Raw genomic sequence first — 288,358 nt, forward strand, 5'->3', positions numbered from 1 at the left:
AAAACTAAGTATGGCTGGGCATACTGGTGTAAACACATATCACCAGCATTTTGGTAGGCTGTCGGTATTTACAGCAAGACTGTGTCAAGAAACCAAAAACAAATACCTAAGTATGAAGTAGATTTCCTACCGCAGACAGGCATGCAATCCGCAACCTGCTTTCCACGTGGCAGTGTTTTTCAGGGGCGTGTGGAGGGTGGCGCCGTGCCTTGGCTCAGACTTCAAACCAGCTTTGCTCCTTCTAGGTTTGACATTGTAACTTGTGGTTTCTTCCCCTATATGATGGAAGAGGCAGTAATATCCACCTCAGATACACAAATCATTCAGTAAGTGCTAGCTAAAGGCAAATTAAGAGAAGCTACACATCCTTTGCAAGAGTATTTGGGATTATGTGAATATCATTCCTGCCTAAGCTGACATATATTAGAAACCTAATGAATATGACCTAATCAACCTTTAACACTGTGCAGCTTACCACAATTTAATTTTGTCAAAGGCGTAAAGTTCTGTCTTTCATCTTTTTCAGTATCATTTCAAGGCAATACTTTTAAATGTTCCCGGGTCACGCTTGTTTGTGAACATAATGAATTTGCATTAATAACCAGCATCAAGTAAAGTTTCAACGCCATCATGGGCAGTAACACTCCTTCTCCTAAGCCAGGCTTCATTCACCACAGAAAATCATTTCTCTTCCCATCCTGTCCTTTGTCATGAGGCTCAGAGAAGTAGTTCATAGATCCAGAAACTCACAGAGTTGTTTGGAGAAATGATTTCTTACTTTGTTCTGCATGGACTTGAAAACTTTCAAGAGACTGAAGGAGAGCAGAAGGTTCAGGCTTGGTGACATTCTGCCTAGTAACTTTGACAGCTTTCCAAGGTTACCATCATAAAAATTTTCCTTTCTTTATTCAGAACCATATGTGCTAAGAACATCAGCTTACAAGTAGGTGGCCACAGGTGACTCCAGACCATCAAGTCCATATCATACGACATACCTCTTCTTTCTATATCTCTCTATTTCTACCACTAGCCATCTCTTTAATTCTTGTCTATCCCTATTGATGCCACCTTTAAAAGGGAAACAGTTGTGTGTGGGGAGAGCTGTACATATCTGAGGCTGACACTATGTGCCCTGTGTTGAAGCTGTTGGCTGCTCTTGGGACATGGTGATCCGGGTTCCCCAGCAACCTGGCTCTAGGGATACCTGTTGTGCTGGTGAAAATTAACATCAGTTTACACTGTCACAATAGCACACTACAAGGAAGCCAGTGACTTCTGTTCCTGATTCCTGTAAGTGCTGTCTTGAGCTTCGAAGTTGGTAGTGACCCTGCTTTTATTTTATTTTTTCTTTAAATTATGGTAAGGCATATGAGAAACCACTATAGTAGTTTTATTTGAAAACTCTTTATACTTGAGATTGGAAGAATGGTGACCTAAAGTTTAAGTGTAGGCATACCATAAATAATAGTGTAAGGCTAGCCAACTAAAAGGCAGTGAGAATGATACCTCATTCTCACAGAATGCTCCATTGAGCTTCTGATCCTGATGCCCAAGCTACTTCTGCATAAAGCCCATCTTTTCCTTTCTGGTCCCCTTTTCTACCTCAGGGTGATGTCCATCTTCGATACCTAAATATCCCTTCTCCACCATGAAACTCTGTGTTCACCAAGGTCAAAGTCACATCCATGTCCCAGTTAACTATAATAGGGCTTACAGTGTGTCTTTCCCCAGAGGGCAGATGTCAGTGTCTGCTCTGCCACTCATGAAACTAAACGTTAGGCCAGCTCAGCGGACTTGAATCCAGCCTGCCCGGTGTAATAACCAGGAGCATTTCCACTGATGTCAACAGCAGGGGTAGGGCAGGAGGTGAAGGCTAGGCTAGAAAATACTTTCACCGGAATGTTGATTGCAAACGCTCAATTGACGTTGGCTTGTTCGAGGGGATACTTATTTAAATTTAAGACACCACTTTAATCTGGAAATAATAACTTTAAGTTTTGAAATTTCATTTTATTTGGGGTACATTGAGCACTCCACCTCTGTCACATTTTATAGGTAACTGCCAATTTCCTTCTAGATGGAGAGTTTGACAGTTGTTTGGTTTTAACCATTGTCTTCAGGGAACATGCGTGAGTCTGGCTGGGACAGAGGCAGGAATCAGGAAAGTCAAGGAAATTTCATGTTCATGAACTTTTCTCAGTCCTGTGATGTTTATTTCACGTGAGGTCACGATTATTTCACAGTTACTAAGGCAGTAACCTTTAAAATCATGAACAAGAAACTGCATCTATCCTTGACTTTCTTCTGGAATATTCCACTGATCTGTTCAAAGGGTCTATACCTTTGCAGGCATACAAACTGCAGGGAGGGCGCTCACTTGATCTTACTGTCAAACTTTCAAGTTCGCATTTGGTACCCTTTTATTCTTAGGTAAACAACGATGCTTAGATAAAAGATCAGAAGAGCCCTTTCCTGAGATCCAAGGTACCCCTATGTTTGTGGTAAGCTGGCACAGAGACCTGGTGGTCCAGGATGTAAGGTGAAGAAAGAGGTGGCCCAGATAGGTGTCAAGCCAGGGTCCTTCGCATCCCCTTAGGGGAATGCCACCCTGGAGCTAGCGTTGCTAGGTCCTCTGTTAGCAGCGTTCTGAAAGCTCCCTGAGCGGGACCAAGGATAAGGCGGGGTGAGGGGTGCCCCGAAAAGCCCAGCTCATCCTTCTGCACACCTGCAGGAGAAGCTGCTGGTCTGGGCGGTCCCCACCTCTCTGGAAACTCAGCGGGCGGAGGTCGCTCCTCCTCTTGGGTCCCTCCCTCCCATCGCTGGTCCTCGCGGGGTCCTGGTGTTTGAGCGTTCTTGCACGGCGCGCACCCCTGGGCGCAGCGGGCGAATGGTCTGGCCCGTTGGTAGCCGACACCCCTTGGGCACGACAGCTGCTCCAGCTGCTCCTGGTCGGGTTGAGCTTCTGAGCTCTGAGCCGTGGCTGCCCCGGGCGGTGGGCGAGCTGAGGGGATCTCAGGGCCACCCGCAAGGGGCCGACGGGGAGCTGCCAGCCGTGGGTAGGGAGTGTGGGCCACCAAGGGACCGGTCACTGGAGCCACCCGGCGAGGTGCCGAAGCTGTGAGTACCTGCCCCTGCCCCCGCCCCTCCACACCCCAGGTGGGGCGCTGATTCTTTCCAGTCCCTGTCCTGGAGATGTGCCCGGGTGGAAGCTGTGAGGAGGGCGGCTGCTGCTGCCAGGCTCGTGATTCAGCACCATTGGCACCCAGAGGTTCAGGCCAAAGGAGGAGGGGACTGGACTGGGTCATTTGTGGGGTCCTATCTTAGTTTCTAGACCCGCTCTGGCAAGGTGAAGGGGGCAGTGCTCCTAGTCCGCGCAGGGTTGATTTGTCACGATATTCTGTCCCCACACCCCAGTGTCAACCTCCTTGAGCTGAGCATGTTGTACATTCTTGAAAGTGTGTCAGTGAGATGTCTTTTCCCACACATCTCCTTTTCTCTGTTTCTCATCCCACCATACATCCACTTTATTTGATATCAAAACATTCCACCAAACTCTGAAAATTTTCTATAGAATTTGTCTTGTATTCAGCACGGTTTTGACTGATTAATATAAAAAGAAAAGATGTTTAGGAATTATGAATAATACCTTCATATTTTAGGCACTTGGTGTGTGTGTGTGTGTGTGTGTGTGTGTGTGTGTGTGTGTGTGTGTGTATGCGCGCGCGCTATTGAGTTAAATCATCACATCAAACCAGAGCCAATTGTGGAAAGTGAGAAACAGAAATCTTAAATTACAATCTCAAGGTCACAGAACAGGAATTTGAATACAGGTTTCCCTCACTCTAACTCCATGGACCATTTACTGTTATCTGTCAGTGTTGGGCCCAAGTACGCACTACTAGATGTGAGGTATAATATTAATTTTCATAGGCATTGGCTCAAACACTAGCAACAGCAATCTATAAACTTTTTGCACATTGCCCTTCACACATTGGTGTGATCATGTGAGAAAACATCTATTTCCTTAGCATCTAGTAAAATGGTGTATTTAGACAACAGTTCATGGGAGAGCTGGGTCCTAACCAGAGATACCCAACACGGTTTTGGGTGGTGATAGACGCTGGATGCTCAAGTCTTAGAAAAATCAATTGACATCACAGTAAGAAATCTGGAAATCATTATTTAATCTTTGGGTAATATCCAAAAGAAGAACAGTTATCTAGTTTAGGGAGTATGAGACTGCATCATGCACAGTAGGATGACAGATAAACCCAGACTCAGGTAATACTGTTTGACTTGTCATAACTTTGTAACTAGGCATAGCAGGTGATATTTTATTGGTTTAAAAGCTAGAATATAGAGAAGGTCCAAGATCATCCTGTAAATGGTAGAATATGAGCAAGCATTTACTCTTGAGTGCTGCTTCACTTATTAAAAAAACATGGATATGTTGTAGTAAGATGGAGATGTGAACAGTGGGAAATGGATTTTTTAATTGATGCCCTGCCCTTCAGAGTCAACAATCATATTGACCTTGTATGCTCCTTCTGCAAAAGTAATGGACACTAGGTTTTTCTTTCTCCTCTGGTGGGTCATTTGACTTGCTTTCATTTATGATTTATGGATTTTCTCTTAAGATATGCAACTCTTGTTAATGTCTCGGTGTCAGGTTGCTAATGTACAGATGTTGTTTACTTCTAAATCCGGGCAGAGTATTTGATGGCATACAAGAGCATAGCCATTTAGCCCATCACTTCTAAAGCACTGGACCATTTGCTTTGGAGAGTTCTTTTTTTGTTTAATGGGGATATTGATAGATGAAAGCCTACTGCCTAAGTGAGGATACAGCATGGAGACACAGATTTATATTTATTGTTCAGATAAAACTGCAGGAGAAGCAAGGTCCTGTGTGTGGTCTTAAGTTGATTTCTAGAAGGTCATTTCTTTTGTTACTTATATTCTAAATCTCAGTGAGGCATATTGCAATTCAATCTGTTTGATTCCAAGAAGAACCTCAGAATTGATATGAATGAATAAGCAGAAATAGACTATTACAGCTCTAAAAGCAGAAAATGGAAAGTGCATGTCCCAGTAGTGATGTCACAGGCAGTATTTTAAAACATCATGTTTCATTTAGCTAATATCACTGAGGGCATGAATATAATGGCAGCCTGGCTGTAGAACTCTACTTCCTCTCTGCCTCTGTATGTATTTGACCAATAACTACTGAAAAGCATCTAAATTTCCAACTTCAAGGAGCTCCAAGTCTAGCTGAGAGGTATTTACTCACCCAGAAGTAACGAACAGAATGACAAAGAATGGGCACAATACCAGCAGGTGATGTAACTTTAGGTGCTATAGCAATACCTGAAGAGAATAGGGAACCATTGGAAGCTGGGTAGTCAAAGGATCAGGGATATCTTCATTCAGAGAAGTGAATTAAGTGACACTCTGAGACTTGGACTGATTTCCATAGCAGAGAAACAGGATCAGTTGAGATGCACTGGGCTCTGGGCTATGAAGAACTTTGAATGTCAGGTGTGAGATCTGTTTCTGATGTGGTAACCACAGAGAACTAGTAGAGATATTTTTAATCAGAGCAAGATTTTTTTTCTCATTTTCATCATTTCCTTTGCCTCAGTACCCTTGCAGAAAAATGGAATCCTTTTTAACATGAAAAGAAATAATTGTCAACTAAATGCAGAAAAAATTCTATGAAAATAAAGTATTTCCCTTCTAAAAATATTTACCCTTTAAAATTTTATCCATTGTACAATTATGAGCAAATTGGAAAGTATAAAAATATAAATAAATGGCACACTCTTAACAAGTAAAGAGAGCCATTAATGGTGTCATTCATGTGTGATTATAATCATACTGTATTAATTATTACTGTATTTCTTTTTTCTTTTAATCCTCTAATTCTAGTTTTCACCAAATTATAAGTGAGTACTAAACATTTTAAATGCCTTCATAACTTTCCATGAGAAATACATACTAGAATTTCCTAACCATTCCTCATTGTGAGTATATTATTGATAATAATCATGACACCATGATGAACATCTTGATGCATATACTTTTTTGAAGATTAGTTTTGTAAGCTAGCATCTCTGGGGAAAGGGTATCAACTCTTCATATTAGGCTATTCAACAAATTTTGAATCTCTACTAAATTTTATGTGTCCAATTTAGGACTTTACATGTTGGGTATAGAATACTTGTATATTATTAGAAACTCACAGTCATGTCTGTGGCTCCTCAGATCACACTGTTTTAGGCAATTCCACTTTTCATTAGAACAATGAACTAGATCCGAAGAACTGAGAGAAAGATGAGCATTGAGGACTAGAGAAGGAAGGAGATGGAATTCAAGTCAGAGAACAGCTTTGGTGAGAGTAAGGGGAAGTGTCTGGTCAGAGAAGAAGCACTAACATAGAGGACCTTCTGCCCCCAGGCCTGCATCTGTGGACCCAACCCTTGTCTCCACAGCTTTTCCTCCAGCAGAAGCCATATCCCAAGTTAGTCTACTTCAAACTTCAGATCCTGTTCTCCTGTGTCAGATCCCCAGGTCTTTAGCTTTGATATCCTAGTAATGCCGGGCACAGGTTGGAGCTGTCTCAGATTATAACTTAGAGAATTTGTGACACCTGCCACACTCCAATTCTTAGCAGAAGCCCCCAGGAGAATGCACAGGGTACATGGGAGGCCCATTTGATTGGTTTTGGAGACTGCTGTTTACTCCCTGGTGTACATTTGCCAGAGATGACCTTTGAGAAGAGTGGTGGCCAGAAGATGCGTAACATAGTGTCACCTCCCACCTCATCTCCTCACCAGAGAAAAAATTCCCTTGTGGAGGAGATTGTACCTCAGTTTCCCTTATGTATCGCAAAGACACATAACATTCCCTCTCTATTAAGAGTAAGGCAGGAACCCAACGTTGAATGCCTTACCTGGACTCTTGATTTATTCCCCAAAGTTATGAGTGGGGTTTCTCCTGGGATCCACTTCCATCCTTCTAGCATGGGTCATGAGACTGGGACTCTGCTTAAGTGGTTGGCTTTAAAGTGTCTCTGGGTACTAGTGTAAGGGGAGTCAAGGGTACGGCTGTACTTGAGGACACAATTAGGAGCTCAAGCTCTCTCTAATGAGTCAGTCTTGAAGCAATGAAATCTAAAGCATTGCATTGTAAACCACAAAGAAATTGGACCCTCCTTTCAGGTCCCAAGAGATGACTTCAGATGGAAGCAGGGCTTTCAAGACCTGACTATTTTAAGCTGAACTTGTCGTATGCTTAGTTGAAACTATTTTATCCTAATATAATTTCCTTAAATTCTTAGACATTTGTAAATCCATTTCTGTTTATCTTAGACATTATTTATCAAGAGTAAAGTGGGCTTAGCAAACACTCTCCGTGGAGTTAAAAGAAAGTTTAAAAAGTTTAACTCTTTATTCCCCTTTAGCTTTTATTTCTCATTTGACATTTAACCATGTGACTGTCCTTAGGGTATACTGTTGGTGACAAAGCTAAGGTCATGGGCTCATGTAGGCTCTGAGGAGTGAGGGCTAAATTAATTATCTCCCTTTCTCCTCCACATTTTTTATTTGAAAGCACCTGGTTAGTTGACTTTTTTTAGGTTTTAGAATTCAGTGGGCAACAGCTCACTGGGTCTTCTCTTAGGATGGCCCAAAGATCTCTGGGATTGCTTCCCTCTGCAAAAAAAAAAAAAAAAAAAAATCAATGATATTGTTGATATACAAAAAAACCCCCGATATTGTTGATATGCCAAACTGTCCGTATTGGCCACTATTTCTAAATTGCCGTGACACCTGAGCTTCCAAACCTGTGTTATTTTTGTCCCTCTGCCTAGCCATGTGAAATGGAGCATTATATTTGACAAAGGATCATTTTTGAACATTTCTAGCTCTCTCACCCACTGCTTTGTGAAGTGTGAACTGGTACCATAGCTAATTCGACAAGATGAAAATAGCCTGGCTTCTTTTTAAAATGTATTTTTATCTTAAAAGTTTCTCCCTCCTCCATTAGTCTTTGGGCAGTGAAGCTATCTTTTAAAGTAAGTTGGACATCTGTAGATTTAGAAGGTGAAGAAAGAGCAATCCAGGCAGCATCTTCAAGATTATTCCACAAGCTGTAGATCATTTCATGGTTGTAGGTTATTCCATGTCTGTAGGTCATTCCATGTCTGTAGGTCATTCCATGGCTGGCTTGTGGATATGCTTATGCACTCTCAGTAAAGGTACTACTTGAATTGCATGTAGAAGTTGTTTTAATTGGCATAGCATGACTGTATTTTAAATGTGGAATATTGGTAAGAAAAGCAGTGGGTTTGAGTCACTTCATTTCCTAGAATCATCTGAATGTGTAACTTTGTCATAATTGAAAGTCTTCTCTTTCAAAGGACTCATCAGATAAAATATATGGCCGTGTGTAACATTTGGAGTGATACCTAGAAAAGCAGAACACAGTCTGCTGCTAACTAATGGCTATGGTATAGTCCTGGGAAAGAATGAGATTGAAACTGACCCCTTTCCTGTTATCAGTTGGTTTAATATTCATGAACCATCTGTGAGCATTTTCATTTAGTTCTATGGTTGATCACATCCAAAAAATAATCCAAGAAATAATCTTGAGTGGCATAGCATTTATAATACCTAGAATCCTGCCATTGGTAGATATATTTGGCCATTTTAACAATGTGAAAATAGAACCAAGGAGACACAAAAACAGGCAAACACTATGATCCAGAGTGGGATTAGTAATTGGCTAATAGTTGTCGCTATTAGATGCACATTTTGACACCTGTTGCTAGTACTTTAAAATGGAATTAAGAGGATGACCTTTGCTGGTTTATTGATAATCTTTTGGTTTTACTTCCTTTAGAGCAGTTGAGAAAACCTCAACTTATTGAATACTTATTGTGGTCAATACATGCACATTTCAACCTATTAGTTTTGAAAAGTATGAACTTATCATTTCTAGAACTTGACAGAGTTAAGTTAGAAGCAACCAGAGATCTTAAGTATTAAAGGAAGTTGTAAGGGAAGGATCAAGTGCTTTTCAAAATCAAAGAGATTGGGACAGAGAGATGGCTCAGCAGATAAAGTGCTTGCTGCACAAGTCTGCGGACCTGAGTTTGAACTCTGGAGCCCGTGTGAAGGTGGAAGGAGAGAAGTCACTTCATAATGCTTCCTCTGATCTCCCTGTGTGTGCCATGCACATGTGCGTCCTTCCTGCAACAGTGTCCATGCACACACGAACAATGTGTAAACTGTTCTAAAAATGAAAAATATCAGGTTCTATATATGTACAAAAGCCTTTTCACTTGTCTGAACTGATGTCAAATGAACGTTTTTGGTATGATGAAATGGTTACTGCTACATATATTTTGGTTGTCTTTTGAAAGAAGAGGCATTTTCCATGTAAAATCTTTATTTGTGGTGTATGTCTCCGGAGCTATTTTCATCTGTGACTCAGTATTAGTAAGCATAACATGTGTTCCCCATTGGTTAAATACGGCATATATGTTTCCATATTGTACTCAACAATGCATTCATGAATGCTGTTTCTAGAGCATGCAAGGAATGAGAACAATATGAATATAAGATGCATGAAATGTTGAAAGTATTACTACTAGGAATGACATTAAGAAAATGCATGTGGGGGTGGAGAGATGGCTCAGTGGTTACCAAAAGTATACTCAATACCAGTGAATATAGAGATTCAGACTGCTAAGTAAAATTAGTTAATGATGCAGACATGAATTTTTCTCTTTTTTACCTAGTTGTATATCATGTATCAATATGAAAGTGGTTGTAAAATTTTCTACTGTATTTTCTGGAAGAAAAAAAATGGTAGTCATTGCTTATTTATGATGTCATCTTCCATGGTTTCATTTGCAAATGGCCAACCGTGGTCCAAAAATATTAAATGGGAAGTTCTTGAAAGTTCGTAAGTTTTAAGCTGCACACAGTTCTGAAGTGCACTTCTAGTAATACTGGTGACTTTGATATGGCAAAAAGAAGTATCAAAATACTTTTCCTAAGTTACGAGGTGAAAACCCTCAATAAGAAAGAAAAAAATCATGGGTAGAGGTTACCCTGGCCTGTAAGTGAGGCACATGCAAGCACATCTGTGTAACGTTTACAGACTGAACTGTTGGGTTGTTCCATTTTACTATTAGTTGTCATTATTGATTTCTTACTGTGTCTAGTTTACATGTATGTATGTATGTATGTATGTATCTATCTATCTATCTATCTATCTATCTATCTATCTATCTATCTATCTATCAACTATAAAACTACCACACACATGTTCCCCAGCTGACAGGCCAGAGTCCGTGAGTTCCCACCAGCTTGAGTCAGCTGTCTCTGTGGTTTGCCCCATCATGACCTTGACCTCACTGCTTCTATGATCCCTCCTCCCTCTCTTCATACCAGTGCTTGGTTGTGGATCACTGCATCTGCTTCCATCAGTTACTGGATGTAGGTTCTATGATGATAATTAGGGTAGTCACTGATCTGACTACAGAGAAAGATAAGTTCAGGCACCCTCTCCATACACGCATGGGGCTGAACTAGGCCCTCTAAATGTGGGTGACAGTTATGTGGCTTGATCTGTTTGGGGAGCCCCTGGCAGTGGAACCAGGACTTATCCTGGATGCATGAAATGGCTTTTTGGAACACATTCCCTAGGGTGGGATACCTTGCTCAGTCTTGACACAGTGGGGAGGGGCTTGGTCCTACCTCAACTTAGTATGCCAGACTTTGTTAACCACCCCCAACGGAGGCCTTACTTACCCTCTCTGAGGAGTGGATGGGGGGGTGCAATGGGAGGAGGTGGGGAGCAGGAGAAGGGGAGGGAGGAGGAACTGGGATTGGTATGTAAAATGAAAAAAAACTTTTTAAAATAAAATTATCACACACATAACACACATGCAAAAACATAGTATATAAAAGTTGGCTGTAGGTAAGATATCAGGCCTTTGCTATGAGTCTGGGAAAGTATCCTTACCAATTAGGTGGGACTACCATGGTATTCTTTTCTCACAGAATTGTATGAAAAAAGCTGTTACTGATGTAATTATTTGGGTGATTTCAAATATCTTGTATGCATATCAGGAGTACATCTTTTTCTGACAATCATTATTTTGTACTGCTGATTTATTTTAATGAAATTATTTAATATGATAAGAATATATAACAGAAAAATCTACCACCTTAACTTTGTGTATATACCCTAGCATGTTTTAGTGTATTCTCATTGTTGTAAGGCAGACCTACAGAACTCTGTCCTCTTTAAATATGAAATCTATGCCCAATCAGCAGTTCATCTTCCTTTCTCCTTGATTCTAGCCACAATTAGCCAACATCCCACTTTCTGTTTCTGTGAACTTAAATATGTTAGATGCCTCATGGGTAGAGTCATATGGTGTTTGTATTTTGTGACTGCTTGTCTCAACATAATACTCTCAAGGTTCATGGCAAAATTTCCATCCATTTGAAGGCTGAGTAACAACACAGTGTATGGATGTATCACATTGTGTTTCTTGGTTAGTTCATTCATGATGTTTGTGTTGCTTCTAGTTCATGGCTATAGTTAATAGTGCTTCTGTGGATATGGGAATCAAATACTCTTCAAGGCTCTGTTTTCACTGTTCTTGAATTGTACTCACAAGCAGGATGCATGGATTATATGGTGGTTCTATTTTGCATACTTTGAGGAGCCTCCACAATGTTTTATACAGCAGTTTCAGTATTTTACCAGCCCATCAGTAGTGCACATATGTTCTAGTTACCCAACCCTTGCCAACACCTCCTATCTTGGGGTATTTGGTGAGGTGGTATCTCACTGTGGTTTTGGTTGCATTTCTCAGATGACTAGTGATGTTGAATGTCCACCTTTTCATATGCTTATTATACATCATCTTTGGAGATATGTCTATTAAACTTATCCATTTTTAGAATGAGTTATTTGATTGTTTTAAAAGACATTATTTGAATTTGTAGTTTTTATGTATTCTAGCTGTTAATCATGTATCTGGTAGATACTTTGCAGATATGGTCTCCCATTCTGTTGATCAACTTTTTGCTCTGCTATGGCCTTCTTGTTTTATGTAATCAATTTGTCTATTTTTGCTTTTCTTTCTTACCTATATTATTGGTTGTTTTAGCAGTCTAAAAATTTATATTTTTTATTTCTTTAAATATTTATATTCTTTAATTCTTTTCTCCTTATTTCTAAAAAAGTCTACAAAATTAATTTTGTAAATTTGCAATCATGACATATGCTGTACTGTTTTATAAATTCAGCTTAGTCTTAGTCTTGGTTGTCTGAGGACAGATTTAAAGTGGGTTGACATCTTCACTATATCAGTTCTTCCTAATTAAGAACATGACACGTTTTCCTGGGCTTTTAGGTCTTGATGTCTTCCATCAACATAAGTTTTATGATACAGATATTGCACGTGTCTTAAGTACTTACATTTATCTGGAACAAATATAAATGACACTGAGTTTCAGCTTTCTGTTTCCATTTCTTTGTTGCCAGTGAGCAAAAACACAACTGGTCTTGGGTCTCAGTTTGGTTACACAGCAGCCTTATTGAGTTTGCTCCTTGGTGATAGAATCTGCAGATCCTCTGATAGTTACTTCTTTGTTTGTTTTGTTGAAAATAGATTCTTCTCTCATACAGTACATCCTCACCACAGTTTCCCCTCCTTCCACTCTGCCTAGCTCCCCTCTACCTCGCTTCTACCCCAAATCCACTCTCCCTCTGCTTCCTCATCAGAAAAGAACAGGTTACCAAGAGGTACCAGCCAACAGGACAAAAGAAGACAATAAGACAGGGCAAAGGCCCTCATATTGTGCCTGGACAAGGCAACACAATAGGAGAGAAGGAGCCTCAAGAGCAAGAGCAGGCAAACGAGTCAGAGATACACCTCCTCCCACTGTCCAGAGTCTCATAAGGACACCAAGCTAACTAACAGCCATAGCATATACCCAGAGAACCTGGTGCAGACCCTTGCAGGCCCCATGCTTACCTCTTTCGTCTCTGTGAGCCGGCATGAGCCCTGCTTAGTTGATTCAGTGGGTCGTGTTCTTCTGGTGTCCTCCATCCCCCCTGACTCCTACAGTCTATTCCTCTTCTTCTGCAGGGTTCCCAGATTTCCAGGCAGAGGGACCAAATTGATATTTATTTTAATACTAAACATGATGATGCTGGCTGGAGAAGAGACAGTTTTCTTTCTTCCCAACATACACATCCTTGTTGCTCTTGCCTTAACACAATGACTGGAACTTCTAGTATTGTGTTAAATAAAAGTAGTGAGTCAATATCTTTGCCTTGTTCCCAATCTTAAGGACACATTATTTAGTCACTATTGAGTACAATGCTAGTTGTAGTGTGTGTGTGTGTGTGTGTGTGTGTGTGTGTGTGTGTGTGTGTAGTGTTGTCATCCCTCTGTATCTGTGAATCCTTCCATAAATTGAAAATGTTTAAAAATTTGCTTCTGTACTGTATATGTGTATATATTTCCTTTTCATTATAATTCCCAGAAAAATAGAGTAACTATTTACATAGCATTTGTGTTGTATTGTTAGTAATTTGGAGAGAGCTGAAAGAATGTGTGGGAAGGTAAGTGTCCATTAAATGGGAATATTGTGCTGTTTTATGTAAGTAATTTGAACACTGATAGATTTTGTTATCCACTTCTTGGGGGGTCTTGGGTCTTCTGCACATGCTGTTTATGGAAGTCTAGGACATTTTTCTCTATTACTAGTACAATGAGGCTTTTTTTTTTTTTTACCATGAACGGAGGTTACAGCCATAAATGGTAACACATGTCTGTGATCCCAGTACTTGGGAAATAGAGGCAGGGTTATGAGCTCAAGGTTATGTAGTGACTTTGAAGCTAATCTGGGCTACATGGGATCCTGTCTTAAAACACAACAAACAAACCAAAAATCAATTACTAGTTCATAGGAGTGTGTAATTTTTCTTCCCCATGCTGTTGATATGCCACATTGCATTGATTTTTGAATAGTGAATCAGCTTTATAGAGATGGAATAAATGTTGATTAGTCACAAGTGTATGTGTACACATTATTTTCATTCATACATATGTATATACCACATTTGCTAAATTTGGTTAAGCACATTTGCATCTAAATTTGTAAAGGACAATAGTCTGTGACTTCTTTTATAATTGTTTTCTTTGTCTGATTTTGGCTCCATGTACTAGAGCATGAGTTGGGAACCATTTCCTCTTTTATATTCTGAAGAAGGTTGTCTGAGAGTGGCATTAAGTTTTTGGCTGTTTGGAGACATTCTGATGAAACATCTGGGACTGGAAATTTCTTTTTCAGGGATTTTAAAATTAAAAAAATTCTTTAATAGTTGAAAAATTGTTCATCTTTTATCTCCTTTTCTCTTGGGATGAGATTTGGTAGTTTGTGATTTTAAGGAAAATTCTCTAGGTTATTAGATTTATGAATACATTTGTTCTTGTATTTTCCTTATTACCCACTTGTAGCTAGAGTTTTCCTGCCTGGCCCACAGTCAGGACAAATCTCTCTCACCTGCCAGTCCCACAGCCACTCAGACCCGACCAAGTAAACACAGAGACTTATATTGGTTACAAACTGTATGGCCGTGGCAGGCTTCTTGCTAACTGTTCTTACAGCTTAAATTAATCCATTTCTATAAATTTATACCTTGCCACATGGCTCGTGGCTTACCGGCATCTTCACATGCTGTTTGTCATCCTGGCGGCTGGCAGTGTCTCTGACTCAGCCTTCTACTTCCCAGCTTTATTCTCCTCCTTGTCCCGCCTATACTTCCTGCCTGGCCACTGGCCAATCAGTGATTTATTTATTGACCAATCAGAGTAACACATTTGCCATACAGAACATCCCACAGCACCCACTTTTCATTTTTAGGCCGTTGTCTCCCTCAGCTTGTTTTGGCTTTTTTTTCTCTACTTTTTCCAAGTTCTTAACTAGAAACTGAAAGTATGGATTTGTGATTGCTTCTACAGTCTAATGTCAGCGTTTATATTCAACGTAATTCCTTTTCACTCTGTTGTGCCTTTATCTTACAGGGTATGATGTTATGTTTCATTCTGTTCTCTATCAATGTTTAAAAAAGTATTTTTTTTGGGACTTCTACTTTGACTCATGGGCTATTGAGGAACTTCTTTTTTCCTGTGTGTTTTTCAGGATTTGATTTCATTTTTAATGTGTGTGTGTGTGTGTGTGTGTGTGTGTGTGTGTGTGTGTGTGTGTGTGATATGTGTGCACTACCAATGGGGGCCAGAAGAGGGAACTTTTAGAGCTGGAATTACAGCAATTGTTAGACTCTAGACACAGTGTTGGGACTGAACTGCGATCTTTTGGAAGAGATGCAAGTGCTTCTAACCTGTGATCCATCTTTCTAACTACTTTTTATATGTCTTAAATTAATTTTTATTGAGTCTCATTATTTGGCCCAGGTTGATCTTGAATTCACAGGCTCAGGTTATTTACCATCCCAGTTTAGTCTCCTGAGTGGCTAGAACTATAGGCATAGGCTGTGATGCCTGACTGAGAGAAGACACTGCTTGATTTCTCAGAGTTTGGAGATTTTGCTATTGTTGCTATTATTCCAAAGGGTAGACCAGATCCTCCTTGTCCAAACTAACCCTGTTGAAAGGTTATTCTCACAGAAGTACAAAGGTTCCTACCTTACTTCTACTCAGTCAGGGAATATACTCTGTGGTTTAAATTATTTTAAATTTGCCTAAAATTTGCCTTGGTTTGTAAGTCTTCCTGTGTATTATAAATGGAAATATTATACATGATAAACACTTGATGGGTTCTTGAAATAGTATATATACTCTTGGTTTGAGTAGACTATTCTAAAGCCAATCAGATCTTATTGGCTTGTATATTGCTCAGCTCTGCTCTCTGAGAGCAGCTTTATGAGCTCTCAGCTTTTTCAGTATTTGTTTTTCTGTGACTGGTATTTCATTAGCATATAACCCTTCAGACTCACCCATCTTGTCACAGGTAACACAATTTTGTCCTCTTTAAAAGTTGAGTAGTATTCCAAACTATGTCTACAATCTATATATATTAAATTTCTTACCTGCTTATTTGTTGACCAACACTGGCACTGGAGTTTCGTCACCTTCTAGTCTATGCAAGAACTCCCAAAGGATAGACTAGATCCCCCTTGTCCAAACTAATCATGTTGAAAGGTTATTGTCATATGATCTGAGTCACTAGTAATTTTTGATGTGCTAAACTTGTGAATCAGAGTCAAGTACATATCCTATCTCCCATGACTGTTCTCAAAGTGTAAACAGCCAGTTTGATAACAGCCAAAAGTATTTCATGTGAGAAATCCTCATATTGATCATTGCTTGATTGGAGCTTTTGAATTTTAAGTAAAAGCTATTCTAGTACTCCCTGAATGTTCTTTTCTCTTCCTTCCCTCCTTCCAAAACTTCCCAGGCTCTGGGGAGCACTATTCTACCCACAATTTGTATGAGATCAATTTTGTTATATTCCATATATGAATGGTGGGTTTCATGCACTACTCATCTTTTGTTTCTGACTTATTTCGATCCATGTTTTCACTGATGACAGGATTTTCTTATGCCTTATTATTAAATAATAGCACATTGCATATATGTACTGCATTTTCATCTTGGCATCCGTTGATGGATACTGTTTCCATGAGTTAACTATTATGAATACTGCTGCAGTGAATTGAGAGCAAAGATGTCCTTTTGGCATATGTATTTAATTTCCTTTGCAGTGTACCTGGTAGTAGGATGGATGGCTTGAGCATCTGATAATTCTAACTTTGGTGAACTTCCATACTTTTTTTTTCTTTTTTGCAATAGTTCTACTAATCCCCGTTCCCACCAGCAGTGTCAAGAATTCCCATATATTTCACATGCTTTCCACTCCTTGTTATCCTTAGTCTTCTACCTTAGTCATTCTTACTGGGATGGTGTGATGTGGATGTGAAGGTGACTGTTTTGACAAAGTACCTTCTCTATTATATTCAGAATCTCCACTGTGCCATTATAGAGGGTAGTTGAGAAGGATAATCCTTCCTTTTGTATGAAATGATTATTTGTATGAAATGATTACCCATTTCATTTGCATTTTGGATTGTGTTCTAAGGAGGGACCCTTTCAGGAGACTTTGCCCTCTATCTGCAGTTTCTTGTTGGTCTGTGAGGAGACAATAAAGAAGGGCTTCATGGAGTCATAAGATCTCTTGGGCTTATTAGTAACTTATGTGGATCTCCTTTTCTGATGTGGTGGTCTATTCAGCAGCTGCCTGAGATTCCATACAGATAAAACATGACTATTCTGTGGTGATTGGCTATGTCCTTGGTAGGTGAAGTAGATGTTATAGATGACCTCTGACCTCGTGCACTAAAAGGAGGGGTGAATAAAAATCACCAGTTTGGAGGCTGTTGTAGGAGGTGGTACTTAGAGTATAATTTACATACACAGGGGGAACTGTCAGAAGGCTCTGGTGAATGCATAGGGAAAACATTGCTGTGCTCAGAAAAATTAAAAAAAAATTTAGATAATCTCTCCTGGCTTTGTGGTTTTAGTTGTTTGCTTGTTTGTTTGTTTGTTTTCCAGCCACAGTCTTTCACTTTCACATCCTTTTCTGGCCCCAAAGAACCAAATCTGAACTGAAATTCCAATAGTATCAAGCTGAGAATTTCTCCCTTTCCCAGCCTGCTGTCTGTGTGCCAAGAAGTGGTTGGTTTTTGACCAGGTTTTTACCTTCTTTGGACAGTGTCAGAACTGAGGATGCTGAAGGCTCTTTCTCCTGAGATGAATCAGCAGCGCTGTCCGCCATTGTTTCTGTCACGGGGGCCTCTGACACTAGTAGCCAAACCCTTGTCATAAAGTGAAGCTGCACAAAGAAGCTCAGAAAGTCTTTTGATTTGGGCCAAAACTGGAAATTAAACAGTGGCAATTTTACCCCACATTTGAAGACTGTGTCGTAAAGTTGTTACTAGAATTCTGCAGTTTATCCTGTAGAATAACCCCGTCCCCCAAGAAATCCTGGCAGAGTGCTTTGGATTCCTAAAATAGATTATTGCAGAGCAATGTCTATGTTCTCTGGGTTATTTCCAACTTTAATCTCATCTTCATCCTCATAATTTAAAATTCCTCTTTTGCATAATAATAAAAAATTTTAATGCTGGTTTTTGAAGTTTGTATATTCTCTAGATGAGAATATGCATGCAGTCAATGATATTTATTAACGCTATTAATATTCAGATCACTGCTGTAAAGCAGTTTCTGTTGATCAGGAATGTAAGGTATTAAAGGCACATACATTAGCATATATTTGCATCTATAATATGTATTGTAAAAGCAAACTTCATTTTGAATTATCAAAAATCCCAGCATTTCAGTAACTTTGATAAATGAGAAAACATGACAAATGAATAGAGATGAATAAATGTAAGATTTTTTTTTTTGATGGAGCTAAAAAGTCAAGATCAAGAGAGGATCAGTGGCTTCCATGTAATTGTGTTTCAGTAATTTTCCTCTTATAATTTATATGATAGAGAGAAGCTGTAACTTAGTATATTCTGTTAACTGCTCAACAAATGTCTTCTGAATTAAAAGCAAGTAGGAAAAGATGGATTAGAAAAGTCTATTTATATTGAAATTGGTAGTATAGGCTGATGTAAATAACTGTGGCCAATTTGGTAAAGGTGGTTTCAAAGTTTGTCTTTCTGGGATTAGAGAGATGGCTCAGCTTTTGAGTGAACAAAGTTCCCAGCACCCACATTGGGTAGCTTACAACCCCTTATAATTCTATCCAACTCTAGGGAATCAATCTCCCATCCTTTTCTGAACTCCACAGGTCCTGCACCCACATGCACACACCCTCACTGACAAACACACACACACATAATTTTTTTAAAAAGAAGTTTGTCTTCCTGTCCTTTGGTGTGATCTTTAGCAAAGAAGCTTGCCATTGGGAAAATATGTGGCTTATCCAGCTATTGAAGTAATGGTAGCAGGAATTTGTCATCATTCAGAAATATGAATAGTACTCTTTATTCTTAATAATTTATTTTGTATCGCCAAAATGTGATGGGTAAAATAATGTAGAGGTGCTTGATTTATATTTTTTAAAAAATCTTCATATACTAGAACATTTCTTTCACACTTTACACTTTTTAATATAAATTTTAAGCATTGCTGGGATGCAGCTCAGTTGGCAGAATCCCTACCCACCATGAAAGCAACCCTGAGTCTCACCATCTCATAGACTGTTGTGGCACATGCCTATGATGCTAAATTCTCAAGGTAGAAGCAGGAGGATGTAGTTCAGAGACATCCTTGGCTACATAATAAGTTCAAAGATAGCCTGGTCTACATATCTTAAACAGACAAGGACAAAAACTTTTAGGCAACTACCTTTTTTTTGTTATATGTGGGGCATTTACCCAACCACCCCCACAGTTCCCCAGAGTTTTCTTGAGTGCGAGCAGCAGGAAATATTAGATAGAAGGATTTATTGGGGAGAATATCGCGGAGATAAACAGATAGAAAATAAAGGATAGCCTCGAGAGGGCCTGGAACCTATTCCAACGGGCCCCGACTGTCTCTGCCCCAGGGTTTTTATAGAGACGCCAAGGGGTGGAGCAAAAGACCTCCTCCCCCAGCACAGCCAAGTGCAGACCATCTCAGACACCTGCACTCAGGCCCGTGGTCTAATCATCCTCTATGCGGACCTGCTGGGTAAAGCCACGAGGAACCTGAGAACGGGCTCCCACAGTTATAGAACTTTTTTTTTATGAATTTTTTAATTCATTTTACATACCAACCACAGATCCCCCTCTCTTCCCTCTTTCCACTCTTCCCCAGCCTCCCACCAAGTTGATATCCTGATTTTCCTTATTGTTGTTACACACACATACGCATATATGCACATGTATGTATGTATGCATGTTTATGAACAAGTATATGCATATATAACTTGCTGAGTTAGTAATGGCTGTTTGTGTGTATGTTTTCAAAACAGACCACTCTGCACTGAGCAACTAATAAGGGGGCTCATCCCTCAAAGTGACTAATTCTCCTCTTCCCAGCAAGTTGCTAGTTGCCCATAGTTCTTTGTCTTGGGGTGGTTTATGTTGACATGTCCATTGGTGTTGCCATTGTTCTGATCTTGTTCATGTAGAAATTTCTCAGAGAGACTGTTTCACAGCAGACTTCTTGGTATTCTAACTCTTAAAATAGTTTCTCTCCTGTGATTTTCCCTGAGCCATTGATGCAGGAGCTGTGATGTAGATGCACCCGTTGGTGCTGGGTTCTCCACGATCTGTTGATCTCTGCATTATGTCCAGTTGTGGTTCTCCATGTTGGTCTCCATTTTCTGTAAAGAGAAGCTTCTTTGATGAGAGGTGGCAGCTACACCTATCTGTGGGTGTAAGGACAAGACTTAGAATTCAGTAAGGAATTATGTTAGTCTAACAAAATGGCGACAGTAAATTCTTTTCTAAGTCCATGACCTTACTAGCCCTGGAAAGCTGGCTAGGTTTCCAGTATCAGGCATGATTTTCCTCCTGTTGAGTGGGCCTTAAGCCCAGCTGGACAGCTGTTGGTTGCCACCGAGATGTGAGTGCCGCTTATTGCACCTTTATGGATGCTGGTGATCGCTATGGTTCAGACTTGTTGCAGCTGTGCAGAACTGTTTAATTGCTTCTCTCCCTGGGCAGCTCCCATAGTATTTTTGGAACCATGGAAACTAGACCTCAGGAAAGAGGCTTCCAGGTCAGATCCAGCTTGAATCATCTGAGTCCTGTGTCCTAAGTGTCAGTTTTTTTTTTTTTTTTTAAGCAATTGAGGTCTACAACTCCTGAGAGGCAACCAACGGCTACATCAATTGTCTATATTGTTTTTGGAGTCACTTGTACTGCCTGGTACTAGGATATTTAAAATCCGTTCTAGTGTTTCAATCACACACACACATACACTGATTGGGTTTGAGTAAGTTAACTATGCTCTTTTAAGGATCATGATCTGCATTTAATAATGAAAGAAAATTAGACAAAAATATTTACTAGAGCTCACTATATAGAGAGAGGCCCCATCATATCTACATGAGACATGCAAAGGTGCAAAGGGACCATTTGTACTTCTCAGCAGGACTACAGGAAGGTAGGAAACAATTCCATGATGAGGGCATCTTTGCCACTGAGAAACTACCTGACGTAGTGCAAAGGGTTTGAGACTCTAATGGAGCTGTCCAACATTTCAACAAGTTACTGAATGTCTGAGTTTCAGCTTTCCCCATTACAATGGAACCAATAAAGCAACTCATGAGGATGAATTGGCAGAGTGCATCTGTTTAAACAGTGGTTCTCAGTCTTGGCTGTGTGTTTGAATCACAAAAGGAACTTTAAGAAACTCTGACCCAGGCTGAGTTTTAGACCCATTTTATTAGGACATTTGGGGCTGAGATTGACACTCCAGTTTCTTTAAAGCTCCATTCATATAGTCTGTAAAACCTTGATTGTAATGCCTAGAGTGCAATGCAAAAATATTGTGTGGCAGGCATTGGACACATGTCTAGTTATCTTGGATAAACACCACCAACATATGTGGTTCTCCTTTCTTAGGCTGCTTACCATGTGAAGAAGATATGTTTGCTTTGTATTTGTCATCCTGTCAAATAATGGATTAGTATATGACTGTTGTAAAAAGAAAACATTGCTTAGTGGTGTGGAAAGTACTGACTTGAGCACTTAGGAGCTAAGATATCAATGACATTACTTAAATGATGCAATTGGCTTATGCTAACGTAGTGCGAGAAATCCACAGAGCCTATTTAATGAGCAAAGGAATTTATTTGGGGGTTAACTCACTACCATGGGAGATTTATCATAGGGTCTGGGAAAGCTGAGCTATGTCTCATGCTGATTTGCCTAGTCCAAGATCTTAGCATCCAATACCACGAGGAGGTGAAGAGAGAGCCATGTAAGTGCGTCATTAAGAGTCTTAAGGGTCCCAAGCATCCATGTCCCAGGAGCATGTACTTCAGGGTCATAGGCAGGTGTAACAGTTACCTGTTACCTCACTAGGGGTGGTGCTTCAAGGTCATAGCTAGAACAGATACCCACTACATCTCCCCTTTTTGTCTAAATAAGAAAGTTCTAACCTATTGAAAAATTATGTACAATAGGAATGATTATTAAGTGTTGTCAAGGAGAAATAAAGGGTAACGACCTAAACAAAACAGAACTACAACCGACAAGAACAACATCAAACAAGAGACACATACTAAAATTCAGAGAAGTCCAGAACATAGGTAAATGGCATATTACAGAGATTATTCCAAAAGCTGTCCTAGCCTGAAGAATCTGAATCTAGTACTTAATATGTTCTAGCTAAGATACAAGAAGATTGTAACTGTAACTATTAGTCTTCAACCCAATCAAAGACCTGAGAAGAAATATAATAATACCTGAGAAGATGGGAAATGCACACAAGCAACTTTTGGGAATCTTGCGAGAGTAGACAGAGACAGCTGGCAGTCTGGACAATCACCTAAAGTTTTCCAGCACCATTGGGCATCCAATTTGGCTACAGGCCTAGAGCATCTGAGAGACCATTTTCAGAAGCAGGAATTTTGAAAGACCATCTTACCATGTTTTGACAGAGTTCAGTAGTTGCTTTTCCTTGTGTCCCGCTCATCCAGAAAGGACAGCATTCATACTGTCAGCAGTCGAGGCAAGGGCAGTTCTTTGTCCAGCAGGCCATTATGCACCAAGAAGAAGACAAACTTCCAAATGAAGTGTGTAGAAGCCCAACATTCTCTTGGGATCAGATCAGTGCTGCCAGGAGTGATCACATCTCACATCAACAGAATTGTAAGTTATTTAAATGCCATATTCTCTAGGTCTATGAAGTGTTTGACGATTACCTATCCATCTGACCTATGTATCTGTAAATCTGGACAACCTAACTAACATAACTATAGAAATGACAAGCATGAATGACTATAAATCTGTAAGTCTTAGATCTACCTAAATAACCTAAGGACTAAGGCTTCATGTAAACAAGGTAAACAGTCTGTAAACAAATGTACAGTAAAAGGACAATGACCTCAAAATTGCGACAATACACAAAATGTCTTAAATAGAGGTAGAACATACATACAGTATGACAAATGTAATTTTACATTTGTATCAATATATAAGATATTTCAAATAGGAGTAGAAATATATGTACAGAGCTGTGGAATTTGTGATTTGGGTGAAGATAGAAGTCATGGCTGGTCCAGAAAGTGATGGCCAATTCCAGTTCACTGGTATTAAAAAGTATTTCAGCTCTTACACTCTCACAGGTAGAATGAATTGTGTACTGGCCACAAGCGGAGGCATTGCTTTGTTGGTCTTATACTTCAAGTTAAGGCCTAAAAAAACCCCAGCTGTGGAAGCAACATAAATGGATTTTGAAATGTCTGACCTCATCTGTGAAGTCCCAAGCCTGAAGAAGCTGATGTCAACTCATCATGTAATACTCAATTTGTACAATAAATTATGAACCTGGAAAAAAGAAATATATGTACAATATAACAAATATAGTTTTGTATTTGTATCAATATACAAATTATCTTTAATAGGAATATAAAATAGTTTACATTTGTATCAACATACAAGAATCCATATCAGTGCAATTATCTAGGGCTGATATTTTACTAAATTAGTTTACTAGTATATACAATAATCTACCTTAATAACCTATACCTATCAATTTCCCTTCTTATTATCTTAAGGAGAATACTGAGTCTAATTTTTATTGTTCCACCCCCAATCTTATAACCATTATTTGTAACCCAGAGAAAATGAAACCTTTGGGAGAGGGGCATCATTTTCTTAGAATTGCTTCCTGCTGTTCAAGGGGTGATGGTATCTCTGTTGGGTCCTGTAAGAAAGCTTAGATAGTTAGGTCTCAATAGGGCTAGCTGTAGATTCTATAGCCAGTCTTAGAGTAATGGGTAAGGTTGTCTGAGATTCTGGCTAGAAGTGTAGTATGATGGACCATCTCATCTTGGAACTGTCCTGGAGAGGTTTTAGTCCAAAGTTGATCATTGAGTAATGTTCATGGGTACCATGGCATCATTATGGACTGGGTGGAGTCATTGTTGTGGGGAGCCCCATCTTCCTTCTAGAGAATTCAGAGACTGCTATGGGAAAGGCTTATTTTTTATTATTTTATTGTGGAAAAACTTGAACATTTTTAATATCAAAATGGAAAGTTTGAATTTACTTTGGATAGAGAAAGGATTCTCTGAAAGCAAGGACAAGCATGGAAAGAAATAGAATCTTGATGATAATGGTCCCTAGATTAGTGGTTTTCTTCTATTCCACAGCAGGTGGCTCTTCTGATATGAGACAGAATTCCAATTCCCAAGCCAGCTTGAATCAGGACCACAACTTTCCTAGAGTTAAAGAGATACAGATGTTTGGCAGTGAGATATTACTCTGTGTATATTGGTACCAATAGGCTCTTTCCTTCTGCTGTAGACATCTGGTTATTCAAGGCCTTATGATTTCTGGAAGATGGGTATTTCTATTATCCTATAAAGACAAAAACAGAACCCTGCCTGACCCTTGTTTGTTGAGTTTTTCTTACAATTTGTATAGTTGTCACATTGGTAGATGAGCTATTACTTCTCCTCATCAGGGGGTTTCTCCTGTTCAAATCAAATCTTTGTTAATTTTATTGGTATCCATAGCTTTTCTTCTCCTGCAGAAACAAAAGCAAAACTCCTCCCCCAATGTAGGACGTGTCTTGGTTTCCATTATGCAGTCAACACAGCTTTCTTTGAAGTAAACCGGTTAGTTTAGCTCATGAAGTTTTTCCCTGTGTCCAGTGTCTCTCCTCAGCTCTTGTTCCTTTCTCATTAGCACTGAGAAAATTCAAGGTTAATAAAGTATTATCTAATCTATTTATAGGGGTCATTGTTACCTCTTTTTGTTTATTCAGCTTATACTTTAAAGTTCAATTTGTTCTTTCTATGACTGCTTGTTCTGTGGGATTGTGTGTTATACCTCTAATATGCTTTATATTGTAATACACAAAAAACTATCTCATTTTATTTGAGATGTATGCTGGAGCATTGTCAGTCTTAATTTGTACAGGTATTCCCATGAGAACCATAACTTCTAATAGGTGTGTAATCACACAATCAGCTTTTACAGAACTCATAGGAGTTGCCCATTTAAATCCTGAATAGATGTCAATGGTATGGTGTACATATTTTTAATCTTCCAAATTCTGCAAAATGAAACACATCCATCTGCCAAATTTAATTTCTCTGTATACCTTTTGGATTGCTTCCTTGCAGGTAATGGAGTTTGGTTATAGAAGGAACAAGTAGGACTTTTTTTTTTTCAATTTCCTTGGCTTGTTGCCAAGGGATGGGGAAATCCTTCTTCAAAATCTTGCTATTTACATGTTGTTTCTTATGAAATTCTGAGGCTTCCAGCACATTACCTATTAATAACTGATCAATCTCATCATTACCTTGTGCTAGAGGACCTAGCAGACTCATATGGAATCTGATGTGATATATATATATATATATATATATATATATAATGATGTTCCCTATTTCTGATTATTTCCTGTAATTGTATAAATAGTGAAGTTAATTCTAGTTAATTCTGTATTATCAGGAATAAATTCAGCAGTTTCAATATGTAAAACAACTCTGTATATTGAGAGTCAGTGACTGTATTGAGGGGCTCCTTGAAGTCCATTAGTACTGTAATAATGGCATTCAGTTCTGCCTTTTGTACAGAATTATAATGACTTTGAACCACTTTACTTAAATCTTCTGATTTATATCCTGCCTTTCCTGATTTATTTGCATCAGTATAGAATGTGGGGACTCCAGAGACTGGCTTTTGCCATACAATGTGAGGAAGGACCTATTCAGTTCTTTTTATGAATTCTATTCTCTTACTTTTGGGATAACAATTGTTAATCTGAGATTTGGTTCCAATCCCTAGAAGTTGGACATCTACCTCTTGAAGAGGCCATTCAGATGCCATGCAATTGGTGTAATTTTGGTGTAATTACAGTTACATCCATACCTGTGTCTACCAGGCCCTCTAGAACAATGCCATTAATTCATACTCTAAGCTTTGGTCTTTGTTCATTTATGGAAGTCTGCCAAGATATTCATTTTATGGTGTTTTTTGGAGTTTTTCATCTATCAGAGCTGTTCTATCATCTAGTGCAGTATTATTCTTTACATTAGACACTGGGTTATTTAATAGTCCTGGAGAGAAATTTCCTCCACAGTTCCTGGAAATATTTGAACCACATTTGATTTGGGGGGCCTGCAAGAGGCTCCCCAAGGCATTTCTTTCTAGTAAAGGGTTGCCTCATATTTCTATTGTTGATGTGCATTCACTGGTCCATTGTTGGTCTTTGCCACATTTTCTGCATAATCCAGAAGTTTGAAGTCTCCTGTTTGGTTTATTTCTACAAGAAATGTAGCTTCTAGGAGCACCCTGTGTACAATTTCTTCTCGTATGACCTGGTGTACCACAGTTAAAACATTTGGTAACTCAAGGCCTCCTTCCATTTCTGGAAATTGTCTTTCCTGTCCAAGCCTTATTACCATAGTTAAGAGATTAAACACTGTTTGTATATTGAATCTATTTCTCCAACAGGGCTGACATGACCTTTAAAGGTGTAAGTATTCTTTTACATTCTGTATTAGCATTGTTAAAAGCCAAGGATTGAGTTAATACTTGTCTTAGTCCTTGGTCTGATACTGTCTTGTTTATAACCATGGTCAGCCTTTGTACAAAATCAGTAAATGGTGCTTGTGGTCCTTGGAAAATCTTTATATATAGCTCAGTTAGATTCCCTGGTTCTGGAATATTTTCCAAAGCAGTTAAAGCTGCTGTATGGAATAGGGATATTGTATGCTCATCAAAAGTAGCTTGCAAAATAGCCCTCCCCAAGAATTTGATCTTGGGAGATCTCAAAACCTCTGATCTTACCCTGCTGTTTTAAGATCATTGCTTCCTTTCTCAACCAGCTTTTCCATTGTAACTGCCGGCTATATTCTAGAACAACTGAGATTCACTGATTCCGGTCATCTGGTGTGATTCCATTTGTAGAAGACCACGTATTTAACATCTGTTTTACATATGTTGAGTGTATACCAAGGTGATCACTGCTTCCTTAATGTTTTTTTTAAATCTCTCATACAAATAGATTGCAAGATATATTCCACATATGGCTCAGGGTGTTTATCATCTGTTGACTTTTCACGGATGGTGACAGGATAAGCCATTGTATAAGAGCTACCTGGCAATGTTATTACTTGTATGGCCTTGCCCTTCTGCTGATTAATTTCTTTGTTATCTTTACTGAGAGATTCCTCCAGAGCTTGAAATCCAGTAACTACTGCCTGTTGTAATGTTTGCACCTCCTCTGTTGTAAAGGGTTCTAAAGATTTCATGGAATCATAAAATTTTTTATGTTCTTCTGAAGCATATGATTCCATAGACTTTATTTTATCAATTAGCAATGATCTTTCCTCATTATGAATTATCTGGATAGCATTGACCTTGCTCTGAAGAGATACTGTTTTATCCATTAAGTATTCATATTTATTATCAATAGAATTAAATCTGGTTATACAGTTATTATTAATGGGCTGACGTTCTTGTGGTAAGTTAGCAGATTACATAGAAAGAATCCATTTATTTAAGTCTTCAATCAGTCCCATTAATGTCCCATTTTTGCTGTTATTATTGAGCCAGTTCTTTAATGATATGATGTGAATGACTATGCTAATTGTCATTGTAGTGAGCATTATATATGTCCCAGGAAGATTGTATATGTCTTATAAAATTTCATTCATAATACAAACAAAAAGATTTTTAAATTCCTGAGAAGTAACTTTTTCTGCCATTTTTTAGAAATTTTCAAAATTTGTAAAGAAAAATTTTATTAATTTGTTTACTTATTAATCAGTTTTAAGGTGTGAAATTATTGAGTAATTTTACCTTAGATGAAATCCTTAAGAACTGGTATCTCAGTTCTTGTGATGATTTTTTTGGGTGTAGCAGCAATGTTCAGCCAGCAGGTTTCACAGGTGTAGCTCTAAAGCTACAAGGTCCTGAAGCATGTTCTGAAGACCTTGACCTGTATTGGGCCTAAAGAGCTACCGAGCAAATCCTACTGGCATGTGCAACCACAACTGGCTATGCATGTATGATATGGGGGATGCATCTGTGGGCTGGACTCAGCCGAACCAGGAGGGCTTCTGCGATGTGGTGGCACAACTAGGGTTGTTTAGGGCCAGTGTTGAGCCAATGCCCTTGGTGCCCTCCCTGCTCATTGTCTCCAGTGTCTTAGCACTTCAGTGTACTCTCCTGCCTCCGTGCACTGCTGGTATGTCTTTCTTTACATGAGGGTGTTTAAGGCACTCCTGGAGGCCTTGGGATTTGGGGTTCTTTGCCATTCCTGACCTTCTCCATGCATCCCCTGTTCTCTACTGTCCGAGATCAGGAGGTGGTGTGAGTTAATTACTGCATTACCCCAGTAATGCTCAACTAAGATTGATGTTGGATTCACTGACTCTGAAACTGTGTGCTTTATGCCGATTGTCACAGTTTCCCAGGGGACTAAGCTCTAGCTGCTGACAGTGGAGCACACCCTTTGTACTGCCTTTCCTTCCTTGTGTCCCTTCTCTGCTCCCATTAGCAGTATTTCCTGTAACTTCCCCATACTACTTGTATTTGAATCCTTGCTTCTGAGGAGCATGAACTAAAGCTAGCAAGAGGGTAAGAAGAATCATCTCTCATGTCTTCAAAGTTTCTTTCCTCCTCCTCTGATACTTCTTCCTCCTTTTCTCCTCTTCCTCCCTTTTCCCTCTTTCTCTTCCTCTGATTACTAAGTATCTAACTCAGAGCCTTGTGCACATTGAGCAAGAACTCTGTTGCTGAGCTCTATCCCTGATCACATCTTAGTTTTTGTAATATTTGTAAATGTCTTAGTTTTCACCTACTTCCTGGTGATTTCTCAAATGTGACATGGGAAAGAAAACTCAAACCAGGACCTAGAAAACAAACCACTTCCACATTGATTTCAGTGGTGTGCTTTCTTTCTTTTCATCTTTAACTGGGAAAAAAATCTTTTAGATAAATTCAGGATGTCTGCGTGTTCCTCCTTTGCTCTGACTGCAGCGTGGGCAGCACTCCCTACAGATATAAATTGCATTTGTAACTTCACTGTTAGTTATTTTTGCATGATGATCTCAGGCTTGGCTAGAATACCTGGAATCTGGGATCAGCTTGTTTACATTTTGATTTACTCTGGAAGTGTTAACCTCAGAGGTGGTTTAGCAAATATTTCAAGGACTAAAATAAACACAGAATGCTGTGACTCACAATCATAATCCTTTTGTACTACTTAGGAATCAGTCTTCTGGAAGAATCCAAATTTGTTCACTATTAAAACAGGTCTTTATTAATACAGTTTATTAAAATCCATCCTGGCATATGATTCATGATTATTTTCATATCACTATACTATAGATGGATAGAAATGGCATATTTACTCAGAGTTAGTAAATCAAAGTAAATATTAAGCTTTACAATTCATTCATCTATTCATAGAAAAATAAATATTATTTCATTTCATATGAATCATTCATTGCCTTGCTCAAATAATTATATCTTCTCAAACTAGTGGAAGCTTTTCATAGCCCATTTTAATAACCACATGATAACCCATTATTTACTATAGAAATTATTTGAGTACATTTAGATTGTTTTCAGTTTGCTACTTTTCTTTTTTCTTTTATAATTTTTAATTAGTTCATTTATTTTTAATGGGTATGAATATTTAGCCTGCATGCATATATATACACCATATGTGTGGAGTAGTGCCTATGGAGGCCAGAAGAGGGCATTAGATTCCTGGAACTGTAGTTACAGGTACTTGTGAGCTGCCATGTGGATGCTGGGAACAGAACCTGGGTCCTCTGCATGAGCAACTAGTTCTCTTAACTGCCAATCCAACTCTCTAGCTCCTCGTTTGGTATTTTAAAGAGTGAGTTGGCATGCTCCAACATTGTAGATGCTTTTCTCAGGACTAGCTTCTGAAAGTGTAATCCTTAACCTCAGGCATACATAGATGACATAATTGAGGCACTTTCAATGCTTTGTGACCACTTTCCAGAATCTTTGTGACTGATGATTTAGAGACCACAGACTCCCTTCAGGTGAAGTAACAACTTCAGTTGTTTTCAGTTTATTTCAGTCATTTTCTATGCTCATTTTGCTAATTTAATAGCAATAAAGTCAGTTTTTCATAAAGTGATGATTTAAATATATGGAGACAATAACTTACTGTTGTGTTATGAGGTATGTTACTTGTAAATAACATCTGAAATTTAGTATCACCACACTGAGTCAGTGTAATCTAGAAAGTAAATTAAGAAAACTTGCCACTGCCCATCCTGGCATACTCTATTTGAGTGTGCTTGCTTCCTTTCTGGGAATGTAAATATTTCATTTACCAAGTAACTCTATTAACTCCATGCTCTTTGCCAAAGTAATATAACCAAGGAATAGCTGACATTGGATATTGTTTAGTGGTGTTTCTGTGCTCAGGTTGAGAAAGTAGAAACAATAAAATTGAATGGAAGCATTTTGCAACTGTTATTTAAAATGATTAATTTTAAAGGAATATTTGTGTATGTGTGTGTGTGGGAGGTAGAGGGTTAGCTCTTGAGCCTCCCTTGGAGGACTCAGGTTTGATTCCCAGCACTCACAGCCATATGTAACTACAGTTCTAGGGAATCCAACACCCTTTTCTGGCCTCCATGGGCACCAAACATGTACCCTGTACACAGAAATACATGCAAGCAAAACACCCATATGTGTGCATATGTATATACATTTATAAAATAAAAAATTAAAGAAGATATATTTATAGAGAGATATATTGTGCAGATGTTTGTTCAGTCAAAGGGAAGTTTTTTTTTATATTTCTTTTGCGTATTCTATATTATAAGCACGAATGGTCTTCTCCCAAGAGTAAAAAGTTGATCCTGAAATAAGTGTGCTCAGTCCTTATTAAGATCTTTAAGAAGAATATGTTGTATGGATTTTAAGTAAAATATGATAAATAAAATAATAAGAAAGGACAGGAGCTGGGCATGGTGGTTTAGGCCTGTAATCCCAGGACCCAGGCGGCTGAGGCACAAGGATTGCAGCCAAACTGGGCGTCAGCCCCAACTACAAAACAAAGCTTTGTTTCAAGAAACAAAACACAAGCAACATCAGCAAAGAATAAAAGGGAGTACTCCCTTTAAACAACCTTAATGCTCATTACTACTGTTCTTTCTACAACTTATCACCTGAATTGGCATAGGGGAGTCCCATTTGACAATTGTGTGGACTCGTTTTATGAAGTCCTGTTTTTCCTTGGCAACCTAAGATGAGGCCTGCATTGGAAGATAACAGTGGAGAACTTGTAAGTAAGAAAGATGAGTCAGTCCCCTGGCCCCAGTGTTACAAAAATCAAAAGAAATGACAATATTCCAGGCTCTTATTCTAGCTGTTTGTGATAGTTAATGTTGGTTGTCAACTTGACAGGATCTAGAATCACTTAGGAGACAATGCTCCAGACTTGCTGTGAAGGGTTATCTAAATTAGATTGAGATGCAAAGGCTTGCTCCCACCATGGGCGCCACCCTTCCGTGTGAGTGTTAACTCAGCGCCAGCGTTCATCATTAACAGTTTCCTGGCTGTAGATGTCATGGGACCAACCAGCTGCAAGCTCCCGCAGCTATGCCTCTCTCATCAGGATGGCCTGTGCCCTCAAACTAGGAACCAAAGTCACAGCAATAAGACAAGTAACTAAGGCGGTGTCTCTGAGTCTTCCACTCTATATTGAACATAGTATATATACATATATGTACATTTATATTTGTATTAATACTTGAAATAAAGTCTGTTTTGCCTGGAACTCAGCTGTTTCATAACATTATCTACTAAGTTCCAAGAAGTAAATAAAATAGACCCCTGGCTCTCCAGAGTAACTTCCCCACCGAAAACATCAAGTACAGGCTTTTTACACTGGACTCAGTATGCTTAAAGTGCTCATCTTGTTGGTGAGTTAGTGAGGAACAGAGGTTGTGTGGATAATGAGAGGAGGAAAAATGTCTGGGAAGATCATTTGGGAATTAGGAGAGGTGAGAGCTGCTACTCATGACTCATGTTTAGCTGACCAATACCAACGTGACCTGGGATCTGAGCTACAGGCAGCTGTGGCATTGACCTTCACACCAATTGCCCACTGGGGTTGTTATTGTTGTGGTTGAGCCAAAGGCATGGTGCTGTTTTGTACTTTGCTTCAAGCCCAGTCATTCTCCTCCAGCACCAATGGGCTGGTTGCCATGACTCCCACCCAGGGGCCTGCTGCACTGATTGGCTGATGCCCCTGGAGAATGATGCTGTAGGGACTGCTTTAGGCTACAATGCCAATTCCACCTCTTATCCCAAGTTCAGTAATTGCCCTTAAAAGCTTCTTCCTTATATACTACAGGCCATTTTTCAGAATACTGAAGCCGTTGGTTTGGATGGTTTTGTGCAGTTTTGTCATTTTTTTTAATTGAGAATTGCTAACAATGCTTTCACTTGTGTCCAATTTTAACCAGAATTTTAAAGCTGTATTTTGAGGGAGAAGTGAGTTAGAAGCCTTATCTTGATTGTGAATGACTGGCTTTCATTTTTTATTTTCTCTTCAGAATCAACATTGTTAGGATTTCAAAACTAGAAGGGATCTGAGTTGCACTCTTTCAGACTGGAGTGCCCCTGTACACGGTACAGATTGTTGGTGTTCGACTGGATGTGGGAGTGGATTTTGGAGTCTGTCAGTGTCCTCCCCTGAGCTGCTGTAGTACCGATGCATTTCCTCTGCAGCCACAGATCTTCACCCTTGAGCTAACTTTGTCTAGGTCAAGATGCAGGAGAGCCTCAGCCTGCCCAGGGCTGAGGTGTGACATGAGTCACACCGTTCTAACCTGGAGAATGTTACCTAGTAATCTTATTCTCCAGGGGGTTATGATGCTGGGGACAAAGTGAGAACCTGGAGGCTTAAAGGAGGTGTGGCTATCATTAATTTTTAACACTAGAAATAGTGATAGCCAGTAAGCTTCCATTTTCCAGCCAAGATCAAATTTCACTGCAAGACACAACACTATCTCATTTGCTTGAGAAAACAAACGTACAGTTTCAACTATGCAAAGGTGCTTTTAAAAGTCTTACCTTTTATTTTATACGCACTGGAGGTGACTTTAAGGACAGTTCTGATTTTGCATTACTTCCATGCATAAAAAAGGAAAATATGAGTAAAACCAACTGGTTAAGACATTTTCCTAAATGTCTTCTTGTTGGAGGACATTTCTTTAATCTTTTTGTGATTCAGCCCTCATACTGTGTGCCATGGATATGGGGAGTTGATGGTGCAGCCCAGGGGTGACGGTGCATGCAGAGAATCCCAGCATTTGGGAGGCTGAAGTGGGAGTATTGCCAGTCTGAGAACAGCTTCAGGGCTACATAGAAGGGCATCTCGTAAAATAAAGAGAAAGAAAGAAGCATGGAAGGAAGGGAAGGAGGGAAGTAGGCATGGGAAGGGGAGAAAGTTTACATTTTGGGGTATTTCTATGGTGTTCTTGTTCTATATTGGTATGGGTTTTTCTCTGTGGTAACTGATGTCAATGCTGTTGATTTTGATGTGTTTGAATTAATGATGATAACAATGTCAGGACTCCCCCTTGCTGATTGTGATTATAAAAGGTATCACATTTTTAGAGAGAGGGGAGAGAAAAGATGCTGATTTAAGGAATTTCTTCATGTGAGTGTGGAGACTTGCCAGTCCAAAATTTGCTGACAGACTTGGAGTGCAGAGGAGGGATGACATTGAACGTGAATGCACACATGACTGAGACACTGAGCTTAAATACCTACCCAGCTGAGACATAGAGCTTGAATGCCCACCTGGCTGAGGCACTGAGCTTGAATGCCCACCTGGCTGAGGCATAAATAGATACCTTTCTAGGAAACATCAATCTGTTTTCTTTTACCTTCAACCCACTGAATGAAGCACACTTATGTTATGGAGAGTAAATACCTGTAGATTTAGACATTAATTGCATCTACAGAGTACCTTTGCAGCAACATGCATACTAACATTTGAGCAAATATGTGGATATTGTGACCTCTCTATGGAAGACACATATGACTCAGAATTACAAGGAGATTGCCTTTATTTGTGGTCTTAAAACTGAGACTGCAAATCTTGGTTTGCCATCATGTAATTGTTGAGGAGTTCAATCATTCCTGAGAAATTTTAGCATTTTCATCATTGATTGCCTTCCTAACAGTAGGAGAAATTTAAGTCAGGTTCACCAATGAGAAATAATTAGAAGGGCTTGAAATTCTTTTTGTCACTCCCACAATTTCTGCACCATCTTTACCCCAGCACACTTTGTAGATAGTACAAATTGCAAGTCGAAGGGTTTGTAGTCATAAACCCTTGGTGTCCCAATCCCTCCACTAGAATTCTTGCCTGGCTACCACAGATGGGCAGTTCAGGCTCTGTATCCTTTATTACAAGTAGTCTTGGCTAGGGTTACCGTCATAGATTGCTGGGAGTTTCCATTGCACTAGGTGAAATGCATTATTCCCTGTAGAATGATTGGGGACTTATGGATGCAGAGCGTGGTGCCAAGTTCTGAAGAGAGTGCAGAATGTCTATATTTGCCTCTAAGAGGCTTATACTCTTGAGGTTCAAAGAAGAGATTCAAACAAAATGTCCAAATAATCAAATAGCAGAGGACAGTAACATTTGAAGGGCATTTAAAATTACACACTAAATGTATGTTGTTGTAAAATTCACCTTTTCTATGTTAACACAGTCTTTTTTTGCCCAATGGATTGACTGAAAATAGATAAATGAAGTTCTTTGAAAATAATATAAGAAAGACTGGAGGGATGGCTAAATGGTTAAAGATGTGTATTGATTTTGCAGAGGACCAAAGTTCAATTTCTAGTACCTAGGTCAGTCAGTTCAAGACCACATGTAATTCCAACTTCAAGGAATCATATGGCCTCTTCTGACCTCCATGGGCATAATCCTGTGTGCAAACTCATATACATAAAAATAAAATAAACAAAATAATATTTGCGTATAAGATCCAGCAAGTGGCATAGCCATCCAAGCCACATCAAGAATAGATGTGATTGACAATGCACCAATCAGAAGTGTCCTAAAGACTGCACATTGTTTTCTAGTGAGACTTGTATAATGGATAGTTTTGAATATTAGATTAAGATTTTAAAAAATGGTAAATTCCAATCTCATGTGAAAATCGGCCTTGTTGATTTAGTATTGTGTTTAATTTGTATTCCTGATATGCATACTATGAATATATGGCTACATCTGGTTATGTAGCTATCTAGTGTTGACTGTCATTCTTGAGCATACTTAGGGTTAAAATGAATAGTCAGTGTCATGGACGTTGAACGAAGTTTTATTTTTAAGATGTTTCAAGCTAAATAACTTCTCTAACAGGAAGCTATATGTGAGCATGATGAAACAGAAGACATGTATTTTACTTGCTACAGCACCTAATAAATTGGTGAGAACTTGTCTCAGTTATGGTTAGGGTTACTATTTTCATGATGAAATACTATGAAATACTTGTTTTTGCAAGCTGGGGAGGAAAGGGTTATATGGTTTACACTTCCACATCATAGTCCACCATTGAAGGAATTCAGGATAGGAACCCAAACTGGGCAGGAATCTGGAAGCAGAAGCTGATGCAGAGGCCATGGAGGGGAGCTGCTTAGTGACTTGCTCAGCAGTGCTTGCTCAGCCTGCTTTCTTAAAGAATCCTGGACCAGGCTAGGCGTGGCTCCATCCACAATTGGCTGGGACCTCCCCCATCAATCACTAATTAAGGAAATACTCTACTGGCTTGCCTACAGCCCGCTCTTATGGAGACATTTTCTCAATCAAGGTTACCTCCACTCTTAGGACTATAGATGTGTCAACTTGTCATAAAATTAACTGGAACATCAATAAACATGTTTAATATAAAGAACTCATAATGGAGGGGACTAAGTTTATTGATTTCTGATACAATGCCTTATGTGACCTGTTACTTTACAGTATCAGTTGACTGAATGTGATCAAGGAAGGAAGTGGCCAAGGGAGGGAATCATTTAGAAAATAAATGCTCATTTGAGAGTATTATTGTGCCCTGGCTAGCTTTGGGCTCCAGTTCTGTTCTGCATTCCAGCCCTGTTTATTTTGAAGGATAAAAATAGCCCTTTTCTTTCATGTGTCTATAAAAGGACTAGTTCTATGGCAAAGACTGTAGTGCTAGAGAGAGTGGTTATAATAAGATTTATTTGTTTTATGTGTATGAGTGTTGGCCTGTGTGTAAGAGCATATGTGAGTGCAGTGCCCACAGAGGCCAGAAGAGGGCATGGGATCCCCTGGAACTAGAGCTACAGACTCTTGTGAGCTGCCATGTGGGTGGTGGGACCCAAACCCTGGTTCTCTGGAAGAAGAGCAAGTGCTCTTAACTGCTGAGCAATCTCTCCAGCCCTTGGAGAGTTTTTAAAGATTGAGAATTACTTATTTTTAAATGAGCTCATCTTATTAAAATATATTTGAATTTAATCAGTCTTCTTAGCAGATGGTCTGATAGGTAAAGATAATTATTTCTTTCCCCAAATGTTGCCATGTAAATTCACTCTGCATCTAGTTTAATGATCCAGAAACATATTAATTGTTCTTTCTTGCTTAAAATCTTAGACTTACCCACATACCTTAGTTTAACTCATGGATGTCCACAAAGCGTTCTGTGAGGACTAGAGACTTTTCCATATGAACTTCCCACATTTTGAATGATTTGCTCGTTACAAGTTAATTTTATGTGACTCCATTTCATTTAGAAGCGTTTGGAAATGGTGGCAGAATTATCTGACTTTTTAGCTACTAGTAACATTGAAACTTTTTAATTTTAAATCCAAGAACCTTCTAGAAAAGAATATTTCTCCAGCATGGTAGATTAAATCACATTCAAACCTCCCAGGGAGCCAGCATCTCTTAGAGTAAAAGGAAGGAAGGCAAACTTTTTATTTATCTCAAGCATTTTAGGCAAGGGGTTTTGAAGCATTTTTCTTTATTTAAAAACAAAAGTAAGAAATCTAACCTGAATTCCTGCTCAGTCTCTGTGCAGGTGGCTACTTTGGGCCAGTGGCGATAGATATGCATCTTCTGTGATTCATGTCCACATCACAAGAAGGAACCTGTCTCCTTTCAGGAGTCTAAGAGTGAGTCCCAGGCCTGATTCTGACTGGCCTTACTTAGTTCATTATTAAACCAACTTCAGGGATCAAGAGGATGGGATTGCATGATTGTTTTAGATCTATGCCAATTTCCCATCCTTGAAACTGTGATTGCCATCAGTCCTTCCCAAAGTGCATGTGGGTCTGAGGCAGAACACCTCAGCAGGATTATTTCAGACAGAAATCTCCCGAAGAGTCATCACTTCAGAAAGGGCCACTTAGCGTGGGTGGATTAAGCTGTAAAGATTCTTTTTGAAGGGCTGTACTTCACAGTCTGAGATAGAAACTAGTCTTGATCACTAAAGACTAGGAACTGGGGTTTCAATGACTCTGAACAACAGAAGTAACTGTTGTCTTCCAGTCTCCTCTGTTTCTCAGTGACCTGGGAACTTACTAGTCCATCCGTCTGTCAGTCTGTTCTGTCCCAATCCTTTCCAAGAAAGAAAACACCCACTTTACTAACTTCTTTAGGCTGTACTCTTTTGTGAAAATCTCAGTGTATGTGTAAAATTAATAAAACGTTTATACTTTTATTAATCAGTTCTGGTGTTAATAACTGGGCCCCCAGATCCTAATTGCCATGCCTAAGAACTAGGGCGAAGTACAGATCTCTTTCTTCTGCACATGGGTTGAAACTAAGTGGTTGTCCATCACCAGAAGAAACTGATTAGCAGAAAAGAGAGAACTGTAGGCAGTGGCAGAGAACGATAGATAAAACAGAAGCACAACCCACTCAGTTCCACCGACTTTGCATGTTGGCTGACATTCCTTTAAAACCTTTTCATGTGTATGGATGTTTTGACTGAGTGTTTGTCTGTACAAACAAAGCCACATACACGCCTGGTGCCTTTGGAGGCCAGAAGAGGTCCTTAGTAACCAGAATTACAGATGGCTTCGAGCTGCCATGTGGGTGCTGGGAACTGAACGTCGATTCTTTGGAAGAAGCTCCCAACTACTGAACCACCTCTCTACTCCTGGTATGTCATTTTTCAAAACCCCCAGCAATTCATGTAGAAGTAACATATCCATCTGTCAAGAGGTTCAGTTAGGTGGTGGTGACCGAAACTTAAAGCAACAGTGGCCTAAACAAGATGGATGTCTGCTTTCCAACAGATGCAGCAATTCTAAGACAAACCTCAGTCGCTGTGACTTACACAGCAACTGTAGTCACATGTGCACCAAGAAAGGGGGACAGACAGCGGAGTCCACAGAAGGACTGTTTCTCTTTCAGTTGCCTTGGTGGGAAGTCCCTCCTACTCACTTCCTTCCCTGGCCCCATTGATTCCTCAGTGCCTACTCTTTTAGAGTCATATGGCCACATGCATCAGGTAAATTTAATTATTTATCAGGCACATTGCTACTCCCCAAAAGAGCTCAATCTGTGGACAAATAATTAATGAATTATCTCAGGTTGGGGCCAGAGTCTTCACTATCTGTTAACTTTTTTGACTAGTATGGATGGTAAATGGGGCTTCCTTAGCCATCTGACTTAAAAAAAAAAAATCAGTTCGAGGCCAGCCTGGTCTACAGCGCGAGATCCAGGAAAGGCACAAAGCTACACAGAGAAACCCTGTCTCAAAAAACCAAAAAAAAAAAAAAAAACAAGGTCTTACAATGCAGCCAAGATTGGCCTTGAATTCAATATTCTCCTGCTTCAGTCTTCTGGATTACAGTTATGTAGTATCATGATTAGTATTTTAATGAATTTAATACATTTAATATTTAATAATTCATAAACATGGATAGGAAAATAAGCATTAAACTAATATATACCCTGGAATTGGTGATGCATGTGATTGGAATAAATATCAAACAAAAAATTCAAATGGAAAATTAAGGAGGATTTTGTTGTATCTTTTTGATGTTTGGCTATGCCATTACACTTTATCAAGCCAAGGAGTGTCAGAGGAACCACCAGGTTTATGGGCAATGTTGAAGAGTTAAGTTTTGGATGTAGAGAACTATGCTGGCATCACATGACCCCCACTGGGATGTTAGCTGCTCATCAGTGAGGCAGACGCACAGGTTGATATCCATTGTGACCTTTCTGATAAAGAACAGAGAACTGGCTGTTTTAGAAATTCTCCACTTCCCTCTGGATTTCTGTTTCACCTTTTGATGCAGGTTCCTGGGCTGCAAGAGCTGTGTGCAAAGGGCACTCAGTCCTACCCGAGTATCTCAGAACAAGAGTTCTGTATGTAGCGAAGTGTAGGCTGGTGTTTTGAGGATGCCTTAGATTCTTAATTGTGTGCGTGTGTGCGTGTGTGCGTGTGTGCGTGCGTGCGTGCGTGCGTGCGTGTGTGTGTATGTGTGTGTGGTGCGCGCGCACCATGAGCACATGTAAATGGATAGACACAGGTGAGTGAGATATGCACATCTTTATTGGTATCATATGTTATTCCTAAAGAGCAGGTGAAATGTCTTTCTCTCCCCTTTAGGGTGGTTTGAGAGCTATTTAGAACACAATATTATATTCTTGGGGAACATGTCCAGAGGCGCTTTGGACTCTATTTAAGCATTTAATACATTATGAAATAACGTTGTCTTCTGTTACTTTAATAACTTTGTTATTTGATTTGAGCTTTATTCAATTCTGCACTTGCTGAATGAGATTTGTGTTTTTTTATTGTGTCACATAGTGGAAGTATAAATATTAATAAGGGAAGATGCCTTCAAGGTATGCTGTCTTAACAGGCCTACATTTTACTCATATCACAGTAGGCTAAATTATAAGGATGAGATCCTCTGCAGACCTTTGTAGATATTGCATTTGGGTGATGCCATTTAGTCACAAACGATGAGCAGATACCAAGCAAGCTATGGAAATCTGAAAAGCAAATAATAGTAAATCAGTGGAGCTACTATTGCCCAAGGTCAATGTTAGTTCTGTTGCCAGCTTGAATAAATGGTTCTTTGATTCTTTGGTTTACTCACACTGGGCTCCTCCTGGCTTTTTAGAAGTGTCTGATCAAATGGTTCTTTCAGGTCTATAACATTCTGCATAGCCAGCTCTAGGTTCGGGGAGGATAGCCAGCCTAGGAATGGGACACAAAAGTTCTTATGTTTAGGAAGCAAGTAGCTTCTCCAATGAAGAGGGTCAATACACTATTGTTAGGAGAACAGTTAGGGTGACGTCATCTGTTGTTCACCGGTTATACAGCTGTATGTATTGTCACTTTTTGGCAGAAACAGAGAAATCGGATCAGTAAGACTGTGGAAGGAATCTTTTGTGTTTTTTAAAAAAGAGATTTATTTTTATTTTATGTGTATGAGGGTTTCTGCCTGCATGCATTCCTATGCATCACTTGTGTGCAGTGTCTGCAGGGACCAAACAATTGTATTGGATCTTCCTGGATCTGGAATTAGAGAAAGTTGGCAGCAGCTATGTGGGCTTTGGGAACCAAACCTGGGTCCTCTGCAAGAGCAGTAAGCAGCTTAACTAGTGAGCCACTTCTCCAGCTTGTTCTGTGTTTAATTAAAGCATGTTCTGTACCAAAGTAGAGGTGTTTCTTGTCTTACCTTCAGTTATGAGTTTTATTTATTTCTGGTCCACATTTTTCTGCCATTATTAACTGAAAGCACTTAACTCCTGGGATTGGATTTTCTTTCTGCTTTTGATGCATGATGCCAGCTCCTTCCCGATTCTCTAAACAGGTGTCTTGAGGTCTTTAGAGATAACCACTTCTTTTTGATCACCAAGCCTAACTACTGTAGCTGTGATGCTGTCTGTGGCCAAGCTTTCATTTCCTTGTCATGAACCTTCAAAATATCTTCTTACACTGTTTCTCTTGCTTCCTTTACACAGCTGGTGTAACCTATGGGAAGTCCTTCCATGGCTTTACATTGCTATTGAAGTAAGATCTTGCCTAAGCTTCAAGGGTGATTTCCATTGTGGTACTTCTTAATGAAAAGAAATGAACTGGAACTGAATGAGTTACACAAAAGTTCAAATTTTAGAAAACAGCCCAAGAATATACATAGTATATTATTTACATAGTTTAAAATTATACAAATTACACACACTCAAATATTGTATAAAAACTAGTGCATAAGAAAAATGTATTAAGAACAGCATGGGAAGGATAAACACCAAAAGTCTGATGCCTTTTGGGAGGAAGGAAGACATAGAAGCCAACACCTGAGTGAGCAACTGAGCTCCTCCACACACCTGAGCTTCTCCTCACACCTGAGCTCTTCTACACACCTGAGCTCCTCCGCACACCTGAGCTCCTCCACACACCTGAGCTCCTCCACACACCTGAGCTCCTCCACACACTTGAGCTCCTCCACACACCTGAGCTTCTCCTCACACCTGAGCTCCTCCACACACCTGAGCTCCTCCACACACCCGAGCTCCTCCTCACACCTGAACTCCTCCACATACCTGAGCTCCTCCATGCCTGATCTCCTCCACATACCTGAGGTCCTCCACATACCTGAGCTCCTCCACACACCTGAGCTCCTCCACACACCTGAACTCCTCCACATACCTGAGCTCCTCCACACACCTGAGCTCCTCCACATACCTGAGCTCCTCCACATACCTGAGCTCCTCCACATACCTGAGCTCCTCCACACACCTAAACTCCTCCACATACCTGAGCTCCTCCATGCCTGAGCTCCTCCATGCCTGAGCTCCTCCATGCCTGAGCTCCTCCACATACCTGAGCTCCTCCACACACCTGAGCTCCTCCATGCCTGAGCTCCTCCACATACCTGAGCTCCTCCACACACCTGAGCTCCTCCATGCCTGAGCTCCTCCACATACCTGAGCTCCTCCACATACCTGAGCTCCTCCACACACCTGAGCTCCTCCACACACCTGAGCTCCTCCACACACCTGAGCTCCTCCTTACACCTGAGCTCCTCCACATACCTGAGCTTCTCCATGCCTGAGCTCCTCCACACACCTGAGCTCCTCCTTACACCTGAGCTCCTCCACATACCTGAGCTTCTCCATGCCTGAGCTCCTCCACACACCTGAACTCCTCCACACACCTGAGCTCCTCCTCACACCTGAGCTCCTCCACATACCTAAGCTTCTCCATGCCTGAGCTCCTCCACACACCTGAGATCCTCCTTACACCTGAGCTCCTCCACATACCTGAGCTTCTCCATGCCTGAGCTCCTCCACACACCTGAACTCCTCCTCACACCTGAGCTCCTCCACATACCTAAGCTTCTCCATGCCTGAGCTCCTCCTCACACCTGAGCTCCTCCACATACCTGAGCTCCTCCATGCCTGAGCTCCTCCACACACCTGAGCTCCTCCACACACCTGAACTCCTCCACACACCTGAGCTCCTCCTCACACCTGAGCTCCTCCACATACCTAAGCTTCTCCATGCCTGAGCTCCTCCACACACCTGAGATCCTCCTTACACCTGAGCTCCTCCACATACCTGAGCTTCTCCATGCCTGAGCTCCTCCACACACCTGAACTCCTCCTCACACCTGAGCTCCTCCACATACCTAAGCTTCTCCATGCCTGAGCTCCTCCTCACACCTGAGCTCCTCCACATACCTGAGCTCCTCCATGCCTGAGCTCCTCCACATACCTGAGCTCCTCCACATACCTAAGCTTCTCCATGCCTGAGCTCCTCCACATACCTGAGCTCCTCCATGCCTGAGCTCCTCCACACACCTGAGCTCCTCCACACACCTGAGCTCCTCCACATACCTGAGCTCCTCCACACACCTGAGCTCCTCCACACACCAGAGCTCCTCCACACACCAAAGATGACTAACATTATCATGAGTTAACACACACTTAATAGCCTTTTGAAGTAATCGATAGAAATCAAAGTCCCCTAATACATTCACTTGAGCAAAAAGGGTCACACGCTGTATGAAGCTTTGTGCATGAGAGAAAACTTTATGACCTACTCAACTCCTCAAGCCCCACTCTTTCACAGCGTTACACCAAGAATCAAGTTTCTCCAAATCATAGTACCATTAACTTAGTAACCCGTGTCAACTGAGCACTGCCAGGCTCTGGTCCTGGGAATGAAGTGGTGAGCAAGACTGAAGAAAACCACCTTCTTTGGGAAACTCACCCTCTAGATGGGTGGTCTTGATGAGATACCAATAAATATCCCCATGATAGACCAGAAGATTGAGGAATGAATCCCTCATGCATGATCAAAGACTGAAGTAGCTTTTTACCAAGGGTTTTTGTGTGTGTGTGTGTGTGTGTGTGTGTGTGTGTGTGTGTGTGTGTGTGTGTGTACATAAACATGTTATTTATCATTTTGGAAGATGAAATTCTGACTAGAATAAACATTTTGGAACTTTGCGTTACATACTTGTTATTCAGTAAGTGCCCAGGAAATGCTTGAGTAGCAAGGAGATTGGCTCTAGATTAGTGGGAAACTGAATCACTTTGGGGGGTTTCAGTAAACTATTAGATTGGCATCACCATTGTGTTATTTTACATTTTTTGTTAACCTGTATATATATTTTTAAACCTAGGTTTTAAAGTGATTGGTAGAGATTTGAGAAGAAGAGCTGGGAGGAGTTCTCGGGCATTGATGTTTGGACTGTTCTGATTTCTGGTGAGAAACCTTTGGCTTCAAGTATTCCCTAGCTTCTGGAGCACAGATAACAGTAGCTTACCTGCGAGGTGTTTAAGTGTGTTTTCTCAAATTCCTTGCCTAAAATAAATTTAATTAGAACTAGGGGGATACAATCAAGTCCTTGAAGTTTGTTAGGCAGTTCCACCAAATCACAAGTGGGGTGGAGTAGAGCCTGTATATAACGACTAGGAGCATTTTAAACACTTCAGATTCCTGTGTGGCTAGTGAACCATTTTTATTCTGCACTTTAAACTTGTTTCATAACTTAAGTTCAGAAATTGACAGGTCTGTTTTTGGAGCCTGATATACTCCTGAAAGCAGTTTTCAAACTCTTACTGACTTTGTCACTGACTTCTAATAGGTTAGGGAGGTGTTACTGTAAAGGGATCTTTGTTTACTCTAGAAACAAGGCGTCCGTCATGAAATCCCAAACACAGTCTCCTCTTTGAGCATCACAGAGCTTCTGAACAGAAGGGAACTGACCTTCAGGCCACTCCTTTCTTCCTGCTGAGTGGTGACCTAGTCCATTTCCAGCTGGAACTGGGATCTGGGAGATCAGTTTAGAGATGTTTTTTTGTGAGTTCTCTGTCTGGTTTGAAGTGTTGTGAATTTCCAGAATACAGCCCGTCTTACTGAGTACCAAATTAGCCTGGCAAGATCCTTATATGTCTGTGTAGTGTTACTGTGATGTCTAAAAATAGTAGAGCTGGATGGATGAGATACCCACTTAGGTAGAACTGAATCAAAACGCTTGCTTTTCAATTTTAAACCATAGTTTCTATGTCTAGAAGTTGTGGGGAAATGAACTGAAGTTCAAAGCTTGCTAACAGGGCTTCTTGCTGTCAACATTTAACACACAGCCTACCCACTGTGAGTCTCTAATAAATAATACGTTACTAGTTTTATAGTGAATCATACTGGAGACTTGTTTGCATTAAAATGATACCAGAGAATAAATAAAGCTGTAAATGTCCTTTAATGATCTTATTATTAATAATGCATATTAGGGATGATGGCTGAATGAATCAACTTTAATATGGCAGGATTTCTAAAAAGGGTGATAATCTGGTGCAAGTTCCCATGTCATCCCTTTGTTTAGCATTAAAGTTTTGATGTTTTCCCATTATGACTAGAGACATTTTATAAGAACTACAGGAAGACAGAAGTCAGAGAGTTGACAAGTGTGAGCTAGTCAGTATACTTAGGACCTGGATGCCTTAATTCTTCCGCAGACACTGCAAGTGCCCACAGAGCATACTGTGGGTCCTGTCGATGTGGCTGAACCAAGATAGTTCATTCCTGTAGAGAACATGGTGTCCCTCTATGTGTTTAAATAAGATCCTCCTGGTAATGACCCTTCCTATTTTGTGCCACTCAAACGTGTTCCTGTGTCTTAAGGCATGGTTCCCTGTGCTTTAGAAAGCCATTCCTCCCTACCCCTGTGAGAATGAATCACTGCCCACATTCATTCTGTGAGCAGCCACCTACCCTCATGGCTGTTTCACTCCCTCATGTTAGAAGTATCGTCCCAGTGACAGGTGGAGAATTGCATTGAAGATTGTTTGGGTTCCTGGCGCAGGGACTTCGGCTTTGACACAATTCTTTTTAGTCTCCACTTTACCTCTTACTCTCTTTGTAAGGAGAAAAGTTATTTGCCCTTTCTGAGCTCAGTTAACTATTCTGGAACTTGGGGAGAAAAAGCTCTCTCTCAGGCTTGCTTAAAGGCTAAGCTGTTTATTATAAATCTCAAGATTCTTAGTGTTTATTAGACAGCAATGAATTTTGTATTTTTTAAATTTCTATGTGTAATTTGTATATTAAGAGTCTATGGATAAAATAAAACAAAACCCTATTTAGACTGTGTATTTCAAGAAAACCATAAGTTGGCATTTTGTATATGGTTAATAATTGATGAACACATACTGTTTTGATGGAAGAAATTGACTTTTGTTATTATGTGGTTTCTAACAAGAATGACATTTGCAAGAGAAATACCATGATGTTGTGTCTTTAATAACTTTGTTTTAAAACCTCTCCAGGTAGCTTCCTAGCCCAAAACTTGTGCCGTGAAATCTGAGACTTTGACCCAGATAATATGATATGAACTTCCTGTGAGTTGGGGCCATATCCTACTTAGATGAACGTGGGATTTTCAGATTTACTGAGAACTTGGTACTGTACACACGTTTCTTGCTCATTTGGCAAAGGTGACCATGCCATCTCTGCCTCAAGAAGGGGGTAAGTGGATTGGCTAACCATACTACAAGCTATGGGGGTGTTTAGAATACATGATATTCAAGGTTTGAAAATGTCACCATTCATAGTTTTTTTTTCCTTGCTGGGGGAGGCATGAATGTTTCTGGTCACATTGTTTTTAATTTTAGGGATAACTGTTTATATTTCTTTTTAAAGTTATTCAGGGATCCTCTGCCCTGGAGCTGAATACAGAGTTACCTTATCAATGCACAATGAAAAGGAAAGTCAGAAAAAAGAAAAAGAAGGGAGTCATTACAGCAAATGTTGCTGGGACAAAGTTTGAAATTGGTGAGTGTCTTCAGAATACTGCACTTTTCATGATTGTTGGAAAGACTGCCTTGGCATTGAAAACAGTGTAGAGTTTGGAGAGATGATTATCTTTTATGTAATGGATTTCTAAATTACTTCTATAAAACTGCTGACAGGTTAGAAGAATTCTTTTCCTATGCAGTGGAGGATGATCTGCTTTAAAAAGATGCTAATTGATTTCTAAATTTTCAGTTTGAACAAAAATAATGCATTCAATTAGCTTAGCTGAAAAAAATGTGTAGGTTTATACCCAACATTGAATTTTTTGGTAATGTTCAACATTGTCAGCTATCTGAGTTTTGAAATTCATCATAAAAATGATTTATACCTGCCTGATCTTATGAAGATTTGTGAATATAGAGTGGATCTTTTCAACTGTTCTTATGTAATCTGAAAGCATCTGGCCTCACTGGTATGTGAGTACATGAAGATCCAAGACTTAAGTAGCCAGCTGAGCTGCCTCCATCACTGCCAGTTCACCTTGTGGTATCATCAGGGTCTTGACAGTAATGTCTGAAGCTCAGAGGATGTGTCTGTGTTTCTCCTGAGTAAATCTGGTCTCAGGCAGGCATTCTGCCCCCGTTTCTGTTTTCTGCCTTTAGCCCATTAGAAGAATCTCTAAGGGCCTGTTGCTACTGTTCTCACTTTCTATATGTGTCCAAATGGCGCAGCAGCAGCAGAGCCCAGAGGGAGGCCATCCTTGAAGGCATGGTCTGTGACAGTGGAGCATGGCGCTCTCCTCAAGTCTTGTGACACAAGATATCAGTTAAACTCCAAACTTCATTCTGATGCCCTTGAAAGCAGCTCTCTGGCCTCATTTAGATGGTTCCAGGGCCTCTTCAGGTGTCCCTGTATCCCAGGCATCATTGAAGATAAAGCCAGTTCTTCCTCCAGCAAACGGCCAGGAGCCCATAGGATTTGAGGCCAGCTGTTCCTGGTTATCAGTTTTGCACCTGAGCTAAGTCAGCCAGACAATTCATGTCACTTCTCATATATTAGTGGAGCATGGTATAAAGAAAATTTGAGGGGCCTCTGGCAGTGGGATCAGTATCCATCCCTTATGTATGAGCTAGCTTTCTGGAGCCCATTCTCTATGGTGGGATGCCTTGCTCAGCCTTGATACAGGGGGGAGGGGCTTGGTCCTGCCTCAACTGAATATACCAGGCTCTGCTGACTCCCCATGGAGGAGGGGATAGAGGGGGTAGGTGGGGGTAGAAGGCTGGAGGGAAGCGAGAGGAGGGATGAGAGGCGTCTGTGGTTGGTAGGTAAAATGAATTAAAAAATTCTTAAAAAAAGTTTCAACTATACAAAAATAAATAAATAAATAAATAAATAAATAAATAAATAAATAAAGAAAGAAAGAAAGAAAGAAAGAAAGAAAGAAAGAAAGAAAGAAAGAAATCATTAAAAATGGGCTCTGAAGCATTGCCATGCGGACACTGTTCTTTCAGGACTCAGAAGTCACTGGAACTCAAAGATTACCCCAGCCATATGACTCACCTTAATTTCAAACTCAGGACCTGTTGAAAGAAAAACACCAGTATGTTAACTGTAACGTCCAGGTTGAGGAGGAGCAGCATGGTCTGTGGTTGAAGGGAAACCCCAAGAGTACATTTTTTCAGTGGGATCTCAGAGTAGGGAGCCATGGAGAGCCCATCTCTGAATCCTCCCAGTGAATCTGGCTTCACTGTTTCGTACTCTGAGTAAACAGAGCTGACTTGGTTTTGAGTGGTAAAAGTAACTTGAACTGGAAAGGCAAAAGGCTCACAAGAGATCCGATGGTCAAGGATATTTTTACCTTTCCAGTTTTATACCTAGTTCCAGGTCATGGAGAAGCCACGAGAGTGAATGTCCCTGTGTAGAGTTACCTCAGGTGTCTGTGTGTTTTCATGGTACCAAAGTCACTTCCTAACCCCCCTGAAAGGACTGTGTTTTTGCTAAATCTGAGAGGACTATAACTGAGGAATTTTGGTGCAATCTAATTCAGTTCCCAGCTACTGTGGAGAATAATTTGGTCCTAGATAAAACTGCAGTCACTAATATGAGCTTATGCTGTAAGTAGTGGGTCGTTTACAGATGGAATACTGTGGATAACTGTAAGTATGTTTCCACAATGAATGTCTTAAAAGTTTTAACTCTCCTTTATTTAACCATTTCCTTTCAGTTCGTTTAGTGATAGATGAAATGGGATTTATAAAAACTCCAGATGAAGATGAAACAAGTAATCTTATATGGTGTGATGCTGCCGTTCAGCAGGAGAAGATCACAGAGCTACAGAACTACCAGGTGGGAATTAGTCACCAGCAGTTACTGTCAGGGGGGACATCACACCAGTTGCATCCTGATTTTCTTTATTTAGCTTCATAATCTGTTGACATATTAGATTTCAGTTCTGAGTTACCTGGGCAGCCTGTCTTGTTGCTAAGCCAGTTGTGCTGACTCTTTGCACGAAGGCTGCATCACGTCCACACTTAACCTTTGCTGATTTCTTTAAAGAAGTGTCCATAGGAAAGAATTCTGTCTAAGATGATGCTTTAGAGAGTTACACCTTAAGATGAGTGACAGGGAATGGATTGTGTAGGATGGACAAAGACGTAGTATCACTACGTGCCTCTGGCTTCTATCTCTATAGTGCAATGCAAAAGTGTTTAGAAGAAATGAAAAGCAAATAGGAAAGCCTACAATGAATCTGAGACAATTGGCGTTTGCTGTTTACCCTCCCTCTCTCTCCCTCCCTCTTCCTTCCCACCTTATTCCTCGCGCCCCTCACCATTCCCTCCTCCTCTCTAATCCCCTCTTCCTTACACTCCTCCCTCTTTCCTCCACCTCCTCTCCATTTCCTCCTCCATAATCCCCTCTTCTTTCTCTTCCTCCCCATCTCCCCTCTTCCCCATCCCAAACCCTTCCCCCTCCTTTTCCCCGTCCTCCTCCTACTTCCACATCCTCTTCATCTCCCTCCTCCCCATCCCCTCCTCCTTATTACTTTAGATTTGGAGAATGCAAAGTAGAATAGATGGAGCAAATATTTTAAGTCCCATGTTATCAATGTCTGTGTTTGTGTCTAGTATTCCAAAAGCTGTTTGGATATTGAATTGCCATTTGTCCAACACAGAACATTAAAACTTTATTATCTTTGTAAAGTCTTTTCTAGATTTCTTTACAATTTTACAATTTTATTCTCATTATCATACTCTTTAATTTCACAAGTTAATTGTTAACTATTTAATTTAAAATCCTTTATATTAATAATTTCTAATTTATTCGACAATAAATCTCAAAGGATATATTTAACTGTGTTACAGTATAAAAGAGCATATTCATTGATTCAATAGATGTTAATGTTTACCTTTTTATTTTTCAGAGGATCAACCATTTTCCAGGAATGGGGGAGATCTGTAGGAAGGATTTCTTAGCAAGAAATATGACCAAGTAATCTTCATTTTCTTGTATAGAGAAGACCTGAGCAAAGCTGATACTATGGTTGTGGTGGTGTTACCTTGTGTAAGGTTGTGTTCAGATGAATGCTGGTCAGATGGGAGAAGGACACTCAGCGCAAGAGTGGTCCCAAAGGCTCTCTGGTTCGAGTCTTTAACTTTGCACAGAACATAACTGAGGCTCAGAGAGATGACTGTCTTGCACAAAGCCAAACGAAGAGCTCACAGTGGAGCTCGTTTTCAGAATCTCAGGATCCCTTTTTATTACAACTTGATAATTCTTTAGAAACAGAATAGTAGGTATTTGTTCAATTTTTAGTTCAACCTCATGAGAAGTCATTTGTTGCATCCCATGCTGTATGTGTTCATTGGTTATTAAATCTCTAATTAAATTCCAAGCACTGTACTAGGTACATGTGTGCATACATGCTCATAAACACATGTACCCATACTCACTTGGGATTAGGCATTCATCTCCCAGGTCAGGAATCAGAATAAACCTTTCATGTGAAAAACTGGTAACAGGTACTCAAATGTTTTGTTGGAAAAAACTATCAAATTTTTATGCAGTTTACATTTCTGTGGGTTAGACTTACTTGGATTTTTTTGGCTTAAAAATGTTTAGTGAGAAACAACATTTTTTTAAAAAAGGAGTATTCATAAAAATTAATATAACATGTCTATAATTAAAGATTATCATTGATATTATTCTTGTGAATATTTATAATTGTATATCTATTCACACAACCATTTCATATCTAGCTTATGCTGCAAAAACTGATAATTTTTAAGTACATGAGATAAGTAAGATATGTATTTGCATATGTAAAAGAAAGGTACCACATGGTTCGTTTAAAGATTATTGTTCTAATTAAAGCATTAACTCAGCTAATTTCAGATCATTGTTAAGTACAATAAACACATGTGAAGGTGTTGAAATAAAAACTACAACATTAGCACTAATTTTACTTAAAAAGTCAAGCTATCAAACCAGTCAATATTCTTTTTTTTTTGAATTGAGATTATCTAGTTGTGGGATTAACATACTTGAAACAAATGCAATTGGAAATTACATTATTTCCTTTCTCATAGTGGCAGTATCATATCTGTGTATGTGCACACGAGAGAGAGCTGGAGGAGTGGGGAGAGAGGAGGGGTGGGTGATGTGTGCATATTTGTGTGTGCAGGTACATGCTCCTGAAAACCAGAGGAGGAAGTTGTGTGCCCTGCTGTCATTCTCTGACTTGTTTCCTAGAGAGCAAGTCTCTCACTGACCTGGAGCTAGGCTAGCTGATAGCCCCAGGGATCCTCCCGCCTCCACTTCTCCATAGTGCTGAGGTTCTAAAGCCTCTGAGGCTGCCCCTTATCATTTACTTAGGCCCTGGGGCTTTGAGGTCAAGTCCACAGGCTTGCTCAGTGAGCACCCCTACACTCTGACCTACTGACCTAGCGCCCCAGCTCAACATCACTTAAGAAGTCCTGGGAAAGTACTTGCAATGTGTCAGCTCTGTGCGTGTCCAGTTGCTTCCCCAGTGGTTGACCCTCTCTGCCCATTCTCCTCTCAGATTTCAGCCTCTGCTTTTGTGCGTTCTGTCTACTGTGATTCCATTTTCATTTTGACTAAACTTTTTTTGCAGACTTTGCTCATCTATCTATTAAAGACCACTACACACTTAGAAAGAGAAAAAAAATGTCTCTTTTTAAAATATTATCTTCAGGGCTGGAGTGATTCCTCAGCTGTGAGGACTGATTACTGGCTGCTCTTCCAGAGGGACCTGGGTTTGAGTTCCAGCACCCACACAGCCGCTCATAACTGTCTGTAACTGCAGTTCCAGAGGCTCTAATGCTCCTTTCTGGCCTATTCAGCACTAGGCACACACATGGTGCACAGATAAAACATCCATATGTATTTAGTAAATAAATAGAGTTTAAAAAGAAAGCATTACTTTTAATAATATTTAAAAAATCATTCTTTGTTTTCATTTTTATTGAGAATTGATAAGTATAAAATATTTAACATTTTGGATCAATCAAAAATTAACCTTTTTTTCCAGGTCTGGTGGCACAAACTTGTAATCCTAGCTACTTGGGAAGGTGAGACAGGAGAATTGTGAGTTCAAGGCCTGCCTGGGCAACTAATGAGCCCGGTTTTAAAATAAAAACTACAAAGAAGGTAGTGGGTACAGCTCAGTAGTGGAACACTTCCCTAGCACATGGAAGGCCTTGTGTTCTGTCTCTAGTATCTCCACTTCCCCTCAAAACAAACATCTTATATTCAGCAGCAGCAGCAGCATCAAATTATGGATCACTGTAGGCACAGTCCTAGCAAATACAACTATATCTTCGGTTGTACAATCACACGAATTGATGGTTCATTTACATAATTTTCTATGGATTCAGAAATTTTCAGGTGGTTTTCTCAGAAAAGCGGCTAAACTCTAAAGCAGTGGCATAGAAAGAAGTCAGGAATTGCTGTCTATGGATGACTTGGGGGACTGGAACACTAAGAATAAGTGGCAATATAAATGGTGGGTTTCCTGAACCCTCCCTGAGAGCTAGTGACTAACACTTGTGAGCCTGCCCTTTATGCCACCACTCTCTTATTACATGGTCTAGTATGCAAAGCCTGTCTGCAAATTCACTGGAGGCAGAGGCCATGCTAACTCTCCTTGCTTCACCAGTGCCTAGCATAGTACACAGTCAAATAAACATTCATTGTGTTAAAACATAAATCAGTGTGTAACAGGGCAGAGATTCTTGTCTCTTCAGTTTGTTGACAGTCTCATTTGGGCTATTGTCTAGTATACAGAGATTAGAACAGATAATAGGCAATAAGTAAAATAATAAATGAAAGAACAAAGGTATTTAAGTCTTCATAGTATAACTGTTACAAAAATAAGATTTATTAACTTTTAATAGAATTTACGTTTCCTCTTGCCTCTGATTTACAGAATGATCAAGTCTCGCCCCCTGGATTATACTTTTGTTCCTCGAACGTGGATTTTCCCTTCTGAATATACTCAATTCCAAAACTATGTGAAAGAATTGAAGAAAAAAAGGAAGCAGAAAACTTTTATAATAAAACCAGCTAATGGTGCAATGGGTCATGGGTAGGTTAATTTTTTTCTGCAAAATACAGTCATTGTAAAATGAGAGAGAAGATGTGCCCACAATTACTCATGGTTGAATACTATACTGGAAAAATAATAAGTTTCTAGCTATCACATTTTTATGACTGACCCTGCTAACAGACATCAGTAATCCAATTAAAAATGCACCAGAGTTGTGAGATGTTAGAGAAATAGTAACTTTCAGGGAAAATTTATTTTATTTCTCCATAGACACAATACATGCTTACAATAATTTTAATAATCTTCGATAATAAGATAAATTGCTACAGAAGAGCTAAATTGTCTTGGAGAACAAAATAGAGAGAGTTGTCTTATTATAATGAGGATGCTTGAAGCAAAATGTATATATTCTCTGCTTTATAAATGTTTTCCTCTTGTAGCCTTGGTAACTGGATTAAGGCTGCACATGACACATTTTAAGCTAGCATGCCAAAGAACTAGACAATTTATCCAAGAAAAGAATGCACAGCATAACATTTTTTATCCTCTCTGCTTATTTAGTTTTCTGTAATGCATTTTTTTAAAAATAGGAAGTTGGCTGAGGCTATTTTTAGCAAAATGCATGTGAATCATTTGAACTTTTTTAAATATAAAATGCATTTTGCAAAATATCCTTGGAAATGGTAGCTGCCCTGTTAAATTGTTTTTTAAAAACCATTTAACTTTTGAACATGGTGCACTGACTCAATCATACATTATGTTCAAGCACGCTTGGTCATATACAGATTAAGAAGAGTGTTAGTGGGGATTTTGTGTCTGTTGATTATTGGCATGTTGGTTTCCTGTTATCCATTAGGGAAAAGGAAATTGGAGGAGGAATGATGATTGATATATGTTTCTCAGTCTTTGTGATAAAGTTAATAAATGTTTACTAATACTAGCACAATATATTTGATAGCAGTGCCAAAACAGCGAGAAAACATTACAGAAAGGGCGTTCTCTATAGCTTGGAATTATGTGCTGTAACAAAATAGTGAGTGGGCACAGGGGGCTTCTGTTACCTGTTATCTATGTCCATTTCCTAGCTACTCTGCCTAGTGTCCTGTTGCTGAAGATGGGCTACTGAAGACTGCAACTATCACAGCTGAGCCATAGCTCCCTTCATTTTGATCACTTTTTGCTTGCTAAATTTTATAGCTCATCAAAGACATATTTTTTGATTTTTATATTCTTGAGATTTTGCTTATCATATAGTATCACATCTTGTCTCTTGTCTGTCATGGCAATTTTTGTTTAGCTGGATACAAGTGTAACCACTTCAGAATACTGCTTGCTTTCATTTCCCCATCATTTTAATGTTCAACCCTTTGCATCTCTAATTCTAAAGGAGGTCTTTTTTAGATGACATTGTAGTTAGACTGATTTTTTTAGACCCATTTCTCAAGCCCTGCTTTTCAAGCTAATCTAGCGACATTTAATTTAGTTACTAGAAGAGACTGTTTTTCCTCTGTCATTTTGCTAATTGCTTTATGTATCTATATCATGCTTGCTGTGTTTCATGTAGTTTAAATTTTTCTTCATTTCTCTGCTTTCTTCTATGTAAATAGCAATTTTCCTGCATACACTTAAAAGTATTTAGTCATGTCTTCTAGTGTAGATATTTTGTGTTAGGCAAATCAAAGCAAACCGAGTTCCTCTAGAGAGCCCAAGGCAGATCAAAGTAAACAGCCACAGGAGTCAGGTCCACTCAGCCCACTTAGAACTATCCTCTGGGCTGGGAACTGGGTTGCTGATAAAACCACTGCTGAACTGGGATTGAGTGATGTGATGGAACTAGTTAAAATACCAAAAGCTCCATTAAACAGAATTTAGCTGCTGGTTTTCTCCCCTGCTTTCCCATCTACTCTTCCTCCCCTCTTGGTAACATATTCTCTGGGTGTTTCAAACTTTTGCTTAGCTTCTGTGCCTCCACAGGGCTGATTCGGACACCACCCTCTCACTGCTCTTGTGGAGGGGCAGGGTTTTGGAATTTTCTGTAACACTGTTCTCTTCCTGAATACATAGATGACATTTTTATTTCTGGCATCTCAACCTCCATATCAAATTATTTTTATTTGTTTTCTTTAAACTTAGGATTTCATTGATAAGAAATGGGGATAAAATTCCATCTCAGGATCATTTGATAGTTCAAGAATACATTGAAAAGCCTTTCCTAATGGAAGGCTACAAGTTTGATTTACGGATTTATATTTTGGTTACATCCTGTGATCCATTAAAGATATTTCTCTACCATGATGGGCTTGTGCGAATGGGGACAGAGAAGTACATCCCACCAAATGAGTCCAACTTGGTAAGTGACAACAGAGAACTTAGTTATCATCATTTGTTCAATGTCTGCCTTTAAATCACCTGTGATGTGTAAGGATTGTATGACTCGAAGTTCCTTCTTCAAAGAGCTTCTGGCTGAAAGAATCACTTGCATAAGTAAGATTGCTTCTCACTTACAGACAGCCTTGTGAAAACCAGACAGAATATCTGATTAGTTAGGAAAAGACACTTTCTCTGGTTTGGTTTTTGAGCTTCCGTCTCTATGTAGTGACCTCTTTAGAGATCGCTGTACTGGAAATAAAGTCACCGTGGTGTGAGAAGTATAGTAAAGTGCAGGGATCATGGGGTTCAGCTCCTCATGGGAGAGCTGACATTTGACGAAGCTTTGTGTACGAGGTACAGTATGAACATGTAAACGTGGAAGAAAGTGTGTGGATAAAATCAACAGTTGTCATCAGTTAGTATTCTGAAATACTAAGCTGTGTATACAAAGTAAGTTCACTGGGCTAGAGAATTATAATGAAAGCTGGGGAGAACAGAGGTACAATCTCTATTCAAAAAAAATGAATAATTTTGTAGTGGTAAAGGGAGGTGGGTTCTAAATTTGCGTTGACCACACATGAAGGGAAAAGTGGACAGTTTCTGTACGCATTGAGAGTTTTATTAAATGAATCATTTCATAAGGATTTTTTCACTAAGACTTTATTTGTACAGCAGTTAGTATTCATGAAAGTTGTAACTGTAATTTACCATAAAGATAATACACTGTAATTTATTGTTTATACATGTTAAATTGTAATTTATCAACCATAAAAATTAAGTTGACTTTAATCTTACATTGTGAATGTACTGAGTATAAAAAAGTCACAATTAGTTATTGTTTCTCAGCTTTTCAAAGGCCCAATTCCTCTTCTTCAACAGTTGTACTTGCTTCTAGTAAGATTAATCATTTCAAAGTTGTTACTATCAGTAAACTAAAATTTTCACAGACCTGACAAGGAAAAAAATGAACTATAAAAATATTAGGAAAAGACATTAAAATAAAGAAATGTTTTATTTATGGTCATAAAGTTTGTTCTTAACTTTCCCCAAGTAATATTTGAAGTGTACTACATTCCCTAGAACTGTGCTGTTTTTGAAGAAACATTAGTATAAACATTACAGAAATGCAGTGTATGACTTCATAGAAACCACAGTCTGGTGGAGACGTAGAAAATAAAGTAAGCATTTAGAATACCTGATGGCAAGTTTGAATGTGGTTCTCTAAATCTGAGAGAACTATGGTAATGCATAGTGGGCCATCTTTCCAGATGGAGTCTAAGGTCACAGAAGACTGAGGAATGAACTAGCCAGGCTCAGGGTTGGGTGGAGCACCTCATGAAAGAGAGGATTAGGGAAAAGAATATGAAGTCTGTAGGAAGCAGACAAGTTGAGTTTAGGTAAAGTACGGACCAGAAGAAAGAATGTGTCTGTTCAGAGATGAGCAGAGAGGGTCCCTGAAACAAGATTTTCTAGACACTGTAAGGGACTTTCTAGGTCTTGGGGATCAGCTCAAAATGATACACTGAAAAGGAGAATTACATTTGGGCTTTTAAGAAATCTGTCGGGCCTGCAGTGTGGAGAATGAGATGGGAATAGAGCATATCAGGAGTGATAAAAGAGACTGGAAGTGTGGGAAACCAGACACCATTTCAGTCTAGCCAGGTGAGATGAGAGGTGATTTGAACTCAGGGCCAGACTAGGAATCTAAGCATGGATTTGAGATATATTTAAGGTAACACAGATAGCATTGGTATGGCAGGGTGATGAGCTGGATATGCTGGATATGTGGGAGTCAGAGAAAATCCGGGGTGTTTGGCTTGGACACTGGGAGAGTGAGCTGTACTCCCATGGCGAGAGAGTTCAGGAGCTGCTGAAAGTTTTGTGGAAAATTAATGTATTTGGCCTTGACCTTAAACTGGATCTGTTCCACACGGATTTTGGCTATTCGTGGAAGAACCATTTGAGTTATGGGCTTGACTTATGACATGTCAGCTTGTAGATTATAATTTAAATAATTGGAATTTGTAAGAGTGGGTCATATTTGTGTAAAGTGATGGAATCTACTGATTATGTTAGACAGGATAAAGCTTGGGGGTTCTATTCTGAAATACTAAGCTGTGTATACAAAGTAAGTTCACTGGGCTAGAGAATTATAATGAAAGCTGGGGAGAACAGAGGTACAATCTCTATGCCTCATTTGATAGCTGTTTTTGAACATGTAAGTTGCTGCCTTCAATTCCTACATATGTAGAAAAAGGTAAGCTCTTCTTAAATGCTAGTATCTATCGTCTATTTCTGTGAATTCATTACTGAATCCTTATGTGGTTGTGTGGGAAAAAAAAAAACCCAAACTTGAAATTTTATGTTAGCTGATTGAACAATTATGTAAAAGATTATTTTTAAAAAGATGAAATAAAAGTCAAAACAGTTTTAGTGGTTTTGGAATGGTATACTGTTGCATAGTTCTTTTTACTCCACTTTCTAATTTTTAAAATAATGAATGTACATTTTTAATAGCTCCTGTATTTCCATAGGAAATTATATTGTAAACTTAATTATAGTTATTAATGAATTTATGAACATCATTCCATGAAATTTGGTTCATGACTATAATAGAGATTATGACAGGGAACTTCAAATGTTGAAATACAGCATTCATTTTTTGTTTTGTTTTGAGATGGGGTCTCAATCTAGCCTTGGCTGGCCTAGACTCACTATGCAGCCAGGGATGAACTTGAGCTCCTGATTCTCTTGTCTCCACCTTCTAAATGCTAGAATTACAGGTACATGCCAACATACCCATCTTCTGTAGTGACCAGCCCATTCTTAAAAAGTTTCCTATTTACCAGTTCACTTGATTAAGCCTATGTGATGACACGCAGTGTTGGGAATATCTACACAATTTAACACCTGAAGGCTTTGCTTGGCTCCTTTCTGCCCTCTCTTCTGTAGTTGCTCCTTAAATATTGCATCATGAGTGAAAAGACATTTTTTCAGTAGTGATAGCCATACAAATTAATAAATAAGTAGTTATTTCTGCTTATTTCAAAAATTTTAATTAATATATAGACCTCTGGGATTGCAGTAAAGATAAGATACCAGAAGTGTATAGTTGGTTATCAAGAATCAAAATAATGGTCATATGAGTAGAATATATATATATATATATATATATATATATATATTCATTACATTAATCATGATGCAACATTTTTATTCAAAACTATCTTGAGGAGTAGGATTAGGAAAAGGATAGGAATTTAAGATAGATTTATTAATGTTTATGCTAATTTTTTTTTTTTTTTTTTTTGGTTTTTCGAGACAGGGTTTCTCTGTGTAGCTTTGCGCCTGTCCTGGAACTCACTTGGTAGCCCAGGCTGGCCTCGAAATCACAGAGATCCGCCTGGCTCTGCCTCCCGAGTGCTGGGATTAAAGGCGTGTGCCACCACTGCCCGGCGTTTATGCTAATTTGATGAGGAAACATTAGAAGTTTACTGAGAGAGAAGTTTTGAATTTTGCATTCTTTTCAAGTTTACTTAAAGAAAATATTACCAACAAACAAAAGAGCTGGGTGTGGTGGCTACCTTATGAACCCCAGACAAGATTATTGTGAGTTTCAGGCCAGTGTGGGCTGCACAGTGAGTTCCAGGTTATCCTGTGTTACCCTGTTACAAACAAACACCCCCATCTAAAACAAGAAAATAACACAAAAAGTCTCAAACACAAACACCACAAATGGAGCCAGATCTGTCTCACAGTTGTCACCTGTTGAGCATTATCAAAGACACTCACTGCCTGCTGACACCAGGTGCACCGTCTGAAGGGGGTCCAGGTGCCTTCTCAGTGTGGAGTGGAGGGACAGATGTGTTAGTAGTCCTGTGTCTTGGGTACCCTGCCTCCTGATGCTTTCATTTTTTAATTGTTCCCTTAAGAGATGGAGAATGCTTCTTAGAAAATTTCTTGCTCAAATAGATTTGGATGAGCAATGTTAGGGGCCACACATTGAAAACGAAGGGGCTATTGAAGGAGTATTTTGACTTAGCAAAGTCTAGTTTCACATTTAATTTTTGCCTATATTGTCATTCATTTGGTACTTTAATTGTGAATATTATAAGTAATTAGTAAAGTCATTCTGCAGTACTAACATTCACAGTCTTCTCAAGGGACAAGTGACATTTTTCTCCACTGGAAAATACTCAAGCACCAAAATAATCAGTTGGTATAGTTTAGAGGCTTATGGTTTTAATTAGCATATATTATATATAATAATGGGTTTCATTATGACATTTCATATATAAACATGATGTATTTTGATCATATTTCCCCCATTACCCTCTCTTGTCCTCCCCTGCTCTGTGACACCTTCTCTTTTTCTATCCAGCTTCTTTTATACTTGCATGTCTTTTTATTTCTTAGTTTCGTTGGGTTCCTCACAGGGCCTTGTAGAAGGGCTTATTTACAGGAGCATCAGCACCCTACTGGTGTCTACTCCACTAAAGACAATGTCTCTCCCATGGCAATCATTTCCTTCCTATTGGTCCCTCAGTGAGGCGTGTGGGGCCTCTATGAATGGACATTGACTGTTCTAATCTTCTGTAAGTCTTGTGCAAGTAATTACAGCTTTTGTGAATTCATGGGTGCAATGGCCATACCATTTCCAGAAGATAACATTGTACAACATTCTACCCCTTCCTCCAGCTTTTCCTTTCCCACCTTTCTGTGACATCCACTAAGCTTTGAAGGGAGGAATATAGATGTTGTCTATATAGCTGAGCACTCAACTGCCATGTATGCTCATCACTTTGACTGGTTATGAGTCTCTGTAGGTATAAAGCCCACTGCATGAAGAACCTTCTCTGATCAAAACTGGCTGCAGCACTAACCCATGATCACACACATCTTTGTTTGGAAGGGATTTTAACAGGCACATATTTAAATATCCATTTAAGCAAAAACAGCAGCAATAGTTTCCTGATCATGATCTACTGTCTCTCCAGCCTTGGGTTTTTGACTAGGTTTACAGTACCAGCTAGGGATTCCCTACTGTGGAACGGATCTTGAGTGCAATCAGGCTGTGGCTGGTTATCTGATTACTGACTTGTCACAATTGCAACAGTAAGCACATCTTGCCTGCTTGGTCATCAACAAGACTGTTGATGACTTTTCTAACCTCACAGCCTAGCACCCTCCAACACTATGGAAGTGAGACAGCAGAGAAGAAGGTTTCAGTTCAGCTCTAGTTTATTTTCTGTGTGCCTTGTGATCAGAGCATGTATTGTATTTAGCAGTAATGCCTAGTTCTGATGAGTACTCAGCAACAGTGGCTATTGCCTGTATTGGTTTTGGGGTTACTAGGCCCTCACTGACCCACATTTTGCAGGGAGGTAGCTCATTCATAGATCAAAATCCTTTTATCAACTTCTGTCTTCTAGGATCAGCTTTACACACGTATGCTGGTTATCTCCAAGTTTAAGAACATCTAGGCTTTACCAAATCTTTGAGGCTCTCCTCCCTGTGAGACCAAGTGGCTGTGGCTCTCCTAGGTGGTAACACTTTGCTCTTCCTTCTTACAGACCCAGTTATACATGCATCTGACCAACTACTCTGTGAACAAACATAATGAGCGGTTCGAACGCAATGAAACCGAAGACAAAGGCAGCAAACGTTCAATCAAGTGGTTTACAGAATTCCTACAGGCCAATCAACATGATGTTTCTAAATTCTGGAATGATATTTCAGTAAGATTATCCTATTCTGTAACTGTAAATGTCTTTCATTAGCATGAAATTTAAATATCACCAACACCAACATGTATGCCACAGCATATGTGTGTGATCAGAGGACACTTATGAGAGTTGACTTCCCCTTTTTATAAATTTGAGGATCAAATTAGGGTCATCACGTTTGGTGGCAAGCATCTTCACCTGCTGAGCCAACTTGACAACCTCATTCAGTTTTTAACAGAGGAGAGTAATATGATTAATATGATCAAATGTATGCATCTGAAAGACATAAAAACCAGGCATGGACTGGATTAAGCCAACATTAAGGATAGGCAGTGAGGACACCTGGGAAGCTCCTATAAGTAGCTGAGGTGAAAAGATGGCTTAAAGTGAACCACAGTGAAAGAGGAACAAGGAGGTAGACCCTGGGGCTGATTGTCCATAATGCAGAAGAGGGTCAAGTGTCTCTCTGTGTTCAGGAAGAATGGAAGGGAGAAGAGATGTGATATTTGAAATAGAATAGGAAGAAATTTAAGTGTAGAATTAGTTTTGAAGATTAAGGGAAGGAGTTTTACTTGTTTGTACATCCATCCATCCACCCATCCATCCACTCATTCATTCAAATACTCCAAGTCCTTAGATCACTGTCACAGTTGGACTAAGAAAACATCATACACATTCTGGCGTTCTGTTTTTTTTTTTCTTCATTCTTTACCAGCACATTAACTTCTATATGAGTTTGGGTCTTTGAGAGAATTCTTGTATAACCTACTGGGCTGCCTTAGTGAGGGATGTAACAGTGAAGGACCAGCCAGAGAGCAGTGGTCACAATGTCCTCTTCAGACACTGGTTTTAGACAGTACTTCTCTCATGCAATTGAGTTAGGAGAAAGTTCTCCAACAAGATGAAGAGAGGGTATGGAAATGAACTTTTATGTTAGATCCTGAGGTATAATTTTTAGATGTGAGCCCCAAATACTAATGTAAGCCTTTTAATCTCTGACACATTCCATGATATTATCTACAAATGTGATATGTAGTTTGTTAGATAGAGTGCATGTAGTGATTACAAATAACCTGTTAAATGAGAATATTTTTTAAATGTTCCAAATATGTTATTACAAACATTAAAGTGTCTGTGTGTATGCAGTTATTTGAACTGATCTATATTTCTGAGTGACAGCAATGAGGTTAATATCCCTTTCCCTCTTTCTCTCCCATGTAATATTGCTTCCACCCAGTGGTAGTATATTTGACCTGAGCCATAAGATTGATTCCTGAAAATGACAGACCAGCAACAGAACAGTTGTAGGTGGAGTGTAGCTAGAGTTTTTCTGGTCCTGCCTGGCTCACAGTCAGGACAAATCTCTCTCACCCACCAGTCCCACAGCCGCTTAGACATAACCAAGTAAACACACAGAGATTTATATTGCTTACAAACTGTATGGCCGTGGCAGGCTTCTTGCTATCTAATTCTTCTATCTTAAATTAACCCATGTCTATTAATCTATATGTTGCCACATGGCTCGTGGCCTTCCAGTACCTTACATCTCACTTGTCATGGCGGCGGCTGGCAACATCTCTCTGCCTCAGCCTTCCACTTCCCAGAATTCTCTTCTCTCCTTGTCCCACCTATACTTCCTGCCTGGCTACTGGCCAATCAGTGTTTTATTTATCAACCAATCAGAGCAACACATTTATCATACAGAACATCCCACAGCAGTGGAGTTTTCCTGTCTGGACTGCCTGGTCCCAAATAATCACTCAGAGGCTTAATATAAGTTACAAATGCTTGGCCAATAGCTCAGGCTTATTACTAGTTAGCTCTTACCTTTTAAGTTAACCTATATTCTTTATTTATGCTCCGCCACATGACAGTACCTTTGTTAGTATGGCATGTTCATCTCCTGGTCCCTCTGCATCTGGCTGGCAACTCCTCTTACTCCTCCCTTCTTCTTCCATCATTCTCAGTTTGACTTTCCTGCCTAAGTTTTAGCCCAGCTACTGGCCTGCCAGCTTTCATTATTAAACCAATCATAGCAACATATATTCACACAGTATACAGAAGGGTTATTCCAGAGCAAAGAGTAGTTAATTAGCTAACACTTAGTGAAGGTTTACTCTATTCTAGCACTGTGCTGGAATTTGTGTCTGGGCTCTCAGCCTGTCCCTTGGTGGTTTACATTCAGGAAAAACAAGACACAGAGTTGAAGCACCATGAGTGCGCTGCCTAGATAAGAAGCATAAAAGCAGGCATAAACCCAGAAGTCTGACTAGGGAGTCTAGGTCTTATCCATCTCTGGTTCCCTATTTTCAGACAGTAGGAGTTAGGAAGCCAGTGTAAGCAAAAGGCAGTCAAGTAGCTAGCTTTCCCATATTCCACTGTGTGTTTCCACATGGAAAAATTTGATAGTTTTAAAAAGTCATTTATTTTTATTTTATGTGTGTGAATATTTTGCCTGCATGTATTTATGTGTGCTGTGTGTGCCTGGTGTCTGTGGAGGTCAGAAGAGGGCATCAGATCCCCTAGAACTGGAGTTAGATGGTTGTGAGCTGCCCTGTGGGTGCTGGAAACTGAACTGGGTTCCTCTGCATGAACTTCTCTTAACCACTGAGGCAAATCTCCAGCCGTATTCCCTTCTCAGAGAAACCTTTACAGAGTACAAACCAGCACCATGAATAAAAGCAGCAGCCATAAGCTCTTTCTTCCTGGCCCCTTCAACGTCTGTCGAAGTGGAGGTCCCATAATGCTGTTTGGGAATTGCTGTACTGTTCCTAGAATTTTCTTCTTTATCACTCTTTTCTCCTTCTGTAAAGGGTTAGCCTATGCTCCTTTTAAAATCTTATTTGTTTACAATTTTTTTTTTTAGCATCTCCAGTGTCAGACACTATTATGGATGCTGGGATGGTGTAAAAAATAGGAAGTACAAGGGTCTTATTCAAACAACAAGAGAAAGGTGTCAACTGGTTGCATGCTATGAGTAATAGGATGCATTTTCAAGCGTGGCTGCTTTTCAAGCATGGTTGTGCCCTGTCTGAATATTAGTTACCAGGCATGGGACTCTAAGGGAGGATGCTCCAGGAGATGGGACAGCACAGAGCCCCAGGTGGGAAAAAGTGTCACCTACTAGAGAAATTCAGAGAGAGTGCCCAGAGCAACGGGTAGGCAAAGGGCAAAGGGCAGAGCTGAGGAAGTGAGGTAGAGAGCAGCTCAAGCAGCCAAAGAGCATGCGTGAACCCACCCAGGATGCTCGTTTGTCCCCAGGCCATTTTTGTATGAAACTCCATCCAAATAAGGCATTTTCATATCTTTCATCACAACCTCGATAGGAATTGGTGGTAAAGACGTTGATTGTAGCGGAACCTCATGTTCTGCATGCATATCGGATGTGCAGACCTGGTCAGCCGCCAGGAAGCCAAAGCGTCTGCTTCGAAGTCCTGGGGTTCGACATCTTGTTGGATAGAAAGCTAAAGCCGTGGCTTCTGGAGGTAAGGGATTCTCTAAGAAGTTAAAAAAAGAAAAAAAAGCTAGCACTGTTCGTATGTGTTTAAAAACTGAGTTTCAAATGTGTACTTGGCACAGGTGTCCCCAACTCACTGGCTGGAATGAGGCCTGAATGGAGTATGTGGGAGGAAGTGAATGAAAATTCTGGGACTAGAGCATTTCCAAAGATGAATCAATATGATTTTATATTGCTTCCTCTCATTAGCATCGAGTGAACTGAAGTGTGAGCTTGCTGCCTCTGAGCTGTTGGCTGGTTCTATGAGTATTTTCTCAACCTGGTGGCATCTACCTACCACTTCATGAGCTCTGGCTATTATGTCTCCCCTGGAGGGCACCGCCTCAGAAGCCCAACTTTAGTGTGTCTTTAGACACTCCACGGGAGGAGGGGCTCCAGTTGGCTCACTATTCAGTACCCAGTACTCAGCACTGCAGTGAACATAAATCCTCCCTTATGGCTGTTTGATATTCCTGAAAACTGAATGTCTTTGGGCATTTGCTGCCTGTCTCCTCTAGTTATTATTATTTTTATTATAAATTGTCACCTAACATGTGGAACAATGTAAAGAATATAAAAACAACTTCTGCTCAAGATGCTGGTGTGTTGTGCAGTCACATTAATATTTGTGTTACTCACAGGGCACCTTACAAGCCTTGTCCAGATGTCTTCTATGCAGATGTTTTCTCTAGGACCCCTCATCTGGGGTCACAGAAAGCACCTACCTTCTCAGGGATACTCCTAGACTCATTTGATCTGTGTTTCCAGAATGAGTTGTATTTTCAGGAACATACTACCGCAGAAGCTGAGATCAACCACTGCCTTTCATTCCAGAGGGATGTCCCTCTTTTAGGTTAGTGATTTAGAAGCCAGAAGTTACATCATAGTCTCCAGGTTTCTGTAAGCAAACCTGAATGTGTGCTAAGTAAGACTTTGATCCAAAACATTTTGAAGGAAAGCACGCTTTGTCTAATTTGAGTGAGGGAGAGAAGGAGAGAAAGAGAAGTGTATTCATATATTCTGGACAAATAACTCATATTATATATCCAGGAAAATTCATTTTTCTGCTGGCTAGAATTTCAGTCAACCTTGGTTCTAGAAATAAGACGTGGTTTAGTCGCGCTTCCTTTGCTTCTGTCGTCCTTGGGTGGAAGAGTACTTGACTGTGTACCGCGGAGCCTCCGTCCTAGGAAGGCCTGGATCCCGGAGAGTGAATGCTTGCACCTTGGTGGCTATTTCCTCTGGCTGCTGTGCTTTCCTCTGCTCCTGCCCTGGTCACTTCCCCCGATGGGTGGAGAAGTGAAGGCATGCTCATTTCACGAGGATGAAATAAAAGGATTGTTGGGAATAAGAACTTTATATAAAGTGTGAATTAACCTTTACAAAAAGCATTTGTTCATAGGAGCGTTTCATCAGATTGCTAAATTAGAACTGACTGAGCAGTCCGACTCTGTATGTTTTTCTTTTAAAAGGCTCACAATAAACACATTTCTTCATTCTTTATCTTTCTTCATTGTTTCTACCTTACTTAGCTCAGAATCATTAATTAAAAAAAAAAACTCCACAGCGTTGCTATCTGTGAATAGCGAACAGTTTGCATGTTCAGGTTGGTAAATGTCCTATTTTGAGAGCTTGCTCTGCATTTTGCTGCCAGCTGATAAGGCTGTGTCTCATGCTCAGTGTTAAAACCTTCTGGCGCCACCACGTGGAATAAGGTGGAGGTGCCTCTGAGTATGGAATGTCTAGCTACTTAGAATCCAGGCAATGATTGGCAGTGGCAAGCGTAAAGAAATTTCCAAGTATTAAAACCATTCTCAAGGTGGAAAACTGAGCCCAGCCTGTGCCTCTTGTTAGGAATGTCTTCCAAGTGCCTGAATCAATGCTTTCTGAGATGAAAGTTAATGAATCACTGTTAAGCCAGGTAGAGAGAAACAAGATTTCTATTTTCAGAAGCAACAGAACTCATCAGGAAGATCTTAGGCAGTGAAAAGAGGGAGCTGGTCCTTCCTACACGCTAAGCATGCACATATTTGTAACTATTACGATGTCAGAATAGTTCTACTATGGGTTTTCCCAATTCTCATAGTAAGTTACTTTTTTCTAAGGCTAGATGATATGGGCCAATTGGTTGGAGTGGCCAGGTAATGCTAGCAGCAACACTAAGCCTGTAGAGCAGTGGTTCTCCACCTTCCTAATGCTGCGACCCTTAAATACAGTCCTCATGTGGTGACCCCAACCATAACATTATTTTGTTGCTACTTCATAACTGTAATTTTGCTACTGTTATGATATTAATGTAAATATTCATATCTTCTGATGGTCTTAGGAGACCCCATGTGAAAGGGTCATTTGTCTCCAAAGGGATCGCGACCCACTAATTAAGAAACCACTGCTGTAGAGAGAGGAGTTGGTGCTTGCAGACGTTTTACTGCAGTGCTTTGCCATTGGGTAACAGGAAAACAGGTGTGGCAGTGATGACTGGAGCATCTTCCATGTAGAGCTCTGAGACTGATGACTGGAAACCCTCAGTTAACATAAACTGATGATTATGTATTAACCTCCCAACGTCCAACCAAGCTCATTGTTTTCTCTGTAAATTTCAGATTAATCGAGCCCCAAGCTTTGGAACTGATCAGAAAATAGATTATGATGTGAAAAGGGGAGTTCTGCTAAATGCGCTGAAGCTACTGAACATCAGGTGAGCCTTTCCTCCACTCACTGGGGTCCCCCAAACATCAGGTGAGCCTTTCCCTCACTCACTGGGGCCCCCCCAAACACCAAATGAGCCTTTCCCCCACTTGCTGGGGTCCCCCAAACATCAGGTGAGCCTTTCCTCCACTCTCTGGGGTCCCACAAACATCAGGTGATATTTTCTTCCACTTGCTGGGGTCCCCCAAACATCAGGTGAGCCTTTGCCCCAACTCACTGGGGTCCCCCACCTTTGGCACTGATAAAGCATTCACACATGAAACTGGCTTTGCATCGGGAATCTTTGTATTTTTATGTTTCACATTTAGGCCTTCTTCATTCCATTCTGCAAACCCACATTGTTTGAAGCAAACCACCTTTCCATTTCCCCTTTTTCACTGCCCTTGTTTCCCATACAGCACTGTGCATGTGGTAACTGCTGTTCATCACAGAGGTTACTGAGGAGTACAAGCTTGGACAGAGGCACTCAGGAGATCTGAAACATGTGTTTCCTACCTTCGTTAGTCTTTCTTCTCTGTCTTGCTGCTGTGTAAATAGAAAAGAAGCCATTGTTCAGTGAGGTGACCATCACTGGCAAAGACAGACACAGTGGGAAGAAAGATGTGAGAGGAGATATGGTTGTGTGGGGATGAGCCGCTTGAAATGAGCATGGTCATGGATTCAGGCATTTGAGATGCTATCTCGCAGGGAAGGATTCTGACTCCTTATGAAAGGAATTTATTAGGGAAGGCAGGAGGAAAGTGAGTTCGAAACCAGCTTGGGATACATACAGCAAACCTGTTTCATCAGGGGAAAAAAAAGAGAAAAAGATAATGAACTTCGCTGCTCTATGAGATATGCCCGACCTTGATTAGAGGGCCTGGGACGTCAGCTGGGGATTTTATGCCCAGTTTATTCTTATCATTACTCAAGACCTCTCAAAGAGTTATGTAATACTTCAGGGAATTTTCTTATTTAAAATATTTTCAAGCATTTAGCAGTTGCCATTGAGATCTTGCTTTATATGGGAAAACATCACGAAAAAATGGCATGGACATTGAAGGCTGGTTTGATAATTCCACGTGGCTTCTGTTGCTTGGTGAAAGGCCATGTGTCTGCATTTTTAGTTTTTTAGTTGTTGTTTAGCCTACCCACGGTGTGATTTTGGATTATATCAGCTATATTTTACATGTTTTTTTATTATAATAGAGCCTTATGTTTAACTTAGGGATATCCTTGGTATATCTTTAGATTAACAGATGATGATACTGACTCATCAATTATCTTTTGATATTTTTTTGATATTCCAGAGGTTAGATATATCTATAATTTAAGGAGCAAGAAATCTCCTTCCTCATCTGTCTTCTTGTTCTCCACGGGACATAACACAGTTTTTAATACTTAGCACACATGTGTTTGCACACCTATCTTCTTTCTTCAACCATGGAGGGTGCCACAGCAAACGTTTCTGTGGCCGGTTCTGTGCTGCGCACACCAGAGGGACTTAAATCAAGAACAATATGGAAGTTCTTGCCTTGTATTCAGTAACGTAACTTTGGGCTTAACTTTGATATGGGTAGAATTGCTCTATGATTCCAGAATGCTCTGTTTTCCCTTTGATGTTTTTCTTTCTTTATTTGTTTTCCTTCTTAGGAATCCAAACAGGGTTTTACTGCTAAAAACCAAGAATAAGCTTCCATAAACACAACTATATAACTCTTGTATCTTAATAATTCTGTGTTTTCTCCAACCTATGCTAGCTTGGCTGGTTATCTCATTATTTTCCCCACGTCTCCTGCCCGTTCTCACTGATGGTTTGTTCTGTTCCCTAGTCGAAGTGAGTGCTTTCCATAACTTTCATACCATATTTTATTATAAAACTCTACATTTTGACCCAAATTAATCTTTCCATCCTTTAATATTTTGGTGGAATTAGCAAGTACTTAGTACATGGCTTGGCTTGTCACTTTGTTTCTTCCTTTATGTGCTGTAATTTTTTCCTGGGCATGGCTGACTTTCTTATTTGCTGTATGCTCCTTGCAGTTTGAGTTCTTCACAGATCTTACTACAATAGTCTATTTATCACATGCTTCTATCTATACCTCCAAGTCCACTTTAAACCTACATGCTTTTCATCTTCAGGAAATTCAGAAGAGCCTGTAGCTCAGGAAGATCCATCCCAATGGCTGAATATAGTAGCTCATGCAGACAAAACTGGTCTGTTTGCCCTTAGCAGAATACAGCGTGACTCCAGATTCAGACAATCTTTGGAAGCATAAGGCTTGAGATCTTCAGAGAAAACTGTTATATGGGGCCTTCTCAGGCCCCATGTGTGGAACAAATTATAATCCTTTGTGTAGTCAGAGAAGACCCAGTTGTGTTGTGCGGAGGTTCTTGCACAGGATTTCCCATCCCCAATGAGTCTTCTATTATAGTCATAAAAAACAGAATCTGAGGAAGCCATCCACAATCCCATGTGCCCCCAGTCTGCAGTATTTGTCAATTAGATTAGGTTAAATGAAATACTCATTTCCTACTTAGGACTAATTCATGGGCTACAGGCCTGAGCATTCAGTCCTCTTCTGCTCGGGACACTGGTCCTATGTGTCTCTCTGACACTTGCTGGAGCTCATTGACCTTGTATCTTCGTGGTCCGTCCTTTTACCTCCTGTTCACTGCTTGCCATTTCCCCCATTATGTTCTTGCTTCATTTCTCTTTTCTCTATGTCTTCACTCACTCCTGTGTGTACGACACTGGAATCCACGAACCCTATAGGTATGAAGTGACATACACATTGAGGTGCATTTTGCTGACTTTGACCCCAGCTAGAGCACAGATCCTCCATTTGACATTTTCTGCTGATGGTGAACGCTGATGGCTTTGGCCTGATATGTGATTATAAATATGTACTTAATAGCAAGGAAGTGAATGAATAAACAAGTGAACAAATGAATGGATGATGTATCTCACATTTAAATTCAGTATGACCAGAGTGAGTTTTCTTTTCTTCTTCAGTCATGTTTATCTTGAGTTATATATATTTCCCCTTGCTGATAATAATGTGTACCTCAAGCTCACAGATGTTAAATCTAAGCATATGTATTTACTGGAAATTTAAAAAGCCTATTTATCTGGAGTTGACAAAACACTTTTTACATGGAGTTTGCTATTGTAACATAGGTAGAATTTTCTTATGTATCCTGAAGTGCCATGCATTCAAAGTGACCAAGGCAGTGAGGAACAGAGCAGCAGCAGCCATAGGACTTCGTGGATCTCTGTGCTACCAGCACAGGGCACACACGAGGCAAGGGAGAGAGACCCCTGGATGGACTCACAGGACAGTGTGTGTGGGAAGGAATCAGAGACAGTGGTAAAGATGGGAAGTATTCATCAGTTCTTTTCTCTGCTAGCTAGTGGCAGACCATTCGTGTCAGTGGGCTGGAGCTTTCCTCTCCTTCTTCCTTTGTTAAGAATTTGTTACCGAATCCATGACTGCCACTTAGTCTCAGCGCTTCTCTCCAAGCTCAGGCTCAGCAGGAGAATGAAGAGTCAGCACTTAGTGAAAAGAGGTCCAAGTCCTTGCTAGTAATTGGGGAAGAAATATACCATTTTTCCTTTTATTATTGGCAGTTTTCATTCAGTGTAGCCTTTAAGTTCTCCCACATTGTATCATGTGTCAGAATTTCTTCCTATCTAAGGGTGGCTAAGGTTCCACTGTTTGCTGTATTAGACTGTTTTCTGAAGCTACAGCAAAGTACCCAAGACTGATGAATTTATATAGAAAATGAGTATATCTTTCTCACAGTTTGGGAAAGCCCAAGACTATACCACTTGCATTTTCTTGGCTTCTTGTGAGGGTCTCACGCTGCATCTTTCCATGATGGGAAACAAGAAGGAAAGTGAGTGTGAGCTGAAGAGCATGTGTGAGATGGCAAGATAGAGGAGAGGCTGGTGTACTTCATGAATGGCCAGCTTTCACAGAAATTTTGTCATCCCCCAAGTCTCAATTCAACTCAGACAGTATTTTGATGGGGAGAACTAACCTAGGCTTATGAGAGACACTGTGATCCATTCCTGGATGTGGTACTTTGGTGTCCTCATCACTTTTCTGTAGATTCTTCCTCTAAAAGGTCTGTTAACTCTCAGTATGTTAGGTTGGTATGGTACTTTGAATGTAATTGGCCCCCATAATCCCAAAAGGAGTTGCACTGTTAGGAGGTGTGGCCTTGTTGAAGTAGGTGTGGCTTTGTTGGAGGAGTGTATCACTGTGAGGGTGGGCTTTGAGGTCTCTTTTGCTGAAGCTTTTGCTCAGTGTGATAGACAGTCCACTTCCTGTTGCCTTCTGATCGAGAAGTAGCCAGTACCATATCTGCCTGCCATAACAACAATGGATGGAACCTCTGAACTGTAAGGGAGCCACCCCAATGAAATGTTTTCCTTTATAAGAGTTACCGTGGTCATGGTGTCTCTTCACAGCAATAGAAACCCTAACTAACAGTTGGAGAGCAAGGTCCCAGCACATGGACCTCTGGGGACAGACACCATATACCATAGCATGTGTGTCAACTCCCTTTGTGTCAATTTCTTCTTAAAACCTAGCTCAAACCTAACTTTCTTTCTTTTTAGCTTCATCATCTTCTCTACAATGTTATGATTGTTTATATGGCATCCTATCTCCATCTTGGCTAGACTCTCAGCTCCAAACGGCAGTGGGCCCTCCATCTGTTTTTGTGTCTCTTGGGGACTTTTCTAGTGTGTAGAGTAATGAAAATAAGTTGAACTGGAAGGCAAGGGTAGAAGAGCCTCTTAGTCTGGAAAACTACTTGTAGGGAACTAGGAAATGAGAAGGCAGAGTGTGTTCAGACAATTGCCAGAACTAGTACAGGACCCAGCGCATATGACACAAAGGTTAGAGAAAGTCCCTGCTAGACTCTCAAGGCAATGTGTGTGGGAAGGAGTCAAGAAAGTGTGAAACAAAATGTCTTAGGTCAATGTACAGGCACCATTGAAGGAAAAAACTGTTGATTAAAATGCTAGGTGAAAAACAGACTTCTGGCCTGTGGTTAAATTTTATTCTAGTCTGTGAAGTAAGTACTAAGAGCCATTAGTTTTATTTTTTTGCTTATATTTATAGAAATGCAAATATGACTCTAATATTGACAATATTTCTAAAAACCAAAATGTGAAAAGACTATTCTAACTGAAATATCATTATTATCTTAGCCCTGTCCTTAGGGCCGTGCATGCAGCACTGGTGTGATCCGACTTGGGACCTAGTGCTGTAGCAGAGTCCAGGGGCTCTTGCTTGCTGGGCCTGCTGATAAATCCTGCACATAAGAGTTAGAAAAAGGAGATGGATTTGTCTACAGTTCTGGCAGGAGCAGGAGGAGAGAAGTCCAAGCTTCTTCCCAAGTTGCCTATAACAGTGTTATTATTTATAAGACGAAACAAGCTGGGAGACAGCACCTGTGTAGACTTGGCTGAACTGCACAGAGGTCGTTTTCTTGGAGACAGCTCCTCCACTATCACCCCAGCGTGGTATTTGATAGAGAAATTCTGATGCTTGAGGCTTTTTTCAGTGGCACTCTGCTGCTTTGCTCTGTGTTTTTTCCTAATAAAAGGCCACACCACTAAAGAGAAAAACAAAAAGGTCCTTCCTCCTGTGTCGTTCCCCACCTTCCTTTTACTGTTTGGTCTTTATTATTCTCTCTTGTTTTTTCCTTTCCTCTCTATGCTTTATACAAGTGATCATTCTAGAAAAACGAGAACATATAATAATAATAGTAATAATAATAACAACAGTAATAATAGTAATAGTAATAGCTATCTCAGACCTGGCATTTCATTTCCACTGAGCACACTCAGCCAGACTTGTAGTCGTCATTGGAACAACGATAGTCTTAGTCACCCAGTCACTGACATCAGAAACCTGTCTGGTCCCTCAGTTGACATCCATTCTTCTTTCAAAATCTTCCTCAGTGTTCACAGTTTTTCCCATCCCCACCCCAGCTTCCATGATCACACTCTCATACTTCATGTTAGCTAATAAAATAGCATTCATGTCTTGATTTCTCTCTCTTTTTCCTCTACTTGTAAGCTACTGCGCTCTGTATGCATTGCCAAGGATATGGCTTTTCACACAGGCAGATATGACCAGGCCCTGCTAGGACTCCTGCCTCCTTCACTGCTTGAAGTAATACATGAAGCTCTCCAAGGAGCAGGAAGCCTTTGCTGTCAGCTGAGTTTCTTGCATTTACTCAGAGCACCAGCTCTATTGGATGACTTTCAATTTGATCAATGTGTTTTTTTTTAATTTTTCTCAAATTATCACTTTTATTTCAACCTCGACCCACTTGAGCCACTGAAGGAAGTCCTGATGTCCTGAAGGAAAATGAGTGTTTTCTAGCACTTCTGTATGTTGTGAGCTGCAAAGGTGGCCTTTATCAGGGGAGTGCTCATTAAAGCCTTGGCCTGACATTTTGAATACAATCTCTAATGAATTCCATGCGACCTTCTGTAGCTTAAGCAGCTCTTTCCCTTCTGACTGGAAACTGAGCAGGTAGCATCTGATCAGCTTCCATGTCAGAGTAATGACATCAGAATATATGGAGGTTTGTAAGGTTGAGGATGGAGGCTCTGGTTTATTTTGTTATTTCTGTATGGCTAAGGGCAGTATTTGCTTTGCTTTTCTCCTGGATTCTACACTGTTGCAACCGTGGTGGCAAAGAGAGACCTCAGAATGAATCCTCTTCCACATGGGAGGGACAAGAGAGAAAAGGGGGTTGGTGCAGAGGCAGATAATCCCAGAGCACGACTTCTTGTGTGAAAACTGGAGGGCTGTTGCTAACTGTTCACAGTTAAGCCAGAAAGATGAGAAGGATGGTGAAGTCAGTCTTCAAATGATGACAGTTATAGGATTTCAGTCATCACTGGAAATATACTAAAGAGTGGTCAGTATAGCTGAGAGCTTAAATAAAGCAAATTGGTAAAGGGAAGAGAGGTACATTTGTTAATTACCTAGATTGAGTCTTACAATACATTGAGAAGAAAAAAAGTCAATGTTGCTTAGGTTTAAAAGATGGGGAGACAGATCCAGCATTTAATTCACCAAAGACTATAGTTGTATTTCCAGGATGGAAATAGGAAACCACGTCCCTTGGACTCTTCAAGACATACAGAATTTCCATATCTCTTATTATTTTCGGAAACACTACCTTCCACACAGAGTCCTCTTATTTGACGGACAGACCAACAGAATGTATGTCAAGAGATAGACTTAATAATTTCGTTCCTGCTTTAGCATATTTTCTCTTCTGCAAGTTCTCCTCAAAGGGACGACATCAGAAATTTCCTGCAGTGAAGGCTATGGTCTTGTTTTCCACATTTTAGGACCAGTGATAAAAGGAAAAATTTGGCCAAACAAAAAGCTGAGGCTCAAAGGAGGCTGTATGGTCAAAATCCAATAAAGAAGATTTCACCAGGCTCCTCCGACTGGGAACAGCAGAGGCACCAGCTCGAGAGGCGGAAAGAAGAGTTGGTATGGACATTGGGCTCAGTGTGGTGTATTGGCTTATTTTTATTCTAACTTGCACTGTGGGGCATAGTGATCCCATAAGTGCTCGGCCACCCAGCTACACCCCAGCCTGGTGTGAACATTTAACAACATGCCCACTGTTTGAACTGCGTGACTCATCACACTGTATTTATAAAATCTGTTCACTTTTAGAAAGAGAGACTCGTTCAAGTACGAAAGCAGGTTTCGCGAGAAGAACACGAAAACCGACACATGGGGAATTACAGGTGACTCTTGCTGTTCGTTTGTAGTATGATTTTTCTTTGGGCCGCCAGCTCGCAAATAATGACACGGAGACTTCTTAGTAATTATAAAAGATCGGCCTATAGCTTAGGCTTGTTCTTAACCAGCTCTTATAACTTAAATTAACCCATTTGCATTAATCTCTATCTTATCATGCAATGTCATCTCTCTTCCATGTTGCACCTCCTGTTTTCTCTCTGTATGTTCAGGTGTCTCCTGCGCACCTAGATTCCTTATCCTCTTCCTTTCTCTCCCCAGAAATCCCACCTATACCTCCTGCCTAGCTATTGGCTGTTCAGCTTTTTATTACACCAATCACAGCACTACACCTTCACGCAGTGTACAAATATCCCACAATATTTGTTTTATATTTAGTTTGTTTGTTTGAGAGACAGAAGAGGTGTCTGAGCAATGGCTTTTTATTGCTAGTGCTTTTTTTTGTGAGCTACAGCTTTTCACTCACTGTGTTTCAGGAGAGGAAAGGGGGTCTGTAAGTAGACAGTTTTGTTTGGGGGAGCCATTGCCAGCAGGCTTCTGCTCTGTCTAGGGAGGTTTTTAACCAACTGTGACTGTACTTGGTCATTATGTAGTATTTAAAGACAGTCAGAATTCAGGTCTTCTTGTATTGTTTCTGACAGTTTTTGGTCATTACTGTACTTCGTTGTAAGCCTAATTGCTTAACAACCAGGCAAAGTAAGATAGTATTTGAAGGGTCTGGGTAGAGATGGGACACAAGGGTATGGGGGATCTTCACAGTATTCCCCTGGGAAGCACAAAAAGGGTTCCCTCAATGTTCTTGGAAAGATGGTCTCTCCTCCCAACCTAACGATCCTCCCCAGAATTTAGCAAAGGGTAGGGTAGGGGTATGGGATTTTATTACCCTTCTGTAAGATATTCTTTCCTGGCATTAACACCTCCACAGTAGCAAAGAGAGGCTAAAGTGTTTTTCCCAGTCTGCTTCTACCCTGTTTTCATTTCCCACCTCAAGAGATCATTCAGATGAGTATCTATAATCTCACATAGTCAACACACACCAAGACCTGCATTATCCCAGGTCCTCGGGACACTCCCCTCCAAGTTCAATATTTCACGAGCTGTCCAAACACAATTCTTCAAGCACTCTTCAGCCAAACCCTATGCTATACTTTTTAGTGCTGTGTTGCTCAGTGAAATGTCTCTACATAAATGTTAACTGGTATACCAGATGGATATTTGTGACTCCTCCTTAATCATTCTTGTTTGTTTCTGGCACCTGCTTGGCTCAGAGCAGGAAGGGCAATGCTTTTCTAAACAGCTGATCTTAACTATTGAATTCTGTTAGATTCCTTTAAGGAAATGGGTTTCTCCGATTTTCTCTTTGTAGGAGAATTTATCCTCCTGAAGATAAAACACTGCTCGAAAAGTATGAAAGTTTGCTGGCTGTTGCATTCCAGACATTCCTTTCAGGAAGAGCAGCTTCGTTCCAGCGAGAACTGAACAATCCTCTGAAAAAGATGAAGGTAAGAGGGGGAGTTTGCAGAGAGGGAAGAGGAGCAAGCCCAAGAAGACTCCTTAGTAAAGAGCGTGGGCTGAGGAGATGGCTTAGTGGGTGGGGCTGCTGCTGTCTAAGCGGGAAGACCTGACTCCAAAAGCTCTCTACTGCGTAAACAGTCAGTTGTAACCACGCAGGTTTCTGTAACCCCAGTGCTTTAGGGGGAAGAGATAAGAAGGTCCCTGGGCATTGCTGTCTGCCAACCTGGCTGAGGTTCAGGGAGAGACCTTGTCTCAAGGAAATGAGGCAGAGTGATAGAGCAGAACTTCCACTGACTTCTGCACCACACACACACACACACACACACACACACACACACACACACACACACACATACACATACACACGCACCCATAAACATATTCACATGAGCACACATGAACTCATATGCACACATACACACAGTCCATACACACATGCACATACACCCACACATGCACATGCAGGCATACACATAAACACACACAAACATGCACACACATATTGGTGAAATTATTAAGGCCACTCCGCGTAGTTAAAAGGGAGGTTTATTTTGTGGGGTAACTTACAAGTGAAGGTATAGGTAACAGGGTCTGGGAAAGGTGTAGCGCTGTCCGGTGGTGTTCTCTGGAGAACTCTGCTCGGTCTACCTCCAGCGTCCAGGACCAAGGAACCAAGAGCGCTCCCCCATCTGGATCTCAGGTCTTCAGGGGTCCTCTCTCAGCTCCACCTTGTAGGCGTGACAGTTACCGAAGCCTCAAAGGGGGTGGTATTTCCAGGTCAAAGCTGGAACGGCTATCCACTACATACACACACACTCATACACACATGCACATAGCTATGCACACACAAACACAAACACACGGGGTGGGTGCCACCTTAGCCTTACATATAGAAACAGTTTTCCTTTAAGATGTTCTTGATGCTTTTTTTCTTAAGAAGCGGTCACATTTCAGAGCAAACCAAGCAACTTCATAAATAAGATGCATAACAAGACAAACTTTGAGCCAATAATTCTGATATTGCTTGTAATTTCATTACATTATAATAAAATGTCTTCTAATCAGATTTGTGTATAAGATTTGGATAAAGAAATCCATTGAGGTAACCCAATGGCTTGCGACATTCTTGTTTGAATTATAGCCAATACTGCAGTAGTTTTTCTTAATGCTACATAGACTTGGCAAATGAGAGCAAGTAATTAAAATTCCCTCTGCCAGGTGAGTACTGTAGCACAGGCATGCAGTCCTAGTAATTGGGAGACTGAGGCAGAAGGATTGCTTGGATGGTATATTGAGTTTAAGAGCAGCCTGGGCTACAGAGCAAGGCCCTGTCTCAAAAACTTCTCTCTCTTTCATTTCTGTTTCATTTCCCCTCATCTCTATTCTTCTGTACCCTTTACCCATCTCCCTTTCCACCTCTCTTATTTTCCTTTCTTTTCCCCGTCCATTTTCTCCACTCTCTTCTCCTTCCTCATCCCTTCTCCCCTTCTCCCTCCCTTTAGCCTAGTACAAGATCTACCAGTTGTCTGTTGTAGCATAACAAACCTCTACATTTATATACTTCTTATTGTGTGGTCCTGACTGGTAACAGCTGAGTGATTCCCTGGTCTGATCTTACTTCGGAGTGAATTGTGTGGGGGCAGACATGCTTGCATTTAGCTGGGACTAGCATGCCTAGGTGGCCTCACTCACATGTCTGGGCAATTATGTAAAATGTTGGCACACTTGAGAGCTGGCTGAAGGTTTCTATGTGGGCTCTCTTAATATATCACCCTGATAATGTCTCAAGGTGACAGACTTTACCCAGCAGAACTTATCTATGACAGCCTCACCTCTACCCACCTCTGCCCAGATTTGACAGATGACCCCAAAGTGGAAAGTGACCACTCCTCTCCACTCTAGGGAAGAACCTAGCCCTCCCTGTCTGGAAATTGAATTTCTTTACACTTTGTTCATCTATAGCTTTCTCTTTTAAAATATGTGGCTGTTTAGTCCATTTGGAGTTTTTAGGATGAAAATATTGTCTGTTATGATCTTTCTTCTGAACAAATCAAACTTCCTTGAGATTATTTTTGCATTTGTAATGATGCTGTCTATATACTCCATTGTAGGATCATAGCCAGAGTCTTTTGACATTTTAAGAGCCATGCTTCCTAGACTGGGATACCTTTCCACTGAGAGCTGGGAATCCTATTTTCCCAGTAAACTTCAAGGAGATTTTGAAGTATAAATCACAACTATGTGAACATAGTTTTGTCAGTGTTTGGGCCTGAATCACCCAATGAGATGGTTGATTATACCCCTCACTACAACTGTGCTGGTTAGCTCAACTTCCAATGGCGGTATATAGTCTCATATTTTTTACATCTGACTTCAAATAAATTTAGAGGAGCATAATAGAAAGCTATTGGGGTACTTAGAGATTTGTTCTACCAGTAATAGTTGTAGAATGAAAATATTTTATAAGGCTGTAAATATTCTTGCAATAACTAATATTTCTAAGCAGCTTCATCAAATGGTTCCCATTAACCAAATTCTAACACTAAACTCTTTCTAAGTGAAACTCTCAGGCCAGTTTTCATTTTCTGTGTCCACTTTTAATATTAAATTGTACTAATCAGTTTAGGAATGATTACTGGGATGACGTCTGGGAGACGAGCGTGGACTTTTACATATCTTAGGGTTCAGTGAGCTAATTTAGTAAAAGTTGGGTCTTCTGAGTTTCGGTAGCATGGTGGAAAGAACATACTTGCTTATGATGATTGCACAAGTAGACTCAGCTGTGTATTATGTTTACCACAAGATTTTGGTAAGTTTCTTGAAGAGTTTGCCTTTTATGTTTCCTTCTTCCCTCATCTGAGTAATTACCACTGCATAGTTTCTAGAATAATCACTGTATAAGAACTTACAGAAATTAATGAACTTGTAAAAAGTCTATATTTGTTTAGTGATCATAATTTTAATGATGTTTTTGAAGGAGGAAGATATTTTGGATCTCTTGGAACAATGTGAAATAGACGATGAAAAGTTGATGGGAAAAACTACCAGAATTCGAGGACCAAAGGTGAAATGCCCCTACTTTCCATAATGCCAAAGTCCATGTCACTAAGTGCAAGTGATTCCTCTTAGGTATTTCCTGTAAGAGTTATGATGCACAGGAGCTTCAGGAATTTTGTGTCCAGTAAAGGTAAAGCCAGGCAAATGGTGCTACCTCACACTCACAAGCTTTGTTTCATTGGCTTCCTTCAGACTTGTGGTTCATCGCCAAGTGCTAATGAATGCCTAGTGACTCAGGCTGGAGTTCGGGGGACTTCCTTGCTCTAAGTTCAACATCAGGCTTTTGTTATAGCCCCAGATAAATACTTAACAAAGAAGTATATAGGATTATAGATAAGGCAAATTGTTACTCTACAGACACATTAATAGGGAGCCCTTCTGTCTGTTTGTTTACCTATTTTCCCTACAGTGCATGTCCACATTGTCTGTTTAGTGTGATTCTGCTCTCCCTTTTCTAGCCCTTCTCTCATTCCATTAGTTTCCCTTGTCTTCCTAAACTCTTTTATTTTCACTCTTTTATTAAATATGTATACATGGTTTTATGTATCTAATAAAATCCAGGAACCACAATTGAGAGAAAATATATATTTATCTGTGATTGTCTTAATTCACTTAACATGGCTATCTCCAGTTGCATCTGTTTATCTATAAATGACATGAATTTGGCTTCCTAATGGCTGAAAAGCTTCATTGTGTAAGTGAACCCTATTTTCCTTGTCTGTTCCTCTGCTGTTGACGTTTAGGCCAGCTCCATAGCATAGCCGTTGTGAATGGTGTGTAAATAAGCATTGGTATCAGGAATCTCTGATACCAGCTTGGGGAGCTCTTCTTTTGCTGTCACAGTGACATTGACAGTGTGTCCTTAGATCCAGCACTTAGGAATGGAAAAAGCTGTTGTGTAGGCAAAGAGAGGCAGATGTTTGCTTTACTTAACATCTGTTTTGTGGTGATGTTGTTTCTGTAGTTTAATATATGACAAATTCCTCAGTAGCAGGGAAACAAGAAGTTGAATTTGAGAAATCATAGACACATTTGTCAGTGTGTTGTAACAGGAATCTTAAAAGTTCTTATTAATAAAAACAAACCTGGAGCCAGGTACTGGGGTCAACGCTGGAAGATCAGAGAAGCAGAACAAGCCACAGCTACCGCACCTTGTCAGTTCCTCAGCTGATCCTGTTTCCTCAGGCTGGAAGCCTTTGAGTCCTCATCCAAATGGATCTCAGCTGAATTGCTTCTCGAAAGCCTAAAAGCTTAACCTGTCCAAAAGCTTCTAGTTTCTGGTCTTCACACCTTAGATACCTTTCTGCTTTCTGACATCACTTCCTGGGATTAAAGGTGTGAGTCACCATGCCTGGCTATTTCCAGTGTGGCCTTGAACTCACAGAGATCCATGCCTCCAGAAGGCTAGGATTAAATGTGTGAGAGACACCATTTTCTAGCCTCTGTATCTAGTGGCTGTTCTGTTCTCTGACCCCAGATAAGTTTATTAGGGTGCACAATATTTTGGGGAACACTATCACCACAGTGTGTCCCTTTATATTTATATTTCAACATTGGCCAGCTGTCTCTATATTTATAGACACTTATATTTGTTAGACTCTTATGCTTTAATACCTGTTTACTAAAAACAAATAAGAAAAGAGCCCTCATTGATATGTTGCTAGATTGATTGAGACTCCCTCCTAAGCAGGCTATACCATGGCTACTCTGTGTGAACTTGCCCTGGCACTACGAAGTTGAATTAATTTTCATAGCCCCTCTTCCACCTCCTTCCCATAAGTAATGCTATTTCAGAGCATTTGTGATCAGTAATTATTTGTGTGAGATTGTGAGTACCTTGAACGTGGGAAGTAGATTTTCATCTTATCTTTAGCACCTGAGAGTTTCTAACACATCATATGTTCCCAAAATCTATTGGTCAAAATTGTTGAATGTGCTCAAAAGGTTCTCATTAGCTAGTTGGAGAGTAGATAGATATTTGTCAAAGCAAAGTGTGTGTGGTGAGTATTGAAATAGAGTGTAAATTGAAAGGGTTGATGAAAGACAGCTTTCTGGAGGTATTTCCATTTGAACTGGAGTTACAAAATGAGCCCTGCCTATTTAGGTTAAGAAGGACATTCAAGGCAAAGCCTTGTAGTTGTGATACTATGTCATGTGTGGTGGAAGTGTGAAAGTTTGTGGCTTTAGGAAGAGCAAATGAAAATAATGCAAGGTAAGCCTGGCAAGGGGTACATGTGTGGAGACCTCAGATGTCAGACATTACTCTGAAAGCTGAAAATTCCTGTGAAACAAATATATTTAGATTATCTGGAAACGTGAATGCCCTTATGAATCATGGCTCCATTTGAGGAAACATTTGAGGAGTTTTTAAGCTCTGAATACCTTATAAATACCATGCACCAACCAGCTGTACCACTGGAGTTCCTAAGCTTTGCAAAACAATCATTACAGTTTGCCAAAACCAACTTGAGACGATCTGGGGACACAACTCCATGGTGGAAAGGCATGTGCAAAGGCCCTGAGGCATTCTATATTTTCCTTCATTTTACTTACATAGATTTGCCACCCAAAGGAAAGTGTGATGGATCCCAGGGAAGAACTCAAGCTGTGTATTTTCCAACTTCTGTCATCTGAGTTCAACAGAAGATGTTAACAGTGTATTTGCTGAAATGAAATGGATTGGATAATTCCCTAATTAATTCTTTAATTGTTAAAATCAGCAGCATTTCTAAGTAGATGAGAACAGCATAATTAATGTAGAAGTGTATCTATAGTTTTTATTTAAGTTTTATCAAGATGTCTAAAGTGACCCAAACTTCTAAAGAGAACTTCCATTTCAGAAAAGTGCTTCATGGTGAACATCTGTCACCAAGGTCTTCATTAGTAAAAGAATAATTTGAAAGGTCCTTTGTTAAATCAACTTTATACTAGGATGAATAGTAGCATCTCACTTATTTGAAAATTTAAGGACTGTTAATTAGCCACAAAATAAGTGCTACATAAAGCATTAGCAATGTTCTTAAGCTGGAACACATGTGTTTGTTTTAGCTATACATTTATGTATTTTTATATCTGCCCCATTTCACAATAAAACTATAAATAAAATTAAGTAGCATGATTTGTGTTGTGATGTCATGGCACTTTTGAAATCCCATCTAATACTGGGGGTTTTGTATTGCTATGACTCCTATTTACTTATTGCTTGAACAGTATGTTGATCAAAAAGTCCTAAGTGCTTGCAGGACACAAAGGTTCAGCTGTCCACTTCCTCTGGGATTTCTTTACAGGGTTAAACAATCATGTAGGCAGTGTCTTTGGGAAAGCTTAAGTCTGTGTGCACCTTGAAGGAAGACACTCCTGCAAGCCTGTTCATGCCGCTGTTCCTTCGGGGTAGCTAAACTTCTGAAGAGACATCTTTTCTCTAGAGTTCATGTTTGCCAAGGTTGTCGGTGTGTTTGATGACTGTGTTACTGGCAAATGTTTTTATGCATTTCTGTTTGAACATTTTTAGTACTCTGTAAATATTAGACCATCAAAAGGAGAGCATATGTTTAAAGACAAGTTGGTACCTAGTGTATTCAGTTCCTTTCCCACTTCAGCTGTATTTCAGTTTTTTTTTTTTTCACAAATTGTAACTCTAACATCATCATTCTTTGGCTTGCTTTGTATTCCATATGCTTTTTGGAATGTTTCTCCCTTCCTTCTCTCATCCTACACTGTCACACTGGAGGGACATAGTTTCTTTCCATAAACTCCCACGACATCCAAGGAATTCATTATGATATACAATAACATCAAAGCCACTAGCATACAACTGCAGCAGCCTGTCTCAGCAGGAACAGGAGGTGTATGGTGTGTGTAACAAGCACTTGAAATAACTGAGTCACAGACCTGTCTTGCTGTCCGTCATACACATTCTTTCTGAAGTGAGGCCATCTCATCTCTCTCCCTGTCCCTTCACCTGGTGTCTTTATCTATCATGAGGAGTGGAAGTAGGTTGATTCTATTAGAAATTGTAGGGCATAATAACATGATAATCAGAACTGTACAGAGTCACTCTTTTTCCAAAAAGTTTCAGACCATACTGATTTTCATATATCATGTTGTAGGATATCACATTGATGATAAAAAGCAGTGTGCGTCCACTGTGGCCAGACTGTGTCAAAGTTAGAGATCCTCCATGGAGGGTCACAAGTCAACCATAACAAATTTAATAAAATGTTTATTTTTCCAAATATATTAAAGATTTTGATGAGACTGGCCTTGGGCTCAATTCCAAGTAAAATAAATAAATGAATGAATAAATAATAACTGTGAACTAGTCATATGAGCAATGCCTTACTTCCTGAACATTATCTGAGTGCATAGATTCTTGCCCTCTGTTTGAGTGCATGATCCCATAACCACCTTTTCATTTATTTATTTATTTCTGTTTTGTTTCCTTTGTTTTTGTTTTTTGAGACAGAATTTCTCTGCATAACCATCCTGGCTGTACTGGAACTGTCCTTGTAGACCAGGTTGTCCTCTAACTCACAGAGATCCGCCTGCCTCTGCCTCCTGGGTGCTGGGATTAAAGGTGTGCACCACCACCACAGGCTTGAGTGCATGATCTTACCTCTAATGGCTTTTCTTGTTTTTGCTTTCCTAGTCTCTTTGTCCTTCCTGCCTCTCCTCCTCCCTCTCCATCTCCACTCACTTTTTATTGGGTGACTCTTGATGCCTAATCTCTCTGAGTAGAATGAATAAAAGCTGTTTATGTTTATATTTATATTTATTAGGTCAGATATTTCCCCTCACTTTGTTGTCCTTTGTTTACAGAAACTATTTTTTTTATTGCAGTCATATAGAGACAGCATTGTCCTCATCAAGACTTAGCCATATAATTGGAGGAGGAGTATTCAAGGAAGCCTCCCAGCTAGTGTGTGCTCTACTGGCTAAAAAGTACCAGGCAGTAGAGAGGGACTTCCATATTCACCAGTAAGCAGCAAGCATGGGGGGATTCTAACCAAATGGTCTGCCACTCTGTTTCAGCCCCTGTGCTGCATGCCTGAGTATGCGGAGGTAATGAAGAAGCAGAAGTGTTACAACAGCAGCGAAAGCAGCTATGACAGCAGCAGCAGCAGCAGCAATTCCGAAGTGGATGAGAATGAAAAAGAACTGTGTCAGAAGAGACGAGAACAAGCCCCGTATACCCTTAAACACACCAGTCACTGCAAACTAATTCAACAATCCAGTAAGTGAATCTCTCCTATGTTGGTACACGAAGAGCTATAGAACTGAAACTCTCGAACTCAATAAAAAGTCCTTGGGCCAAAATAAGTGTTGTCATGTGTGAGGGGACCTGTCTTCTATCCCCTGCCTTTCCCTGGCCAGAGCCCGGTCGGTTCCTCAACCCCTCTCAATTTCTGCAAGCAGGAAACGGATTAAATTGAGGATCCTTTCTTCTCTCTTCCATAGTTTGTATGCTAAGTTGTGGCCTGGGTTTTGTAGATGTTCAACAAAGCTTTTAGGCAGAATGTGTTCTCCTTGAGGTCCACATCATCTCTGCTTCAGTTTCTACCTACCACCTACTTTGTTTGGCACTGACTCCTAATTTTAAACTTGTGCCTACCTCTCTAGGCATTTGACTTGATGTGTCTGTGAGTCACAGAACTGTGAAGTAGTTAAAATTTTGCTCCTCAATTTCATCCCGGGTAAGCACTTAATCAGGACTTTGGGCACATCACAGGTATTTAGGAAAGCAACCTCTTCTCTCTCCCTCTAATTATCTTCACACACTCTCTCTTTTTCTTTCTTTCCTTCCTTCAATCCCAAATGTCCATGATCTGGCCTCTGATTTGCCGCTCACCCTCAAATATGGAACCTATATCTCCGCTTCCCCCACTTCCTTGAAAAACACCTTCTTGCTGTTGCCTCTGAACTAGGACCCCTGTCTTAACACCCATGTCCCACAGCCATGCACAGCACACAGTGGCCCGAGGTCCTACCACAGCAGCCAGCTCGCACTGCAGCAGACACAGCGGGAGCCTTTGCAGGTCTGATCTCCAGCAATGTTTCATGTATTTGGGTCCTGATAATGTGTTTTAAAACTGGCCTTGGAGGCTTGTAGTAAAGTGCCCAAGGAATGAAGAACTAATAAATGAAGAATTCAGAGAAACAACACTTTGTTTTTTTTCCCAAACATTTCATAAAGCTACATGCCCCCACTGCTCTTGTCATGGAAGGTTTGTGTATTTGGAGGGGAAACAATGTACTGTGTTTCATCTTATTGATTGATATTTCTAAGTACCAGCAATTGCTAGCTATTATACGCCTTCGCTTCTTTTCCTTGAGGGTTCTGTAAGTGTGTCTCTGGATAAATATAACTCTGTTTTTATTCTGGAAGCTGACATTTTTATGTCCAAATTTTGCTGGGTTTTAGATCTCTTGCTTGCTAGCTAATGTGACTATTACTTAATAGCATGAACTGATGAGGGTTATGGGTCAGGGAGAGAAAATATCCGTAGAGTTTTACAGCTCTGAGATTGTTCTATGCTCTGGGACCAATAGGCTAAAGAACCGAGATCAGATAGTAGTATAATAAAGTAGGATATAGAATTAAAACATATTTTGATGTGGGAATTTTCATTTTAAGTCAGTCTAATTCACTTAAGTATTTTATTATTGTATGTTTAGGCAGGGATTATAACATGGGCTTCACTTTGTTTCGTATTCTCTCTTTAATCTTACACTAGGAGCCTCATAGCCACAAAGCCTCCATAAATTGATGACCAAGGACAAAATCCAGATCATGAGTAACACTTTCTTGTATAGACAATGGATTTAGGGTATTGTTATAGCCTCAGAAACAATACAAAAGACTTTATAGATGGAAGTCACAACTGTGTTTCCTAATCTACCACCAGAATATCAAACTGCTTTAGTTTTCTTGTCTGAATTTCCAGATATGTAGGTGAAAAGTGAGAATCTGAGCTTATTCGAGATGATGTTTTCCTTCTGACCCATGAGCAGGTTTTACTTATTCAGTTCTTACCTTAGGCTTGGAAAGACGGTAGACCTACAGTGTAGCTTGAAACAAATGGTTTAGAATTCTTTTTTTTTTTGGTAGACATGACATTTGTATTATTGTTGTATATTAAATATGTGATCTTTGTAACAGATATTTTTTAAAGTTATATTGACCAGTTTTATGTTCCAATATAGTGTGCTGTTAAAAAATGCTGTATGTCACAGGTACAGAAGGAAGTTAATACTTGCAACAAACAGAAGTTTTTATCTTGTTTTTAAACAGCATCTTATAAAGCTTGAATGAGTGTGTATTTTTATGCTCTCAGTACTACATTTACCGCATGCTCACAGTATGTTTTAGAAGTGTGCCCCTAAACCTACCATTTATATCCATCACCTTTATGAAGCTTTGAATTCTTTTCAACAGCCGATGAAGAGAGATATTTGGGTATGCAACCTGGCTTCATGTGAGTTTTATTAAATTATTTGATTAATGAAGATTGATATATTCTCCAAGCAGAGAACAAATCCAGGATAGAGGATCTGCAGGACAAATGAGCCGAAGAAAAGATAAAAATGCTGATGGTGTTGAGCAATTATCTTTTTCCAGGTCAGGAGCCACAGCTTCCCAAAGCCACTTGCTTCTCTTTCATCAGAGTTCCCAGAATGCACAGAGGCAGATATTTGATGGTTTCCTTAGAGATTTATTCTGATGACAGTCCTACTCTTTGACTTCATTTTTTCTTCACTTAAATCTTTTGTTGTTGAAATTCTTGTGTGTATGTGTGTGTGTGTGTGTGTGTGTGTGTGTGTGTGTGTGTGTGAGAGAGAGAGAGAGAGAGAGAGAGAGAGAGAGAGAGAGAGAGAGAGAGAGAGAACAGACCATCAGTTTGCTACAGCTCCTTTACTAGCCAATTATATTTAAATTATATTAGAATACTCTGTATTATTCTGCTGTTTTGTGACTTTTGTCAGGGGCCTTGGATTCTATAACTTATCTGTTTACCCTGATCATTCTCTGCTTTCCTTTCCTTCTCTCCTGTGATCCTTGATGTAAAATGTAAAATCTCCAACTTACACAGAGACTCTAATAGCCAATTTCACCCAAGGTTAGTAGATAATTGTGGCATTATAGAGAAGTGGAGACTTTTAGCATTCAATAGTGAGGACTTTAGGTGGTGGCTGACCTTGGCCACCATCTTGCAGTGGGCCTTTGGGAAGGTTCTTTTTCTGTTGTTCTAGAAAACAGACAAATCCCTTCTCCTGGCTGGAGGGATGGCTCAGTGGGTTAACTGGTTGCTGTGCAAGTGTGAGGACCTGAGTTCAAGTTCCCAGAACCCAGATAATGCCAGGTGCGGTAGCTTGTCCGGAATCCCAGTAATCCCGAGCTTCTCTGGCAAGATGAAGCCAGAAGAATACCTGTACTCTGTGTGGGGGGGTAGTGACAGCTAGTCTTGCATCTACAGCCGTGAATGATGAATGAGGAGAAGACCTTGTTTCAAACAAAGCTGAAGGCGAGGACCAAAAACTGAAGTTTTCCTCTGAACTAGCTATGTGTGCTATGGCATGTGTGTTCCAGCATTCACATACATGAACACACACACACACACACACACACACACACACACACACACACCTTGCAGGATGCCAGGCTCACAAGTACCTCATGAGTGCGTGTCCCCTTCCTTGTTTCTCTAATGTCTCACTTTAAGAACTTAGAATTGAAGTCCTGTTTGCAGTATTCCTCAGCACAACCGTTCTTCATATACCAGAACTGTTTTGTACCAAGTGCGCTGTTCAAATTGAAGAATTAATTCCAGACTTCTCTTCTTGTGATGGTGTCTAGGCTTTGACATTTGTTATCCAGCCACCACCTGGTCTAAATTAGTCTGTGGAGACCTAATAGGGAGAAAAGTGTACTAACAGCACCACTTCTCCATCATCGATAGATTCCATGAGGCGTTCGGTCAGCTGCCCTCGGTCCATCTCTGCTCACTTACCTTCCAGTGGGGATGCACGCCCCTTTTCTTCTCAACAAGTGATACCATTAGCGCGACCAACTTCAGCATCTCGGTCACATTCCTTAAACCGTGCTTCCCCCTACATGAGACACCTGCCTAACAGTAACGATGCCAGCTCTACCAACTCTGTGGTGGTAAGCTCTCGATCGGTTGTGCCCTTTCAAGGTTGCAGAAAACACCATACTCAGAATGTAGGTGGCAAAGGGATCAGCTGAGGGGATGACGAGTGGAACTCCTGGCCCTTCAACATTTCCACTCATGACCTTTGGAAACTGCATTGTTCACATTGTTCACATACCCTGGACCCCAGTTTAGTGTGGACTCCTAAAAGGCAAGCTTCACCATGTCACAGACCTCAAGGACAGATAGGAAGAAGCATTGCTTTATTTTCCATTTCCTGATGCAGGAGAATAATATTGTTTTTACCATTGGGAACATCAGTGTTAATGAAACAGAGACTTTAAATAAATCTCTGGTCTAGCTCCAGGAAAATATAATAAAGCCCACAGACTTTCTCAATTGTAAGTTTCTACGGTTTATGCTGAAAAGGGGATGCGATGTTAATTTAGTATACCAGAAAGCGTTCTAAACATCACTGTACCTAGGCTCTATAAGTAGAATTATCAGTATTTAAACTATTCATCTAGATTCTTAAGAGATATTTTCCATACAATAAATGTGCTTGTGTCTATAGATGCCATTAAAACATTGTAAAACCAAGCCTTTTTTAAATATTCATATTTAGTATTTATATCTTGAGCAAGATAAAATACAACCAGGAGGAAATATAAAAAATACCTTTGCAAATAATAACCAATTTAATGCTAAAAATTTGCAAATGTCCATTTTAAAAAATTAAAAGTGCATAATTTTTTACCTAGAAATATCTTTTAAATTATACTGGCACAATGAAGTAAGATCCCTCCACATATCTGTATTTTTTCAAATTTAAGAATGAGTCTTTGCGGCAATTGAAAACAAAAGAACAGGAAGATGACCTCACAAGTCAGACCTTGTTTGTTCTCAAGGACATGAGGATCCGCTTTCCAGGGAAGTCAGACGCAGAGTCAGAGCTTCTGATAGAAGATGTGAGTATCTGATGCCTATACAATCCAAAGAGCATCAAAATGTATTTCCTGGGACTGGGGAGCTGGTATCCGTCGGTAAAGTGCTTGCTGGGATGAGGTCTTGAGCTGGATCCCCAGCATGTACATAAGAACCTGGCATGGTGGCAAGCACCTGTAATCTCAGCACTGGGAAGCAGAAGGCAGAGACAGGGGGATTCCTGGGATTTGATGGCAGCTACCCCAGGGTACCTGGTGAGCTCCAGGTCCCAGTGAGAGATTGGATGTCACAAACTCAAGATAACTGCTACTTGAGGAAAGGCATCCAAGACTGGCCTCTGCCATCCACGGGTATGCATGTGCACGCCAAGCATGGACACACTCTGGCATACATGTGCACTGGACACATGACTCCCATACATCTACACAAAAATGTATTTTCTGGTTGAATTGTACTTAACTGCATAGGAAATGTAATCGATGTGCCTTTTAGCCCCCAGAAACTTTATAAAATAGAAGAATTCATTTTAGTTATTGGGAACATTTTGTCATATAGTAAGGCTGTCAAGTGAGAATAATTAACATCAAATAATAACTGTTCTTCATGATCAAAAATAAGGATAAACTTTTCTATATAAAAGCTTGCTAAGTTGCAGAAGTCTGAGGTGAGAAGAAATATGATAGTCGCACCCTGGTAGGTGGTGCCCGAAATCTCAAGCGTTGAAACAGTCTGGCTGTTATTTTCACTTCCGCCACCCAGTGGAGACTTTGGAAACGGCAGAGGTTTAGAGGCTCAGCTCCTAACTTAGAAAGAAATCCGAGGCTACTGAAACGATTTTGGTGGAAGAACAGTTCTTCACTCAAGGTTTCTCTTGTCCATCCAATATACGTTCTAAACGGCCATTCTTAGATCATTCATCAGCCGGAGAACGCTGTTTAGAGTAGGTGTGGGAGGGTGTGATTTTTTTTTTCCTTCTTCCCCAGAAGACATGGCACCATCTAGTGGTCATATGAAGAATAAAAACCGCAGCTTGCACTGGGTCCTTTGCGGTTCGCAGGGCTTTATGAAGCAAGTATGAAGCAAGTGTATACAGAAACAACAGCAAAACAAGAAAAAGTTTTCTTGCTGAAAAAAATCCATAACGGCATCGTAATTTTGTTAGTAGATAATTATAGTGGAAGTATCCAAATGTTTTGCATTTTGTGGTGATATGGTTTTTCAAAAAGTGGGAGCAGTATGTTGTTCGTGGGAGAGCTACTACTAGTTACAGCAAAAGAAACTTTAGATTGAGTATAAGGCATTGTGCTAGATATGCTTTACAGTTTTAAATCACACTTATTTCTTGTTCTTGTGTGCATGTGTGTGAGTGGACACATGCCATGGTGTACATGTGGAGGCCAGAAGACAACTCTGAGAGAGTCAGTTGTCTCCTACCATCGTGCATGCCCCAGGGACTGAATTCCAGTGACCACACGTGGCAGCAGGCCTCTGCCCACCGCACTGCATCACCAGCTGGATAAACTTCCACATATCTTGTTTATTTTTAAGAAAAGCCAGTAACTTTGCACTAGATACATTGTTTTCTGTCTGTTTTTATGATCCATTTTCTTTTAAAATTTATTCATTTTATTTGTATGAGTATTTTGCTTCCATGTATCTATGTGCACCACCTGTGTGCCCACTTCTCAGAGGTCAAAGAAGGCACCAGATGCCCTAGAACAGGAGTTACAGTTATGCGCTACCAAATGGGTGCTGAGAATTAAACCCAGGTCCTCTTCAAGAAGAGCAAGTGTAACCACTGGGCTGTCACTGCAGCCCCGTTAAGGTTTATTTTTTTAATTAGAAAATGAGAGAGTAGAACTAATATTGGTGACTAATGTGATTCTCCTATAAAGAAGACTGTTAGGCTTATACAATTAATGAAACATAATAATTAGTATCAGACACTAGATTCTTTGCTGCATGTCTGTTTTCCAGACTTGAGTGTTTGCTGCAATATGTATTACTAGAATATATATTGAGAAATTATATAGATATACAGGTAATGCAAAGAAAGGGTTAGTAGAATCCTAACTGAATGTAGGCTGACTTTTAATGTATTCTTTAATATTCTATTACTATGTGGGTAACATAGCAAGATGAAAAATCTATGGGTTGGATTTCTACTTAAGATGTGTGTGTCTACAGATTTCTGACTTTTATTCATTGAGTGATACTATTCTTAGAGAAGAGGAAGAAAAGGCTTTGAATTTAGAATCTCTGGCTTGCTTAAGTCTTCCCAAGTATCTTTTTTATGAATGGTGGAGTTTTTATTATAAATAGTCTCCGGGTGCTTTCACTGCACAAATTAATAGAATGTGCACTAACACATCTATCTACTGCTTTTGGTGACCATTCTGGATTAAATTTGTTAACATCTCTTCCTCAACAGATCATGGATAACTGGAAGCATTATAAAACAAAAGTGGCTTCATATTGGCTCATAAAATTGGACTCCACAAAACAACGGAAAGTGAGTGGCACCCAAAGATCACCTTGCCCTTTGTGTGTTCATTAAGCTAAAATGTTTGTCAAATGCATAACAATTTCATATGAGAACATGTTTTTGCTTGTGTCTTCAACAATGCTGTGTTAGACAAGAATTTAGATCGTGGGGATAAAAAGCAATTTGAGGACAACTGTTTAGCTGTGCAGAAGTCTGTGTGCGTCAGTGCGTCAACAGAGGAAGGAGCAGAAACAAAGATCATGGAGTGGAAATCAGTTTGATGTGCATATTTTCTTATTAACTTATACATATTTAATTACCACAGAGGCAATTTTCTTACCAACTTATACAGATGATAGTTTAATTACCTTGTAAAGTCAATTCATTTTTGTTGGAAAAGTGCTGCAGTAGTGGCCAGGGGTGAGTTTGGATGGCGAGGCAGAGCTAAGATGACAGATAGATGGACCGGGGTTCAGTTTTGCATGTGGGGAGCCATTGGAAAAGCTCGAGGAAACATTTTTCGTCTGATTAGTAGTTTTAAAGGACTGAGAACTACTTGAGGGGAGTAAAATAGAGGCAGGGAGAACGTGGCATGATCAGAGTAGACAATGTCAGAAGGCTTCCAGGGTACCCGAGGCAAGAACGAGAGAGTAGTCAGCTGCAGTGGTGATAGAATGGGTGGGTTCTGTCATTTGTTGTGTGGGTCTGAAAGTATTTTATTTTATTTTGTGTGTATGTGTGTGTGCTTGAGTCTATATTTGTGCACCACACACATCCAGGACTCCAGAGAGGTCAGAAGCTCGATCTTATTCCCTGAAACTGAAGTTACAGACACCTGTGAACCTCCATGTGGGTGCTAGGAACTGATCCTGGGTCCTCTCTATGTGGGTGCTAGGAACTGATCCTGGGTCCTCTGCACGAACAAGTGCTCGGAACAGCTGAGCCACCTCTCCAGCCCCTTGTTTGGTTGTGTTTTGATCTTGGATATGTTATGTCGATGTGCTGATTAGATATCTAAGTGATTGTATATGTGATATAAGTGATGTACATATGAGTTTGAGAGCAGAGCTGAGGTTGAGCATGGAGATAAGAAAAATTAAGAGTCTGTAAGGTGTTTAAAGGAATGGGGATGGATGGGACCACATAGAAAGTTTGTTAGAAAGGGCAGGAGTCTTCTGGGACTGAACTGACCCGAGTGCAGCAGTGTGAAAAACAGTAAGAGCTGAGTGTCCCTGAGGCCAAGGGAAGTTGTCGTAACAACAGACTAGTAGGCTGTAGGCCGTGTTGGAAAATGCTGCTAGGGGTTGACCATCAAGCAGTCTGTCATTTCGGGCAAGCATGGAGGTTAGTGGTGACCACAAATTTCGAGGAGTGGTGGGGAGCAAAGCTTAGCTGGGAGGGGTTTAATTATTGAATCTTGAAGAGGGAAGAGAAGCTGTAGGTGGGGCAGACAGTTTTCCAAGAGGGGAAAGGACAAGAGGAAATGGTGGCAGCGAGCAGAGAGTTTCGGACTAGAGAGGGTTGTGTTTCTGCCTTAAAGATGAAGACTCTTGGCACTTGTGTGTTGATGAATTGATGACAGTGGCCTGGGAGAAGGACTGCCAGGGAGGGGCAGTACTGAGTTTCCGAGTTGACTGAGGTTTGGTCTGGCCAAGAGCAGTGATTGTAATCAGAGGGAAGATGAAGGGTCTCAGAGTGTGATGGAAAAAGTGAGATCTGAGGAGAGAGCCAAAGGCATGTAACAGCAGCCAAGAGGAGCGGAGGTAGTTATTTTATCACAGCAACAAAAAGTAACTAAAGCGGAGGCAGGTATTTTATCACAGCAACAAAAGGTAACTAATACAATGATGTTGAAACAATTGGTTATTTTACAAGAAAATAAGGGAGCTTATATCTTATCATTCACAAAATAAATTCCATGTAGGTTACAGTTTGATATATAACATAGAAGAACATCAGGACCAAAGGAAATGCAGAAAGATGATTGTAACTCATAGAGTGGGGAAACTCAGGAAGATTGTTGGGAGTCCCAGCCCAATCTGGGTAAAACTGTGAAACCATATCTCAAAAAAAAAAAAATCAAAACCAAAGAAAAACATACAAATGGAAAAAGGCATCTTAAATCAAATTAAAGAAAGAGTGAGGGTGTTGAGCGGGCGGGCGGGGTTGGTTTGAGAGAGATAGATATTTAGTGCACATAAAATGAAAGAAAGCAGCGATAAACTAATGATTCTTACCAATCAATCAGCCAAAGACAAACCAGTCTACAAAAGTAACATGGCCAAGTGCATAAAAAGGCTATGTAAAGACAATTTAATGGATCTTCAAACAGCCAATTAGCATGTAAATAGATCCTTGGCAACACTAATGATGAAGCAATAGCATGGGGAAGCTATCATATTGGCCAAAATTAATAAGATGGATAATATACACCAGTACCAGTGGGACTAGCATGGCCAAGAGGGCCTTTGCCCTCTGAAGACAGTACATTGGTCTAAGCCTTGTGACTCAGCAAAATAATTTCTTGCCTTGTGTCCTGTAGATTTTCATCCAGAATAATAGGAAAGGTTTCCATATGTCAACATTTATAACAGTGATATTTAGGAAAGCCAAATGCCAGAAGTAGCTTGAGTGGCTCACAGTTTATGGTTAAAAAAGACCTGGTACATCCATGGAGTTTAGTTGCATTTGATTGAAGACTATTCTAGAATCATATATGAGTAGAATATAGAATTCAAGCCTGTGACTTAAAACTGGTGGAACACACAGTAAAAGAACAGAGACATTCTTTGTCATGGGGGATGGGCACAGCAAGCAGCTGCAGTGCAGGGTCTCTGGGAGGCTGATGCCCTCTGCCGTCTGGTCCTCCTTCTGAAATAGCTGGAGACATTATGGGTTCAGCGTAACTACTGGACCATGTTTGTGTTGGAACAGAGGGAGCCTTTGGATTGGGGTGGCCTTCATTTTTCATCTCAGTTTCACCCATGTATTCTGAATGGTGAGCTCCAATATCAGCAGCCAAGCGAGATAATAATTCCAGGCTGATAGTTTGTGAGTTCAGCTCCTAGGAGCTTTCTGCAGGGGTGGGAAAGGTCTGTGTCTGTGATGTCCAATGCAGTAGTTACCAGTCACGTAAGGCTATTGAATACTTGAAATGTGGCTACTGTGACCTTGGAATTGAATTTGTAACTTAGTTTTAATTCATTTCAATGTGAAGGGCGAGCCATGTTTATTGACTTCTGCTTTTAACAGGGTAGGTCTAAACAGACAAGATGCTCTCTTCTAAATGGTCTTAGACAAAAAAAATTATTTGTTATCTTCTCACTTATGAATTTAGAAGGGGTGTGAGAGGACCCAGTGAAGTTTCCTTTTGATACTGTCCTAAAAAGATACCCTATATTAAAGAAATATGTCACAAGTAATACACATTGTACCATTTTAATCTACTAATGAGTGTATTACTCCAAAATTAACCAGTCTATCTGTCTGTCTATCTTTCTATCTATCTGGCACCAGCTTTTTTTTTAAAGCAACCATGTAGTGGCATACCCTGTACTCCCAACACTGAGGAGGAAAAGGCAGCTGAACTATGAATGCAAGGCCAGCCTTGTGTACACAGCAAGCTCCAGGCTGGCCAAGATTACGTAGTGAGATCCCATTTCAAGGAATCCCCTTTTGTTTGGACTCTGTGCCAAATTATGATAACTCATTTCTAGAGGATAGCTTAACTGAACCAAGAGAAGGGAAGTGATGCTATTCACTGTCATTTCTCCTTTTTCTTTTATATATTTTTGTATTTTTCAAGATACAATGATCTTTTTTTACAAGTGGAGGGATGGCTGGGAGAGATGGACATGTCTGTGGGAAGCAGGTTGGTTAAATATCAGGGATGTGGGTTGGCTCCGTGTCCTAAGGAAGTAAGGAAAGGAGATGGAACTGGGCTCCAAGCCCAGGTCTTTAATCCCAGCTACTGGGGCAGGAGAGTCACAAGTTCAAGTCCAACCTAAGCTTTGGAGTGAGTTCGAAGCTAACCTGGGTAATTTAGTAAAGAACCTACCTCAAAATAAATGCAGAATGGGCCGAGGAACATAGCTGAGATGCATGCCTGGCATGTGCACCAAGTCCTGGGTTCAATCCCTGGTACCTCAAGCAAACAAACAAATGAAATAAAAAAAATAGAAAATTGGAAGTTAGAAAAAAAAGAGGTGATAAAGACTTGTGACTCCCGCACCTTCCTGCTACCCCAATATACCATTCTTCAGGACATCCCATTATGTCTTTTTCATGTCACCTATCTGATCCCCCCAACCAGAAATTGTCTTTCCCTATTTGACATTTCAGGGCATTTGTGCTTCTGTTCTATGCACTGCGAGAGATTTATGAATTTTAAAGAACCCTTTAAACCTAAGGTTCTATCAGCTTCCTGCCTGAGGTCCTTTGGTTCTACCTGGAGGGACTGTGTGCAGGACAGGAAAACTTCTGCCAGTGCTGGACGGTCCTGGCAAGTGCCACAGCCCTAGGGAGGGATGAGTGGACTGTGAGATTGACTGCTTCAGTTCTTTAGAGGCTGGGGATACCTGGGCCTAGGCCCTCAGTTTGGAGGCCTATGCCTCTGGGCTCTAACCCCCTGTGGACTGGCACTGGGCAGCCTTTGTAATCCTCAGTTTTGAGCATCACCGCCTGTCCTGCTTCTCTAGCCCTAGCGTCTCAAGGAGAGATGGTTCCCTCTAATCTGTCTCTAAGAGAGTACGTCTCCTGGGGAGTCGCTGGCAGGAGATTTGCGATCCACGTTTGTTAAACCAGTTCAGTTCTAGACTCAGTGTTTGAGTTCTCTTGCCAGCAAGCTAGCATCTGTCTATATCCTCCTTTCTTAGTTACTTGGTATTTATGTGAACGCAGCAACACATGAAATGGTACTTTGTGTTTTGTATGTGATGCTAGAATGCCTGGTAAGTATGGAATGAGCATACCCTGTACCTGGATAGTATACAGTCCGTGAGTAGAAAGGATTATTCCAAATATTTAAGGGTCGTCCTTACTGGGATTTGAAATTTTAAAGTAAATATAAGCTCTTGCTTATGAACTTACTAGCACATGTGCATGCCATGACATCATCTCCCTCATGGCAATTTACTGTAAGAATACTTGTGTGCTCTTCAGTTAAGAGTTGCTTGGAGGCTGTTCTTGGGAATGAAAAGGCTGTACAGTACCAATGTGAGGTCCAGGATCTTTATTTTCAATTTATACATCGTTTACCCCCTTTTTTGAGCTCCCATTTTGCTTCTTCCTTTGGCCAAATACCATCTGAAGGTATTGTATTTCCTGTATGCTTTAAGACAGAATAAGAAACCCATTCCCCCCAAAAGCCTGCTAATAATGTCTCATAGTTCGTGCTAGCTCAACAATTATAATCGTTCTACTACATGGCTAATTTAATAGACAATTCTATTTTGGGCTGAAGAATTCATGTCTTGGATTTTGGCACTCAAAGAATAAAAAGGGTTGATATTAATTAGAGAAAAATTGATCTTGCCAAGAGGCCCCTGATGTGGTTGAGAACTGCTTGACAGAGGCTCTGAGCAGACAAGAGGCACGGAGTCCCACATGTGCGCTCGTTTCTAGCAGTTTTTCTTGCTGTGGCCATGGTTACAGCAAGCCTCTTTTCTTTCTTCACCTGTTCTCTTCTTGGAGAGGCTCTCTTCGGGCGACTCCGCTTCCTCAGAATGGCGAGGCGGTGAGGCCACCTGGGAAGAGCAGCGGGAAAGGGCTCTCAGCAGCTGTCATTCCGGGATGGCATTCCTCTACTGCAGGACTGCTTTCAGCAACCTCTCCCATAAGTCTTCACTGTACGCTAAGTTCTAAATTGTGTAGAACTTTACATCCTTGTAAAAGTGACTGTGCCAGATTGATAGCTCTTCCACCAATATCGGTGAAAAGAAGCATGGACAAACACACCCATGAACACACTTCATCACAGCAGCCAACAAGGGAGGTACTGAGTTTCATTGTAAACAAAGATTTATTGTTTTAATTAAATTTTTAAACATTTTTTTCTGCTTAATCCTGAGTATGGAAATTAATTACCTGAAATGTCTAAAAGTTACCTCAGGCAGGAATAAAAGTGTTGAATTATCATGTTAAGGATCATTAGGACACATAACATGACTGATTTATCTATATTATAAATTCGGTATATGAATAATTTTTCTCCATCTTGTCTCTATTGCAAGTTTATTTCTGATGACATCAGAAGTGGAATGAGTAACAAATGACTGACTAAATTATGTTCTTTTGATAAGGAGAGAGCTAATGTAACAAGCCAAAGTGCATTGAAAAGAAAGCTTTATATGGGGAATGAGAGAGTCAGTGTCAGGCAGTGGAAAGAGACCCTGGGCTTAGGAGAGTATGGCTTTGGGTTTGATATACTCCTATTCTTAGTCCTGAGTGGCTTATTAGACCTTCTCTGAGATCTGTAGCTCTAGGCACTGGACTGTTCTTGTGAGAAAGTGAAACTCTGTATGCAGTTGAACCTAGTGTATGGGATTCTGTATAGAATGTTATGGCCTGTTGACTTACCATATTGATCTGTGTCTAATCTGGTGTTATTTCCTTATAAAGCTAGAAAATATATCCAAGACAAGAGGAAATACAGACATGTAAGTCAGCCATGGAATGTACAGTCAGATATTGTAAAATGTTACCCATTTAGAAAACCAAAGGTTTAATTAACATATTAGAATTGGATTAATCAGATGCATCATTCTTTCAGCTGTGATAATAGTCAATCATCACTGGAGAACTCTGCCACTTTATTCCGCTGGGAGGCAGTTGCTAAGCAGGGATAATTAGAAGTGAAGAGGTTTCCATGGGGAACACCTAAGATGATAATGTGGAGGGATCTGAAGGAGGCAGGGGTGGGGTGGGGGAGAGGCGAGGGGAGAGGACTTCGGCTGGAGCGCAGGTCAGACGCACGCAAACAAAAGTGACTAGATCGGATGGAAATGATCTCAGACTTAAGATAATCTTAAGAAAGTTTTGGCCGGGCTGATGGAGAGGGTAGACAAAAACTGCATGGTGGAGGGTTGGCTCTGGGCAGGAGGGCAGGGCTGTGTCCCAGACATGCTCAGTTCTTGGCTGGGAGCAGCCTAGGTAGCACATAGGCAGTAGCTGACTACACAGGTGGTTCTGAATGGGAAAGCATCAGATGACCCAACTCCTTAAACCAGGTTTCTCCGAGTTCCCTGTATCCATGGCTGTCACCCAGGTTATGTGTTATTTGATTTAACTTGACAAGCATTTATTCATTGCCAGTTTTGTCTATGAACTCCGCTAGGTGCTGTTGGGGCTGTGAAAATTCACTCATTTTCTCATTTCCACATGAATTCTGAAGATACTGGGGAGGGTTTGGCACATCCTAAATATTTGTACTTCCCTTGTGAAGCCACTGTTGAAATACATATTTATCTCACTTTTTCTGTTGCAGGACAGTGACATTGTTGATGGTTCATTAGAGTGCTGTGAAATTCAGAACTTAGCTTGTCAGACACAGAGACAAGTGTGTGTGAGTGTGTGTGTGTGTGTGTGTGTGTGTGTGTGTGTGTGTGTGTGTGTGTATTCGTACATGTGTGCACATGTATGTATTTTCTTGGAAAATGAAATTACTTACCTTTCTTCACATTTTCCTTAATGGGTATAAAATATAAATTGCATTCCTGGAGCTCAGTGAGTGGGGAGTCCTCAGTGGGTGGAGATGGGAATAGTTAGTCTTACTTAACATCAGGTTGTGGTAGACCTGCAGTTTTGCAGCCTAGCTTTCTGCCCAGAGCTGTGCCTCAGACATTCTGTAAGGAATGTATATGAAGCATGAGTATGCTGCTGTGTTGATGCTGTGAAGAATGCCCAGTTCGCTGAAAAGCACATTCTCCATTGCCACATCTAGGGCCAAAGAAAGATGGGGGGTGGAGAGAAATCAGTCATGTTGTCCTGTTCTATTTGCGTTTGTTTTAGGGTTTCCAATGGCTCCTTGTTTATTAGCGCTTCTTGGTAACAAACTCATTTTCACAACTACCTTAGCTGCTGCTGCTGCCTGTGTTTCGGAGCTGCTGTTTCCCATCTCTGTTTCATTTGGGCTGACAGGGATGCTGTTCGTAGTGGTTCATTTCGTGTCAGCAAAGATGCCTTTACCCTATAGCCACAGTGGCTGCACGCATCATTAGTGCAGCACACAGGGATTTTAATGTTGCTTCAAAACCATCTTCACCTCTTGCCATTATTTTAATTTAGGACCAACTGCTCAGCCATATGGGGCAGTTTGTCATTCAACATCTGTATTTGCAAAATATGTATTTGTCTGTGTGTTTTATGCCTTCAAATGTGCTATATTTCACACAAAGACAAATCTTTTCATTTTATTAATGTTGCCATTCACTGAATCTTCCATTTATTTTTCCCACAGAGAGCTTAATGTTGGATTGGGATGCTTGGAAAAGTCATTTTATAAAGAAATGATACTTTCTGTAGATTAGCTTTTCTTGTGCCCACAGATAAGCACAAGGACACCTTGCTGGTCATTTATTATTATACTTCACAAATTATTCAGTATCTGGGCTGGGGGGTATAACACAGTGGGTAGAGGCTTGCCTAGCATGCACAAAGCTCTGGGTTCGATCTCCAGCTGGACATGGTATCACGTGCCTGTAATTCCAGCACTCGGGCAGTGGAGGCAGGAGGATCATAAGTTCACTGTTATCCTCAGCTCTATAACAAGTTTAAGGCCACTGTGGCATACAGGAGATCCCACTTCTCACAATAAACTAACCAAAAACCCTCTTCAACTTCTATCTAATGTTGTCTAACAAGATCGTACCAGGAATCTAAAAGTAAATCACTAACTGAATAAGCAATAGGTTTTCTTTCACCCCAGTCTGGGTTTGAATTCTGGCCTGCATGCCCTCTGCCTTCCTGTGGGTAGTTTGCTAAAGATGCAACTATCCTTGCCTTGTCCTCGAAGCCTTTAAGCAATCCAGTCCAAACCCAATGGACACAAAGGACAAGGAGGAGGTGTCTAGTGCCCTTGGCTGTACAGTGACTCCATCTATCTTCCCAAACACCACTGTTAGAATAGATTGGAATCTAAGAAGAGATAGTCAAAGTTTGTCTCCTAGGCTTCTACTGTTGGCCTTTGAGAAGAAAAAACTGTATGGCAGTGTTGGGAGAGGATGAGATCTGAGTGGTCTGTAATCTTAGAGAAGTTGCTTTCTGTTCTGGATTTGATTTGTCACTTAAAAGATCCAAAATGTTTTAGCAACTTGAAAGTTTACCTAATCATTGGATGGCAAAGCTTAACTCATTTGAACTCACTTGCTGACCATGATCTGACAGGAAATAATGTATTATTTATCTCTATATTTTGCTTTCAATATTTTAATCTTTCCCTATAGAAATATTAATATGTATGATCATGAACTCCAGCCTCAGGGGTTGTGGAAAGGGGCCATGGACCAGCAGTGCTTATGTTATGTTTTTGTTTTGAGATTTAAGGACTTAATATATTCAGACATGCTTAGAATAAATCTAAGCTCTGGTTTCTACCTCATCTGCATAGGTTTTACTTCATAAGCAGCCGGCAAGTGGTAGACCTTGTCCTAAGCCTTTGGGGACATGTATGACTGGGCAGGGCATTGGCTCTGTTATTAATAGATGGGAAGTTAGTCAAGTGGCTGGTAGAGGAAAATCTGGTCACTGAGGTTCTCTGCAGTGGGTTAGTGGAAAGTAGGCTCTCTCTAGCAAGTGATGCTGTCTTAAGATACAGAATTCCCCAGGTGAACATGCAGACACTGTTAGCAAAGAGCTTGTTTGAGGTTTCAGAATTACAAAGAGGAAGCATTTGGTTTCTATTCCCTTAAACTATGGAAGTGGATCTTCCTAACTCATCCCCTCTCCTAAGACCAAAGCTTGCCTTCAGAGGAGGCTCCTTGAAAACAGAAAACGAAGAGAATCAAAGGGGGAATCAGAGCTCCCCATGATGATCTGTGGAAAGGAGCAAGCATCTGCATTCACCAGATGGCGCCTAACTCCCCTAGATGGGGAAATCTCTCCTGAGCTGTGGGGCTTGTACAGTAGTTGTGATGACTGAAGAATTTTTCCCCAGGTCCATATTGGTGGGGAATGATAGTTGCAGAATGGAGGCTTTCTCTAGCTCTATGTTGCTGGCTTACAGGTATATGTGGGTTAGGATACGAGACTATAATGCTCTTAAATTTTTCCTGAGACTCAGAATAAAATACATGTAGACTCATGACCCAGAGAGTCTCTTAGTATGTATGCACAGTGCTTGGCACAGGGCAGTCAGCTAATCCACACTGGTTACCCTTCTCGTCGGTTCTTGTAAATCACATGTGATCACCAGGGGCTATATTTAAAAAGGAAGGAATAAATGTATCCTAATCTCAAATTCCTTTTATTTGAAAGATAAATGTCTCTTATAATATAATGTAAAAACTGGTTGCTTAGGGTAATGTTTAAATCCTGATTATTAATAGAATTGTTCAATTTTGGTTATTTTATATAACTCATATTTATTCTTGAGATTAACTTATGATAACCTGTAATTGGCTACTTTTTTATTCTTTCATTCTTGAATTATGATTTTTGGCCCATTATATTACTCACTAATACATTGTGACAGAAAGTGGAAAAGAAAATTGAGAAATGATTTAAATTTTTATCATGTTTTCTGCTACTGTTCATTCTTACATTGCACCAATCATGAGTCCTGCTTTCTACATTAAATATTGCAAAGCATTAAATGAATAGCTTAAATGAAATTTAAAACAGCATAAATTAAATTGATGCCTGATATGAATATTATATCAGTTTTTTTGTGAATAATTCATATGAAAGTGTTTTTAAAATCCTCTTTGTAATTAAGGAGTCATTATCCAGGATAGCATCTATCATTATCTCTCTTCTGTTCCCTGTGCTTACTGAAACACCTCAACATACTGCAGGCTGTGCATTTCTGTCCCCATGTCATAGTAATAGACCAGGACAAAGGGAAGTGAAGCCACTGTGTGGCTCACACACTTGCCTGTGAGGAGCTGTAGCTGGTCTGATATTCTTCCAGAAAGAACAATATGATTTTGAAAATGGGTTTTACCAAATTGAGTTTTAAATGGGTGTTTGCTTGAAACTGAACTTGGTCATCAGCAGCTAATATCACTTAATAATCACTAGCAAGTGCTTAGAGAAACAAATGACTCATTCTCCTCTTTCCAATTACTGCTTGTTCCTGTAGACAGCAATTGTGTCTTCAGCAGTCTCCATGTACTTGTGAAAACAAGTGCCCAAAAGTTCAGAAGAGGGTGACAGATCCTCTGCACCCAGAGTTCAGGGGGTTGTGAGCTGCCTCCCTGGGTGCCTGGAAGAGAACTCTGGTCCTCTGCAAGAGCAGCAAGCCCTCTTAACCGCTGAGACCTCTCTGCAGCACCCTCTTTTTTTTAAACCGTTTTATCTTTTGCTTTCATTTTTATGGGCAATATTCATAAGTTGATAACATGTTAAGGGAAAAAACTAATCATCATTGAACCTAAGTTCGAATGGTTGTGTTTGTTGATATCTCTTCTTTATAATATTTTGTCAGAAATAGATATGTCCATTGCTTAAGAGTCTAGCACCTGATTATTTTTCTTGAAAGGCTTTTTGCATATTTCTTAGGGCCTCTTGAGTCTCATTCATTCAGGTTGATTACAGTATTTGTTTTGTGCTAGTCTCCTCATCAGTCTGTGGATGGCCTGTGCTTTTATTTCACGTTTGTGAATCCAACACCTACAGCAACCCCCCCTCGGCCCCCCACCACCCCATCTTAATGGGGATCTGCTCCTCACACTGACAGCACTGTGAGGCTGTGGACCTGTGTGTGTGTGTGTGTGTGTGTGTGTGTGTGTGTGTGTGTGTGTGTGTTATACTGTGTTTTTATATGTATGAGTGTGTGTGTGTTATATACTGTGTTTTTGTATGTATGTGTGTGTGTGTATGTGTGTGTGTGCGTGTGTGTATGTATGTGCACATGCATTATATATTGTATGCATCCTAGTGGGGACCAGAGGTCAACATTAGCAGTCTTCCTTGATTTCTCCCCAGCTTATTTTTTCTTATTAGTTTTTCATTTGCTCTTATTATGTGTGTGTTTGGGGGATGCATAGCTGTTGTGAACACATGGAGCTCGTGAACACATGGAGATCAGAGAGAAGCCTTGTGGAGGTGGTTCTTTGCTTCTATTTTCACAAATGTTCTGGGGAGTGGACATAGGTCAGCAGACTTCCATTGCTGAGTGACAAGCAGCTTTATCTGCTGAGCCATCTACCCTGCCCCCAACTCATGTTTTTTGAGATGGATCCTCTCACTGAACCCAGAGGATAGGCCAGTGTGGAGAATGATAACAGATCTAAGAGCTGATAACAAGGTAATTCAGCCAATGGGCTCTTTCAGGCTGAGGAGTTGGTGAGTTAAGAGGTAGTGGCTGTGGCTTGTTCTTCTTCTCTGATCTTTCAGCTTTCACCCTGACATCTGGCTCTGGGTTTTTATTAAGACCAATCAGGATTTGTGCAACATCTGACATCCAACTTTTGGGGCATGAATTCATGAAAAAGCCACTTGCCTGTGACTTTGCAGCCACCGGCTCAGGTCGGAGCTGCATGTGACCAGAATCTCCACCCGACCTGGGCCAAAGTCCCTACCCTGCCAGCTAAGTTTCTGTTGAAGCCTCTCTGCAGCAAACTGCATAGACTTTTGGGCTCCAAAAGCCACAGGAGTTAGCTGCTTTTGTATATTCCCTTGTGCAGACAGCTGGCTCTTTCACTTCTTCACTCTCCCAGTGGGTTGTGGCTTTCACTGTAACCCCTCCTTGGGTGGCTGCCACACTAGGTAACTGCCTCACTTCACTGTCATCTGAATCATCATTGTCAGCAGAATTGGTGAGTCAATTGGGATTTCTTTCTTCTTTTCTTCTTTTTTTTTGTTTTATTTTTTTTGAGACAGGGTTTCTCTGTGTAGCTTTGCACCTTTCCTGGATCTCGCTTTGCTGGCCTTGAACTCACAAATCTGCCTGCTTCTTAAAGAGGAGAATTAGTTAAAAAAAAAGTCAGAGAGAATTTTTTTCCCCACATTAAAAAATGGGAAACACTATTACAATGGAAAGAGTTTGGTCTCTTTTATAATATATTCAACGGTCTGAAAATGGAACAATTAAATGAGAGGATAATTAATGTTGATGGGATTTATAATGTCAATTATAAATATTATTTGTTTGATTATTTCTGTTTTATCTTTAAAAAAGTTGGCTAATGTGAGTGCCAATATAAAAGTTTTTGAAAAACTTGTTAAAACAGATCATAGAGATATTCAGACCCAGACAGAGGAATTTAAAGGAGAACCAATCTCAACATTGCATTATAAGGTTCAGAGAAACAATCTAAGGCTTTCAGTCAACCTTAATTTATCCAGGAACCTTATAGGAACTACCAAATGATAGAATCCTCAAGGGTGTGTAAGAGATGAATGAACTCCTGTGCAAATGTTAGACTTGAGGAGATTCAAGGAAGCAATAGTCTCATATGGCATGCACTCACCTTTTGTGAAGCAGATGTTAAACTGGTGGTCAGCTTGTAATAGAATTATCTCTCAAGACTGGAAAGAGTTGGTTACAGCAGTCTTAGAGGCTGGTCCCCAATTACAATGGAGGACCTGGTGGAAGGATGAGGCTAAGACCACTGAACAATGGAGTAGGAATAGAATATTGAAATTTGCTGAGATCAAATTCTTGGAGAGGGCGATTACGTTGATCTACAAAGATAATCTTTATATGATGATCACACCCTGGCTTTATGCTGCACAGCAGCCTTGAAAACTTGAGAAAGAATTGAAGAAGTAGGAAAGAAAATTGAGTCATTTACAAAAGTTATACAGGACCCCAAAGAAACTTACATTGATTTCTTACAAAGACTGACTTCAGCAGTAAATAGGATGATACCAAATTCAGAAGCTAGACAAATAATAATTGAATCTCTGGCTTTTGAAAATGCTAATGCACAATGCAAAAGGGTAATTAGGCTATTAAAGGTAAGATCAACACCCTTGGAGGAATGGACCTGAGATACAATCAGTATTGAATCTCATGATCATGATGATGCTTGGATAGGAGAGGTGATTTCCAGAGGTTTGAAGAAAAATTGTAATGTCAAATGTTTCAGTTGTGGTAAACAAGGTCACCTAAAAAGGGACTGAAAACAGGGTGTTCCTAGAAACAATGTTTTTTTAAAGGAATAATCCCAACAGAATGCTCCTCCCTTCTGGATTATGTAGAAGGTATGGCAAAGGCAGACACTGTACTAACGAATGTAGATCAACAAGGAACAGACAAGGTAATCCTTTGCCTTTGTGGTAGGGAAACTCCCTGAGGGGCCTCTCACAGGCCCCCATGTCAAATTCCATTCAGTCTTTCCTGTCATCATGGAGGAAACTCCTTCCCAGAGCAATTAAAGAACCTAATGCCTATTGTAAAAAACCATACTCCTGGATGACAGAACAGCTATAGAAGAGAGAACAAAAACTTCAAGAGAAACCATAAAGTGAATTTTTTGGCAAACTTCTATAAGTGAATAAAGACCAAAATTGAAAATATGAATTAATGATGTTGTCATTGAAGGCCTTGTAGACACTGGTATAGATGTAACAATAATCGCACCAGAAACTTGGCATCCAAATTGGCCTCTTCAGGAGGTAAATATTCAGCTTTTAGGGATTGGAGCATTATCTCAAGTGAAACAGAGTGTGAGGTGAATCGAATGTATAGGGCCAGAGGACGGAGAGGAAAATTAAAGCTATATGTGGCTAATATAGCCATGAATTTATGGGAATGTGATTTGTTACAGTAATGAAATATCCTGATTAACATTCCTCCAATCACAGAAACAAACAATGAACTAACATATATTTCTGGGAAAAACATTAGAAGGTATTATAAAGTACAGTCACTGATCATTTGGCTTGTACAAGGACAGGGCACCACAGCTGCTGATCTTTCACAGACACCAACAGCTCTACCTTTAAAATGGTTAACAGACAAGCCTGTATGGGTTAAGCAATGGCCTTTAACAACAGAGAAACTACAGACCTTAGAACAGCTGGTACAAGAGCAGTTAAATGTTCAGCAATTGAAGAATCAACCAATACTTGGAATTCTCCTGCATTTGTTATTAAAAAGAAATCAGAAAAAGGGAGAATGGAAACAGATCTAAGAGCAATTAACAAGGTAATTCAGCCAATGGGCTCTTTCAGGCTGAGGAGTTGGTGAGGTAAGAGGTGGTGGCTATGGCTTGCTCTTCTTCTCTGACCTTTCAGCTTTCACCCTAATATCTGGCTCTGGGTTTTTATTAAGACCAATTGTGATTCGTGCAGCACCAGTGAGCTTCAGGAATCTGCCTGTCCTGTCTCTTCACTAATGAGATCACAAATGTGCCATGGTGTCTGTCTTTGTCTTTATATTTTTAATGAATCCCTGTGCTTTGTAATAATATGATCATGATGTTATGCAACTTAAATTTTTTCTTACTTAGGGTCTAAAAGATATTTACCCGTTGACATTTGAATAGTTTATTTTTTTAACATTTGACATTTCGATCCTTTTAGAGTTGGAATTTGTGGTTTGAGTGAACTAAGGGTTCAACTTCATGTGATCTTTTTCATAAAGCATTTTTTTTTAAAAGATCTCCACTTGTATTGGTACTCTCTTCTTACTCAAGCAGCATCACTGATCAACAGACTTTCATAAGTGCATTGGTCTATGTTTCTGTTTGGTTCATCTCCCTTTCTCTTACGGTTTCCCTCTTCATCCTCTTCTTCCTCCTCTCCCCCCTCTCCTTCCCTCTTCCTTCCCATCCTTTCTCCTGCCCCTCTCCTCTCCTCCCCTCCTCTCTCCACACACACATTCATCTCTTACATTTAAGCCAGCATAGTGGTACATACCCATAATGTGAGCATTGGGAGGTTGAAGCAAGAGACTCAGGAACTCAAAGCCAGCTTCAGTGACATAATAAAGTCTGGGTCAGCCTGGGCTACAGGAGGTGACACACACCTTTCTTTGATAAGAGATATCTTCGAACTTAAGACTCATGTATGCATATGTAGATTTTAAGTACTTGTTTTTCCATTAGGTTTTAGACATAGTAAAATCAAGTGTCCGTACAGTTCTTCCAAGGATCTGGAGGGTGCCTGATGCTGAAGAAGTGAGTTTATACCGGATTTTCAACCGGGTGTTTAATCGCTTACTCTGGAGTCATGGCCAAGGTCTATGGAGTTGTTTCTGTGATTCAGGGTAAGTTGAAGTCATTTAAATCTCTGTTACTGCAATTTTAAATGTTTTACTATTAGGTATATAGGCAGACAAAGGACATGGTCAAATATCTTTATAATAGTCTTTTAAAATATGAATTTTTATTGCATATAATTATAGTACTCAAGTATAACTTATATAAATTAAGTTGATTTGTGTAAGTCAATAGTGAGCTCTGGGTTCAATGAGAGACCTTCTTTCCAAAAATAAGGTAGAGAGAAATCAAGAAATCAAAATCAAGTTTGATGGAGAGACCCGACATCAAACACATGTGCGTGCACATAGAATATACATACCACACCATGCATACACATGTACATACAGAAATATGCATACACATTACACACACAGACACACACACATACACACACTACACATATACATACATATACTGCACACATACACACAAACATACATACTTATACATGCATGAGCAATAAAAGAGATTTCTGGGCAGTCTTGACTCCAGTGTTTCATTTATTTATTTTATTTTATTATCAAGATCATTGCCTAAACTGTAGTGATTTCCCTCATCTATCATCAGAATCTAAACTTGTCTACAGACACAGGCTGTCTACAACACTCATTCTACCTTCTTTAGTCTTTACTCTCCTGTTTGGTACATACTCCAGAAAAACTCATCATTTTTCAAATATCTTAAAAATCTGTCCATTCTGCATGATTTGAGCCCTATGTAGAGGCACAGAGTACACTTATCTATGCTGAAAAATCTTAACATACTGTTCTGCTCTGAGACTCTGAGTTATTCATGCCTTTTGCAGACCCCTTCTCAGCACTATGTGTTTTCCCTCATCTGTCATTCACCAGTAGAAGAGCACTCTGGGATGTGATGCCATCTGAGGACGATCTTGCCTATAAGACATCCCTATAGAGATTTAGGTGAAATATTTGATCTGCGTTCTAAAGTCCTCTAATTGATGGCTTTCTGGAATGTTTCCATCTGAACTCTTTTTGGTTTGGTTTGTTTGTTGATCCTTTAGCTTGCTTCTACATATGGATTTCAGCTCCTGTCAACCATGGAAGGCTGTGATACAGTTTGCTACTTATCTTAGTGCTGGGTATTTGCCAGTGTCAATATCTAATGGTATATGTCTGGTGACTTCATTGATCACAGGGTTTTATTTACTCACTCTATTTAGTAACACATTCTGGCTTGGCTGAGTTCCCTTTTCACCTGCCACTAACATAATATTCTGTGCAAATTTTTCTGGTGGTATCTTTCCCTACAAATACTGACAGCAGTGGTAAGTCACGCTTATTGATGGTTTACAAAGCATAGGACAGTTGTTCATATATTCAACATAAAATATCTAGAGTAAACTATTACTATTATCTTAATTTGACAGGCAAAGAAATTAAAACATGTACAGAATATGTAAATTATTCAGGTTCCCATAGAAACTGGGTGAGCCTCCATTTAAACCCAGGAAGTCTGAGTTGAGCTCTAAGAGAAGTGCCTTCTTGGCTGTTCCCAGACATTTGCCATTGGCCAGCATTTACCATTTGCTTCACTTCAAGCCCCCAACATTAGCCAAATCCTTAGCCAGTTATGCCTGAGCAGGTGGAGGAGAAATACTTTGGAGTTCAATATGGCTTCACTCTACACCCATTTCTTTCATGCTGGTGATTTTAGATGTTTAGCTCTGAGCTTTTTTTTGACAGATAAACAAGTGAGCTTTGTAGGCTTTCTTGACTCTGTGAAGCTACATGGTACTACTTGTGTTTGGTCCTCACTTTGGATCTTTCACAATTCTACTGTATCTTTTGAAGCTTTGCCCCATCAGTATGAACTCCTTTAATAGCTGATCTGACAGCTAATAAGATAGGATGAAAGAAATCTAGTTTCATTTCTCAAGGAATGATTTTAATAAAAAAATGTTGCTTTCTTGCTCAGCTATGTGGAAAATATTAGACAAATAATTTAAATAACAATAGGACAGCTCCATTCCTGTCTCTGTCTGTTAATACACAGGAATAAGATTAAGCAAATAAGCTATCTTGCCTACCTCCAGAGACACTGAAAAAGTATTATAAATCTTCCTTTATAGTTTCAATAAATTCAGCCCAGGTCTTTTGTATTAGACAGCAAATATCCTGGTCTTTCTATTCTTGGATGCTCATGCCCAAGAACCCTTTGGTTCCATGTAGTCCCCTGGGAGGGTTTTTATTAAAGATATATTTTGTTTAAAAAATTCTGTGTATCTCTTTTTTTGAGGGTATGTACATGTGAGTGCAGGTGTCCATAAAGCCCCAAAGAGGATATTGGATCCCCTGATGCTAGAGCTACTGGTGTTGTGACCTGCGCAATGTAGATGCTGGGATTCAAAGTCAGGTCCTCTTGGAAGAGCAGGAAGCACTCTTAACCACCGAGCCATCACTTCTACCCCTCTGGAAGGGTTTTGATGGTCCACATTCTGATTGTAGTCAGTCTTGTGAGCAGTGTAGTTCTTGAAATTTCCTTAAATAAAATTATCTGCTGTGTTTTCCTGGGCTAAGAGAATTCTAGATTTCTGTGGACTCTAACTCAGGACAGATGGCTATGGTGAGTAACATTTCAGTTGAGACCTGCAGGCAGAATAGGTGTTGACCACATAAAGTGGTGAGGAAGAGGAGGGGGAAGAGAGGGGGAAGGTGGAGGAGAAAGGGGGAGATGAAGAGAAAGGGGAAATGGTGTAGCAAAGAACCATGTGGGAAAGGATTCTCCAGTCCTCTCTGTACCCAGAGCAAGAGATTCTGGTTTAGACCTTTAGCCCAAAACATTTTCTGTGGGAGTTTGTCATATGGATGCTTTATTATTTATTTTTAAGATCTTAGTTCAGAAATAAACTTTTAGAAACATTCTAAGACGCATTCTTGGATATGTTAAAAGACAGAGGCATATCTGTCCATAAATACAATGGAGCTACCCAAGAATTACTTAAGTTGTATTTGTCTAATATTTACATTGTAACTGAGAAAGAAAGCTATACTTTTTTTCCTTAGCTAAAATCATTCCTTGGAAATGAGAAAACAGGATTTCACCTCAACTTCCTAGCTGTCAGAGCAGCTGTTAAAGGAATACATAGGAGCTGGGCGGTGGTGGCGCACGCCTTTAATCCCAGCACTCAGGAGGCAGAGCCATGTGGATCTCTGTGAGTTCGAGGCCAGCCTGGGCTACCAAGTGAGTTCCAGGAGAGGTGCAAAGCTACACAGAGAAACCCTGTCTCGAAAAACCAAAAAAAAAAAAAAAAAAAAAAAAAAAGGAATACATAGTGATGGGCAAAGCTTCAAAAGATAAAGTAGAACTGTGGAAGATCCAAACTGAGGGCCAAACACAAACAAGCGACTTCACAGACTGGCTTGGTTCTAGGTTTTGAACTTGTTTGAAAAACACATGCATAAAATGTAGACATTAAGTGACGTGACCCTCTTCCTTCACAGCCCTCCCATTTGACTGTGTTCATGGTAGGTCTCCAGCACTCAAGTCTTTCTTCTAGTGATTGTTTACTCACTTGACAGACATTTTAAACAGACAAAGCAAAACTGTTCTTTCTCCTTTCTCTGTACATTTAACCATCAGTTAGTCTTCTTCCAGGGTACAAAGGAATAAATTATTTCCCTTCTTCAGATAAATGTTTTATTAAAATTTTCATAAGAGAGAGGGTGAAGTGGTTGGATTATTGAATAATAGGAGGACTTTCAAAGTCTTGGGATTTCATTAACCCCTCTTTGTTGTGAGAAGTATTCAGGATTTTATCCCTTGTCATTATGTCACTAAAAATGTCATCTAAAGTCATCCCTTTTAATATTTCTCTGAGGATTAGGGAAAACCCAAAAGAACTATTTAGTCATTTAATTTTTCTTTTAGAATTCATTGATGTTAGTGCTTTTATTCCCTTTGAATTTAGATTCAGAAAGCAGGCAAGGAGACCCCTGGGTTCTTTGATTTGAAAGTACTGGTATTTTTAACTCTTTCTATCTCCTTTACCTTTGTTAAAAACAACAAGAACAATAACAAAAACCTTTGTGCTATTACTTTGGAACAAGGGTAGCAAAGGAACATTTCATATATACCTTTGATGGCAGGCAGTAGCTGAGGAGCGCACATTGCTGAATATCACAGCTGTCCTGTGTATTGGCTCTGGTAGTCTCTGGCAACAAGACTTGGGTCTTACTCATTTCCTCTTCTCTTATGAGGAGTTTTGTATGCTGATATTTGAATATAACTAATATACTAAAATGAAGAGTTTTGCCAGTGATATTGAAAATATACACAGAAAGTGTGTATAGGACAGTGATTCATACATTTGTCTTGAAAAGAGAGCCGTAGGCCAGTTAAAGCTGTTTTCCTTCTGTAAGCAGGAGCCAGCAAACTGACTAGTCATGCATCAATGGCCTCAGAGACAAACTTCACACATTACGTAAACAAGCTACATCAAATTGAAATGAAGATTATCTTCCTTCCATATTTTTTCTTCCTCTCTTTCCTCTAAATCTCAAGGTCAGTAAAGAAAAATAACCTTGATGTGAGAGACCTGGTACAGATCTAATCAGATGTTTCAAAGTATAAAAAATTTTAATAATCCTATTCAACATGGAGGGTAATGAGGGAGATAGATGTTCATAGACATATCAGAATCCCAGCAGAGAGGGCTAGATGGGCAGTCGAAACATAGGATGTTTTCTATGTGTATTTACAGGCATATACAAATTTACATCTCTCATATCAGACGTCTAAGGTCTTTTAGATTATGCATATTAAATACAAACATAAATGGTAATTATCTTCTCTAGTGTTTTCTTGCTTCAATTAGGAAAGTTAATTTTATATCTGTAGCTATAATATATGTCTTGATAACACATATATATTGTTGAATGTTTAGTAGTAAATTTTTAGTTAATTGAGCTAGCATTTAATTGTTTATGGATTAGAAATGTTTATGCCTTTGCTAAGGAAAAATTATTATATTTAGACCTTAACATTTCCAAACCCAGAGGAAAATCCATTTCTTTCAATGAGCTCACTTGAGCTTTAACCCTGTAGGAAAATCTGTCCTTTGCTGATGTCTTCTTGAAACGTGTTTTTCCTCAGAAAATAAATAGTAGACTTTGCAGGGAAAAACAAAACAAAACAAAACAAAAAACCTGCAAACACTTTGAAGTGTGTAAAGAATTTTTTAAAATTCCAAATATATAAAATAGTTACAGAAGGTTGAAAATTGAGTCTTTGGATTTTCCTTTTGAGGCTTTTTTTTTTATTTCATGGAAAAAGATTTTTCCTTAGTATTTTTTTTCTTTCTGAAAACCTGTTCTTTCTTGATGAGGATTACAAAAGTTGGCTTTTGTAAAAAGAGACTTGAGCCATTACAAAATTTCAAGCCACTTTCCTCTCAAGGTTTGAAGAGTTACCCCTCCTCCATCCATGCTAAGGTATTCCGGAATTAAGCCATGGATGATAACTTGGGATTTGATGACAGTAACACAGACAAACATGCACACACAAACAATGGGGATTTCCAGGGGATTGTGAGCTGTTCTCACTTTGGAGTGAGTTTCCTGAAAAAAGGACACCAGCTTCTGTGTGGGAGGTGAGCAGCTGTTGGGGTGGCATCATTACTAGAGTACACGTCTGCATTAGAGGAAGCATAAGGGATGGTTAATACAGAAAATATTTTAAAATGGGTGTTCATAATCAACCAAACTGAGTTTCCTAGAGCAGGGTAGCCATCAATTAAATTACAATGACTTTGTAATCTCTTTGTGTCTAGCATTATGCTAAATATAGAATTCAAAAAATTCTAAATTCCTAGGATACCTGAAATTAGAGAAATTAACCAAATACTTTAATATGGAACAGCTTCATTTTTTTAAAGCAGGAATGAGTCATTTTGTTATCTATCTATGTGGGTAGCACTAATGGACTTAAAGACAAAATTATCTAATAATTTGATTTTTAAAAAATGAAGACTAACTTCCTAATTTGTGTCTATTATAAAATTTTCCTATTCATTACATATGGGAGAGGCCATTTCTACCTTGTTTCCCAGTTTGTTGCTAGGTAGGTGATCTAGCTGGTTGCCATTTTTAACAGTGAACATGAAGTCATGTCTGTTTCCATGCCAACAGAACTTCTTGGGAGAGCATCTTCAGTAAGAGCCCAGAGGTGGTGACTCCTCTGCAGCTGCAGTGTTGCCAGCGCCTGGTGGAGCTCTGCAAGCAGTGCCTGCTGGTGGTTTACAGGTACACCACTGAAACAAGAGGGCCGATCACAGGCATTGGTCCCGACTGGGGCAACTCCAGGTAAGTCCTACATCCTCAGTCCCCGTGAGTTTTGTGTAGAGACATGGCATCAAATAGTTTGAAATTGAGAGTCTAAAAAGATTAGGATACTTTTTATGCTTATATAACTAGGGCATCATCAAAAAACTGAAACTATATCCATTCTCTAATCTACAAAACAGCTTTGATTTGTCCAGTCTTTGTCTTTAAGAAACTGAACAGCAATCACTAACCTAAAGGTGATAGATGTGATGTGATTGGAGATAAGCATATTTGAGATATATAATATATATATCTCTGTGTGTGTGTGTGTGTGTGTGTGTGTGTGTGTGTATTCAAAACCTATTGAAGAGCACTCCAAAATGTTGGAATAAAATGAACTACTATTAGACATTCCAACATTCATCCTTGTTAACAGTATGGTTGAGAAGGTGCATTTGCTTTGATTTTTTTATTCAGCATGCTTCTACCAAGACATTGCCACAGCAATCAGCAGGAGATAAATTTTTGTCAAGTTCTATCTCAAAATCCAGTTTCATGCATGTCCAGTTAAAACATGTAGCTTTCTAAAAGTTGGAAACACAACAACAAGAAGCAGCTGTTAAGCTGCAAAAGTACAGAATAAAAAGTAGTCCATTTTAGAATGTTCCCATACAGTTACAATTCCTATTGGAATTAAAGGTGAATTGTAACTTTGGGTATCTGTTGCAGCTTGGTTTAGTGATAGAAACTTGAACCCAGGATTTCACACAGGATAAGCAAGTTCTCTATACACTGAGCTGCATTCCCAGCTTTGGCCACTTCAGTTTTATTATACGAAAGTTGTAGTGCTGCTTAAAGTAGAAGAAAGTGAGTCATGAATATGAAGTCATAGTCAAAAAGAGTCAAGGAGTAGGCTGAAAAATGAAGAGCAAATGGGATCACTTAGAAATGGATGCAGTAGAAGATCTCAGGGAGGCCACTGAAGCCCACTTTCTACCACAGTGACCTGTAATCACAGAATAGATGTTTTTCTCAGAAAAGACCAACACACATATTTGTCTTAGATTTTGTTTTATGTACACTGTGTAGAATGTCTAATCTGTTTTAACTTTTTGCAAATAGTAGCCAATTGATCATAACAATCCCAGAGACGAAGTTAGTTGTTTTTTTTTTTTAAATATGTGGACAACATTAAAGTTATATTGCACAGTTATAATGGGAAATAAATCTTTCTTTAGTGGTTTCATCAGATTTGAAAGGATGCTAACCATTGTTTTGACATTACAGCCCAGAAATGAAGAGCCCTTCTTTAAGGAGTAGCATGCTGTGCATAATCAGGGGAGCTTCAAATTCCCACATAGGACAGAATTTATCAGTTCTCTTTTGTGTCATCCTGCAATTCTAGCTCTTACAGCTCAGTTTCAATTGATGGATCAGGTAGCTTTTGTGAGCAAGGCAGAGGATCGTTTCCTGGTTGGTCTGGGAAGATGTCACATCCACAGTTGCTTCCGGTTTTTTATTTCCTTCTAATCTTTGTGTTCAGGAGAGACGTTCCTGGTCCTGAAATCATCAGTTCTGGACTTCTGGGAGATGCTCAGATAAGCCTGGGGTTAAGAGTCTAAGCATTAAAAAAAAAAAAAAAGAGTCTAAGCATTATGAGGTGTCTGTAAATGCATCGTCATTCCTGCCCAAGTTCAGAATCCTGAGAGTTCAAAATGTAATTCTGCTGACAAGCTGTACTGGGGAAATAATGTAGATGATGCCAGTGAGTTTCTAATACCAAATTACAAGATCAAACTTATCCATTTCAAAGCAGAGTTGGCTCAACACAAAATTTCTATTCCCTTAGTTCCATGAGGGCTGGGGTGCAAGTGGGCATGCCACTTCTCTGCAAGGGCTGAGCCAGCCAAGCTTGCATCCTCCCTTTAAATCCAATAATCAGATAATGTAGTTCTGGAAAGAGGCCAGGACATTTACACTAGTGAGAGTTAGCTATTCACAGAAACTCAAGAAGTGGAGGGAAATAAACATCTTTCAATATCTAGCTATTAAAACTCAGGTGAATCAATTTAAGAACATCAATTTTCTCTCACAGGGAAATGAATCTGTAACATTTTACTTTATAGAGCTTAGCATTTAATAGATTGATTGCTTTTATTTATGAAGTATACCTGATAAAATATACATGTGAATGTATATGTATAAATTAATTGCAAATAATATCATACATAAATATGAATATAGCATATGCATTCATGAGGTATGCTTGGATACTTTTATGAGAGGATCTATTTTTGGATATTTCATTTAAAAACCAAAAGAGAGGCAGTTAGCATCACCCAGTTTTATAAACCCATGCATAATGTGTCCTTGAGCAATATTTCCTAGGAGGTTTTAACTATTATATGGTAGACATTGGTCTCTGATCTTGCAACCTTGCCGAAATAACACATCAATAAAAATGACACAGCACACACTCATGAAAGTCTCATGAAAACTAAACCATTAGATTTGGTGTAGGAACGGAGGTATTCATTTGGAAATGTGCACCTGTCTATGCACTCTTCAGAATACTGAAGTTTCAGACCAGTTTGGTGCTTCACTGAACTGAAATTAGTTCTTAAACTGTGAGTTCTCCAACTGTTTTTAGGTGTTCAGGTTTTTAGGAGTTTACCACCAACCTCATCTTGAGAATGGAAACAGAGAGAACTTAGTTTCTCTTTGTTATAAGAGAACTTATACTTACCTGCCTTTGATACCCAAAACCAAACAGAGCTTTCTTGGCAAAAAAAATAAGTGTTTATTGTAACCTATCAAATAAATGTAAAATATGAAGCTATATATTAGCAAACTGAAACAATTATAGTGAAGGTAATCCCTCATCCAGCTTTAGCTTGTGGTATTGGTGATAGAGTCCATTACCTGAAGAAGAAGTGATTGAGGTCTTTTGCTACCTAATGGATTAGAGGACCATTTCAAAAGGTCCAGGGAGAGGGCTGGGATGTGGCTCAGTGACAGGAATGTTTGTGGTGGGTGCAGCAGGCCCTGGGTTTGAGCCCTGATATTGCTCCATCCAGGGACAGATAAATCACCTTATCAAATTCAGTTACACTTGTGATTAGAAAGTTGTTTAGCCAGCCAGAAAAAGAAGAGGAAGAATTTTTGCAGTTCAATAAACATAACTACAGAAGTCTCATAACAAACATGCATAAATGTCCAGGCATTTCCTTCTCAAATGATGAACAAGGCAAGATTGCCTGCTCTCCCTACTCCTGTTCGCCTTGTAACTGAAGGGCCTAAACATACTAATGATAAAGACAGGTAAAAGGCATCTGGTTTGAAATGGAGAACTAAAGGTTTATTATTAGTGAATATAACTGTATATTCATATGCATCTATAGATAAACAAAGTAACTTTAGCTATCTTGATGAAATCCGTCGATCTAAGAAAGTAAATTATTGTATTCTTTATTAACAACAGAGAGCTAGAATCTGAAAATTCAAGCACCAGCATTACTATCTTGAAAGAATTTTTAATAATTATAGGAATGTATCTAATAAGGATATATAAGATCCATATTCCGGAAAATGTAAAAATGGAAACATATACTTTAATAATTAAAATCATCATTATAATGCCATTTTCTCTCAAACTGTTCTATACACCCATGAATTCAATATAATCTTACTGTATTTTGCAACACATTTTTGTATTTACTTATTTTTGGTAGCAGAAATATTTGTTCCTAGTTTGTTCTAGCATTTAAAGCACAGAAGAGCAACATAAAAAGATAGGTAAGACAATCATACATAGAAACTCAAAGTAGGATTTACAAACTACTTGTTGGAAAGCCTTGAACCAAAATAAGGTAAGTTAAAATGATGTAAAGTTGGGAAGCAGTTGGACCAATGGGACTACTGTGGAAAGCCATAAGCTAGCTCAAGCATACCAAGAGACTTGACTTATGACAAAGGGGGCCCACCTTCTCTATAGCAAATGAAGAGAGGAAGATTACTCATACAATGGTGATAGGAGAGTTGGATTTCCAAGTACTCTAAAAAAGAAACCCAACTCTATCCATGAAAATGATGAGCTAAGTAGACAGTCATGAAGGGTAAAACTGCAAATTTCAGAGGATAATTTAGGAGAATAACTTCATGAATCTGAGATGTGTAAATGACCATTAGAAAAGTAGCTTCAAAAGTGTCAATAATAAATAAAAAGATGAATATGTTTTTGTATGAAAATTAGGTATGTATACATATAGTTATCGTAACAGCCTATTAAAAATAAAAACCTAAAAGCTACAGCATAGAGGAAGATGTCTGAAATCTATATAACATATGAGAAAGTTGTGTTACAAGGCATGGGTGTGCAGGGCTGTAATCCCAACATTCAGGAACAGAGGTGGAAGCAGAGAATCAGGAGTTCAAAGCCATCCTTAGCTAGATAGCAAGTTCAAGCCAGCCAGGGTTACATGAGACCTTATCTCGGGACAAAAGGCAAAATACAAACAAAAATAAAGTGTGATACAAATTTTACATGAATTCCTACAACTTCTAAGGAGAAAAACAGATTAGTTAATGGAAACTTGGGGAAGATAACTTGGAAAAAAAGGACAATAAACATTTAAAAATATATATAGGCAAACTAGAATTCAAGATACCACAAAATAATAGAACAAAGCATCCTCAAAGCTGTACACCAGGACCCACCAAGAACATCAAGAAATGAGAATTGCCTTCATGACAGAAAACAATGAAAATGGATGACAGTTCAGCATTTCATACTGTACTCCACCATTTTCATAGCCACTGTGCCAGTAATTTTCTATCAGAAATGTGTAAGTGTGAACACAAAGATCCTTTCTACAATGGTCATGGTATAATTTACTCATAACATTTAAAAAAATTAGAAACAATCTAAGTATCTAACAGATGAACAGATAGGTTTTCTGTAATATCACACAATGGAATGACACTCTGGTAAAGAAAACGGTTTACCTGCATATATGAAGATAGGGGCTCAAACATAAAATGGAGCAAACTTATCCAGGTACAAAGGAATATGTACTTTATAAAGAATACACAAAACAGTGTTTAAGGAAGATGGGCTTGGATGGGAAATAAGGATGTAAGCATCATAAAGATCAAGATGGGGAAAGAGAGGACTGTAATGCTGAGCTCAGGGATTCTACAGATGTTCAGCTGCTTAATGTGATGGTTTTATACAGTCTCAGAACGTGTTCAGCTGAGTGCCGTGCTCGACACCCTTTGCTAAATGTGTGTTACAACTTATACTTAAGAAGTTTCAGGCACATGCTGCCATTAGTGACCTGAAGCTACAACAAGATATGGTTATCTGAGATGAAGGATGATCTTGCTAGTGGGGTTGATGTTCATGACACATCAATTCTAAGTGTTCATTCATATGCCCTCATTGGCCCTGGGAGATAAGCAGGATGGAAATGCCTGGATTTCTTGAGAGCTGAAGAAACCGGTCTAAGAGGTCTCATATTAGTAGCATGTGACACAGTGGGCATTTGAAAATAGGCCTTGTCCCCTTACTTTCCAAACCAAAGTTGAAATTACAAGGTACCTCATACTGAATGGCTGCTGTCAGTAATGGAATACTATATATCCATGTTGGTGGAGATGGAAAATTGGAAAGCTCAGGCTTTGCTGCTGAGGATGTGGAATGGTGTGGCTGCTGTGGAATAGAGTTTAGCATTGTCTCAGGAAGCTAATTATAAATGCACATATGACCCCAAAGCGACAACTCTGAGTGTAGACTCAAAGGAACTGAAGCCAGGCACCCCAGTATGCATAGCAACATTTGTTTTACAGAAGCTAAGAGGTGGAAAAAACCCAACTGTCCATCAACAAGTGAGTGTACAAGCAAAAGATATGGCCATACAATAGAGTATTAGCTGTGAAACAAAGAAACTCATTCCATAATACAAACAGAGAGGTGTTGCAAATATGCCAGTTTCATAAGCAGACACAAAAGGGCACTTGCAATCCCATCTATAACAACAACTTCAACATCAGGAAGTAAAATTAAAGTTTCCTGGGTAGGAAGGCGGGAAATGAAAAAAAGCCTTTTTTTTTTTTTGTAAATTGAAAAGGAACTTTTTTCATATAATACATTTAATCATGTTCTTCATCTCTCCTAATTCCTCCCAGATCCTTTCTATATCTCTACCCACCCAAATTTATGTTTATTTCTCTCTCTTTAAGATACAAACAAAAACAAAAAGCCAAGAAACACACAGAAAAACCCACAAAAATGAGAACCAAAATATACAAACAAAAGACCAATAAGACAAAAAATGCCCAAAACAAAAAGTCAACAAAAATATCACTGATTTTGTTTTGTGTTGGCCAACTCATGGGGCCTACCCTGAAATGTGGTTAGTTCATCCAGTGAGACTCCACTAGAGAAAACTAACTCTTCCATTGCCAGTGGAGACAGCTTCTTGGTTAGGGGTAGGAGTCCATGTTCACTTGTCCCATCAGCTTGCACCTGTCCAGGCTTCGAGCATGCTGCCGCAGTCTCTGAATTCATCTGTGTACCTGTCCTGTTGTGTCTGGAAGATGCTTGTTTCCTCAGAATCCTCCATCACCTCTGGCTCTTAATAATCTTTCTGCCTCCCCTTCTGCATATCCCCTGAGTCTTGAGGAGAGAGGGTTGATGATGGAGAAAAGACAGCATCTTCAACAAATAGTGCTGGTCAAACTGGATGGCTGCATGTAAAATGCAAGTAGAATCATATTTGTGCAAAACTCAACTCCAAATGGATCCAGAACCTCAACATAATACACATACCCTAAACATGATAGAGGAGAAAGTGGAGATTAGGATTGAACTCATTGACACAGGAAAGGACTTTATGAACAGGCCACTAATAGCACAGACACTAATATCAATAGTGAATAAATGGGACAGAATGAAGCTGAAAAAATATGGCAATTGAACAAATCAGCAGGCTATGGGATAGGAAAATATTTTTACCAATTGTGCATCTGATAGAGGGTTAGTGTCTAAACACAGAAAGAACTAAAAAGGCAGAACATCAAGAAGACAAATAGCCTAATTTTAAAGATGGAGTACAAAACTAAATAGCCAGTTCTAAAAAAAAAGGAAGAAAGAAAAAAGAAAGAAAGGGAGAAACACAAATGGATAAGAAACACTTAAAGAAATGTTCAGCATCCTTAGCCATCCAGGTAATGCAAATTAAAACTACTTTGAGATTTCATTTTAGCACAGTCAGAATAGAGACAATCAAGCAAGCAAATGACAGCTCATGCTGTCAAGGAAGGAGAGTAATGGGAACACTTAACCACTGCTAGTGGGAGTGCTAACTTGTATAGCCACTATGGAAATCAGTGTCATGGTTCTTCAGGAATCTGGGAATAGATGCACCTCAAGATTCAGCTATACCACACTTGGGCATATACTCAAAGACCTCAACATCCTATTATAGAGATACTTACTCATCCATGTTCATTGCTGCTTTATTCACAATAGCCAGAATTGGAAACAGCTCAGAAGTCCATCAACTGATGTATGATTCAGGAAAATGTGGTACATTTGCACAATGGAATACTGTTCAGTTGTTAAGAAAAATGAAATCATTAAATTCACAGGTAAATGGAAGGAGTTAGAAAAAAAATCATTCTAATGAGGCAACCTAGACCCTCAAAGACAAATATTGTGTCTTTTCCTTTATATGCGGATACTAGCTTTTAAGCCTTTAATTTGTATGCTACCATCCAAATAACCACAGTGGTTAGGTACTTGGTAAGGGACTAGATTAGGGGAGAGGTGAGCATCTCCCCAAAAGAGTGTTTTATAAGTGTTTGGCACTGAACTCAGGAATTTACATGTGCCAGGCGAGTGCTCACATTGCTGAGTTCCTGAACCCAAACTGAGAAGGAGAAACTAGGAAAATTAATAGGTGTAGAGTTTCTCCTTGGGATGATGACAGTGTTCTAAACATGCAGATGGTTCTATAAGATTGATGTACTCGCCGGGCGGTGGTGGCGCACGCCTTTAATCCCAGCACTCGGGAGGCAGAGCCAGGCGGATCTCTGTGAGTTCGAGGCCAGCCTGGGCTACCAAGTGAGTTCCAGGAGAGGCGCAAAGCTACACAGAGAAACCCTGTCTCGAAAAACCAAAAAAAAAAAAAAAAAAAAAAAAAGATTGATATACTCGATATACTGAATTTTATATCCAAGAATGATAAAAATTATTTCTGTCATGAATTTCAAGACATAAGGAAAATCCTCCAAAAGCAGAAGGCACATAGTCTGTTGAATTTTATTTACTCTGCAGTCCTTAAACCAGGTATCTGGGTTTACCTGCTGGAGTTCAGGGGTCCTTGTCCTACTACAGAAAGACACTAGAAGGTGAATGTCACTTACATGTTCAAGGAAAAGTTTCTATCAGTTTTAAATGATTCTGGGGATCATCAGAGTTAGCAATAAGATAACATATACAATTCTATAAAAGTGTGTGTTTTACGTCTCCGTGGTGGGTATGTAAGAATGTATGCACCTAGCCTAACAAATGAGGAGTGTGACTATGGGTGTGAAGTGAGTGGAGATAGTCTGATGTATTGCTCTTGGGTACCAGTTAGCTGTGAATTATTTTGGTACAGCAAAAATAAGCTAGAATGAAAGCTGTAAACATCTTTGTATTTTGGTGCTTATACAAAGTCTTCAGATATAGTCTATAAATTTACTTCCTTGAAACAGTCTTCCTGCCTACAAAAATCAAATTGTGTTATTTAACTCCAATGCAAAGAACAATTTAAAAGTAATCTTTGCTGTTCAGCTACTGGAGTCTCCCAGGAGATATTAGTGGAGACTTCAAGGCAAATAACTATTGCATTTCTCCATAATGCCTTGCAATACCCACAGCATTTGCTTTAGGTAAGCAGAGTGTTTTTCCAGTATAATTTCATACACTTTTTCAAGTTCACATCACACTTCTCCTTCTTTCAAGTCCAAAAGAGCAGTTTCTCACGAACTACTACTTCTACTGGAAAGTTGGGGTTGGTGGCATATATACCCACTGTACTGCATGTGTTATCATACACTTCATATTCCTGAAAGTATTAATATAAGAATTGCATACACGTTTTAAAATGGGATTTTGGTGTACCCTGACAATTGTCTGGAATTGTCGTGGCCAAAGAGTGCAGTGCTGAGGAGCGGCAATGTTGTAGATGTGCGTGGGCTCTGAGACCTGTCATGTCCCTTCACTAGCTATGTGACCAGGGGAAAGACAGCCGGTCCTGTGTGCTTCATACAGCTTATCTGTAAAAATGTTACTAACTGTGATATTTACTTAGATAATTGTTATTAGAATAAAATATGTTGACATTTATAAAAAAATTCAATAACATTGGCCTGTAAAATGCTATTTAAGTAATTATTTAATATAAAATAAATTACCTAGGATCCTGTATTTTGTGATTTTATTTGTTTATTTTTTCACATGCAAAAAATGGAGCTTAAAGTTTTTGTGAGGCTGGGTGTGATATCCCAATACTCAGGAGGCTGAGGGCTGGAGGATCATGGGTTCCATACCTACTGAGAGAATAGAAAACGTTTTTATGCATGTTACTAAAGTGTCAATAGTGCTGATTTATTGGAAATTAAAATTTTAATTGGAAGCTTGTAAAGATAGCTCAGTGGATAAAATGTTTGCCCCACAAGCATGAGACCTGTATTTGGATCCCCAGAGCCTATATTAGAGCAAAAACTCAGCAGGTGTAATGGCCACCTGTAATCCCAGAACCCAGGAGATGAGGGATGTTCAGGACAAGCTGGTTCCCTGGACTTGGTGAACTTCAGGTTCAGTGACAGACCCTGTGTCAGTAAATAAAGTGGTGAGTGATGGAGAGAGACAACTGACATCAACTTCGACCTCTATACTCATGCTCAGGCGACCACCGCATGCACGTACACCACACACACATAGACATGTGTAATGCAAAGTTTGGCAGAAATGTTTACTGTGTCATTCCTGATGCATTTTCTGCAGAGTGTAGAATGTCCCCACCCAGTGTGGACTAGTGGGTTTTGATCACATACCTTAGCTTATTTGCTCCTTGCCCTACCTAAGAAGGGACGCTTTCCCATGGCAAAGGTATCAGATTAATCATTAAGACTTCACCAGCACTTGACATCATAATTAATCCATATAAATTACCCTAGTGATATTAAGAAAATAATTTATATAATCTGTGATGTGAGAAATCAGTTGTTTCATTATTCATCAAACATTCTGGAGTTTTGATTTAATTTAGTTTGTTGTGTATTATTTTACTGCTCTATTAACTTAATGATCGGTGCAATTATTTATAGTTTGTGATATTAGGTAACGGATTTAGTAGGTATTATTATTCATGATGAAATAATGTTTATGGATATTATGGAAAATTCTATTTTAATCTGAATGCTGTTTGCAGTTTGATTATAATGAATTCTTTTCTTTCTCTAAGATTCACATGAAACAACTGTAAATTTAATTTCCCATTAGTATAGATGTATCCTAATTCTCAGCATTGTTACTCATAGAATAGGCAGCTGACAGTTCTTACTCCTCACTTGGTTTCTTATGTGTTCGTTTATGATGTCGTTTGTTTATTTTTCCAAGACCACAGCTAATGACTGGTCTTTATTGTTGATTCTGTTGTTGGGAATTCCTCAGAGACATCTGTGTCCTGGCTTTGTAGTGCATTGCTCTAGTCGTTATTGCAACATAGGCTTTATATAACTTATAGAATTTCCATTTGTATTTATGGATTTCCTTGGCCATTCAGTTCGAGACCTATAGATTGGACTGGCCAATCTATAAAGGTTTTCACAGGAAAAGAAAATATGGGTGCCCAACTCATATGTAATTCCCAATTTTCAAAGCTTGGTATTGAAAACAAACAAAGCCGGGTATGGTGGTGTATGCCTTTAACTCAGCACTGGGGAGGCAGAAGCAGTTGGATCTCTGTGAGTTCGAGGCCAGCCTGGACTACAAAGTGAGTTCCAGGACAGGCTCCAAAAGCTACACAGAGAAACCCTGTCTCGAAAAATAAAAAATATTAAAAAAAAGAAAAGAAAACAAACAAAAAACAATGTCCAGTTTCTTGGTAAATTGGACCTGAATTAGCATATAAATTCACTTGTTGTCTTTACTATTAATTGTGAATATTCATACTTTTATTATGTAAAAATTAATTAATGGTTTGTTTACATAATTTTGGCATCCTGGTGGATATATACATATATATATATATATATATATATATATATATATATATATATATATAAAATCTTATACATATACTATCTTGTCTTTCTAAAATCTGAGGAAAATCACATATTTGGAAATACATTTGAATTCATAGTTACATCAATCTGTAACCATCAACACCGAATTGTGTAAGAATATAAAATACATTAAGGATGTTTTAAATTAACTATAGTTATAGTGAATAAATGAGACATTATATAATTAGGATTCATGGTTCTAGATCTTTCAAATAAATGCTATTGTTAATGTGGCTTACCAAATTCTCCATGGAAATCATTAGTAAAAGACTAAAGATTTGAGTGTCTGATTCTTATATCACATGTTTTAAAGAGCTATTTACCTGGCTCCACATGTTACTTACAGGCACTGATAACGTGTTATAAGTTAATGTGAGCCAACAAACAGCAATGTGATGTTTGAATACAGTGATGATAGCACATCATGAGATACCAATTTCATATGTTATGTATATTTGTGTTTAACTTTCTGAAGTTTAATCTTAGGATGGAAATTTCTGTATGAATTGTATTGTTGTGATAGTCACAATTTCCAGATAAGAAAGGTAAATAACTAGTTGTATAATCCTTTCATGAATGACATTGACTTTAAAGTTTTTTCAACAAACTAATTTTTTAAATACCTTGTTTTTAGGCATTTGCTACCAGGGAGTCAATTCCTCATGAGATCATCACTGTACAACATGAAATATAATTCACCCGGAATGACTCGCTCCAATGTTTTGTTTACATCCCGATATGGCCATTTGTGAGACTGAGTAGAAGACTACCATGGGCTGTACATAGTAACAATTCATTTATTTTCTCCAGCTGAACCTTAAGGAAGTGGCCCTTATGTGCTGTTTTATGTATATATGTCATAGAAGTGTGTGGAATACACACACCCATGCACTCAAGTAACATATAAATATATATTTATTATATGTAAGAAGAATTAGCAGAAAACTGAATTTAAGGTTTAACCTTTCTGGAAATGTAATAAACCATATTAAAGTTGTTTACACAAATAAATATGCAAATGTGTAGAATTTGCTAGGTTTATAATTGATTACTTCCTACTAGAAATGTTATTTTTGCTGCAGAGTATATAAAGCAGAATCGATCTTGAAGAGCCCATCACAGTGTTAAATAATTTTCTAGATAACACAGCTTTGACTTCAGAAAGCACTAATAGTATCTTATTACTTCTCTTCCTCACAGTAGCTCTTTAACAGTGAAACACAAAAGATGTAGAAGCCTGGGGTTGGTTTAATGATAGGATTAGGATTAAACAGGCTTATTATTACTATAGCACACCATAAAGTACTAGAAAATATCCCAGCCTGACTCTCCAACATTTTATTCCCCTATAGGGAAATTTAGCTACTTGTTCTAGTGTGTATTTTCAATAAGGATCTGATAAGATTATGGTGTGATCTAAAATGGGAGACAACCCAGGGGGTTAAGAATAAAATATAAACTTTCTTTAATTTGACTTTCTATGGGGAGCCACCTAAAGAAATGAGATGATGTCACATAAAGAAACAAGATGATGTCACATAAAGAAACAAGATAGTGGCAGTGATAGAGCGTTTGCTGTGTGACTTTTGTCTCATAAAAATTATCTAAAGACTCTTAAGTCTACATTGAGCATATGTCACTATTCATTGATATGCCCTGGAGGGGGTCTTTTGTTCAAAGTTCAGTATGGCATTGCCTTTCTGTTCAAAGGTATCATGTGTGTGTTTCAGAGCAGCATACTCCCATGCTCCCTTTTCTTGTCTGCCGTTTCAAATCTAATGTGTGTGCTTTCAGTTTCCATACAAATACAGACAGCACACTCACAGATTTTTGAACTCAGTAAATATAGTATTTGCTCAAACTTCCTTCCAATGGTTTTACTCACAGATGCTAAGTATTTGCAAAGCTCAAGATTGTTTACCACCTTTTCATATCCTGAAATCCACTTCCAGTAAATGGAGAAATGACTCTAAAGCAGCAGAAGTGAGAGCCCATTTGTCCCATGTTCATTCAAAGTTGGGTTGCTAGTTACCCAAAGTTGTAAGGTATATGTATTTTGCTTTTCAAACCACTCTTGGAAAGTATTTTTTTTTTTACTACAATATTCATTTTTTCACAAATTACTACTGGCTACTTTACTTCTTTATGGCTGCCTACCCACACACATTCCATTTCTTACTGGGTACATCCCATGTTAATTTTGTCTTGTGTTTTCCAAATGAAGAAAATGAGTGTGATATTTAGGAGTCCATATTTTGAATTTTTCAATATGTTACTGAGTTCTTAAAATAAGTGATGCAAATATTGGAACATTATAGAATCTTTATGGGATTAATCAACAAATCAGTCCTCTTTATGGTTTACTTGTAGTCATTTTTGTTTTAAAAATCATGGAGAAATAAAAGAACACAAAAGTCATGGAGCTATGTTTTAAAGTGATTGGTAAGTGATACCAACCCAGTTTCTTGGTAATTCACTTTGTTTATCTCAAATCACATGATCATTTAATTAGCTAGAGTATATGCTTTGGAACCTTTATCTTTTTTTTTTTTTTTTTTTTTGGTAATTTTTTTTTTAATTTATTTTAATTTATTTTGCAATACAATTCAGTTCTACATATCGGTCACAGATTCCCTTGTTCTCCCCCCTCCCGTCCCCCTCACCTTCCCCCCAACGCCCCCCCCCATTCTCATCTCCTCCAGGGCAAAGCCTTCCCCACAGACTGAGGTCAACCTGGTAGACTCAGTCCAGGTAGGTCTAGTCCCCTCCTCCCAGGCCGAGCCAAACAATCCTGCATAGGCCCCAGGTTTCAAACAGCCAACTCATGCAATGAGCACAAGATCTGGTCCCACTGCCTGGATGCCTCCCAAACAGATCAAGCCAATCAACTGTCTCACCCATTCGGAGGGCCTGATCCAGTGGGGACCCCTCAGCCATTGGTTCATAGTTCATGTGTTTCCATTCATTTGGCTATTTGTCCCTGTGCTTTATCCAACCTTGGTCTCAACCATTCTCGCTCATATAAACCCTCCTCATTCTCGTTAATTGGACTCCCAGAGATCCACCCAGGGCCTAGTCATGGAACTCTGCATCCAGATCCCTCAGTAGTTGGATGAGGTTTCTAGCACAACAATTAGGGTGTTTGGCCATCCCATCACCAGTGTAGGTCAGCACAGGGATCGCCCAATGACAGAGAAATGGAATGAGATCTACATGAACAGCCTGGACATGAGTGGGGGTAATGAAAGGCGAGGGTTGAGGGAAAGAGAGCTTGGGGGAGCGGGAGATCCCAGCTGGATCAACAACAGAGAGGGAGAACAAGGAATAGGAGACCATGGTAAATGAAGACCACATGAGAACAGGAAGAAGCAAAGTGCTAGAGAGGCCCACAGAAATCCACAAAGATACCCACACAACAGACTGCCGGCAATGGTCGAGAGACAGCCCGAACTGACCTACACTGGAACCTTTATCTTTTACAAGAAAGGAATTTTTATTTAAAACCAAAAAAAATTCGGACTGTCCAACATTAGGAATTTTCACTTTAGAAACACCCATCCATTAAAAACTAAGAGTACATTTAAATACATAACACTGCCAAGTATTAGGTAAACAAATATCATTTCCCTAGCTACTCAAGCAAGGCCTTGTTTTGAGCACTAGAATTTCATTGCCTACATTTTCCTGTTTCAACTAGTTGCATACGATGAAGTTGTGCAGAAAGCCATGTGCTCATTATTTATGTGCATTACCTGGTGTGCTGTGGACTGTGGTTGTCATAGCACCATTCCCTAATGAGCAGCTATGAGAAGACATGATAATGAGCCATGGAAGTCTCAGGAGGCCATAGACAGGTATTAGAGGTATAAAATATTCCTTAGTTTTTGTTATCAATTTCTTATGCATATGGTTAAGCATATCTGTGTAAGAGACAGTGTAAATCTCTCTTTCATAGGAGAAAAGGAGAAACCTCAGAAACTACTTAATCTCACCAGGATTTTGTTTTTTGTTTTTTTATTTGTTTGTTTTTAGAATGGATTTTAGTTTACTTACAAGGGTACGGGATAGGTATAGACAGGCAGCCCTAGTAGTTTGGTTCATCTCAAGGTTGGACTACTTCCCTAAACTGTTAGATATGAATATTTTCCAAATTGTCCAAGTAGTAACTTGTTTGTTTTATATCATCACCTACAAACATAATCTAAAGTCATGATTTAGTTTTTACTTGAGTAAGCCAGCCTTGTGGGTTTGAATATATTAAAGACCCCGTTGCAATTCATTTTACTTTGCATAAATTTTATTTTGTTGTATTTCACTTATCTTTAATATAGGAACATAAAGTTTTATATGGAGCACAGAGTTAAGCAACTCTGCTGTCTGTAAGGATTTGCCTAAATTAGACCAAATCCCCTAAAGTTTCCATGACTCCTCATCTCTAAAGTTCAAACCAAACCAAACCCACACCCCTTTCTTTTACCTAAGATTTATGTATGCATAGAAACTAAGTGGCTCCTAGACTTCAAGAAAATGATTTAATTCAAATTGTCTCTTTAGCTTGGAAAATAGATGAGTATGGGATTATGCTGATTTGAAATTTCAGATGTTTGAATATAAATTCAATGCTTTCTTCTTTAACATGTCAATGTCATTCTGTGTAAACATTATCTTCAAATTTAAACATATGCAATACACACTATTCAAAATACCAAAAAGATAGCTGCACACATGTCATTATTTAATCTTCTATAATGCACTGATTCATTCTTAAATATATATTCTTTTAAAAAATAGTAAATACCTCAAGAGTGACAGAAACTCCCTTCCTTTTCTATTTAGCAATGCTAATTTACATTTAGAATCTCATGCACTTGGTTCTAAGCATTAACCAACAATAAAAATATAACTGTACAATTGTGTTACTGTGACCTCGTGATTTGGGGGCATTTTCTTTTCTCTTTAAATTGAGAGCTTCAAGTGTAAAGGGCCATGATATCTACATATTGATCATTAGATATTTAATTGTTTTTCCACTAATGTTGGCTTGTAAAAAAATGAAAACTGTAGAAATATATTCATAAAGAAAACTTGATTCCTCACACTGCTTTCTCTCAAACCTATTTTCCTTCTTTAAATTCCCTTTGAAGCTTTAGCTGTGCATGGACAAAGTAAAGAAAAAGAGAAATATTGCCTTTTAAACATTGCTCTTCCTTGAATTCTTATAGTGGTGTGTTTTTACCTGAGCAACAATAAAACTTCAATGAAATATTGGGTCAAGTTCAGTATGCTGAGAACTTTAGGAACAAGGTTGAAGTCTGAATGCCTAAAACACATGAAATATGTGGATCTCTGTGAAGTGAGATACACTTTAATGTCTTACAACAGAAATTGATACTTGAAATGGCACACACTGAGATTGCGTCTATTTTTGAGGGTGTGTCATGAGGTGGTGTTTGGTGTATTGGAAGAAATTTACTCAGGTAGACATTGTGATGCTGAGGGTGTATAATCTAAGAAGAACTGTATAATGCTTCTCCTTTATAACCACGTGTGAACTCGAAAGATCTTGCCTTGACAAACACATCACTCAGCAGACTAATGAGTCTTAATTAGCAAGAAGGCTTGCCTGTGAAAAGTGGTCAGATGCTTATTCTATTTCTATCAAAGGCTAGCAGCCATTCTGGTACTTGAGTTCATGTAACAACTACTGTACACGCAACAGCATTGGAATTTTAATGGACTTGCAGAGAAGTCTGAATTCGAGGGTGAGAGAATACATTTGCTAACACGAATCATGGATCAAATTATCTCTGTGTGTTTTACTTCCTGTATATGAATATAAATGATACAGAAGATGCTCCTGAAATGTCAACAAACTGTGTCCTTGGCATTGCCATGGCATGCCTTAGCATGTGACACCTGTATGGTGAAATTACTTCAATTACTCAGATATGTTACTATAATAAAAATGTCAACACAAGAGTCCTACATTATGTCATCATTTGATTTCTATTTTTGCACATGTACATGCACACTGCACACACACATACTGATTTCAGTAGGAGAAGAGACTGTGTCCAATTAAGCAAATTGAATTAAGCTTTCAATTTAATGAACATATTTTTATAGCAATGTTTGCTACTGTCAATAGCTTTGAGAGGATAGTGCAACCTGTTATTAAGAATGAGGCCAAGAAGATAAAATGGTGATCGACTTTTCTTCACTGAATGGAAGACAGAGTGTTCTAAAAGTTAGTAGTGACAATTTAACCTGATTATATAATATATTATCTCAGGCATGAATTTCATGTTTTAGAAATTTTAATTTCATCATTTGTTAGCAATATCCAAAACTTCAAAATGAAGTACATTTTAGTCTTGTTGCCATTGCTCACATTGTTCTTTGAGATGTTTATAACAAATTTGAGATAGTTTCCCTTTATTTGTTTAATATGCTGGAGAAGGAACTCAGAGCTCCATGCATAGTCAGCAAGGAGTCAACGTTGAACTTTAGAACATATGGGCTTTCTTTAAAGAAAGGAGTGTAGCTGGGGTTATCTCCTGGTCCTGCCTGGCCCACCATCAGGACAAATCTCCCTCACCCACCAGTCCCGCAGCTGCTTGGACCCAAATAAACACACAGATGCTTATATTATTTATAAACTGTATGGCTGTGTGGCTCAGGCTTCTTGATAGCTAGATCTTACATCTTAAATTAACCCCTTCCTATAAATCTATACTTTGCCATGTGGCTCATGGCTTACCGATACTTTACATTCTGCTCCTCATGGCAGCGGCAGCTGGCAGCATCTCCTGACCCAGCCTTCCTGTTCCCAGAATTCTCCTCTCTCTTTGTCCTGCCTATACTTCCTGCCTGGCTACTGGCCAATCAACACTTTATTAATCAATCAGAGCAACACATTCAGAGCATAGAGAACATCCCACAGCAAAGGAGGCATATAAAAGAAAGGATCCAGTCAGGTAATGGGTAATTTAACACAGACATGCCATAATTTTTGTAATTGACAAACAAATGATATAAAAGTGACTATGTCTATGTATATGTGTATTTATATGTGTGTGCATGAATGTGTATATCTATGATCTGTGTGTTTGTGTATAATGTGTATATACATACATGTGCATATGTGTGTACATGTATGTGTATGTAGCTATGTGTTTGTGTATGTGTGTGACTATGTGTATGAGCTTGTCAACACTCTCATGTGCAGAGGCTGGAGGAGGTGTCCTCCTTCCTTGTTGAGCATCTATTCCATGAGACAGGGTCTCTCAGTTATCTTTAGCTCACCGTTTTTTAGCTAGGCTCTCTGGTCAGCAAGTTGAAGGGATTGTCCTGTCTGCTCCCCCACAGCTGGGGTTACAGGTGCACAGACCATGTTCATCTCTCTTGTGTGCAGCAGATCTGAACTTAGATTCTGGTGCTTGTGCAGCAAGTGCTCCTGCCCACCATGCTGCTGTCTTTCTCAGTGCCCCAAACTGACTTTTAAAATGCATTTTAAACATTCATACTATTTTTATAAAAAATATTCTATAGCTTTTTATTCTGCCATGAAAAAAGATGATGTCAATGTGACTGGCCTTGGTATCTGCCTATTTTATCAAAGAAATCATTATACATTAAATTATACCCATGTAATTCATATATATATATGTATACACACACATATTTCAGTTTAATTAAAGGTCTAAAAATCTTTAATTGTAAAATAAAATATCCTGGAATAGTTTATGGCATTAGAAATCATCTTCAAAACAAAATGAACCTTAAACTGTTTTGTCAAGAAGATAATAGAATTTTAAACTAATTTGGAGAGAATTTTTAAAGATTATTTGATTATTCTTCGTACATGTACAGAGGGTGGTGAGAACAGGGCCTATCACCATGGTGTGGCAAAAGTGGAGAAGAAAATAGTGAATGTAGAGGTGGTTGTGTTACACTACTGTCCAGACCTAAGAGGAACTGAGCAAGGGGACTGAGGCTGTAGCTTGGTGGTGCACTGCTCACTTCACACCAGCAAATCACTGTGTACAGTTCCACCACTGCAAAACAAACAAATCCCAAGAGTCGTGAAAGAAGAGACTAAAATATGCACTAGTTCTATACCAACTTCACCATGGTAACGTGCTACAGAGCATTTTCCAAGACTAGTCTTCTAGCAAAAGGACCTTGGAAAAGAGCAAACTAAACCAGTTTGCTTGCTAGTAAGTAATCAAGACACACAATAATGTATTCCAATAAACAATGATGTTATAGTTACAGGCACAGAGAATTAGACCTGGTGCAAGAAATTTACTAGGACTTGTCACTTGAGATTTGGTCATTAACAGAAGATCATTTAAACCTGATTTTTCAAGAGATGTGGCTTGGATCCAGCAAGCATGCCCTGAAATAAAATAAGCTTAATGGTGCACAAGTATCAGGTGAGACATTTGCAACATAATTGTGATGGGTAAAGTAGTGTAAAATACTTTAAGAATCCTGTCAGGATGCCATCAGAATGGCTAATGAAAAGACATTCAGCATCTATTGGGTCCTATGTGATAAGGGCTTTTGTCTTTAATGAGATTCTAACGTTACTTATTGGCAGCCAAGAGCTTTGTATGCTATCTTGGTATATCTAGAAGCACTTGATGGCCATCTGAAATGATATTCTCAAACAAAAGGGCTGCTGCTGATGTAGGAAGATGGAATTTATCCAAAGCTTGTCACATTATTTGTGAGAGACAATATTTATCGTGTCAGATGTTTTCCTGTGCCTATTTTATTTAGAGAAACATGATGGCATTTTCTCAGCCTTAGTAAGTCCTGTCACAGTTGTTTTATGCCATGCAAAATACTGTTGAATTATCCCTCTTTAACAATATGACAAAGCTATCCTTTGATGTATTAAGGAGTATAAACTGAAATGTAGGATTACAGTCTAAACTGAAAATTTAAGAATTATTTTTAAGATTTAATTTTCAATTATGTGTATCTATGTCTGAGTGTACATGGGTATGTGCACATGAGTGCAGATATCCACAGAGGCGAGGAGAGGGCATCAGATCCTCCAGAGCTGGAGGGACAGGTGATTCTAAGATGACTTACATGGGTGCTAGGAACTGAATTCAGGTTCTCTGCAAGAGCAGAAGGTGCTCTTAGCTGCTGAGTAGTCTCTCCAGCACCCTAGACTGAAGTATTTCATGCAGTTATCAAAAATATTGACATTCTCAACTGAGGAATGACTATCTTTGTTCGTCTCAGAAAGTGACACTCATCTTTTTGAACTATCATTTCATGACTCTCTTCCATATTTTAATCAATAATAGAAAGAAGGTGAATGAATGAAACAGTCCTAATAGTAAGTGTAAATGAAGACACATCCTTTGCATATTAAATCAATAATAAAACTTTCAAGGGTAACCACAAAACATGCATTTAGACCAGCTCTGTTTTATTATGACAGTTCTGTTGCTTGTATTAGAACAAGATCCTCTAAAAGATCAAGAATGGAATTAATTTCGAAACCTGCAGCATGCTGTTAGCAGTAAAAATGTTAATCTGTGTGTTTATAACACATCTGACTTAGAGGAAAAGTCTATGACAGAGAATATCTGAAAAATCAAGAATATATAAACCTTAATACATTCTAAGAAAATACCATTTCAGTGTATTACCTCATTTTCATTAAAATGATGAAAATGTGAATACAGAAAATCACTTAGTCCTCAGGCTAAAAATAGGTAGATCATCAAAACCTAATATCATTTTAGCTCAAATTGGTATTTGTTCAGTAAATGTTCTACTTCATAATGTGAAAAGTACAAAGGAAAAATTCAAATTTGGGTAAGAAATAGATCTTAAAAAAACAAACAGCTAATTCTATTGTTTTGCCTTCTGAAGCTGAAGCTATAGGCTTTCCATGAAATGTTTATTGCAAAAAAAAAAAAGAATAAGCAGATCCCTCAGAAATGATCTTGAGTTCATCCATCACCGCAACATCTTAGCCCCGGGTTCTTCAGTCAAGTCTTACTTATATTCAATTTTCAAATTATATCATCTCTCAGTTCCAACCCACTCACTTCCATCTTTTCCCCTATGAAGCACAGCTATGTTATCTCTAAAATAAAAAAATATAAATATAAACGTGAAACCAATCGTGCTAAATTTGGTTATCATAACAGAAGCAGTGTGAGCTCACACATATCCGAAAGAAGAAAAGTGGGAAAGACGTGCTGTTTAGCTTAGTTGTCACCGTGGCACAACCTAACACTACCTGGAAGAAGGTCTCATGAGGGACTGTGTACTTCGGGTTGGCTGTGGGCTTGCCTGTGGAATTGTCTTAATTGATGGAGGAGGAGCCAGCTCACTGTGAGCGGTACTATTTTCTAGGCAAGGGGGTCCTGAACTGTGTTAAGAGTCAAGAAACAGAGCTAAGCAGAAGCACACATGCATTCACCTCTCTGCTCTTGACTGTGGGTACAATGTGACCAGTTGCCTCATATTGCCACCATGTTTCTTGCAGCAATGGACTGTATAACCTGAGCTAACACTGCAATTGTGAGCTAAAATAACCCCTTTCTTCCCCAAGTTGCTTTTTGGTTAGGATATCTTCTCACAGCAACAGAGTCGAAGCTAGAATAAGATGATTTCATTTCTGCATCAATATCTTTCAGCATCATTTCTTCTTCTTAGCAACTGAGCCTACAAGCAGTGTCCTGTTGCTCTGGGAATCAGGTAAAGAATCCAACCTGTTTAGGTGTGGTGGCTGCTCAGAATCTCTTGTGTCCTGGTAAGCCAGAAGGAACCCATTTTAAGATCTGGCAGGTTCTGGTACCGATTTCCCTCTTCTAATGTGGGAGGTAGTTCCGCAGGAGCCTACTGATGACAAGAGGCAACCTAAGGGAGAAGAATCTAGTTTGGCTCATGGCTTAAGAAGAGACTAAGAAGGGGTACTGTCAATCCGTCTTGGCGTTCATTGCCTTTGCTTTAGCTTTGGCTGTGGTAGCGACAGGCATTTCCTTCACAGCTCCTTCCTTCTTCATCTTGGCAAAACAGGCTATGGAGGCTATAAGAGGTGCAGCCTCAAAGGAGGAAGTGAATCATGTTAGGGCTGACCGTTAGGCTTTATGGCCTAGGTCACTTCCTGTTCACTCTGTGCTTCCTTATTGCAGAGGAAACACTCTGTGGTCCTGGCAGCAATTCATCCACATTCACAATAAGACCAAGACATCTGCCACCTTCAGGTGACCCAAGACCTTGTGGTTCAGGAGGAGGCACATGGGCTATTCCAGAAGAAACAGCCTTATTTGAACATGTGCCGTGGTTGGATGTATCTTGTCTCCCAAGGGCTCATCTATTGTGGCCTTGGCCCTCAGCATGCCAGGTAGTAGGCAGTAGGTAGTAGGCAGTAGGCAGGGCGTTAGGATCATTCTGGCCCTGAAGGAGTTAAGGTAGTGCTCATGAGAGAGTTGGTCGATTTTCTCAAAGGGAGCGGACCTAACTGGTCTCATTGTCTGATTGTTTGATCTCTGTCAGCTCACTCCTGCTATCAGAGGGCCCAGTATGATACTGTAACAACATTAAGTCTGCCAGAGCTGAGCAGATACCACTCATATGCACTTGAACTTTGAGAACTGTAACTCTTTTCTTTATAAAGTTATCCAGTCTCAGGTGTTTTACTACAGTAATGAAAAGTGGAATGACACAAGGTGTGTGAAAAGTCTTTTCTTTGGATCCAATCCCAAATACCCAGATGCCATGTTTCATAGTTTGGATTTTGTCCTTATGGGATTATTTAAATTATATTCCAAAAACTACTCTAAAAACTGTTTATACAATGTATTTTGACCATAACCCCCATGTCTTTCCAGATTCCCTACATCTTCATACTTACCCAACTTCATGTTCTTAAAAAAGAAAAGAATAAAATCAAAATAACAACAACAACAAAACCAAAAAAGCCTGTGGAATTCATTTTGTGTTGGTCAACTATTCCTGAACATGAGGCCTGCCTTGGAGTGTGTTTGTAATTCCCAGTAACACTCCATTGGCAAACACTGATTTTTTTTTTTTTTGGTTTTTCGAGACAGGGTTTCTCTGTGTAGCTTTGCGCCTTTCCTGGAACTCATTTGGTAGTCCAGGCTGGCCTCGAACTCACAGAGATCCGCCTGGCTCTGCCTCCCGAGTGCTGGGATTAAAGGTGTGCGCCACCACCGCCCGGAAATAAAAACTGATTTTTCCATTTCCCAGAAGATATCAATTGCAAACTGTTTCTGGATTAGAGGAGGGACTTTGTGAGTACTTCCCCTTGTTTATGCTGAGATTTTGTTGGCTTGTTGTGTATGTTGTCAGAGTCTCTGTGAGTTCATATTAATCAGCCTTTTAAAATAGAGCTGAAGACACAGAGTCCATATTTTAAGAAGTTGGCTACATTAGCCCTGTGGGAGAGAGGAAAGACTGGAAATTGGGAATAGCCCCACAAAACAGTAGTCAAGAAGTTCCTTTCCCTCCTCTACCTTCCCCTCACATTCTATTCCTCTTCCTTTCCCCTCTCTTCTCCTTTCTTCCTCTCCCCTCCCTTCCCCTCTTGTTCCCTCCCTTACCTTTCCATCTCTTGCAACAGTGTCTCATAAAGCTCCAGCTGCCCTTGAACTGACTATGTAGTCTAGAATGATCTGGAACTTCTGCTTCTCTGAATCGACATCCCAGATTATTGGCATTATAGGCACCACCACACACAGGATACCTGTGCTGCTGGGGATGGTACCCAGGACTTCGTGCAAGCTAGGCAAGCACTCTGCCAACTGACCTACATTCCCAGCTTCCAAGAGACATTTCCATGAAGGATTCTATCAGACAAAGAATAAAGGAGAGACATTGGAACCTTCCTAAAAAAAGTTACCACTAAAATTCTTTAGGAAAAAAAAATCTTTGTTTAATATATAGATTAAAATCATTCCTTTAGGCCTGCTTTTATTGGCTATGACATCTAATTTCCTTTTAACAAACACGTGTTACATGTTAACTGTGCATCAAGAGCAATGGTAACTAGTAAAAAACAAATTATTAATATCCTCATTTTCCAAGGCCTTAAATTCTAGTGGCAAGAAAAAGCCTTCTAAACAAAGTATTATGAACTTAAGGATAAATAACAGTTGTGTGTAAGAAAGTCTATCAAATGTTTATTTCTGGCATGGAGCACCTCTGATTCCCAGGTTGCCTGGCTCTGTAAGCATTGTAGGTCCTTAGCAACTTGTTTAGCACATCACAGAACCACATGGCCGCTACTGTGGACTACAAGTAAGGGCATGCAAGTAGATTGAGGCGAAAAGCAGTTCAAGATGGAATCTGCTCCTTAGGAAGGGTTCCTGCATTTTGTAGTTTTATCTTTAACATGGATGAGAAGCGTGTAAGGCAGTTGCTACAAGGCTGTGTTCAAATTCCAACTGCACCACTTACCCAGGAGCAACCCCTTGGTAACCTACTTCTTCAAGGCCTTGCTTCTTGTTTTCCTTATTTGCAAATTGGGGTTGATGACAGGAGTGCCCATGGGGCTGCTGGGAAGGTATATTTGTTCATTTGTGTGGTCAATGAGATGTAGTTTTATTTTTATTCCCTCTGATGAAGAGCCTTCAAAATAACTATACCCAAGGGCCAGACTTTTTATTTTATTAAATAAACACCTTTATTGACTTGGTGCAGTTTTTAAAAAGTTATTTTTATTCTGTGGTTTCTCAGTAGATTCTGATGAGATGTTGTATTTAAAACTGATTCTCACACATCTTCAACTTAATGACTTGTAACACTGAAAATTGCATGGCCATCGATTGTTCTCTGCCTGGCGTTGATTCTTTCTGTCTGGCACTGATAGGATGGTTTTCTGTCCTCCCATCAACAGCGTTAGAAACAACCCCATATCACCAGATACTGTTTCATTTTGAGGTTTAAACAGCAAGCAGGTGACTCTCTATGTTCAACAATCATATTTTCTAATATCTTTTCATTTCAAACATGGTTTTGTTATTGGTTTTCATTATGAGGAAACGGAGGTTAATTTAAAAGGCTCTATTTCTGCATTCAAGGACTGGTACTGTTGGTCAGCTGCTCAGTTGTGGTATCGCTGTTAGTGACATTGTTGTAGCAGTTTAGCTAAACTGTCACTCAAGAGTCCCTTTTCATTATTTTTATATAAAATCATTATTAATTAATAGTATATTTTTTTAACAGAATGGTAATCTTGATGTACATCTTCAAGAGGCTCCTGGGAGCAGAGGCAGACCTGAAACTGTAATAAGAATTAATCCAGCTCTCCCTGATAATCCTCACACACAGTGAGCTATACCTGACTGAAAAGGAAGCTTCCTGGATGTGCGCTATGCATGCACTAAGCAGGCTGCTGACATGTGTGAGACACAGAACAATGCTTCATAAATACTTTAGAAGTAAAGTTTGCGTGCCTTGGAGACAGAGACCCCACTTCAGTTGTATTTTTGAAGTGGTCTTTATAAACTTAGAAGTGAGTCAATTGAAGGAGAATTCCACCAGGTTCTGGAATTTTGCCATCTTTTGGTGGGCAACATTCAGACAGTGGTGGGGACTTACAAGATGTCATTGTTGAATAAAGATGTAAATTTTTACTCATATTGTCAGTCATGGAACATATAATATCTGTTTCCCATGCAACACAGAAACATACTCAAGCATTCTGCCTCGGTCATGTGATGAAATATGTGACATTTGGATGCATTAATAAATTACCCCAAACTTTCCAGCTCCTATTATTTTTGGAGCTGGTGTAAAATATGGTGGAGGCAGGGGAGATGGCTCAACATTAGGGCTAGACACACACATAAGTGCTAAGTGGGGGGAGTGGCCTGCCTGTACTTCTAGCCTTTGAAGAAGGCAGAGACAGGGTCCCCAGAGCAAGATGGTCCGTAGCCTTTCTGTACTGAGGAGCGATGAATATAATTGGGAAATGTTGCCTCAATGAAGGAGGTGGAAAAGCCATGAAAGACAATCCCGAAGTCAGAGTTGTGTGTCCACATGCATATGCACACACATACATGCACACTCACATATGTGTGACTCACACATATAAGCGTGTACACACATATGTGCAAGGAGAGAGAGAGAGAGAGAGAGAGAGAGAGAGAGAGAGAGAGAGAGAGAGAGAGAGAGAGAGAGAGAGAAGGAATATGAAGACATACAATATAATGAAAACAGAGTGCCTATTAGGAAAACTTTTATTTAGGAAAGAGGAAATGCTAATTGTGAATAGTTTCTATTCTGAAAAAAAGCATATTTGTACATATCTAAAAGAAAGGGGCACAGATGCCTCGTGTCCCAGGCACTACACTATGTTCCTCACTTATACAATGTTTCTTATATAATGGTGTCCTCTAAGAAAGCTTCTATTTGGAGTTTATATTCATTTTGATCAGGAAAATTTGTTAATTGTCAATTCTCTTTGGTAAAAAGAAAATGTCTTCAGCTTTTTGACATATATAAATGTGCTACTAAATGTTTCATAACCAGTCCTGTCTGTGATATGCATGTTCCTCTCTCTCTCAGACAAAATCCTTATTTAGTGTTTGTCAATTTATATAGTGTTTATACTCCTACCATGACAGATTTCATCTGTCAAAACCACAGCATTGAACATGGAGTAGGGGGATAATGCACACAGTTGATTCTTGCAAGCTAGTCCCAGCTGGCTCTGTTGTACCACTGGCTCTTAAATTAAAACTGATTGCCACAGAAAGTTGGATTTTCTGTTTTCCATGTTTGCGTTTCTATTTATGCTTATCCAGTAACCATTTCTTTTCTTTTTCTTTCTTTCTTTTTTTGTATTGGATCACAATTTGTTCCATCAGATGTGGAAGTGGACAGAGCTCTTAGGAGCTGCGCTAAGGTTTCTCCTCTCCATGTAGTGGTCTTCCAAAGCCATGAAGTTAGAGTCTTCCTACTCCTCTCTTTTTTGGTACTTTTTTTTTTAACAAAATGGAATTTCCTGGAGTCTATAAATGAAAAGATTTGAGTGTGTACTCCAATTGGCTTCAAGTCACATCAATTTAGAAACTCAGAATTATTTCAAGCACTTCTAGCTGTTCTAAGGTTAGCAATTAGCATTTTAATTTGTGCAAATGGCACTGAAAATGCTGCATCCAAACAGACTGTTTTTCTTAACAAGAAAACCTTTTTGAAAAAGTAAAAAAACCAAAAAACAAAACCAACCAGTGGTGGCAGTCAAGTTGAACAGTGCTCCTTCTTCACCAAGAGAGGGCAGCATAAGCACACCTTACAGAAATGCCTCCCAGCTGGGGGGCCACAGGAAGCCGCAGTATCGTGGACATGCCTATTAGGAATCCATCTCTACCTGCTCTGAAGTTGATGGGGGAGGCGCTGTGATTAAGTAGGGATATACCATGGCAATTGATGAAGCATCCTATAGTTATTGTATTTCGTTTTAGATATTTTCTGTACACAATACGTTTCTCTATTAGGCTTCTAAAAACTGACATTGTTTTTCCTGTCAGAAATGGTTTTCAACAGGACATATTTTCTCCACCTGGTATAATGAAGTTTCAAAAAAAAAAAAAGGAAGAATTTTAAATGTGTGAATGATGGCTTTTAACTTTTTATCTTGTTTTAAAACAATGACTATAATATCCAAATTTTGAAGAACAAGTGTGACTGTAAATTTTAGGATGATTTTGGTACTGTATCAATTTCTTTTCTGTTGCTGGGATAAAAACCCTGATGGAAACCACCTAGGGGAAGAAAGGGTTTATTTGTACATACAGTTACAGAAGGGCATATTTCCCCTGGAAGACACGTCAAAAGGCAGGAAGATCGGGCTATGGAAACAGGAAGCCTCCAGATCACACTGTGTAGGACTCAGGAAGCCTCCAGATCACACTGTGTAGGACTCAGGAAGCCAGCTGATCACACTGTCTAGGACTCAGGAAGCCTGATCACACTGTGTAGGACTCAGGAAGTCACCTGATCACACTGTGTAGGACTCAGGAAGTCACCTGATTGCACTGTGTAGGACTCAGGAAGTCACCTGATCACACTGTGTAGGACTCAAGGAAGTCACCTGATCATACTATGTAGGACTCAGGAAGCAGAGAGACAGCAGCAAGTGAGGCCAGGCTCTCTCAAAGCCCACTTCCTCTGAGGGAAGGTAATGTCCTTCTTGCAGCAAGTTTTCATTACCTTTCCAAACAGGCATGCTAGCTGGGGCCCAGGTGTTCAAATATGAACCTATGGGGACATACCATGCCCAAACCATAATAAGTGTTGCTGAATGTGAGGCTGACTTTGAGTATAAACAACCCACACTTGAATAAAATGACAACATCAAGACTTTGCCTTGGATTTTGAACTTTTAAACAACTAATTATAATTAACTTTAATTAGCAATTTTGTTGGATTATGCAGGTTAATGTTAGGCAAAGCATTTCCACTTAGGGGTTTCATGTTCTAATAAAATGCAACGTCTTTAGGTTGTAGAGACAAAATATTAAACTCATATTGTTTCTATACAACAGCACGTAGGAGTTGTCTGCAATGCGTATCAGTTAAAACTGGGTAAGGCCGGATCTTAAAAACGTCAGTAACGAGTGACCTACTGCACTTATTAAACACATGTTTTTATGGATTTGCAAATTTATCAGTTTGGGGTGTGGGGAGATCACGAGGGAAAGAAAAGAATAAAATCTTTTGATTAAAAATGTATGTGATAGTTCCAAATTTAGAAAACACACTTTTGTGTTTTTAAACTTAGAAAGGTCAGAATGTAGTTGAAATGCACGTAACTAAACTCTATGAGATGTGATTTTAAAAGCACTAACAGGACTTTAAAATTTGTGTGCAAACTTTAGTATACTTTCCAGAGTTTATGTTGAAGGGCATGTGTCAAGAACGTCAGTGCAGATTGGTGAGCTGGCTCAGGGGGCAAAGTCTTTGTAGCACAAATGTGATGAAGTTGGTTAGAATCCCCAGAACTCACGTTTTAAAAAGCCAGGTGCAGAAGTGTTTTTCTGTGGTGGCAATGCTCCTGTGAGGAGGTGGGAGTGCTCCTGTGAGGAGGTGGGAGTGCTCCTGTGAGGAGGTGGGAGTGCTCCTGTGAGGAGGTGGGAGTGCTCCTGTGAGGAGGTGGGAGTGCTCCTGTGAGGAGGTGGGAGTGTTCCTGTGAGGAGGTGGGAGTGCCTCTGTGAGGAGGTGGGAGTGAAGATTGGGGAATTCCTAGAGCGCTAAGACAGCTTGCCTGGTGAATGCAGCAAACCACAGAGTCCTTGTTTAAACAGCACGGACAGAGGTCCAAAGCTGTTCTTTCACTTCTACATGCACACTGTGGCATCTCTGTGCCTGAGTTCACACAGAGAAACATGCACACACGTGCACACACAGAGTAAAAAATGTCAATGCAACGAAGGGGCATTTACTCCAGGTACTCCTGCAGTGTGGGGCTACTCATCATTTCACATTTACTTTTTAAAACACAAAAAAATTGTAACTAAGACCCTAAGCCTTATTATATTTTAATATATTCATCACAAAATATAGTAAATGTCATGTCTTAGTGATCCTCCTTCATACTGTAATGAGCCATCAGTCAGTTGATTGTTGAATCATCCATCAAGTATTTATTGAGCACATACCAGATGCCTGGTGCTTCTGTGAAATCTAGAAACCCAGTGAAAGCAATCCCAAAGAAGCATAGAGGTGCTGCAGAGGTTCAAGAGGGCCTGTCGAGGAGTACAGGCAGGCCAGTGAGGCTAGTGTATGAGGTCTTGAAGGGCAGCCCATATGAGGATGGAGGGGAAAGCCCATATGAGAATGGAGGCCTATCTGGAATTTTCAAAGCCATGGTATGATGTCCAGATGTTCATTTGAGGAAGCACAGGATGGTATTTATCACTTGGTTCTTTGAGGCAAGACTAAGGTTTAATAATTAGAATGGATGAAGTGAATTGTCTGATTGAGAGTAGTTATAGCTTCATGAAACAGGGTATAACTGAGATATCTGTAAGACTTGATTAAATTTGATACTGGGGAGTTAGTTACAAAAGGCCACGAAATAAAGAAAAATGGCAATTGAGCTAGAGTGTTGATGTGCTATTGTCTAGATATCCACAAATTGTACAAATATTCTGGTCGTTTCCTGCTCTCCTCGAAGAGTATTTCTCATCTCATCGGTGTTGTCCATGTTCTATGAAGAAAACGAAATTGTGCAAGAGCTGTAGACGATTAATTGCATAGTGGGGATGTCCACATACATTCTAACTGACAGACAAGGAAAACAATAGAAAGAAAATGTCCTGATTTGAAGTCCTTGTTGAGGTTGGCAGAGACAGATTCCGAAACACACGATGCAAAACATTTCCAAAGTTCTAACAAAAATCGCAGCGAGACTTCTGCTAACAGAAAACGCGTTAAGAGGCTGGAGAAACGCTCCAGGGCTAAGAGCACTTGTTGCACTTGCAGAGGACCTGGACTCTCTCATTACCTATGTGGCAGCTACCTACCACACCTAACTGCAATTTCATGGGATCCTATGGCCCCTCTGACCTAAATGGATACTGCACACATGTGGTGCACATACATACAGGCAGACAAAACACCCACACACATAAAATAAAATAAATCTGTTTTTTAAAAAGGAAATAAGTTAGAAGAGATAAGAATTTAATAATGCCAATATTTTTAACTTTTTTATTATTACCATGTATTTCATAAGAATCTGTTTTGGTACAAAAATCCAAGGTACATATGGGTGTATTAAATGTGTGTTTATGTTTGTATGTATGTTCATATACATTTTCTTACCTAAGACATCATCTCATGCAATCGAGAACTTGTTTTTCTCTTAAGTTCTGACATGTAAATGTAAAACTGTCACCCACATTACTATGTAAATAAATATATAGAATTAAAATATTTTAACCTATTCTTTGAGAAACTTATACATGCATTCAGTGTATTTTGATCTTACCCACCCTTCATTTCGCCCACATGTCTCCCTCCCAGCTTCAAATTCTCTCTTTTTTCTTCTTCATAAAACTCTGAGGCTAATTAGTGCTGCCTGTGTGCATGTGGCTATTGGACACATGTGCTGCCTGTGTGCATGTGGCTATTGGACACATGTGCTGCCTGTGTGCATGTGGCTATTGGGCACACGTGCTGCCTGTGTGCATGTGGCTATTGGGCACACGTGCAGCCTGTGTGCATGTGGCTATTGGGCACACGTGCAGCCTGTGTGCATGTGGCTATTGGGCACACGTGCAGCCTGTGTGCATGTGGCTATTGGGCACACGTGCAGCCTGTGTGCATGTGGCTATTGGGCACACGTGCTGCCTGTGTGCATGTGGCTATTGGGCACACGTGCAGCCTGTGTGCATGTGGCTATTGGGCACACGTGCAGCCTGTATGCACTGTATCCACAGGAACATGTGAAAACTGTGAGAGGACATACCCTTGAAAAAACTGACTCTCTATCCTATTAGCAGCCATTTTTAAGTGTAAAAAAATTAAAGTTTAAGAGCACGTAAGAATATAAGAATCTAAAACCTCTAGCAAAATGTAATTTCCTAAATGTATAGAGAATCAGCAATGGGATATGAGAAGATCTGAAGTAGAGAAAGGGAAAGAATTATGAAAATAAACAGAATTCTAATAAATGGATGACTATGAAGCTACAGGGAGATGCAGACTTTTCCTCAAACATGGTGAGGGTGAGTAGATATAAAATTTCAACACATGTGTACCATGTGTCTAGAGAAATTGAATAGAGAAAAGGAGAGGCCACCACATACACACACCAAATAAGGGATTACAAGTTTCCCTGGTACAAGGAATAGCGCTCCTTCCTCTTGGTCATGTTTTGAGATACCAAAGTTTGTTCGTAGTAAATGCTAGCTAAAATATTGAAAATCAATTTCTATTGAACAAGATCTGTTTTCAAAGCCTATCAGATACTTTGGAAATCTGGTCAGGAATACAAACAGAAATGTTTCTTACTCACTCTTCCAGGCTCTGTAAGAAATTAATTGAATAGTGAAGGTTTTCTATCTGATGAATAGAGAAGGCACTAGAAGGCTAAAGCTCTGCTTTCAATGGTTGAGGTCAGTGTTGATAGGCTCTGGAAAATTTCTCAGAGTCTGAATGAAGTGCCTGTGATTGTCTTGGGAAATGTGGAATGCACTGTGAACTCTGTATGGCCTGGCAAATGTTAAATGCAGGCATGTGTCGCTTACCAGCAGGGATATCAGTTCAGAGAAGCACGTGCTTAGTGCTTTCATGGTAGCATGAACATCAAAGAGCACATGCACACACACACATACACACACACACACACACACACACACACACACACACACACACACACACCTTGATGTTATAGCCTGCTATATACTGGCTACATGATACAGCAACATCATGGACAGGATCCATCTCTGACTGCATCATTATGCAGAGCATAACTCATTTAATGTGCAAACAGAACAATACGAAACCCAACACACAGCGTACCCAGACACTCGTGTCACGACTTGACTTTGGAGTTCCTCATCCCACCACTTCCAAATAGTCTTCCTTTTGTGATTCTTTTAACAAGGCAGGAGATACTTGAGCTTCTAGAAGAGAATGAAGCATTGTGACACTTCTTTTAACACACGAGGACAACAAAGAAACTGTGTGAAGTCCAGCTACACTGAGAGCCCATTTCTCCTACTTTCAAATTAAGCCAGAGTTTAGGTAGCTGGAGGGAAGTACATGCAGTGAGTGGAAACTTAACCTTAACTTACTGCCTTAGTTACTGTTCTATTGCTGTGAAGAGACACCATGACCAAGGCAGCTTATAAAACAATTTAATTGAGGCCTCACTCACAGTTTCAGAGGGTGAGTCCATGATCATCATGGTGGGAAACATGGCAGCAGGCAGACATGGTGCTGCAGGAGCATCTGAGAGCTTACACATGATCCACAAGCCCACAGCAGAGAGAGAGAGCAAGCTTGGGGCTGGCATGGTCCTTCGAAACTTTGAAGTCCAGCCCCAGTGATACACTTCTCCAACAAGGTCACACCTCCTAATCCATCCTAAACAGTCCACCAACTGGGAATCAAACATTCAAATATGAGCCTCTGGGGTCCATTCTTGTTCAGTCTAACATGCTTATTCTGCATGATTATTTAGCACACTTTATGCGCAGGGGACCACTGGATGCTTGGGGTACTGAATGGGCTTGGGGCAATGACATGCTTTCCTGGGCTTCTTTTTATACTTCTTCGTGACATTTGACCTTTGTTCTGGCAAAGGTTGGGTAGATTCTAGGCACACCATACTTTTCTTGCAGTCTCTGGTGTTCATTCAGGGTCTCGGTGACTTCTGTGCTCCATCACTGATTATTGCTATTGCCATCATTATTATTTGGTATCTTTTAGGACTCTGAATCTTCTAGGCCTGGCATCTTTGCTCTTTCTAATTGGCGTTTATGACATAATCTTATGCCCTGAGTTTTATCATTAATTTGCTTTTTTATTCCTTGGTCAATTCTCAAAACTATATTTCTGAATTAAGAAAAAAAACTCTTTCTGGCAAAATGTTGCAGGTAGAAGCTTTCATGCTCTTGTTTTGTTCACAGATTTTGTAAATATACCTTAAAGTTTAAAATTAAACATTGGTTATTTTTCTTTTTCCCATTTTTCAGATCTGTTATGACAAGTCCAATCATGTGGTAAAGAAAAGGCCATTATTATGAGTGTTGGGGAATTCATCAAGGTTTTTGGAGGCTTATGGGGTCACCTGCATTGGGAGAAGTACAGTCAGCCACGGCTCTCATCACTGGTGCCAAAGCTGTGTATGTCAGGTGGATTATTAGAAATAACCAGATTGATCTGAGAGTGTGTGTGTTTGTGTGTTTGTGTGTGTGAGAGAGAGTATGTGTGTCTGTGTGTACATGTGTGCATTTATGTGTATATGTAGGTTCTTGTGTACATGTGTGTTTGTGTGTATTCAAGTGTGCATGTATGTGTGAATATCTGTGTGTATGTATGTGCATGCGTTTGTGAGTGTGTACTGAGTGTGCAGAAGTGTGAGTGTGTAAATGTGTGAGTTTGTATGTGCATGTTTGTGAGTGTGTGATTGTGTCTTTGTGTGAATATGTGAGTGTGTGTTCATGTGTATATTTGTATATATATATGTGTGTGTGTATGTGTGTGTTTGCATGTTTATGTTTGTGTGTGAACGTATAGGCTGTCCAGAGCATGCCCACATCAGGAAATTTGTAGGCTTTTAAGCAAAAACAGTCCTTGCAAGAAGTTAACATTTGGACATCCTGGTATGGTATACAGGAGGCCCACAGTAGTCAATTGAAAGTATAAGCAACATTATCTGAGTGAGAATATTTTGTTCTTTTCTCTGGGCACTCGCTCCTTGTTCTGATTTGGAAACATTAGAGAGAACTGGCTGAGTTGCTAGAGGGAGACCAAAAGAAAATAGCACACCCCACTTGCAAGGGACAGAGTCTATGTTGAAGAGAGAGAGAGGAGCTTTGAGTGAGACCTGGTAATCAGACATTACATTTAGCATAGCCTTTTACTACCTGCAAGTACTTTGTAGTTCTGGAGATAAGACCCAATTCCTTTTTGCATTAAAAATGACTGGACAGCTATGAGCTGCTACTTGAAATGTCAGGAAGGCGTGGGGTAGGGGACTCTGACACATTGAAAGGCAGTAGGAGGAGGAAAATACAACTGCTTCCTGTTTGGACTCATTACGCTCAGCCCTTTCAATAAACTGGTTACACATCTATTGATTCTTGTGTAGTCATACAGTGACTAATAGCTACTCACCCTGCATCTCAATAGCACGGGACTTAAAGGAAGAAGAGCCACAGGCAGAGCTCAGAAACACACAGATTCCCAGTCTACAGAGAGGATGAGAGAGCCACCCCCCCCCAAGTCTAAAGAGCTGGTACCTAGAACATAGTGCCTTCTCTTTGTCCTATTCAGAGTCACAATCTGAGTCTGTGTCCTTTCTCTTTTCAGCCTCTTGCTCATCTTCCATTCTCTGATTTCTTTTGTCATGGCCATCATCACCATGTCTATGCATGGCATTGTCCTTAGCAGCTTACTTAGCTTCACTCTTCATGTTAGGAGTATGCCATCAAGTTCTACCTCAGGGACAACCTTCAAAGTGTTCTCAGTGTGACCTTTCATTAGTTCTCATTTGAACCACTTATCACCATGTTCACAGATGTTAGAAATCTCAATGCTGATGACAAAGCCATAGGCAGACAAGAAATGCTTCTTGTTCTGTGAGTCCTTGGGGTTTAAAAAGAGATGGGCTTGAAAACCCGAGTATTATATAATTCAGTGTTTATGAGTGCAGTGGCAGAGGTAGGTTCAAGGTGCAACAGAAGTCTAGTGAGTTGGAATAGCTAACTGCTCAGCAGAAGGTAAAAGGTTCTGTGGGAGAGGGGCATCAGAAATGGTCACTTAAGGCTGAACTACAGACAAGTAAGGTGTGAACTATAGACAAGTAAGGTGTGAGGTAGAGGTGGGGAATCACCCAGCAGGTAGCAGGCAAGCAGTGGCAACACCATCTGCTCAGGTTCAGAGGCTATCAGAGTGAGTGAGAAATGACAAAAGAAGAGAGAAAGGGGGAGAGGGAAAGATGTGTGTGTGTGTGTGTGTGTGTGTGTGTGTGTGTGTGAGAGAGAGAGAGAGAGAGAGAGAGAGAGAGAGAGAGAGAGAGAGAGAGAGAGAGAGAGAGAGAGAGAGAGATTATTTCTTCTTGGAGAGAATCGAAGTGAAGGACATCCCAATAGCCTGCAGGCCTTAGGAAACCTTGAGAACATGTGTTTGTGTGCCTCTGCTCTTGGGACTGGGGTGGACGAGGCAGGAAGGTTAAGCTCTCATCAGAAGTCACTGTCCATTGTGCCTATTGTTAGATGATATGGAGTCAACAAAGGCTTTAACACAGGACATCAAGACATATGCATCTAGAAATCTAGAAATTGTTCTAGCAGTGATGGGAAAGCCAGTCAGGAGGCCATTTCAATGATCCAGATGAGAGTTAAGTGGGACCTGAGGTACAGATATGTGAGTTGGTGTGAAACGAAGAGATAAATTGAATAAGACAAAGTAAGAAGATAACTGATGGCTTCCAGTGTAGCTGAATATTCAAATCACCTACAGATAATCACAGCTATATGGATTCAAGGGCTGTAACCACCTAGAATCAGAACCTGCTGAAGCAATGTGATGGTAATTTAGGTGCCATGGCACTGGCTGGGCTATTTTTTCCTTATCAAAAGAGAATCCTCCTTTGACATGTACCTCTGACTCAACCAGAAATAACTAAGAGCTACAACTAACAACTCTCTGATTCCCCTATAAACACCTCTGTAGGCTATAACATCTTTGCCAGTATGCCTTTACACATGCTCATTCCTGCTGGAATGCCTCCTCTAATGCTTCCATTTACCCTATCCATTCACAACCTTGGAGAAGCATTTCAGCTGAAATCTACTGTGGACATTTTTTCATATTCCTCTTTCTTCACTGTGAGTGAGATAATGACCCTCCCCAGCACCAAGCTTTCCCTCAAGCTCCCAAGTAACAAACCTATGTGAAAGTATTTTCATCAGCCTGTGAGCTTATTGGGAAAGAGACTGTGCCTAGCACATGGTAGGCTATCACTAGATAATGAATGAGTATTGAAAATCATTTTTATCAACTTATGATTAAAGAACATCATGAAAACTTGGGCCTGGGGTGATGGCTCAGTTGGAAAAGTGAGTGTGTACTGTATAAGCATGAGGACCTGAGTTTGGATTCCAAGAACCTACGTAAAAGCTGGGCACAAAAGGAGTCTACAACCACTGGGATTACCTAAGAGTGGATGGGCATGGGGTATAATAGGCAGATCCTTGAAGCTCATTGGCTAATCAGCCTAGACAAATCAATCAGCTCTGAGTTCAGTGAGGGATCCTTTTTCAAAATGTAAGGTGGAAACTGATCAAGGAAGACATAAAAGTCACTTTCTGACTTTCACAAGCACATACACACATGTACATGCACAGCCGTGCACGTATAATCAAACACACACACACACACACACACACACACACACACACACACACACACACACACACACACACTTAAGAACAATTGTTCTTTTCTTAATGGGGTGATAGCACCACAGTTTTAAAAGATATAAAACATAACCTTTTAAGTAAGCCACCCAAATTGATCAGTATATTTAAACAATTGTCTATAATAGAGACTAACACTCCTGCCTTTAATTCCTAAATAGATATAGGGTATTTGCTATTTATTTTAATTGAGGTTTAATTCTATTTAAAATGAAAGCTGTAACACATCAGAAGTAATAGTCACAAAAATAAGCCTAATAATTCTGTTCCGAAGACAGAAGATCTCAGAAAAAAACAAAGCAAACAAATAAAAAACAAAAACAACTGTCAGATTATGACCCCCTGGCTACTGTGCAATGCTAAATGCTCCTGTCCCAGAACCTGTGGCAGACAGTTTTGCTGGGACACAGTGGGCAACCTGAACTTTTGATCCTGTACTTTAGATTGTATGCTTAGGATTTACTGGAAAGCTGAATTATTCCTAGAAAATTACAAGCAATATGGATGAATGGGCATGTAGTATTTCATTTTTGCCTCATTATGCATTAGATTTGGGATCTCCAGTTGTGTGAATGATAGCTGAATACATCAGTCCATCGTTACACTCACTCACGCTCGACTGCTTTCTGCTTCTCCTCCCATATGGAACTGTGTCAATCACAGTGTACAGCTGTGGTTAAGATGCTTCACCTGTCTACAGAAAATAACCCTTAGGTATTTGTTATGGAATCATGTCTAAGACTGCAGGGAAACATAAGGAAATTGGGCTTGGCCTTAATATGCACACTCCTACAGTACACCTACTCCCATGCTCAGTCCTCATCTCACACACTTGGTATGTCTTGAAAAAAGGAAACTTTTTTTTTCTTTTTCTTTTCAAGGCTCAAAGTTACCCTCATAGCTCCTGCTGTGTTCTGGGTAAATGAGACATTTGCCTCCATCTTCTGGTACCTCAGTTTGGTTTCCCCATTTTGCAGATAATTCTTAGAGGTGACAGTGTTTCATGAGGAACAACAAATAAAAATGCTTTGAAAGCACTTCGGCCGCCTATAGTACTCTGTAAATGCTTAATGATAATAATATACAGTGGGGCATCTTCCCTTGAAAACAGCAGGAGTGCTTCCTTCCATAATGACCTGACAGATGGGTTATGGTATCTAATCCCCTTAAACCCCCAAAGCTCTTTGATAGTGGATGTTGTAAAAGGCCAGATTAGAGCACATGCTGCTCTTTTATTGAGCCCTTTCTTTCAGTATCTATGCCATATTCAATTGCTTCCTTCTCTAAGTGTGGTCCATGTTAACCTGCTACCTGCAGGAACAATTAGGAGCAAAAATAGAGACCAAAGGACGGTGCACTCCAGTAGGAGAAATTAGTTAATGCTTGTTGTCCCCAATATTAAAAATCCACTCTGCCCTTCACATGTGGATTTTATCGAAGGTTCCTGCCCTCCTAATTCCCGACTATTAATCTCAAGCTGTGGGTATTTGTCGATGTTGAACACAGGCTCTTTGTGTGTGTGTGATAGTCCTGTATGTGGTGAGAATGGAGCTTTAGTGATATTAATTCTACACCAGCGAGGCTTAGGAAAATCACAGGCAGTTTAGGATATTTGTGGCATTTACGTAAGAGTCGGGCCTTTCAATCAGCTCCAGGCAATGAAAGGATGGTTAACGACTATTCTACTCCAGCCTTAATTCTACTCTTGAACCTGGACTGGACCAAGATTCTTGACAAAGTCCCGCTTTTTGCTGTGCCCATGTTTTGAGCATCATTGTTAAAGTTATCAGATCCCCAAACCTTTTGTGGCAGTTTCTGAATCCAAATTCATCACCCATCCTTAATTACCACTTAGGCTTTCTTTGCATGCTTAGCGGTACAGGTTGTTTTGACATCATGCAGTGTGTGTAATTTACACAGTCAGACAGAGGACAGACGAGAGCTGCAGAGAGTAACTGTCTTGAAACCGAATACATGCCAGCACAGCAATCACTATTCAGCCCACCATCTCTCTGAAGCTGGGATATGTCACACCTCAGGATGGTTCTTCCAGGACTTTTCTGAGAATTTCCTACTTTTGCGCTGGCTCCTCCTCTTCTCACCTCCTCTCACACATCGCTTGGCATTCGTGCCCTCTACTACACTGCATTTTCATACATTCCTTTTTTTTTTCTGAATTTCTCTCATGGTACTGAGTGCCGTAATATATCACGACTTAACAAGAATTCTTATTTTGACTCTACATTACCTTCATGTTTTTATTAGTCTCTGAACAGCAGAACTTTCCAAAAGAGTTATCACCACATCCTGTCTCCATGTTTCAGTTCTGTTTGTGTTGCTAGAACACAATAACAAAGTCTGAGGAGTTTATAAAAATAGAAAAATGTATCCCTCATTGTTCTGAAAGTCTGGAAGTCCCGCATCGAGATGCCCACACGTTTGTCTGCTTCCAAGGTGGCAAAGGAGACCGGAGGTAAAAACGGAGGACTAAGGATGTTCTCTCTACTTCTTCTAGAAGGCACAGATTCATTCATGAGAGCAGAACCCTCACAATTTAATGACTTTGTGAAGATTCCAACCTTAACACCACTGTAATGAGGATTGAGTCCAACATAAACCTTAAAGAGGGTACATAAGAATCAGGGACTTCACTTGCTATTTTCTCATTGTGTGTTCTCCCTCAGTGAGGGGTGTGTGTGTGTGTGTGTGTGTGTGTGTGTGTGTGTGTGTGTATGTGTGTATGTGTGTGTGTTTGCATATGTGTTAAACAGGTGTTAAATTCTAACCACAAATATCCAGGGGACATTTATTAAGTTAAGTTTATTCATTTGTAAATAAAAGCTGCTGTTTATTATACACTCACTTATTTTACTGATTCATAAAGGTGACCAGTATATAATGTAGACACATGTGAACATCCACAACACATGGATTTGCTTTCTGCATAGACTTCTCCCAAACTCCAGGGTTCCCTTGTGTCCCAAGGTAGGCAAACCTATACTCCAAGGACAATCCCTGTTTTGAAGCTAAATCCTGACTCTTTCATGTCCATTTTGACATGTCATCTTTCATATTCCATATAAGAGAAATAGTACTTTTTAAGCATTTAAGTTTCTTGGTTCAACATACGTTTGAGATTCATCTAGTTGTTGCTTATATCAATAATCCATCTTTGTTATTTCTAAGAGGTAATTGTGTGACAATTCCACAAATGATTTTGTGATCATTTTTAGTCTAATCTTATGTTTATGGACATTTGGGCCATTGTCATTTTTTTTTTTGGTCTATGATGAATTAAGTTTCCTTAAGAACTTTTCACACAGGTGGTTTTTTGGCATGTACTTTTATTTATTACGGGTCACTTTCTGGGAAAGGAACGGCAGGTAGCAGAGTCAATGCGTGCTTAACTGGTCTTCAAACACTCCCACTCCATTTTGTGCTTCTCTCAGCCTGTCTGGAGCCCAGTTGTTTCAGTCTCACCCACATACGGTGGTGTCAGCATTTTAATCTTAGGCAATCCTAGAACATATGAAATGGTGCTGTATTTTGTGTTGAGTTTGTATTTACCTAGTGAAAAGTCTTCAAGTACTTACTGCCCACTTGTGTGTGTGTGAAAATTGTTCATTCAGGCCTTTTAATTACTTAAAAATGCAGGGGTTGTGTTGGTCTGTGGGTACAGTGCTTGCTGTACAGGCATAAATATGTAAGCTCCCTCTCCTGCTGAGGGACAGAGACCCTCAAATCCCAGGTGCTTCTTGGGCAGTCAGTCAAGTTGAGACAGGTTCAGGGAAGACCCTGTTCAGATAAGACAGAGGAGCAGGATTTGGGGAAAGAGGTCCTCGTGGCAGTCTCTGGCCCCCATGTGGATTGGTGTGGGTGAGAGCTGCTGCATACACACATAGACATGCACCGCACACAAGCATGCATATGCACATTTTTTCAAAAGATTTATTTTTATTTTATGTGTCTGAGTGTTTTGGCTCCCTGTATATTTGTAAACAATGTGCATGCCTGGTGTCTGTAGAGTCTAGAAGAGGGCATCAGACCCGTTGGAACTATGATGAAGTTACAGAACGTTGTGAGCTACCATGTGAGTGCTGAGAACTGAACCTGGGTCCTCTGTAAGAGCAAAAAGTGCTCTTAATTTCTGATCCTTCTCTCCAGCTCCAGACACTCAAAAAAAATGAAGTTCTTTTATGATTATAGTAATGAACTGTATTCTGTATTTAAATCCTTTGTTAGACGTGTATTCCAGGAGTTCCTATAGTGTATCCTCTCTTTTTGTTTGCTTAAATTATGTATATTGTGAATGAAACTTTATTATTGATAGTGATTTTGTCACTATGCATTTTAGGGCGATTACTTTTGTGTGTGTTCCATGTAAAAATTCTTTGCACACCACAAATGATGAAGGTGTTCTTTCATATTTTCTTCTCTGGGTTTTATAGACTTGGCTCTTACATTTAATTCTGTAATCCGTCTCAAATTAGGTTTTGTCTATTGAGTGAGACAAGTGTCATGGATCATTTATTTTTCAGGAAGGATGCTTCATTGTTATACTATCATTTGTTGAAAGGAACTCTCTTTGCCTACTGAATTATCTTAGCACTTTGATAAAAATTCTCATGCATTTTTATGTAATGTATTTTGTTTTTTATTTGCATGTGTGTGTCTGTGTGCCTACATACCTGTAAGTGTGCTTGCATGCTGATGCCTGTAGAAGTCAAAACATGGGGCCATATACCCTGGGGAAAAGATGGTGGTTGTCAGCTGCCTATCTTGGGTGCTGGGGATAGAAACTTGCTTCTCTGTAAGAGCAGCAAGCCCTTCTTGATGTGTTTTGTTTTATAGAATACTTAAGTTTTATATTTATGCTAATGCTTATCAATTACTGTGGCTTTATATTAAGTATTATTATCCATTCAGTTTTATATGCATTTCTTTTGGAGGCTGTTTTATTCAGCTTTAAGTCCTTTATTTTACCATGTAAATTTAAGAATGTAAGTGTCCAATTTTATGAAATTCTTGTGGGCTTTGGCTGATATCACTTTCATTAAATTATACACCAATATGAGTAAAATTACTGCCTGAACATTGTCACATATTCTGACAAATAGATGTGGTGGTTTATCTCTCTATCTATTTAGACTTATTTAATACTTCTCAGAATTTTAGAGTTTTTAATGGATAGTGTGTTTTTGTTAATGGCATACCCACATATTACCCATTATTGCTATAATTATAAAATGTGTTTGTACATAGGCTGGAGGGACACAAATGGCCTCCATCACCTTCTTTTTAGTTCTTCCTGTGGGAGAGTCTCTGTTCATCTTGTGAGAGGCAAGGGTGCCTGTCAGTCTCCCCTGCTGGCAGGTGAGAGCGCCTTGGTTTCTGGTGTTTAGTTGAGTTCTAATTTTATTTTAAAGTCTGATATATTTTAAGATCCTATAATTTTGAGGTTTGATGACCAGCCTTCCTCGATTGGTGGGGTGAGAATAGTGCTCTCTGTATGCTCTGCTTACTTAATGCAAGAATGGAAGAGGTTTTTGTGTTTGCTACTTTACTGCCTACTGCTTTGACGTCTACTGCTCGGTACTGTGTGCCTTGCTTTGCATCCTCACTTCTTTCCCTAGTTTTCAGCAGCCCCCCTTAAATATGTATCTCAATATGGTTAGAACAGTGGTTTTAGGATATGTATGTTAATGTAACAATAAAAAGATAATTATACTTTCTCATGTCCATCCTTGTAAGTGTTATCATCTCTTCTCTTGGGTTCTCCTTAGTTAAGTGTCAGCATGGTCACATCAGGTCACTTATGGTTAGTGATGATGTGTCTTTTGCCTTCTATTGCTTTCAGGATTCTACATCTTTACATTCAAAGTCTTCATCTTTATATTTGACATCTGCTTCTTAAAGACAGCTTATCATGCTTTCTTAACCAGATGGCAATCTCTGATTTCCTTCTCTCTCCCCCGTTTTCCTTCCACATTGCTCTCTCCTTCTCTGTCTTCTGCAGTTCCCAATACTGAACCCAAGGCCTTTCATGTGCTCAGCAGGGGCCATATCACAGTCCAAACAATCTCTGATTATAATTGATTTTGACCATATTTGTTTTATGTAGCTCCTGAAATGGTTGCCTTACATCTACATCTTGCTGTTTGTTTTCAACCTGTCCTGTAGGTTTCCTTCTGCTTTCCCTGTGTTTCATTGTGTTCTACTGTGTTTCACTTTCCACACTCACCTAGTCACTGCACTTTATGCACAACAGTGAGAAGCCAAGCACACTCCCACTGCACGGCTTTGTCTTCACATTGTTGGTACTCATCACAATCTTCTGCCCGACACCCCTGTGACCTACTCCGGCCTCTTCTTCCCCTGACGATGTGTGCTGTTCCAAGGTCTTCCCTCAACACCCTTACTCACTGTCAGCTTTCACTCCCTTAGCTGTTTTTTTTTTATAACAATAGTACAATTCAGTTTATTACTTGATGCTGTATTTACTTTTGATTTTGTTTTTATTTTCTTTTACTAAGACTAGGAGGTAAACTCTGGAGAACAGATCTTTATCTTCTTCATGGCTGTCCTATCTGCACTTTGAATAAAATTCAGTGATTATCAGGTATCCAGAAATACTTTTGGAATAAATGAATGGAATGGACAGGTATAGAAAGACCCATATTAATAATACCACCTTCACTAAAAAACAGAACACCAAGTGTTTTTCATAGTAAGGAATGATAGTATAATTTGAATAGAAAACCAATAAAACCAGATTTCAGTTGCTTTTGTTTCTATGATGCCTGTCAAGGGGACCAATCTTCAATCTTCAATCTACCCACAAGAGAAATGAAACTGCATTGCGAGAATAGAGCGGAAGACCTGTACGTTCTAGATCAATGGTTCCTCAACCTTCCTAATGCTTCAACCCCTTGATAACAGCTCTTCATGTTGTGGTGACCCCATTCGTAAAATTCTTTTTGTTGCTAATTCATAGCTGTAATTTCGCTACTGTTACGAATTGTAATGTAAATATCTGACATGCAGATATCCTCAGCAACCCCCGTGAAAGGGTCACCCAATGCTCCAAGGGGTTGCAGCCCACAGGTTGAGAACCGCTGGTCTAGATGGTGCTTTGTTCTTTAGTACAGATAGCTGGTGTGCCGTCCACCTGAGACAAGCTGGAGTCACCTGAGAAGAGGGAACCTCAGTTGAGAAAATGACTCCGTAAGCAAGCCTGTGGGGCATTTTCTTGATTGAGGACTGATATGGTAGGGCCTAGTCTACTGGGTACCATCCCTGGGAAGGGGGTCCTAGGGTGTATAAGAAAGTAAACTGAGCAATACAAGGGTATCTAGGAAGCAGCATTCTTCCACGGCCTCTGCTTTTGCTCCTGCCTCCAGGTTCCTGCAGCACGTTGTAATTAGTAGGTCAAAGAGTTACATAAAATTAATAATAAAAACATCAGGAGCAGTATGTGTTCTTTGACTGGCAATAAAGAGCTACATTTAGTACTCTAACCTGTGATAAAGACTAATCTAAGCTCCACTTAAAAATTAAATTCAAGGGTGGTTTGGCTTGAATGGAATCATGGTCTAATAAATATGCTCAGAATCACAATATAGGACTAAAGATTAGGATTCCTTTAGCTAGCCAAGATTCATTAAAGAATCACAAGATGCAGGCTATGCAGATGAAATCCCTTTGGGGAAGGATACAACTTAGCTGTTATTGCTTCAGGATCTACTGAAAGTTAATTTTGGTCGTGATTGGGTATTATTACACCACATCCAAGATAGACAGCTCGACAAATTGTGGAAGATGAGAAACAGGCAAAATTTATTTTGATGTTTCAAACCTTGGGAAAATGGAGCTGGGTAAAGCACTTGCTGTGCAAACATAAGGGCCCGAGTGTAACGTGAATCTTAAAGTTCTTATTAATAAAACAAACCCAGAGCCAGGTACTGGGGTGAACGCTGGAAGATCAGAGAAGCAGAATAAGCCACAGCTACCTCGCCAGCCAATTCCTCAGCTGCTCCTGTTTTCTCAGACTGAAGCCTCTGAGTCCTCACCCAAATGGATCTCAGCTGAACTGCTGCTAGAAGCCTAAAAGCTTAACCAGTTCTAGTTCCTGGTTTTCATGCCTTACATACTTTTCTGCTTTCTGCCATCAGTTCCTGGGATTAAAGGCATGAGTCACCATGCCTGGCTGTTTCCAGTGTGGCTTTGAACTTACAGAGATCCGGATGGATCTCTGCCTCCGGAATGCTAGGATTAAAGGCGTGTGTACTACCATTGCCTAACCTGTATGTTTAATATTGTGACTGTTCTGTTCTCTGACCCCCAGACAAGTTTATTAGGTTGCACTATATTGGGGAACACAATATCACCACACCCGAGCATGGATCCTAAGCACTCACATAAAGGAGAATTTGGTTGCATATGTAACCCCAGAACTGGGGACTGGGGAGATGGGCATATTCTTGGAGCTCAATAGCCAGTCAGGCTAGCCAATTGCTGAGCTATGGTTTCAAAAGAGACTTTGTCTACAAAATAAGATGGAGAGAAGCTAGTGAAGACACTCAGTATTGACTTCTAGACTTCACATACATGGGCACATGTACCTTCCTAGTCATATGTACACACAGAAACACACAATATCACACATACACAACTCTAAGGAAGTAATCCATATTTACTGGATAGCTACTGGTTGCTGAGCACTATGAACAGTTCTTAGGACACAATGTTGTTAAGGCCATCTGACCTCAGTTCCAGGCAGAATAACAGGGCAGCCATTGGACTGATGGAAAGATTTACTAAAATCAAGATATACTCATCTAATTCTTTTTTGTGTCAGAGTCATTTTTATGAAAGATGTTAGAAATGTATTGTTTTATTTTGACGTTTTGCAGCTGCATTACAGTAAGCTCAAATTGAGACACAAGGTTTCTTTGAAGTAAAGTTAGGTAATGTCATAACAAGTAGAGAGAATATATTTCTGACAAATTAATCAATATTAATCTGGTAGCAACCTTATAATATTTCTATCTTCAAACGGGTTCTGTGTAACAGTCTGTTAATAGTTAGCTTGAAAATATGAAAGGTGTGATTTTCAGACATGGTAATAAGGTGAATCTGGGGAAATTTTCAAATATTTGATGTGGAGACATCAAGAGACAAATTAGAAGGCTTGTCTCCCACATTTCATTGGCTTCCATCAGATATATCAGCCTTGTGTAATGTTTAGCAAATGCTTAAGAATTCTTCAGGATGTGTCCCATCTAACCTACAATTTCTTGTGTAGAAATTCTGTAGTATTTTCAATCTAGAGGATGAATTGACAGTATGTATATCAATCAGGGCTTCCTAAACCAGGGCCATGGAACAGAATGTGGAGCTAACAAAACATTTGGCAACAGTAAACATTTTCTGAAGGTGTAGTGACCAAAAATCAATTTAAAAAAGTCAAAAGTGACTTGACTCTGAGGGGTTTCTGACAGCCTTCACCTGTGCTGAGTCTCACAGCTTCACCGCTGCCTTGGTTCTGAACACACAGCGTGCACATCTTGCTCTGTGCACTCACTCACACCATGCTGCCATCCAGTGCTAGTAAGTGCTGCCCTACCCCTTCACCTTAGACTATTATGTGCTGTAGTACTTTGGCTGCGCATGGCTTTCTGTTCTTATTTAATGGCTTAAATTTAGAAAGAAAAGACTTAATATTTTCCTTCTATCAATCCTCAGCATTTAAGTATCAAATTACCATATCTTTTGGGTCGTATTGTATTAGAATGTTTGATTTAAAAGACCACTGTTTGAATTGATGGCTTGATTTTTTAAAAACAAAAAAAAATGTTGAATGAATTTTGATTTGTAATTAAGGCAGAATTTCCAACCATTTCTGAAATGGCCCTAAATATACTTTGCCATTTAGTGACATGTGTTTATGCTAATTGGAGTTCTCAACATTGATGACTATAAAATAAAAGTATCAGTCAGCTCTAAAAAATGTTGATGATAGTCCATGCCTTATGATATCAAATATTCATTCAAGGTTTATTTCTTTATATAAAGCATACAATCATGTTTATGACGTTAATGTACAATTTTTCTTTCATCTTTAATAAAGGATACAATTGCAAGAATATCAAAGAATTATTTTAAAATAAATTCCTTTATGATTTATGAGCAGTGGATGTTTGATTTGTAAGCCTATGTCTAGATACCCAGGATCATGCACAATTTCTGAGGCAAAAAGGGGTCATTAAATGGAAAAAGCTTAAGGAGCTTTGGTATAGATGCAGATGTTAATATACTGGAAGGATTAGCAGAGTGTGACCTGGGTAATACCAGAGTTAACTGTGAGGATGTGCATTGGGGTCTGAAGCAAGTAAACCAGATGCACTGATATAAAGTTAGAGGAAAAGGCTTGGGACAGGAGGCTTAGCTTTGCAACAACTTCAATTTTAAAAGTAATCAAAGGAGCCCAATCCAAGTACCACAGGAGTCACAGTCACAAGCTAGTGTGATCTTAGTTTGTAAAGTTGGAAGTGTAGAATAAAAGCTGCTTGGAGATCATCTATTTCAGAAAATAGAATCATAAAAGCAGGGCAATTGAGGGGGTAAAGAGACTTAAAATCTGGATACAAGGGCTGGGGAGATGGCTTGGCTTGGCTGGTAAAGTGCTTGCTATACGAACGAAAATTTGAGAGTTCAGTGTCTATAACCTGTGTGAAAGCTTCACCTGGTGGCATGCCCAGTGATGAATATGTAGACTGGAAGATTGCTGGGGCTCATGGGATGGCTAGTTGAATCAGCAGATCTCAAGTTCCAGTGAGAGTCTTAGTCAAAAAATAAGATGCATTGTTCCTATAGAAAGATATCTGGGATTAATCTCTAGACTCCACATGCACTCATGTGCACATGCAAACACATGTACCATCCACATATGATCACCCACAACTGCCTATATATATATATATATATATATATATATATATATATATATATATATATATATATACATAAGAGGAAAGGTTGAAAAAGCTGGAAATAATTATTTTAGGAATGGCTTGAAGGTGGAGGATATAATAGGATAGAAGAGAGGCTGTGCACTGTTGGGGAGAAAGAATAATAATCCTTAGTCACTGTAATCTCATGAATTAGACAAATATCAATGAGTGTTAATCTACAGTGTAGTATGTTTGGGTTCATAAAACAGTAATTTTTTAACATTCAAAATATTCTTAACGTGGAACATGTAATGGGTTACATCAGAGTGACCCATAGAGGTAATATGAACTCCTCCCACCACTGTGAGTCTACAGGTTGCACTGTTTTCACCTTCTGAGGTGATACCTTTAGGAAACGGAGTTTGGAAAGTACCAGGTCACCCAACCTTTTCCAGACATGATGTGTAATAGAGTACTGGTAATCGATGAGGAGGCTGTGGAAGAGTTAGACTGCATGACCTATGAAGTCTCTTCTCCCAAAACTCATAAAATGATATTTACCCCTGTGAGTTCACCTTAGTTCAGACCTCCAGCCTTCATCCTTGCAACCTTAAGAACTTAAATTGTTTTTTGTCTCAATGCAAGCAGACTTTGGCCTTCTGAGTCACATGAAAAATAATTGTTGAAATCTGTCTTTGCTGTGTTGATTTGGGCTATCAAATATCTCTTCCTTCCTTCTTTGACCAGAATTTTGTTTTTATATTTTGAAGGGTAATAATGCTTCTCTCTTATGGCATGTTATCTTAGTGCAGTGAATTCCAGCACCTTCTATTCTTCTGTAATAAATGAATAGGCTCCTGCTGTCATGCTTATCATTCCTCATTTTGTCATGACATGGAACAGTTATCTGAGTGAATGTGACCAGTCCTTCCAGGATTTAGAGTTCCAGAATATGACATGAAAGAAGGAAAGATACGTGGATGTTATATATCTTAGTGTGTGGTTTCTTTTTAGATTGTCACATCCCGGGACCATAGCACTACCTTAGTTTCTGGTCTCTGATGCTGACTTGGTTCTTACCTGTTTCTGAGAGTACTACTCTTTCAATAATTTATGCTTCTCATAAATTCTCCTTTGATTACAATAGCCAAGTTAATTTGTAATGATTTTATACAAAGGATCATAAGTGATATAAGACTTATACATAAAATCCAAAAGTTTAATTTACCAATTTACAAAAATACTGAAAACCTGTTGGACATGTGAAGTATCTTCCTGAAGGAAAGGTCCATAAGGAGCTGGGAAATCAAAAATATTTCTTGATGATAATAGAATCAGAACATGTACATATGGATTTAAGGGGTTGTAATAGGACCCTGTGGTTTTGGTGTTCCCTGTAGTAAATCCAAATTACTATGAGCACAATGCCTCCCAACACTGATGAATGCCCCCAGGAATTCCTCCTTTGCTTTGGAATGATTGATCCAGTTTAGATTTTCTAAAACTTTCCGTCAGGTTACTGGTAATCCATACAGGTCTCTTTAAGGAAAATGTTCATTCTCCTGGTAGTGTTTGGGAGGCTGAGGGGAGAGGATCATGAAGTCGAAGCCAACTTGGACTGCCTTGTGATTCTCTCTCTCTCTCTCTCTCTCTCTCTCTCTCTCTCTCTCTTTCCTTGTCCCCCCTCCCCCCACATACAAGTTACAGGAGAGGAAAGCACAACTGAAATACTGAATAGATGTTGTGGCATTAAAATATTTAGCAGATTTTACACCACAGACTCTAAATACATATATAAAATGCAACAAAAGAGAAACATTTATGTTCATTCTTCTGACTCAAGAAGAGTAGCTTTGTTTTTACCCTTAAGTACTCTCATAATGTCCTTGACTCTCTCTTTTATTTACCACCTATATCTAAATTTCTAGGTCACTTTAGGACAGGCATTTAGCTATAGAATTGCAAAAATGTCAGCACCTTTGACCAGAACATAATTTGCAATGCCTCTATTCCACCTGAAGTGTTTATTGAGGAACACAGGATGTTTTGTGGGCACAGAATTTAACATTAGACATTGAGTTGGATTATGGTCAAGACAAAATGGAAAGTTGTCTAACCAATAAAAAGATGATCACATCCATACACCATTACTCAGAATTATGCCTGGATAGAATGCTGAGATTTACCTGTGTTGGGGATGGTGTGTTGTCTTGGATGTGGTACAATGAATAAATGGGGTTACACTTTCTTCTGGGTCAAGCTAGTTCAGATTGGTTACTCCCCCTTGTAGAATGTTGGCCTGGAAAGCCAGATATGCTAGATTTAGCTTACTAAGTATTTTTCCTCATTACCTAATAGGCCTGTAATAATCATACTGTTTATTAGAGGTAGGACAATATAAGTGAGTCTCAAGCTGTGTATATTTAGATAGGAAAGTTTCACACCAGCTAATTGTGGGCTCTCCTCATACAGCAAGAGAATGGATTCTCTATTTAACCAAATCAATCAGAAAATTAGAGTATGAAGAGTCAATGTACAGATGCTTGATCACTTACACATACAGTTTATGTATACTTTGAGATGAATGACCAAATAACATTCAAGTGAGAAGCTAGTACTATGATTTTTATTTATTAACAGCATAAAATCTATCTGTGAGGTACTAGCTTAGTAAAAGACTCTGCCTCAAAATTAATGTACAGATTGATTGAGAAAACATATCCAGTGTTAATCTCTTTTCTCTACATACACAAGCACATGTTTACGTTCAGACACACCCATACACATGTATGTATATATATGCACACACACACACACACACACACACACACACACACACACACATACATAAACACCTGCACAAACAGATGCACATACACAATTAGTAAATATAAGCATATACACAGAAATACTCAGGCATGCTAATGTGAAAATATTGATTTAACCAGGTAATAGAGTAACCAAAAGTAGTGGGGATATGAACTACTAGCTATACCATGTGAAACAGGAAATCAAATTACAAAGCTGTGTTTGGGAAAGAACTGGGTTAGAATTTTGTCTTCATCCCTTATTAGTTATACAATCTTGAACAAGCTGTTTGACCTTTCTAAATTTCATCTTCATTGCTATAGAATAGGGATAAAATATTGCTACCATATTTTTTGTCAACTAATGACCATAAAAATATCTTGAGAAAGAATCTCCTTTTGATGGGAAGGGTACATAGTGTGTCTGTGGTGCATGTGTGCACAGATGTGGACACATGTCATGTGATCAGAGGACAACTAATAGAAATCAGTTCCCTCCTTTCACTGTATGGATGCTAGCATCAAAGCCAGATTATCAGGCTTTGTAGCGAGCACCTCTGTGCCCTGGGCCATCTTGCCAGCCCAGAAGTAGAGGTGACTTTTCTGCTGCCTCATTTAACATCCCTCTACTAAAATGTACTGGCTACAATAGGATATTGAAATGAGCTCTATGTATAGACTTGCAGTGAAACTCCCAAATGAGAAAAATAACATCCCTCTTCCTCTTCTAAATACTCCCTCTAAAAGTTCCTGTGGAGCCTACTGAGTGGGTAGTAGCACTAGTGATGCTCTCACTTTCTCATGTGTGTAAAGAAGTCATTCATTCATAGACAGTTCATTCTGGGTTGCTCATTGATAGACAATACAGTCTGGAGACACCTATCTCCTCCCATATGGATCCAGGTGAGGGGAGGTATATGTTAGCCCTTTACATTTATAAGAGTAGCTGAATGAAATGACTGACTTCCCTTCAGATGGACTTCTGCATGTTAGGTTCTGGTTTGGGTTAAGGAACAAAAGAATTGGTACAAGATGGCAGGAGAATAGACAGACATTGCTTTCAGTCACATCACAGTTGACACAGAAAGACTTCATGAATATGTCTTCTGGACCTTCAGGCATCTGGTGAGCTCACTGAGTTTAAACCACATGGCCAGGATGCTGACCAGGAACTGCATGAAGGGATAAAGTACATCCCGTCAGGAGCAGATGGAAGATGTTAGAGGACATCACATCAAAGGACACCTGCACTGAGAAGAGAGTAAGCAGCAGAGGGGCATCCTTGTAAGTCTTCCCTTGTTCAGGACACAAATTAACCTATGTTCCTTTGAGATTGTTTGCAATCAAACAGGAGACTAATAATGGTGAAGAATATGTTCTCTGAGTCAGCACCCATCAGTGAAAACAGTGGGCACAGATGATCCCAAGTTGTTCCCCTCAGGAAAGGAGCATCCTGTCCTTTTTTGTTAAGTCTTCTGATTCTGTAGATCTCTACAGACCTTACCTATTCCTCCTGTCACTCCCAGCATAGATCATGGTGTGTCTATTGCTCTTTCCAAGTTGCATAATCTCAAGTAGTTTTTGTCTAATGGTTTGACTCTTCCTTGAACTTTGTGTGTGTGTGTGTGTGTGTGTGTGTGTGTGCTTTGACAGCATGTGTGTTTCCATGTATAGATGTGTGTTTTCCCACAGAGTCCCTAGGTTAATGTGGGGTCTTCCTTGATCACTCTTTATTTGCTGAGGTAGAATCTCTCAAATGAATGCAATACCTACCTACCTGATACAGGTAGTACAGCTATTCAGCTTGCTTGAGGCTTGAGGGAACCCCTGTTCCAGACTTCTCAGTGCTGGAATTACAGGTGGACTTACATATCCACCCAGCATTTACACTGATTCTGGTGATCAAAATTCCAGTTCTCATGCTCCCATGGCAAGCATTTTATCCACTGAAGCCTCTGTCCAATGCCTGGACTTACTGTTTGCTGTATTTTCTTAAAAGGTAGTTTGAGTGTCAATAAACTAAGAGGTAGTCAAAATTGTTTGATCCCTAGGAACCTAAAAGTGTCAGGCATTGGGTCATCATCTTTCTTCTTAAAACAATTTATTTTCCCTACTAGACCATAACAATGCTATCACAGCATCCTTCATCTTGTCTTAGTACCCGGATTCATACTTCTCTGGTAGACATTGGAGGTTAGCCTTGACAACTCAGTGTCAGTCTTGGGGCTTTCAAGGATTTCTTGACTTCTTGCAAATAAGACCCGGCTAGCTTTTTTGGCAGACCTGGGATAAGTGGAGCCCATTGAATTATGTGGTGTACATTTAGTGTTAAGATTGATTCTGGCACCCACTCACAGAGCAACTGATTCTTGCAGGTGATGCCAATATAATTGCAAAAAAATTCAGAAGGGGGACTTGTTCATAGCATTTAAAGTTTCTCTTTTCTCCAGTGAATCCTATCTTCTTAAGCCAGCTTAACGATGTTGGCGAGTCTTGAGGCTCTGCTTTCAGAACTGCTAGGAGCTACAGGTGATGGCTAACAACCGTACATGTTTTCCTGCAATATAATGAAGTACCAAGTTTAATAAAAAAAAAAAAAAGGGAAAGGGCCAAGTTTTTTAAAAAAATTGACAAGAAGAGGGAAATGGAGCATTTAATAAGATTTGTCTTAAAGCTGTTATTTTGGAGATTTAAGTAAATCCTCTTAAATACTCCAAATTTTCAGTCATAAGTATGCCTTAAGGATTTCTTTCCCAAAAGTGTAAATAAACCAAAAACAGCCCCCCATTTCTGGGTATGATGATGGCGTCTTTCCTCTCAGGGTTATGGGAAGTTATCCTATGGGGTCTGTGAGTGATACACTCACACTGATTATACTATTGAAATGGTGTCTCTACTTTTTTTTTTTTTTAAGACAATGACATCGTTTTCAAGATTTGACTACTTTGAGATTAAAGTGCACCTTCTGGGTCAGGTTAATTTAGGCAGACATATTTTAGTGCTTAACCACAGAGCATATTCCTCAACTGTAAATTTCAGTTTCCTGTCAGAGCAACCCCAAAGGGATACCTGTCAAAATCAGAATATTTAGATTAATTGGGGTCTCTATGATGCTTTCTGGCCCAGGAGGACCTCATCACCTCAGGTAGGTCTGGATTGTCCTTTGAAAGATCCCAAGGCTTAGAGGTTGCATGATCTCCTGCCATTATTCCCACCATCCAGAAACGTCCTCTGTCTCGGTGAGGGCTTTCCATCCAAGTTTAATTGTCTTTCCTCCCTGTGTTGGTAAAGGCACAGCTGGTCCATATTACTGCACAGTTACTTTATTTATGATAAGCCTATCCCATTGCTGTGATTAAAAAAGGAGATACTAATTTCTAATTTAAAATATTCTTTAATTAATTAAAAGCCCCCAAGTCTTAGTTCCTCGTGAGTTTGGAAAGTCTTGCTAATCCACAGGGAACACACAGTTTTGAGAAATATCATCCTTGCTCAGTAAAATGTCAAGCATCTTTGCAACAAACATTTATTTAGAGAAACAGTTTGCTTACAAAAGAAATGTCTTCCTAGAAACTTAAATAGGTAGACAGAAACTATGCAGCATTTCCCCCAAAGTCTTAGTGTCTCAAGATGGCCTCCAAAGTGTTACAGTACCTTGATCCCTAGAGACTTGAGGCTTCCAAACCTGTGTAATAATATACAAAGTGTGGCTATGGTTATTTTCTTAATGCTTTGAACTGGTCGAATGTGACCAGTTGGTGAGAATTAATTCAAATACTAGTGAAGTACTGAAAAATCCATCAAAACAACAAATTCATGTCAAATCTACCCAAATTCTTATAGATCTTGAACAATTTCCCAGTCACTTTATGTGAGAGTGGAATTTTTAAAAGTCAAATTTGTGTTTGTTACAGTTAAGATGCTCACAGCTGGGAAGCTGGCTTTCTTCATACTTCTCAATTTATGACCATTCAATGAGAAGAATGTTATTTCATATGTAGAGACATTTTAATAAAAGCCTCCAGCCTTCATGTCCTTTCTTCAGATTTTTAACAGATGGCACTGTATCATTCTTGATTCTTAGAGAGACAACTTGCCTTAAGCAGTCTGAAAACACGACCTTAATGTAAAACAGGGATGTGTATTTTTCAGCCAGTGACTGAAGACAGAAAACACAAAAAATGCAGCTATGTTAAGGGAGGATTTGTGGGAGAAATTTCCAGAAATTTCTCATTTAGGAAATGTAATTAATTTTTGGAAGTTACCTGGTAGCTCCTGTGTGTTGATCATGACACTGAGCTCTTTGTGCTCCCACACATTTTAGAGGTTCTTCCTCCCTTCTCTAACAGCTCTTCTAAATATCTGAACTTACTTTAAGAGGGCAGATGACTTGTCCGAGGTCACTGCTTTTCTTGGCAGCTGAACTAAGATTTGAATCCAAGCTACCTGACTCTAAACTCCTGTTTTCCAGCCATCTGATGGCTTTATTTTCAACTAGAGAAATATGCCATTTGTTCACTCTTGAGGTCTTTAAAACTCTCAAATGTTTTCCATTTTAAACCATGAAGTCATATGCAAGCAGTTGGAAAGGATGTTGAGCTCAGCATCCTGAATGTCAAGACCTTGTCTTTCCTCAGAGACTTAGCCTGGTCACCAGTGTTTCAGTGATATACACTGGCTGCAGCAATTATATTTATGCATTAGCAGAACTCAGGGAATAGTCATTTCTTCTAAAGCTCTTTTTTTCTCCTTTTTTTAATTGCTTGGAGGGAGATTGCCTTTTCTACTTATTAGAAAATAACATCAAATCTTTATCTAATTTATGTGGAATTGCCTACACACATTCTGTCTTATGTTGACCTTTGCTCACTCATTTCATTTCTCTTTTACAAAAACTACTCATTGATTGAGCAATGTGAACAGACACAGTAACATAGTGGGACCTCACATAACTCTAGTGTGTATAGAAGATGTGAGAACTGGGTGTGAGCTATTTTAATAAATTATCTTTCTATGGACTCTAGCCATTTTTCCTGTGGCATGCTATTTGTGTGTGGTCATGACTAAAAGGCACATAAATTCTATGATTCATCAACAAATAAAACCAAAGGCTAGAATTATTTTTATACCTGTGGTTTGTTGGGCAGAAAGTTCTGTCTAAATAATATAAGCAAAACAAAAAATAGATTTATGAGATACTGTTTCATATTTTTGTTAGTGTGACTATTGGAGATTCCACATGTTAGAAATGGCCGAATCACTCAATACACAGTGTCAAATCTCATCAGTTTGTATGATCAGAGTTACCTATAATTTAAATTAATATTAGATATTTAAAATTATGGAGTCCATAGTTTTTTTTCCATATTTTGAAGTTTAACTACTGTTGTTGCTAAAAATTTTACATTTTCTTTGCTCATGTGCATGTGTGTGCACATGTATGAGTGACTGATTGCATATGTGTAGGAGCATGTGGATGTGTGCACACAGAACTATGGGGGCTTGAGTCTGATGTTAGACATATTCTGTAGTCATTTCCTGCTTTATTTATTGAGTCAGGGTCTCTCCGCTGAGCTCACAGTTGGTGACGTGGCTGGGCCAGACAGTTGGCTTACTCTGGGCGTTTCATGTCTGAGCCTTCTGAACACGGCAGTTACAGGAGAGTGTCTGTGCCCACCTGGTATTTATGTTGGTTCTGAGGATCCAGCTCTGGTCCTCATGCTTGACAGCAGGTGCTTTAACCACCAAGCAATAGCTCCAACTCAAAAATTACACTTTTAGGAGCGTTTTTAAAATTTTAGGAAGTAATTGGTGTAAGTGATGGATCAACTGTTAAAACTAATTTTTCTTTAAACAATGAGTCTCATTTATGAATGTGGGCATTTGAAGCTGAAACTACAAATGTTATATATTCAGTTTTCTTTTAAGTCCTTCAAGGACTTGGCCAGACAAGTTCATATCTCTAATGAGCATAGCTGCCTTGAGAATTTAAATAAGCCTTCTAATTCTAATAAATTATTAAACTTATAAATATAGTAAATCTAGTTCTTTGAGATGTTCTAATTCTGTTTACAAACTCAGTCAAAAATCTTGTACCTTTGACTTGAAATCACAAGTCAATTCCATATTTTAAATTGAAATTCTAAGGTTAATCTGTCAGACTCCAATGTGCCAATTCCCCATCATTACAAACACTTTAAGTACTGAATATACACAGATTGTCTCAACGATTAAAAACCTGTTCTTGAACTTGACACAAAAGTATTAATACTTCATCATCTTTATAATTAATTCTAAACCATCCTGGATTTGGAAAGACATTCACCAAGGGCTTATTTTATCATCTCAGATGTGGAATCTGAGGCTTTGTATTGCAGAGTGAGTCCTTTTATCTTCGCTGTGGACACCTGTTGTGACAACGAGGCTCCAAGCTTTGTCCTCTACCAAGGTTTGTCTCAACACCCCTGCAGCCTGGTGATGCTTCAGCTGGCAGAGGTAGAGAGGAACCAGTCTGAGACACTCCCAACCAGTATATACCTAATTCTTAACACATTGCCTTTTATTTATATATTTCCAGATTAAATGTGAATATCCCTTACACTATTCCTATCACTGGGTCTTAATACTTACAGATATTCTAATGATGTTTTTGATTCTCCATATTTCTCATAGTTATAAACAAATACTAATGTGATAAAATATGCTATAAAATCACAAAATATTTTAGTAAGCTCTTTAAAATCTTATTTCAAGATTTATTCATTATTTTACATGTATGAGTGTTTGTCTGCATATATGTATATGCATCATATGTGCACACCTGGGTGGTGTCCCCAGAGGTCAGAAGAGGGTATTGGGTCCCCTGCCACTGGAATTACAGATGGTTGTGAACCACCATGTAGGTCTTCTGTAAGAGCAATAAATGTTGTTAACTACTGAGCCATCTTTCCAGCCCCAAGGTTTAGCAAATAAGTCAACCAAGGCTGAACAGAGAAGAGTATGGAAGACTTCCTTATAATTTCAGTGTACTGATTAAGAATTTTATTTTTTTTCAATTAGTTCATTACTAAAATAGTCAAAATTTGAGAAACAGAATTTCTTTTTTCCCTCCCTCTCTCCCTCCTTCCCTTTCTCCATCCCTTCCTTCCTTCCTCCCTCCCTTTCTTCCTTTGTTCCTTCCTTCCTTCCTTCCTTTCTTTCTTATTTCCTTCCTTTTTTTCTTAATAGGAGCCTTTCTATGTAACCCAGACAGGCCTTAAAAATGATGATACTCTCACATCAATCTTCTGGAGTGTTGGGACTATAAGAGTGTGCCACCATGCCTGGGTCCACACAAATATCTTTCAAATGACTTTTTAATGATGTGATAACCAAAACAGCAGCAAAGAAAAAGCAGGTCATTAGACTTCATCAAAATGGAACCCTTTGTGGATAGACTAGCAAAATAGCTATTTACAGGTGCTCGAGGCCTGCTTCCTTTCAGTAGGGAAGACTCACAACAACAAATCAATAGTAACGTTTTCAGGTACAGGGGAGGGCACTAGAACCCAGCAAGGGAGAGATGGGAACCATTTAAGGCACACTGGGTCGAGACGGCAGTGTTCCAGCAGGTGCAACCCTGCTTACCCAGTCACAAGGGCCTCCCCTCTACAGTTGGGAGGATCCTCCATTGCATGGTGAACCAATGTCATCATCATGTTGCCTATGACCCTTTCTACTAAAAGAATCCCACAGTCATCACTGGGTTGGAGTGCCCCTTAGGAAGCTACTTGCAGTCTGTACCACAGCTTTACCTCAGAGAAGAAAGAAGCTTACACAGTCTTCCAAACCCGAAGTGCTCAGGCTGTTGAAGCAAGGCACTATCTTGGGTATAGAACTATGTTGCAGACAGGCCACAAGCCACATTCCACCACTCAGTCTGATCCACCATGTGGTCCAACTATCCTACTTCACCCATACATCTGAAGGAAGTGACATCAGCATGTCCAAGATAGCTGATAAGTGCAATCAACTTAGGTGCCCTCCAGTGGATGAGTGGATGAATAAAATGTGGTGTGCATGGTATTTGACCCCAACAAAGAAGAAAATTCTGCCATATGTGATGCCATGAATGAAGACAGGCTGTTAAGGGCAATGAGACATGAACAGCAAGACAAATCTAGCATGCTTTACCTCATATGTTGAAACTAAAAAACAGTGAATCAATTTGTGTATGTTGATTACTAGAGTGTAGTGGGTAGCCATTCCAACCTTGATCTGGAAGTTCCAACCCCCATTGAGGCTTCTGTAGCAGAAATCTTAGATGGTCTTATTAATAAAGTCAAACCTGAGCCAAGTATTGGGGTGAACACTGAAAGATCAGAGAGACAGAACAAGCCACAGCTAACCTCACCTGGCCAACTTCTCAGCTGATCTTGTTTCCTCAGAATGGAAGCCTCTGAGTCCTCATCCAGAATGAATCTCAGCTGAACTGTGCTGCTCCAAAGCCTGAAAGCTTAACCAGCCAAATGCTTCTAGTTCCTGGTCCTTGCGCCTTATATACCTTTCTGCTTTCTACCATCACTCCCTGGGATTAAAGACTCGCTTTCTGAGATTAAAGGCATGAGTCACCATGCTTGGCTGTATCCTTGAACACATGGATTTCTGCCTAGCTCTGCCTCCCAAGTGCTGGGATTAAAGGCATGTGCTACCACTGCCTATCCTCTATGTTTAATATTGTGGCTGTTCTGTCTCTGACCCCAGATAAGTTTATCAGGGTGCACAATATTTCGGGGAACACTCAGACCATGCATCTGTATCTCTCTTGGTCTTCTTGGCCCCACCTGGTAGGCGTGACAGTTACCGAAGCCTCAATGGGGGTTGGAACTTCCAGATGAAGGTTGGAATGGCTACCCACTACACTAGAGTCTGTAAGGGTTGGGGGAAGGTGAGAGGTAGATATATACAGGTAAAAAAAATACAGTCAGATAAAAAGTAGATCTAGGGTTCAATAGCACAGAGTGGGGAGTGTGTAGTTCTTAAAAGCAGGCAAGCTACTTAAATTTTTTAAATTGAAAATAGATTCTTCTCTCATACAATACATCCTGACCACAGTTTCTTTTCTACCAGTTCTTCCCCCCACCTTCCCTCTCCCCTAGACCCACTCCCCCTCCATTTCTCTTCAGAAAGAAATGAGCCTCCAGAAGACAACGACCAAGCACAATAAAGAAAGATACAATAAGACAAGGCAAAAAGCCCTCAAACTGAGGCTGGACAAGGCAATCTAATAGGAGAAAAAGAGTCCCAGGAGCACATGAAAGAGTCAGAGACACATCCACTCCCACTGTTAGGAGTCCCACGAAATGACAAAGCTAACAGGCACAACATTTATGTAGAGGACCTGATGCAGTCTCTGTGAGCCCTGCTTAGTTGATTCAGTGGGTCACATTCTCTTGGTTTCCTCCATCCCCTCTGACTCCCACAATCTTTCTACCTGCTCTTCCTGGGATCCCCTGAGCTTCCAGGGTAAGGTTTTGATGGGATGGAAACCTCCAATTTAGAATCTCTCTTCACATAATGTTAGGCTATGGGTCTTTGCACCCACTCCCATCTGCTGCCGGAGGAAGTCTCTCTAATGACAGCTGAACAAGGCATCAATCTATGAGTACAGTAGAATATCATTAGGAATTATTTCATTGAATATTTTTCCTTTTGTCAGTTGTGTTTGGTTCTACCCTAGGTCTCTGGTCTATCTCTTCTCTTGTTCCTGGCCATCCAAGCAGTGTCGGGCATGGGGTGACTCTCTTGGCATGGACCTCAAGTTAAACCAGACATTGGTTAGCCAGTCCCTCAAGTTCTGTTCCACCATTTCCCCAGCACATCTTTCAGACAGGACAGATTGTAGGTTAACAGTTTTGTGGCTGGGTTGGTGTTCTGGTTTCCCCTTTTGTAGCCTGCAGAGTGTCTTCCTAAACCAAAGAGACTAGAATGTAGAAGTGAAGGCTCCATGCAGGCATCAGTTTGACCTCTCTATTTGCAATAAGCTGTGTGGATGTTGTCCTCAGTAATGGGGTCCCATTGTAAGTTTTCAGAGAATGACCCTCTGTCCTAGCATCAGCCTGGGTTGTTTGGGGATCTCCTTGGCCAACAACTTGACCTATTGTAACCCTAGTCCACCACTGGAAGCATTGCTTGGTTAGAAAAGATGGCCCTTTCAGACTCTGTATCCCCCATTACTAGGAGTCCCCACCAGGGTCCTCCTCACAGATTCCAGGAAGTTTCCACTGCACTAGGCTTCTATGCCTCCCCCAAATGCCCCACAAATTCCAGCTGTCTCTCCTTTCACTTTCTGCCTCTGTCCTTCCCCTCCACCTGATTCCCCCAACTCCTGTCCCCAGCCCCAGTCCACCAACAAAATCTGTTCTATTTCTCCTTCCCAGGGAGATGCATGCATCCCCTCTAGAGCCCCTCTCTTTACCTAACCTCTCTAGGTCTGTGGGTTATGGCTTGATTATCATTTACTTAACGGTTAATATTCACTTATAAGTGGATGCATTTGTCTTTCTGGGCCTTTTAAAGAACTTTAAAAGAGGGATTTGAAGATTTCAACCATGAAACTGATAAAGAAATGATATGATAATTGCTCTGGTTTTATCTATGCACTGGTTTTAATAGGATGCTATACTCCATGCACATTATTATTATGTTATTAATTTTTGTGAATTATAAAACATTATCAAGAAACTGAACAACAAATTGAAGAATAGAAAGAATATTTGAAAACTATTTATATGATAAGTTCATGGAATCAAATGTACATTAACAATAAACTCTTACATTTCTGCAACAGAAAGACAAAAATCCAAACAAAGACAGGGAAAGGATTTGAATGGATATTCTTCCAAAGAACATATACTGATGTCCAACAAGAACATGGAATGTGAAATTAAAACCCTAGTGAGCTACCAACTCACATAAACTAGGATGGTTATTAAATAAAATAAATTAACTAGTAGTAATAAGGACGTAGAGAAATTAGAATGTCTGCACAATGCCAGTGGGAATCAAAACTGATGAAGCTACTGCAGAAAATAACTGGGCATCACCACCAAAAGCGTTAAATTCATAATTATCATATGACCTTAATTCTGCTCCCATCCCAAAGAACTGAAAACAGATGTTCAAACAAAATGTTGTTTATGAATATTCATGGAAGCACTATTCACAGTAGACAAAAAGTGGGAACAACTTTGTCTCTACTGATGAAAAGATTAGAGAAAAGAGTATGCCCTTATACTGGAGTATTATTCAGCTATCAAAAGGAACGATGCATGCTACAACATGAATTTTGAAACATAGCAAGTGAAAGAATCCAGACACAATGGGAACTAAAGAAATGGTTCAGTGGTGCTTGATGCTCTGGTGGAGGACCTGAGTTACAATCTCAGAATTCATGTTGGGTGGCTCACAGCCTGATCCACAAATCTGATGGCTTCTTCTGTTCTCCTAGGGTGCTGCACACATGTACATGTACACACATGCACACACACACAAATACACACCACAGTAACACACACCCCACAGTCTCACACGCACACATACACACACCACAGTCACACATACACATCATAGCCGCGCGTGTGCGTGTGTGCGCGCGCGCACGCGCGCACACACACACACACACGCACCACAGTCTCACACACACACATACACACACCACAGTCAGACATACATACCATAGTCACACACACACACCACAGTCTCTCACACACACATACACACACCACAGTCACACATACACACCATAGTCACACACACACACCACAGTCACACATACACACCATAGTCACCCACACACCACAGTCACATATACACACCATAGTCACACACACACACAATTAAAATATAAAAAGAGGAATCCAGACACAAAAGGTCACATAGGGTATGATTACTGTTTATTAAATATACAGAATAGGTAAATTTATAGGTTCACTTATAAAAGTTTTGCTTTTGGGGGATTTGGGAGGCAGAATGAAGAAGGACTATGTGATGGACACAGGGCTTCGTTTTAGACTTTGAAATGCTTTGAGAGAAGATTAAGATGGTATTTACATAAAATTTGACTATATTTAAAACAGCTGAATTATGTACTTTAAAATGGTTGGTTGGTCTTATGTGAGTCTTTTCTCAATGTTTAAAAAAAGATCTGTTCATTTTTATTTGATGTGTTTGAGTGTTTGCCCGCATGTATGCCTGTGCATTCTTTGTGTGTCTGGTACCCAAGGAAGCCAGAAGGGAGTGTTGGGCTCCTTGAGGCTGGAGCTACCGATGGGTATAGGCCAGGATGTAGGAGTTAGGAACTAAACCCACATCCAAGAGCAGCTAGTAGTACTCTTCACATCTGGGTGACCTCTCTAGCTTCTCCAGACTTTTTATTTAACTGAAAAGAAAAAGGCATTTTTATTTTTAAAGTCCTGTATTTTTTTCTTTTTCTTTTTTTCTGCGCCTACTGAGGGTGATATTAAGGATTAAATGTTGACTATACTCCCCACGTTTGTGGGCAGATTTTGCCACTACGTGAAGATATTTTCCCTTGGTAAGTGGTGAATAAAGCTGTGCAGTGTCAATAAGGCCAGGTCTTTATAGAAATAAGCTGGCCCAAGCCCTTCTTAGAAACATGACGATTGGCAGCTGCAGCTGCAGTGATGACTTCCCGTTCTTTTCTGCTGCCCAAACCCCAGTACCCTTTCTTCCATACAAAGAATTTTACTAAGCACCAAGACACTCAGGACCAAGATGTTAAAGTCAGAATAATTCCTGTATTTACCTCATTCCCACTTTATAAAGTGATAAAAAGAGAATAACACAGTTTCTGCTATTACACTCTAGAAGAATTTACAACAAAAACCAGTACCATACCTAGCTTTTGAACAAGTTCCAAAGATAGAAAGAATAATTACCCCCATTTTACAGGAAGGAGACTGAGGGACAATAAAACCAGGAAGACACACTAAATATACGTAGCTAGAAAATGGAGGAGCTAGCATTCCTTCCAGAAAGTCTTAACACCCACCTTCCCCTCAGCCAAGAGTTTTAAACTCATAATTTTATATTTTGGCTCACCAACTAAAAAAAAATTGTCGAGAGAAAGACCTGAAATATTTCATGGTCCCTAAACGCTCTCAGAAGTCTAAGCACTTCCTTTCTTCACTGCTGAGGCCATGTGACTGGTTCTGGTCTCTGAGCTGTGAAGGGATGCATGCCATTCTTCATCTACAGCTCTTAAGAGAAGAAAGGTCTCCAGGCTTTCTCTCCCATCTGCAAACAACAAAGAGGGAACATTGAGAGACTCAAGATTCAGATGAGCCCTACCTGGATCCCTGAGTGCCTACAAGAGGAACATTGTGCCCTCCCTGTCCCCTTTACACAAAGGAAAAAAAAAAAAAACCAACACGTGGCTACAAGACTCACCTCAGACCTGCTGGAGAAACATTTCTATGTGAAGTCACGGGTTGACTCGATACTAACACATATGCCAGTGTCTTGTGACAAAGATTGCTTCACTATAAATGACAGAAAACCTTGACATGGTGTTTCTAGGGGCCCCCTGGTGTCTCCTTAGTGATTTAACGGTAGGGTTGTGCCCTCATGGAGGGATGTGGCAGGTGTAACTAGTTAACATGGGGTCATCAGTGTGGTTACAAATCCAAAAGGAATTTTTATTCTATAAAGAAACTGGACACAGAATGGATACATAGGAAGAATGCTTCTTCAGACCAAGGTAGTGTCTGTCAGCAGTGATGATCTTGTCTGAAGACTGGCAGCACACCAGTACCCAGCTGCAGCCGGGAGGAAGACGGCACAGATTCATCCTAGTCCCTTCTGAAGAATCCAGCGCCACCAGCACCTGACCTTTGCACTCCTCGCTTCCAGAACTGTGACAGAATACATTTCTGTGCTTTAGTCTCCAATTTGTCATGGCGACTCTTGCCGACCCACACAGCGACCCCTGTAGGCTACATATGAGTAGGACAGTTCAAATGCGGTCCTTCCAGGGAAGACACACCAGCGCAAGGGTTGTGCGTTAGAAGCTAGGACTGTCCCAGAACCCCATGGGGTAAAATGGCCCAAATAAAGCCCAAAGCCAGAAAGAAAATCTTTTTACAGATAAACTCAGGGAAGTTTGTGGGGGGGGGGGGGTGAAACAGTGTTTGAACAGTGATAGGGTGTGCTCCAATACATGGTACTGAAGATCTTGGGGTCAAGCAAGACAATTTTAAAGTCTGAAATTGAAATTTCTCACTAATAAATTCTTTACCCTGAGAGAAGGGGAGCCTCAGACAAGAGAACCCACTGACCCTGGGAGCTCGTTCCCACACTGAGAGCAAACTCAATCTTCCCGGGCCAGGCAGAGGTCTAGCCCAAATGGAAGTCTCTTTCTCTTTCTGCCTGTGGATTCTGGTTACTTCCCTGCCTGCTGGAGCTACTCAGTTCGCATCTGTAAGTGAGCTCCCTGAAGGACGGAGGAAAGTGGGAGGCTTCCTTCCCTTTAGGAACATGAGCTCAAATATTTGTGAGGCTCCTAAAGAGAGGATTCAGGCGCAGACAACATCCTGATGGAGAGATGGTATATACCTGAAAAGCCCTGCTGTAAACATCTGCATCTCCCTCTCAACAGAGATAGTTTTTTAAGTCACTATAACAAATCACCCCAGATAACCCCAAATGGCATGCCTTAAATCTGAACAGAGCAAGGCAGACTCTTGCATAATTTGCAATCTCTATTATTTTTCCTACACATACCTTACTTGAGTAGAAGTGGATTAATAACTATGAATCACGGCGGAGCTTGCTATTTATTTACTCAGATGGTTTTAATTCTCTGAACAGAGAATTTGGGAGAGTGACTTTGATTCCCCTGTCTATGCCTTAGGTACCCTCGCTATGCCTTTCTTCACATACCTCTAGAAAGGTCTATTTGATGAACACTGTTAGATATCCAATGTCGGGGGAGTTTATAAACCAATGACTCAGACCCTGCAAGGACTTTCAGGTATATGATAGTGGACCACAGTTGTTGGCTACAGTAGTATGGGAAAGGCTCATGATTTGGACAGAACTTCAGTGCCCACTTCAGGAAGTAGGAAACTGCTGTACACATCTCCCAATGTATATTTCTTTGTTCAGATCTGAAAATGAGAGTCGTTAACTCTGTAGTAATACAGAGGGTCTCCAAGCTTGAGATCTGCCTGCCAATGTAGAAATCCTCACTCCCCAGTCAGCTCAGACTTAATAGGCAGGTCTGTTCCACTTAGCCCCATAATTTATTGTTCTCTTGTGCTATTCAAAGCATTAGGAGAGGCTGTGGAGATATAAATCTGAGGCAGAGTCCTGACCTCTATAAGTTCATAAAGAAGAGAAAACTCTGACAAGCTGGTGATGAATGAAGGCCATAATCCAGCAAGTGTCCTAGTCCAGATTGAATCTATTCCTCAAACATCAAGTTTGTTCTTAAAGGACCGTGGGAAGACAAGTACATGAGAAAAATCTGGTAAACTAATTGGGTAGATTTTATAGAGAATTTGAAATTTTAGGGCTGAAAGATGGGTCTTTGCTAAGCCCAAGATGGTAGAGTCTTCCAAGATAGGAAGTTTGGACAAAGGCTGCCAAGTCAGGAAACACACTCAAATGAAAGAGAGGAGAGAGGGCGAAGAGGAAAGGCCCCACGATGCCTGTGGAGCTAAGCAGTAAGGAATGCACTGGAATGTTCCAGAACAAAGAGGAGACAAAGAAGAGCAGTGCACATTGATCTCTGCCATGGAGCCTAACCTACTGTTTACATAGTTGGGGGATCAAAACTGCATGTGAAAGTATGTGTGGAAATAAAAAAAATTTCACATAAAAATAAAAAGCTCACCAAATTATTTTAGCCTTAAGTAATCAAGCAGATTTTGATAACCTGATAGCTCTTTGAAAAATTTACCAGAAATGCTTATGTAAAGATCCTCTATCATTGAAACCTGGCTGTTCTCCTACCCCAACCCACCCAGAAACTACAAATCCCAACATGCAGTGGTTGTGGTGTCTCTTCACAGCAATAGAAACCCTAACTAAGACAGTGGGGCTTTAGGTAGGAAGTCAAGTCAGTAGAGTAGCCCAGTCTTAGCTGAAGCTGATAGCAAAGGGTGAAGGTGTGAAGGGTCAACCACAGTTCTTAGTTAAGAGATTAGGAAAACATGAGTTTTAGGCATTTCACCTTCATGAAAAAAATCATAACAGCCACTCCCCCCATGGTCAAAGGATAGGCACTATTTTATTATAGTACAGGTCAGTCTACATTGAGGGATATTTTATATCTACTTACTACCCTCAATATGTACTATGGTTGCTATCCTTTATTTATGTCAATCCTTGTAAACACATGCCCACTTTTCAAGTCTCAAGGTAGAAGTTCTTGCCTCTTTGCATTGACAGAGGCCACCACACATGCCCTGCACATAGGCATAGCAGAAAGCTAGTCCTTAATTACTTAAAATGATCTCTTAGGACAATTTTAGTCTCTGTCTTTGCAATGGCAACATCATTATTTCTTGAACATCTGTCTCTGGTCTTCTTATGAATAGCAGTTGGGTCAGCTTCCGTATGTAATGGCTCCCACTCAGGCCATAAAGCTTTGATAGATTTAAACCAGTCTTTCACCAAAAGTTAGCAGTAAACAACTGGCCTATAAAGCTTTCTAAGAGACAAGAGAACACCCACTCTGTTGCTATAATTATTACTTCTCTCTTTAGGATGACCCTCGAAGAACAGAATGACAAAGCAGAGATATCACCTTCCTCTTTTATTCCATCTGTTTATTTTGTGCAGTAAATTACCAGCTCTGTTTGACACGGGAGTCAAACACTGCTGTGCCTCTTATCTGTAATTTTTGAAAGTGCAGCAAAGTACATACCCTTTAATTCCAACATAATCAAGAATTTACTTTCCCTAAACCGCATTTCGTCTCTTTCCCTATCATGTGGCAAGTGGTATTTGGAGCAGTTTCAAGTTGTTGGAGAATGTGCTTACATCAACAAAATTGGCAACTTTATTTCTGCACAGGGGAAAAGGCAGAAAAATGGAAATTCCAGTGAGGTTAATGTGATTCTACCTGTGGCCAACATGTTCTTGTGATCTGTGATACTATTATTCAACGGATGCTTAATTAGGCAATGTACTCACACCAATAGATGCAGCAATTCTAAAGACTGAAGGGCAAGTAGCTGGGAGTCTCATGCCATTTTATAAACCTTAAAACCTTTGTATCTGAAGGAAATGGAACTCTTCTCATTTGTGACCCAGCCTGACAATATCACTGAAGCCATTGTGACTCAGGATGGCATTCAGAGGGTCAAGCCTCTTTCCCAGGGGAGTTGAAGAAATGGAATAACTTATTGTACTCTGAATAGTTATGCACTCTGAAATTGTAAGAGATGCTAATTAATTCACACATCTACAAACATCAGCTCTCACTTTTATTCAATGTGAACTATAGCTAGAGTTTTCCTGCCTGGCCCACAGTCAGGACAAATCTCTCTCACCCGCCAGTCCCACAGCCACTCAGACCCAACCAAGTAAACACAGAGACTTATGCTTACAAACTGTATGGCTGTGGCAGGCTTCTTGCTAACTGTTCTTACAGCTTAAATTAATCCATTTCTATTAATCTATACCTTGCCACGTGGCTCGTGGCTTATTGGCATCTTTACATGCGGCTTGTCATGGCGGCAGCTGGCAGGGTCTCCCTCACTCCACCTTCCACTTCCCAGAATTCTCCTCTCTCCTTGTCCCGCCTACACTTCCTGCCTGGCCACTGGCCAATCAGTGTTTTATTTATACAGAACGATATCCGCAGCAGTGAACTTATTTGGTTTGTTCTCTATGGCAGGTATCAGTGTTACAGCTGAGTACTGTAAGATAAATCAAATATAATCTGTCTTAGCTAGGGCTTCTCTTGCTGTAACAAACACTAATACCAAAAGCAGCTTGGAGAAGAAAGGGTTTATTTCAGCTTAGAACTCTCAGGTCACACTTTGCCACTGAGGGAAGTCAGGGCAGGAACTCAATCCAGGAACCTGGAGGCAGGAACTGAAACAGGCCATGAAGGAATACTGTTTACTGGCTTGCACCTAATGGATGCCTCAGCCTGCTTTCTTGCACAACTGAGGACCAATTTCTGGGATTGCACCTCCTCCCATGGGTTAGGCCCACCCACATCAATCTGCAATCAAGAAAATTCCCCAAGAATTGCTTACAAAGGTAATCTTAAAGAAGCATTTTTCTCAATTAAAATTCATTCTTCCCAGTTATGTCTAGGTTGTATCAAGTTCAAAAAACCAACCAGTATGTGATCTACTATTTTCTCATAGAATACTCTTTTGGAGAAGGAATTTTTTTTCCTTTTTTAAGATTTTTTTTTTTTTTTTTTTTTTTTTTTGAGACAGGGTTTCTCTGTGTAGCTTTGCGCATATTCCCGGAACTCACTCTGTAGCCCAGGCTGGCCTCGAACTCACAGAGATCCGCCTGCCTCGGCCTCCCAAGTGCTGGGATTAAAGGCGTGCGCCACCAGCGCCCAGCCAAGATTTTTAATTTTATAATTTAATTTAATTTTACATATCAGCCACGGATTCCCTTGTTCTCCCCCCTCCCACCCACTCCCCGCCTTCCCCCCCAGCCCACCCCACATTCCCATCTCCTCCAGGGCAAAGATTCCCCTGAGGATTGAGTTCAACCTGGCCCCCAACTGGATTAGGCCCTCTGGATAAGTGAGACAGTTGATTAGCTTGATCTGTTTGGGAGGCATCCAGGCAGTGGGACTGGGTCCTTTCCTTAGTGCATGAGTTGGCTGTTTGGAACCTGGGGCTTATACAGAGATACTTGACTCTGCCTGGGAGGAGGGGACTTGACCTGCCTGGAGAAGGAATTGTTAATAGACTATTTCATTGAAAGCAATGGCAAAGTGAGTGATGGAAATGCATTACATAGGGCTGCATGCAATGAGGGAGACTCGTCTGGAGAAGGAGACTGGGAATTTTCTCACATGAGAAGTTTTTAGAACTAATCTTTAAAGAGGGAATGAGGCATAGAAAAGAACAGAAGGTGCGGGGAATGTGAAGGAACATGGGACATGTGAGTAGCCCCCAGTAAACTGAATTTCTAATGCTTAAAGAGGAAATGAGATATGGGCAGACTGATAAAGGAACTGTTTATATATTGTCCTGGAAAGGAAGAACTTAATCATCTCATTAGATGCTGAAAAAGTCTTTGACAAAATCCAATGCCCCTTCATGATAAAGGTCCTAGAGAGATCAGTAATATAAGGAACATACCTAAACATAATAAAGGCAATTTACAGCAAGCCAACAGCAAATATCAAATTAAATGGAGAGAAACTCAAAGTGATTCCACTAAAATCAGGAACAAGACAAGGCTGTCACCTTTCCCCATATTTATTCAATATAGTACTTGAAGTTCTAGCTAGAGCAATAAGACAACAAAAGGAGATCAAGGGGATAGAAACTGGAAAGGAAGAAGTTAAACTTTCACGATTTTCAGACGATATGATAGTGTACATAAGTGACCCCAAAAACTCTACCATGGAACTCCTACAGCTGATAAACTCCTTCAGTAATATGTCAGGATGCAAGATTAACTCAAAAAATCAGTAGCTCTCCTATATACAAATGATAAAAGGACTGAGAAAGAAATCAGAGAAACATCACCCTTTACAATAGCACAAATATAATAAAATACATTGGGGTAACTCTAACTAAGCAAATGAAGGACCTGTATGATAAGAACTTTAAGTCTCTAAAGAAACAATTTGAAGAAGATATCAGAAATTGGAAAGATCTCCCATGCTCATGAATAGGTAGGACTAACATAGTAATAATGGCAATCTTACCAAAAGGAATCTACAGATTCAATGCAATCCCCATCAAAATTCCAACATAATTCTTCACAAACTTGGAAAGAACAATACTCAACTTCATATGGAAAAACAAAAAACCCAGGATAGCTGAAAGAATCCTGTACAATAAAGCAACCTCTGGAGGCATCACGATCCCTGACTTCAAGCTCTACTATAGAGCTATAGTAATAAAAACAGTTTGGTACTGGCATGAAACATGGCTGACATGTGGACCAATGGAATTGAATTGAAGACGTTGACATTAATTAGCACATGTATGAACACCTGATATTTTACAAAGAAGCCAAAACTGTACAATGGAAAAAAGAAAGTATCTTCAACAAATGGTGCTGGCATAACTGGATATCAACATGTAGAAGATTGCAAATAGATCCATATCTGTTGCCATGCACAAAACTCAAGTTTAAGTGGATCAAAGACCTCAACATAAATCCAGTTACACTGAACCTGATAGAAGAGAAAGGAGGAAGTAATCTTGAATGCATTGGCACAGGAGATCACTTCCTAAATATAGCACCAATAGCACAGACACTGAGAGCAACAATTAATAAATAGGACATCTTGAAACTGAGAAGCTTTTGTAGGGTAAAGGACATGGTCAATAAGACAAAACAACAGCCTACAGAATGGGAAAAGATCTTCACCAATCCCACATCTGACAGAGGGCTGATCTCCAAAATATATAAAGAACTCAAGAAACTAGACATCAAAATACCTGACATCCAACTGAAAAATGGGCTACAGAGCTAACCAGAGAATTCTCAACAGAAGAATCTCAAATGGCTGAAAGACATTTTAAGGAGTTGCTCAGCATCCTTAGTCATCAGGGAAATGCAAATCAAAATGACACTGAGATACCATCTTACACCTGTCAGAATAGCTAAGATCAAAAACACTAATGACAACTTATGTTGGAGAGGATGTGGAGCAAGAGGAACAGTCCTCCACTGTTGGTGGGAGTGCATACTTGTATAGCCACTTTGGAAATCAGTATGGTGGTTTCTCAGAAAATTGGGAATCAATCTTCCTCAAGACCCAGCTATACCACTCTTGGGCATATACTAAAGGAATGCTCAATCATACCACAATGACACATGCTCAACTATGTTCATAGCAGAATTATTCGTAATAGCCAGAACCTGGAAACAACCTAGATGCCCCTCAACTGAAGAATGGATTAAGAAAATGTGGTACATATACACAATGGAGTACTACTCAGCAGAGAAAAACAATGACATTATGAAATTTCCAGGCAAAAGGGTGGAACTAGAAAATATCATCCTGAGTGAGGTAACCCAGACTCAGAAGGACAAACATGGTATGTACTCATTCATAAGTGGATACTGGATGTAAAGCAAAGGATTACCAGACTGCAACCCACAGCTCCAGGGAGGCTAGCTAGCAGGGAGTACCCTAGGAAGGATGCATGGATCGCCCAGCAAAGGAGAAATAGATGAGAGCTACATGGGCAAACTGGGAGTAAGTGGGGTAATGGAGGGCAAGGGATGGGGGATGAGAACATAGGGGAACGGGAGGTTCGAGCTGGAACAGGGACAGAGTGGGAGAGTAAGGAAAGAGATACCATGATAAATGAGACATCATGGGAATAAGAAGAAACAGTGCTAGGTAAGTTCCTAGGAATGCACAAGGATGACCCCACCTTAGACTATTGGCAATAGTAGGGAGGGTACCTGAACTGACCCACTCTGGCGATAAGATGGCTGAATACCATGTCATCATAGAGCCTTCATCCAGTGACTGATGGAAGTAGATGCAGAGATCAATGGCTGGATGTCAGGCCGAGCTCCAGGAATCCAATTGATGAGAGGGAGGAGGGATTCTATGAGCAAGGAACATTGAGATCATGATGTCAAAATGTACAGAGACAACCTGCCAAACTAGTGGAAATGCATTAACTGTGGACCAATGGCTGAGGAACCCGCATGGTACTAGATTAGGCCCTCTGGATAGGTGAGACAGATGTTTAGCTTGAAATGTTAAGGGAGCCCCCAGGCAGTGGGATCGGGACCTACTGGATGATGTGCATCCCTGGTGCATGAGCTGACTTTTTGGAGTCTAGTGCCTATGGTGGGATACTTTGCACAGCCTTGGTGCAGGGAGGAGGGAGGGGCCTGGACCTGCCTCAACTGAATGTACTAGGCTCTGCTGACTCCCCATGGGAGACCTTGCCTTAGAGGAGATAGGAATGGGGGTGGGTTGGGGGGAAGGCTGGGGGACAGGAGGAGGGAGGAGAGGGGAATCTACAATTGGTATGTAAAATGAATAGAAAATCTCTTAATAATCATAAAAGGCTAAAAAACGAATAAGAACATTAACTCCCCCCATCCTTCACAGTATGTGGGCTGGGTAGAGTCAGGACTGGACTGATTGCATCTTGAAGAAGCTTTCACTACTCATCTGGGGGAAGTTAACCTCTCTCTGTTCCTCTAGTTCCCATACATGAACATGTCACCATGCATAAACACATACTCAGATCAGCTTGATGTGTGGTCTAGGAAACCAAATCTAATTTACTTAGGTCAATCTTCATGCCAGATAAGAGAAACTGCTTTTAAAAATCATATCCTAATATGTGAGGAAAGGCCCTCTTTAGCCCTGTGGGGCAGTTCAATGTGATTATCTAAATAGATATTCCTTGGTCTTTATCCCTTGCTGTGTCTGAGCTACATCCCAGAGTGAAAGAATCATCACAGCTGTGTTGATCAATGAGACCAGTCATTCTTTGGTCACTAGACATTCGTTGAGCAACTTGTTAGGCCTCACCCTGGGACCTCGGGTAACTAAGATGGATTAGGTCTACTTAACAATCATTGAATTATTCAGTCTCTTAAGACAAGTCATGTAAGTTGTAGGTCTTTGTAAGCACTTATAGTCTTCCTCTTTAGTACCTCATCCCTTAGATCCCATACATCCCAATGTGTAGATAAAAGGCAAAATGACCAAGAGGGCTTCTTTGAACACTAAATATCTTGTGTATCTAGATAGATGTTTCTGTGGGGGCTTGTATGTGCATACATGTGCACACATGTGTAGAAGCCAGAGGTCAGCTCAGGCATCCTTTCTCAGGTACTGTTCGAGACAGGGTGTCTCACTACAGTCTGGAGCTCACCAATTCACTTGGGATGGCCGGTCAATAAACACCAGAGAGCTTCGGACCTCTGAACTCTTGGCTATAGAATGATAACTATGCTCCACCATGTACAGCTTTTTATGTGTTGAGATTGACCTCATATCCTCTGCTTATGCTTCAAATACTTTACTAATCAAGCCATCTCTCCTGGCCCAACGCAATTGTTGATTTTTGCAATGGAAATTTTGTTTGGAAGATTGATCTTCAGCATCATTCAGATTCTCCATTTATTGAACAACTCCTGAGCTCTAGTCTCTAGGTCCTGGAACCTCAGACCATAACAGAGGAGGAATTTCCTTTGGCTTTCAGGACCCCAGGAATTCTCTCATTGGGGAGAGTGAATGGAAAAAAAAAATCTCTATTTTCATATAAACATGCACACATCAGTAAATAATACAGCAAATCCCAATATAATCACTACATTTGGCTACTTGTCATTTTAGGATGGCCAACATGTTATTAATTAGCAAAAGACATATTTGATATAATATTCCCAGCAATGTGCCCTTTTCTCCTTCTAGCTAAGTGTTTATGTAAAATGCTTTGTTTTTATGGTTAAAAATCTTATAATCACATTCTCTTCATGCTCACAAAATACCATTTGGCTTAAAGAACTGATGTTTTCTCTGGTAACTTCCACATGGCATCTGCTCAAACTACTGCATTAATTTGCTAAATGATTATGTTTTTGCACTTGCCTTGTGGAAACCTATCTTTTGCTAATTCCCCTTTCCTAAAACTTCAGCAAGCTACTGCAGAACTCCAGTCTGTTCCATCTGGCAGGGGCATTCTTCCCAAGTGGCTATGTGCTACAGTATTTGTGTGGGTGGGGTTTGGAGTCCACAGGACATTTATGTCTGCCAAAGTTTTAAAACACAATAGATATGATCTTGCATAATTTACATCAACTTCTTCCTAGGTTTCCCAGTCTGGAAAATGGGTGAACTGATGTTAACCTCCTGATGGCATTATTGTGGTGTAAAGAGCACAGTGTCTGGTGTGGAATAAATTCTTAGTCTTTATTTCCTTGATAACATAATTTTCATGGTTGAACAAGTACAAGTCTTTGAAACCAGACACATTGTTAACTGTGGTACTAGGTAAGCTTGTTGGTTGAAGTGCATTTTCTGATTTGATACATAGAATAGTTATTAAATAACAGTATGAATGGTGTTGACATGCTATTGTAATGACTACTTGAGACAACATAAGCAATAAAGTTATTGTGGTGCATCAGATCATGTCATGAATCTTGTTGTGATTCAGTCTTCATGCCTACAGCATCCTTTCTTGTTGCCCATCTCTTGCCCAATCTACAGGTGTTTTCAGGACTATAGAGGGTTTTATGTGAAACTTCATTGAGAATGTCTGCTATTTACTAGTCACAGTAACTACTTCATAGTTATTTCTCTGCAGGTGTATGCATAAATGTTTAATTTGAGAATATTTTATCCCTAGGTATTCAAGAGTGTCTCTATTTTATGTCACGTGTATCACCTTCTTGGAAGCATGCCTGGGACTATGCCAATGCATGCATGCCTTTATTCATTCTCTCAATAATGTCTGTTGTGTGTTATCTATGTGGAAGGCAGTGCTGCAGGTATCTGATATAATCAATGAATAAGTCAAATGCAGATGTCTTTTCTTATGAAGCTTACATACCCAAGAAAGGAAGACAGAAAACAAACAGTCATTTAAATATACTCTGTAGAGTGTTAGTGGTTCTGATAGATATATTTTGCAGATAAACATAGTATAAAGAATCTTGATCAAGTGGATAGGGATTGGAATATTAAATGGGGTGATTCTCAATGACTCATTAAGGTAGCATTTATACAAACATTTAGATAAGAGTTACTCTGAGTCTAGTTTTTTGAAAAGTAACTTTCCCTAACTTTATGAAACTATGGTACTTTGAACTTGCTTGTTTCTCAAAATCCAACAATCTTCCCATGTGGGAGTCCAGCTCCCACCCCGAGGGTCTCAGCCACTGATGCCTGGCTGAGGCAGACACTCATGCTTTGCTGCTTTCTGAAGCTGGCAGTCTCTGAAGCTGCTTTGCATTCTCGGACTGCCAGGTTCGCAGTGTCTGTTCAGTCCTGGATGTTACTTTCTGCATCCCAGGACCTGTCCATGCTCGGGAGTGGGGGCAGGGCGCGGATCTACTCTACCCTAATTCCTATTATACCTAAGCCTTCACAATATCCCTATACCTAAAGTCTATTCTACCCTAATGTCCCTAAGCCTACATTTCTCAAACTAAACTTTACAAAACTTCTATAGCTTAGTTTAATAGAGACACACACACATAAATATAAACAAAGAGAGATACTTGCTGTAGTCTAATTTTAACTACTCTGCTTTATATTTACAATTTTACTCCTGAAGAATAGAGTATCACCGCCTCAACTTAATTCATTACCAGGTATGCCTCCTCAACCTGCAGTGCCCCCTCTCTTCTATCCTCTCTACCTAAGCCCCAAGTTCAAAGTACCATCTGTGGTAGTCCAGCTCCCACCTTTCAAAGGGTTCTTAGATAGAGGAGAGAGGGATAAGAAAATGTCAGATAGAAAGATAGACCTAGATGATGAGAAGAAAAACAGAGACACAGATAGCTTTGGGAGGGCCTGAGTCAATACCCAACAGCCTCGAAGTTTATTCAAAAGGGCTTTTTACAAGATGTCAAGGGGAGAGGCAAAAGATCTCCCCCTTGCAAGATCAAAGCACATCGTACAGCCAAGTGTAGACTCTTCCAAACACCTAGTAAACATGCCTGTGGCCAAATTATCTTCTTACACAGAGCTGCTGGGTAAAGCAAGCTCAGATTCTCTGACCCTGAGTAACATAGCTCACTAGATAGCCTCTGTGGGCCTCCACACTCCCATAACCCCTGATCTGCTTTTGCTTTACTTGGAATTTGTGTGGTTTGAACTTGCACATGTCTTGTGCATGCTGTTACAACTATTGTGAGTTCATATGTGCAAATGCCCTGTTGGGTTTGGAAAACAGCTTTGTTATAGTCATCCACAGCTTCTGGCTCTTAAAATCTTTCTGCCTTGTCCTTCACAACGATCTTTGAGCTTTGGTAGGAAGGTGTGTGATACAGATGTCTCATTTAGAGCTGAGCATTCTGCAGTCTCTTATTTTGTGCACCTTGGCTAGTTGTGGATCTCTGTGTTTGTTTATCAACATGTTCTGCAAATAGAAGCTTTTCATATGAAGGCTGACAGGTGCACTGACCAATGGGTATAATGGTAAGTCATTAGGAGTTAGCTCAATTTTATTCCTGTTTACCAGAATAATAGTAGTAGGTTTTTCCCTAGAGCCTATGACCTGTCTAGTCATTGGTCCTTAGCCTTGATAACAGTGTCAAATATGAGTTTCAAATTGAAAAACAGCCTTAATTCAATTAGAAAGTAGTTGGTTACTCTCGTGACACTCATGCCACTATTGGATTATCAGGAATGTTTTACCAGGCTGGTTGTTATTGTAGCTTGGAGAATTCACAGATTGGTAAGACAGATGGTTATTTTTCCCCTCTTATAGTATACCTAGCATCCTCCCACACCATGAAAGCTTGCCAGTAGGGATTAAGCTTCCATGGGAGTACTAGCTTGATTTCTCCATGTCTTATGACTTAATATCTCAGCAATAGTGTGTAGCTGGAATTTTTCTGGTCCCACTCAGTTCCCACAGTCCTGCAGTCCTGCAGCTGCTCAGACTCAAATGAACACACACAGGCTTAATATTAATTAAAACTGCTCAGCCATTAGCTCAGGCTTACCACTGACTAGCTCTTATACTTAAACTCAGCCCATTTCTGTTAATCTATATGTTGCCACATGTTCCATGGCTTTACCTTTATGATGTTACATGCTACTCCCTGGAGAGTGGGCTGGTGTCTCCTGACTCAGCCATCTTGTTTCCAGAATTCTCTTCTCTGCTTGTCCTGCCTATCCTATACTTCCTGCCTGGCTACTGGCCAATCAGCATTTTATTTATCAATCAGTCAGAACAACACATTCACAGCATCCCCAGGAATAATGTTGTCTTACTGTCAAGTCATGTTTGTTATCACTGATAAAGTGGTATTGTTTATCAAAGCCATAGTTTACAGTAGAGTCATACACTCTATGTATTGTTTATTCTATGTACATTCTGTAAGTGTCTTATCCTCCATGAGTTTTGACAAATGTATAGTTCTATGATGCATTATACATGTTGTGGATTATATAGTCTTTGAGTTTCAACAAATCTCTGACATGCCATTGTGTACTACATGCTTATCCCCTCCCAATCCCAGGAAATCATTGATATTTTCTTTTCCCATAGTTTACCTTTTTAAGAGCATCATGAATCGTACAGTACAGTCTTTTTAGATGAACCTCTTTAACTTACTAGTATGCATTTAAGATTTCTCCATATTTAATGTAGTTTAATAACCCATTACTTTTTTTTATAAAAAGTAAAGTTCCATTGTATAGTGTAGATTTGCTTGTCTGGTTTCTGAGCCTGCTTTTACCCAGTTTTGAGCCCTGACTAGAGGTGAGTCAGTTGATCTTGATTAGAGGAATAAAGTTTAGGATTCCACCCATCTACGTTTTTAGAGCCAATGTACTGGGCCATTATAGACCCACAGCAATTAATTAAGATGTAGGATCAGGCAATCAGGAATAGCCCCTGCAGCAGAACCCTCTGGAATTCTTTAAACTATTCAGTCCCAAGTCAGATGACCCCACCTTGTTTCGTTCTCCCTGTGGGAAACAGAGATATACATCCATAGTTCCTTCTTCCTGCCTTATGAATGACTCTGGTGCTTCTCTTGTTGTCACCGCACTGTGTACTGTTTCTCCCCTGGGGACTCTGATTATAACTCATTTACAAGTTCTCTAACTCTGCTCTCTCTGTCAATCTGTGTCTGACTTCAGCAGAGCTCACCTATGGTAAGAGGCAAAGCACAATGTATACACACAGTTTATGTTGCCATGAATTTACTGAAAACTTCCTCAGCTATTTCCAAGTCTCAGCAACAATGAATAAAGTGCTTTATACATTCTCATTCAAGTACGTGTGTGTGCATATATGTTCAACTCTTTTGAGTAAATCCAAAGAAAGTAATCGTTATATGTGAAAAGAATGTTTTGTTTTGTGAGAAACCATTAAACTGTTTCCTCAAGCGTTTACCATTTTCTGTTGCCATCCTCAATGAATAAGATCCATATTGCCCTACAACCTTGTTGGCACTTGGTATTGTCAGTGTTTGGGATTTAGCTATTCTAACAAAAGGTAGTGGTTGGCACAGTTTGGATGTTAGAAGTACCCCCGAGGGCCAATTTCTCAAAGCTTGACTACCATGCGAACCACAGTAAGAGGTGATGGAATCATTATGTGATGGAGTCCAGAGGGAGGTTCTTAGATCATTGAGGATATGTCCTGGAAGGTAGTTCTTATGGGATTCTTTGATATTTCTCTCAGAAACATTGTTATAAAAGCCTGAGCTTGGACCCAAGGGGTAGAGGTACTTGAAGCCAAACCTATAACACAGTGGGAAAGGAAAGAATTGACTTCAAGTTGTGGTCTAACATCCATACCTGCTCCAAGGCTTGGGCATGTGCATGTGTTCTCTCTCTCTCTCTCTCTCTCTCTCTCTCTCTCTCTCTCTCTCTCTCTCTCTCTCTCTCTCTGTTTCTCTCTCTCACATACACACACACACCCCACACATACACACATGTGTGCACACACATGCATGCACAAACACACACTTTTGCTCACATGCATCCCATAAAATGTAGAAACAGTGGTTGGCTCACCTTTTCTTGCGTCTGATATGTGCTTCTGCAATTATCACTTGCCACATCCCATACAGTAACACAACCAAGCAGCAATGTCTGCTGTGCCTGCTGTATGCGATCTACACTTTCAACCTCCACAACCATGAGATAAACATGCATTTCCTTTTATAAGTTAACTGTCTCGTTTGTGTTGTGGTAACGAAAAGCAGAGTGTCACCATGCTATCCCATTTGTTCTTTCAATTTCCAACTCACAAGTGACAGAACATTGAGCATCTTTTCAACGCTTGCCTTCTGTCTCTGTGTCTCCATTGGTGAGTATCTGTTCATATATGCTGTTCAATTTTTAAGTGTATTGTTAATTTTTGTATTGTTTAATTTTAAGAGCTCTTCACATAGTTGGATAAATGTTAAATATGCCTGTTATGTGTAATCTCTTTTCAGACTGCTGTCTGGTTCTCTGAGCTCCATAGTTATGTTCTTATAACTAATGGTCTTCTGTAGCAATTTAATTTTATTTAAAGTATATTTTTGTAGGTATTTATTGAAGAAACAAATTGAGGGTTACTAAGTACTAATTTCTATTATTGTAATGTTCTAATACTCACCAGAGGCCAAACAATCAATACATCAATTGAATACTTAGATTCATCATATTTTTTAGATACAGAGGAGATAGAAAGGTAATGAAAAGCCTTGTCCTTCTTCCAAAGAATCATAGTTTATTCTGAGTGATAACTAATCAAGAGTTGGATTTATGGCACTATTAGAAATTCAGAGAACAGGCACCTGTGTGGACACAGTTACTGAGGAAAGTTTGTGATGTCATGAAGGCTGGCCCTGACCTATGAAGTCAGATAATTTGTGGAGAAGTGACAAAGAATAAATGTAAAGTATCTGTAAAGTGCCTTCCAGTCAAGTGCTTCAAGCATCATAAACATTCTGTGTTATACAGCTAGTCCCTAAGAAGGCGGTGCACACAGCTTCCAGATACATAAGTTCCATGAAAAGACCAGAAAGACCCTGATTCTGTGTATAAAACAAACTTCACCTCTATTTTCCATTACTCCTATTAGATATTATGCATTTAATGCTAGAAAGCATTTAATATTTAAGTAGTACTAGGGAAATGTACCTATTGGATGAATATATAGCTGTAAGTATTCATTAATTTAGGAGATCTTTCATTTTCTTATTGAATAAATATTTATTGGGCTCTCCTCTGTGCTAATCATTATGCTGAATTATTCTGGGCCTAGGTGAATAGGCTATAATCCCTGCCTAAAGTATCTAAGAGCCAGTAACCCTGTGCACACCAATGACTGTGGCTCAATGTTATTCCTGGCCTTTCATATGCAAGAAGAGAGTGATGGGGGACCAGGGATGCTGTTGGGGCACTGGATATGTGGATACAAGAGGGTTTCTTCCTCCTCTTACTTGTATTTATCCTTCTCATTCCCTCGTGAACAATTTTCACTGAGGCTTTAGGAGGATGGAGCAAATGGGTGTCCTCAGGGCCTAGTGACAGGGAACCTCCATGATTCTTCCAAGGAGGAGTCATTGCAGGTGAACTGTGGGGTCTGTGTGGAGTGTTTGGGGCTGAGTGTGGTGAAAAGCTTTCTTACAGGAAAGCGTTGCAGAGTAGGGGAATCAAAGCTCCAGCATGGTAAGAGAGTGTCCAGGGCCTAGACTCTAGGCAGAGACTGTGCTTGTGCTGTGGAGGTAGAGAAAATAAAGCAAACATAATAGGAACAGGGTGAGGCAGAGTTCTATGTTGTTGTTGTTGTTGTTTTCCTGCCAGAGAAGGTAATTAATTCCACATATTGAAATTAGAAAATAAACATGGACTTTGTATTACATTAGAAGTGGAGTTACCAAAGTAAACTCATGAATTTTCCTCTCCATGTATGCACAGGAATAACAATCTCTACTCCTCCGCTCAGTCTGTGTATGTGTGTGTGTGTGTGTGTGTGTGTGTGTGTGTGTGTGTGTGTGTGTCTGAAAGTTCTGCACACTGTGCACACTGGTGATGCTTCAGCACAGTGACAAGTCAGTCACAATGAACACAACAAATACCTGGATCTTCTGCATGATTCAACAGCTGGGGCAGGACAATTGAGCCTGCACTGTCTTGTTCCAGAAAGCAGTGAGGTAGTCAGTGATGAAAGCGTGCCAAGCATACAGGCTGCGTCTGGAAGGAGCTTCCATTGCTCAATTTTGGGGGCAAATTGGGGCATTTGGGTCATTAGCAAGAGCACCAGACGATTACTTCTTCAATAAAATGGGTCAATATCCATACCCATGTGACTAAGCGACTAGAGATCAAAAGCAGCGCAAAGAATTGGGCATTTCAGTTCTGGTATCATTCGTATCACAACAGGAAAGCCTGGAAGTCAAATGACACACATATCTAAGGGCAAAGGAAGTATGAATCTTGCTTAGCCTGTATAGAAACCAACCCAAACCTGTGAGTGTAAGATGTCAATCTTTAAACAACAATAACAAAAACAAAACACCCACCAATTTCTTTTAATGTACCAGTATCTTTCAGCACCATTGCCTCGGGAATCAAATGAGGAAAACATCTATGTTTTCATGAGAAAACAGGGAAAACATGAGGAAAAACATCTGTAAACTATGGCAATGCCATACAAAGGAGTGTTTTCCCTCTATGTACTTGTTAATTGAAAAAGGACAAAGTAACCGTTCATTGGAGCTATTTGGCAGAAATGGCCTCACCAAGTATTCATGTGAACCTCTTTGAAATGGGACAAATCATGTGTGCATGAAGAGATGTAATGAATTACACATAATGGTATTTCTGAAATATTGCTGAAAATGTAAGGTCCTGACTCTGAGCATAGAGGAGCATCATACAAAAATTAAATTAATAAGGAGTGCTGTGGGATGGTCTGTATGTCAAGTGTTTTGCTGATTGGTCAGTAAATAAATCACTGATTGGCCAGTGGCCAGGCAGGAAGTATAGGCGGGACAAGGAGGGGAATAAAGCTGGGAAGTGGAAGGCTGAGTCAGAGAGACACTGCCAGCCGCCACGATGACAAACAGCATGTGAAGATGCTGGTAAGCCACGAGCCATGTGGCAAGGTATAGATTCATAGAAATGGATTAATTTAAGCTGTAAGAAAAGTTAGCAAGAAGCCTGCCACGGCCATACAGTTTGTAACCAATATAAGTCTCTGTGTTTACTTGGTTAGGTCTGAGCGGCTGTGGGGCTGGCAGGTGAGAGAGATTTGTCCTGACTGTGGGCCAGGCAGGAAAACTCTAGCTACAAAGGAGCACTAGATAAAAATTTTCTTGTGATCTTCAAAACTGTTGAGGTCGTGGAAGTCAAGAAAACATGGAGGATCCACTAACACTGAATGGTACTGAGGTAATTAAAAGCATTGTGGGATTCTGGATTGGACCCTTCTGCTGAGAAAGGAATCTTTGCGAAACCGAGGAAATAAATGAGATACAATTAGATGGGAGCGCAGGATCAATGTCAATTTCCTGATGTCAGTGGTTGCATATGGTACTATTGGGGAATACAGTATGACATTGTCTTTATTTATGAGGTACATACTCTGGGGTAGTTGGTCTTGATTGTCAACTTGGCAACCTGGAATCACCAAGGAGACATAGTCCAGCATGTTTATGAGGGTGTTTCCAGAGAAGTTGAATGAAGGAAGATGATCCAACCTTAGGATGGGCACCATCCAAAGGGTGGCCTTGGTATAAAGACTTTGGGAAAAAAGTGGCGACCCTGATCACCTTCACCTCTTCCAGAGTGGGTGTGTCTGTCACCACTGCTGCCACCCTCTACTAGCATTAGGCTTCAGCTTTCTGAAGGAGACTCAGTACTAGCAACTTTATTGGTTCTTCCAGGTTTTCAAGGCTGAATCAAGGTATCTGATGCATCCAGACTCATGAGCTGTGAAACTACTGGGTTTTGAAGATGGTCCTTGTTGGACTGCCCAGACTTATTGCCTAACAAATTTCCTTTGATTCTATCTGTCTGTCTATCTATCTATCTATCTATCTATCTATCTATCTATCTATCTATCTATCTACCTATCTCAGTGGTTTTCAGTTTCTCATGTTGTAGTGACCCCCAAACATACAATTATTTTCATTGATACTTCATAACTATAATTTTGCAACTGTTATGAATTATAATATAAATATCTGATATACAGAATATCTGATATGCGATCCCTATGACTATAGTACACATTCTATTGATTGTGCTCCTTTAGAGAACTTTGATATGTATAGCATAGTGTTTGAGGCTATAGATATCATATAGTAACACACCAACAAGTGATTTAGGGAAAACTCTCCTGTGTATGTCACTGCAGTTGCTTAGAGATGTTCTTTCCTTATGCAAATTTTTGATTTATAAGGGACCAATATTGAGAAATACTGGTGCTTTTTAAGAAGGATTGGTGCTTTCCTTGAAAAACTGAAGTCTTGCTTTCATGGGACTTGGGTTGGTTTCTACAGAAATGGATTTTGCTAAGCAAGTTCCATGCTTCCCTTGACTCTACACATGCATGTCACTTAACATTTAGGCTTTTCTGTTATGAATGGAATAAAGCAAGGTGGTTACCAGAACTCTGGAAGATTCCAGCATCATAATCATACTCATCATACTTCTAGAATTGTGATCTAAATAAAATATCCCTTATTGATAAAGCACTCAGTCATAGATACTTTGACAGTAGAGAACATATATATATGTGTGTGTGTGTGTGTGTGTGTGTGTGTGTGTGTGTGTGTGTGTATATATATATATAAAACTTCACAAGTTGTATATATATATATAACTTCTTCACAAGTTTGTGATTACTTAAGATATAAAAGGTAGTAGGGTTTGTTGGCCAAAGTGTGTGATACAATAGGTTATTAGATTAATGAAGGAAGAATGCAAGTTCAAGGTCTGCCTGGGCTATCAATTGAATTAAAGGAGAGCCTGTGTCAACAGTAAAAGTGTTAGGGATGCAGCTTAGTGGTAGAACACTTGCTTAGTATGTGTGAGATCCTAGGCTCAATCCCCAGTACTAAAAAGGAAGGAAAAAGAAAGATACAGACAGAGACAGAGAATGAATGAGTAGATAAAGAAGCATTGAATGATCCCAATGTGCACCATGTTAAAGTCTTTTGTAACCAGCCTGTAGTACTGGTCAAATATAGGGACAAATGTAGAAACTTAGCTCAATGGAAGCCTCTTAAAAGGGATACTGGACTCCCCTGCTCTGTCCCTCTCTTTTCCTACCTCTTGCTTCTAGCTATCATGAGGTAAACAGGCCTTTTCCATCACATGCCCCATCCATGATGTACTGTGCTGACACAGGCCTGATACACAGGGCCAAGCAACCGGGAGCTGAACCCATGAGACAGTGAGCCCACATCAGCTACTCTTGGAGGACGATTTACATGAGGTGTTCTTTACAGTAACATAAACCAGGCTAACACAAACCATCTGTAATTATGATGGAGAGTGTAGTTGTGGAAAAGAACACCAGAGGGTTGCCTAAAATAGCTGTCCGTGAACAGCTGCTGCTGGGATTTGAGATGTGAGGTCCAGGCCTGGTTCTGTGCTTTAGCAGTGAAATGCCCCCCAGTTAAAGCACCCACTTTCCCTGGCTAGCTATTTCTTCATCTTCAAAATATAAATGGATATAGTTCTCTTCCTGCTTGAAAATTTAACCCTGCAGTTTCATCTTAATATGTTATAGCTCACCCCTAGCTCTGACGGGTTTTTGTTGTTGTTTGTTTGTTACAAAGTCCTTTCTATCTATCTGCCCCAGGGAGGTCTCTGACTAATGTAGTCCCAAAGTTTGGCAGCTGGGCCACCGTGGCTCCATTTAATCCTCCTCAGGCAGGCAGGATTAGTGTTTCTGATGCACTGAGCTCTGGAAGGGCAGCACACCCTGGCTTAACAGTTAGAGATAAATCCATGTTCTCTTCTGTCCTGCATAATTCCAGCAGCATGAGTTGATGCTCACTTGGGAACTTGCCACAGAGAACATTCCCTTGGAGGGCCTCCAAATGTTAATTCTAGGGATGATGGCAGTTCCAGGAGGGGCCAAGCCAGATGGGCAAGGCTGGACAATCATAGAAGTCTCATCTCTCCACACTGAGGCCTGTCTGAATTTTAGAACATACCAAGAAACATTAGTAAACTCCACACAAATATGGAGCAACCACACATAAAAATAGTCATTGCGATTGACATTTAGCCAATGGAAATTTATGCACCATAGTGTGCTGAAAACCCTCTCTACTTAATAATAACCAGACACAAGAGAATGAAAACAAGATGCAAGCCTACTGAAAAATAAAGACAGGGACGATGCATATTATATATGCTATATTGTGTCAGCTTTTAAAACCAATTGCAGCCGATTTTATGCATCATTTAATTGAGGTATTTTCTGCCATTTTTTTGTTATTAGAATCACTAGTGATATTATATGATTAGAAAGAACACCAACAGTAATTAGGGATCCCTTTGCCCAATTACCATAGAGCATGACACATACTTTATGCTCAATAAGTATTTGTAGAATGAAGTCGGGGAAAAAAAATGTATTCTCCTGTGACTATGATTTTCATGGAGGTAGGCTTAGGCAGCTATTTCCAAAAGAACATTGTAAAATTTGGGTTTTCCTTAGAATTCTAAACCTGATGGACTTCAAGCAAGAATTTATTAAACCTAATGATAAATATTTCAAATGAAATAGAACATATTGAAAGGTCTTTTTTTCCCCTATGAGAATTCTGTTTCTTTTTATTATTTTAGCTACAAGTAAGATAGATGTGTGTGTGTGTGTGTGTGTGTGTGTGTGTGTGATTCTTCTTTCATATCCATTCCTCCAATCCAGCAGGTATGAGTGCCATAAACCAGAATGATGCTTCCTTATGTGTGTACTGAGATTTCTCCACTGCAGCTCAATGCTGCCATGGGGATGATGGCTTGCTTATAAAGCTTGGGTAATGAATAGCCCAAGATTTATTTTCACATTTATTTGGGACAATCTCCTCACTGTCACTGTGCCAACATCGCCAGCACAACTTGAAGTGGCATATAAACAGCACAAGCTTTGGAAAAAGAGAAGAAAATGCCTGACCTTCAACATCTGCTCTGCCACTCATCAATCCCATGCCCTAGGGCGGTTATTCAACATATTTGAGCCCCCTTTTTCGTGGTCATTGTTCTAGTTAAAAGAAGCACATATTTGTCATACCATTTCTCTGGCACTAGGTATGAATGTTAATTATCTCTTAGCTAATTTTCTGTAGACTTTTACCTCTCATTCACCTTGGTGTTCTTATTTGTGCCCACTCTTTCCTGGTTTCTCATCCCTCCTGACTCTCACCTCTTGCAAATCAAATCACCAGCTCCCTGTGCCAATGAACTACTCCGCAGGTCTGCATCTCCTTGCTGATCACAAAAGGAAGGTAAGAGTTTGGAATTCTTTGAAGAACCCTAGGCTGCCTTCTGCCAACAGAAGTCTTCATTTGTTTCCTGATGACATCAGTAGAAACATGTCTAGTGTTTAAACTTGCTTTTAATGTCAATTGGCCACAAATTAGAGTCACCTGAATAGGGATTGCCACTCCAAAAACTGTCTTAATTACCTTAGCTGATGTGGGAAGATTGACCCCAAATGTGAACAGTATGTCCTGGTAGCAGCCCCGATGAAAAAGTTTGCCTTTTGCTGGCTTGGCCTTCCCTCTCATCACCAAGCTGCTCTATCCTCCTGCTTGCTGGGTCTGATTCCTTTGCTAATATCAGAACAAGAATTCCTAGGCTTCCACTGTTGACTGAGGAGCAACAGCTTTCCAGGAACCTTCCGTGTTTCAGGGACCATGTTGGGACTGCTGAGGCACCCAGCCTCAAGGACTGAGCAACTACTGGTTTAGCAACAACTCAGCCTCTCAGCTGTTGTTACTGAAAGTAAGTGATTTGGTGAATACACACACACACACACACACACACACACACACACACACACACACACACACACGTGCATGTGTGTGGAAACATAGCTCATCCTATTGGTTCTTTTCTTTCAAAAAATACCAACAAATGCAGTCCCTATTCCAGCTTTAAGTTCTCAGCCCTATTTTTCATATAGCCCTATGTATGATTTTTCCCTGCTTTGACGCAGGTTCATCTAGCTTGCCTCAATTTCAGTGTAGAACTCAGCCATTGAAATAATTGCCATTCAGGACCATGGTTACCTCTAAACCATGGAGCCGCTGTCACCCAGTATTAAGTAGTACGGTTGAATTTTTTATGTAAGACACAGATTCTTTAAAATGTGTCAGATAATAAGTGACATTCTACTGCCCAGTGCCAAAATGGTTTATCATCTCATCTAGAATGAAAGTCAGAGCCTTGTATCTCATTGCCTGGGTGAACCTTAGGGTCCTGCCTGCCTTCCAACTCAGCTCCTCTTCCTTTTCCTTCGCCACTGTACTTCAACTGCACGGACCTCTGATGCTTCCCATCTTGCAGAACTCAAGGTAACACTGAACTCTTTTGTTCTTGCTGTTTCTGATGTCAGAAAGCTGGTCTCCAAGATAGTGTCATTATCACAGATGGCCTCAAACTTCTCGAGAAGTCTTCCTGGGCTGCACTGTCTAAATTAGTATCAGCAGCATCACTGTCTGTCTTTTAATCAATCCTGTGTTTCTGCACACACAAGCACATTTCAAACACATTTATTTTGTTGTTGTTGGTGTTGTTTGTATAAAAGCCGTATCTTCAAGTGCAGGATTCCTGGAATGAGGAGAATCTGTTCCCTTCACTGAAAGCATCTCCAGTGAGCAGAATGGGGAATGGCTTAGAAAAAGCCTCAGAAAATGGTGACCGAGTGGGGAAATGCTTTCACTAAGGAATACCCCTGAGGTTTTCACACAATTTCTTAGGAAAGGGTTGGGAAACCACTCTCTCTGGAAGACACTGAGGTGCTGTGTCTCTAATACAAGAACAATAATGTAATAGCTTCAATTTATTGAACATTATGATGCCTCACCCAGTAGGATTTTACAAGTTGTTTGTGATCATTTAGGAGCTGATCATTTCATCACTTTGGTTTATAGGAAAATGTGTAATACTTTGCTATAAGGTTATTACAAAGGAGATGTGCAGTTTTTCAAAGTACTCTGCAATGATAGCACTGTCTGAAAATGACACTTTCGGGTACTGATATACATAGATTGTTATCCCACTAGAGACACTTGGAATTCCAGTTCTTTCCCCAGTGAACTCTACCATGGCTCCAAGCTCCCAGTAAACAGATAGCTAGCTACAAAGCCTCCAAAAGTGTAGGACTGAGCTTCAGGAACTTGAAGGACAGCATCAGATTGGTCTAGTTATATCTGTACTGCTTCCAAAATTAGTTACATCTGCCCCAATTTCCTCGTCCTTTAAATGGGAGTCATGACAGTACCTATGTAATGGAATATGGGATCTGAGGAATTAATGAAATAATATGTAATGTTATTAACATGAAGCCATCACTCAACACTTATTAATGTAAAAAACAGGAGTCTGGGTACCAAGAACTTAAGAAAGCAGTTCTCACACACTAAAAATTTTGTCTTTGCTTCTTTTCTGTTGTAATAATATACTCTGACAGAAGCAGCATAAGATAAACATGATTTATTTGGTTTCACAGTTCAAGGTACAGTCCATCATGGCAGGAAAGTAAAAGCAGAATTTTGAAGAAGCTCCTTGCATGGAATCCACAATAGAAAGCAGAGAATGACAAACGCATCTATTGAGGCTTGAACGAGAAATGTCCCTCATAGGCTCATGTATTTGAGACTTATTGGTGGTGCTGTTTCGGAAAGTTATGGAGCCTTTAACAGTAGTGTCTTGTTGAGGAAGTATGTTACTGGGAATGGATCTTGAATGTTTGCAGCCTCACCCTACTTCATATTCTTTCTGCTTCCTGTGTGTTTTTGAAGGTGAAATTACCCAAATTTCTTCTCCTGTTGCCATGCTTTCTCTGCCTGTTGCCATGCCTTCCATGCCATGATTTATCCCATCTCTCTGGAACAGTAAGCCTGAATAAACTCTTCTTGTCATTGTTTCCACCAGGGCATTTTTTCACAGCAACAGAAAAACAATTAGAACAGCTTGCATGCTAGTTCTGTTCTCTGCTCATATACAGACCAGGATCTTCTACCTAGAGGATGGTTTTACCCACAGTGGGTAAGTTTCAAATCAATTAATGTCATCAAGATAATCCCCCACAGACATGCTACTTGGTCAACCTCGTCTAGACAGTCCATCAGAAAGACTTCCTTCCCCCATAATTCTAACTTTTGTCAAATTAACAACAGTAACCATTCCAGTGTTCCTTTCTAATATGACACAAAGAAATAAATTTCTCTTAAGGATTTAATATTTAAACTCACAGAAAACTTAGCATTTCTGTTGCTTACACAGCATTTTTTATCTCTTTTTTCCAAAATGATCCCTAAGCTTGGGGTGCAGGAATTCAACTATAGATGTATCTTTTGGGACTGGGCTTTACAACTCTTTATTTTGATGGGTTGTAGTTTCTGTAATAGCCCTCATCTGTTACACAAAGAAGTTTCATGGTGAAGGGCATGGACTACACTTATCTGTGGGTATAAGGACAAATATTAAGAATATAATTAAAGATTATGGTGGTTTAGTATAGGGGCAGTTCTCCTCTGAGATCCATGACTTCACTGGCCCTAAGATTGTGTCTCCTATGAATGTCAGAAGCTGCACCAAAAGGTCTCACCAACATGAATGTCTAAACATGAGCTGAAGAAGGACAACAATAATAACAAACATGCCAAAGTGGATGGGGGAAAGCCTATGAGGCCTTGACCTTACATAAAGAACTACAGGCAACTAAGGAGCAGGTTTTACTTATGTATTTAGAAATATATATATACACATATATATGTATATGTATAAAATTAATGAAAAAAAGAGGCCATGAATTTGAAAGAGAGAAAGAAGGGATTTGTCAAAGGGCTTGGAGGGATAAAAGGGAAAGAGGGAATATAGTAATTATATTATAATCTCAAAAATAAAAGAAGTAATTAAAATACTTTAGAGATGATATGTCTGTGGATATTCACATAATTTTCTAATATATAAACTTGAATGATGTCATATTTCTACTCTATTTTTTGAATATAAGGTGTCATTGTTCTCATAACTTTTACTATATATAGCTGCCTGATTTCATCATCTGTGGTTCTGAGTGAGTCTATAAGATTTTCTTTGTGATACAATTACTACTGTTCCTTCCTTACTTTGGTTTAGATTTTAGAACAGTTTGCACCAATTGCCTAGTAAAACAATGCTACTATCTCTTGAATAGTATGAGAGGAGAATTCTCAGGTCTTGCTTAGGGAATGGCCAGGTCAGATGTGAGCTGAGTTCCCCTGGAAGCCCCCCACTGGGAAATGTTAAAAGCTTATATCCCTTTCTTACATCGTAGCCATTTTATAGCTTGATTCTTCTTTCCTTTAGTTATGCTCTATATCAGGTGCATGCTGACCTTTTCTAAGAACAAGTACAATTAATTTATTAGTATTGCTTTTATCGAGCATTGGCTTTTATTTGGAGGAATATATGTATTATATTAATATAACATACTTATATTAATATAATACATATTTGTATTATATATACAATATAATATACTTATATTAATATAATACATATTTATATTAATTCAAATGGGAGTGTGCAAGTGTGTGTGCACATTTGAAACTGGGAAAAGTCTACAGAGACTTCCAAAAAAAGTAAGTGAATCCACAGGCGTATCTCTGAAATAATCTCATGTCAGCTCTTGGAGGTAGAAATTCCTCAGGAACGACCTTTTGTCTCTCTAGAGTAAATTTTATAGTTCTACAGGAAATGTCACTGCTGAGCTCTGCAACTGCTATGTGTTTACATGTGTGTGGTGAAAGAGAGGGAGGGGCAGGAGTGTAAGGGAGCAAGCCATCAAGAAACTGATACTGGTCCAGCAGAAATAATTTCTTATTTCTTGAATATCCTTCCCTTTCACAATAAAATATATGTTTCCAAATCACACATCAGCTGTTTGCAGAGTTGGAAGTGGAATGCCTGGGCTGTGATTCCTTTTTTTTTTTTTTAGAAGAAAACTAGGAAATGAGTCATAAAACATTAATACTGCCTTAAAATAACCTAGGGGAGGGTGAGCCCAAGATGAACTTGAGTCGAGCACAAGAGGGAGGCTGTACCTCCAGAGGAGAAATTTCATTAGTGAGGACTTGCCCTTTCCCATGGAGAGTTCTGGGGCTGACTTCTTGAAGCTGGGAGGGTTGTGTCATGCTGAGAGGGAATCTTGGCTGCTTTATACATCTTTGCAACTCCTTTCAGAACCAGAAAGAATTGAAGAGGGAAGGCACCATCCCTACCCTGCACAAAGGCATCCTGACACGTCAGCAGTATCTGTTCCAAAGCTGTCCCAGGTTTCGGAACCTTCCTTGATTTAGGACTTCATTAATTCAGATGTGTGGAAATTTGGGTGGCACCAGGTAGAAATGAAGAGGAGTGATTAAGTATAGGGCTTATGGATTCAGACAAACCTGGGTTAGAATACAGTCTTCATTAACTGTGACGTGAACATTTATTTACCAACTCCAAGACTGCTTCCTCTTCTGTGAAACTAGGACACTGAACATCTAATTCTGATGTAGTTGAATTAAATGAGATGAGTGTACACTAATCCATGATTAAAACTAAAGTCATCTTTTATGTTCTACTTAGGTTATTTTAAATGCTCATCTTCCCTCTTGTAAGAAGTCCAGTTTTCTGTTGGATACTTCTTCTCCAGTTATTTCTGGAATGATCAGAGAAAATACTTACATGTTCCTCATGTTAACCCTAGTAGTCATTCCTCTGAGTGATTCCTGCTCCAGAAAACTGATGTAACGTCATGATATCAGACAGCAACTTGCTGGTTAGAGTTAGAATGAAGCCTCAGCTAGCCTGCACATCTCCTCTAAATAGAGCTGCTACTTGATGAGTAGGTCTCTGAGTGAACTAGAAAACAGCACCTTTGTTTCCCAGGTAGATTCAGCCCTTTATCAAGACCCATGACTTGTTGAGGGTAACAGTGTAAGCTAGATTTCATCCTTGGCCTTCTACCTCACCCAGTGCTTTGTACAATAACAACAGTACAACTCTGATCAATAACTTAGGTATTCCCTGAGTGCATGCAGCACAAAACTCACTCTAGCAACTGTAATGTGAACAAATTTATTTCTTTCTAGCTCATTTTCAAGAAAATGTGTTTCTAGGTTTGATCTGACCACTTTGTAGTGTTATCAGAGTCCTAGGTGACTGTGTTTCTGTCCCATAATCTGAAGTGTATGTGTTCTAGTCTGCTTCCCTGTGATTAACACCATGACCAAAAGCTATTTGGGGAAGGAAGGGCTTGTTTCAGTTTACACATTATACTCTATCACCAAGAGAAGTCAAGGCCAGAACTCAAGACAGGAACTAAAGGGGAGACCACAGAGAAGCATTGCTTACTAGGTTGACTCCCCTGGCTTGCTCAGCTACCTTTCCTATACAGCACAGGCTTACCTGACTAGGGATAGCGACACTCATAGGGGGCTGGGTCCTCCTACATCAATCAGCAATGAAGGAAGTGCCCCCCAGACAAGCTCCCATGCCAATCTGATGCAAATAATTCCTCAACAGAGATTCCTCTTGCAGTTGACTCTAGTTCGTTAAAGTGACAAAAACTAACAGGCACAGATAGATATTCACAACTGTCCAGGCAGGCCTAGAACTCATGCCTTAGCCTCCCAAGCAGTTGAGATTATACCAAGCTGCATTATTATTTTTTCTTTCTTCAGTGAACACTTACTGATGAGAGCTATAGAGTTCATGCAGTCTTGATTGAAGTGCTAAGTAGTAGGAAGCCGAACGTGACAGTGACAAACTGTGGTGATATTTTATTTGTGCTCTATCAAATAAAGCTTGCTTGGTGATCTGATCTTGGGAGGCAGAGATTCATCCGGATCTCTGTGAGTTCAAGGCCACACTGGGAAGTGGCACATGCCTTTAAACCGAGTGCTAGTTAACCATAGAGGTCTGGAGGTCTTTATAGACAGACAGGAAGTGATAAAGCTGGGCAGAAAGAGGAAGTGATGTAGCTGGGTGGAGAGAAGAAGTAAGATGGCAGGGCACAGAACAGTACATAGGCGTGAGTATACAGGAAGTAGCTCTCTTGGGCTGAGGATTTCTCAGGAGTAAGAACTTGTACCTGGCTTGTTCTATTCCTCTGATTTTTTAGCTTTCACCCCAATATCTGGCTCCGGGTATTTTTTTTTATATTAATAAGACAGTTTAGCAATTCATCTTACAACAAACACTCCCTATGCACATAAGGATTGTTTTGAATAAGTCTTGCTGACCAACAGTTGATTGTATGACCACACTTGCATGTGGAGAAAACTGAGAAATGTGCCCTTTTTAGCCAGGCATGTGGTTAAAGGTGGCAGCAGTACCGAGGGAGGAGCAGGGTAAATGGATGTGAGGCTGAGAAATTAACAATTTCTCAAAAGGCTCATTCTCAATTCTACTTTGTTCTAAGCATGTACTCAGTGAATTTCCTTTCCTTAGCTACTCCTTCCTTTGACTCAAAAAAGCCAAGACTCTGACATAATAAAATTTCTCTGAATGCAGACAAGGGTGAGAAGACAATACTGTAGTGCCCTGGAGGCATTATGACGCAGTGTTTCAACACTGAGTCACATTGTCTGGCCTAGTCCCTGGCTTTACGATAATTTCCTAGCTGTAAGGCCTCAGAGACCTTTTCTCCTAATGTATCAGAGGTCTTCTCCAGTATGCAACAAGATAGGGCTGTCATAAACACTGAATGAGATCATATACACATGTGCCGTTGTGTGTATGATGGGTATATTCCTGCAAATTACTATGATAAGCCAGAGCACACAGGATCTGGCACAGCCTTGGCCTTAGGCTCTTGGAGGTGTGCTTCATAAGAATAGCATTCTGTTCTCTCTGCAATAACATCTATGGGGTCTTCCCTAAGGTCAAAGGCCCACCTTCTTACCTTTATACCTGGCGTGCTCCATTGTATTGAAGCCGTTACTATTATTCTTATTTTTGCTATCAGCATGGACATTTCATTTGCTTACCACTGTTTGATGCCTGTCATCAAAACTGCTTGCCAGAAGCAAATGGAAGAAGTGAAATCTACAGAGGAGTAAGGATTGGAGAAGGCACGCAGTGAAGGCATGCAGCTGTGAACAACATCTGACTTCCAAGCTCAAGAGGTCAACAGTACAGGTGAGCTGCCAGTGCATACAGATTTATCCACATGGCCTTATGTAAACTGTAGTGCATGGGCACATATAATGCTTCTTTCTCTTATTTTTTAAAAAATTTTGAGGGAACAGAGAGAAACACGCTGAGTTATTACTATGGTAGATGAAGCGTGCATAACAAATAGAATAGACAACCCACATATATGATAAGCAAACATATACAAATCCTAATACTTCACTGAGAGTTTTCAGTGTAGAAATAAAACATACTATAGATTATAATACAGCTTGTCACAGTGGCACAGCCCCACATCCCCTGCTGCTTGGGAGGTTGGGGTAGGAGAGTGCCTTCATCGCAGCAATTCCAGGCAGTTAGGGTAACAACTACAACAGTGTCTCAGAAATACAATAAAATGTGTTACTCACTTCTGCAGACAGTGGTTACTTTTGATGCTTCTAGCCTCTTACTTTCATTTAAAGGTCTTTGCTTCCCTCCCCACAGGCTCTCAAGCAGTGCAGACTCCACTCTTGCTGTGAATTTCTCCATCTCTACATGCTGGATTGTAGACGAATTTCTAAGCGGTCTTATTAAATAAAAAACACGGAGCCAGAAATAGGGGTGAAAATCTGACAGAGATCAGAAGAATTGGAACAGCCACCAGCTAACCTTACCTCACCTCGCTGCAGCTTCCAAAGTGAGCGACTTCCTGTCTAAACAGACATATAGCTTTCTATTCTGCTAACTCATTTCCTCTCTCCACCAAGCTACATCACTTCCTGTCTGTCTGCCCAGACCTCCAGAACTCTATGGTGGATGCTGGGATTAAAGGCGTGTGTCACCATGCTTGGCTCTATTCCCTAGTGTGACCTTGAACTCACAGAGATACAGATGGATTAAGGGTGTTTGCTAACATTGCATGACTTCTGTTTTTACTAATAGTGACTGACCTTTATCCTCTGATCTTTAGATAAATTTTATTGGGGGACACAGATGAATTATCACCACACTGGACTCCTAATTCAGATCCCTACCTGTCTCTGTCCTCAGCATGTGGTGGACTTCTCTCTGGTCTGTCTGCCTATCTATCAGGACAAACCGTGGCAACTTCCATTTCCTCCCGGGAGAGTCCCTCACCTGTCCTGGAGCACAGGCTGAACTCTGTTGTCCTGACAAGACAGTCACAAGGTTTAGAGTACATTGCTCAGAAATCACTTTTCTTCCAACCTAAGTAATGCCACCTGTGGGCTCCAAAACCCAGGTTAAATCCACTTCAGACAAAGCACGGCTCCCCATCTGCAAAAGACAACAGCAAAAGCCGGCACAGTTTAGCTACAGTAATAAACAAAACACTTATAATCTTGACCTGCAACATGATTTCAACCTGCAGGATTTCACAGTTGTTGCTGTGTTTTTTTTTCTTCCTAAACTAAAACCATGGGTTGGAACTGGGTTTACATAAGTAATAGCCACATTTCCTGTTAAAAGCATCAATCCTCTTGTTCTCAAAGGAATCTCAAATGTCTTGATCTAAACAGAACTGAAAATTGTCAATCACTCCTAAATCACACCTCTTTTTGCTTAAATAGAAAGTAAAAATTCATTCCCAGGACACTAACTACACAGAAAAAGTTCTTGCCAATGTTTACCTCATGATAAATATTAAAACAATAGTTTCTGTTTCCACTTGCTTTGCTCTAAAAATGGAAGTTCCATGACTTTAAATACAGGACTTGTGGAAATGAAGATCATGATATTGCAAAATTTGGATTGTATAAAAGAAAAGCCCTACTTTAACCACATAAGATAGTTTACAGTGGAGTTTCTTTGCATCCAGGACAAAGAAAGAAACCACGTCACAAGTCTGAGATTCAGCACACTGGCACTTTAGAGGAGCAGGACTTATGTGCCAGTGTTGTCTACTAACTGTTCCCCAACGGACCGTCTATGAAGGCCCGGGAGGCCTAGGGGTAGGTAATATCTTTAACAGCAGGTTGAGAGAATAGACACCAACACATTCCATAGGTCTGTGTCTTCTAAGAACTGAGAAGTTGAAAGGTGTGAAGGTTCTGTGCAACTTTGGGCAATTTTAAGGGCAGCTAGACTAAAGCAGAGAAGGGTCTTCCTGGGAGGAATCCTAGTTAGGTATCAGAATGTCCTTGAGCTTCCCAAAATATTCTTCCTCTTACAGGTTAATCTACCATTTTCAGAGTACAGAATAAAGGTCAGATGAGTATCTGAGAGCTGAATGTGACCGTTAGCTTTCTCTTTAGCAAAAAGTTTTTCTGATTTTTATCAATTCCAGAGATGTATATTAGTGTTTAAGTTAGGGTTTTATTGCTATGAAGAGACATTATGACCAGGACAACTCTTGTAAAGATTCGCCTGCTTCTGCCTCCTGAGTTTTGGGATCAGCCATTGTCCAGCTGTAAATTTTTATATAATCCTTCTCTGAAAATGTAGAAACTAATTCTCCTTCCATTGAGCAAGAGCCACACTTGGAGAATAAATTTTAACAGTCAAAAGTTCTGAAAATGAAAATACATTACCTTTGGCCACAGAAAGATTTGTGGCTTTCTCCTTGCTCTTGCACGACTGCTCTCAAGCAATCCAGCTGCCATTTTGCAGCATGTGGCCCATGATCAAGGTATTGGTACTTCCCACCAGAACACAAGGAATGGAGGCTTCTTGTGACTAACTGTGTATGGGAGCCTCTTACAGAAGTAGGTCCTGTGCTCCAGCCCAGCTCACACATGACTGAAGTCCAACTCAGCAGCCCCAGCATGGTCTCCCAAGAAGCTGTCATCCAATAAATAGGCTACTCTCACATTCCTGACTGCAGAAACTGACACAATAAATGATTGCTATTTCAAGTTAAACTTTGGGGTGCAATTTAGTCACACAGTGACAGGAAGGTAACATAATCAGCATGGCTATCTTTTTGGTGTATTAATCTTTACTTCTCTTCTTTCTCCTTTGCTACAGAGATTATTTTTGTTGCTCTACAGGTCAAATGAAGAGTAAATCAATGTGGCTCCCTACAGTTTCCACTTAATGGTGGAGACACTGGATGATATAGGAATAAGTGAGATTGCAAGCTCTGGAGTTGAATTATCTGGGCTTGAATCCTCTCTGTGCAAAGTGGGGCATGCCACTTCCTTTGTGTTTAGTCTTTCTCATGTGTCACGAGGACAGGATGACATCACATGGGTTATTATGAAGATTAAATGAGGAATTGTGTACAAGAGGATTAACAGAGTGCCTGTTCCACAGTAAGTGCTGCAGAAGAGAAAGCTAAATCGGACTAATAGCAGCTCCTTCTAATGATTACAGCTGCGCCATAGTTATTCATCTTCCTATTCTTCAGAGCAGGTTATCATGACATTTTTCCATTATAAATAAAACAGTGTTAAATAGAATTGACCAGCTTTTTTTTTTGAAGCAGTCTTGATACATAGACATGAAATAGCTCAAAGATGCTCTTGAAATGGGTAAAACCATGCTTTCAAGAGTTTTGAGATTCAACTTCACACAATCTATGCTTCAGCTATGTACAGCTTCAAGCATACACATGTTATGTGTCTCTCTGTGAACTTTCGAGTAACAGTGAGCATGTCGTCTGGGTATCGTCCTTCTCTGGGGACTTGGAGGCCTAGAGCACTGGTTTTCAGGTGACTTTTGTTTAGAACTGAATGTCAGGGCTGTGCATCCACATATCTGAGGCTTAGCACCCCAAGCTGAAACTCTGCTGTCACTTACAAGCTGTGTGACCTTCAACTAGCCTGGGACTCATTTTCCTCAACTGCATATTGCAGGGTGGAAATTCTCACCTGTATTTGGGGTATAAGTTGTATTCAATGGAAATCGCTCTTGTCCAAGTACAAAAACGCAAGAATACAATGCTAGCTAGTCCTAGGACTGTGAGCCTCCTTCTCTCCTTGTAAATGAAGGTCGTTGCAGCTTTATGATTGCATGGCTCCATGGGTGTCAAGTATCTCCAGCTCCTGGCAGGTGGCACAGAATGCACAATTGGTGGATGTCCCCTAAGGAGAGGCATTTGACAGAAGTGCCTCACGAGTCCTGTTTCAAGCAAGAACCATCATCATCTCTAGTGTCCACACTATCCTGGGAGAGTCCCTGGGGTTTCTACTGGGACAGTGAAAGCCCAAGTGAAGGGTTTCCCTTGTCTGAATGTTTGCTAGACTGTTTCTTGGCATTTTCCGGCTTCCATTCTTTCTTCAGTCCTGGTATTTTTTTTTCATCCAAAAAGACGCATGTATCATCCAGGTATCAACTTAGGGCTGGAGTCTAAAGTCTTCTCTTACCTGAAGTTCATGGTGCACTTGCCATGTAGCAGAGTCTGCAGACAGCTTAGTGGGTGTTTTTATAGTCAGTGTTAAAGAAAAACAAAAACAACACCACCAAACATAACAAAAAAAGAAAGAAAGAAAAGGAAAAGAAGAAAAATTTCCACACAACTGATAGTTTTCCTTATTGCTTTGACTGTTGGCAAAGACAAGCGCCTAGGGAGATTGACTGCCTTGAAAGTTTCATTATTCTGCAAGAATATTTTTGATGTGATTTCAACAGCTCCTGACTGACTGTCAGCCTCACCGTGTGGCTTTTAAAAGTCCTTCCTCACCCCTCCAATCACTGATCCTAAAACTTACAAGAGCATTCAGGTCAGTTGTTGAGTACCCGAGTCTTTCCAAGTAATTAGCAGGTAGAAATACCAGGTAGCAGGCGGTGTTTGCTTGTAATCTGTCAATAGGAGCTGCAATGGGGGAAATTGTCGTTTCGAGTGGCCTTGCAACCACATCTAATTTAGAGTGTCAATAGAGTTTGTTTCTGTCTTTTGCTCCCACTGCCAGACTGTGAATTTTCCCTTTAGAAATCTTGTCTCAAAGTAAGATAGGTATTCAAAAGGGATGAACTTCAAGGGAAACTATTCCTCAGCCACTACAAGCTACGTAGGAACACTTAGGCCTCCTTTCTTTATCCCGTACTGTGGCTGCATTCTTTATAACAGTGGTATAGTCAAGACATTTGTCTAAGTCCAAGATTAGGCAGCCCTGCCCAAAGCAGTGAAGGGACACTGTGCCAGCTGAACCAGAGGTGAGGCTAGGGAGAGCAACAGGAAAGTCTGTTGCCTGGTGTTGGGTTCCAGAAGGCTGCATACTAATTCACAGATGGCGTGGGGAGATGCCTTCCCCTGCCATTTGAATCATTTAGGTTAACTCCCATGCTTCCTAAGGATAAAAGGCAATCTAAGAAGACACTGGTGTCAGATGGTGCCCAACCATTTCTTCAGGTACTTCAACTGATGCAATTGAATAAAGGTTGTGGATAAGAAGCAGATATAAGGTTAACCAGGACTTGTATTCCTAAAGATTTAAATCAAGTTGAATCCTAAAGGGGGTGTGGATTCAACAGCTGGTACCCAGCATTAGTTCTGAATGTCTATCTTATCAAGATAAACACATTTTTCTTTCCAGGCAAAAGAAGCCTTAGGGTGGGCAGTAGGACTGGGTACATTAATAACCAATGCAAAACTGGTAGCACATTTTAATTCTAATATGAATCAGCTTTTTCTTGCTGAGTACACCAAAGAATGAGCAGAGAAGGCTGTTTTTAACATTGCACTATACTGCCATTCAATATCAGTTTGGCTTTATAAGGTCATCCCATAAAAGGAGAATCACATTTGAGAAAGAAAACCCACTAGAACATTCCCTCTATGACATTCAGATTCTAAGACACATGTTCTTCAGCTCTATTCCTTGTACTAGACAGCCATTTGTAAATATATAGGTGATCCTTACAACTTCGGACCCAAAGAATAGTCCCTGTGCTGTAAACCCATCCATGATATAACGGAACCCCATTTCATCAGTTCCCACTCTGATGGGGATTTTTGACAAATTCTGTGGCAACCTGACATATGTGTCATAATGTCTAATCCCTTTAAGCTCCCCAAAGCTCCCAGGAAGTGGATGATTTCAAAGAACAGACTAGAAAAAAATGGTTCTCGTATTGAACCTATTTCTTCCATGTCTAGGAAGATCCTCAATCTCTCCCTTCTGCACCAGAAAAGGATGGGCAAGGTGTAAATCTGGGCATTGAAACAGTAATAGGAAAGCTGGCGCTAGCAGGCATTTCCTTGCAGCTGAAACAGTAAAGGTGGAAAGAGGTGAACTTACAGGAGCTTGCATCTCCCCACCTGAAACCTGAAGCCCTGCCCACCAACTTTTTCAGAACACTGTGCCAGCTGCACTGTTCTGTGGTAACAGGCATGTATGTCTGAGTTCAAGTACATTAGGAATCAGAGTCTGGGAAGGAGAGAGAGGAAAGTGGGGAGCTTCTAATAACAGAAATAAGTGCTGCCCCTCCTTAACCTGCTCTGTGCTTTTGAGCTCAGGCCTGCATTTCTTAACTGCACAAATCCACACTTGGTGTGCGGCATGGAGCCAGGCTCAGTGGAGGCCGGGAGGTGCTTTCATGGAGCTCTGACACCCTTGGAATTGTGCACAGTTGTGAGGTTTGCTTCTCAGACATTTGGACAGCTGCCATGAGGAAGGGAGGGAGGAAATTGGGCCAGTTTGCATTCTGTTACAGACCAGCCTTTTGGATGACAGAATTCTTTCCAATCAAAATGCCATGGATTACTCCCTGCTGTGAGCTAATAGGGTGCTAATTAGCATATTTCATTTATTTACTTAACTGGGGTAGAAACCATTGGGCACGTGGCCCACTTAGAATGGTTTCCTGGGGGAAGTCATGAGATGCTCTAAGCACTGCTTTCCTATACATTGTGGAAACCAGTTCACAGCAGCACAATGTCCCCTCATTTCTCTTCTCTCTTTCACACCTCTCTTTTCTACACACACACACACACACACACACACACACACACACACACACACACAGAGAGAGAGAGAGAGAGACAGAGAGACAGAGACAGAGACAGAGACAGAGACAGAGACAGAGACAAAGACAGAGGGAGGCTGGGTCTTGCTTCAATAAGAACCTAAAACGAAAAGCGAAATTGCCCTGCCCCTTCCTGGTGTTCATCCACATTGATGCTTTACTGACAGCTGTCTGGATCCTCTGGACTTGCCTCTCACTTGTAGCAATGACTCTAGGTCATTGGTGGAGGTGCATACCTCACTGTCTCCACATCATTCACTCTCTCTTGAAGACTATGAATGGACTCTCATGACAATGAGGTGGTTGCTGGGTTCCTTGGCCCTCTCTGGACTACTTCCTGGGGAATCTTAAACCCCATTTGCCATCATTTCCTCCTCATTTGTGGAAGAAAGCACTTGAAAATTCTCATACTGCCCTTGAGGACTTCTAGATTCTTTGGATTTCCATGGCAGTTAATCTCCCCAATGGCATATTTTCAGTTTGTTCAGGGACAAATCGTTAAAAGTGTTCAGTGAAACAAAGCAGCCAGAGCCCACTAAGCAAAGAGAAATGGATTCTAGTCCCCAAATGCTTCCTGTGATGCTTAGCCCATGTGTTAAACAGCAGTAGCAAAACCAAATGGCAGAAAAATAGTCAGTAGTTTGCCTGAGTGGATAGGAGACAACATATATACATACACACACACACACACATACACACACACATACACATACACACACACATACACATACACACACACATACACACACACACACATACACACGCAACACACACACACACACACACACACACACACACACACACACACACACACACACACAACCAGCCTCATACACTAAGAATATTCCTACAATTTTTTAAGAATAAAGATGTGTAAAGTTCTCTTATTTACTGAGGACTCAGTTAATGACACCGTGGTGCTCTCAATTATTCATTTCCAAGATCTTTGGAGAAAACATGACTATTTCTTCTTACTCTGGCTAGTCACTGAGTTCTGTCATTTCTACTTCCTGATGCTACTCAACTCGGGCTTCTCTTCTCCTTTTTGCATTGTCACTGTCTAGATGAGTAACCTGCCACTCAGACCCTAGTCCTGCAGGATGAGTTCCAAGGATTGAGTATCACCTGGTTCTTGCTAGAACCTCAGGGATTTGGTGACTCCTGGAACTAAGGACAGATGAGAATACACTGGAATAAACCCCCGGGTGATTTTCTGCCTATTATAATTCAAGGACACTGAGATGACAACATAGCTTGCCTCCTGACACGCTTCCCTCATCTGTTTCTTCTCTGGCAGTGTCTTCCATATGCCACTCCTCACTGTGTGAAATGTCTGCTGGGAAGTTATCCTCTCTGCAACCCACAGCATGGAACTCCATAGCATGTGTGATGTAAGTTCACATTGTCAGGTAGCCTCAGGATACTACCTCCTCCCTTGCAGCTCGGGTCCTGAAATCTTACCTAGGTAATCAGGAAACGAAGAAAGGACAGGCACACAGACACATGCAATTTACAGAAAATCTGGCATCAGGTGGGCTGTGGGTACTCTGATGGGATGGCACCACCTCCGCAACCATCCAGACCCCAGGACATGTAGTATGAAGGGCACAGGGGTGGCAGTTAGCTAGTGAGGGTAGGAGGTCTCCATAGGGGAGCAGTCTCAGAGGACTGAATTTCATACACATGGATCAATCACTCATAAATATTTGCACTTGCCCACACTGCCAACATTTAGAGAATCCTTCACAAATCCCAAGCCTGACCTGTATGGGAAAGACTTTGCCACTCTCATGGGTCCGAGGCATCAGTCCTTGTCAGGACTGTGCCCATATCAAACAATTTGAACCACTCAGGTCTTCATCCACTCTTATATATTGGGGCTTCCTCAGCTCCTCACAAGATACAACTTTAGTTTTCTATGCAGAATATTGTTTTTGTGTCAAGTTGATTTTTTTTTCTAATCTGTTCTACATGGCCCCAGTCTCTTCATGTTATCTCAGACATTTAGAATTTGACTGTTGATCATGATTTCTTTCTTTCTTTCTTTTTTTTTTTAATGTCAAATGCCGTTTATTGAAGGAGGGAGGAGGTCTTAAATACAGGCTTACAGCACAATGGAGAACCCTGGAGGGCAGAAGTTTGCTACCGATGTTTTATAATCTTGCATCTAAGCTGTTAACGCCCATTATGCAGGATACACAGACAAGGAACTTCCCTTAAGCAATCAGGAGGGTGGAACCCAGCAGGGAATTAGCATAGGGAGGATATCAAGGTCAAGGTCAGCAAGCAAGGCAACAGTTACCCAAAATGGGGACCAGGGCCCTACAGGTCCCCCTTTTACTAAAAAATGAGCTTCTGACTTAGGTTGCGTGGGATGTCAGCAGGTCACCTTACCTGTCATGGAGATGTCTGCCCAGGCCACACAGGTGCTCTGTCTTAGGTTGGTGAGCGCCCCCCCAGGCATTACCCGTCTCTGAGTACTCATTATCATATAGGCTCAATCATGTGTGAACTGCAGAGTTAACTGCTGCCAAAGATCTCAAAGTGGCACTGGGCTTGCAATCTGTGTGTTTGATACAGAAAAGACCAATAGAAGTCCTAACCCACCCATAGCAAGTAGGCTAAAGCCAACTGAGCCATTCCCTTCCTTAACAAGCCTTACTGCAAATTGGAGTCCTCGTAAGATGGTATCCCAAAAGCAAATGGAACTTGAGTTTATAAATTTATAATTTTCAAAGCCAATCAAATTTTCAAAGCATTGGCACCAGAGACCACTTCCTAAAAATAATAACAATAGCACAGACACTGAGCACAACAATTAATAAATGGGACCTCTTGAAACTGAGAAGCTTTTGCAGGGCAAAAGACACGGTCAATAAGACAAAAAGACAGCCTACAGAAATGGAAAAGATCTTCAACAACCCCACATCTGACAGAGGATTGATCATGATTTCTTGTGCTTTGCTTTTTGGTGGCTGTAGTGGGTAGCCGCTCCAGCTTTGACCTGTAAGTACTACTCCCAGTGAGGCTTCCAGTAACTGTCACACCTACCTATCACCTGCCTTTGAGGCAGGGCCAAGACAGGAGCCCTTAAGACCCAAGATCTGGATGTGCCGGCTCTCTTGGTTCCTGGTAATCATGGATGCTGGATGGTAGATCAAGCAGAGTTCTCCAGAGAACACCACTGGACTGCACTTCACCTCTTCTGGATCCTGTAACCTATCCCTTTACTTGTTGTAAGTTACCCCAAAATAAACCTTCCTTTTTAACTATGTGGAGTTGTCTTAATAAATAAATAAATAAACAAACAAATAAATAATAAATAAATGAATGAAGTAGCCAGTGGCATTTATATTCCTAACACATAGTTTTATGGTATCATTTGGAGTATTTGCTCATATTGGATCAGGTCTTCAGGTACTAATACTTCTCCATGTTGGTGGGTCCTCATGTATTCAATCCTAATTATTACTATTTTTACTGCCTTGATATATTGTCCTTCTTTGAGCTAGCTGGCTTGTTTTCTTTTTAGTTAATTTATGAATCCATCTTGGAAATATAGAAAGACTTGACTGTTCTTTGTAGCCAAGGGAGAAGTTAGGACATTGCCCAGGCCCTGCGTATTCCAGACACTCCCACCCCCTAGCTATTGCCTTCCAGACTTTATATCTGGGTCCTTGAGAATCATCTTCTACTTCTCAACATCTTTTTTCCTTTCACTTCTTCTGACACTCTTGATTTTGCACTGTGCTTCACCAAATGATACATAGCTTCCTTTGTTGCCAAGTCTATCTGACTTTGTCTTTGAAAAAAATTGTCATGTTTATTTTTTGTATTTTCCTGATTAGATGAGAAGTTCTTGTCAAATAGAAACAATAGAGTTCTTTGGTAGTCCACAACAGACCATCCAATAAATATCTAGTAATAATTTGAGTTTTATTAAATTGAAATATCAGAGCATTCTAGTTGTTCAATGCTTTTTAACTCATTAACTATTTGTCATTCTACTTTTATTTCTCAGTATAAGATCTGATATACTTTTGGGAACATAATGAGGACTCTCAATATGTAAATGCTATAGGCTGCTTCTTCTCTAGAATTTGTCCTTAATATTGATTCCTCAACAAACACCAGTGTGTTGGTTGGAAAAAAAAGAAAAAGAAAAATGTCAGAAGAAGAAAAGAAGGTGATCTGACTGATTGATGATTGACTAAATTTTTATTTGGTGACAGACTGCTGTGGGTTTAAAGTGATGGGGAGAATTTATAAATCACTCAAAATTATTGTTCACATACTAATACAATTAGAGTCAGTCCCTGACTATTGCTCTTAATATCCAGACTGATGAAGGAGAGAACTACATGTGTAAAGGGAGTGAGTTTAAACAGTTCCCTGATATGGTGAGCACCCTGCAATGGTCTGCAGTTGATTACTGTATAGTGTGATAGTCCAAGGAGACAGATAGTTCTTTAAAGAAGAGTTGCCATGGAAGGTTTGTGGAGACAAAGTAGATGAAGTCCCTTTCATATTCTGTTTTCCAAACATGGGGTCTTTATCTACACTTGTGGGGTGCCTGTTATTCATGAATTGAGAAAAGAAAAGAGCTATCAAATGTTTTTCCTCCTCTAACATATCAGTACAGCCTCCCTTACAGAATAAATTATGAAGCAACAGAGTATTTGCAGGGCTCCTATTTCCAGAAGGAGATTACCTCGTTTGGCCACAGTGTTTCCCAGTATGTTTCTCTGAGTCTATGTTATCAAATTGGAGATGCATAAAGTTTGGTGCAAAAAAAAAGCAAGAATTGTATGAAGCAGAAGTGATTTATCAGCCAAACCAGTAAACAAAGCACTATTTGGGGAACTGTTCAGAAATTGAGGAGAGTAACATGGATGGAAGATAGCACCTGAGAACCATGAAGTGAGTGGTTGATTTGGTTGTTCTGAGACCACTTTCTCAATAGGCAGTGACATTTGGATAGAAACCCATTCTAAAGCATTTTTAATGTACAGCATGTTCCTTGGAGTATTTAGATATTTCTTAGGGTTTACCTAGAGATGGAGGCATTGGTAATTGATGAGGACTTCAGCTTATTTGAATCCAGGTAAACATATCAGGTCCACACATCATCAGAAAACCCACATCTCCTTGGTTTGACTGTCATTAGAGATGTTATTTAGCAAGAGTAGGAAACTTGGAAGGTCACTTATGCATCACTAGATACAGATGACATTGTAGGTAATTTAGGAATCTCATTTTGTAAATATATATCCAAATGGAACTAGTGGGTAACTAGGAGCTAGTGATGTTCTTAAGCAGATAATGTTTACACTGCTAGGTATAAAGTACCCCATTCTTACGCTAGGGTATCTACAGGATAAAGTTAGGTTTGATGACTCCTTGCTGTGAGCTGCTGTTGTTAGACTTTTAGAATACTTTGGCATTGGCTTTTGAAATAGTTAAAGCCATTAAACTCATATTACTTCCATAGTTGTATTCATAATGAGGGGTAACTCCTTCCATGTATTGCTAAACAAACCTCAAGAGCTGGTTTTAGGTCAGGGAGATCTGAGACTCATCAGGAGAATTAGAAAATGTTGTTAAAAACTGAGATCAAGAGAAAGCCTGGGGCTGGAGAGATGGCTCAGTTCATAGATAACATGCTTACTGTACAAGCATGAAGACTTGATTTTGATCTTTAGTATCCATGTAAAAGCCAGGTGTAGTAGCACATGATTATAATCCCAGTGCTAGGGACATGGGAACAAGTGCATCCCTGGGCTTGTTGGTCTGGCAGCCTAGCTGAATTGACAAGCCTCAGGTTCAGTGAGAGACCCAATCTCAAAAAAAAAAAAAAAAATACAGTGGCTAGTGATAGTAGAAAATAACTGGATATTGAAATATTGTCCCCTGACCCAACACCTGGTATATACATTCAAGGTACACCAGCCTTTCTGTCTCTCTCTCTCTCTCTCTCTCTCTCTCTCTCTCTCTCTCTCTCTCACACACACACACACACACACACACACACACACACACAGAGGGGGAGAGACAAAGAGAGAGGGCACCTAGGTTTTCAACAATGGGACTCTGAGGAATAATGGACTATAAAGAGCATTATGGATAGCATATGGTGAAAAATACTGGTTATTTGTCATGCTTTACTCAATTGGAGGAGATTCTTAAGTTAACGTTATCCCGTGGAAAGAGACAGGGACTTAGAATAGGGTTGGAAGTTGGTAAATTGGTTCAGAAATTTCCTTATGGATATTTTATTTTTAGACCTAGACACTGTGACCTTTCTCTAGTCCATTGAATACTCTGAGTGCTATCACATCATATCCACATGTGATTAAAGACTGCAATGCATCAGAGTTTGGAGACAGTAGCATTCTGTTAAGGGAGTGGAGCTTCTCTGTAGATGTCATTTAGGGATGCTGGTAGCCTTTCTAAAGAAGTGAATGAATAGCTATACAAGCTCATATAATCTCATCTCATTTCATCCTGTAGCTTCAATGGCTGACAAGTCTAAGCAGCAGCAGCAGTAGCAGCAGCAGCAGCAGCAGATATCTCTCTCTAGACAATGATGTGGTTAGTTTGAATATGGTCGCTGGTTTGAATAGGGGTGATGTCCACCCAAGGTTCAGGTGTTAAAAACTTGAACTCCCAGAAGAAGCTATTGGGAAATATGTCATTGTGTATTTTTAGGAGATGGATTCTAATGATGAGTCATTATGTCATTGGGGTGTGCTTTCAAAGAGGACCATGGGACCTTGGTATGTTACTCCACTTGTCTCTCTTTGCTTCTTCGCTAATGGTATCAAAGATTTCCTCAGCCCTTTGTTCCCACCATAATATGCTGCCCTGTTCGAAACCCCAAGTGACAAAGCCCCTCAATAGAGCATTGGAATCTTGAATGTTGTGAACCATTTTTTCCTTTTTATAAATGAGCCTGAGAATATACTGATTTACTTGAGTTTTCTAAGCTTTCATATTAAATTTATTTTCTGTGTGGCAAGAAGAAGAGAACAATTCACAGAGAGTTGGGTAGAATACCTCTTTTTCTTAGGTCTTTCCAGTATATCTGTCATTGGCTATCTCTTTGTAGATAGGGCATGGGATTCCTTGGTTGATAATGCTATGTGTTACTGGTTTTTGGCCAGAGAGAAGGCATCTTTCCTTTCTCTACTTCATGAAGAAAGAAAGTACTTAGCAAGAACTTAGTGTCAGCATAACTGAGCTATTAGGGGCATTTATGGGTTCAATGAGGCTAAAAGGAAATAAATAGGCTCTATTTTAAATGAAGTTGCATATAATAGATCAACACTTTCACCAGACATCTGTTTTGTTCTGTATTTTCCTCTCTAACTGCCATCTTGGCTTTAGCCCAAAGCTTGCAGTCTTAAAATGGCTTTGAACAGTGGCTGGGGTATTCCACTTTTTATTCACATCGATCAGGAAGTGAAAGCACATCCCCTTTCTCAGATGCCCTAGACATCACTCCCTATTGTCTCATTGGCTCAAGCTGGATTATACACCTATTATTGAACCAATGAATATACAGCCTGGGAAATGGGCTTCACTGATAAGATTAAATTAATAAGGGTCCTTTATAGATGTTTAAACCAACCAATTACTGCTCATATTTTAATAAAATTCAAGCCTAGGTTTAAACACAACCATAACTTCTAGAATAGAAGATTTATTGTAAGATAGAATGTGTAAGAAACCTTAGTGTCCTATTAATTCAAAAAAGAATTAGGTAAAGTGTAAGAGATCTGGCAATCTTGTAAATACTAAAAAATGTATTTGGGTCTGGATGTAACTCCAACATAAGGAGAGGTTGAAGGAGAAGAGAGGGAGGAGAAGGAGGAAAAGGGAGAGAGAAAATATGTATACAATGAAGTTTGTGGAAACCACAGTTCTTGGAAGTTTGGAAACAGCTTGTCTTCAAACAGAAACCTGGTCTTCCCTGTCTGATTTATGGGAAATTCTTCTGTGGTGGAGTGGGCAGAGCAGATAAAGGCAGGAAGACCCTTTTGTCTCTGTGATGTCAGGAAAATGCACTGGAAAGTTGTCATGTTCTCTCTACCACAAAGAAAATAAAGCCACACACTTGAAAAATTCCCTTCTGTCTTGGTAGGTGGTTTGATAACATCATCTGAGAATGTGGGAGCAGCAGGCATGGAAGTGGAGGACTTCTGCAGGTACAAGGGTGTTAACATGGTTCAGTTGTTCCACACTCCTAAACTCTCTTCATCTGGAAACTGTAGATGATAAGGTTGTCCTTCCACCTTCTGACTTAGCCTGACAGTGAAGCAAAATCATAAGCCTGAATTTCTCTGTGAATCATGAAAGCCTTTTTGGATGAGAGACATTATTACTGTTACTATTTGTTAATACATCCCTAAATAAATTTATGGTCTTGGCTGAGTTAGTTAACATCTCACACTATTTTTCGTCTATAAAATGAGACATCAAATCTTCTGTTCTTTAATATCTCTTCTCTCATAACTGTGGGATATTCAAGTCACACTTTTCCTCAAGATGGTAAAAGAATTTTACATATGGACAGAGAATTGAAGGGTGGAGAGAGCTAGTTTTTGCCAGTGGTGCTAAGGGTCAAACTCCAATTTGATCCATTTCCTTGGAATTTTAATGGCAGTGATTTTAACCTAACATAGAACACGTGTTCATTGTCCATTGTTTACATTTTACATTTAGATGTTGGTGTATGTCAGACCATTAGTTTGTAGACTTGATTATTAAGAAACAGTGTATACACTTCCAAGAAATAGTGAGCTAGTCAAGGATATATAGTTGCTTGACAACTTTAGGGACAGATGCTGTGGAATAATCCTTTTGTACACAATAAAGATTTGTTACTTGAGTTGATTTAATAAAACCCTGATTGGCCAGAAGCCACGTTGGAAGTCTAGGAGGGGCAACTAAACTAAGGATGATGGAAAGGGGATGAGTGGAGTCAGGAGTTGCTAGCCAGATGCAGAGGGAGCAGGAGATGAACATGCCATGCTAATAAAGGTACCACCACATGACAGTGTAAATAAGGAATATGGGTTAACTTAAAATGTAAAAGCTTGTTAGTATTAAGCCTGAGCTATTGGCCAAACATTTACAATTCATGTAAGATTCTGTGTGGTAATTTGGGAAGCAGTTGCCAGGTATTTTAGAACAGGCAATTGGGACAGGAAATGTCTGTTTACAAATAGAAGTCACACATGGTCATCTCTTTGGGAAATTTTCAGTGATTATATTTTGAGTTTTAAAGGGATAACTGATGTGGTGAGAAAATGACCTCTAGAGCTAATGAGGTTTGTTTTTGAGGGTGAGAGATTGTGAATTATGTCCTAGACAAATTAGGGAATGACAGGAAATCTCAGAGCATTAGGAGTTTGTAACAGGGAACTATAACGTTTATAAGTTAAAGTAGTGTTATTGAGAATCTTCCCTGTGCTTACTCTAGCCAGGCCTTTTATCTGTTAATATTTAGAAACTATAGACATGAGTTCCTTTGACAGAGATGATGATGATAATGATGATGATGATGATGACGACAGCCACAGGACATTGACAATAATAGCTTTTGTTCATAACATGCTGACTCTCTGTGGGGTCTTAGCCTCAGAGCTTACATATAGCCTCTCATTCTATCCCAACTACAACTTTGTGTGATGGTACTGTCATGATTCTCTTTGTGAATGGGAAAACTCAGGTGTAAACTGGTTAATCAATTTACTAAAATCCACATAGTAAGTAAGGGGTTATGTTGGAAGTGAAACTCATGTAATCCTAAGGCTAAACTTCCCTCACTGAATATAACTCTTAATGCATCACCACTACCATGATAGTAATTCTGCTCCTGTGTTTGCTATGAAAAGCCTGTCACCTGTTAACTTTCTCATGTTTGTAAGAATCTTATGCAACAACTATTAGCATCATTACCATCTTATGGATGTGAAAAACAGAGCCCAGAGGGTTAGCTCCAGCAAATTTGTGCTATTAGCTATTATACTATCATAGAACTAGAAGATTGATGATGGAAAACATTAAGAATAATAGTGAGAACAACTTGCAAGACTTTTATAATCAACTGCAAAATGTTTGGTGCACAATTTTTTCTATAATTATGTTAGAAATGAATAGGCTTATCATTGTCCAAAGGTTGGAATTGAGACATAGAAAACTCAGGAAAGTTACCCCAAATTTCAAAAATGGTAATAATGGGACCGAAGATATAGACTTTGACTGTAGACACAAAGACCTCTGATCCTAGCAGCTCTTTGGAACCATAGCCAAGTGAACTTAGGAGATGAGATTATGAAATGTTGGCTGTTTGTGACCATAGCATTATTTCACTCAGTCACTCAATAAACATTTACTGAGCACCTACATATCCTGTAAAAAGTACTATGTTTTTATGGTTTCCCGGGCATGTTCAATAACGAACACCTCTAAACGAGAAGTGTGACTAAATGGTGGCAGAGATGTCCAAACAAGTGCGAGAACAGCTTGATAGTGATCATTCCGTGCGTGTTCTAAATGGTTACCTGAACTGTTTTCAAACAAAACCTTAAGTTTGATAAGCAGCAGCAACACCCACAAATGTATGCAACACACACACACACACACACACACACACACACACACACACACACACATACACACACACACACACACATCTAGGCAACTCCATAAAGTTTAATGTAAAAGGGGTTTCCAACTTTGTAGTAGCCGAGTGGAACTTCAATGGCATTACTCAGCATGGTCTTGTTTATGACCCACTACTGCTTGTTAAATAATTTTTGTTATTCTGTTTGCAAAGTGATTGTTGATTAAGTAATCAATGGTCTAAGCATGGAATTGTTCCTGGGAGTAATGGATGACAGTAATTATAAAGTTAGTCATTGTGTGTCTAGGAGGGATCACAGGGCAGCCCAGACTATGGGCCTCGATGTGATGGACAGGTTTGGTGTGCATTTCCTTCTGAGACTGTCTACTTATTTTGATGCTGAACTTCTCATTTCAAGGACATTAGGGGCAAAAGTTAATTGTTGTTGTTGCTTTCTTTCCTCTGAATTTGAAAAACAAAGATGCAAACTCATTTTATATGGTCTGGGAATTTACAGATATATTCATTATTTTTGGAGACAGCCCCCTCTTTCTTTCAACTCTCTATGTAGTAGAGGATGGTTTTGAACTGTAGATCCTCTTGCCTCTACCTCCCAAGCCCCATGTGAGAGGATTATAGGATTATGCCACCACATTCAGTTTTTAGCACACAATTTTGTTAGAACTTTTATAACTAAGCAATGCTGGCAGAAAGCTGGGGAGGTCTCTGATTTAGGGCATCTATATATCTGCCCTCCTTTCAGTTTCAAGAGCACAGCACTTTACAACGTAACATGGTAACTTCCAAGTTGTGAATTTTAAAGATAGCTTTGTTGGAATGGAACTTAAAATTTTTGTTTGGCAATTATTTTGTTGATGGCCATTCCAGTTGTTTCCAAATTTGAGCCCATTAACAATGTGGCACAGTGTTTTTGTGGGTAACATTCATTCTGGATAATTATCAAGAACAGATTTACAGGTTTATATAGCAAGCATGTTTGCAGGGTAAATTTAACTTTATAAGAAATTTCTGTGGCCCAAAGAGATGGCTTAGTTGGTAAGGGTGTTTGCTGCCAAGCCTGGCTGTCTGAGTTTGACACCTGGAATCTGTATGTGTGTGTGTGTGTGTGTGTGTGTGTGTGTGTGTGTGTGTGTGTGTGTGAGAGAGAGAGAGAGAGAGAGAGAGAGAGAGAGAGAGAGAGAGAGAGAGAGAGAGAGAGAGAGGTATCCAATCTGGCTATACCATCAAATATTTTCTCCAGTCTATGGTTTGCTCATTTATTTTTATAGTGGTGTATTTTGAAAAGCAGGAAATTTAATTTTCGATGAATTCCAATTTTTTCTTGAAATATTAAAAAAGCAAATTTTTAAAATTGTTGTTGTTTTTTGTTCTTTGCCAATTCCAGTGAGTCCTATATTTTCTTTTAGATGTTTTGTGGCTCTGGCGTTGTCAGTATATTTAACTTCTGCCAAGTATGTGAAGCCAGAATTCAAGTTTATTCCTTGGTTTCCATAAAGACATGCAGTTATTTGTGTATAGTTTATTAAAAAGACATGTCTTCTCATTGACTTGATACCATAGTTTAAAAACAAATTCAGAAAATCAGATGACCTTGCACAGCAGGGCCGGTTTCCTGGCTCACATCCTCATTGGTTCCCATCTCCTTTGTCAACATCACACTGTCCTTTTTATTGGGCTTTAGTATTCTTGAATTCAGGTCTTCCTACTTTTCCAAAACTTCTTCAAGACTGTTTAGGCAATTCTATATCCATTTCATTTATTTGAAGGTTTAGAAATAATTTGAAGCTGTTTTTTAAATTCTGCTGTAATTTTGAAGGGGTTGCATTTGAGCCATTGATCTATTTGGGGAAAATAGTCATTGTAACAAGATTGTGTCATCTCCAGGCCTTTCCATCTATAAATGTCTATTTATTTTTCTCAGGGGTATTTTTGAAATATTTAATTTTGAGTTCTTCCACATTTTTATCAAGTTTTAAACAAGAAAATGGATGGTTTAAAAACTATTATAAATTGTATTTTAACCTTTGGAGTGACACTGGGTATATCAACCACTCCAGTATAGACGAAATTCTAAACAGTCTTATTCAATAAGAAACATGGAGCCAAATACAGAGTTAAAAGTCCAAGAGATCAGAGCACTAGCGAATAGCCTTTAGCTTACCGCTCGCTGCCATCGCTTCCTCAGAGAGAGAGAGACTTTCTTCCTGTGTGACTATTTTTTTATTGCCTTTCTGTTCTGCCTTCTCATTGGCTCTAAACCCAACCACATGACTTCCTCATCACTGCCTGTCTATACAGACGTCCAGGTCTCTATGGTTGGCACTGGTATTAAAGGTTTGGGTCACCAAGCTTGGCTGTGTCCTTGACCACACAAAGACTCTGCCTGCCTTGTGATTGGATTAAGGGCGTGTGCTACCACCACTGGACTTCTGCTAAATGGCTTGCATTTAGCTCTGATCCCCAGGCAACTTTATTTATTAACATACAAGTAAAATCACATTTCAGTACAAATAAAATATCACCATACTCCAGGACAGGCCTCATGGTCAGTCGTTGGCCAACATAAAATGGACTCCACAGGTTTTTGTGTGCTTTTACTTGGTGGGGGGTATTTTTTTCTTTCTTTCTTTCTTTTTTATTATCTATTTTTTGTTTTAGTTGTTGTTTGTTTTGTTGTTTTGTTTTGTTTGCTTTGCTTTCTTTTCTTTTTTTTCTGGAGCTGAGGACCGAACCCAGGGCCTTGTGCTTGCCAGGCAAGCACTCTACCACTGAGCTAAATCCCCAACCCTTGCTTTGCTTTCTTTTGGGCTGTTGTTTTCGTTTTATTTTGTTTCGCTTCTGTTGTTGTTACTTATTTTGACTTCACATTTTCATTTTCTTTTTCTTTTTAAAATTTTTATTCTTTCTTCTCTCACACAATACATCCTGACTGCAGCTCCCCCTTCCTCCACTCCTCCCAGTTCTTCTCCAAACTCTCCTTTCCCCTAGACCCCCTCCCCACGCAGGTTGGGAGGGATCTGCAGGGACTTGGGGGAGGAGAAGAATATGATCAAAATATATTTAAAGTTAAATAAAAAAATACAATAAAAAATTTCAAGTTCTAAGGAATCATAGTAGTTAAAAATAAGAAAGAAAACTGGTTTTTAAATAATGAATTGTGTTTTGTAATATATTAAATTCATTTTGCAGTTATCTTTTCTGGGTAGATTTGTTAAGATTTACTATATATTCTATCACATTATTAGTGAATAATTACAATTTTGCTACTTTCAATATTTGTCTTTTAAGTATTTGTCTTCATTTGTTCTATTTTCTGGAACTTCCAGTGAAATGTGGAAATCAGCAAGATCAGATATTTTCACCTTGCTTCCAGTCTGAACTTTTAATGATTAAATATGATGTTACTGTTGATGGTATTTAGTTGCCTTTAGTGGCACAATTAAATGTTCATTTATTCCTAGCCTGCCGAGAGTTTTTATTATGGGCAAGCACTGTCAAATGTTCTTTTCTTCTGACTGAGATTTTTTTTATGTCATTTGTTTTGTTAATGTGATAAATTACATTGATAGATTTTTCAGATATTGGCTCAACCTGCCATTCCTGGGATAAACCTACTTGATTATGGTATATTTTCCTTTGTATGTATTTCTAAATTCAATTTATTAATTTTAGTGAAAGAAATTTATAACAATATCCAGCAGTCTATGTATTCATTTATAACTGTTTTCTCTTGTAATATCTTTATCAGGTTTTAATTTCTGGGTTATGGTGGCCTTATGAAATCAGTTGAAAAGTATACCTTACCCCTCTGCACTCTAAAATAATTTTTATTAGATTTATACTATATCTTCATTGGGTGTTTAATAGAATTTATCAGTTGAGTTTTGGGGGGCCTAAATTTTTCTTCAAAAAATTTTTTAAATCATTCATGAAATTAAAAATAGGGTTTTATTATTTATCTATCCGAATTCCCACAGACTTAGAAGCATACAGCAACAAACACTTAACATCTTGTCTCATGCTTTCACGAGGTGAAAGGTGTCCAGGTGTGGCTTAGCTGAGTCTCCTGCTTCAGAGTGACTCAAAGGTGACCTGGAGGTTTAGGTGGAAAAGGAGCTGCTACTAAGTTTATTCAATGTGGACCAGTTCTGGTTTGGATATGTGGCCTCATCTTCTTGCCCATTGTAGGTCACAGGCTTCTTTTAGCTCCTTGTCATGTGAACTGTCTACACAGCAACTTCATCAACGCCAATGGGGGTGGGTCAGCTAAGAAAATGGAAGTTTAAATCTCATTTAGCGTAATTGTGGTGATCACAGCTCATCAAGGTTCCCTTCTCTTCCTGCAAAGTAAGTTACAAGTTTTACCTATTCTTATGGGAGGCAATTTTCCTAAGGACACAGGGAGCAAGTAGGGATAACTACCATACAGACTTTTGAGTCTGCCTACCACTTATATATGTATGTCATTATCTTAACTTTTTATTTATTCTACACCGATTTTGGTATGATGTGTTCTTCAAAATATGTCTATTTCATTTAGTTGTCTAATTTATTGCTGTACAATTACTCATAGTATTTCTTTTAGTCTCTTTAAAAATATTTGTTGGGTGATATCTTTTTTTAATTAATGATATTAAAGATTTTTATACTTTGTAATATTTTTCTTCATCTGCCTTACTAGGGGTTAATAAATTTCATAAATCTCTCAAAGGAAATGACTTTCGATTTGGATTGTTTTGTAGTTTGTTTTTTTAGTTTGCTGCTTTCCTATCTTAAATATTTCTTTAATGTATATATATATATATATATATATATATATATTAAATTTTAGCTTAATCCACTTTTATTTTTCTAGATTCTTAAAATGGAGGCTTAGGTCATTGACTGAAAACCTTCTTTCCTAAGTTAAGGACAAGTTTCTCAACTGTATGATTGTGTGAGTATCTCCAGACCTCTTACAGGGCTTTGGGAAGGACTGCTGCAGCAGAGAGGTTGGGAAGCGCTACCCCTTGCCTTACTATATTGCATTGATATCTTTCCAGATTTTACCCTCCCTGAAACAGGGAAGTCCTGGTGGCTGCCCTGATGCCAGCTCGGCAGAGTCACACTGTCCTTGTGTGTCTTACCAAAGTCATACTTGTCTGTGTGTGCACCACAACTCAGTGCTGAGTTATAAGCATTGTTGGCATCTATATTGAATTGAAGTGTTAAAACATTGTGGAATGATTATGTGATGATTCAGCACTGAAACCAAAAGACAGCATATATTCATAAAGTCAGGAAAAGACCAAAATTTCTATCAGTGAAGCAACTGGGAGAGAATGAAGGTTCAGAATTAAATACCTTCTTCAGAACAACCATAAATTTATTTCATTTATATTTTGCTTTTTATGTATACATAAATAGTAAAATAGAAAGGAAAAAAACTGTCTCCAAATCACAGCTATGCTGAAATTTTAAGTGATGAGAAAGTATTGAGTCATAATTTTATTGGCAGTGTTTTCTGTTTCCTGATGTGTCTTGCAGTTGACCGTGCCTTCTCTTTAATGAAATACAAGTAAATCTTTTAATTCTCATTTGAATACCATGCAGTTGCAAACTGTTATTGTTCACTTTAAGAAGGGAAAACATCGAAGCACAGGAGGTTAAGTGGACAAATGTCACATAGCTTGTACATGACAGAGCTGGGACTGGGACACTGGAATCCCAAAGTCAATGCTTCCCACCACACCATGTTGCCTTAGTCACAAGGGCACATGGGGGCAGTTGATCTTCTGAGAGCCTCATCAACTAGTGTTAGATTTTCAAGATGACTTTTGATCTTCTCCCACTCCTGCTGAACTTTTGTTAGTCCTCTATTACTGATAGACAAAGTCAAAGCTCATGATTCCAAGCCTCCATCTCTAGCTTCAGCCAGTTCCTGAGTGTTGCCTAGCTCATGCAACAGAAGATGCCTGCCATACCAAACTGCTGCCTCTGGTCACCATGGCTATAGGTTCACAACAGGATATTTTAGTTCATGTTTCTTCTTCCAGCGTAAAATTTGGTCTGTCCTCCAAAGAGTGCCCCTTCAGATAATGTAGTCACTCCTGCAAGGGTGCCTCTAAGTAATTTCTGCTTCCCTGAGGTTATTTGTGTCAAGGCCTGTATAGTACAGTGTTCTGCTGTACCCTTTTTCCCTGGTTGATTTTGCTTTGCACACTTACTGTTATAAGGTATAGCTGTGAAACATGTTGAGTCCTGTAAAACTTCAAGCTTGGGGCAAGCTGGGAGACCCCAGCATACACCTCTTACAGGAATCTGTTCCTTAGCCCTTTTTGTTCTTTTCATCAATAACCTTTTCCAAGAAGTAGCCTTGAAGTGTCCAGAGTCCTCACTCACTTCCTTCTGTGTTTGATAGTCTTTTTTGAAGCCACAATAATATTGCTAGGCAGTCTCTATGGTCATATTTATTGTATCATTTTACAGTTATTGGTGGGGCTGTGGTTTTCTACTGCAGTAGACTGTAGGCTTCTTGAGGGTGGACATTTTGCTACATTCATCTTCGTATGCTTGAAGCAACCATTTAATTTTTGTTGAATAAATGATCACTTTGTCCAGTCCAAAATATCTTTTTGATATCTAATAGCATTTAAAATTAAAATAGCAATTGAGAACTATAGTAAGGAATGGGATTTAAGGTTAAAAAAAAACTTGCCTACAATTTAATAAGTAATTTAACTTATTTAAATTGTTTTCTCATTCAATAGACACTTCGAAAGCATTGGCTCTATTGTTCTAATAAAGACAAAACAAGAGCACTGGCTTAATTTAAGAAAACTAGGAGAAGGAAATGAAGGGCTGCTATTTTGTCATTCTATAAAGTGGAAGATACTGACTTTTCTTAATTTATAGTTACAGCAAGAAATAAAACACTCTAAGATGTTTTGAAAGAAGGTTCTGGGTAGGTGCCAGCATTGTCTGGGTATTGTTAGCTTCACTAATTCCAAAGGAAATTAATTTATTTTTCTTTTGAGATTGCTCACTAAGTAAAACCTCAGCCTTTCATTCTGATAAAATCCATCTCCTTCTACATTCATGAAGACAGTATTTAGGGTTATTTTTTCCTTCACTCATGTGCTTGCTAATGCCTTTCTTTTCCCTCCCACAGTTGTTCAATCAGCTTGCTATTTTAATACTGCTTTTCTGACAGAACCAAGTTTAAGCTGTAAGAGATACATTTCATATCTTGCAAGTTGCCTCAGTGATTCACTCTGCTAGGAACTGAATATATTATATATCTTTTTATTGTTCCTACTCTTAAAAAAAGGTTATTGGGTTTCCAGAGATGTGATTTTTCAAGTTAAAATTAGGAGTGGGAAAAGATACTGTCCATCTAGCAGGGTAAGGCTTTGTAGTGTGCAGGGTGGAAATTGTTAGTAATTCTGGACAGAATTAGTTTCAGCTAAATCCAGCGAATGTCATAATTATATCCTATATTTTCTACTCATGAAATGAATGAGTGTGTGCAAATGACTAGTATATAGAACTTGACCAATGCATGCATCATTCAGTTTGTGAGGACTTAGGCAGATGTTGTACAGCTCAAAAAAACATTTTGCATCTACTCCGTTAGCACTATTAATAACCCTCATCTTACTGAGGAGCAAGAGTGAATGGGACCCAGTTTTTGACTTTGTAAGACTCATGGAATTAATCTAATGTAGAAAATCATTTAGCTTTTCTTCTCATTTTTGGTTCTATACTCATTTTTCCTGAATCATACACAATTTTAAAAATTGTGTGTGATCTATGGGAATATTTTAGATTACTAATTTTAATTCTAACCAATCATATCTTTCAAAAGTGGAATGTCCAGACTTGAAGCTGAATAATTCACAAACCTTGTATGGAAATTCCTGAGAAAATCCTATTTAAAAAACATTATGCAAATTTTCACATTGCTCAAGCCTCATTTACTTTTTACCAAGATAAAATTTATGTCTTAATCAAGTCCATGATCTAGTTGATGAAGGCAAAAACCCACAGAGGTCTGGCTGGATAACAGAACTGCAGTTCAAAGAGCATCGAATGGCCACTCTCCTAAATGCTCTTCCATTTTGCTCTCCTCTCTCACACTGAAACACACTGTGGAATCCTCGGCTTTCTGTTTTCTAATCATAGGCCCGTTGGCTGCTTAAAAACACAAAGTCAGCACGTTTTCAGTAATGCTTCGATTTTACAATTTAAGATGGTTTACAGTTTTTGTTCTTTAGTTAGACCTATGCCCTGGCTCACATTTGCTTTTATGATTCAACTTCAAGCTATTGAAAGACACCCAAGTGTTATAGCCTCCTCCAATCCTTTTCAGAGATATTTATATGGATACAATTTTCATTACTGACTATTTTATTCATTATAAATCCTACCTTCCAGATGTTGGCTTTTTAAAATAGAAACAGCTTCCTAAAATTCTGATATTGCAACATAAAAACACCGTTTTTCTATCAGAGCAAGAACTAAACGGGACTTACAAATTGTGTGGTGCAGAGAGAGCAGCGTGAGAGCCGAAGGAAGTCCTCAACCTGCTTCCTTCCTCCTGTTTCTTGCTTCTTTCACATTGCTATCACTCAACTCCCGAAAAGAAAGGCGAACAAAGACCTATTCTATCAGCATAGTTTCTCTTTGACAGGAAAACAGCTTAGCACTCAGCATCTTAGTGTGAAATAACTGTTGGGAGACAAAAGAATCAAAATGAGGCTCTCCAACTCAGACTGAAGCGATGTTTTTGCAACTAAGTTCAAACTGCATTATTAATAGGAAGCTGGTTGATTTCTGCTCCTACACATTGGTCTCTGAACGAATAAACAGTATCCTAATTGTTATTGCCTCCAGTTCTAAGATTTCCCATGCCTAGCCTTTACATTTCGGATTTCTTATCAGGATTGCAATCCTCTGAGGCCAAGCGTGGGCATTGACAGCTCTGGGAAACTGGGCAGCCTCTGAACACAACACATGGTGATTGATTCTTCCTCTAATTGAGATAGCCTTGAATGAAAAGTGACCGAATAAGAAAGATTACTTATTTCAAAACAACAACCAAAATAGTCATACTGTCAAGAACACTCTGGCTAGGTAACCATCATCTTGCTACTATGGCAATATATTTCTAAGTGTTGAAAAATAAAGAAGACAGCATCGGCAAGTGATTAGTTGAAGCATAAAGATGTGCTTCTATAAGGATAGGAAGTTTATGATTTTTCACTGCTTGTTTTATTAATGTGCATCTTAGGTTCCTTGTTGCTTTAATCTCCTTTATTAGGACTAGCTGAAAGTCTTGTCATTATTTGCCATGTTAGTGCCTGAGGTTCTCTGTTTCATTCGGAATTTTCCTTGCCAACTTCTTTTAACATGAAAGTGTAATGTTGTTTGGGTTAGATGTGTGAATGGGTCTAGGGTGGGTGTTTTATATGAAAACAATCATAGAAAATCAGTTGTGTGAGCAAATTCTATCTTCAGGCAAAATTCTGCTCTGGCTGCAAATGACACCCCATGTAAATGTTCTCTTATCATAGCTTTCTCTGGGCTAATGTGGTCCTTTCTCATTGCTCCCCTCCCTTTCACAGCCCCCAACTCCAATAAAACTAGAAGGGCTATTGTGCAAATGGAGGAAGGCACACAGCCTCTTTTCCAGAGGCGCTTTTACGGTAACAGGAATACACCACAAACTGTTTTAGCACTTGGCCACAGCTTCTGTTAAGAAGAAAGGGTTAACTCCGCCGCCGCTCTGCAGCTGATCCGTGCTCATGCAGTTCACTAGGGCATCATGGTTATAAATGTGCGAGACTATCCCAGGAGCCTGGCATGATATTCTACTATTTTTAATAAATAAGTAAAAATGCATCAGAAGGCACTTTCACTTCTCAAGGAGTACACAATTAAAGAAACTGAAGAACACAAGACCCAGAGTACAGGACTCCAGCTCCAGCCCTGCTGATGAGAATGCATTCTGCTTTTCTTTTTAATTTTAATTTCAATTTATTTATTTATTTGTTTTTTGCTTCCCTCAGTCCTCTGATTGAGTAATGACAATAGTTCAGGAGGAAAGCACACAGAAAGAAAATAATGCCCTAGGGCACATCAGTAGTAAAAGTAATTAGTTCATTGTTAGCATCAGGGTGCTGTTAACAAGCACACAGGCCTGGCTCTCTGACTAAGCTGCCATGGATCGAGGCAGTCAAGTCCAAAATAAAAAAATGACTTTGTGCAGAAAAAAAAGAGAGTGGGGATTATGAGCTTGGGAAGGACTAAATTTGGGAATGACGGATATTTTTCAAAAGCATGTCAGAATCTGCAAATGCTGCCCTTGCCTCCCAGAGTTGGCCATTATGTACCACATGTGTTTTTCTAAGTATGCGTGCTTAGGAGAAGCAGAGAAAGCAGAGAGACACTAAGAGAGGGAAAGAGGGAGGGAGGGAGGGAGGGAGGGAGGGAGAGAGAGAGAGAGAGAGAGAGAGAGAGAGAGAGAGAGAGAGAGAAAGAGAGAGAGAGAGAAAGAGAGTAAGCTAGCAAGTGTGGGAGACCAAGCAAAAACATTATTCCACGAGGTACCTAGGGAACACAAGGTCTAATTGGAGAATCAATAACTGAAACCCCATTTTAAATATTCTGCTCTATTAATTCTTCAGGTTAATAGAAGCTGCCTGCATGGTGATATTTTGGGGATATAGATATTCAGAGTTGGATTACTTTTGACAAGAGCGTAAGGAATCTATTCAAAGCTGATTTTTCCCCCTTTTGTTCACCGAGGACCTGCAGAATCTAAGATAAAAATGGCAGTTGTCCTGAGGGCACCCCGAGGCATGTCATTAAAATCGGAATTTGATCCTCTTTTCATGGTTACTTGGGACAATCATGCACATGAAACCTGAAAACTCATCAGTTTTCCAAAATATGACATGCCCTTGACTTTGCCATGCAGCAAGCCCTGGCTATTTCAAAATCCCTTTAGATGTCACTCTGTCTTCAAGAATGCACACCACAGTCCCGAGCAAGGGATGAGAGGAGCCCCAGAGCATCTTGTCCCCACCCTTGCTGGGCTGAAGCACTTGCCTCTGTATTTCCCATCAAAGACAAAGTCCATCACAGTCTTCCAGTAAAAGGACAGTAAAAGGCTTGCGTGTTTTCAAAGAAACCAAGCATTTTACTAATTGTAATTAACGTCAATCTGAGAAGTGTTTTCAATCTACTTGTTCAAGCATTCCAGGTAATGGGTTTCTCTGGTTTTAAAGCTGATAGAGTCGCAGAGAATCAGAGAGCTAATGTGTTACCATATAAAATTATACGGTAGGTTATTGTCCATTTGCTTTGTTTCTTTACTTTCTTTCTTTTTTTCCATTTCTACTAATAAAGCCTTTTTTCTCTTCAATTGCTCACATTATTCAAAGACAGAGAATTCGTAAAAGTAGAAGTATGCCAGTGTTGCGGGGCTTTGGAAATGAAATGTGTATTTTACAAGGCAATCCCTAGAAACCAAAGTTTTCTTTTAACTAATAAATTCTTAAATGAATTCATGAACCAAGGTCTTGTCCCACCCTCTACCTCATCTCTTGTTTTTCAAGATGAATGGCAAAGAGAGTCTCCCTCTGTGGCCCCTTCTGTTTTTCCCACCCTGGGAGATATTTGAATATTCCCAGCAGTGAGAATAGCTTTTCATGAAGAAAGGGCAATACTCTAACCCCAGGGCAAACAGGAGGCTTTTCCAAGGAGGAAGCATGTGGGTTAGCTATTTCCCCATATACCTTAAAACTAACTTTTCTTTCTACAAAAGAGAAAATAAGAAAAGAGATTTGGCTACAGAACTTTACCTGCCCGCTAAAGCCAGCTGCATTTTGATAGATGTTGCTGTTGCAAGTACTGTCAATTCAAGACTGTGCAAGAGGCAGCCATGTGACTAGCCAGCATGGACTATAGAATGAAAGTCATTTAGCATCGCTGGCAGGTCCAGAAATTCTTGTGCCTGGGTCTTAGACTCCAGATATTCCTCTTCTTGTGTAGGATTTTACTTCCTGGACTTTGGTTGGTTAAGCCGTTGTTGAACAACAGGAACTTTCTTTTGAGTTTATTTTTAATGTATGACCTGTCACATAATAAAATTCCTCTTTGGCAGAGGCATATGGTTGGATTTATTTCCTCAAATCATCTTTCTATAGAAATAGCATTTGAGGACTTTTTGTCTTGCTGTATTTCTAGTTGTTAGGTTTTGTAATGTGAACAACCAAAGGAATAACTTGGAGGGAGCAGTCTTAAGCAAATCTCTGTTTTTTTATTCTTGTTGTTTACCAACAGAACAGTTTTTTATAAGCAGATAAATGAAATGCATCTTTTGTTTGCTTTGTCCTGTGGCTTCACATATGTTTCTCTCCCACCTGGATATGTTTTTCCCTCTCAACCCCTAACTCTGTCCTACTCTGTCTTCATTTCTAAACAAGGCTCTGACTGGTGGCCTTCCCAATTATTATCCACTTGGCAAGGATCATTCAAGTGTGCCGCTTCACACTCACATGTCATGAAACAGTTATTGTTGCGAAAACTTGAATATGTCATGCATTAGCTTCTAGTATAAAACTCAGTTGAGTTTCCTTGCTTCAGCAAAAGTACTACTAACTTTAATTATGCACAAATCACAAGAAGTGATAGATTCTTTTGAAGAAACATGATACCTATAAAGATCTAGTATCTATCAGATAATTCTCAGAGGTGGGTAAATTAGACGGCCTTTGGGCCAAATTCATCCTGCCATCTATTTTTGTAAAGAAAGTCTTGTTTGTTATTACACCGTTAAGATCATTCCTGTGCATATGATCTGTCTGATGTTGTGCTATAAGTTCAGAATATAGTAGTTTTAGCAGAGACCCTATGACTCCCAGGAGCAAATTCTTTACTATCTGGGCCTTTATGAGAAAAGTCAGCTGACCCTTGACCTAAATTTTTACAGTGGATCACAGCAAGAAGCCAATCACCTGACTAAGGAGCAGCCACAATGAGATGAAAATCAACCCTGATAAAATGCTAATGGAAGCACTTCTCAAATGTATAGGGGAGAGCAATTTTAAAAGTAGCTCCTGCCTATAAATAATTATATGGGAACTTCTATTTTCAATGGGGAGAAATACATCATAGTTGAGAGAGTTGCAATTATCATTCCTCCAATTGATGGGGAACTTCATACTTACCAAGCACTTTATACAGTTGCCCATGAGATACTGATTTCATTTATTTATGCAACAAATATTTACTATCTTTTAGGAGTTCATACAGGGGGTTCATTGGCGAGCTAGTCTAGAAGCAGGTAGTTAAATTCCCATTCCCTATATTTAAAAACTGAGTGTTAAAAATAAGTGGCACAGTCCCAATCAGGCAAGGTGCAAATCTTCCAGTATAATGTCTAGTGCACTTACATGAATAATTATGATGATCAGATAATAATTATACAGATTTGTCCAAATGTCACATTTTCTCTAATTGTGTTTATTGGTTTGTAATACTACTCCCCCCCATAAGTTTTCATATTATATATGAAACCTATTTTAACAGGACCTGATTTAGGACATTTGCTAGTTTTGTGGAAACAGTCTCTTCCAACTTTGGTTTCCTCATCTTTACAGTGGGGACAAATAGTATGTAATTTTTAGCTTATGAATGGCAATTGGATATGTCATTTTTCACTGAAACAAAACAAAACAAAGCCAAGATACTGAAAAATCTTCACCTTATAGGTCTTTTCTAAACCCTCCCTATGCTTAGAGAATCTCTACCAGGCATCACCCAGGCATGCCTAATTATTTGACCCTCAACATGTAATATGCTACAGATTCATGCTTGAGAACTGAGTAATTGAGTCAAACAATCAGCTATCATGGTTTAAATAAGTGTATTATTTGTGTTGGATCACCTTTCCAGCTTTCCTGGGGGCACATGCAGCTCAAAGGACAACATGCCTTTGAGAATATTTTCAGAGATGGACTTGTGTATTCATTAAGAATTATGGCCAGCCTTCTGTATATCCCACCCCAGCATTCCCATCTTCAAGGTTTTACCTCATTGCTTAACTCTGATTCATCTCCTTCACTGTGAAAAGGAAGAGAGGCAGCACCAGCCTAACAAGGCGGTGGGGATCAATTGGCTGTGCAAAAACCACATGACTGACTGTGCAAAAGTGAGTTCACTTGGTGTTAGAGGCCAAGATGTTGGTTTTATTTCTTCTGTTAGTACCCTCTAAAAACCAAGGTTCCAGGCAGGGTACTGGTACCTAGCATTAGGCAGTGGGTGACATCCGAGGAACTCTTGGAAAGCAGCAAACTCTCCGATATGAGGACATTGAGGAAAAGGGCAGGAACTCCAACTGATGAAAACCTGTTAGCACACCCTGCTACAAAATCATGTTGCTCTGCCCTGGTTTGAAATTTGAAGGAAGAAGAGACTCCCCCACCCTCCCTTTTTATTTTTTATCACTTTAATAGCCAGGAGCTATTGGACAAATTACACATAAAGATAATATTTACAGGTCAGGTAATAATTATTCTTGTAACTTGGGGGAGGTAACTCGGTAATAGAAGAAGCACTCTCCTATCTCTTCTTAATTCTGGAGTCTACAGGTCTTTGGCACCAGTCTGCTTTCAAATCAGATGACACTGCTGCTTGCTGTCACCCCGGACATCAGAGGGAGTGTTGAGCATTTGGTGAATTCAGGGGTGTTCTCCGTGATGAGAAGTGCTGTCCTATGTTAAAGGTGTCAGTGTGAGGAAAACTTGAGGCACAAAAGACTATGTTTATGTGGGTGTTCTTTCATGTCGGTACTACGTTTACTGCTTTTGATTAAGACGTATGATTAAGTTACTGAATAGGACATTGGTTGAGAGGTGGAAGATTATCATTGGTGAATTGCAAGAGAATAAAGAATGAGGTGGCAGATGAAACATGACTGAGAGGTTACATATGTCGATGTCTTGTTTACTTGATTTAGGAGTTTGAAATAGAATTAATCCATTTCATATTTTTATAGGGTAGGAGAAGCATCTGAAAAAATAATCACCAATACATAATCAAAATCCATCATAATAGGTTTGGACAGGAAACTTAGTTTCGGTTAGATATAAGTATGTGCTGGGGGTGGAGATGAGTGTTGTGGAGTCTCTTAGGGAAGCCTACACTATGTTCACAAATATTATTATTCTATTAACATTTGTAATATTCCAGTGTTGATAGGTAAAGTGAGATTTTTCTTGAAGTTTGAGTGCTTCAAGTGAAAACTCATTTTTATCTGCTATTTTTTTTTTCTGAAACACTGCGGATGCGAACAGAACCCATCATCTCTGAACATAGAAATTAAAGAATGAAATGGACTATGAACTGAAGCTGAACAGTCTCATTTCACTCTTGCAGTTAATACGGTGAGAAAAACCTCAAAACCACGGATGTTTAAAGGGCAGAAAAATCGTATAATGTTTGAGGTTGGATTCTCTAAATAGCACCTGTAGTTGGGCAGTTGAAAATGATGCTAAAATCCACTGTGCAGAACGGAATCTCTCCCAGAAAGAACCACGCTCCAGATGTGCACAGCGTCCTCTCTGATTGTGAGCTGGTCTTCTGCTTTGCCGAGGGGCCATCCTGGCCATGCTATTGCATTTTATAGTTGAAGGCTGAGGAAAGAGAAGGCTCTAAACGGCACTGACCCAGGAAGGGAGGCAGTATTACACCCGGAAGTGGATACCTGGATCTTCTTGCTTCCAGAGTCCCAAGCCCACCTCATCTGCTCCTCTCTGTTCCATTCTCCTTCTGTTTCCTCTACACAATGAAGCCACAGTATCTGCACCATGGTTCACTGCCTCTCCTCACATTGGTCTGGGTTTGCATCCTACACAGCAAAGGCTGACTTCAGCTTCTGTGGGTTTACTCCCCCACCTGTCTGTTTACTGGTCTGACCTATCCATAACAACGCAGTCTCCCTTGCCCAGAGTCCTTTACATGGAGCTTTCATTTGAGAATGGTTTATAAAATGGCTAGGAATTTATAATTAAATTTAAAAGAAATTTCTAAATTGGAGTTCACTCTTGCCGACTTTGAAAGCAGTATGACTCTGTTGTAGAAAAATGTGAAAATAATAAGTGAAGAAAAAATAAAATTTCAAAGTGTGCTTGAGAATATTAATTTCTGTGAATAGTTGAACATAAATTTCATTTTCTATTTTAATAAATGCAAGTGGCTTTCTTCCTTGGTTATAAAGAGTGGGGATGGAAAACCTTCTTGTATATTTTTGTGTGTTCCTGTATATCAGTCTTTATTATATAGCTTTATATACAGTCAAAGGATATATATCTGTTTTCTGTAACTGTCTTTTAGAATAGTCTAGAATTTAGCAATGAGCCTTGCTCAACTAGTTGCCTGGCTCAAGGCCTTATCAAGTGCTGACCAGTAGGGAGGGGTGGTATCAGATCTGAAGTCAGTTTCTGAGTCTTTCATGTTGTACATCTTTGGGAACAAAAGAAGCACTAAATCCACATATAAATGGATTGTTATTTTATTTAATTAAAGGAGGGGGTCCCTGGTAGTCCAGGCTGGCTTTCAACTGACTGTGTAGTTGAGGATGGCTTTGAACTCCTGATTCTCTTGTCTTCACCTCCCTTGTGCTAATACTACAGACATTTGGCACCACGCCCAACTTTGGAATTTTCATATTATAGAATATACTTTTTTTGGTCAAAGAGAAAAAAATGCTGGTTTTGGTTATCAAAAGTTCTTTTCTGTGATTTTAGAGAAGTGTGGCTTCAGATCTTCTTTTATGGTGTCAATAAACCAGTGGAGATGTCGGCAAATAAATCCCACAGAAAGTAGTTAGAAGGGATCAAACCCAACCTTCACTACGGACACAGGGGTGCCCTTTCTTCACTCAGAAAAGGACCCCGCTGGGAAGATACCCTTCCTGATAGTCATCCTCTTCCTTTTCCCCAATATTTACACAAAAATAAACTGTCCTACTTGAATCACACAGAGGTGCTTCATTAGTCCAGGTAGCATTATAAAATTATAAACAACACTCGGTAGTGAACTTGAGGAGAAATATTAATAAATGATTAATTTTTAATAAGGGAGACTACCAGGGATGTTTTAAGGGTAGTTTCTCTATGCTGCATTCAGCCAAATTACGTTAATAAATTACCTATCTATCTGACTTTGGTGTTTAGGAGGTCGTTTCCTTTTCTAAAGCCAGAGACAGATTTAAAGATGTGTAATGAAGACGAGTCTTTGGAGTGGGTTTCATTTACCTTTCCTTTAAACACACACAGAATGAATTTTCCACTCAACTTGTTTTTTTGACTTTGAAATCTCTGAATGTTTACACTTTATCTGCAATATTACATTATTATTCCAGTTAGAATTTTCCTGACCAGAAGACCTTGGCACCTTGGCAGGGGGATGTTTCCATGAAGAGCCTGATGCTTACATGGCAATTGGGTAATGAGAGGCCTGTAAATCGAGTCAGAGCATGTAATTCTCTTCCTAGGTTGCTCTCCAGCTATATTTTTATGACTTTAAGTACTTCATGATCAGTAAATAATAAATTCAATTTACCAGATAGAAGTTTTGTCACTTAGAAACACTCACTTGGAATATATATTTCTTAATTGGCATCAGTGGCACATTTCCCAGGAAGCATAACAAAATGGATCATTTAATAGATGCCCAATCTCTCCATCCATCTATCTATCAGTGCGGTACATGATGTTTTGACTTTAATATGGTAATTATCTCAGGCTGACTTCAGAGCAGGAAGCTGCCTCCCACACAGCAGTGCTTAATTACTTTAGACTTCAGCTTGCCAAGTGAAAAATTGACTGTTTTTTGCACATTGCATGGAATCGAAATGATTTCATTGTCATTTCAGTTGAAATACAGCCTGACATCTGCATAGAATCATGGCAAAGATAATGCAAAATTTCTCTGAAATTCTAAAATGGTCTGAAAGCTGCCTTATTTTATTTTATTATTATTTTTTTATGAAGCTGCACTTCATTTTCAGAATGTAAATGAAGATCCACTTCACATCCAGAGAAGCAAACTTTTAGGAATTCTCTTCTACAGATGCCCTGAGTGGCAAGTCAATAAACGTCTGTGTTAGCTACAGTCCAATGCCTGCTTTCACAATTAGGGGGCAGAAGAGCAATTGGAATTGGCATGGACTGTAATTAGCAGTGAAAATGGTTAGCTTGGGTGTTTAATCAAATGAGAGTCAAAAATTTAGGGAACTGCAACTTTGTGTAGATTTTGAAGCTAGACATTCTTAAGATGAAATTGTCAAATAAACCCAGTCTGGATTTGTGTTGAAATTCATCAAAAATAGGCTTTGTTTGCCTCCCCTTCAGATTGCAGCTGTCGATCACATGCCCTTAATTGAATAATTTGCACGATACCAAGAGCAGATTTTGTGAAAAAAATGTCCACAAAACATGTGATTGGATAGAGCGAAGAAGTAAAATTACAAGAGAAGGCGTTAGTGTAGTGGAGCAAATCACAGCCACGCTTTCTCTTTGGCCAGAAGCGCTCCACGAGTAGCAATGACACCTTTGCCATGTAAACCGCAGGGGAAAGTAATTAAATTTAACAGAAGCTGCCCTTGATTTAAAGCCACAGGGGAAGTAATTAAATTTAATAGAAGCCACTACTTCTAAACAAAGATATATGGTATTTCTATCACCAAATGCTACCCCCCCTACATGTGCGTACAGAGTCTAGTGGTCTGCCTTGGAAACCAGGTTCAGAACAACTACTGGGCAATGTGTTATTGAATATTATGGGTTAGATTTCTAGGAAGGAAACTCAGTTGGTGAAGTGCTTGCCTAGCATTCATGAAACCTTGGGTTTGATCTCTAGTGAGTCAGGCATGGTGTATCAGAAATTCAAGGTCCTCCTTGGCTGTATAACGAGTTAGAGGCCAACCTGGGATATGTGACACTCTGTCTCAAGCAAAACAAGAACAAAACAGTGAGTTAGACAGATCACTAATGTAGCACCAGCACATCCAAGCTACAGTTTAAGAACTGATGGTATCTCCCTGGAAACCTAACCAGATCAATATTTGGCTTTAAGATGTCATATGAAATTTGGGGTGAAAAATACAGTTCTGCTTTTTTTTTTCAGCCAACCTTGATGTGTTTTGTGTATCTGCCTAAACTCTCCTGAGTGTCTGTCATTGAGGCTGCCACTGCCGTTGCCTTTCTGAACTGGTCCAGCGTCCTGGCCTTGGAAGAACAAAGTTCTGCTTGCTTAAGCTGTATGCCCTTGACATCTCAGCTCTGTGGGACTGGCTAGAACCTCACTTCTTTTCTACACTGAATAAGGCCTCGGTCAAAAGAGGTGAGGTGAGGTAAGGGGTTCTAGAGCCGTCTTTCTTCTGTGAATACTTGTCAGAGACACTTGTTGACACGGTTATCTCTTTACCATGTCTGGTACCCTGTATGTATCTGCTTGGTTGAAAGGGTGGCTTAAGTTACTTGGTTTTTTGCTTGTTTGTTTGTTTGCTTTTTTTTTTTATAAAGAACTTCTTCAACCACATATCTTTGAGATTTTTGTCCTAAATCTCACACAAAAAAGAACTGGGTGCGATAGTTCACCTGTCTAATCCTAGCACTTGGTAGGCTGATGAGGATGATACTTGGTTAATTCAAGGCCAGCATGGTGTGTATAGTGAAATACTGTCTATAGATAAGTAAATAAATAAATAAAGCATACTTTAATATGCTAAGATACTGCATAACGTGAATCTTACACGAGACCAAGAGGTCCACTACAGCTCTTGTTCTGTCTTCTTCCAATTTGGGGTTGAGAACCTTAGGAAATATTTCTTGGCTATTTTTATAGAATCAGATTGGAAGGCATAACATTGATAAAGGATGAGAAGAATAATTTTCTTTCTCAATTTAATATCAAAGAAATAAAAACATAAACTATTTTCCCAGAGGCTAAGTGATGGAAAGGAGTAGGGGTGCAGCTGACATGGAGGAGCAGCCCCCAGGAAGTGTTAAGAGAGTGGGTTGTGGTGTGGTGCTTGTAGTGCAGTATAGCTTACAGAAGCAAAGTGGTACTTGAATTCGAACGTAGCCTGGCTCTTTCTAGCCTCATACTTTTGGCTATTTCCCTGTACCATAGTTTTCTTCTGTGTAAAGTAGGTATGATAAGAGAATCTGACACACGGAGCTGGAAAAAGTACCAAATTGGTAAATTGGTTCACGCATATAAGAGCTTAGAAGAGTACCTAATGCCTAGCAAACATTGTTTCAATGTCAACTCTTATTACATGCTATGTAGGTTGAAGTTTGTTCACTATTGATAACAGTTCCACATCACACCTTACGCCATAAATCTACCCCACATGGTTTTATTTGAATTGCACATCCCAATGACATTGGAAACATGGACTGCCATGTATTAGAGTCAGAGAAAAAGCTATGCAGCCATAGTCCCTAAGCTCAGATTGGAGAGTGGCAGTGAGTCATTTGGCATGGGAGGGGGGTCTGGAGTGGCCTTGAGGGGATGGAAGAGATAAAATCAGCAGGCACTGTCACAGTGAGAACTGTACACCAGCACATGCTGTCAAATCCCCTCAAAAGCTGATGAATGCCTCCTTAGAAGTTGTGAATTCTCCCAGTTTTCTTGGTTAGCCCAGGATGGGAGTGAGTGAAATCAGTCGCTGCTCTTTCCAGGACTGAGCATGCAGTCGCAACACAATTGTCATCTATATATTTTCCTGTCAAGTAGTTGTTGGATAGAAAACCACCAAAGAAAGAATTTTTCTTTGTCACATAAACTTTTCACAATGGAAAAGGCTTCTGAAATAAATCTAGTGGCACTAGGGAGTTTACAAATACTAGCATATTAATATACAGCTAAAATAATAATAAAAAAACACCATGCTGCTAAAGATGTTTAGTATTATCAGCTCACTGCAGGAGTTTATTAGAAACTCCTGCTTTCTTTTATTAAAATTTCAATTGGCTTGGTGAATGAGATCCTATGTTAGTGTCATAAAGTGAGAAGCCAGAAGGAGAAGATATTGGCAACTAAGTGCAGATTTCATTTTAAAAACACTTTACGTTATAAAGAGAAGGTTTCATATTGTAAATATCACATATCATGCTAGTGTTGTTAAAATAGACTTAGTAATTTTTAAAAAATTCATCAAATTGTCTTTGTCTATGATGATATCTGGCACATTTTATATTTCTGCAGTAAAGTTTTAAATTTATCCCAAGATGTTTTTAGTTATAATCAGCAGACATGATTTTTTAAAGTTTTCATAAGATAGTACAAAAGTGTAATTTGATGGGAATCCTCTTTGGCAGCATAGCGTGTAGCAACCGCTTATTTTAATAGCCAGCTGATTATTTTTTCTTCTGCATTTTGGAAGCTTTTACTAAACCAACACAGTTTAGGTGGGTGGCTAGAGAGATTACCCATCTTAGTCTCTGGCTGGATGTTTGGATTGGCAGTGTGGATGTGAATCCTGTGGAGCGCTTTCTGCAGGTCCTCAGCGCTTTCCTGTCTGTATCAAGGTCCCCGCTTCCTTACCTGGTGGAGCAGTATTGCTGAGTGCCTTCCTGCACAATAGCAGTAAGCAAGGACCTGAGGTGCAGTAGCTGGGGAGCTGTGAGCAGAGCCTCACCTCCCCATTGCAACATCTGGAGTCATCGTGGAAGTGAGAAGTGCTCAAGTCGCAGCTGCAGCCCCTTTCATAACAAGTTCGGTAAATGTTACACATGGTTGCTTGCTTAGAAAATACTTTCCAGATTGAACATGTTTATGGCGTTGGCATCTGAAGCTGAAGTCCCTTCCTTCCTGATTAGAGCAGAGAGTACTCACAGACTGCGTTCTGACTTCATGGGGGTGGAAAGCTAGCAATGGGTCATTTACAGTTTTCAAACAAATCAAAATGCACTTTAATCGTTAGTTCAAGTTTCTTTAAATGCAATGAATAATAATAATAAATTAGCCAAACATAGCTTTTTTCCCCTAAATTGTGGTCACCTTTAATGTAATCTTTTTTTGTGTGTGTGTGTTCTAGATTCAAACTATCGTATTTAATCCACCTTAGTCACAGCATCTATTTTCTGAGAAGAGACATTAACTCAGTAAATTAGGTAGAGGACGGTGTGTGTGTGTGTGTGTGTGTGTGTGTGTGTGTGTGTGTGTGTGTGTATCTGTCTGTCTGTCTGTCTGCCTGCCTGCCCGCATGGGTTTATTTCCACAATTTAAGTCACAACACATTATCTGAGAATGTGTATTTATATAATAAAGGCAGCATTTATTTTTACATAGATTTTCTGAGTGAACTATCACATTTTATTTAGAAATTGTTAGGTGCGCTGAATGTTGTCAAAGCAAGTGGAGACTGTTTCAGCAAAGCGATGCATTCAAAACAAAGAGACTGTGTGCTCAAACCAGTGTTTAAAAATCCCAAGTTGGAAATTTAACTTAATGGATAAATTTTATATTATAATATCAGTTGTTTAGCATTAATTTTGATCACAACTTTGAAATAAGATGATAAATAATTTTTATTCATTGATTCAGTTTTCCTTTCTGTTTATACATAAATGCTCCGCTGACTGTCAAAATGCCCTCGGGTTGCTAACAGACATTCAGATAACACCATACACTTAACCAACGCTTTTCCGCAATGTAAGTCTTATTGCTTTTAACTGGATTTACTGGCATCTAGCACAATCCTGAGAATTTTCTTTAACATTCATTACAATCTTATATGTAATATCTTTCCTTCATACTTTAAAACAAATGTGCCTTATATCCCATGGAAAAGACTTTTACACAACAGACTTTAGGTTATGACATCGTAAATAGAAAACAATAGTTACCTTTATCCAAGCTAAATGCCTTGTCATTGTGAGTGAAATGTACTTGGCAGATATTAGTATTTTACCCAGAATTTGGAAAGGACAACGAGGTTAATTCTTCTGTAAACCAAGTTACTTCACTGTTCTTCACTCCCAATAAATAAATAAATAAATAAATAACATATGCATTCTCTGAGCACCTTTAATGAGGCTAAGGAATGACCTATGTGAGCCACCAAATGCTTTGAATTGAATCTGATCTTTAGATATATAGAACAATATTTTAGTGAATTTGTAAAAGAATAAAGTACTTCAAAAACCAAATCTATGTGTGATTAACTGCAGTCAAGTGTTTTAATTTCAGCCCAGGGGAAAGGCGAGAACAAATGAAGGAATACAAAGACCCATAATGAAGGGCAGTAAAATAATCTAAGTGAATCATTTTATTAAAATGGTTGTTTCACTATAAATAAAGAACCATAAAAAGAGCAATTTGTATATTCTCTTACGAAAAGCCTCACTCTAGGCAGCCAACCACTAAAATTTTATATGGAAGCACACCAACACGCTCCCCTAAGGAACATGTAGATATCTGCTGTTCTTTTTAACAAAGATTGAGATGCTTATAAAGCGCTTAGCAAAGACTTCTAAAAATAACCCCCTCCCTGCAGTCCCTTGCCCCCTCCACTGCACACAGTGTAGGTGAGAGCATCCTTCCCTTCCTGTGCCAGCCACATTGTTTGACTCCAACTGAAATAGCTTGTCAGTGTTGCCAGGCTTTGCGTACAGTCTCTAACCCTTTCCTTGTGGGCATCTCTCTTTGAAACGACAATGATGCCGCACCATCTCTCGTATGTGTGAAACAAACAAGTATACTGATTTGAAGGTTTAATTGTAACTGGTCAAGCTCAAAAGAAAATGAGCTGCAAGGTCAGGGAAAATGTACAGGGTACAACCCCGTGGAGGAACCCAGAGATGGGAGAGGTGTTTTATTGTTTGTAACAGCTGCCTCATAGCTTTAGACACATTTCTTTTTCCCTCTACAGATCCTTTCTGAACAACATCCCATCAGTTGGTATAGCCTTTCATGGTCTCCCTAAGCAAAGCTCTCTCGGCCATTTACCTTGCTCCAGGTAACCTGGGGAAACACAGCAGACGTGTATCATTCCAGGAGTCTGCTGGGTTATTTGGCTGCTAATTGATTCTCAAAGGAAACTGACTGCTGCTCTCACCACAATGCTAGGTTAAGAATTCTTCCACTTAGGCGTGCTTATTTCATTGAAATTAAAAGTGCGAGCAGAATGGATATTGGACTGGGAAAGGAGATTTTAAAGGAAAAGTTGTAACAAAAACTGCCTTCGTGAGTCAGAAAAAGAAATCTGACAGTTTTCAATGTGTAGGAGCCCATTTATATTTTAAAATTTTGCCATACTCTTAACTGTTGATGCAATTGGCATATATCATGATAAAAATGAAAGCTCGAGGCTTTAAACTTGTGATTTGAGGGGACTCATGCCCTGGAATAAGAATCTTAGAGGACAGTGTAATAACTAACTTGTTTTGAGGTGGTTTTTACCTCTCTTCAGCCTTTTCCGGGCAGCTGTGTTTGTAGTCAGTGTGCGGTAAAATATGCTGTAATAATAGAATCCTTCACATAGAAACATCCGTACTTTAAAAACAGAGCATGGTGGCGACTTGCTAAAGGTGCATTATTCCTGTGAATGGGTTTATCAGCAGTACAACAACATTACAGGACAAGCTAAGCCATAAAAAGGATTAAGTGGCGCTGTGTAATACTGATTAAATAACAGGGCAATCCAAGCGAGTTGTGAGAGGAACCGGGGCCGCCAAGGCTTCGGAAACAACACGGTCATAAAAGTTTACTTTCCTTGCAGACCCAACGTTTCCCTCTGGGATCTTCTTGAACAATATTCAAACATCAGCTCCTCTGCAGTCACTAAATCCTGCCTGCATTAAAACGGTCATCAACAACCCAAACTGGTTTTCGGTCCTCCTATTTCAATAGGCATTTGTGATATACAGACTTGACCCACGTTAAATTCTGCCTCTGCCTCTTGGTGGCTGGCTGACCGTGAGTGCACGCTAAACATCTGCAGACTCCTTACCCGTAAAATGTGTGGAAAACTTAAACAATTATAAGAGGGTCAAAAGAGAAATTGCATGTAAAGTGCCAACTATACTTCCTTGCTCATTTTAAGCACTGAAAATACTGGCTGCTATTAAAAAGAATTATTGTACATCTTTTCCATCTAATGTTTGAGAGAGGTAAATACCTTTTTGTTTTGAATGCAAAGAGATCCTGTTTTTTTTTTTAGCAATTATTTATTTTTATGTTCTAAATGTGGAAGATGCTCCAACATTTTATGACGTTATTCCCTAGTAAGGAACACCACAAAGTGTCACTGATTTAGACTGCATGAAAACAGTACATAGGAGATTGTATATATACATATATAAAATTTCTTTATAAATTATATATAATTTCTTTTTACAAATTATTTGCATTATTTTAAAATACAAAAATATTCCTCAAATGAAGTTTTCTCACCTGCTGGCTGCTTGTGAAAGGGTTCATTCACCCTGTCCAAGTTTTATGTGAGAAATTAGTTTCAGGAGATAATTTCATCCATATCACTTGAAATTCTTTTCATATGGTCTATGGAGTGTTATAAATTCTGACTTAACATAAGGCAAAGAGAGGGGAAAAAGACTGTAGATTTCACACATGGAATCCATTCCACATTGTTTTTGCTAGACTTTCTGAGACCCCAGGGGATCCGATAACAATAGGTTATATGGAGTGCAATTAGAACCATGATGTGGAAGGGAGAAAATGAGGTAGATGTTGGTATTTCCAGGCTGGGCAGCTTTCCTTGTGCTTGCACAGGATGCCTGAGAAGCATTTGGAAGACTTTGGTGCAGTGATCTTGTGTTGCCTTCACCATCTCAGGAGTGGTTTCAGAAAGTAGGAAAAAACATCCTGGAGTGAAACTTTAAATCTCACCTCAAACTGTGTCATTCTGCAACGCAGGAAAATGTCAGTTACACAATTGCACTCGAAATTAGATCCCTTGATTTTAGACGTTTATGTTCAATTGCATTGGTCACCTTTCTATGAACTAGAATCAGGTGTGGCGGGGACGGGGACCAGCTAGGGGAGCAGGATGAGGAGAACTGAAGGATGCTGGGCCATTAGGTGTCAAGGCTGCTGGTGGATCAGCCATGCTGTCTTGATATGGGAAGAACTTCTGTACCTCATCTGGAAAGAAGCAAAGGAAGAAAGGGGTCTGGCGAGAGCAGACAGGGTGAGGGGGGACCAGGTGCCAGCAATGGTTGACAAAGGATCCTTACAGTTGGGAGCATCATCAGGGAAGGGAGCTGGCCAAGAAAGAAGCACCATCTTGTATCAGCTTTGTGGAAACCCCTCTCCAGCTTTTGTGAAAACAGCAGTCGAGGGAGCTAACCCCAGAGGACATCTTCAGCCAGAGACTCTGAGTTGGCGAGGTACATTTTATTTTTATTTATTATTACAACATACACTATAAATTTTTAAATCTATTTGAGTAATTTCCCCTGAGGAGGCAATCTGACCCCATTCCCACAGCTGTCCCACTCTCAAAGTGCTAAGTGTGCCACAAAGCATTTGGAAGGCTTTCTTTAAAGTTCCAGATCATTCTTCCATTCTCAGGGCTTCAAGTCTTGCTCACCAGGTCCTGCTAATACTGGAGGTTATTTATTGACCAGTATTATGGTGACAGCTGCAGGTACGTCCTGTGCCCCTGGAGATTTGTGGCCATTGGAGTTGGAGATAATGACACTCAGAGATATCCTATTTGAGCAACTGTTTGCTATACAATAAAAATGACTCAGTGGCTCTGAGCATGAACTCTCCCAGGGAGAGTGCTGCTGGAGGTAGTTGGAGACTTTTTTTTTTAACTAAATGAGCAAACAGGAGCTCAGGGGTTTCCATTTGCTTATCAGCCTGCCCCAGAGGGACTCCTGCTCCTGAGACCACCATTGCCACTGAGTAAGCAGGTTCTGGGACTGGAAGGGGTATACAAAACCCAGAAGCATCAGGGAGAGGATGAGCAGGGCACATGTTTGTGAAGTGCATTAACAAGCGCAGATACACCACCCTTGCTTTTCTTTTTCATATCATATATATTTTCATAAAACAGAAGTAAATATTCACACTGAACTGTGTCAAATGACCAAAGAGTGCGGGATTCTCGGGAGCAGCATCTCAGGGGCTTCACTAGGAATGAGCCACTAGCTAGTAGTTGTAGCATGCCCCCACCTGGACTGTGCTCTAGGGACTCTCCAGATCTGTGCAGCAGCAGACAACAGCAGCAGGAGCTCATCTCTGAAAGGACACCAGATCTGGATATGCCTATATACTGCTGGGAAATTTTTAGTTCACAGACCTTGAACTCTGCCACTGATCCTTTCCCTTTGCTTATAATTTGGAATGTTCTCTCTCTCTCTCTCTCTCTCTCTCTCTCTCTCTCTCTCTCTCTCTCTCTCTCTCTCTCTCTCGTGTTCATATGCATGAGTGTATTACTCAGGAGCCATCCACCTTGTGTTTTGATGCAGGATATCCCACTGCCCAGGAACTGGTAGATTGCGCAAAGCTGACTAATCAGAAGACCAGGAACCTTCCCATCTCTGACTCTCAAGTATTGCCATTAAAAGTACTTCAAAGCACAGGGAACTTTTTAGATGGGTTCTGGAGATTCAAACTCAGGTCTTCATGCTTGTTAGGCAAACATTTTACTAGCTAAGCTATCTCCCCAGCCCCTGGAAGGATGTTTAATGAATGCTATTTCCTTCTTTCTGGAAGAGAATCAACCAAGGAGAAAGGGGTGATAAAGAGAGCCACCAACATCCTGACTCTAAGAGTGAAATGAGTTGATTATTCTAGCTTTGCAAAGCTTCCATGCAAGCAGTGTTTCTTCATGCGTGTTTATGCCAAACAAAAGGCAATGTGGTCTACAAGTGTGGTCCTGAGAATTGCAGGAGCCATGTTCTAGTTGCTGAGATGGGTTGTGAAGGAGTGATGCTCTCCACCTAGAGCTGCCATGTGGACCTGCCCTCCAGCTTATCCATCCCTGTGTAAGAGAAGCTCATTATTAGAGGACTTAGCTTCTGTGGCTCATCTCTTAGAAGCCCATTTCTGGCTCTGAGAGGCTCCCTGCTGTAGAGAGAATGTGGAAGCTTCTTTATTTCCTCCTGATAGCTGTTTACCCTACTCTGTATTATCTCCCTGGCATTTGAATGTGCCCAGGTTACAGCTAATATATATTTATTCTCAAGGACCAGGAGCCTCAGCAAGCCACTGAAGTTTAAGTAGGTGAATGACACAGTATCACTGGGGAAGGTTCATTATCGGTACATTGCTAGGTTATTTGATGTGAGGGATTTTAGGCAGTTTACGTGATAAGGAGAAGGCAAAGTGACAATGTAAGAGCCTCTCATGAAATGCAAAAATGTGCAGTCAACATAGGATTGCCATTTATCAAAAAGTAAATATAACGCCAGGTTTTCTCGAAGAGCCGCAGGGAAAATCCCTCCAGTCTTGGGTGCTGTCCATGGCCTTGGGTGCTGTCCATGGCTACAGTCACCTCCTAGGGACTCTGCTTCTGGAGATGGGATTAAGCTCTCTTAGCAGCATTATTAGGCAGGCTTACTAGTATGACTCCTTTGCATATGAAAAACAGAGAGAACTTCCTTTTTAATCTTTGTTTTTATGGCTGCAAACATGATTACATAGAGGAAAATCAATCCCAACGGAACACAATGGATAATACAATGTAATTGATTGGTCTTTATCATTTTCCATTACGATATTAAAATATCAGTGTAATATCAAGTAGCAGCCACTGATACATAAAGGGAAACAGGAGTGATGATGTCTACGGATAATCAGGTCAGGGAAGTGTGAAGGTAAGATAAATGAGGTAAATGCAAAAGAAATAGAAAAACGCTTTAAAGGAGCAGAAAGGGAGTCGGTGGCAAGGAGGCTGCGTAATAGAAGCTGAGCAGAGCTTTGGAATGTCATTAAGCAGGAAGCCACGAGAGACAGTCCATCGCAGCTACGTGATGGCAGTATGTCTCGGTTGGTGTCCCAAGCCGTGGGGGCAGAAGCTGAGTGGCTTTAACATCTCAGGAAGTGCAATAATCCTTTCAAAACACAATGCCTGCAGCCTGACTGCTATCCAACTATGAAGCTTAGAAAATGAAATAGAGGAGGCATTTCAGTACTGGTATTTCCCAGGCTTGAAAGCCACCAGCATGGCTTTGCAGACAACTTCCCTAGCTACCAGAGACCTTTGTGGCTTTGTCAGACCCTAAAAAGCTGTGGTCTGTGTCCCCTGGCAAGCCACCGAGCTAGAATCATGCAGAAAAAAATGCATGAATAGAATGCTAAGATACTTTATTGTGTGATCTTATTTAACCTTTTCAGATATATTATTCTCTCTTTTAACATATATTCATAAATACTAATCAATTCATAAATGTCACTAATTATGTGACTTTATGTAAAGTATGACAGATTTTTTATCCTTACCAGTCTTCTTTGATAATGTTTTATTTGTAAAACTATACATGTATGTAAAGTGAGAAATCCACACAGTCTATTTAATGAGCAAGGGGATTTATTAGGGGGAAACTCACTATAGCCCAGGTATTTATTGTAGGGTCCCGGGAAAGTCGAGATATGTCCCACACTGATCTTCTTCCAAGATCTGCCTGTCCCAACATCCAAAACCAGGAGGGAGTGAAGAGGAGCCTGGTAGTTCCATCCAAGCAGCCATGCCCCAGGGGCATGTGCTTCAAGGTCATAGGCAGGTATAACAGTCCTGCTACCTCACTAGGGGCGGTGCCTCAAGATCATAGGTAGAACAGCTACCCACTACATGCATGCTTTGTGTATGATCAATAAATGTACTATATGTAGCAATTCAGTAAAAATACTTGGTATTTCTCTTAGTCTCTACATCACTACACGGTTCTAATTTAGATTTCTCCCATAGTGTCATACATGTGTTAGATAGCTATCACAAACAACCCTGTTGTGGCTAGAAGTCAGCTTCTCAATTCATTGTTCATAGTAGAACAATGCCATGCCTACCAGAATGGTCCAGCCCTTTGGGTAAGCGGTAAACAGGAAAATAGCTCGTGGAGATGGAGGCTGGACCATCAGCAGGCTGGTAAGCTGTGACAGCCTGGAGAAGTGTGGGAAGCAGCCTGTACTAAGTAAGACTCTAGATAATACAGGATTCATTTCTGACTTTTCAAATCCCGGTGGATTCATCTAATTTGTTCATTTTTCTGTTATTCCATGAATGCCAGTTAATGGTACTGGTACTGAAATTACAGAGATGGCTTTCAGGGGTATCTTATCAGTCAGCCCCCCTGAGAAACAACATTCAGGAATCAGATTCACATGTCTGAAGGCAGGAGAAGGAGGTTCCTGTTCAACCTGGGTTCCCAATAGATTGGATAAAGCCCACTCACATTAATGAGGGCAAGTGCTACTTAGTCCAGTGACCCTAAGGCTAATCTCTCTTGAAAACAACTTCACGAAGTAATCAGCAATAACGATCTACTTTATCATTCCTTGGTTTGATCAAATTTGATGCACAATATTAACAATCACAGGTACAAAGGCTAATGAGGAAGACTGAGGCTTGTATGGAAACATATAAAAATGATCTCTTAGACACAACACAGATGGGCGAAAACACAGAGGGAAGGAAAGTCAGAGGCAAATATGTGTGGAAAAGCAGACTCTTCAGGTAGAATGGAAGGGGGAAGGGCAGGAGACAACTGCTGAGCAAGTCTGTAAGGAAACTTTTGGTTTGGGTTAATTGAGATGGGAAGACCCACTCTAAATACAGGCAGCACCACTGTGTAGACTGTGGCCCTGGACTGAAAATAACGCAGAAAGCAAGAACAACACCAGCATTTACCTCTCTGCTTCCTGTTTGCAGACACAATGTGATCAGATGCTTTCTGCCCCTTCTGCCATGCATTCCCTGCTAAGATGGACTATCCCGCTGAACTAGGAGTCCAAAGAAATCCTTCCTTTCCTCGGCTGTTTCTACCAGGCATTGTGTCACAGCAATGAGAAAGTAACTAATTCAGGAATTACAGACAATGCAATCTTCATGCATGTAATCTAAGGGACACAAAGAAGGTCGACATACTGTGACACTGAAGGAAGCAGAATGTGGTCCAGTTGCACAGGATAGAAAGCAGGAAGGCTGATGGGATCACAGGTTAAATATAGTTATGTAAGGATCTTTCCTGTCATAGAAAAGGGTTTCCCCTACAAACCCCCACAAGCCTAAGGAGGCATTTAAGCTGAGGAATCGTCTAACAGGCTTATTTGGGGATGATAGTGCTTTGGTATAGGGTAGATAATAGGTAGGAGTGGGGACCAGAAAAGACATTGCACAATATAATTCGTTGACCCAACTGAACTTCGGCACACCAGCTGTTGTAAGCAGTCGAGCAATCACACCTAAACAGTCTTTGTTTTCAAGTGTTTCTGGCAGCAAAGAACAGAAAACTGTCATGAGCAATATTGGAACTTCTCTAAAAGCATATTTGTAACATGAAGTGTCTCCCACACTCATTCATTGAGGGATTGCTTATGAGCCAATGGGCTTTAGGAAATTGGTTTGCTCTGATCTAATCAATGGTGTAACCCTTTGGTGAATTCATTGCATGATGAGCATTAATTATTTGGAGGTGATGAAAAGTAGGAGGTAGAGCCTAGATGGATCAAGTAGGTCATTGGGAGAGTGTCCTGAAAGATGTGTTTTTCTGCTTCTTCTCTGCCATGAGGTGAGCTGCTTTGCTCAGTCACCTGATTCATTCCATGATGTTTGGTCTTGAAGCAGTCCCACAGCAGTACAACCAGCTGACCATGTATCAAATGCAATGAAATAATGAGCCACAAAGGAAAAATCCTTCCTCTACTCAAATTGTTCCTTCAGACATTTATCACAGAGGTGTTTGGATCTATCAGGGATCTAGTTCCATGTCCCAGCTATCCCTCTTCTGCATGTTAAACTCATCTGTGAGCTAGTGCCAATATCTTTGATCTATGGCAGTTCTAGTAGTTCCATGAAGACACTCAAGACCCAGAGGTAGAGGGGTTATCTCTTTTTCTTTCCTTTTTCATGTCTCTTTATTAGGAGTGAAGAGTTCTTTCTCACTAATCTCTAGCATGCACCCCTTCTTGTTTCTTTAACCATATGCTCTAATTGCATGTTTATGCAACTCATTAGATGTTACAATGAACTTTAGAGAGTAACTTTCAGGCCTGCCCTGTATCCTTTTAATATCCTCACTTTTGACCTTGCATCTCTGTTCTTGGAAAGTATAATTTGTTGGTAATTCTTCAGTAGAGTCTGGATTATTTTGTGGCACTGCATATGCAAACAATGTTTCATTTCTCTGTTAAGAACAAATATGGCATATCCTCATTCACAAAGAGTGGTGGGATGTCTTGTTGTGGGATATTTGTACACTGTGTGAAGATGGATTGCTGTGATTGGTTTAATAAAAAGCTGAATGGCCAGTAGCTAGGAAAGAGGTACAGGCGGGACTTCCAGACCGGGAGAGAGAAGCTGGGAGGAGGAATCTAGGCACATGATTTTGCCAGCAGACTTGGAACAAGTCAGATGTGCTGTACTAAGAAGAGGTAACTGAGCCACGTGATAGAATGTAGATTAATAGAAACAGGTTAATTAAGTCATAAGAACTAGTTAGAAAAGTGCCCAAGCTAAGGCCAAGCTTTCATAATTAATAATAAGTCTGTGTTGTTATTTGTGGGCTGGAGGTCCAAAAATAGTCCAACAAGAAAGCTTGCTACAGTTTCTTCTATTAGTTTGTGTTCATGGTCCTTTCCAGGTCTTCATGCTGATGGGTGAATCCTGGTATTTACAGAGATTCACAAGTGTGATGAGACCCACTCTTTATTGCAGGATGTTCCACTGTTGTCTTCCCCACCTAGACATGTGAAGCATTTTCAGTGGGGTGAGAAACCCCACGATGAGATACTCTCAGAATCCACATACCTAATCCCATGCTCAGTTTCTGTGGATAAAAGTCCACCTTGGTAATTTGTCTTTCTATTCAAATTTCACAAACTCTGTTTAGGCAGCCCAGTGGGTACTTCAATTTGGATGTTGCATGTCCCCCAGAAGTCCATATTTTAAAGTCTGGGTCCTTGGGGTGGTACTATAAGAAAATAAGACTCTTTGGGAGATGGAATCTGTAGCTGGAGAATTTTTCTCCAGCTCCCACCGCCAAGTCCCACCAGACCCGGAGCCCACTTATAAAATAAACACACAGACTCTTACATTATTTATACTGCTTGGCCATTAGCTCAGGCCTATCATTGTCTAGCTCTCACTCCTATATTCAGCCCATTTCTATTAATCTTTACTTTGCCACGTGGCTTGTGGCTTACCGGTACTTTACATCTTCCTTGTCTTGGCGGTGGCTCCAGCCGGTCTCCCTTTCCTTCCTCCTTCCTCAATTCTCCTCTCTCCTTGTCCCGCCTATACTTCCTGCCTGGTCACTGGCCAATCAGTGCTTTATTTATATAAAGCGATATCCACAGCAGGAATCTTATGGGATATTGTAGGTGGAAGTTTCTGTGTCTGGCCAGCAACTTCCAAATACCTGGCAGCTGCTTCCCAAATAATTGACTTGGAGGCTTAATATTACTTATAAATTCTCAGCTGGTAGCTCAGGCTTATTACTAACTAGCTCTTAGGCTTAAATTAACCCACAAGTCTTTTCTATGTTTAGCCACATGGCTTGGTACCTTTTCTTAGTGTGGCATTCTCATCTTGCTTCCTCTAGATCTGACTCTGACCTTTGTCTTCCCAGAATTCATCTAGTCTGATCATCCTGCCTATAATTCCTACCTGGCTAGTGGCCAATCAGTATTTTATTAAATCAATTTAAGTGATAAATCCTTAGAATGTACAAGAGCATTATCCCATAGCCAGAGATCCTTGGGTTATTGAGAGCATACCCTCAGTTGGGATTGTGGGACCATGGCTGAACCTCTTTGCTTTTAGTCTGATGAAGTTCATTGCCTTTCCAACCATGCATTCCTACCATTGCTCATCAGGAGCCAAAGCGTTAGATCCACCTTATCAGTGCTGAAGCTTCCAAAACCATGTGCTCAAATGAACTTTTTCAAGTTAGTTATCTTAATGTTTCATTACAGTGATAGAAAGGTAAATGATGCAAGTCTCTTAGACTCTCTTAGAGAAAGTCAGACTTTGTTTCTAAATTCCCAAAGATATTTGATATTTTCTTCTCCCCTTATTCTTGTGCTTCAAGCTCTGAGATGACTCTGCTTTTTCATATGCTTGTTCTTAGAACGATGATCAGGTTGATTAATTCACACCATCCAGGAACAACTATCAATCCTGATTAAAGTGATACTCTTACCAGGGTTATTTAACATGTAGAGGAAGATGCTGTCAATCCTAGGTGAATCAATCTGTAACGGCATAATTGTGGGTAATAGAGATATATACTTATTGTCAGACTGCCATTTGACCCTTTAGATTTATATCACAGGTTCTAATCATACTTTCTGCAGACTTTTAAGGTAGCATATTCTAACTATTTGTGGAAGGGATTGTCTTCCCTACAGAGCAGTGTTCTTTGAGAAGATCTTTCTTATTTATTAACTTGCTCTCAGAACCTAGCAAAATTCCTGTTGCAGAGCTGTTTGTCATGCTTTTGTTGTTGTTTTTGATATATTTTGAAAGCAGCCTTTTACAATGAGACTGTTACATGGACTTTGGGGGAATTTTTTAAAAAAAAGGAAATGAAGATATAACTTTTACTTTTCTGTCCACCAAATAATCTTTTCTTTTATGACCTTTCTCTGAGTTTATACTCTCTAAGTCTCTATTGCTCCATGTATACCTGTTTTCATGGCCTCACAATTCCCATAAAAAGCAAAGCTCTGGCTGGAGGGTTGATATGTGGATAGTTACATGACTATTGAAGATGCTCTTTTAGTTGTATACCTGTCTTGGGTTTGTACATGAGACATAGACATGACCCACTTATAATCTCCTGTGGATGTCCAGATGTGCCCTGCAGAAACTTCTTCCCAGGTGAGATTTCTCTAAATTTCTTGTGTCATTTCTTTACAGATTTGAAAGCCCTTGTTTCTGAGCCTGTGCTTCATGCTTCCCTTTTGTCAGATCCATTCACTCTGAGCTGGAATAAGATTGAAAATACGTGAAGACTGCATAGATAGTCCTCACTCTGATTCTTGCTGATAGAGCATGGATAGAAAGGAAATGAGTAGTAAGATTGGGCACACTCAAAGACTCTAGTGTAGTTGGAGTTTTCTCCAGTCCCGCTCAGACTCGCAGCCACTCAGACCCAAATAAACACACAGACACTTATATTATTTAAACTGTTTGGCCTAATGGCTCAGGCTTCTTGCTATCTAGTTCTTATATTTTATTAACCCATTTCTATTAATCTATAAGTTGCCACGTGACTTGTGGCTTACTGGTACCTTACATCTTGCTTCTCATGACGGTGGCGGCTAGCAGTATCTCCTGATTCAGCCTTCCACTTCCCAGAATTCTCCTCTCTCCTTATCCCGCCTACACTATACTTCCTGCCTGGCTACTGGCCAATCAGCATTTTATTTATCCCTCAATCAGAGCAACACATTCACAGCATCCCCAGCACTCTAGTGCCCCAGCTAAAGTAGCAGAAATACGCATCAGGTCTGATCTTTTCACATTATACTAAATAGCTGCTATGCTGTTTATTGAGCCTTTTATTCTTTCAGAAATTGTTAGCCCCGAATTGGTAGGGATGTTGTCTAAAAGTAGGTATCTCCTCTGCCATGATGGTGGGCATATAATTCAATGTGGCTAATCAGGTGACCCCTTTCTGCTTTTCAAGGAACATACATGACTTAACCAGAATCATTCTCAGGAATTTTGCAGAATATATTTGGAATATCCCTCACATCATTGTGCTATAAATTGCTTTAAAGATGACAAGATTTGAGTTGAGCTTCTGGGGACTATTTTTGTCATTATATGCAGTGTCAAGGCATAACCAAGCCATTGCTGGGTGAGAGACAGAGGATGAGTAAGAACTAACATATGCGACAGTGTTTGTGGACACAGATCCAGTTGGTTCTGACAATTGGATACTTTCTCTTTTATTTTGTTTAAATCAATTAGAAATGGTTTCTGTAAATTACAATAGGAAGATTCCAGATGAACAAACAAGTATGTTCCCAGTTTGTTTACATAAGTACAAATTATTTATACTTTATTACATAAAGATGTATATTTTTAGTCATTTTAAAATTACATTTGAAGCCTGCAATCTGAATCCATTGAACTGGGCATTGTCAAATATTAACTCTGAATATACTAAAGGAAGAACAATGAAAGACTAGTACATGCTTTGTACTATGAAATGTGCATGACACTACTATACCCGAAGAGTGATTGCTGCAGTCAGCCTCAGATGAAAGGAACATCTTATTTGAGATCCAGTGACTTCTAGGCCAGTCTACTAAATTGTGGTTAATAGTAACTCTAAAAGCAATTAAGAAGGATTAGGAAAGTGAAAAACTGGTTTTAGACTAAACTTAAGATTACATTAAGAATGGTGCTAAAGGGTGGTGAGGTGAAGAAGAAAGAGAGGGAGGAGGAGGAAACAAATGCAAAAATTTAGGATCAAATTATACAGAAAATAATATGGTTAATTTTCACCCACAATGTGGAAGATTTCCATTTCCTCTGAGAAACCCTCCTTCATAGCACCTAATCTTTCATCCTTGGACAATGATTGTATCACACTGGAACCGTAGTAATTCATGGATCCCCAACTACAGGGTGGATATTTTGAGTATAAAGAAATGTCTTGTTTGTTCTGAGATCCACCTTATATAAAGTGTCCGGGAATTCAGTATTTAAATTCATGATATCCTCCTAACTATGTTATAAGGATTGTTTGCATTTTATATGTTACCAAATAACACCCCCAAAGAACTTTTTCCAAAGTAGAAAGCTTTCTCTGAGAGAGGTTGGACACCATTCTACTTCTCTTCCCAAATCATGGTTTTTGGATCAGCTTAGAAAAGTCATCTTGACCTAGGAGAGATTTCCAGCTGAGGAGATAACAAAACCATCTATTTAGATTTACATAGTCCTTGACCAAAAGCAATGTGTTATAAAATGAACTCAATTACAATCATCTCTCAATCATCAGTAATAAAATATTTGTGAGGAGAGCAGTTTACTAGCAAATTTTATGTGGCTAAAGCTCATCAATAATATGTGAATAACTGGAAGCCACCATCACCCCCCCACCAACCCCAGCTATAAAAGGGCCTGTTTATAAGCACGATGTGATGAGTACCATGTTGGATCAATTTACTCCTCTAGGTTTATGGCAAATAATTATTCAGCAGATGGAATTTTCTGTAGATTTCATTTACTTGGCTTCATTCTTTACTTACCCTTTTTCTCTGTAAGTTTGATTGTACTTAAAAATAACTTCTGGGATACTATTTGACAGAAAAACACTGACTTATTTTATTCCATAGGGAAAACGAAAGACTGTCTAAGCATCAGCTTAATCCATACAATGCAGCAGGGGGCCCCATATCTGTCCTCCACAAGGAAGTCTGGGGGAGTAGAATAAATATTCAGTGTGGCAACTCCAGAAAGGACCTCTGTTGTAAAGTCTGAATTATGAGGTGTTCTCAGGAAACATGTGTTTTATCCCAGGCGAAGGCCAGCTGAGGTTGAAGTCAGTCTCCAGTGATTAGCTATTTCCCAGAGACCTGCTGGAGGAAATGTGCAAGGTCTGAGAGGGGAGATTGCTCCAGGTTGAGAACTCAGGTCTATGTTCAAGGTGCCATTGCCCTTGACAAGTGATGGAACACTGCAAATTTTGACATGGTGATGGTTGAAATAATTCAAAAGGGCCTTACTCTCATAGGCTGAGAATCCTACAGCTGTACCCTCAAAGTATCCTTACAGATCCTCACCTAATGTGTGTACCACTGGTATGCATGTGTTACACGTGCATGTACTCACATGCATGCATATACTTATCGTACACATTTATATGTGCTGATTTCTTTTTTTTCTCCTTCATTCCTTCCTTCCTTCCTCCCTCCCTCCCTCCCTCCCTCCCTCCCTCCCTCCCTCTCTCTCTCTCTCTCTCTCTCTCTTTCTTTCTTTCTTTCTTTCTTTCTTTCTTTCTTTCTTTCTTTCTGGACAGGTTTTCTCTCTGTAGCCCTGACTGTCCTGGCACTCACTCTGTAGACTAGACTGGCCTCAAACTCAGAGATCCACTCATCTCTGCTTCCTGAGTACTGGGATTAAAGATGTATGCCACCACCACCTGGCTTACAAGTGCTGATTTCTTAACTTTTCATCTTAAGAAAAGTCTTTCAGGGCTGGAGAGATGGCTCTCCCACATGGAAGTTCATAACTGTTTGTAATTCTGTCTGTAACTCCAGTTATAGGTGATCCAACACCCTCACACATACATGCAGGCAAAATCAATGCACATTTTTAAAAGAAAAAAGGCCTTTCAATTTTGAAGACTGATAAAATGGATAATATTTTGAAAGCAGTAAAATGTGTCTTATTGTCCCTATAATCTCATTCCCTTTAAGCCTTCTACCTCCACTACTAAGCATAACATACCATACCAACATATGACATCCGAGAAAGTATGGGCTAGAAGATGTGCTTCTCAGAAAAAAAGAAATCAAAATTATCATTATTGACTGACTGGTCTACCCAGAATTAATGTGTTGGAAACATAATCTCTAAATTCACACATTCTCATGGTGTTCTTAAATGCTGTCCTTGAAAATTAAGTATGTCATGTGGGTAGGGACATTGTGATAGTGTCTCATAAAAAGATACAAAAGAAAAGCCTCCTCTGTCTCTATCTCTCTCCCTCTCTGTCTCTCTCCTTCTCTTTCCTCCTTCTCTCCCTCCTTCCTGTCCTCCTTGAGTTTCCTGTCTTCCATGAGAAAATGCAAGGAGAAGATAGGCATGTGCAAACACAAGAAAAAGAGCCTTCATCGGGAGTTACATTGGCCATCACCTTGATTTTGGACTTCTCAGCCTCTTAAACTATAGGAAATAAATGATTTCAGTCTATGGTAATTTGTTAGAACTGCCTGAACTATGTCAATAGTGAAGGGAATATCCTGTTGATTGAGGAGACAAGGGTAAGCATACCTTCTGTTCCGTGGGATGGTAAGAAGGAGAAAAGTTGAAACTAGGATACAAGGTGGTAAGACATGCCTGAGCTCTGATCTAAACAAAACAAAACATCAGGAGACTGCCAAACTGAGGCTGTAGACATCAGTGAAATTAGATACAAATTTGGAGTCTGTCATCTGGGAAATGACCTGGTCCTCCAAGAACTATGTCAAGTACACGTGCTCATTTCAAAGGTGGATACAACACTACATCCAGCCAGAAAACATTAAAAAACAGGTCAGTGATCCTAATGTGGACAGCTGTCTAGGTACCAGCATGAGATCCAGAGTCTCCACAGTACCAAATCATAATCTCTGAATTTATCTCTCCTACCTGAGCATTGTTTGTTACAAGAATAGGAGGAAAGAACCAGTCCCTTTAGGAAAGTTTACTAAAAAAAATACCCCAAACAGGCCATTTTACTCTGAGAAGCTGAAACATTATTAATAGCCTGTTATTCCTTGTGTCCTAACCCCAGGGGCCACCCAGCAGGGTGAGGGCTTGTGAGAAAGATTCTACTATTTATTGAAAATAAGGAAGGTCCCCTTTCTCCGCACATCTGGTGTGTTAATTGCAACCCTCCCAACATAAGTAATACCTGTAGCACAATTTTAGAGTCCCTGCTGGGACAAATGCCATTCTCAATGGTCTGTCATTCTCTGGATGCAGGAAAAGCAAAACTAGAACTGCCAATGCGACCCCATGTCTGTCTTCTTTCACATCAGAAACCTCCCAGGTTGGTTGGGCATGTTCTAAAAATGAAAAACACCTCTTGACCCAAGGTCCCAATGCAGATGAAGAGCCTAATGTCTATGAGACGCTGGCACATAAATCTATATCAGGTTCTCATAATATTACATCTGCAAATGGGGTTGTAAAGGTATTGCCTCCTCTTTCTCCCAATGACAGGCAGAATAAGGCTTCGTGCAAAAAAGGGAAAGAAGGGTGAAAGGGGTTCAAGTCAACAAGGACACTCAGTTTAACTCAGAAGTCAGAGCAGAGTTCCCAAGCCAACCCAGAAGGTGAGTTGTAACATCTAGAAAAATCCCTCTGTGATACCACATATGATTCACAACAAGTCAGGAAGAAGTCTTCATGTCTTTACTATTTCCTGATCACAAGAGTTAAGCCCACAGTCTCCGAACCCTGTGTGAGTTCTTGTTAATCACCTTTGTCACCAGAATATTACAAAACCCACAAACAATGAGAAAATATGAAATTATACACTGTATTAATTACCCTTCTGTTCCTGTGATAAAACACCATGACCAAGTCAACTTATAGAAGCGTTTTTTTGGGCTTATGGTATCTGGAGGGGTAAGAGAGCATCATGATAGGCAGGCGTGGCAGCAAAGAATGAGCAGAAAGCTGAGTTTTAACATCCTCAACCCATAAGCCCAAAGCAGAGAGCAACCTGGAAACAGCTGAGTCTTTAACCTCTCAAAGCCCACCTCCAGCAAGCCTACCTCCTAATACTCTCAATTGCTCTACCAACCAGGAAACAAGCATCCAAATACACAAGCCGGGAGGGGGACATTCTCATTCAAACCACTACATGCAACTAACCCAGTCTTGGCAAAATTAAGCAAGTCAGAAAAAGAAAAAAAAAAATCAAAGAATGTTGGGTTAGGAGTTAGTAGGTTTCACTTACACTTCACTATTATTTGTGGCTCCCCTCCCCACAGCAGTATATTCACCAGAATTAATATGGAACTTCGTCCTTATTAGCATATGTGCTCCACTCCACGTAACTCGGAAGGTCCACATACCTTTTTCTTTTACCTCTCACATTTCCATAAGATTTCTGGCAAGAAGACTTGCATTATTCTTGTTAAATGTTGTACAAAAAAAGTCATTGTTTTCTAATGTAATTCACAAAGCATACCTCTTGGGCTGAAATCTAAATTGCTGTTAAGGAATTCTCTCTTGGGAATGAGTTCCTCCCCTTTCCTCTTTAATTCAAAATAGGAGACTGCCTATTTCTGTCCTTAGTTATTGCAATAACTTTTTTTTCTCTTCAGATCAAGGTCAAAAGTCTCCTGTTGCTAGTCTCTGTGAAGGTGTGTGAACACACATAGCTGCACACCATGCATATTTATGCTGCATAGGCATTAAAGCAAATATAAGAGGGATGAATTTTTAAAAACAGAGTACGACTGAAAAAGTGTTGTTTGGATATTGACTGTTTAATACTTTTCTGAACTTACTTGATGCAATTGAAGGTAAAGGAAATAAACTTAATCTTGCTCCTGAGCTAACTCCTTAAGAATGAAAAGTCTAAGAGTGAAAATAGGAAAGGTATAAATATGCATATAGCTACAACTGTCTGCCAGGATCTGTAGGATTTGGAGCCAGGTCTCTCCAGGTCCTTATAGACTCAAGTCTCTTTTATAAAACAGTATAGCTTTGCGTATAACTGGTACACTTCACCTTGTTTACTTTGAATCATGACTAGATTACTTGTAATACCTAATAAAATGTGAATATCTTATATTTAATTAATAATTAATAATATGGGTATAGTTGTTGTACTATGTTGTTTAAGGAGTGATGGCAAGATATTAAAGTTTATCCATGTTCATTCAGTACAGAAATAATTTTGCTTTCTAAAAAGAAATAAGAGGTTTGCCGACTCAAAGACTGTGAAACAGACACAGAGAATATATATATATATATATATATATAATATGTATATACAATTATGTATATTTTATATATATATATATGTAGTGTGTGTTCTTTCAAGACATTCATAAATCTATTTTTTATTCATTGGAATCCATAGGATCCTTGGCTTGTGACATATGGGGTCTCCTATTGGCCTTTGGCTCCATTGTTCCAGTTGTACTGGATTTCATTACACTGAGAGTTAATATCTACTTCCAAGACCACTGTACCAACTAACAAGAGCTTTGTGAAATCAAGGTTCTTTTCTAGATCCTCAGCTCTGGTAAAGATGCTGGAATACCATGGCAACTCCCACGTGACTCTTTAAAGATAACTGTTCTGTGTCAAATAATCCAAGTTGCTTAGTGCTTAATGGTCATCATACTTTCAAAGCCTAATGACCTTTTTTTTTTTGGCTTTTTGAGACAGGGTTTCTCTGTGTAGTTTTGGAGCCTTTCCTGGGACTCACTCTGCAGCCCAGGCTGACCTCGAACTCACAGAGATCCGCTTGCCTTTGCCTCCCGTGTGCTGGGATTAAAGGCGCGCACCACCACCGCCCAGTGTGTGTGTGTGTGTGTGTGTGTGTGTGTGTGTGTGTGTGTGTGTGTGTGGTGTCTGTCTGTCCAGATGCATATGTGTATGCAAGTGAATGTACCTTTGTGTGCATGTGTTTATGGAGGCTAGAGGACAGCTCTAGGGGTCATCTGTAGTAACATTACTCACTTCCTTTTAACCAGGCTGTCTCAGTAAACCTAGATGTCACAAATTAGGTTAGGCTGGCTGCCCATCAAACACCAGGTCTTCCTGTCTTTACCTCCCCAGTGCTGGGACTGCAAATGCATGCCACCACGCCCCAGAGGTTTTAAGTCATTTCTGGGGCGTTGTGTTCAAGTCCTTATGATTGATTGTGAGGCAAAAGTTATACTGATTGAAAAAACCTCCTGAGACATTGAAATCCACTGTTTATTGTAGACTCTGGTTCTGGTGAACAAGCTCCTCCAGGTGTTCAGCAAGGCTGCTCCTTAGCTTCATCTCCTTTCTCACTGATTTTGGGTGGGTCAGGAAGTGCTGTTTGAAGGAACTGGACTGCTGGGGGTGCCAGTCTCTAAGAATAGTTTCCATACTTGGAGCCCAGTGTGGCCAAGCTGGAAAGAGGACCAGAGGTGATAGGTTATTTTTTATTTTTGTTTTTTCTTTTCTTTGATGGGTCTTGTGACTGCTATGTACTGAAATAAAATTAAAGGTTGGGGAAGGATGAGGAAGGGTAGACTTACAAGAGCTTCATAAAAGATGGATCTGGAAAGTACCTGGAGATCTGAGTTATATCTTAAAGAAGAAGAGGCCAGGTTCCATTTGCTAGGGTTACCAGAGTCCTGCTTCTGATTTTTATTTTCTGGTTATTTCTCTTTCTGTAGCAGGAGAGGTTGCAAGTTGTCAAAAAGAGGGAAAAAATCATCTTAAACTGAAAAATGTCACTGAAAGTCTTGATGTAGCAAAGGTTTCACTCTTCAATTTTGCACAAAGGGTCTTGAAATCTGACCGCACCGGGGCTTTTAGAAAGGTGTTGTCTGAGGAGAGCAAAGAGGCCTTTCCATTATGCTGCTTCGTAGATAACAGCAGCAACCAGCAACATATTGCCTGATTCTGCCTGACTCTTAAAGTATTTTTCACTCACACAGACTCAAGACATCCACAGTGGTAAAGCCACGTGCCCAGCAAACAGTTACCTTTCAACACACTTACATTTAAATAGGAGATTGGCACGTTGTCTGGGTAGTGCTTACCATTTAAAAAATAATTACTTCTTCCCTATTGCTTATAATAACTACTTTAAGCTCACAAGTGAAATCTATTTCCTCACCTCAATTTTCCCTCCTCTGCCAGGTCTACATCACACTGTGGGGCTTCTGGGGACTGCTGAGAGTCTGGCATTGATCTTTTCTTCCCCTGGGGTGGGGAGAAACTGGTCTTCAATTTTACCCTTTGGGGAAAATATCACACCTTTCACAAGTATAGTTGGGCTTTTCCTTCTTTCCACAGACTTGGGTTATTTTGTGTTATTAAACAGCTGGACTGGCTTTGTCGTCATGTGTACATCCAGCTCTTCAAATACCTGTACATTGAAAACATTTATCTATCCATGCAGGACATATTTTGATGTCTTCTATGCAAGTCATTGTGCAAAGTTGTACCTACTGTTCATTGCATAAGTGGGTATCTTCACTCCCAGATTTCCATATAAAATAGGATTTTTTTCCCGAAGAAAATAGCTAGTACAAAGAACTTCCTTTTTAGTCATGAATCTTGACAATAATCTACTAATCACTTTATTCTGTTCTTGAAGATGTGAAGAACTTTTACCAATATTGGAGTAATCCTGACAGGTAGTGAAAAGATATGATGGCAACTTTGAGTTTCAGAAGTTATGTGGTTAACTCTAAATTCATACAGTTTATTGATTGTTCTGTCAGCTCATCTGATAAGTGAAGGGAGATTAAATCATTCCATTGAAAATGTTCTCTTAAAGCTGGCTAGAGAGAACCATTTTGGATCTATGTAGAAAGCACACCTCTGACCTGGAGAAGAAGTCATCATTTTAGATATGCCTGGAGCTGTAGCTTCTTAGAGACGATGGAACACAGTAAGATTCACCCCAGTGTCTGACGTGCTCAGACACTTTTGGGTACCTTGCAGAGTCAGGGCCAATCAGTGTGCTGCGGTCTTGATGGCATCCTTACTTTCCCACATACGGGATTTGTTGAGCATGAGTGGACTTAGATGTGTGCTTTCACTGAATGCAAAATTTTCTCTTAGATACTGAGTGGTAAAGCAGAAGGGAGTCCCACTCTCAAGAGAATGAAGGGCAGAAGGAGATCAACACTTTTCTGACCTCTGAGAACTTTAGAGTCACTCACCCCTGTTTTATTGCCTTTTTCCTTTTTAATACAGAACATCAAAGCCAAAACCTTTCCACCTCAGTGAGGCAGGAAGATGTCAATTTTCTAGGGACCAGGGTGTCTTTAATTAAAATTGGGCTTTATTGAGAAGTGTTTGGTTTTGCATTTGAACCAAAAAGTGAAGCAGACAGAGAGAAATGTAGAGCAGTTGATGGTTTCCCTAATGGCTAGAAGATCAATTAATTTACAATGAGGAAAAAGAAAAAGCTGCATTACAGATTTACAAAATGTTCATTATCTATGGACTTTGGATAGGACCCGCTGTCAGCCTATTATCTACAGTGGAGATCTGACAGTTCCAATCCTGAATTCAGGGACCAGTTGATAAATTAAAAATCATTTTAAAATTTAATATTAAAATTGATAATTGCTCTGTGGGAAATAGATTTTTCTGAACTTACACCCTTTTCCTGCAGTGCTGAGCAAATGATAAGCGATAAACGGCCCATTTGTCACAATGATAGATAGACAAATCCTACTTTTACCCTTGTTCCTCAGTACTCATACATTTCAATTAAGGAGAATGAGTACTGCCATTTGTAAAGCATCCAGAGTTCTTCTATGCTTCCTTGGGGCTTAAAGAATTCTCTGTAGAAATGGGATGTACCCCATCCCTCCATACAGTCATTGGAAAGTGTGTCATATCACTTCAAGGAACAAGGCTTGAGAGGGTGATTTGTTATTATCTAAGTCATAGCAAGGTAGCACAGGAAGTGGTATCTGAGAATAATTGATTAAACCTTAGTCCTAATCTCCTCTATGTGGTTAATCCTGGTTGTTTTTTCAGGGTTGAGCATGATTGTCACCTGAGGTATATGGGACTCCCCCTGTTTTGTACTTATTCTGGATGCCATGTGACTTTGCAAAGAGCTAGAGAAAATGAAGTTTCCCATCCTGTTAATGTTTCACTTGGTCATGTAACTTCCTTTAATCTACTGACTGTTACGGGATTTGACCTGAGTAAAAGTACTACATACACCTGGAGTTTGGTTTTGAACACTTGGACTTCTCTGCTTAGAAAGTTCTAGATTCCGCCGGGCGGTGGTGGCGCACGCCTTTAATCCCAGCACTCGGGAGGCAGAGCCAGGCGGATCTCTGTGAGTTCGAGGCCAGCCTGGTCTCCAAAGCGAGTTCCAGGAAAGGCGCAAAGCTACACAGAGAAACCCTGTCTCGAAAAACCAAAAAAAAAAAAAAAAAAAAAAAGAAAGTTCTAGATTCCAGTTACAGCCTTACCCTGGACCTCGAAGAAAGATATAAAACAGTGACCTAAACCTGACCAGAAGTTGGTGGCCCAGCATAGCCAACTAAGAATCTGAAGTAAAACTATCCTGATGATGACCCTGAGTGGAGAAAAAAAAAAGTGCTTATTGTTAAATTATATACATATATGTAAGTTTACGGACACACACACACACACACACACACACACACACACATTAGTTATGAAGCAACACAAGTTTCCTAAGGAATATTCCCTAAGGAAATCAGCTACAAGACTAGAATTAATCACAACTGTAATGAATTTATGCTTTGTTCACCACTCTGTCCTTATTGCATGCCATCCATAGGTAAGGTTTTAAAAAGCATGTGTTGAAAGACTAAACGAAGGACTTCGAAGGCAGAGCTTCTATCTATTCCACATCATGTTCAGTTGGCTTGTATTAGTTCTGTGGGTGGATGACAATCTTAGCAAGCCTTCTGGAGAGCACGTGACTTTGTTTCCAGTCCTATCTGTCTTTGAGGACTTTCTAATCTGAAGAGGGGATAGCATAGATCAGTAAGTGCTACAAGAAGGAGGGATCAATTGGAACTTGGAGATTTAGAGACAAAACTCAGTGTGAAGGCACAAGGGCATTGGTGATGTAGAATATTCCAGTAGACTTCCTAGGAAAGAACTATTTCATCTATTTTAAGGATATTGGCGCTGAATTTTATAGCAGACAATAATGGTAGGAATTTGTGTTAAGTGATTAATGTGAGTTAAACTATATGAAATAAATGCTTTGACTGTGCCCATTTTACAACATCTTGATATCCATTTCACAAATGCAAAGCAAGGTTAGGAAACAGCAAGTATCCCTCCCCCCCCACCCTGTTTACAGAGATAGTAAGTGGTAAATGGTGGTTTTTTTTTTTTTTTAATCAAGGACCAAGGACTCAGGTGCTCGTAAGAGCAATCAAAAAGTATCAACAATATGGCTGCTGAATTCTGATCCCCAGACCTCAACCTGTGATTGTGCCTCCTGATCCGGTATATTATCTCCTATCTTCTTTTCCTTTCTCTGAAATAAGTCCATTCATAATTACAGTTGTGTGAGGAGGAGCTCTTGCCTGTGCCGTAGAAAGGAAAGAACTGCAGGAAGGGGACCACTAATTAGCTGGTCCCAGAGCTTCAGGAGGCTAGCATGGTTTCTGTATTTTTAAGGCTTCGAGGCAGGGGCCAGGCTGGGCAAAGAACAATGAGTGCATCGCAGAGGTGATGCTTTTAATGATACAGTCGCTAATGAAATGGCACTCCACGGGTTCACTTATTAGTAACTTAGCTCAAACAGCCGTGTCCTACTGTCAGCTTGCCACTGAAGACCTGGTGTGACCTCAAAAGTGTCAGCCTCACCTGAAAAAGAGCAAATGTAGCAGAAAATCTAGGAGCAGCAAGCATAATTTGGAGTGGGAAGAAGAACAACAGAGAGGCTGTTGAATCTCTGCATTTCCATTGCTGTGACATTGTGCCAGAAGTGTAGCTCTCTGAAGAACAATCTAACCTTGCACTATTTGGGTCTGCATCTGATTTGTAAACAATAGAAAGGCTTGATTGAATGTTTCTGGAGGCGTGGATGACAGTGTTGGTATTAGAGGAGTGACGAGCACTACTCCATTCTCAACTAATTATAGAGTGTGGCTCTTCCTGATGTTTTTCAGGGCACAGAGATTTCTAACTTTATGTTTGAAAAATGATTTATGGTGGAAATACTTCCGTACAAATTTTGCTTGACAACTGGGGCATCCTGAAGGATATATGGATGTGAAATTTTATGATGCTTTCCATTTCTATAACTTCATTTGTTTGAATAACTCTGTACCCTTTACATAAATTATTGACTCACACCTGTTAATATCTGTCAAACGTGAAATGTATTTACCCTTTAATTTAGAGTTGGCAGGCAGGGCTGTCATGCTAGGAAGTTACTTTTTGAGGGACAAGCCAGATCTTATACCCTTGGTTGGTTTGCCTCTGTGTTTAAAGGCTACTCTCTAAACATACACTAATAAATGGATTTTTCCCTTTAAATACCTATTTATATCCTTATTAACAATTCATGGTGCCTGTGTGCTTGCTACTTTTTTTGTGCACAGCTAAACAAACATAGTTTCCCTGTGTCTGAACTCTGGTTATAAACTAGAGTTTGTCCAAGGTGATAGGAATTCCAAAAATCATACAGTGTGAAATCTAACAGTTTTCATTTTCACTGATGTACAAGTCATGCTTGTTGGTAATAAAATTATGGAGAGGACAGGTTTCCACACCTTAATCATCAGTTTGGGCTATAAAAACACTCTCTGTCAGATGTGTGGTCGAGTTCTATTGGAATTGACCCTTTGCATGGCGTCCTATCAGAGACCCTTTTCATCACTTTCTTGTGTCCACGTAATCCGCCAGCTTCTCACCTTGTCTCCCTGTGATTTCAGAGTAATCAGCTCATTCCTTTCAGCCTCTCAGGCAGCCCCACTCAGCGCCTGCTTCTGTTTCCCTTCCTGCCTTTGGCTATCTAGTCACGGAGCAAGGCAGTAATGAAAATGGGTTTCATTAAACAGGAATCCTACTTATTTTCTCAAACCACTATGCTAATAATCTCCTTTCTCAATATAAAGGCTTAAACACATACCAATATAACTAGTTTTTTTTTCAGCTATGTTTTTTTTCTAAAGAAGATTATTTCCCAGGGATAAAAATACCCCTCTTCAAAATCCAGGACTTTGTTGTTAGAAATGAAGACCTAAAGTGTCTAGAACTCGTTCTTGCTCCACGAGGGAATGCAAGATGAAACTCCTACCTTTTAGTCATGCAGTTTTAAAAAATGACCGCAAAAGAGATATGAAGAGCTAAAACATTTCCTCATGGAAGCATGAATTTTGCAGACCCTTATGAATAAATCAAGATGAGTATTAGAATACAGATATAGTTTGTCTGCATATGAATACGAGTATTAGAAATATGGTTTCTCCCTCCCCCCCTCGGAATTGAAACATGTGCCCAGACATATGTAGTGGGATGCTAGAGAAATGACAAGTCCATAGAAACCCTGAGAGGCGTTTAGGTCTTTTAATAGAAAGCCATCTTCACAGTGAAATGTGACGACTCTGCTTTGGCAGCTGTTATTGTAGCCTCTATTTTGACGGGGGTTGAGGTCTGTCAGTTTCTGCAGCCTCTAGCTAATGACTACAGTTTCCAGCAGGGTATCTGACTTCCCGTTTTGAAACCATCCTCCTTGGTTGTTCTCCTGACATGGTCTCAGCCTCCATCTCCTTTTTCCTCTGCTCTGTCCTGTCAGGAAGTTTACCATCGTCAGCAAGAAGTCAATCTTGACTCTTCACTCTCTGGAGCTTTCAGGGGTCTTTGCAAATACAAGGAGCGTGACCCTGGAAATATTTTTCCCCTAAAAAAAGAAAAAAACCTCCACTTGCCAATCAGTCATCCTGGGCATAACTTTTCACAAAGGAACTCAGAGTGGCCCTGTCTTAATCCATCACGGTTGGGAAAGGACAGGGAGCTGGGGGCCACGTAAGGAAATCACTGTGATAGGCTTTCAAGGCTAGCTCCAATTATTACACGATCGTCTTCCTGCCACACAAATGCTGCAAAATGCACAAAGGAATGAAGAAGGCTTGACCCTTCCTGGTGGAAGAGGTGAGGAGCAAGGTACCCGATTAACTTACTTTCTGATGAATTGAATATTAACCTGTTTATTGAGGGAGCATGTGCAGGGCAGGGCTTGGTAAAGAGCACAGAAAGATGAATACTTCTTTCTAGATGGTCACAATTCAGTGATTCTTCCATCCCACTTTGTAGGTTTTTGCTGTGCCTTTCATTTGTCTTATTTTACAGTGAGCTGTCTATATGTTTCTCTCACCCAAGAGGTTATAAGCAATTTTAGAGCAGAAGTATTTTTTCCATGTTTGCAAAACCTGTAAACACTTTCAGATGGTAGGTGCCCATTTATTATTTGTTGAGTTGCATTGATTTTACTTCCTTAATATATTTTTAAATGTATTGTTTTGCCAACAACAAATACCCACAATATCTGTCAATGCCTTATGTACAAAAAAGAGGCCTGAAAAACATGAAGTTAGTGTATATTTAGATGACTTTTGTAAAAGTTAAAAGCAAAGATTTTCTTGAAAACATCAAATGTGTACAAAATAATATCTGAAGTACTGAAAGGTTTTACACAGATACACAGAAATTACACACACATACACATATGCATACACAACTGTGTTTAAAGCATACACAGTTATAAACATGAAAGATTAAAATAAAAAATAATATCTTTCCCCTTGAAAATGCTGAAAAGAAAAGGTAAAGAGTTGAAAGTGATCCATTAGTAGATTTCTCCTGACTTTAAATACAGGGTGAGGTATTTGAAAAGTATAGAAATTATAAAGATACTTTGCTTTATGTACTGCTCCAGAACCATAGAACATATCAGTGAATGGCATACTATGCTCCTTCTTTTGCTGTCCTGGAACTAAAGGGGGTAACCTAACAGCTGAAAATTAATGTAGACACTAAGTCACAGAAGGGCTAGATGGGAACAACTCCATGTAAAAAAGTAGCTGAGGAGAGTAAACTAATGTGGCCATATAGCAAGGTAAATAGTGTGAGTGGTTTGGGCTCCATCGAGAAGGAAACATTTGAGCCAAGACTTAGTGGCGGTGAGGGCTGGCTAAGCAGCCATCTGGAGAATATCTTTCTAGCTAGAGGAAGTGATCAGTGCGAAAGGAGGAGAGTCGGAACCAGGCAACTTGAGGGATAATGATAGGCCAGTGTGGCTGGAGTAGAAAAACATGAGGAAATACTGTATATAGTAAGAAACAAAGCCAGCAGAGTATCTAAAGAGCAGATGTATAGGATTTTTTAGACTGCTGCAAACAAAACTCTGAAGAGAATGAGCATGGGGTGTTTTTAATACATAGGTGACACTGTGTGCTGTAAATTCTACATGCTTCACTATAGTTGCTGTGCTGAGGTACGAGCACAGAAGCAGAGACACCCACATGAAGGGTTTCCTATAATGTAGCTGAGACGTGGTGATACTTGATGTGTTGTCTGTCCTCTGCATCAGACTGTGAACTCCCATAGAGAAGGCATAGCTTGTGTGTACTGTCCTTTCTAACAGGTTCTGTCATAACATAGCACCTCAACAAATGCATCCTGAATACATGGGAATGCATCTATATCATATCAAAGACAATGGCTAAAGTTCCTGCAATAGGTCTGCATACAGGGTGATCAATACTATAGGGAAGGGAAATATTGTAATTTATAAGGTTTGAGACATAGCATAGTCCATGCAGTGTGCTCTCTGTTTCATGGGTATCACTGAAAATGCTAAAGAGGGGAAGTTCCACTCAGCACATGACAAAAGGAATCACTATCTCAGACATGATTTTCTTCTTCTTCTTCTTCTTCTTCTTCTTCTTCTTCTTCTTCTTCTTCTTCTTCTTCTTCTCTCTCTCTCTGTCTCTGTCTCTCTCTGTCTCTGTCTCTCTCTCTCTGTCTCTCTCTCTCTCTCTCTCTCTCTGTGTACATACACATTCATATGTGTGTACTTGCATGTGCGTGTACATGTGTAAAGAAAACAGAGGTCCATGTTGAGTGTCTTCCTCAATCACTCTCTATGTGATTTTATTTTATTTTAAGACAAGTTTTGTCAATGAATCTGACTTTGCCAGTTGGTCTAGACTGGCTACCAAGTGAGCACCAGGAATCCTTCTGTCACACCTTCCTGGAGCTGGGATCACACACATTCCTCACTTTTTATTTTGGGTGCTAAACTCAGGGCTTTATTCTTGCATGGCAAGCACTCTAGCTACTGAGCCTACCCCCAGGCAGAGTCCTGGAGTTGAGAGGAAGATGGCTAGTTATTCACTTGGTTGAAAATCCGATGCAGAACACAGAATGGGAAATAAAATTGAATGGTAGTTTCAGGCTAGATTGTAGAAGACCTTAAATTTATACATCATGTGAGTGTGCTGGATATTATTCAAGTTTTGAAGTTTGTTTGTTTTTGTAGCAGGGAGGCAATAGGTTTAAAGTTGAGCTTGGAGAAGATCAGTATAACTCTGAAATTACCTCTGGATCATTTAGCTAGAGAATAAAACTAGATGAGCAGTTGTTTCTAAGGTCAAAATTACAGTTTTATCATTTGAAAGCACTGATGTGGAAAACGGAGAAATGACACACCCTAGTATTTGTATGAGTTTGTGTATTCTCCAAAGCCCTTGCATATGTATTACCCCTGTGGTCGTCACAGCAACCCTGCTAGGTGGCATTGTTATCACATTTTACAAATTGAGATGATTTATGCAAAGGAGATCAGTGCAGTCTGGCCTGTAGAAGATACTCAAGAAATCTCAGCTGAAGTAGAAAAGTAAGAAGCACCGGCTTGAAAGCCTAAGCACATCGCCCGAGGTCATGGTGCTGGAAATAAGTGCCAAGCCAGGACTAGAGCCGGTTTGTCTGAGTCTCACTCTGATTCTCATTGCTTATGCCCTCACAGCAGAATGCCTCAGATGCTCTGCAAAAATGGCAGATGAAGAATTAACACTTGTTTGCTAAACTGATACAATTCATAGGGTGGGAAAATATTAAATATAACTTAGTAGTTAGTAGACTGCTTATTTTATCTTGTAAGTTTCCAACACATGCATATTCAAGCTATATATATATATATATATATATATATATATATATGTGTGTGTGTGTGTGTGTGTGTGTGTATACACATATATGTATATACACATATATACATGCGTGCGTGTGTGTGTGTGTGTGTGTGTGTGTGTGTGTGTGTGTGTGTGTGTGTTAGGCAATATATGGAATGGGTCTCTTACAACAGAAATTTACTTTCTCAGAAGTCAGAAGTGATGATGTCTAAGACCAAAGTGTTGTTGGATTTAGTGTCTCCTGAGGCTTCTCTTTTGGGCTTTCAAATGGCTGCTTTCTCATTATAAGCTCTGATAGTCTCTACTACTCTTTGTGTTGATATGTTTGGTGTCTCTGAACATTCAATTTCCTCTTTGTATGGAAGAATGAGTTAGGTTCCATTCTCAGGGTATCTTTTTAACTTACCTCTTTCAAGATAGTATTTCTAAATGTAGTCACATTCTGAGGTGCTAGAGGTTAGAATTTCAACACATAAATTGTAAAGGATATACTTCAACTTATTCTCTCTCTCTCTCTCTCTCTCTCTCTCTCTCACACACACACACACACACACACACACACATACATTCACACACATTTATTTGTGATTGTTTTTGTATATAAGAATAGAATGTGTATTCTTATTGCTGTTTGGAAATCAGTAGTATATGTAATGTCCCCCAAAATTTCAAAACTGCGGTGTTTGTTTACTAAACATTTCTTGGGAAAATACATAGTGACACAAGGTATACTCTGGTGTACTAGCTGACAGGGTATGAGTTTAGAATCACCTTCCAATTGCCTTGGTTTTAATTCTGATTCCATTTTCAATGTGTAAGGCTGTGTGATAATTCATGATTTCATCCTCATCTCTGATTTGGAGTGACAGGGCTTCATGTCAGATGTGTGTGGAAATTATTAAAAATCCATGTAAATATTTGTAGTGGGTAGCCATTCCAGCTTTGATCTGGAAGTTCCAACCCCCACTGAGACTTCGGCAACTGTCACGCCTACAAGGCGGGGCCAAGGGAGGCGCCTGGGGACGGCTAGCTCAGTCGGTAGAGCATGGGACTCTTAATCCCAGGGTCGTGGGTTCGTGCCCCATGTTGGGCGCCAGATATTGGTGAAATTATTAAGGCCACTCCACGTAGTTAAAGGGAGATTTGTTTAATGGCATAACTTACAAATTAAGGGATAGGTAGGTCGCGGAGTCTGGGGAAGGTATATCACAGTCCAGCGGTGTTCTCTGGAGCTCTGCTCGGTCCACCTCCACTATCCAGGGTCCCGCAACAGAGAGTGCACCTGCCGATCCAGATCTCAGGTCCCCAGGCGCCTCCCTTGGCCCTGCCTTGTAGGCGTGACAGTTGCCGAAGTCTCAATGGGGGTTGGAACTTCCAGATCAAAGCTGGAATGGCTACCCACTACAAATATATCTAGCCAAGGGTCTGCCCCATCATAGGAGCTTGGTAGTGCTACAGGTCTCCATGAAACAAAAGACTGTGTTTGGCTGAGTGTTCTATGGGGGTTAGCTTCATCAGGATCTTTCTATGATAGAGACAATGAATGTAATAGGTATCTAGTTCCTGACACTACAATAAGATCATCAGTGAAGAAAAGGCATAGCATGATGAGATCAAGGATCAGGAAAACATGAATAAATATAAGCCCAGGTGTCTTCCTCTTTGCAGCATCCTCTGAAAGGTCTACAAGCAATCCATGTCACCTGGACTCACACTCTTGTTTCATCCCATCCTGTCTTGAATGGAGCTGAAGCAGTGATGCCCCTCAAACAAACAGAAAAAGAAAGGGATGATGAGATGACCTTCTAAAAGACAGTTGCAAAAAAAAAAAATGCTGTGACCTTTATCCTCCACATTTGTTGCTCTGTGAATTACTCACCAACCCTTACCTACATTTCTTACGTCTCTCATCACCTGCTCCTGTGTGCTGAGGACACCCGGGAAGCCTACAGGGAAGGCGTCACTGTGAGAATGGCACAAGTGAGCTGAACAACAGTCATGTTAGAGGTAGTAGAAGGGGGTTCCCAACCCCAGGAGCAGCCTGAAACACAAGTATACCATACTGACTCCTGACCTCCAAATCTCTGAGACAGTATATGTTTTGTTTTCTCCCTTTCTTTCATGTGTATATGTGTGTGGCATGCATGTGTGTATACATGAATGGTCCTATTTGTGTGTGGGTGCATATGCATGTGTGCGCAAACACACTTGGAGGCTCAAGGTTGACATCAGACTTCTCAGTGCCTCTCCACCTTATGTATTGAGGCAGGGTCAACTGAAGTAAACCCAGAGCTCACCACTTCAGCTAATCTGGCTAGTCAGTTCACTCTTGGATCCATTGTCTCTGCCCTCCGTGCAGTGGGATTACAAGTGAGGAGCCATGCCAAGCCAGAGTATGTTCTGGGGATCCCAACTCTGGTCCTCACACTTGCCTAGAAAGTGCTTTAACCACTGAGCCATCTTCTCAGCCTCATGTTTACTATTTTAAGCTATGAAATTTGATGGTACTTTGCTTTGAAGCAAATTCACCCAACGTGCACAAGACCTATTATTCCAGATACAGAAATACAAGTAATTTCATCTTGATTATTTCAATAATATGCTGCAAATTTGTTTCTTTTCTAGTCTTATAGCTATTTAGAAATCAGGACTATATTCAGACAAACCAACAAAGAATCCAAATAGCTTATCCAGTGAGGGAGTGACTTTATATAGTTTTTTTTCCACCTAGAAGTGAAATGTTGTAGACTCACCACAATAAATATAAGCAAAGTTATTTTGTTTTTGCTCAGTCATAAAGAACCAGTATTGCATTGTTGAGAAAGCATTTTGAGTATCACAGCAATAAATCACAGGACAATGTGGAATCAAAGCTCACAAATGAGATCTGTGCACGGAGATCCAGATCTTCAAAGGTATCAGAGAAAGCGTAATCATGGGGACCCTGGGAAAAGGAGACACACAATTGCAGGCAAAATTTAAGTATTGCCTTACTAGATAAATCTGCAAATGTATTCATCGTGCACATGTATGACAACATTGATCAATCAGATTTGTAAAGCAAGTGTGTCTATTTTTCTTGTTTTTGTGTCTTGTCAATTCTGTCTGTTTAATCATCCGGTGATGAAACAGGCCAGATTAAGTGATTTTTTACCTCATTTTACAGAGCTGATTCTACCATCTAAGAGCTATGGATTAACTAAACTATCTATCATTGTAGCATTGCAGAAATATGATTTTAGTTCATAGTACATAAAACATGCCTATCTATTTATCTCCTCATCTATCTACTTATATACTCATCTATCTACTTCCTGCCTACCTACCTGCCTATCTGCCCACCTTCATATCTGTCTTTATGCTGTGGCCAGAACTCTACAAGGCATTTTAGATGCATTACTTCTAATCCACTCAGCCATCAAGGTTTTGGAAATGAGAAATGAGACTGAGCGTTTAAGCTACTTCTCTGAGGTCATAAGATACTAATAAATGTATGAGCCAGGATCCATACTCAGGTTTTCCTGACAGAAAACTCTCCATTCAGTCCAGTATCTGTACTACTTGAATGATGCCTGTCAAAAACAGTTTAGATGAACAAAACAAAATGTCCCAAGTACCTAAGGGTAATCTGGAAACTGAATCAGTCTTGTTCTACCCATCATTCCTCTAAATGTCATACACACGAATTTTCATCTTTGTGAACTTCTGGCTGAAGAGTGATACGTTTTCTGTTTGACACAAAGAACACTTTAAAAACATTAGGATTAGATTCAATAGAATGGATGTTTGGTGCGTTGCTGAGTTTCTCTGATCCTGAGAGTTATCACAGCCAGTGCTATTTAGTGATTTCCAGGGACGGTGAAAGCATCATTTGTAGATATAAAATGGAGCGGGTTGCTAAGAACTTTCTTTGTTTCTAAAACACCCCCAACTGTCTCTAAAATCATACACACCCTGTTCTGCGATCCTTCTGGCTACACAGAATGGTGAAGAGAGACCTTTCTAGCAGGAGCATTTCCTCCCTGACAGGACAAAGACAGTGAGTTCAGCCCTCCTGTCAGTAGCACTCGCCCATTTTCTGCGTCTTCAATTCTTTGTTGTCAGATGGATCCCTGCGTGTTCAATGCTTAATTGCCAAGTCTTCATCATTCCTCAATACTTTTATGCTTAATATTTATTAAAAGTCTTTTTCAGTGAAGCAAATCTCATCTACCATCTGAAATCTAATTTTCTTGACATTTTGTAGATAGCAGTTGTGAACTAATAATATACAGTGCTATTTGAAATCATCATTCCTCACGCTATACTATAAAATTAATTTTCCCTTTGATTTTTAATATATTTCTCTTATTCTATTCAAAGAACAGTAGGGTGCCTTGCTAGTGATAATTTTGACCATCTTTTGTAAATTGCTGTTCACAATGGACCAAGTCATGTTTTCATAATCATTTCTAGCAAATTTCCTGTGATATCATTTATGGATTAAAAAATAACTAATGAGGTAAAAATAAACTCAAAGTAACACATAATCAACGATTTATTTCTTACTCAAGCAGGTGAAAGAAAACTAACTCATCTTACATAATTAAAAGTAAATATCTATCGGAAAAGTTCCATTGTTCAATGCTCTGGCCATTCACTCAAGACTTGGAACTCCAATTCCCCTCAGCAGGCCACAATATTTTTAGAAACATATAAGAACGCTTCATTTTTATAATCCAAATAATAAACCAAAGTTTTTTGTTGAGTAAAATGTTTTGTTGAATAACATTACTATATTCATCTTTATAGCAATGCAATCATAAAATATAATGTTAAAGATTTTAGTGGAGGCAGTCCACTCCAGCTAGGGAAGCAGATCAGTGCCTTGCTCAGCCGTCATCATAGAAGCTTCCTCCTGCAGCAGATGGGAGCAAATATCCACCACCAGACAGTATGTAGACAGTGACAGACCTTGAAACACTGAGTCCTGAAAAGGATGTCTCCATTAAATCCCTCCCCTTAGGGCTCAGGGAACCCTGTGGAAGAGGGGGCAGAAAGAGTGTAAGAGCCAGAGGGGATGGAGGACACCAAGAAAACAAGGTCCTCTAAACCAACATGCTCTACACACATGTGAATACACAGAGACTGAGGTAGCATGCACAGGGCCTGGATGATCAGCATCAGATGGGGCCCTAGAGATAAAAGGAGAAATGGACACATACCCCCATCCCTAACCCAGAAGCTATGTCTAATTAATTAGCACTTTCAAATGAATTTCGTTTCCTCCATGGGAGCCTCACTGGGGAAACAAACTACTCTTAAGGGCAGGCTGCATGCCCAGCAGTAGATGGCCAACTGAAAATAAACTCAACAGCATCTTTGAAGTTTCCTTGTCTCACAATGTCCTGTCAAGGGCTTTTCTTTTCTTTTTCTTTTTCTTTTTTTTAAAAAAATTTTATCTATTTTTAAAGTTATATTTTACTTATATTTTTCATGTCTCTTTTTATACTACAGGTCCTTTGCATATATATTATGGCTTCCAGTTCTATAATTTTATAAGATTCCTGAGTGTGCGAATGAGTGGGTTTCTGTTTCTTGTGCCTTCCCTTGGGCTCTTTTTCTTCTGTTTGCCTGTTTTGTCCAATTCTTATGTGTTAATTTTGTTTCATCTTATTACATTTTATTTACTATTATACCTTAGAAACTTGTTGTTTTTTTAATGAGACAGAAAGGGATAGATCTGGATGAGAGGGGAGGTAGATAAGAACTGGGAGGAGTAGAGGGAGGAGAAAGTGTAATTAAGACATATTATATGTAAGAAAACAATCTATTTTCAATAGAAGGGAAAAATTAAAAAGAGAGATTAAACAAAGTTTGAAACAAACAAACAAAAACTAAAGATTCTAGTGTAGAAAGTAGCCCACAAAGGCAAATAATGACATCATATTTACTTATTCACTGTATCAGGACAGTGGGGAAAGTGGTAGGTTAGACGATGTGAAGAAGGCCCAGCGCTTAAAGAAATGTATGAGCAGAGGAAAGATGAACTGATGGCTACAGAACAGCCCTAAGTTGTCATGCAGCTATAGCCAACAAGTAATGAAGTGAAAGCTCACCTTGTTGGTGGACAGAGGGCTGCTCCATAAAGAACATGATACTTGCGGTGTCTTGAGAAGGGGGCTGTGTTCTTGACAGAAAGATGGCATGTGTGAAGTCCCTTCAATACGTCAGTGCTGGCATTTTCCAGATCACTGATATCACTGAATGTAGTTTAAATGGTTTCACCAAGTGTAAACAGATCCCCTCATGCTGTGGGAAAGGTAGACTGGGACAGAACAAGAGGAAAGCCTAAATACCATCCTTTCCATGCCAACCATTACAGATTGTAGTCCATGTGATATGGCCCTGTGAAGGCTTTTCTGTCCCTCTCTCATGACAAACAGTTCTATCTCTTGGACATTGCATGCTAAGGAATTCCCGGTAAACTTACTTTCTGACATCAATTCCTTTCTAGGTTTCCTTCATCTGAGTGCTCTGCTCTCAACTCAACACTGATTTCATGTATAAAGAAAGCTACCACAGCTCCTGGCAAACATTCATAGGTAGGACAGTTCCAATCTGAGAAGGACCTCTGGGATTTTCTAGACATGCAGATTCAAGATATACTGAAATAGAAGCCCAGAGTGATAAAGAAATGTTTGCCGCCCTCAAACAGTCAGTAGAAACAGAAACAAAATGGAACCTGCTTTGTGTGATTTGTTACACTAAATAACTAATTGTTATCTTCCAAATCCAATGTGTGGCTGTTAACCATCTAGACATGGCTGATGCTGATGTTACTACTTAAATTTCACCATTTAACTTGTTCAGACATTGTTATATATTTTGAATTTTCTCTCTCTATAGTGATCTTACAATAATTTCCCATGGAATTTTAACCAGTGTTTAACAGTCCAGGAAACCCTTAAGTAGTTAGTCACCTGAGCTTGTGCCCCCACTGTCATGAAAATGATCAGCTTGCATTATAGAGATTATAAAAATTATGCCAAGACAGTGAAAAGCTAGCCTTTGCTGTTATTTAGGCTTTTAAGATTCTGTGGCATAATTTCTGTGCTCTTGATTCCTTGATTTGGTGATCTAGGGTGGGGGTGGGGCACAATTGTGAGGAGTCTAGGGAGAACCTTGGAAGAGCCAAGTCTGACCTTGACCTGGCCTGTTATTGAGGCAGTGGGAGCATGGTTTGTGTCTACCCCTTCCATAGTGTGTGTCTACTCCTTCCAACCCCTTCTCCATGGCAAGGCATTAGGTGTGACCTGCTGCAGAGTCAAGTCTCACCCTAATCCAGATGACAGTTCCCTAGAGAAAGGGATGCTCTAAGTCATTATTGAGGCACTACATCATTTTGGGATGGTGTGCTGCCTTGGCAGAGGGCATGTGACATGGGCAGAGAACCAACAGTGTCTACTCCAGCCTCTCTCTTCTCACTTGGGTCTGGACAAGGTAAC

General features: G+C 39.8%; 2 protein-coding genes and 1 long non-coding RNA gene across 16 annotated transcripts; 2 read left to right on the forward strand and 1 right to left on the reverse strand.

Moving 5' to 3' along the window:
* The first annotated feature begins 2,852 nt into the window (after nucleotides 1-2,852).
* Nucleotides 2,853-220,692, forward strand: Ttll7 (tubulin tyrosine ligase like 7). 14 transcript variants are annotated; one of them, XR_008216347.1, is made up of 31 exons: nucleotides 2,853-3,117; nucleotides 43,942-44,024; nucleotides 46,085-46,283; nucleotides 46,458-46,589; nucleotides 48,775-48,896; nucleotides 49,972-50,039; nucleotides 52,996-53,154; nucleotides 55,249-55,465; nucleotides 61,059-61,223; nucleotides 64,538-64,696; nucleotides 67,311-67,405; nucleotides 74,786-74,933; nucleotides 75,123-75,196; nucleotides 76,576-76,711; nucleotides 79,702-79,788; nucleotides 84,813-85,014; nucleotides 88,739-88,944; nucleotides 89,764-89,898; nucleotides 92,307-92,387; nucleotides 108,572-108,732; nucleotides 114,877-115,050; nucleotides 167,388-167,553; nucleotides 202,564-203,122; nucleotides 203,551-203,694; nucleotides 205,277-205,390; nucleotides 210,345-210,517; nucleotides 210,998-211,190; nucleotides 212,331-212,463; nucleotides 213,479-213,765; nucleotides 218,718-218,811; nucleotides 220,402-220,692. XR_008216347.1 is itself a non-coding variant. In XM_052730705.1 (23 exons), the coding sequence occupies exons 4-23, from the start codon at nucleotides 46,259-46,261 to the stop codon at nucleotides 127,098-127,100; spliced, it is 2,664 nt and encodes an 887-aa protein (XP_052586665.1). In that variant the 5' UTR covers nucleotides 2,866-3,117; nucleotides 41,276-41,324; nucleotides 43,942-44,024; nucleotides 46,085-46,258; the 3' UTR covers nucleotides 127,101-132,333. The 14 variants fall into 14 exon arrangements, 3 of the variants coding, with proteins under 3 accessions (XP_052586665.1, XP_052586664.1, XP_052586666.1); XR_008216343.1 differs by having other exon boundaries at nucleotides 213,479-218,811; XR_008216346.1 differs by having other exon boundaries at nucleotides 218,718-220,692.
* On the forward strand, nucleotides 23,302-23,558 carry LOC128105494 (ATP synthase membrane subunit K, mitochondrial-like). Its single transcript, XM_052730707.1, has one exon. It carries the CDS (start codon nucleotides 23,333-23,335, stop codon nucleotides 23,507-23,509), a length of 177 nt encoding a protein of 58 aa, XP_052586667.1. The 5' UTR covers nucleotides 23,302-23,332; the 3' UTR covers nucleotides 23,510-23,558.
* On the reverse strand, nucleotides 175,229-236,803 carry LOC128105495 (uncharacterized). Its single transcript, XR_008216353.1, has 3 exons — nucleotides 236,585-236,803; nucleotides 210,922-211,789; nucleotides 175,229-179,565 (listed from the first exon to the last, which is right to left on the reverse strand). It is a non-coding gene; the product is annotated as an uncharacterized LOC128105495 (long non-coding RNA).
* Nucleotides 236,804-288,358: the final 51,555 nt, after the last annotated feature.

The sequence above is a fragment of the Peromyscus californicus genome, unplaced genomic scaffold (genome assembly GCF_007827085.1).
Source record: "Peromyscus californicus insignis strain IS unplaced genomic scaffold, ASM782708v3 Scaffold_9__1_contigs__length_137607984, whole genome shotgun sequence".
Lineage (NCBI taxonomy): Eukaryota > Metazoa > Chordata > Mammalia > Rodentia > Cricetidae > Peromyscus > Peromyscus californicus.

Coding starts and splice junctions, on each gene's coding strand:
- Ttll7 (XM_052730705.1), top strand. CDS start 46,259: ATGCCATCTCTGCCTCAAGAAGGGG. Junction 85,015..88,738: donor CAAACTAATTCAACAATCCA/GTAAGTGAATCT, acceptor CATCATCGATAG/ATTCCATGAGGCGTTCGGTC. Junction 88,945..89,763: donor GCTCTACCAACTCTGTGGTG/GTAAGCTCTCGA, acceptor TTCAAATTTAAG/AATGAGTCTTTGCGGCAATT.
- LOC128105494 (XM_052730707.1), top strand. CDS start 23,333: ATGGCTGGTCCAGAAAGTGATGGCCAATTCCAGTTCACTGGTATTAAA.